The 288,358-nt window shown below is 40.1% G+C and overlaps 2 protein-coding genes across 9 annotated transcripts; both read right to left on the bottom strand.

The window, feature by feature from the left end:
* Positions 1-51,931: 51,931 nt before the first annotated feature.
* Positions 51,932-59,520, bottom strand: PRDM14 (PR/SET domain 14). Its single transcript, XM_064505502.1, is given in 6 exon segments — positions 51,932-52,159; positions 54,208-54,309; positions 56,220-56,422; positions 58,078-58,348; positions 58,577-58,922; positions 58,958-59,520. Coding segments are annotated over 6 exon segments (1,713 nt in total).
* Positions 59,521-64,192: 4,672 nt separating this feature from the next.
* Positions 64,193-256,323, bottom strand: NCOA2 (nuclear receptor coactivator 2). Of its 8 annotated transcripts, none has more exons than XM_064507415.1 (25): positions 256,181-256,323; positions 246,334-246,413; positions 184,410-184,655; positions 155,880-156,035; positions 142,398-142,499; positions 141,258-141,430; positions 119,853-119,956; positions 114,681-114,858; positions 113,082-113,267; positions 112,064-112,165; positions 111,844-111,984; positions 108,314-108,461; positions 104,876-106,145; positions 96,006-96,216; positions 92,090-92,299; positions 89,950-90,165; positions 89,147-89,276; positions 87,062-87,227; positions 84,781-85,059; positions 83,907-83,984; positions 83,149-83,383; positions 81,308-81,485; positions 78,770-78,968; positions 72,936-73,025; positions 64,193-67,951 (listed from the first exon to the last, which is right to left on the bottom strand). In XM_064507415.1, the coding sequence occupies exons 5-25, from the start codon at positions 142,478-142,480 to the stop codon at positions 67,940-67,942; spliced, it is 4,389 nt and encodes a 1,462-aa protein (XP_064363485.1). In that variant the 5' UTR covers positions 142,481-142,499; positions 155,880-156,035; positions 184,410-184,655; positions 246,334-246,413; positions 256,181-256,323; the 3' UTR covers positions 64,193-67,939. The 8 variants fall into 8 exon arrangements, with proteins under 8 accessions (XP_064363485.1, XP_064363483.1, XP_064363484.1 ...); XM_064507413.1 differs by having other exon boundaries at positions 155,933-156,035; XM_064507414.1 differs by having other exon boundaries at positions 155,933-156,032.
* Positions 256,324-288,358: the final 32,035 nt, after the last annotated feature.

Raw genomic sequence — 288,358 nt, 5'->3', positions numbered from 1 at the left:
CGTTTCCTCAAAACAACAGGTAAACAAGCCAAATTATTGTTATTTTTTTAATGATTGTTAGAGCCTGCTATGACAAATATCTTTGTACATAGAAATGCCAATTAGTTCATTATTTCTCATACTCTTGAGAATAGCAATGCCTACTTGGTTAATTCTAGTCTTAAACTAGTTGGTCCAAGATGAGTAGCAAAGAAGATTTAGGAACTGAAGTCTGTATTTACCATTAAAAAAAGTTGTACAGCCTTCAATTACAACAGCTGGTGATTTTTACTATTTTATTCAGTTTATTCTTTCTACCTCTTGTAGCAATATTTTATAAGACAATGAGAGATTTTACATGCAGATGGCCATAGTCAAAGGTATTATCTATACAAAAGCAGAAAGTGTGCAAATGCTTCTTTTCCTAGAGCAGTAGAGAGTGTCAGATTTCTTTCCTAAGCTGATTTGTTGAAAATAGAAATCTCTCCAATAAATATAAAAAGAGTGACTATTAACTTCAGCTTGAGATGGTCTGTAGAAAAACCTCACGTTCCAGAAAAAGGTGCTTTAGGCTCTGTAATACAACAGTCTGCAATGCCCACTAAGCCAACAGTGGCAGTGATAAAAAGATTGTCTGTTGTTTGGTCACATTTGTCTGTCCTCTCATTTCCGCTTCTGCTCAGGGACCGTTAAAGTGAGCACTGCTGCTTTAGAAATTACAGCTAGAAGGAATGAATCAAACTGAGGAGCCTTACGCCGGCAGATATAGACATCACTTTGTTCCTTGCTATAAAAGAAAGGCATCTGTTATGGTAGCTTTATTATAAATCAAGTGGTAGTAATGCTATATATTCTATTTGATTCGAATGTATCATCATAAGTTGCCCTACTTTGGAACCATTTTTGATCCATTACTTTTATCAAAATCCAGTCCTGTCAGAGCCTTCCCCCTGCGGACCCCAAGCACAGAGCAATCAGGAATCCCCACTGCTTAGTGCAACACTTGGGAAAAGGGCATGGCGCACATCAGCGAGGGCAGATGGCTCTACGTCAGGACCATGGGAGCTCCAGAAACAGGAGTGGTACAGAAATGCAAGGACTGGTTTCGCACTGGACAGCCCAAGGTCAGAAGCAGTATAGCTCTGATCATGTGGTATCACATCCCAGTAACTAAACCCTTTACTAGTTTTACTAGTTCTTCTGGTCCAGTAGAACTGGCTGTACAAGAACCAAACTGGTAAATTCATAGCTTTGGTATTACTACACTACAAAGCACCTCCATATCACATCACGTGGCTCTACCCAACAAGAAGAAACAGGGAAAGAGAGAGAGAGGCAGTGGTCTTGACTGAAAAATAAAGACACAGTCCTGGTGGCAGGGGAGCATGAGATGAGAACAAATGACATGCTTCTTGCTTTTGGTACATAGGATTTGGCAGGCCTGCAGGAGTATACAGATGCTCCTTTTACCTGGGGATACGAATATACTGAGTCAATGTAATTATGCTGTAATTAAACTGTATTTTAAATGTCAGCCGCTACAGTTTCTGTGTGCAAACAAGCCCTGGATGCTGGAGCTCTTCCTCTGACATTCTGCTAGAACGTAAGCTCCTGCTGGCCTCCCGCGGTAACAGCTACATCCTTCACATATGTTCCCCAGCTGTTCTGGCTGGCTGAGACGAGACAGATATCTCATCCGTCTGGATGCCATCTGCCCCACAGAAACACCAAGCAGTGCTAGTGAGGGCTAAGGAGACTCTCCTGCAAGCTGTGATGTGGAGAATATGCACAAGGAAAGAAAATTCCTCTGCCTCCTGCAAGGGTGCTGTGTCAGGCAAAGACCTCGCCCCAAATCTCTCTCATCTCTGCTGTAACCAGCAGAGTTGCACTGACCTGGAGCACCTGATGGGTCTTGCCCAGTGCTTGCAATGACATGAGGAACTCCCTGTTTTTCATTGCATAGCACAGAGAGCGTCTCTCCCTGATCACAGGCTTGATACTTTGAAGCAGGTCGTGATCTGCCTTGCAACCCATAGACAAACAGGAGTTTTGTACACTTGTCAGATCTCTGGAAAAAGCAGTAGTGAGTCCTCTCTTATGGTCGCAAAGGAGAGAGTGCACGCTCTTAATTATAACCTCCAGAGCAGACCATATCTGCGAATCAGCGAGCAGGAACATGTATTTACATATATTTGTAAGTTGTTCTTAAAATGATTCCGTGTGGGACTTCATGGAGAGAAAAAAAGCCAAACAAAAACTAGCAAACATGAGGACACTGTGCGTTTTACTTTCTGTAGCCTGTGTTTCAATTTGTACAGAATGTGCAAAAAACGCTTGGAAAGGGTTTCCCGTGAAATGTCTCTCTCAGAACTGTCATTTGACATCTCACTGCTACAGTGCCTCTCCCAGTGTCAAACAGTGGGACTGGCAGCCCTGGCCACTCTGCACAACACAAGCACTAGCCTAAAGTCTTGAACTGACCCAGCTAGGAGAGGAGAGAGTAAGGGAAGAGTTAGAAATAAATGCAGAAAGACTTTGGGAAGTCTGGGTATTTTCAACTGACTGCATTAAGGAAAATAAAATGTTTTGAAAGGGTATTTACAAAACTTGTTTTCATTAAAAATAAAAACCCCTGCAATCTTTTATAATGTTCTAGTGTACTAGATGTAACATTGGTCAATAACTGTGATGACAAAACAGAGCCTTTGTAAATACCATGAATCATTTAAATCGGTATTAAAAAATAGCATTGCAGCAACACTTCCTACTTTTGGAAATATTAATGAGGAAGGAACTTAAAATGCAATTTAGCTGTCTGATGGATTATAATTGGGGACCTGGCTCTCCTGGCACTGAAATGAATCAAACTTCTGCCAGGAGTTTCTGCAGGCTTTGCAATCACTCCAGAAAGGTCTGGGCATTGCAGTTACTCCCCGGTTTTGTTGGGCAACCTGGGTGGGATCTAACTCACTTAATTTAATCCTTCTAAAAATTAAGGATCCAGTCTGACCTGGCTTTGTGAACTTTTCATGGGTCAGTGGCAAGGAACTGGTGCTTTGGGAAGGCAATTCAGCTTCCCGCAGACACTCGGTTTAAGGTGGGGTGAAACATCCTGCAGAGGTACTTAATTGCTTCTGATTGTAGAAAGGACCTAGATGCTCGGTCTAACTTTTAATGGACAAATTAGGTGAGATGAGACTCTTCCTTTATATCCCTTGCAAAACTGAGGGTATCATGTGCCTGAGCTGCCAGCAGCTGTGCCTACTTGGGCCAGTTGTATTTCGGACCTTCCATGTTGCTTTGATGCCTTCTGACAGCCCAAGAGCTGTGCTAGCCCAGGATGCCAACAGGGAATTTTTTCCTCCAATTTCTGGCTTCTTGGCTAACCTCTGACCTTTGTAACACAGCAGTTGGTCTGGAAGTCCCTTAGTTAAATATATTACATCAGAGAAGCAGAACTGAGCAGCTAATTCTTTTACTTGCCTAAGCAAAGGCCCTTGCCTAAGCCAAAACCCAAATGATTGTTCTGGTGTTAAAAAGTAGGGATATCTTTTTCTAATCAATCTGAGTTTCACTGAAATTGGATCTTATGGGTGAGTAAGTTCTGACTGAAGTTTTTTCTTTTGTTAGGCCATTCAGAAGTCCTTTCTGCTTTGGACTTGCTGTGTGAATACACACTGTAGCTTTCTCACACTCGGGCTTCCCTAGGCAACACCTATCTTCATGACCTTGATGCCAGATGAGCACTACCTTGCTGCCAAAATTGGTCAAGTCAGGAATGGATTCAGAAGTTGCTAGGGAGAACATGAGAGAAACATGTACACACACACACACGCACACACACACACATACACACACATGTGCACACACACGCACACATGTATATATACATACATCATTGTTTAAGTGGTTTTAATACATTGTAAAGCAGGATATATGTTAATTTCAAGACATCTAAATGAAATTCTGTGTAACTCCCCAAAAAATCTGAAATGCTGCTCTTTAAATATGCAAATTAAACATTTTCACTGTTTTCAGTCTTTTTGAAACCATCAACTGAAATAATCTGACATGAATTTTTTTGCTCAAATGTTTATTTTTCAGAGGGAAAAACAGGGGAAGAATCTGAAAACTCTTCTTCCAGCTCTAGCTTATATGCTATTCTTTTATCTTAATTCCTTTTTCAGAATGAATATCATGCTTCTGCACAAGCCATCTAGCTCCTTCAAGCAAAACAGCCACAGAAGTATCTCTGCTCTATTACTCTACAGTTGGCCTCAGTCAAATACCAACATGGCACAACAGGGACACAGAGACATCAGTTCCACCTAGGACTTGATGTCCAGGTTTCTGACAGAGCAGAATTATGTTCACCAACAAAGACAGCAGGGTGGAAATAAGATCCTGAATATGCCCCAAGTAGTCCTTTCTCTATAAAGTCACCCATGTACTCTCTGTGATCTAAGAACTGAAAATATGTGTCTCCTCTGCTGCTCATACCTATGTCCAGAGCCAATGTCAGAGTTTTCATATTATGCACACATTACATATGAATGGACAAATTAGTCATACCATTGTTCTTCACAAGGTTATAGCAAGATTGGAAAAATGTTTCTTCCTTAAGAAGATAAAACTTCTCCCTTTAGTGTTTAAACTGTGGATGACCCTCATTATTCTGATCTACAACCAAGCTCTTAACTACATTTAACAACTATTTTCTATCAATGCATTACATTATTGTTCTATTTTTTCATTGCTATAACTCTTACCTCACCAGGTTGCAGAAACATGATCTTTTTTGTGTGTTTAATTGTGCACTGTTGAGAGGGGTAGAATAGGAGGAAGAGAATAACCCAATTTTCTGCTCTATTTCAAAAAGTCCTAGTGTCCTTTCTTCCCCTCTTTCTGCTGACTGGTAAGAAACAATGATAACTCTCTTTAAATAGATCGGAAAGTGATTGCATTGCATTAAAAATCCTCTTCCTACCCCAGCTACAACTGTACCTGCAGCTTAAATACTTGAACCATCTGTCCTGGATTGACTAAGAAAATAAAGATGTGAAAAGATATGTTGGCAAAATCAGCAGCCAACATTACTTTGCTGATGTTACTGGGGCCATATCATTATTTGTTTGCAACCACGTTGTTCCTGAAAGATATACTTTTTCATTAATACAAACACCATTCAAGAATGTATACCAAACACATATTTCTAGCTATTATTATATTTTGCCATTTATTAGATCTAAAATATTAGGTATCTGGAAGTTTTTGCTGTTCTACAATATATAGGTGAGAGGTGCTAAATGTTATTTTCACAACCTATGATACAGTGGTAACAGTACTCTCAGCAAATAATTTGGACAGCTGATTCCCACTGTGTTACCAGTAATAGATATATTTGCCATATGCAATAAACCCGCAAGTACTGTCTTCAGAAGATGGTATTTCTGGGAAAGATGTCATAAAAGCAACAAAAATATAGAAACAATTACTAGAGGAATTGCTTCCAAATTCATATATCTGAATTCAAAGGAAAAATCTTTTGGTCAAGAGAGATGCTGGAAAACTTTGGCCAAGGGATATTTTGGAGTAATACCTCAAAATCATAATATCCTCATATTGATCTGGTATGAACATTTTTATAGAGGTTTACTATCTTTATCTAGTTCTGCTATCCGTACTAGGTGAGTCAACCCAAGTTTCTGTTTAAGGTACACATCAAAGTTGTCCCTATACCACAAGTCCTTGGAGCCACCCCATGCTGATCAGCTGCAGTGAAAAAAATCTTCAACTGATTTTGAGGAGAGATGAGATATAGATATTCCTAATTTTCAGCAAATATAAATATATATACACACACACACAAATATAGATGTGCAGTGACCCTGTTTCACCTGGGTGAAAAGCAGACCATCTGCGAGCAATATATGACACAGTCAGCAATAGTTACTCTGGGAGTCTCAGTTTTCAAGAGTTTTATGAAACAGATCCTGCAAGTAATAAAACATTTTATGTTATACCTAACAGGTCAGCTAAGGCTGAAGATTTTGTACTTTTTAATGCTAAGCATTGTACAAGATTGTCACAAACTAAGCTCCTGCCTTAGAGACGGTAGACCTTGAAAAACAAATTCTCACATGACTAGTTCAGACAGTGCTGCCAGATTCATGGTCATCTTCAAAACAGTATCATTACTGTTGGGCCTGGAAAACAAGATGACCTATGGTTTTCAGATAAACTGAAACTTCCAGAGAATCAGGATATAACACATCCTAGGTCATATGACTCTGACTTGAGAAAGTCACTGGTTTTCCTTCCCTTGTAAAAACAGAAAATTCCATTTCTGTCATCATGTTACTGCAACTAGCAGACATTTCTTTTACCTGTACAGATAAGTGTGTGGTGGGACACCTGTGTTCATGTGGCAGCTCATAACTGCGGTCAAGCCTGGTGCAAGGGTCTTGCCAGGCAGAGGACTTTGCAATTTGATTTTGCAGGACTTCACCAGCCTATGAACACCATTGGGAATTCTGTATGCCGACAGCTTCAAGGTCAGGATTCAGGAATATGAGTAAAACCAGTGATCGACCTACAGGTTAAGTGTCTGTATGCCTGGGAGTCTTGACCCGTCAGGTCTCCAGACAGGGGGAGCTGGCTGGATGAGTCCTTGTGCTTTGGTTTGATCCCATGAAAATCAGAATTTGGGAGAAAAGATATCTTGTCACAGTTGGACATACCAGGAGTGGACATCTGGGCTCCAAAGTACAAGTTCTCTCAGATCCTTTTACATGTACCTGTAGGAACCTCCACACAAACATGTCCCTTTCAGCCACCAAATAACTTACCAGTTCTTCATCTGGATGATATACTCCACTCTAATGAATGCAATCATTATGATATTTTCTTCCAGCTAATAAATAAAGCTCAACTATACTTAACAGCTGAGTGCTGTAGTTCAGAGTCCCAAAGGATTTGAAAGTTGGTTAGAAGAATTACACAGTCAGGGAAACCACAAGTCATGAAAAATCTTGTAGCAATGCAAAAGTGCTGTGGTAGGACACAGCCCAGCTCCTGAATGGATGTGATGCATGCTTGGCTCCAGCTGTTGACTGCATGTTAAATATCTACAAGGAACTGGAGCTGTTTTGAGGAAAAATGATGAAGAAAATTGTAACAGAGGATGAAGTGAAAATACCTCCAAATCTCCTCTTTTTCTCCCTTTTCTTTCTGACTCACAGCAGAGACAAAGCTCCCAAGCTATTTCCATGTTGACACTGGAGACCCTGCACATCCTGGCTTGCACCCAGCTCCTTCAGACAAGGCTTTTTTCAGGATCCCCCAGGCTCATTCTTACTCCAAAAGTTTGCAGAAAGGTGCTGGAGAGAAGCATGTTTGGCAGTGGCCACCATCCCATGCTGCTACACCACACAGGAGTGACAGAAAGGTCTGCTTCTGCTGGCTGCGGAAATCTCTATGCCTAAAACTTCTGTAGATGCCACTTCTGAGTCAGCTGAAGTTTCCTTTTAAAATTACTGTTAGCTCTTTGTTTTTCCTGATACTCATTTTCTTTTCTTTTTTTTTAAGCAGCATTTTGGACTGTTCACTTCCTTTGTTTCTGAAAAATCGAATGTAATATCTCATTGACAGACTGCTTCAAGAAATTGCTTCAGATTCCTTTTCTGTTTAATAGGGCTTTTAAGACATTCAAGACACATTGATAGGGCTAGTCCAGCCTATTATTTTTTCCCAGACTGGACCTCTTTTCATCAGCTGCAAATTTTTGGGGGAAGTAAGCATGACTTTTTTACATGTTCAGGATTTCTGGGTGGAATGGCAGTACAGCCAGTGTTACTATTCAGTAGCATAGTACTGCCACAGATCAACAAATCTGACCATATGCAACAATATTATTTGCCTAAACAGTCATTCCAGCACTTCCAGGAAAAAATAACTTTTAAGTGTAGACAGCACCTAAGCACTAGAAAACAAAGTTACAGTCTTCAGGTGACACAGCAGTGGCAGGAAGCCTGCCATATCACTAAAGCACTGGCTTTATTGCACATGTTCAGAGCAGGTTATGGACATCATCCTTCCTAGGCGTTCTGTGCACAGCACAACACAATCTGTTGAACATATTTTTGTCTAGAAAGGTACTGAAAAAATATGGTATCTCTTCTTCTCAACAGCTAAAACCAGGATACATAGTGCAAGCCTTTCTGCGACTGGGACCAGAGAAGTTCTGGCAGCTTTGGAGAGTTATAACAGGCAGAGTTTTTAAGACTGATGATATATGCATTAATATGAATTTTTGCAAAGCAATCCCTCTGCCAAACACCACCCATCTGTGTTTCTGATTTACTGAGCGGGGCCAGCTGCAGCGCAATCACTGAGGTAATGCAAAGAAGACTGGACCGAAGCCCTGTGGGATTTCAGCCACAACTCAATGTCTGTGCAGGACCTGCAGCCCACCTCAGCTGGGCAGTGAAAATCTCCGTCCCCCCAAGCAAGGAGCTTGTGAAAGTCCTTGGTGACAGCAGGGTACCAGCCCTCTGTGAAACACAGGCGTGGCATCATCTCCTGGCACACACAAAGGCTGTCCAACTAAGAAAGGGGAAGAAATCCCCAGTTCAGCTCCTTAGTGGGAAAAGGCCTTCCATTGTTTTTGCTACTTTTAGAATGGCTCCAATCAAAAGCAAATATCTCTGTTACACTTGGATTTCGTTTCCAAGCTTTTCTCCGCTACTGCAGTCATAAAAACTGGCCTTTTTGTTACCAGGCATTTAAATTATATTATATACTCCAGAAGTGAGGAATAAACCAGAAATTCCTCTTCATTCGTCCAGACTGGCATGCACCATAGTATGCAGTGACAAGTATTTTCTATAAAACGTTCTCCCATACACCAAACGAAAAAAACTGAAAAAACAGGAATTCTGGTAATGGCATGGGCTATGGTGGGCTTTGCAGGCATTTTGGCAAAAGTTCCTATATGAGTTGAGCATATCAAATGTGATCATAGTCTCGAAAAAGGAAAGGGTACATTAGGACTTCTGCACTCCAGTGCTAAAGGATAGAGAAGGGAGTGGCCACACAAACCGACCTCAAGCCTAAAAGAATAGCTTGGGTTTTTTAACAATGTAGACAATACTCAGTTTTCCCAATTTCAGCGTAAGTCTCAAGATGTTGTTTTATTCATAAAGACCCATCTCTTGTAAACAAGCGAAGACATAGCATTCTGACCTCTTTTTCTTCTTCTGTAAGTACAAGATCTTCTCCCAGAAAGTTAATGTGTGTAGAAGAGTACCTGAGAAAATTCACTCATAAAGCAGAAGGCAGAGGAAGAAAAGAAAACACAGTTTTATGAATCTGATTTTTCAGACATTAACTTTGTGTTTCCAGTGCTTAGGGCTGGAAACACTAATTTATGGTTATTTGCAATATGTGCTTGTATTCATGCATGGGAAAATATTGTGCAGTCCAGGTCTTGGCTGTCTAAGTCATGGGTTTGTGAGGTCAAGGATAAACTCGGCCTGGGTTGAAGAGACACGAGTGCTTGACACCTTCAGCCATACTGCAGTGTGGTGACCCACCCTGGTGGGTGATCCACCCATGCAGCAGCACGCAGGATTATGGGATGGTGGTTGGCGTTTTTTGCACTCCAGTCATCACAGGTCCCTCTTTTTTCTCAGCTTTTCCTCCTTTGCATGCTCCTGTAGACTGATTTATTTGATTAACTTGTGTTTTGCAGTTGCTTTTGTCCAAGTTATTCCATTACCCTGCATTAGCAAAGGTTGACTGTATTTTTTTCCCTAACCTCAGCAAAAAAGTCATTTTGCTATTTGACCGGAAGAGGGCAATGTTATGTCACCTAAAACATGCTAACCCTTTCTGTGACAGAAATTCAGGCTATGATATAGAAGAAAATTTTTGAAAAAAAATTAAATAAATCATTTTATACCGACCTAAGGAGATAATTCCTCTCCTTTTATAACTATTTGATATTTTACTGCTTTATGTAGTTCATAGGCAAGTCCTGTTAGATGCCCTTACTCACATCAAGACATCTTCAGCCTGCAGATTGCAAACCTACTAAACCTTCTACCTGAAGGTCTGAAGTGCAGGGATTCATCTTCAGATGGTCAAGATTAATTTAAAGTTTATGTGCAAATACACTTGAAAAAAAGGCAGGCACAAGAAAATTTTTTTTAGGTTAAAAAAAAGTTTAGAGAGGGAAAAACAATTGGCTGTGGAGAGGAGTTCATCTCTCATACTACTCCACTGGCATTGCAAACCTGCGTGGGCAGTGAGACACAGTGCCTGTATCCATGCAGACAGCGCTCCCTGCATCTTTCCTGTCCTTGCTCTCCACCTCTTAGTCTTTCTGTCCTTCATTTTTCATTTTCTCCAGTTCAATAGTGAACTACTGTTTCTTCTGCCACAGACTTCGGCGCACACTGGGGGTAGCCTCAAACTTCTGCCTCTATCTCCCCCTCTACATCCAGTTTAAGCATTTTCAGAGGTGCCACTGTCTGCTTCATACCATTTTCCCTATGAACCTTAAATTTGTGGACAAAGTCCATTACTCCATGCCTTCCTCTTCTTCTGCCTCCCTGTTTCAAAGTTTGGGGGGGAAATATCTCCTTTGCCCACTCAGTAACAGGCTCTGAACTATAAAGCTACCCTAGGGTGTAGGGGGGGAGAAGTTTCCCTTAAAATGTTTTTCTCAAACCCTCTAGGCAGCATCAATACACTATTTTATGAGAACTTCTGGACCCTCAGAAAATTTCCAATCGCTGAAGTAGGAAGGTGGGCAAAGTAATTTATATTTCTTTTCTCAGTGCTTTTTCCAGTGCAAAGTGGGCTGCGGGGAGGTTCCCAGGGTGGAACTGGGGGTCAGGAATGCAGCCAGCTGCAAGCAGCCAAAGCCAGACGGCGCTGAAACGGGCTGGTGCCACATGCCCAAGCACTTCATCAGAAGCACTTCATGTTCAGAGGGCTTTTACTGTATTCACAGCAAATTTCCTGGCAGCTTGCACCAGGGTTTAGGTCTAGCATTAACCTGCCACAGCTAATCCTCATCAAAAAGCTCACCCCAGGGCTGTGCAGACAGACAGCATCCTCCAAACAATTTACTGGTTTCCATCTTTTTTGTATCCTACCAAAAAGGCAAATCTTGTACCATTTGACATTTTCTAAAGAAATGTTGCCTGCTGGTGAACTTTACGCAGGGAATCACGGGCAGATGCTTATAAAAAATGTTTTGTATGATCTTCAGTTATCCTGAATAGCAAGAGATGAGGTAGCCTACGCCTGCAGGAACAATGTAGACCATAGCAGTCATAGCTTGTTTAATTATCATCCTCATCACAGCTTGTATGCTTCAAAGAGCTCAAAAGAGCTTTACAAACATTAAATAATGAAGTGAAACAACTCTACTGGCTAATATAGGTAAGGGACTAGCAGGATCAGCTGACACACCGCAGAAATTCACCTCTGAAGAACACAACATGCAGTAACTGCACAATAGCTCAAGACAAAGAGAAACAATACCACCTCTTAAAAATGAAGGGACATTTTAGTACATTCCAGATTTCCTTGACCATACCACTTGTCGTGGAATAGTGCTGTAGAGTTTGAACTGTCAATGGAGTAAAGTCACACTCTCACCACTTCTCCCTTTGCCCCTCCAGTACTCACAGGAAAGCCCTTCTAGGCAACAACGATATTGCTGCATTTATGCATTTGCACCTGCATAAGAAAAGACTTGCAAGAGTGCATTATTTATAAACCACACAGATAGAAATCACAGTATTGCCCTGGCATGTTTTCCACTATTGGAGAACTCAAAACAGTCTTGACACAGCTTAGTCTTACAGCCCATGTTTTGGGGGGTTAGGGGAGATGAGAGTTGTCAATATGAACCAACAGCATTCGCATCATTACGTATCTGGAGTAGACTGCCCTAGACAGCAGCTCTCCTGGAAATGATGCTGTCATGATCATTACAGAGGTGTTAGATTTGAGACCCAGTTATAACACCTGAAGGTGTCATCAGTCTGAGTGCTGGTTGTGCTGGTGGACGGACCCATATGGCTCATACACCTTTCATTATTTCCCATGTACCAAGAACTGTGTTTTCCTGGATTCGCCTATAGTGCTGTTACACAGCTGTACAAAAATATTTAGTCTGTTGGCAAGAGAAAAAAAAACACGATCGCTAAGGCAGAGCTAGTAATTTGTCCTCTGCTTTATTTTTACCTCCTTTTTCTCAAGAGAGGAAGGTAAGGCATGACTGCAGCATCTGTTGGTCTGTCAGTTCTCTCACTCCCTTAGTGACGTCTGGACCTCTTGGTCAATTGTGGCCACAGCTGGGAGAGGTAAAGGCCTCAAAGATTTTACTGCCCTACAATTTGTATGTGAACTGGAGCATATATAGAAGTGAAGGCCCCTCACCACTGGTCCTGCAGAAGTAAAGCAGCACCCAGCAGCCCTGGAGCAGGCAGAGGCACTGCTCCTGCCCAGCGAGCAGCGACACACGGCAGCAGCCCTGGGGGGACACTGGTGGGTGCAGAAGACTGGAAAACATAGGTCACAGATCCATTGGAAAGCAAGCTTAGTATTGCATATAAACCTCCACTCTCCCTAGAGGCCCAGTCCTTTTTTGCCTTTGACTAATACAATTGACAGAGTTTTTATTGGCTTCTTGTCATTTGGCTTTCCTTTTCCTGACATCCGACACTTGAAATCTACCTTTCTGTTTTTATCTTGTAGTAATCTGTTGAATTTACTGGAATCATGATAGGAGTTAAGTTGGCTTAAAATATTTAAATGCCACAGCCTTTCTTGCTATTTGAGACCATTTTGTGCCTTTATGAGTATAATGAGCTCGCCAGCCACATTAGCACAGCTGTATGTGACTTGGTGGTATATTGTATATTTTCAGGGCTTCCAAAGACAAAGATAACATTTTATATGCAGTGCAAATGGCTCCTTATTGCTGCTAGCTGCTGTCCTTTTGGTTGGAGACACCTACATTTTTCTATCTATAAATTCAGAATGGGGAAAGTTTTGATTTTCCTGGAATGGCTCCATGGTTTGATTCTGCCAAAGCAAGGGTCATAAAAAACCCACTAACCCTGACTGCAGTTCACTGTGGACTCCACACAGCCCTGGCGGTAGTCTACTGCCGTGAATGGATCACAGTAGCTGCTATGACTCCCTCCAGTGTACATCCCAACTGGTCCTTAAGGCTGTGCAATGCCTACCTGAGGGGTCCGCCAAAGATTAAATAAGTTTTTTTTGCATCTGATATAGGGAAACTATAATCAGAATCTCCACACAGTGGTGCAACTGAAAGCAAATTGGTTTACTGATAATAGACAGACCATTATACTATAAATTATTTGGGACAAAGTCCATGTGCAGGACAAAAAAAATCACTAAAACCCAAGTAGTTTGCTCCAGAGTTGGGATAATACTGCAACTTTAGCAAATACAGAATGAAAACTCCAAAGCAAATCTCCTGTCAAAAATCAATGAAAATCAAGTCCTTGTTTTTCCTTTTTTTTCTTTATTTTGCATATATAAACCAATAAAGATGCAAAATTACTATTTTGTCACAGCATAAGAGCCATGACAGCTAATAAATTATTTCACAGATTGAAAAAAATATATAGGAGAGGTCCTGGCGCGGTTTGTGGGAGCTGGGAAAGTGCTAATTCCAGTCACGCAGAGCTTCTGACCAGTGTCTGCGGTCAGATCACTTGACCTTCTTGTTCTTCAGTCATCCTAGATAAAAACTGGATAAAATGCAACACTCCTGGAAAATAACAGTATGTGTTCATGCATTAATGTGTTTCACCGCAGATAGGATATTGTACTTCTCCTTCCCTTTTAGTTTGTAGTTTCTGGTTTCCTAAAGTGTTGTGCAGAATCCTGTGCAAGTGATGTTTTACATTTCCTAAACCTTTTATATCCTTGAAGTTTGAGAAATTAGATAGTATTAGCTTTCCTCTCTTGGATTTCTAAAGACATTTCAGGCTTGTCTTTTATCTAAATCATTTTATGGCCCATTAATTGAATAGATAATGTTTCGTGGCAAAGTCTGAAGGGTCATTTAGCATTTTCAGCATAACTACAACATGAACACAGTGTATTTTCAGCCAGAAGGCTGAAAAAATTTTTGACGGGGTTTTCACAACCAACAAGTGAGCCAGCCTTTGATATCCACTATTCTTGATAAATGTAAACCTTTCAGCTGGAATTTAAGCAGAAGAAATAGGTTTGGGGTTAAAATGTCACAGCCTCTAACAACATGGTTGAAAATTCTGAAGGGGCAGAGGAGGCATGCACTAACATTTTTAATAACACAAAGCAAAACCCCCAAAAGGTCTGACCACCAGCTCCCGCTGAACTTGGAGAGACAAATTTAATGTGTGAGGTAGCAAAATATCTATTAAAAAAAAAAGAAAGAGTTATGCTATACACTTCAACAAGGTCAGTTTTGTGAGCAAGTGTGATGTCTGCTAAAGGGCTTTGTTAAAGACTCAGCTGAAACTGCTGCTCAAGTAATCACTGCCGTTGGTGGCCCAGTGGCACAAACAGCCTTACTGCCTTATGCTACATAAGGCCATAACAAATCAAATGGGTAAGTCAAACTTCTTACAGTCATCGGCAGTATTCTAAACATCTGGTAGCATCCAAAATAGTCAGTCTAGCAGTTTACTCTGTAACACAGGCAATACCACTAGCACCTCTCGACTGCAACTAAGTGCTAAGCTGCGTCCTTCAAAACACACTGAACTGTGCACGCCCCTTCCACACCACATGGAGAAGAAGATGAAATACTGTTGACTAGGTGGATGTTTGTCTTTGGAGTATTTAAAGATTTCTTGGCTTTCAGGGAAACAGAAGGAAAATCTGTGGTCCAGGCCATACAGGATGAAAATGAGGATGGCCTGCAGGTCTAGCGTTAGGTCTTTGGCTAATAACTGGCTGTTCCAAAGTTAATGAGACTATTTACGTGGCACAGTATTATTTCTGTGAGCACATCTTTGCATTTGAGTTGTGCATAATTTGTCATGGGTGTCTAACTTCTTAATTTGCAGTTACTGCTTATGTGGAGGGTATTTTTTAATGAGGTTGCACTGGGGAGGGGGAAACAGTCAGTCATTCATACATAAATACCTGCACCTTTAATTGTTAGCAGACATCTTAAATCTTCACTGGCCACATTCAGCAACTACTGCCTAAGAGTATGACATATTATAGTCAATCATATAATTTTAAGGAGTTAAAACTTCACTGTGTATTTTAAAAGACTGTATGTTCACCCAGTGAATAACAACTATACTGCATTTCTAGAGTTAGTCCTTAATGTTGTAATTCAAGCAGAAGAGATCATAACACTGTATTCATATATTACTCCTGCTTACAATACCCTTGCTCCAGTGACTACTTCTAAATTCACACACTGTATTTATTAAACAGACTATTTAGAGCATGAAACCCCTTTCAGTTCCTACATTATCACAAAGAGACACCAGGGAAGAAGCATCATAACACACGTAATGTTATTTTCCCCACTCATAAGCTCTAAGTACTAATATAGGTTTTAGATTATCTGTGAAATTAGTGCAGTAAATCAGAGTTATGCTGAGATATGTCTGAACTGCCAAAAGCAAATTCCATAGATTTCTAATAATCTTGAGGAGCGAATGAAGAAGTTCAAAAGAACTAATCAGCTTTTAAAGTCACCTCTGATCATCCTCAAGCCACTGCAGACCAAGACAGGAAGAGAAAAGGGGATCTCCAGCACATTTGTCTTTGAGAGGCACCTACAGCATTTGTTCCTTTCCTTCTGAAACAGGAATAGGTGTGATATCCATATAATTCTCCTCCTTGCTCACTGTTTGAGAATTTTGCATGAAATCAGAAGGAGCTAACATTTCTTCTCTACAATTGCAAATCCTGTCCTCTAAAGCAGAACTCCCATTAGTACCACCTCAGCTCTTGCCACTAGCAACACAGGCAGGATTTATATTCCATACTGACCCAGTGCAAAGATAGCAGCCTTGCTGATCTCAGAGGAGTGTTTGCACACAGTTGGAGATCTTTAGTATAAGGGGGAAAAAAATGCAAAAACTTTGAATTAGTACAAATTGCCCAGAAGACTGCATGTCAGTTAGGGCCTTATATAGTAGTTTCTGCTCTGAAAATATTACTTCACTCTCAAGTCTTAAGTATTTTTGAAACATTAGTTATATGACTGCTTGCTCAAGTTGGAGGCTGTGGAGCATATCCTTGAACCATGAGCCCACCCAAAGCACTGTGTCTCACTCAGTGGTCACTCCAACCATAAGAGACCAGAAAGCAGATGAAAGTGATGGCTACAGGTAAGAAACTAGTAATAGAAGAGTAGTTTTGCTTAGTGCATCCAACAGCAGTCTGAGCATAACATAGAACAGAAGCTTTGTGAATCCTCAGTAGCTACCACATTTGCTGTAGGATTTAAAGCTAAAGTGATAAAGGAGCTCAGCATCCTACACAAACTAAGTTAGTATCTATGTTAGTCCATAAAAGACTAAATGTGTCAGTTTTTTGGATACTTTAAAAGCTATCAAATGGTGCAATTTTCCTTCTCAGAATTTTCTGAGCATTTAAACAACCATTGGGCAATAAATTACAAAGACTGTGTAAAATAATAGTATGTAATAATAATGATAACTAAAAAAGGGATCACAGAGAGAGACTGTAAGAGGCGCTGCCTGCATGAGACCATGACAGAAGGCATGGCTTTCTGAACACAGGTTTAGCCAAATTCCAGGCAGATACTTCCTAGGGGCTAGAAAGTAAAAAGTCAAAGTAGGGAGGTATATTACAATGTTATATAGTGATAGGAAGGAGATGAAATGAGAACATCTATGGACTCCTACACCCATTGTACAAGCAGCAGAACATGAGATGCATCTTCCTTCAACTGTATCACGTGGTTTGGGGTAAAATTAGGGTTCAGTCAGCAAAAGGCATTGCAATGGCAGGCAGAGCAGGAGTTACTGAACATACAGAGATGTCTCTACAGTTGTGAGCACATTTTCATGACTTTCTGCTCCTTCACTGCTTATTCTGATTCTCTCACTTCTCCTCTCCTGTTTTCTTTCCCTCTACTTTGCTCACCCCAAGCCACTGGATCTAAGAATATTTGCTTCCACCCCACACTTCTTGTGATTTCCTTTTCCTCCTTGTGGACTTATCGTCCCCATTTGCACTGAAAGGTCTCTGGGACCAGGGAGACTCAATTATTCAGTGTATTCAGTGTCTTTAGGCCAGCTGTGATTCCTGAATAGATTAATTTATAATAGTAAGGTGCTGATCTACTCACTATGAGAAGCCACAGAGTACCTTAACAGATAGCAGTTTTACAATAGATTATGCCCACTCACTGCTGCGTGTGACTAAAGTAACACTGTATGTCTACTTCTCATGACATTAATGAGAATACTAGCAATGGATCATTTAAATACTAAAGTAAAACACGCTCTTTCTCATTTCTTATGTGCATATCTCTACAGAACCCAGAAATTTTTGCAGGGGGCACAGAGAAGGACTGAAGTTCTTCTGGGGAAATCTCTCATTTCTGCTATGAAATGAAATTTCTTTCTCTTGCTTCTCATCAGGCATGTTAGTAACATGCTCATATGCATTTTCTCCAAAATCAAACAAATAGGTGATTTTTTTCAGTAGCGAGATAAAGGCTTGCAACTGAATATTGAAAATTTTGGTGGGAGAAAAGCTGTGAGACAGGTCAGAAACAGCCTGTTGAGAACTTGGTGGGAGTTTATTGCTTCCTGGTGAATACCCAATGAGCTCCTGGTCTGGGCTGAAGTAGAAAGATCCTACTGTAGGTAGATAGGATTAAGGTAGACAGAGGAGAAGCAGAGAAAATAGGTGAGAGATGGTCCATGAGATCGTAAGTGATTTTAAAGAAGCAAACCTAGCTCATTAAGAAGGTGAAAGAAAAAAATATGGGCTCAAATACAGCTTCCTTTCTAAGGATAAGTGTAGGCTGCAATCTGAATTGTGGTTGTAGCACATGCCTGAATTACATTTAAACTAGCCAGCTCAGATAATGATATCAGTAGGGTCCAGCGGGCCCACCAAGTATACTCAAGACAACACTGAGTCATTCCTTACACCAGTGCTGTAAGCTAACACCGCTATCTATAGCTGTTTGACATACTGTGACAACATCCTAGAGGCTCTTCAGGCTTCTCCATCGTGGCCTGAAAGGCAGCAGACAACAGCAGAGAAGTAATGGACAGGGAGAGTAACTGAATTTATATGAAACTCTCAATGTGGTTATACCACCATTTTCTCTGGTGGCAAAAAGAGCTTGAGAAATTGGTAATTCTCATTTTTTCAGCCCTTCACACAACTATTTTCCCATGCTGCAGATTGCAGCCCACTAAGCTGTGCACACGCACCTCCACAGGTTAATGCTGCAAACAAAATCACCATGAGAGCAGGAATTCCAATGGGTGTGAGGAGGCAACTTCCCCAACTGGCTTTGCCACCAGCATACATCAACCATACTTCTAACTCCTCCTGTCTAACAGAATGCTTGCATTCATATAAATGGGATTTGAGAAAAAGCCACTTTTTTTTTTTTAAATACTGTGGGAGCCAGGCTAGAAAACCTCTACCTAAAAATTGGACAATTGTAGATGAATTTAACTTCCATTTGTGTATATCTTAGCCAAACTAGCAAACTCAGGCTTGCCTGATTTCTTATTTTCCCCTACCTGTGAGTGGTAGTGTGAACATTTGCCAGAGAACACTATATTAGGAGGAATTGATTGAGACCTAAAAGTGAAGTATATTAGTATCTATGTATGCAAAATTCCATACCAGCATTTTGCATCTGTTGGATCTTCAGACAATGGTGAACTAAGTAGGATCTCTGTATACACACACAAACACACACATACTCTTTTGTCTTTAAAATACATCCTGTTTATTTATAATTTGTGTTTCTACATTATTATTTGGTCATAGCTTGTGATTGCTAGAAGCTCAACTTGTCACCAAACCTCTCTCTTACTGGTAGTTATGTATCTTTGATAACAAAGATTTTTTTTAAGGTGTGTAAGTAAGTATATTGTGTAAAGCTGCCCCATACACAAGCTTTAAAACATAAGGCGATGAAATCATTTGTCTTGTGTCCTTAGTTAGATTTCCATATTTACTTAACAAAAGGCTTCGCTGAGGCTTTTCAGTCCATATTTACATAGATCCATCAAAGATGGCATAGTTAGACGCAGGATGTAGTTGAAACTAGACAATAGCACAGCAGGGTTAAGGTATTGGGCTGCAGCTAAAGTGTTTTGTTAGGAAGATCTGATAAGTGCTTAGACTTTTGCTAAAATAAAGACCCTAACAACAGTGGGAATTCAACAGGGTAATCACACTTAATGCAGACTGTTTAGAGCAATTAGAGTTGATTGGCAATGTCTTAAAGCCCTTAAACAGAAACAACATATAAAAAGAACTGACCTCAACTGGATTCAGCTTCATTGCCAGTTTCAGTCTAATGCATGATATCAACTGGTTTAATGCACGTAAGAATTAAAACATTTTTATTGGTCATGTGGCTTTAAAGGATAATTAATGAGGCTTCCTCTATGAGGGAACTATGAAAGCAGATGACGTGATATGTAGTTTCATTAGTAGACTGTGGAAATGAAGAGGGATAAATCTCTCTTCCATGATGTCCATGAGGTATTTATCAATGAATGGATTGGCAATGCTGAGGGGAAGGCAGAGAGACAGTGACTGATGATCCATTAGCAGAATGGACTGCAGTGCTTTTTTAATGCAAAAAAGAAGTTTCCTGTGAAGTCTCATTTTTAAACATTTGTAGGTTTGTGCCTATGAATAACTCACATAAGAGAAGAGCTATTTAAATGACAATGGATCCAATACCCTCTGATTTAAATCTGTGTGGATATACTCAAGGCAGTGGAGTAAGGCTGACAATTAATTTCCCAAACATATGGCTCATAACTCTAAATGCCACCATGGAGCTAACTACTACAATGAGTCACGAGGGCAGTGTTATACACACCTGAGGAGCTCTGGCAGAATATATTTCTGTACTAATGTCTTTGGGCTAAACTTGATTGCACAAGGCACCCACAAAAGTTACAGCCATTTTGAGCAGTATATCTGTCCTTGGTAGAAGTGTGACTTGAAATGACACAGTCTTGCTTACTCAGTCCTTAGGATAGACACACATTGTGGTCAGAAACACAAACCATTGACCCGGGGCAATGGTTTAAAACACTGCCACTGAAGAGGCAGTAACTTCTTAAACCATGCTATCTTGGTCACTTGTCACTCTCTAATCCTACCCACACTTATATGGGTATAGAGATGTCTTTTGGTGGTTTGACTCAATCCCTACTCAACTGGGGATAATGTGTATTAGTATACTATCACCACTGTAGCAACACACCTGCAGGTACAGGGCTTAGAGTGGCTATGAAGAGACACAGCTAGGGAACACAGACGCAGCCAGTTCAGACATGACACTGTGTCACACTAACCAGTGCTTCTCGGGTCCCTGGGGTAGGGGTGATGGTGAAATCCACAGCTAGATGCACCTCTTTAGCAACAGCAGTACAGCTCATGCAGTATAACTTACGTATTTCCACAAGTTCAAAATAACGGCCAAAAGGAATAATCTTTGGCTAGTCTGAATGCATAGTGGGGTGGGTGTAAGTGAACAGCCTTCTTCTGAAGAAAATATACCCAGTGCCTTCATTTGCATGAAGCTTTGTCAACAGATGTTGCCTATGACAAATAGCAAAAAAGCTGCTGTTTTAGCTCTCTTAACCAAAACACACATTTTTATCAGTAGTCATAAGGTTCCTGTCTACAGGAAGGTGTCTGTCCCCTCCCAGGTTCAGCTTCTGGTCTGACGTACTTGCCAGGGCTCACGCCATCATCAGCAGAGACACAGTAGGTACCTTCAGAGTTATTCCTCCCAACCTAAGACAGGTATGTGAACCGGGTGCGACAAGAAGGTGTCTACAGCAACTATCTATAAAAAGGACTTACATGATTAACTCAGTCCAGACATTTAGCTTTCAATGATTGAGGTTTAGATGCTTGTTTGTGTAGGGTGTCTAACATACTCCAGAGGCCAGCAGAATTGTGCCTTTCTTCAGTGAAAGGATCTGCCCTTTGGGTTTAGTGGGCATCCCACCTGCAGAAATCCTTCATGCTTCCACTTCAAGAGACAGATGCTGAAAAGTCTTTCATCTACTTTCAAATCCAGCTGGACTGGAATTTTCCTTTGCAGTTTCACAGGAACACTCCTATATACACAGCTAACTTCTGAGCCATTTATTTGTTCCACTTTGTACCTTACTGATCTAAGGCAGCTTTCTCAAATCTCTGCTCGTGCATACATTTCACTGCTAACAGAACAGATAAATGGCATTGGTTTTGGTTTCTATGTTAGGATCAATAATGTCACAGTATTTTAGTACATAAATGACTAGAAAAGGTTCAATTAAAATAATCTTAGGCTCCCAAAGTCAAGCTCTCAAAAATGAAGAAACATCATCATTCTGGTTGCTTGACTAGTAGCATCATTTTAAGGCTTTTTGCCACACAAGTAGCTTTGCTCTAAGTTTTGTTTTCATTTATAAACATTAGCTAGAGGCTTGTGGCTACTTAGAGTGTTACTTAATTAAAAAAATGTTAAATTAACATTCTTTCTCTTGCCCTGGGAAGAACATAGCCAGAGGATAATGAGTTTTATTAGCTCTCATAATGTCAGTGTTGATTGCATCCAAATATTGGATCCATTATCCATCAGTCCCCAAAGAACCACCTGCAGAAGCAAATGGGTCAAGGATTAATTGATCAGTGCAAGGTTCTCTCCTTCCAGTCAAGGTTTAGCTATTGCAAGATTTGTATGTGCAGAATGAAAGAGTAAAGGTGTTTTGGGAAAGAGTTATTTCTGCACAGCACCTTCCAGAGTCCCATCCTCCTTTTGACTAGGTTCTCAAGTTACTCCTATATAGTCAATGACATTATTGCAGTCATTTGGCAGTTGCCAAATGCTGTTGCAACAAACACTAGTCTCAAGTAGAACCTATCTAGGAATTTGTCAACAATTTTTTTTTAGCTTAATGCTAATTTGTGGTGATCAAGACATTGCCTAAGAATGTACCACCCTCCAGGAAATTCTTGCCTGGAAAGGACTCTCCAGCACAGGAATTTGGAGAGACATCTCCACCCCAGATTAAGAAGTAGATCAGTGATTAGGACACTTGCCTGAGACGTGGGAGACCTATTCTTCCTCTGCCCCAACTTCGCACTCAGCTCATGTGAGTGGCCTTGGGCTACAGCAGAAGGAAGAGAATCTTCCTCCATCTCTTCTTAGGGCTTCCCACTTTGGATAAATAATCACAATTCACTGGGTGACAAAGACTGAGGGTGCTGTCTAGTAATACAGCTAAACCCATCAAACATCTAGCTGCTATCCGTATAATTCCTCACCAGACTTTTCTACAAGTTCCCTCTTGCCTGCACTAACACTTGTCTGGCTCCACGGTTTCAGGGGCCAGACAGGTAAAAAACTAACTATACCAAAAGGGAAAAAATACAGCTTGTGTTCCCTAAGTTGCCACTTTGTGGGGTCACAACAGCACCAGTATCAGCACAAACGATGAGGAGCACAACCAGGGGTGAAGGAACAAAATTGCCCTGTTTGGTGGCAGGCAGCCCTCAGATCACACCAGTTAAATGGTCAAGTCACATCTCCCCCACCCTCGTTTGCCTCTCTTTTCCTCTCTTTCTCTCTCTTCCTCTCACCCCTTTTTCTTCTTTGGGGAGGGGACAGGAAGGAAGCAGGGAGATTGGCTTGTGATTTCTTCTGTTCTTCTGAAAGGACTTGCCTCGTCCATCTCTGAGGAATGGGAGGCAGGGGAAGAAATATTTCGCAGCAGCTTTCCAGAACATGAGATTTTGGGGGACCTTTTTATCCAACCTTTGTCACAAACAACCCTCAGCTGGAAAACAGAGTGGCAAAATCCCCATGAAGATCCCCTTGGTTTGGCCCCAGCTATATTTTCTGCTCGTTAAAGAGCACATAACCTACAGAGCCCCCAAACACCACAAATAAAGAGGAAGCAGATGAAAGCAATTGCTCCCCCCCCCGTGCACTTCTGTCAAATGTCAGTGAATTTTCAGGAATCTGCCTGGCAATTACTGCTAGTTTGGTTAGCCTCATCCCCCGACCTCAGGCCGAGCGTCTCCGCTATTTACACATTGACTCACGCGTTGACTCTGCTCTGGAGTGAGGAAGCTGGCTCTCCAGCTAGGGGCATTTAGGTGCAAAGAGGGACTGTCTCACCTTTCAGGAATTGATTTAAGTCACGTGCAAAGGAAATTTGAGAAGCAGAAATGGTTGAGGAAAAATAAGATGTTTCAATGGTATTTTGTCAGTTAGAAATTCACTTATTGGTCAACATTTCCTAGTTCTTTGACAGAACACTGATAAAAATTATATTGAAGCATTTCCACAGTTTAGAACTGAACATTTCAATTCTTCATATCAAAAATACACCATAACATTAAAAATAAGCAATGAAATTTATGCATATAAAATAAAATATATGTTTTAAAGATTTTTGTTATGCATAAAATATATCAGAAGACATTCTGTAGAAGAATCATTTGGAATACTAGAAACTGTAGTACTTTTCAGTGTGTTCCAACCAAATTAGAGTTTCAGCTCTTGCAAAACTCTGGTAACAGAGCTAAACACAAATTTTTCAAGAAATGTGTCAGTTATTTGTACATCTTCCTATGCTTCAAAAAACTGAATAATGTGATAACAGAATTCCTAAAATATCTTAAACGTGAACCTATTTGGAGGTCAGCTTTTCCAAATGTCATTTTGCCATTTCCCCAAAACACTCTAATTTAACCTTGACAATACGAAAGGAGCACAATCTGTGCCAGCTTTGAAATTCAGCTTTCTGGGTTAACACAGCTGACAGGGTAAGTCCTCAACAGCAATGGTAAGTTGTGACCTAGAAGTGATCAGAACAAGCATTCATGGCTCCATGTTACTAAGAGGTAGGTGACCTACCGGTATGAGATATCTGCCTCCTCTCCATTCGTTCAGATTCCTGTGCACTGGTACACTACTCCTGTGCTTGATTTGACACAACTGCCTGTCAGCACATCCTGTAAATCAGATTGGAAAATTGACTTTGTTGAAAGAATAAGTTTAAACAAAAGAAAAAGCTTTAAAAAAAATCTAGGACCATCTACAAACCAGCACCTTGATTTATATCAGCCTCAGCAACAGGAACACAGCAGAGTACAGGGCAAGCGGGCCTGATGCAGTCAGTATAACAAACTTTGAGCTTTCTTGTTTTCAAGAGGCTCAGCAAAGCTTTGGCTTAGTGCAGCAAGACAGACTCTCCTTAGAATGTTGCTGGATATTAACACTGAATGCCATCTGCAGCTTAGAAAGCTGCATGTATTTTAGACAAGGAAAAGCCTCCAGGGTGGCCTTGTTTCGTTAAAATGGATCGAGAAGCAGGTTAAAGGGTCTGAAGATAAATAATAAATGAGTGACAGCTCAAGACCACAATTAGGCCAAGGTTAATAAGCATCAATTCCAAAGGATAAGGGATTTCTCTTTAGAAGTAACCACGACATAATAAATGTCTTACTGCAGACTTAATGGATAAACTCATTTGGTATTACAGTTCATTACAAAACAGGAAAAAAGTTATATGTAAGAAAAGTGTGAATAAGAGTTAGATGACTAGCTTAACCTTTCATAAAGTCAGGCAGTGAGTTTTGCTTACCATCCTCCCTGTACCCTCTTTCAGTGCACCCAGTGAATGTTACAACTCATTTGAAGATGTATCTGCAAACATTTTTCTTCCTTGCATTTTCTCCCCCTTAGCACTGCCTAAGCAATAGCCTTGCAGTCATGTCTGTGGAGGAAAAAAACACCAGAGCAGTTGTCTGTCCCGTCACACAATCCTAACCGTCAAGAAGAGATCTTCCAGGCATCACTATCTTTGTTCTGCCTGCTACTGGCACCCCATCTGTAATCAGAAGGAAAGCTTGCTGCTGTGGTAGATTTAAAGGCTGCCTCAAATCAGCTAGGAGAAGATCCCTTGCTTTGCTAGCTAATAAGAACTGTACTAACTTTTGCACAGCTGCGTGTTGGGTGATCACTCTATTGCACCAGCTAGGCTGGTAGGTCTTCTCAAAGCAGCTGAGGCAGCCTCAAGGAACTAAAATCTCCAACGCAAAAAACTTGAATTAAATAAGATGGGGGGGGGGGGGTCTGCCTCTCTTCTACTCTCACTGTTTATTTGATCAAACTGAACTGAATGTCAAAACATCGCTCTGATATGTCTGGCTCCTCCAGAGTGTATTAACTTCTCTGCCTCTTAATTCCTTTTTCTAATGACAGGTCACAGCATTTCATATTGCTTGAAGTTCTTCAATTCTAAATACCCTAATGTGATTTTACCTTTATTAAAGGCCACAAGTCTTGGAGACAAGATGATGATAATGTACAATCTTATTACATGAGATCAACAAAGCACAGATAATAATTGGCAAGAAACAGAACTGTAATAAGTAATACTACGGCACTGACAACACAGTCTTAGTAGATGGAGCAAACTTTCAGAAATAAAGACATAATTCATATGGTTAGTCAGGACTGACTTTGTGCCATCTTGAGCTTAGAGCAGTGGAAGTGTAACCCACTTCTAATGCTACAGAACAGTTCATGCAAACTCAAAGTTTCATTATGCTGACTCCAGAAAAAGCTAATTCCATGGTAGCACCACAACCATAGCTTACTGTAAGTCAGTCTTGAAACTTGCTCTCTGGGCTAGCATGTATTGAGCCAAGTAAGGGCAAATTTTGAACCAAACCATTGGAGTTGGGAGAAATGATCCCTAGGTACAACAAGGCATTACTTACGTGGAAATCTAGCAGCACAGGTACTCTCTTGTACTGATGAAAAAGAGCACTGATTAAGTAATATATATTTTCTTTTGTCTATCTGATGACCAGAAAGGGAGTCACCTTATAGCCTTGAAGATATATTTGCTTAGAACATTTAGAATAAAGAGAATAAATAAGAGAACCTGTCATTATTCTCTTAAGCAAAAGCAGTACTAGGAATACATTAAAAGAGATGAGCTTTTTTTTATTAAAAAGCAATGACTTCAAAGAAGCTGCAAGCACCACATCAGCCCCAAAGCATAATAACAATAATAATAACTTTCTTGAAGGTCATTCAGGCAATCAGTGTCATTGCACTTACTGTTTCAGTTGCTGAAACAGTGAAAGATAGTGGATGAGCTAAAACACCTCTGAGTGAAAACAGTCCTGTCAAAGACCTGGCACAAGGCTGTTATGCTACTGGCACCTCCAGAGAAGTACCATGTAGTGTCAGCTCAGGTAACCAGCGTATCACCTGAGTGATTAATTGGATCACTGCCTCCTCTCACAAACAACAGAGACATTTACCCACCGCTGAACGACTAATATTTCAGTTAGAAGCCTCGTGGTTCTAAAATACAGACTAATACTGGAAAGTGAGATACACTGAAAGAGCTCCATTTCCTTACACATTTAAATGCAAAAAATCTTCTTGGTGCAAAAAAATAATTGCATTTGCAACAGACCTTTTTAAAACTGGATATGGTGTTTCACATATCACTTATATGACCATGTAGAAACACTGTGTAGTAAACTGGGATGAACAAGCAGAAACCATCACTAGACTAAGCATGAACAGACAGAAACCACTAATCCCATGCTATGATATTTCCAAAGCAGCAACACATTGAGATAGTGGTACCCAGATACAATTTTGAAAAGCTAACTCTCAAACTATGTTGGCAGCGAATGACTGACACAGAGTGTTAGCCTGCCTGATGTCAGGCAGCTCTGCTTCTCGCTTTTGTTCCCTCTAAGCTTCTTGTTCTCCCAGCTCACACCACTGTGCCCTGCCTGCCCGAGACAGAAGACTGCAGTAATTATTGGTGACTGCTGTGATAAACTCAGCATTACTGATGTACAGTGTCAGTGCTTATGTTCGTGTATCACCTACTTACAGAAACTGCACACTTAAACGATGGTGATTACATTCGTGATTGATACATTTGCTTTGCATCCTTTTAAATCAATTCAAAAGGCAAACACCTATTGGTCATCTTTATTATACACCTGACTAACAAAAGCCTTGCTGGTATTCACAAAGCTCAATATACTGTCCCGCTGTTTTAATTGTCCCAGGTCTTGGAGCTGTGGTTTTGCATTAGCCTGTCCATCCTGCATGCCAGTAAGAATGGATGGGCACTGCTCTCTGTTTGCATTAATAGCAGGCTCAAATTCAGTACTCCGTCACTCAGTTTCCATTCAATCTTTATACCACTGACATTTTCATTAAAATCATTTAGAGGTTTACCTCAATGAGGACATGAGAGCATATATAAGAACTTGTGGATTTGGCGTCCCTTGAGAGGTCTCTTGGATTAAAATCCTGTAAATTAGGATTGCTCATCAATGGATTAAATAACTGGACAGTTCAGGGACTACTAATGGTTTGTTAAGCTTTTCAGTTCTAGATTACCATGCTGGCACCAGGTGACAGCTGGTCACTGACCCATAAAACATGAGCTGGTAGTAGATGTCAAGTCCCTGGGGACCAGACATCCTAGTAGGAGAAATGAGTGTTGGCTGTAGCAAACTCACGAGAATCCAGCTGAACGAGTGCCGAGAGCGAGCTCCTGCAGGGATCACTTCCCTATGCCAGGAAGGTCCTTGCACATGGCAAAGAAATTACTCTAGTCGCAGTTAAAACCTTTTATTTTCCAGCACCGCTGGCAGGGCCCTATTATGTAACCTGTCCTGTTAATTAGCCTCTCTCATTTATAGCTGACAAAGGGGCTCTGTTGTAGTTGTGGAGGTATAGGTACAGGCACAGTCTGTCCCATCCTGATACAAAACCTGGTGAAGTAAAGGCAGTCACATAAGAACCCTTGGCCTTAGATCCCTGTTCTATGTGTGATCTGAAATAGATTCTCCTGTTTGTCTTTAAAATGAAACTGTTAGGCAGAAGGTTTAAAAAAAACAGCAAAAAGAACCTTTCACACAGGCTGTAATTATATTCATTGCTGCAAGACGTTTGGGGTGACAGAAGTAGAAGTTGCTCTGAAAGGACTTGACAAACTCACAGCAAAACATTCCTCCAAGGACTGTGTTCAGCAAAAGAGCCAAATGCAAACTCAGCTTATGAAATCTCTAAAATTCAGACAGCGAGAGGCTCAAAGAGCATATCAGGAATAGTAGCAATCTATACTTGCCCTCTTTCCACATCTTCTCTAAAAATACAGAAATGGCCACTTAGAGATGCAATCCCATAAGCCTTAGATCTGAATCAATACTTAAGTTCTTGTATTACCCACAAAGAAAGACAAAAATGGTCTTATATTCTTTTCTGCTTATGTGCAAAGGAGACTGAAATTATTTCTGAACAGTGCATTTGTTTGATCTTTGAAATCTTATAAAAATACTTTTTTTTGGTTTTCCCTCTTTTGAGGGTACCACAGATGCTTCCTGCAAGATGTAATATTTTACATGAAACTAGTGCTGATATATTTCCTATGGCCTTTCTCCAAAATGTTAATTAGTCAGCATGATATATTTCTAATGGACTTTTTCCAAAACATTAACCATTAAAGCTGATGTATTTTCTACGGACTTTCTCCAAAGCGTTTGCCAGGAGTGGTAGGTAGGAGTTAGCGCACAAGCAAACCTATTTAAAGGTGCCTTCACTTTTAGTCTTATTTTTCAGTATCTAGCTCTCTGAAGCCACTGTTCCTCTTTGTTACATACTGTGTTTTTCCTGGGCAGATAGGTAGGTTTTGAATAATGGGAGTGTATGTGCTCAGGGACAGAAAGGGAGTCTTTAAAGAAAATATCTTCTTTATAGACAGACAGTAAAGATCATTGGATTTTCCCATTTTTGACTGCAATAACATTTTAATGTTAATTTCAATGACTCTGCATTAACAAGCTCATTTTCGCCTTTCATGCAATAAATATTAGAATGGCATGTTTCAATATCATCCTGCTAAAGCCCCCGCTGAAGAAATACCATTCGGGCTAGGTTATAAGTCCCAGTGTAAAATATTGTGCACTGTTAGACAGGATTTTTGCTAGTATCTTGTCATAGCTCATGAGTGAAATACAGGGTGAAATCAAACTTGGGTATGGGACATGTGGCAGCTTTTTGACATGAAGGTAGTGGTTTCTCTTCAGTGAACTATCATGTTCATTATTGCAAACTGCTCGTCAAAACACAGAGCTTAAACGCAAAAGTCACCTGACGCATGCACCAGAGCTCTGGCATTTCACCTTTTGAGTTCCATCAGAAAGCGTAGACAAGATTAGCTGTGTACGTTTGCTTCATTCACAGAAGAGTCACTGCAAGCTAAACTTATAAAGCAGTAATATTCAAGCATATGGATTTAATCACCTGCTATACTACTAGGGAGTCTGATTTTGTCTCTCTCCAAAGTTGAAAAAACAAACAAAGAATCAACTTCTGAATCTCATATCTCAGGATTTCGGTATAGTTATAATTTAAATATATGGCGTTTCACTTCTCAGACTGTACTATTCAAAAAGATATATGGAAAGATCACCCATGTATTACTGAAGCACACTTTATCCAAACTAATGTTATATCTTCCCCATTTTATTTTTGTAATCAATGCTTTGTTACATAGTCTTGGGGGTTATTGGCCAGCCATCTGTGAAAGCAAAATCCACTCTGTCAAGGATACAGAAGATGAGAATGCCAACTCATGAGAGTTCAAATGCTTCACCTACTCATTTAATGCACTCATTGCTTCAGTGCCAGTTTCTCTACTTCTCTGAACTTTCCTCCAAAGCATTTTTAAAATTTTATTTACAGTAAAAAGACTCAAATGTGAAAATTTTAGTTCTGAAAACAGAATGAAACCAAACAAAAGTCACTGTGAGAAAATCTTCATTTTTACTGAAATGTCCAGTAAAATAACACACAAATTGACACTGAATAAGCAAGCTGCTCTTCAGCTGACTGTGGTCAAAGTTTTCATAGCTTCCCTCTAATCATTAAATCCATCACTGACTAAACATCTAGAAGACATATTAAATGCTACCTTAGGCCGTTAGTGGTTACTTCTTGCATGCTCTATGCCAAAAACTAGCCTGCATTATTGTTAATGTCACAGCAATGAGCTGCAAAATACAATCAGAAAGGCCATAGACATTCTTCTTAGTGAAACCACTAAGGTTTTTTGGGATACTTACATTCCTTTCAGAAGAGCAGTGGAGTAAACAAAGTTTGAGATATAACTTTCTGCAATAAACACCCAACAGGCCATAAAATAAGGCTTTCCCATGTATCAGTTTTGCCTTAACAAACAAGTTAATTTTTTTAGGTTTGTAAGCCCTGTTGCTTTGTTCCAAATCCAGGCACGTCGGGGTAACAGTCACAGGCAGCAGGGGCTTGTGCTGCAGGCCTCAATATTGCAAAAATAAAGTCACTACAAACAAACATAGCTTTCTTGGCAATTAGACTAGCTGGACTAAATCCCTCTCTGGCGTGATTTATAAATTCATCAAACTTAATTTGCTGATAGGAAGCTGAGCACTGTACCTTGATCATTTGGTCTGATTTATATCAGAAAAGTGCACAAAAGAAAATGGAGCTTCTCTATCTCATTCTTGTCCTTTTCTAGATTCCTGTTACTATATAACAGGCATCCTTTTCCTTTAATTACTTTCTTCATGGCTTGAGAGCTTTGATGACTTGATTAAGCCTTGCAGTGCAGTTCCAGTCCCTACCCATCTGATTAACTAGCCCAAACCTTATTAACTTCCTAATTCCAATCAATAATGCACTGATGCTGAACTGTGCAAGGGCAAACTAAGGATAGCAATTTTGTCTGAAGACACAGAGCCACTAATATTGTTTTTTCTTTCACCTTTATTTGCTTTTCCATAGTAGCAGAATTAAAACTACAAGAAAGTAATCATGCAGTGATGCATTTTGACACAATACCTGTCTCACCTTAACTGCAATCAAATTTACAGCAACACAGGCATATTGGTGGTATGTCTGAGCTGAGACTCTTTTTCCCAAATATTTAGCTGTTGCTGTAGAGAATGGTACTGAGCATCTAGTGTTTGTAGTCTCCTGCGCAAATGGCCCTTATGCAATAAATGGCAGGGGAAAGCGGTGGGAGAGCACTCCCTGGGTCTGGGCACTCTCCGCCAGCCTGTCTGAGGCTGGGGAGAGCCAAAGGCCATTGGGTATTTCGCTTTATCTTAATGACACCAAAGGAGGCATTTCGGTGACAAAGGGCTATTTCAATGACTGTCAGCACAACCACAACAACACCCGTTGAAGCTGATACAAGTTTAACTATGGATGCCTAGAACAGAGTGGGGAGATGGTGGCACTTCTTTAAATGCGGCCTGTGGCCCTGACTCCTCTGCCCCAAATTCTGTCACTGCCCTGGGGCTGGAGGCCTGAAAGCTACCCAAGTCTTTGCAGAAGGAAATCAGTTCTCCTTTTTTCTTCCCTGGCATCATCTAAGTGTTCTCACAAAGAAGTCAGCAAGGCCAGAGCCGCTGTGAAACGTGTCAGACTGCTCTGCTTCTCAAGATCTCGCTTCCATTCTCAATGGCTGACCATTGCCACCACTGTGTGTATTTTAGTTTCTTGTGTATGTTAGACCTAACAGTCACAGTCAGTAGTTTGTTTTATTTTCTCACAGAAGCATTAAAAGTGAAAATGACATTCAAAGGTCTCCAACTGTCAGCACATATTCAGCATCGATTGCATATTAAGGTAGCGGTACCTGCTGTTGTGAAAATCATAGCTGTTGTTTTCAGTCAGTTCCTTGGAGCTTCTTCAGCTCATCCAGCTTTCTTCAAGTACTAGGAAGAAAAAAACCTTTCCCATCATTGCCCCTGTAGTAGCTAGTTCTCCTGGTAATAGCAAAGATGGTAAAAGGTACGGTGTACGGCACACTCCTTGCTAGTGGAAACTACTTCTGGTTTGGATCTTTGGGATCTGGGATGAGGTAAGCAGGTGGGAGGGGGGTTGGAGGTAAACAAAATTGAAGTTTGCTCCTTGCTGCCAGCTATCCACCATTTATTCTCCAAATAGAAACTCACAGCTTCCAGAATAAAAGCATGTGAATAACAGACCCCCAAAGCATGGTATTGTACTAAAAATGCCTGCAAGAGAGGAGACGCACAGTCAGAATAGCCAGTGGGAGAATTCGAGGGAATTATAATTATGTGCCATTGCTGTTCCTGGTTTCTCTGGGTTTTTATTTTCTGATCATGTGAGTGGCTTTTTTTCATTAATGTCTGCCTTTTTAAATAGCCTGTAGTAACAAGTACCTCCATTATGCTTTTGCATGGCACTGACAACAAACCACAACTCTCTATACAATACATTGTCTTGGAGGTTGTGGCTATCAAGGACTCTTCACAGTGCTGTGGCAAGGATTAACTGTTCATGTCTAGGGCAGGATTGTCTCCTGAGCCTGGCAGTGCCTGCTGTTGGCTGCCTTCACGTGCAACATCACTGATGGTGGGTGACATTTCTTTCTTAGGGAACTTTCCATTAGAGATGCTTCTTCTAAACAAATCCGGAGGGGTATTTGGGAAACAAAGCATGAGCAAAGTGGGCTTTTATCACATTGGACCACATGACTGATAAGGAATCAGCCACTTTTTCTAACACTAAACAGGAAACTTTAGAAAAATGCTTTAATTCCTGGAGTACTACTAATAAAACTATTCTGGCTCATTTCTCTGAAATTTTTTTCCTAGTGTCTCACAATCAGGGTAAATTTCCTGACACAGAATTTAAAAAAATTTCCAAAATTCCTTGTCAACTTAGCAGGGTAAGGCCAGAGTAGTATCTGTGTAAAGGTTATCTTGAAACAAAGCTGCAGATGTTGCAGGTGAGGTTTTGGCCCCATGAAGAGAACATCTACACTGCAGGCAGATCTGGTTTTGAACAAATCCTCCTATCACCCATATGCAAAATCCTTCTGCATGTGCACTTGCAAGTTTTGACTCCAACATTGTGCTAGGGGTGTGAAGTCAATCACGCACTATTGACGAAGCTGAACGTGCTTTTTGTCCTGCATTAACATAGTCCTCCAATGCCATCCCATTTCCTCTGTCCTCATTTCCTAGCACCTTTTCAGATATTAAGAGAAACTGAGCTGTAGTTGGGGACAGCAAAGGATATATGAGATACTGAAAGGCTCATTTGCTGGCTATGGGACATTTATCTGCAAATAAGTAGGATATTAATGCATACATGTGCCTTAGCCAGATTCCAATCTGAATTATCTGAGCAGGACTCCTTCATACATTATATCCTGAACTGCTGCATAGGGCTGTTGTTCCCTGTTTACAAGCACAGTGCCATATCAGTGGTGGCTATTTTAGATGAGTTTCTATTCAGCAGCAGAAAGTGCTTCTGAAGTAATCCTTCTAGATGAAAAGCTGTCTGTAAAAGTGTCATTTTTCCTGGGTAATAGCTCTTTGTTAACTTATTTGCAAAAGTAACACGAGTTTACTGCGATTTTTCTATGAGATTTTGAGTCACATTACCCTGGAAATAACTTGTGAGGAGTTTACCATCCTGGTCTTGGTGACCAAGCACCAGGAGTTAGGAGGGAAGTGTCAGTGTGACAAGATACACAACCCCTGTGCGCCTCAGCTTCCTCTCTGCAGGCTGGAAAGGAATAGTTATGCGAATGGCCCTCAACAAGGTGCTATGAACTCCAAGAATGAGGTGAGCAATGTAACTGTGAGCATGTCTGCACTGATGGGCAGGTTTGTTCAGCTAAGGAAGTTGTTATGAAATAAGATTACTGCAGATTTAAGATACAAGTGGAATCGCATGTGAGCCCAAAGCTAAGGCCCTTGCAGATACACACTCCCGTACACTTGTGATGTGTTGGTGCAAGGCATGTGGGGGGTGGGAGAGACCCACGGGAGTAAACCCAGACTGAGGAAGCATGTGCGCCTTTCTGTGATTAGAAAATATTTCCAGAGCCACAGACCATGCTGAAGCACTCTGCCCATGTGCCACACTGGCAGAACACAGGCAATAGACACCTAACTGAGAGAGATGACACAACCTCTTCCCAGATCCCAGCTACCTGCTAGCTGTGGCTACGCTGGCACAGCCTACAAACACAGATTTCTGCCTAAACAAGACTGAAGGGTCACGGTTGTACCTAGATAGCCTTTCTGAGGGTGCAGCTCCATGAGACATAGGTTTAAAGCAGCAAAGGAATCTTAAAGAAGTTCCCCAGGGCTTTCCTCCTGCTCCACTGCTGAAGGACAGCCTGCCTTCCCCTCCTCTCTGTAGGGCTGTCCAGAGACCAGTCATTGAAGTGGTTTTGGTTAGAAACAGTGTTTTAATAAGGGTAGAGGGGCAGTGGGAAGGCAGGAATGTGTGGCCCGGGGTAGGAACATTTTAAGCTAGTTTTGCCACTGACACCACAACTTTGTAGGGCAGACAGATGCAAACCACACTCCCATCCTGCCTTGTCACCATAGCACAATACCCAAGGAACGAGCTGTACTTACGTTGCGCTGTCTGGCTGCTCTCCCATGGCTGGCGCACGGGAAGGGGAGGTGCATTTCACTGGTCAAGATAAGCATTTAAGCAGCTTTCAATAATCCTTTCATTCATTAAACCACACTAAGCAGATTTGTGCAGTCTTCAAAATGAAGTGAAACATGAGGAGAAAGGAAAGTTCACTTGAACTGATTGCACAAATGTAACTGAGTTGCAGCCTTGCTGTCCCGCACCAGGCCCGCCAGTGCCAGAAAGTCCTCTCTGCATACGGATGCACACCAACGCGTGTACTCTATCAGAAAAGCAAGAGAGAAGCTGAGGGGAAAGCCTTCCCATTCAGGACAGGAGGGAACTGTGTTGGTCCTCCTCAAGGTACAGAGAACATGCCCTTGCACTTACAGCAACGAGAGTGTCTTGGCTTAAATGGGAAAACTAGGTCTAACAAGCTTTCATCCCTTGTCACCAAGGGGCATTGAGAAGTAATGTAACTGCAGATTGTCTGATAATCTGATTAACAGCTTACAGAAGAGTGTACAGCTCTTCAGATGCTTTTTGATTGCTGCTTTTCTACCTTACTCAGTTTCAGTAAAGAACTTCAAGGACCCAAGACCTAATGCCTGTTAACTCTCTAATCCATCCAGTTAGTTCAGTTATTCTCACTCAGGCATTCCCTCTTCTCTTCTCTCAGTCATGTTCTTCCCCTCATCTCTTTCCTCCTCCTTTCCTCTCCTCCTTCTCGCATTGTCTTCTGTTTCCTCCCCACCCCCTCATTACTCCTTTGACCTTTAGCTTGCTCTGATAAGGTGCCTATAAAACCCAGCCTCATTTTTACAGATCCTCAGGTGGTAACTGATACCTTCTACTTGCCCTTTTTTCATTACCTGTTCTTCTCCTTTTCCTATTACTTCTAAACCCACTCAGAAACATGCAATCCAGATAACCATCAGAGAGAGAACACAAACAGCAATACAGCTTGCAGACAGCATTGAAAGAGCAATCAGGTTTTACTGCCTGCAAGAACGCAGAGTACTATGTGGCTGAGCGCAACTGGCCATAGCAAGGATAGAGGACAATATAGGGTCAGGCATACAAAGACTTCTTCCCCAGTCTCACTTGCTGAAAGGCTGTCTCGGCATCTTCTTCTCATCTGTGCACGTACAAATCTGAAAGGATGCTCTCTTTGTCCTAACACTGCCATGACTGTGGTGCCCACTACCTTCTCACGCTGGGCCATATTGCTTGTTGTGACAGCCATACCCTGGAGGACTATATCATGAGGCTCTTCCTAATCATCCTCTGGACCTGCACTCCTGACCTCATAAATGGCATCATCTTGTGATCAAATATGTACACATTTCCCTGCAATGCAACCAGAATTGCCAGCACCAAGTGACCACAGCACAGGGTCATGCAAAATTTTTTCATCTAACTATGCAATGGGGGAGGGAACAGATCAAGAGAAGGCTTCAAGCACAACCATCGTTCCCCAGCCCAGAGGAGCTAGGATGGCAGGAACAGCCATGTGAGGCCTAGGATTTGTTCCAGTGGGCTGACTGTGTCCACCCAGACCCTCCTCTGGGGGGGCCTCTAATTACTGATAGTGCTACACTGCCTCTATACAACTTTCATTTTCTCAGTACTCATTTGAAAAACTATATATCCTGTTTGGATCCATGTTGTCCCATTTCTATAGGCATTGCTGAAACTCTGTCCTCATGTTCCTTGGGACTGCAATGACAGGCTAATGAAAACCTCCCTGCACCTCTAGTACTAAAGGTCCTCATTAAATAGTGTGTTCCCATATCTGCTGGTTACTTACCTGCCAAAGCATTCATAGCTTAAAGGGGGGCAGGGGGTAGGGGGGTGCCTGCTCATCAGGTACAGGAGCTCCAACACGCATTAAAATCTTTTTTTCTTTTCAGGTGTGCCTAGGGAAAGCAAAACAAACAAACAGAAAAGTAGAAAAATAGATGCTTATACATAAAATAGAAAAAAAAAAAGAGTAGACCTTGCAGCTATGAATGAATACAAAGCTGGAACTGTCTTCAATGCGAACTGAGATCCCTTGCTTACTTTCTGTTCAGAACCTTAATAGTCAGATTTTGAGGTAGGCGGTCATTTTTCTTCCTTTTATTTTCCCTATATTATATGAAAATATTATGATAAAATATGTATGTGTATGAGAGTGGATGAGATTAAAAAAAAAGGTAACAAGAAAGAAAGATCTGGTTAGTATGATATCATCCTAAAAACAAATGAAATATTTCAGGTTAGGATACATCACATTTACTTACATGTATTTTAACAAATTTATTGCAGTGTCCAGAAAGCAATGGAACTCCTCTACTCCAGATATCCCAGGGGCTTTAGCTATAGCTTTCACTCTAGGACAGTAATGGAAGCTTCGTAACCAGTCTGAGTCTACTAAAACAATAACAACTCAAGGTCACACTTCTTAGAATGAGGTATGTTCAATGGAATCACTGAAAAGGGCATATGTGCCGCGCACAGACATACTTACAGATGTCAATCATGTATGTTCTTACTTTTTGAAATATGAAGTGTAATGGGGCATACTCATGTTAAAAGGCATTAAAAAGTCAAAAAATCAATGGCTAGTAAGAAGCCTTCATATGAGAAAGAGCAAATATTTCTTCCAGCTCTTCCGAGTTTTTCTTTTCTCCCTTCCCTTCCCTTCCCTTCCCTTCCCTTCCCTTCCCTTCCCTTCCCTTCCCTTCCCTTCCCTTCCCTTCCCTTCCCTTCCCTTCCCTTCCCTTCCCTTCCCTTCCCTTCCCTTCCCTTCCCTTCCCTTCCCTTTGTTTATAGATATTATGAGAAAGTACAGCAGGGGCTGTATAACAGTTTATTGAGGAGGAATAGCCAAGGACGTCTGTGTTCTTTAAAATACACAGCCAAGGCAAAAAGACTCAAAACCCTGAAGTCAATTATAGTAAGACCACCAAAGGCTCCAGTTAGTTCTTCCTGGAGTCTCCAAAGGGAACTTTGAGAAGTTGCCCCTTTATCCTGTCGGGATTTCCTGTATCGGGCAAAAGTAAGAAACCAGATGGTTCTCTGGAGCCGGGAAGAATTCATCCTGCACCTTTGGAAAAATATGCCATGGCTGAGGGAAGCAAAAAACCTCAAATGCTGTACCTGGAACATTGGAGCACTTTTTCACAAAAAGCAGAGTAAACTTTTTCAGATATTGAGGTCCTGATCTCTCAGTTCTATACTGACCCACTGAGCCCCCAGTGCAAATTTCACAAACACCAGAAGTCTGTCAGGGTAGGGCCAATTGTAGGATCTAGCCCTCAAAGTTGCATTTCTCTCCAAAAGAAAGCTGCACTGTCCCTACCAATCTTGTACAGTGATTCTTCTTGACTTGCTCATAGAAAAAAATCAGAAACTGAAATGAACAGTCAAAATGATGAGGATTAGCTGGCAGAAGACAGTTTGGCCTCAAGTGAAGCATAAGAGGCTTTGGTCTCCAAGTCTGGTAAACCAGTGATTTTTTTCAAAAATAATAAAAACCATATTTGAATATACACATACACACACATCCAGCTCCAGACTTCTAAGACTAAAGACTCATTATAATGGTGTCACTTACAGCAGCCTAAAAAGGTGCTGCTATCACAGTTTTATTAGACTTTTTATTTTCCACATAATTACAAACAAAAATCTTGAAAATGTGTGTTGACATTTTCCATATTTGTAGTACTGTGGATGCACACATATCAAAACATTTATTGACAGCTCTAAAAGTACCTATTTAACCAAGTAAATCTTGCACACTGAAAAATATAGCATGATGTTCACTTCACTTCAAAAGATGTGCTCTTCAGGCATGTGATATGTGTGGTTTGTTATGCTGTTATTGCAAGTTTAGGTTTTTATATCAGGTAACACAAAGCATCGTGTATTTTTTGTGGGTCTGGACTGCAAACATGAAAAAAACCAACATTTCAATTACATCTTAGACATTTTTTTCAGTCTCCTTACCTCACCATGCCTTTCTAAATGCACACACATACATTTGCACACAAGAGAATTCAGGACCGAAACAGTCATGAACTAGAAAAAAGAAATAGCAATTTCAAGGCATAGATTCTATTGTGACAAGTATTTAATATGGAAATAATGAGATAATGCGGTTATCTCCATTTAAGGGTGATAACCTTTTGCCACTGTTCTTGGGTTGGAAAGGAATAGTGACAAGCATTTTGTCTTCCTTTGCCCCGTCCCTAACTATCATCTTAAACCAGCCTCAATCCTAAAGCGAGGCTAAAGTTTCAATGAGATGATTCACTGGAATGAGAATTGTTTCATTCTTCTGTTTAATCTCTCTGGATTCTTACAGCATGTCCATCTGGATACAATCTGATCCCCTAATTAGTGTCCCCTAAAACGATCATTTCTTCTGCAGGAAACGCCACACACACACACACACACACACACACCCCTCTGGGAAGTATTGTAGTTGTGTGTGTGTGTTCAGCAGTAAGTGCTGTAGTATTGAGACAGTTGAAATATAGGCCAAATTTAATGGGAATGTCTTCATTCCTCTTTGGTTTTCAGGCTTTTGTTGAATTCGTCATTCATCCAAAGGTCCCACCCTGTCTCAAAGGACTCATGGTCTACTGGTCACCTCTTTACAGCTGAAATATATAAAGCAATAGCAGCTAAACGGTTATGCTGCAAGCTGGGCCTAAACACTAAATATTAGCTCTCAGAGGAGAGTCTACACCTTTCTAACCCAGGGTATTCTCTTATCAGCCGCCAAGCTACAGAAACCACTTGAGACTCATGTGAGTGGGTTTGCCATGGATGCTGTTCACCTATCTGCCTTTCCACCAGGTCCCTGAGTGTGAGCAGCATAAAAGAGCTATGACAGGTCTTAGGTATTTGAACATAAATATTGCCTTTTTTTTTTTTCTTTTAGAACTGACTAATAAAGAGGCAAATTCTAAGCAGTCTGCTTGGCATAGCAGACAGTAGGTTTTTAATCAAGCAATTCAGACATAGCAGACAGTAGGTTTTTAATCAAGCAATTCAGACATCTGTCTTTCTTCTAAAGGACATGTATGTCTTAGGTCTTTTCCCATATATGTGCTAATTATAATCTTGAAAGTTTTAAGTAGGTACAAAATTGTGCCAATTTGTTCACCATTTAAAATAACAAAAGAGCTTCATCTCCAAGGAGAAAGTCTGCACAAAAGGAAATTCAGCCATGCAGGAGAAGGCATTTCCAAGTATACTTAAGAGCCTACAGACAGTGACTTTATTAAAAAGGGGGAGAAATGCAACTGATGGGGATCTGGCTAGGATATTCTGAACAGGTACTAGAGTCCCAGATACAGTAAGAAGATAGAGCCCCTCTACTGACAAACACCAATGGAGAAGAGTTATTAAAGCTTATTATTAGTTGTTAGACAGGTTCCTGAGCATGGGTACCTGGGCACATACACAGTGATCCAGCAAAAGTCATGATCAGGCATGTAAACACAAACTCTGCACTTGGAAAGCCAAAGGAACTGAACAGATTGCAATAAATAGCCAGATGCAAGAGGACAAAGACAAGGACCTGACAGAAACTAAGATACCAAAACATTCAAGAGGGAACTTATCCTTGCTTGGACTGAGTCAAAGCAGAAATTCTAAATAATGGTTACAAATGTATTGATCTGCTACCAATGACACTGAGGTTTAGGATAGCTTACTTGCACTGTGACACTCTTCTACTGCTTTTTCCTATATGCTAGGAGAAACAATGTGCTCCAGAGCATGTAAAGCCATGGCTGGCCCAGTCGGCCTGCACAGCTGTCAGTATGTGCTGCAGCACCTTTCCAGGCCATGCACTCAAATTCCTTCCTTTAGAAACTACATTATGAATGGGGGAAAGAGAGAAAGCTGACAGCTGGGGGGAGTGGTGGGAAGTACTTACTTGTGTCTCATCATAATATAGTATGGGGCCGCACTCAGATCCACAGCTCCTATTTTTGGGGGGAGTCTATTAATACAGGCTTGGGCTCTATTCCCAGCATCAGTCTCTGCAGCACAAGGAAAATCATTTAGATGGTCTATGTCCCTCCTTTTTTTGTTTTTTTTTTTTGTTCCCCCCGCCCCCCCATTGGAAAAAAAGGATCACTATCCCCATCTAGTTTTACAAAAGCCCCTGAAGATCTAAGGACAAAAGGCATCAATTGATATCACATTAGGATATTAAAATATACATATTCTAGGTTTCCCAAGCTTCTGGCAATCTCCATCAGCCTTGCTACATTCTTAGTGCTTTGAGAAGACCCTCTTTTTGCAGAGAGATCACTGAGTAGCATAAGGTCACTGAAACAGCCCCAACACCTCCCTGCCTGTTTCAGCCTTCCACCTTGGCTTGGCTGCTGTCACAGCACCATGGAGAAGGTGGCAAGGAGAAAGAGGCTTGGAAGAAGTCCATCTTGCACCAAAGCCTAGGCTACCCTGCCCCTGGGCAGAGAGGAGCCCGAGGGATGCTGGCAAGCCCAGGCCCACCAGGCCAGAGAAACCTGCCCTGCGGTCATTGGGCTGCAGAGGACACATTGTAGTGAAATCAATAGGGACGTTTTAAAATACCTTTACACGTCAATTCTGCTGTCAGAACAGAGCAGGTCAAAGAGGGCTGACCCTCATAACAGGTTAAACTCCTGAGGGTGGAGATAATCTCGCAGCAGGAAGGGAGGAAAGTTCTGTGCCCGCCTGGGCCAAGATGCTTTCATGCAGCCCATCAGCAGCTTTAGGCTAAGGAGCCAGCCATTATCAGAGTCATTGTCATTATTATCTTTAAATCTGCTGCCTGGCATTCAGGCATCTATCAGGAAAAGACCCAAGACCCTATTAGTGCAGGCAATAAGCCCTGAGAAGGAGGGGAGGAAACTAGTCCATAGATAAATTAACGTTCCTCCTGGCTACATTCCTATCAGCTTTGTTAATTCTGAGTGACTTTTATTGATAAATCAGATTTTACCACCCTTTCCCATCAATCAGCTGGACAAGTCTCCTACCAGAGTTTTATTATCACCGCATACAATACTTTTTCACACATAAACGCTTATCATGTACTGGCTTGGGGGGGGGGGGGGGCGGAGCTGATTGCTAGCCTTTAGGTCCTGTATGAAATCTCTGTGCCCAAAATGCATCACGACAGTGCGTCCCAGCTCTTTCTGTGATATCTACCTTCCTGCTCTCAAACAGCAGCTCAGGAAGTCAGCATTTTCCTATCGTGACATATTTCGTCATTTGTGTAGGTATATCACTCCCTCCCAAAATTAAGTTTCCAAAGAACAGGGTGCCTAAATAATAGAAAAATCTCTTACCCAGAGGAGGAAGTTCAGTCGCAAATGCATATTAGAAATCTGAAAACAGTGCTCAGAAAAGCACATGTATTTTACTGATATGAAAAGCATGTCAGAAAAGACATGACTTTTTGTCTCTAACCTCAGCTAGTCAAGTCCTGGTGAGACTCGTATTGCTCAAGGTCATTCAGAAACGTTGCTCTGTTCTACATGCCCAGTCACAAAAGGCAAAAACTAATTTTCATTTGTAATTTTAGCTTAATTGAATATTTTACCAGCAACTGTGTGAAATACGAAAGAAGAAATATTTCCTTCTTTCTTTCTTCCTTTCTCTTTCTTTCTTCCTTTCTCTTTCTTTCTTTCTTTTTTTCTTTCTTTCTCTCTCTCTGCCCCAGCTATCCCTTTTGGAAAAGGAAATATTTAGTCATGATAGAAACTTTAAAGATCTGGGTAGAAAACACGATTAATATATATTGATATCCCGTGAATAGAACTGGGTGGAAGCTTGCAGTAGGTTGTTCCTATAGCTGTTTACGAAAAAAAGAAAGAAAGAAAAAGAAAAAAGAAAAAAGAAAGAAAAAAGAAAAGAAAAGAAAAGAAAAGAAAAGAAAAGAAAAGAAAAGAAAAGAAAAGAAAAGAAAAGAAAAGAAAAGAAAAGAAAGAAAAGAAAATGAATCTCTATAATACATGCAGGTTTGAGGAAAATGATCCAAACTCATGAAACTGACTGTGAAGAGCACGGTCTTTAAGGTGATGAATAGTGTTAAAAGACCTGTTTACCTCTCTGAAGGTAGTTAACAGACATGACTGCTTTTTAAGCATTGACTCTTTTAAAGACCGTGTTTAGCAAGGAGAAAATAGGCTGAAGTTATACCATCTTTGTCCTTTTTTCCAGCCATACATTATTCGCTGAACCAGGTAATTCTTTTTTTTTTTTCTTTTTTTCCCCAAACTCCATACCCTGCAAGTAATGACAAAAAGAAATGAGAGCAATGAAGAATTCGGCGGTGAAGTGAGTTTAACTCTGTCCCTGCAAGGTGAGAGGTGGGAGGCAGGGATTATTGGGTGGCAGCCTCACATTAGAATAGTTACAATAGCAGGTTAAGAGCTCTTTTTTTAAAGGCCCCTGGGAATTGATATGTATATAAGCAACGTATAATGCTTCTGAGTCCCACTGAATTGCTAGCTGAGGAAGGGACCTGACTGGAAGCAAAGAGAGGTGAACAGCAGCATCTTTTTGGACTTTACATATATAAGGTTTAAGGAGAGGCAGAGGATGTCTGTCTGTTCCTGTTAATGGCTGTGCTGAAATGGCGATTGTGCCTTAACTCTTTCAGAGTAGCCAAGCACTAGTCGAGCCGGATGGTGCTGGAATTACGGCACCAATTAAATTCCTGCAGGTAAAATTCTGATGAGCTTCTAATGGCTATAAAAGCTCCCCCTCCCCGTTGGCTATGTTATAACTATTTGTGAGGTTGACCTTTGATTACTCTCTCTCCTACAAGTCTTTGAAAATATGTCTTGGAAAGCTTGACAAATACAAACCTACACAGTGCAGATCAATGCCAGTATTGCTTTATGCTATATGCTAAAGCATATGCTATATGCTTTACACTACAAAGTAAAGCAGCTTCCGCAAAAGCAGATGCTAAAATCAAAGTTTCTTCCAAGTGCCCTTCAGCTGGGCACCATCCACTGTTTCAAATTACAGAAAGGGCCAAGAAAGGTAAGAAATGCAGGGGATGCCAAATATCAATTCAAAGAAAAAAACTGGAGAAGATAAGAACTGCTGTTCCACTGGGACCTGGGGGAACAGGGCAGTAGTAATCAGCAGCATGACAAGAAGAGTGACTGCCATCTGCCATTGTTGTAAAGTCATCTGCTCAACCTCCTCTCAGGCAGTACTGGAAATAAACTGATGATGTTGAGTGCCTAGTTTTAAAGTCATGGCATTTCTAGGAGAGAAGCTCCAGCGAACTCATTGCCTTTTGCAATGATGATGACAAAGGAGAAATGAAACAGAGAGTGGATTATTATTAGTTCTATAATCAGTTTACGTGACTGTTCAGTTAGTATTCTTTGATTTTCAAAAGAATGTTCCTCCTTAATTCCGGGATTTTTACTAGACATTATACACATGCACGGACATACCTACATATACACAAACATATATGCAAATATGTGAATGTACATACACACAAATAGAAAACAAATAGTCACTAATATTGTGTCAAGAATGGTGCGTATGTGTGGAAAATATTTGCTTACACAGTGTATGTGCGTGGGGGGGGGGGTTGCCAATACAACCGTATAGTTATACAAAACAGAAGCAAACAGGAATATTATAATGCAAAATGCTTCATTTTGATTTTAACCCACCTACTATAGTAATAACCTTATTTTTATCTGCAAGTTTAATACCTTGTGTCATGAGTATTATGGAAATAAGTTTTTTTCCTATGACAATAGTTAAAATATGAACCTGTGTAAACACAACATGTAGCATTTTTGACCATTGCTATACGTTACACAGAGCTGCCATTTGTCCAAAATTAATACAATGTTGCTGCTAGTGGGATAAGAAAGAGTAAAGACAAAACATAAAAAGCTTTTTATAATAATTTTGATTTCTTTTTGTTGCCATTACTGAGAGAAAGAAGAGGTGATCCACCTACCAGGCAGGTATAACTTAATAAAAGTGTCACTGGGAAAAAAAGTTGCATGGCATTTTGGGAGGCTTTAAATATTATCAGTCATTATTTTAGTTTCAGTCAGTATTAATTTAGTTTCCCCTTTCTTCTGAATTTGCCCCAAATTAATTGATTTTCTCTCATTCACAAGAACAACTGTTCTCCCTTAGCCCTCCCACAGAACCTTTTTGTCATCATAACATTCCAGCCCAAACAGCCCCCACGAGACTAAATCCATCAAAGCCATAAAAGAAGAATGTTTTTGTCATGCCAAGCCCCACTGCCCATGCCTTACAGTTACAAAACCAGCCACAACGAAACCGGATCAGTTAGACCATCTCAATAAACATAGTCAGTTACTCTAGCCAATATCCAACACACTTTCTGGTTTGAACATTGTTCAGTTAAAAAAAGAAACAAAGGTATAGAAACAAGGTATGTTAACGTTGTGATAATGGTGTGATAGCAGGGTAGAAGTACAAAAGGAAGTTATAAGCGGCAGGTTCGGACAGTCTGTCTCACAGTGAATGAAGCCCAGAGTCTTTTCCTCAGAGGCTGCCTCCCTGCCTCCCTGCAGATCTGCCACCTGAACTCCCTCCCCGCATGGGAAGAAAACCAAAAGAAAAAAACTAAGGGACTCTTTCTGCTCCCCTCCTCTCTTAAACCTCTATCTAACATGTCAGACTGACAGGACTCTTCAGGAGGGCTTGGGGGGGGGGGGGGGCAAGTGAAGAGCTCAAAACCTTGAGCAAATAATCAGATATCGCTCTCCCAGGAAATTTCCCTTTTGCTGACACGTTTTTTCATGTTAAGCTTATTTTTTGGGTGTACTAGAGCAACATGTTGTGCAGGGGATCCCTCTGTTTTTGAAACCGAGGAGAAAATGCTTTTAAGTAGAGGCATGAACCTCCTGTGCTAAGGACAGTAATATCTCTGCATGATTTCCTATCATCCTTGACTATAGATCCACCAAAGTCAAGAGAAAACTCATGTTGACTAGCAGAAGTCTGGATTAGCTTCACCTTGCTGTATGGAGCAAAGACACCCAGCGCAGGTCTGTCTCAGGCCCCCCCCAGCTTCAGAGCCACAGCTTCTCCCTGTTACCAGCATGGAGAAGGAAGCATCAGAGAAGGTAGCTCTAGACACACCAGGAAAGCAGGGCAGAAAAGCTCCTGTATGAGGATTTGCTACCCCTACTGCAGTCTTCATGCTTACGAGTGAGTCACACACACAAAAATTCAGGACACCAGAGAAGTCTGGGTATTGCTACCCTCCAGGCCAGGGGCTGTCTGGGGAAAAGGGAAAAGCCCCAGCTCCCATCAGTGTGCTGCAGCGATGCCATCTCCCAGCATTCGCTATTCCTGTTTTGCCCTTTCCCAGCAGCAGCAAGAGCAGGATGCTGCCAGCCTGCTTTCCTGCTCACTGCTCCCAGATGGGTGCATGCACAGGAAAAGAGGCACACATCAAACTGGGCAGGAGAGGGGCGTGCAAGGAGGCGAACAGATTCGCCTTTGGTGGTTTCCTTGCGGGTTTCACGTCCCTGCAAAAAGAAATCCACTTTTCATTAACAGAGTCGTTCGAGAACATTGTTGAAACTGATACTGCAGAAATAGATGTTCCTCCTGTGCTGCCTTCCTGCTCTGTAATGGCTCCTGCATTAGGGGCTGGCGGGGGCGGGGGGGGGGGGGGGACACTGCTGTTGTCCATTTACTTTAGTAAAGATTGCTATTGAATGAAACCTTTAATGGGGTGTTTATGATCCCTCTCAGCTAAGAGCTCAGAGATTGCCATAGAATAGTCTTTTGCTCCACCTTGGCGGCTATTAGAGAATCGATGCAGGTAATCCCTCCGCTGGTGGTCAGTGCTCTCCGCCATGGGGCTGCCATGGGCCCTGGCCGTGGCCACTTAGAAAGCCTGCAGGTCAAACTTGTGGGAAAGCGAGACTTCCCCAGGGATCACCTCAGCCCAGCAGCTGGCCACCACATCCGCGGAGCTGACCTGCTCCGCCAGATGCCCTCCAAACCATGCAGAGCTGGCGGCCCAGGGAGCAGCGTGGAGCCACCGTGGGAGTAATACCACAGGAGGGACTCCATAGCATCATTTCACGTGAGGGGTCATCTGTGATTTGCATCTTTTGGCCAATATTCAGCAATTCACCCCTCTCCCCTTCACTGAGAGACGCAGGACATTTCCTCTGCTACTGAGAGTTTCACTCTGTGACGTTTCATTTCTGCATTTTTACTAACGATCAAGGTGTCTCCTGCTTGCTCTGTTCAAGCCCTTGAAGTTGAAGGGGTGGAAATTGATTTTCTCACTGCTATTCTGCAGACTGGTGATAGCATAATTTGCATGACGTATAGTATTCTCACATAAGAAATGCAACAGTGCTATTTACACTACTAAATTGGCTAGCCTGAGGTTAGCCCTATGAATTTAAGCCTAGCTTTCCACTTTTGCAGGGCAGCTAAGCTGCTTTTCAGGACAGTCACCAGAGGAAGAGCACTGCACCACATGATGTAGAGCAACCAGCTGGAGATGGAGAGAGGATGACTATTCTGTTCCTGCTGTAGAATGGGCAGAGGTACCTCAATGCTTTCTTAAAGTGATCCTAGATACCTCCAGCTGTCAACACCCAACCTGACACACCTTGAAGGGATTCACTTTTCAGGAAAGGCATTCACCTGTGGAGTTCAAGCCTTTGTAAAGCTTGACTCAAACACACCAAAACCACAGACAGCTGTTGATCACGCTGAAAATCTTGATGTAAGCATTTTATATGTCAAAAAAGAAGAAAAGCAGACAGCAAGACCTGAGTCTCCTGCCACCTCTCCTTATGCCTGGCTGAGGCCCTGCAGCATGTGAACTAAGGAGCATCAGAAGAGAGGAAGAAAGCACAACAACGAGGTGTATGCACAGCAGGAGAGAGGGAAATAAAGGTGGTGGTGACTGAGTTTGTAAGAAAAAAACAAACTTCATGTGGTGGAGGCACATGAGAGACTGGGGGCCCTGGGAAAGTCTTTCTGAAGGAGAGAAACACCCAGCCGGGGTGCCCCCGCTAAATGAGCTCCCTTGGTCAATGAATGGCTTGGTTCTAATCAATATTTGTTTGTGGCATTATCTTTAATTCACTAAGCTCCTTGCTGCTTTTTGCCTTCCCTGTGTGGTTAACCACCTCCTCTTCCCCCGACTCCCCCAGGGAGTGCAGCGGGACTGGGGCTGGGAGGAGGCTGGGGGAGGGTTGGACATTCGGGAGGTGCCGGATGCAGCCGGAGGCGAGGCAGCAGATGTCCCTGGACCAGCCTTTGTTCCCTTGCACTTGCCAGCCTGGGCTTGGGGACCACCTTTTTCTTTTTGTCTCACCATTGTCATTCACTGAGGGGCTTTTCAGGAGTTATCCGTGCACATGCTCATCCCACCGCCCCAGCAAAACCACTGATTGCCATCACCCTCTGGTTTCTATTTAGATCACTTTCCATTTAACATTTAAAATACCCTCACACAGAAAATGCAAAGCACTTCAATCAGTTAGTTTCTTCCAGGGTTCACTCATCCAGATGACTTGACTTGCTGCTTCCGCTGGCAAAACCGTTTTTAATCACGTTTAGGAGAAAGCCAGAAGAACCAGGCTGCCTGTGGCAGGGACGCTCCTCTTCCCTTTCGCCTTGGCTACGGGAGTGCACAGAGACTATGATGTCCCCCACTGGGGAAGCCACATTACAGCCACCACTTAAACCAGAGTGAGAAACATGGGTACCTATTGCATACAGAGTGTTACTATACTCACTATCATGACTTGTGTTGCTGCTGTCCCATATCTGATGACTGCAGGGAGGGAAGGGGAGAGGTGGAGCACACAGGGTCATAGTCAGAGAGGTTGGGGATATTCTGCCTTCTTAGCTCAGCAGTGGGTAGCAGACAAATTTAGTACTGTTCAAGAGCACTGCGGTGTTTGCTCTGGAGGGACCTAGCAGCTGGGACTTCCCAGTGAAAGGACTGAGCCTTTGCAGTTGGCTTGGCCTTGAATATTCTCCCTTCAATTAAACGAGCAGCGTTGCCTCTTTCATGGCAGTGCCTTTCTGCACGGTGCAGTAGTCCTGGGAAGCTGCCAGATGGAAAAGCGCAGTGGGCACATGCGCACACACGCTCGTCCTCCCTCACTCTGCACGTGTATAAAGCCGTGAAATACCTCTCCCAGCTGAACTGGCCAGAGCTGCCGGCAGCGTGGCCACAGAAGGTGTGAGTGTGCTTCTGCCAGGCAAATCCTCGGGGAGCAGCTCTTCGGATGCAAACAGGGTGCACACACATTACACGACATAGAGGCATTCCCTAATCTAAATCTAATCTCTCCTAAACCCTGTCCAGCAAGAACATCACCATGTTTGCGCTGGCAATCACTGCATTTCCCTCTCAGGACAAGAAAACCTCCCGCGCAGCGGGCTGGCAGAGCCCTCGATCTTGCTCCCCGCTGCTTTATTTTCTCCTGGCACAGCCAGGCCGCGCGCTGCCCAAAGGCCACCCACCGCCCCGAGCTGCCTGGGGACGGCACGCGCACCTGGGCCTCTCTGGGCAGCAGGCAGCGGAGGATGGTGTGGCTAGTTAAATGCCTTCCTTTTTTAGTGTTAGCAACTCTCTGTATATTCCTGCATAAAAAAAAAAAAAATTAATTCCCACGTATTGGCCCAAACAAAGCCTATAGTCCATGAGCATATGCTAGAGCCTCAAATAATTTATTTTTTATCTTTTCCATGAACCTCAAAATAACAGTCTTAATATCAGCATAAAACATTCAGATATACAGGCTTAATATGCAAGACAACCAGTAACTACAATCATGAGTACAAGCAAAACCCTTCACATACTTTTCACAGACAATTTAGCAACACAGTACTGCAGACGAGTGCCACTATTTCAGTGTGGGGTATTGGGAGTCCTTTAGGCAGAAGAAAATGCACACAGCTAAAAACATTACAAATGAAGAAGCACCACTTGAATAACCCTCACTCACCAGAAGCAATGAGATAACCTACATATGAAGCTCAATGTAGGTGTAGTTTTCACAGCACTTCTAATCCATCCCTAGTCAGAAAACTTTACTGCTGAGTAGGTGATTTCACCAAATCCCCAGTTCCTGAACCAGCAAAGCCTTCACAAGCAGAATTCACATTTCTGCTGGCCGGGGTTTTGTATGCTTGGGAAGAAACCCCATCATGATAACCATGATTCAGGTCCTCCAACTATACGTACTTCAGCATGGTTTGAAGACTACATAAACACTGTGATAATTTTCTGCTCAGGAGTGAATTTTACCTACTTAGAGATCACCGGCACAGGCCCTCAGTGTGGACCAAATGCAGCTTTCTGTATTATAAGAATCTTTGGTATTGGAATATGCAAAACATTCAGAACGAAGCATGATCTCCATCCCACCCTAAAACCTATATGTATGTACAGTATTACTGGTTTATTTATTTCACATCCTACCTAGTGCTGGGCCTCAGTATTTTACTTTCAGGTAAATGGTTTTATAAATATTCCTTTCAAATTTTTAACCATGAGAACAATGAGAACAAATCAACATAATGCACAACAAAACATACAAAAATTAGTGCAAATCAATATACATGTTTATAGATATTGTATCTACAGGACATAATAAAATGTGCAGGTAACATTATTCTAGTTCTATGCTGGATTTCAAGTAATAATGTTAAGGTTGGTAGGCACAAAATAAGTTCCATCTCCTATACTTATGTGCAAAGTCCTTGTTAATCCTAGCTGATCCAGGATTAAACCTGACACAAAACCCACAGAGATTGGTCCTGACTTGGCTGCACGAACAGTGAGAAATGGAGGGTGAAAGCTTCCAGTCCTCCCCTCGCAGGCTGAGGAGCTCCCACAGGTTGGAGCGGGGAATTTTGTGTGCAGAGAGCTTTTGGAGCTGTGAAGGCCTGGGACTCCTGCACTTCAAATTGTACCTTAGCAAGAGGGAAGGCTTCTTCCCCTTTCTCAACAGCGGTATCACAGAGCTCATTTTAAAATCTTTGTTCCCACAGAACTAATAAATGGCTAATTTTTAAACACATTCAGGAGCACCACTGCAGCAGCCATCCTGCGCAGAGCCAAAAGGAGGAGGCGGAAGAGCCCAGCTTCCCATCAGGCCTCACAACGAAGGACGGCCTGGCAAGTACTCGCAGGCCTTGCACGTTTCCAGACAAGAGACAGCTACATGGGAAACCCAACCAGAAGAGCCCCACGGTGGGATCATGCCTGCTCCCGGTCTGTGCCAAGCTCACAGTGCAAACCCTCTACCGGGGCATCTGACTCTTCAGTGACGCATCTAAGAGCCCACTGGTGCTTGGGAACCTCTTCAAGTTGGTCCCAGCAAGCGAGGAGGCAGAGCCATGGCCTCACGAGCTTAGCAGGGCCCCCGAGGACACTACCGCTAGCCAGCACAAGCTACAGCTAGCCTGCAGGTACCTCACTACCTCCTGCCCCCCCGGGATAACCAGGATCCACTGGCCCCTGGAAGTCTTGGTTCTGCTGCTTTGGAGCTCCCCATGGCCCCTATCAGGTGGCCCCACGGCTCAACGAAGGAATTAAATACCCCTACACCAGTCGAGCGGTCCATATCCCTGAGGCAGTTCGCATTCAAATAGAGATTCATCAAAAGCTTTGTACGTTAAGGGGAAATGGAGCCCACACCTAGGTCAGGTGCCCAAATAAAACAAACGGAGGTTAAACTGGCTTTTGGAAATGTACTTGATGGTAAAAACATCCCTCAAAACAGCTTTGGTACGGACAGCACCGGCCAGCCCATAGAGGTGGGGCATGAGAGGCACAGGAACGTTCACCATGGTGACACTCAGACACGAGGCAGCCACGGGAGGCGCGAGTCCCCCTGCCTGCGCTTCCCTCTTGCAAAGGGGTGTAGGAGGGAGAACGGGCTGGGAAGGTCAGTGCATGTCAGAGGTTCGCCCCAGTGTGGAGTCAGGATCTCCGGGGGAGTGAAACTACTGGCCCCTGTGCTCAGAAATACACCCAGGGTCCAGAAACCGGGCGTACCCAAAGGGGTGCTTGGGCCCTGGGCGCCGCAAGGGTGAACGTCACCTCCAGCGGTGCGTACGCAAACACACACACGCACACGGATACACACACGAAGCTGGTCCAGGATCCACCTGAGGGGCTCATGGCTAACGAGCAGTGTGAAACTGCATGTGGAAGTGCAACTCCTCCTGCTCCGGGAAGTGCTGGCCGCACACGGAGCAAGCGCAGCCCTTGTCCTTGCTGTGCGTGCGCCTGACATGGCTGTCGTGGGCCGCGTGTGAGGCGAAGGCTTTGCCGCAGTGTTTGCACTTGAAGGGCTTCTCTCCCGAGTGCTGGCGGATGTGAGTGCGCAGGATGCTCGATGCTGTGAATGCCTGAAATGGCAAGGACCAGACAGGGAAGGAGGAGGTTTAATGTGCTCTTATTTTCACATGTGTAGCCCAGAGTTTCAGGTAACCCAGACCCTTCAGAATCACTGTTCCTTGAAAATAAGTCCTCAAATAACTCACATCCTCAGGTAATCAGAGCAAAACCAAAAACTACTAGCAACGAGGAACCAGAAGCCAAGAGCTATCTGCTCAGCTATACAGACATGGCTGAGTACATGAATTTACAGAGTTCAAAGAAAGGTTTCTGACCAGAGACACCAACAAATATCCTCACATGTCAAAGAATAAGGACCAAGTCAATACTGTCCTAATCAGCCTTGTATTTCCTGCATGTTGGGGAAAGATAATGCAGGTTCCTCCCTTCCAGTTTTGATTCAGAAAGCTAAACTCTTCCACGGTCACATGTACTGGCCTGGAATCCAGGTGGCAGAATTCATTCATGCAGCCCAGCATGTCTCTATCTTCCCAGTTTTCATTTCCCCCCTCCACCATACTCTACTCTTCCTTTAGTCTGACCTTGCAGCCTTTTCTCTCTTCCCTCACTCGAGTAGCAAACTCCTCTGGCATTTTGAGAGAAAATCCTCTCAGTGAGATTTGAGCAAGAATGTTGTAAAATAGCCCATGTTTTCCCTGTTTTTCCTTTTCCTGCGAGAGAACTTTAGGGCCCCTTTACTATTTGCAGATCTCACAAATTTGCTCTGTTTGCTGCCCCTGCTTCCATCAACAGTCTGGGAAAAATGCTACGCTAGAGGCTGAATTGCTGTATACTGGTTAGGCAGCTGAAATTATTATCCACAAATCCTGTTTAATACCACTATGTTGCTGAACCCTCAAAGATAAATTTTCAAAGCAGACAGCAATAAATCTCAGATATGTTTTCACTAGGAACCTTAGAGCAGAAACAGATCTGCGGTTCCTATAGAAAAGTGCCCAGAAGGTGTATGTCAAAAAGAACAGAAGTTCAAGGGACAGAAGCACTTGTCAGGTGATGCTGGCCCAACACTTCTCCCTCACTTGCATCAGGTGAGCAAAGGGGCAGGGAAAGCAAGGTTGCTCCGGCATAGCTATCATAAGAGGTAGGAGAGGCATAGAGGAACAACCACTCTGTAGGAGAAGCAGGTGAGAGTATTATAAAACAGCCCCTGGTTTCCCAGCCTCAGAAATGGATGGCTATGTCCTAGGATAACCTCATCCTGCAGCCTGAGAACTGATAAACAAAATCTGATCTGTGAAAGATCTACCAGAGTCACCAGGGCCTGGTCAGAAGTGTGACATGTCCTAGAGGGATCAGTTCACAGAGGAACCTGCAAAGCTCTGATCTGTTCCTGTCATCAGAAGATTAAAGGATAATATTTCATCCTAAACTCTGCCTACAAGCATTTTGGATGTCTGGGAAAAAAAAAAAAAACATAGCCCAAAGGCACTTCTTCTAAGGTTCTTTAGTACAAGACTCTTCAACTATACGTTGGAACAGCCACAAACAAAACCTCTCTCCCTTCTGAATCAGCAACATCTCAGTACATGCCACTGGTCCTTCTGCCTCGCATGGACAGAAAGCATGGACTGTTGCAGCTGGAGCCCTACCAGCATTGCCCAACAGCAGGCTGCACGCCTGCCCTCCATCTCCTCAGAGCGCAGGAGCATTGCTCCCCCAGGGAAGGCAAGATCCTGAACCATCCCTGAACCATCCCTTCACCTCCTGTGAAGAGCAGTAGTAGCTGAGCAAATTTTTGATCAGAGCTGTATGGCTTATTGCAGTACCATGCACATAAATCGCTCCATTACTTCAAGGTAAGCAAGCAGAGTCCTGTCTTGCAGGTTCAGGTCATAGGCCAAAGCTGTTCTCCTCACTCAAGAAAGCAGTGGCAGCAATCTTAAAGACTCTGGTGAAAAAGGGCAATAGTATACCTAGCTGAGTACCTAGCACAGTATTTGAGATGCTTTCGAACATTTGTAGATCTTGCAACGGCTCTCTGAGCTGACAGACAGGAGTGACACACCGGGGCACTGGCCGGAGCCGAGTTTTCCCTTACCTTGTTGCAGTACACACATTTGTAGGGGCGCTCTCCGGAGTGAACCCTCATGTGCTTGTTCAGACTGGAGGACTGAGAAAAGCTCTTCCCACACACTGAGCACTGTGGGGAGGAAAACAAAGAAAGATTAGAAGTGAATAGGAAGCAAATAACAGCATAGCTAAAAAAAATGTTAGGGTGTGTACAAGTACCTCACTACATATATTTATATATAAACACATGAGTAATTTAAGTAGCAAGCTTATTTAACAGCCAGAATTTTAACACACTTTTAAGAACAGATTTAGAAAAGGAAAATCATGCAAAATTTCAAAACTTTTTTTGTGTATAGTTCAAAATCATTTCATCAAAATCTGTCCTGCAAAATCACAATCTTTCTTCAAAATGTAATAATGTAAATAATGCTTCAGATTTCTACTATTTAGATTTTTTACTCAACAACTAAAATAACCTTTTTTTTTAAACTAAAAAATATTTTTAAAGGGGACCTCAAACTAATTCTCATTTTTCAGGAATGGTCAGTCACAGCATTTTGCCTATAGCTTGATCTTTCAGAAGTGCCTCCCCCTAGATCGGTGAAAGCCGTGCTGCTTCATCTTCCGACAGAACAAGTTGACCCCTTCACCAGGGGGGCACGTCCCACAGCTGCCAGCAATGGGGTAAAACCCAGTCCCAAGAGTGCTGAAGCCATTTGAGAGACTTGCACTGACTTCAGCAAAATTTGCCATAAATCATTTTCCTCCTGAGACTCTTTTGAAAGAAATCCTCACTTCTAAATTTGACATGTACTAAGCCATGACTGAGTTTGAAAGATGATAATTTACTGACACATTCTCCACCTTTGTTTTTTACATTTATCTGTTTGCATTCGAATGCAATATCTATTCAGAACAAGTTTCTCTTCCTGCTGTTTTAAAGTATTTCTTTTGTACGCATTCCAAAATAAATCCTCTATGAAAGAAAGACGGAAAGAGAGAATGAAAGAGAGAAAGAATTACATACTCAAACTTCACATTTAATAGAATGAAATTTTAAATCTCTATTACTAGATCAAGGTGATATTCTGACATTGTAATACTGCCAATTTAGTTATAACACTGTTCCTGACAAATTCACATTATTCCAGCATAATCCATAAAATAGACAATTGAAAGATTTTCAGGGATGATTTAATGGTGCCACATTAAGCACAGGAACTTGCCCTTGCCTGAGCCTTTGGGAGAAGTCTGATTTTCCCTCTCCAGTGCTCCTGCAGGAAACTGGTGTTACAGAGATGAGACAAATCGCAAGGATTTGCTCCCACCAAATGAAAATTTGCTCCATGCTGAATGTAAATGTCACTGCTGTTGTGCCCAGCAGGCAGAGCTGCGAGCCGGTGACTGGCGGCGGGAGGACGGCGGCACGGAGAAGCCGAGCCCAGCCAGCCCCGAGGTCCAGCCGGGCTCTGTGCGTGCCCCGCTTCCATTCAAACACCATTTAGCTTCCGGAGTAAAGCACCAAAAAATGCATGCCGACATCCAAAAGCCCTAGAGAAATACGCGCTGGCTAAATCCAGGCAGGTTAAGGCGCCCTTTGGCTCTGTGGGACGCAGCAGGGCCAGCTGTGCCCTTACTCAGCGCGAGGCTGCGGGCAGCAGCACCACCTCCGCACTGGCACCCCGCTTCTCTGTGCAAAAGCATCATTTTTGCCCTGCCCTGCACTCCTCCTAGGGAGCAGACAAGGGTTTCCCCCTCAGATCGTTTCACTCTCAAACTCTCACCAGCACCACAGGGTCAGTTATTTTCCCAGCCTAGTATAAATTCATTAATTTCTTCAGCTAAACTCTGCTGCAGAAGACAAATTCTTCCTCTACAGGCAGAACAGTTTCACAAAGTAACTACCAAGGGAACCAGAGAGGGGAGAAACAGGGAACAACATCAGCATCTTAACCTTTGCCAAAATAAGATAATTTAATGAGGATTAATTACTCCAGAAGAGCAAGTAACTGCAAAGACGCCCAGAAGCAGGCTTACCTTGTGAGGTCTGTGCTTTTCATGGACGTGGAGAATATGGATTCTCAGCCTGTCTCGTTTCTCAAAGGATCGGTTACAAAGGTGGCAAGGAAATTTCCTGTCCCCCTGGTCCACGCAGCGAGTGTACTTCAGGTGTTTGTCCCGGTAATACTTGTAGGCAAAAACCTTGCCGCATCTCTCACATTTATAGCTCTCCCCAGCTTCTGTACAGCAGAAGGGAAAGTGCCAATCTCTCCGTTATACCGCAGTTTAAAGGTGCTAATTTCGAATTCGATTCTCTCTCAGAGCTGGTGCCCCACTGAGAATTGTAGGTCTTCGAAAGGGTAACAGTGTTAAAGGGATTCTGGCAAGGTAATTCACAAAATACAAGTTGGATCTGTCAAGCAAACACAATGCTCCACTCGCCCTTACATTCGCTCTCTAACGGAAGAGGATGCACAAGAGTCCCGACGCTAATGAAATTACTGTGTTTAGCCACTAACTTCAGCAAGGACAGGATCCCAGCCTTGCATCTCCGTAAACAGGGAGTGAATATATGGAAAAAACAGCTCAGGTGCCTGCAACCAAAATGTTTCCCCAAACAGAAACATCGCTAGGAATTTATTATCAATACATTTATTATCAATATCGTCCGTAAATTTCACTTCTCATTCTAAAAAGAACAACAAAAAAATCAATCTGCATATCTTTTCTATGATTTTCAAATTACTGTATAACAAGAACATGTTTTTTTGTTTTCTTATGTATTTTGATTTTAACCATTGAATTTGGAAACAATATGGGAAATTTTGCAAATGTTTAAACATCCTTTTCTGCGTTTAATACAACACAGAAAAGTAACTTTGACTTAAACCTTAAAATGAAATCAACAATTTAGCAGCTATCTGGACTAGGCACCTTAAAATAACAGCTTCAAAAATCTCCATGCAGAGATTTACCAAATTCTTCTCTCTCTCTTACTGCTGCACCTAACCAACACATTCTTTGACAGCTCCAGCTTTCCCTGTATTTGCACAAATCTATTTTCTTCATAGATAAGTTTTACTTAGATGAACGTCACACTTTCTACGTATTTTAAGTACAGCGCTCCTGAAGAGAGGACATTAGGTATCCTCTGCAAGCAGCATCAGCATTATAGGACTGGAACAATTTCAGCCTGCCCCATTTATTAAGAGCATTGATTGCATGAAAACTGCCATGGGTCAGGTGGGTGCAACTGTATGATTAAAACAGCATCAAAACAGGAGTGCCGAAAACCCTCTTTCCTCCCCAAACACGGTCCCCTGGAAGAAGGGCTGCTGCAGAGCGGAGACAGGATCAGCCGCTCGCTCTCCCCAGAGCGCTGTCAAACAGTGCCAGATGTTTTACAGTCATCAAATTACCACTTTTTACTCCCAAAGCAAACGAAAACTAGGAGCAAGCTGCAGAGACAGAAATGGGTGCCAGGTCCAAAGGAGAGCTTTGCTCAGAGCTGGTAGCAGCCCTCGGAACAGATATACAGCCTCCCGGGTGCCTAGGGAAAGCTGCTCTTTTGGGATGCTGGAGGGTGGGAGAGCAGGCGAAAGGAAGGGCATGGGCTTGGGCCCCAGGATCGCAAGGATGCTGCTAGCAGCACGGCAGCCCTGGCCACCCTGGAGCATCCCAGAGTCCCGCAGCCCTGTGGGCAGAAGTGTCACCCCGCGGCAATCTCAGCACAGGGGCTGGGAGGCGTTCAACGTAAAATGCAGTTGAAGAAAAGATGACACTGGGGTCTGTTAAAGCACTGGCTAGTCCCCTAATGACAGTCTAGTCATGGCTGGACAGAGGTCCAAGGGGTAGAAGGGTTATGACCCACCTAGGGATTTCTCCATAGCCTCACCTTCAGCCTGCTGCTGGGGTCTCTTCCCTTCTGGCATGCCCTTCAGGCTGATGGGGATGCCCAAAAACTGCACATAACAGTCCCCATACCACACCAGCAGCTCCTGCTTCGGCAAGATTTCTTTGCAGCTTTCGTAGAAGATTTGCCCCTGGCACTGGATAGCTGTCAAATTCTGCTCCTCGGGGAACCTGGCACAATTTACCAGGGACATCCAGTTGCCAGCGGCTCCCTTCCCGTCTATGAAGTGGCTCAGGTGCCCGTATTCGAAGATCTGGAGAACAGAGTGGAGAACCAGATAGGTCTGAACCCTTCCCAAGGGGTCCCGCTTGTGCCGATCCCACCACCCAGGCAAGGTCCAGCTCCAAGGTTACAGGCTAGGGGAGAGGGGCAGCCAAAAGCTTCTCCTCGCTACAACATCCCTGTGAAATGTCTGCGGGTGCCGCGGCCAAGCGACGCGGTGCCGAGGGAGCCGCGTCCCGTCCCGGCGCACCCTGCCTACCTCCCACATCAAGGAGTTGTCATCGTACGTCTTGATCTCGCTGGTGTTGACCACTTTGCCTTGGAAAGGGCCGAAGCGGACTCCTTTGGGGATGGGATCCGTGCAGAAGACTCCGAGCTGGGAGACGTCTCCGCAGGCCGCCCGCAGCACCGCCAGCCCTGTGGGGGGAGCAGGGCTGAGCGCGGCCCGGCGCCGCCGCGGCGCGGGGGCAGCGCCCGGGCGCCCCTACCTTCGGGCAGCTGCAGCGAGTCCCCGTCGAGCGGCGGCGCGGGGGGCGAGTCCGCACCTGCGGAAGAGCAGCGCGCTCAGCCCGGCCCGCGAGCCGGGAGGCGGCAGCCCCCGCCCCGACGGGCCGCCAGGCCGAGCGAGCGAGGCCCCGCGCTGCCCCCTCGGCCCCGGGGGCGCGGCCCGCTCCGGGACCCCTTACCCGGGCTGGCGGGGGGCACGCGCAGCCCCGAGAGGGCGTGCAGGCCGCCGGCCAGCTGGCTGCTGCGGAGCGCCCCGTACAGCACCGCGTTGAGCTGCTCCTCGGTGAAGTGGTACCTGCGGCTCGGCGCCGCCGGCCCGGCGGCCCCCGGGCTCCGGCCCCCCCCGCGCGGCGTGCTGGGGCAGGGCTGCGGGGGCGACCCCGCCGGGGCGGGCAGGGGGGCCGGGGCCGGCGGCTTGCTGTAGAGGGGCAGCGGGAAGGCGGGGAAGGGCTCGGGCAGCCCCGGCGGCTGGCTCAGGAAAGCGGGGACCCTGCTGAAGCTGGAGGGGGGCAGGGGCGGCGAGGCGGGCACGAGCCCGCCCAGGGGCTTGAGAGGGTGGAAGAGGTCGGGGGCCGCCTCGAAGTACTGGCCGGGGGGCAGGAAAGCGGGGTAGTAAGCAGCGAGGCTGCCGGGGCTGAGCCGCAGCGCCTCTCCGGCGTCCTTGGGGCCCGGCTCGCCGGCCAGCGACAGCGCCATGCCGGGCCGAGGGCAGGGACCCGCACGCAGAAACCCGGGGTGCTGCGGCCCCCCGCTCCGGGGGTCGCGGTGGCCAAGCGGCAGGAGGAGGCCGGGGAGCCTCCGGCGCCGTCGGGGCGGGCGGGCTGGCCGCCGTCGGCCCCCCGCGGCTATATGGGGCGGACGGCTGGGGGCGGCGCGCCCCGGGGTCACGCAGCCCTCGGCGGAGGGGCGGACGGACGGACGGACGGACGGACAGCAGCCGCGGCCCCAGGGCCGCCCCGACGGGCGCCCCAGCCCCGGGGCGGAGCCGCGGCAGTTCGGGGCGGTGGCGGGTGCTGGGGGCGGCGCAGGCCGAGGGCGGAGGGGGCGGCGGGGGGGATGCCCGGCTGCCGGGCCCCCTCTTGCTGCCGCCGGTCTCCCTTCTTCTCCTCCTCCCAGCCTGGCCCTTGGCTGCCCTCGGCCGCGGGGCCCGGCCGCACCCGGGTGGGCTCTACCTGCCCCCCGAGGGGGAGGCCGAGGTGCGGGTAGCCGAGTTGGGGGGCAATGCGCCGCACTGATGGCCTCACTGCCCTCGGTGAAGGCTCTGCCAGCGGGCCCCGTCCCCTCACCGCAGCATCCGCACCCCAGCGGCGTGCCTCGGGGGCTGCCGGGGTGGGTTCGACACAAAGTTTTAAGTCAAAAAACACCTCCAAAATCCAGTGACCTGAACGCACAGCGCAGCCCAGCACCCTCAGCCACGGCTGGTTGCGTGGGCATGGCGGAGGCAATTCTGCCTCGGGCTGCCCGCATGTGCTGGGGGCTGCTGTGGGGGTTTCCCAGGCATTCGGACCAGTCTCCTGCAGGAGCGGGGGTCGTGGCTGGCATCCGGGCCTTGCCCCTTGCATGGGTGCTGAGTGGTGCCCTGCTGCAGGGTTGCACCCTGTTTTTGTGGGGTTTCTGCTTTATTTTAATCCCCTGTCCCTCCCAGGTGAGCATGTGCTGGGTTTGCTGTTGAAAGAAGACCTCGAAGGGGCTGCAGAGCCCAAGGGCTGAGGGGTCCCCGGGGCCCAGGAGTGCAAACCGCCATTGCAGCGTATGATCCTTGCTAGTGCAGGGAGATAAAAACACTTTCAGGTTAGTGTGGGACAAAGCCCCGTGGCAGGCAGGGCACGAACAGGGTGGGTTACAGCACCGTCCCCCTTGGGTGGCTCCTTCCTCGCCAGTGTCCAGCCTGGGTGATGCTGCAGGTGCAGCATGGAGGCAGGGGATGGAGTGGGCTGTGCTGCACTGCAGACGGCTCAGGGTGCTCGCACCCACGGCTCCCTCTTGGGGCTGTCTTGAACCTCCCCTTAATTTTCACTCATGGCATAAGCACCGAGACAGTAAACACAAGGGCACAACACATCTGGCATGGCCCAGAGTTGATCCAGGCTCTCACGCCTCCTAAGACCCCCTTTCATAGTTGGCCCAGCACAGCTTTGTCCCGAAACTTGAGCCTGATTATTTCTGTGATTTGGATTAAATGGTATTGTGGGTGTCTTGACTCCTGCCTAAAACCTCATTCTCCACCAAACGTCAGTTTTGCGAGACAAACACTAAATACACCATGGAGAGCCAATACACACCCTGCGTGCAGGGAGCTGGCAGGAGTGCAGCCTTCCTAAACTCATGTGAGTTATTCTCTTAGCCTGATATTTTGTTATCGATCTTTCTCTGGGTTATTCCAAATCTGTTATCTATAGTAAGGCAGAACTGACTATATTGCTTTAGGAAATAATGTCAGGAAGGCAGTTTAGCTTGCTTTTATTGATATAGCATTAGTAGCATAGAAGTAGTAGCAGAGCTAATCAGATGTACAGGAATATACATTTGAGCTCAGATTGTCATCGTACAGAAAAGTCTGAGTATTTGTGTGAAGCAAAGTGCTGCCAGGTAATCTGGAGTCCTCTGGCTACCTAGTACCCAGGTATTGCAACACAAGAAGAAAGGAGGCTTGTGGAGGGGACTTGCTTGCATGGGAGATTCAGGAGAAATTAAAACAAAGTGTGAGATCTTTAAATTCTCATCATTAGTTAAATTCATTTATCTGACCCATATTTACTCTTGTAGGCATATACAGAGAGAAATTAAAATATGCCTTTTTCTGCAAGCCTGGTGACACAGAGCACAGGAGGAGAAAAAGGCTGCATCACTGTTACAGCTATTTTCCAGATCATATGCTGAGGCTTTCACTAAGAGGTTAATTTTAGGTTAAAAGTTACCCTAAGCAGTCAAATCTGTTCGTTGCGTAAAAAAGTCCCAGCCTCTGGGAGAAATCAGAAGAGCAGGAGTGACTGACTTCCAGTAGCTTTGTACAGACAGGTAAATAAAATACTTTGCAAAGGCAAAGGTTTGCATCTGTTCCAAGTATGCACAGACAGCAGCTTAACTGCCTCGGCCCCCGGCGGTGGCCAGGCTGGCCTGTTCCCGGCTGTGTATTTAGCCCTTTGTTTTCCGAGGTGCCCTGGAAGCCCTGTCCCCGGCTGCCACGGCTTGCCGGGAGACCTGCCTGTAACTCACCTCGAGGAAAACACGATTGGAGGGTGATCAGCACCCTCTAGACGGCCGCTCAGGCCCTTTCTCTGGGAACGACTGGGGATTTGGCTGCCAAAACAGACTGGGGGGCTTCAGCCCCGTGCCTGCCCATCGCCAGCGGGCAGGTGAGCAGCTCCGGCCTGCTCAGAAAACCTTGTCAGGGGTCAGTGTGAAAACAAGCAATTTTTAGGTGCAGGTTCCAAGGTACTTTTTCAGCCTTGCTGAGAAACAGCTTGCCTCTTCTGCAGGTAGCATTACAGGGGCAAGCAGAAAAATCAAGTAACTTTGGGAGGACACGTGCAGCTCACGCATTTACAGGGGTGCCCTTTGCATGCAGAGTGCCCCTGCTGCTGGGAACCTGGGGGGGGGGGGGGGGGAATCAGCCGCAGGAAAACCTCGCTCTGCAATTCTCTCTGGAAAGAGAAAATCCTAAAAACCAGCCACGGAGGCACTGCCAGGGCCAGGGGGCTCTCACCACCCAGCATGGTGCAGCAGTGGGGCACCCCACTGCCATGCAGGACTCCTGCAGCCCCTGCCTGGGGACAGGCTGCTGCCGTGCCACGCAGGTTTTCTTTTAGGACTTTATTTCGACTTTTTGACCTGTTATAAAGCAGTAACAGCACTCTCAGCCATGGCCTCCTTCTCCCTGAAGGATGGTAGAGGTATTTGGTACTGTCCTTTCGCACATGGATGGGGGGATGCATACTGAGCACAAGCATCACGGGACATCCCTGCAGGCTGCTTGCCCAGCATTCACTCTGTGTAAATGGCCCAACGTGGATGGATATGCTGCCTCGACCAAGATTTCTTGCCAAGGACTTGCACCCCAGGTCCCCTCATGCTCCTCACCTCTCCCCACAGACGCTCCTTCTCCATCACTCTGCTGCTCCCACTCTGCCTCTCCCTCCCTCAGGTCTCCCTGCCTTCCCGCACATGCCCAAACCACGGGGTTGCGCCAACCTGCAGGGCCCCGGTCCTCCGAAGGCCGCGGCGTCCTGGAGGCAGTGCCACCCACAGCAGCCCCCCTCCTCTGCTGAGTAAGTGGACAACTGGGATAAGCACAGCAGAACATCTCATCTGCAAGACTCGATACGCAGCTGACCTCTTCAAGAGGCAACGCCACTTTTTATCCCTGCTGTCACGTGTCAGGTTGGAAGCACTGGTACAGATGTTACAGGTGCATCCGAAGGCACCCCCCAGTCTCTGCCACCAAAGCTGCGAGCTCAGCAAGGAAACACCTTTCTTTTGTAAGGTCAGTTTTACCGTAAGTTACTGTTGCTCATTACAGCAGCTCATTATATATTTAGAGCAATGCTAAGAGTTTTAGCTAATACTATTGTCAAGAACTCTCATTTCTTTTTTAAAAAAAATGATAAGGGGATAATCATGCCTATCTTTAGAAAGGTGCGGTTCAAGCAGGAGACAATTTTCCTCTTGATACTCATGAACGTTTTCTCTACTAGTTGTTTCTGCCTTCACTTTGGGAGGTAACATCCCCCTTCCTAGCTTTCCTTACTGTGTTGGTATTTCTTGTCACATGCAAGGATCACCAGGATTTTGCTGAAGCCCAACCAAGACAACTGCAAGGCAGGCCTTGTTATTTTAGTAGGAATAGTAAAAGGACAACATTATTGGGAGGTCTTTAAAGTATCAATTACTGTAGCTTATTTTTTTTTTAATCTAAGTAGCTTTTTCTCCCTCACACATTTCCTCGAGAGAGTAGTAGGCCATTTTGATAAACCAGTATTCTTGTAGTCGTTTTTATAGTTCTTAAATTTTTTTCCCACGGTCTTATTTTTGCCTTTTGGTGTAACAAGGAGAACCAGCCCTTAGCTGTACTCAGTCGTGCTCCACGCCATCTGAGACTTACCTGCCTCTCCTGAAGCCATCAAGAAAGATGCCCAGCAAGTGCTGACTATGATATATAAAAAGTACTTGTAATGAACTGATTTCAAATTAAGCCAGGTGGTAAAATTTTCAATTAGAATAGGATTATAAGGATAAAAGGATTTCAAGAATAACAAGTTGGAATATATAACGCATTCTTCAAGAGAGAAAGTCTGTTGTCTGCAGATTCATCTATTCTCTAATACTATCATATGCCTATGAGAATAAATGAAGACACAACAGAAACACGTTGAAATCTCTAAAGCCATGTAAAACCCGAAGGCATTAAAATTTATTAAATGATGCAATAACAACAGAATTCTTTATTTACAATAGCATTATTTAACATCAAATAAGCAAACAGCATCAGCAAAGCAATATTAACTTGCATAAATGTATTTAAAATTTCTCTGAATATATCTACCTTTGCATAAACTGCTCACACTAGAAATACAAACATCAATGCAGGTGAACAAAGTGATGTTCAGAGTCAACTCCATTTTGAAAATAAATCACAACCTGAAACACTGTAAGCTTTCTCCTGAAGAACCATAGTTTATATATTGCTTAATTTTACCCTTGTATAATCTTTTCATATACACACATCTCAGATGCAACTTCATGATGAACTGTACAAATAAAACCCACAAATGACATAAAGGGAAAAAATTAAATGACAGTAAATGTTTGAAGAAATGTGTCCATCATCTCTATTGAACAACATAAAGATTAAGTGATGATGCACTTATTCCAAAATTGTACACAATTCACTATACAAATATAATACATCAGACAGCTATGTAGGAATATACAAGACTTAAAAACAGATCTAAGGCATTATGCTAGATTTTAGCATTTTGAGGTTCTTGCACATAGCTTTTACCTGTAGTAAGAAACTTAAAAGATTTTGTTTTAGTCTACAAAGAAACACCAGGGAGAAAATTCTAATTAAAATCAAAGCCACTACAGTAAATTTTCTTTTGTGCAGAGAATGCTTTTGCTCTTAGGCAGCATACTACCATACAAATACTAGAAAACTTTTAAATTCACACCAACAATTAATGGCTTAAGTTGCATTTCAAAACTGATTGTGTATCTTTGGGTTCTGCAAGTGGAGCTGTGCCACCCATTTCATCTGTTAAGCCCATATGAATTCCATTTTTAAACAAAGATTTAAAAAATGTATTGTATAAACTGCAAAAACATTGCTTTTAATTAATACAGGCCCAAAGGGATACTGGTGTGGGACAATATTTTAAAGACTGAGTACAAATTAATTCATTGTAGCAAAACAGCTCACTTCACTTCTTAAACTTACCACATTACATGAACACTTAAACAGGTCATACGACCGTGTATATATGCTTATTTTTCACATTATGCACCTTTCACATTTAGTAATGTTAAGTAGAACACTGATTAATTGTTCTGTTAAATAAAATCTGAGTACTTTCTCCAACAAATTTGCTGTATACAGGATGAAAAATACTGATAATGAAGGGAATTGATTTGGCTTTTTTTTGTTTTGTTTCTATAGTGATCAATATGATCAGAAGATTCCTTCACTCACTTTTCTTTTTCATTAGTCAGAAGACAACTAAAGTCACCATGAACCCAAACTGAGTCAAAGTGATAGGTACAATCTCCTTTCTTTCAAAATGGCAATGGATGATGAAGTATCATAATCACTACAGATGATCAGGGTTTGCAGGACTGTCATGAAACAGGACAAAGTTAAACTATTATGTCCACTGTGAAAAAGAATAATCTGAAGAGGTTACGATTAAGCACTGGAAAATAATATAATACAAACAAAGTTATTTTAAAACTCATTTACACTTTGTGTTGCATGAAGTTAATTCCTTCAAATTTATACATTTCTTATATAAATAAATTTACCTCAGATATATAATGTATGTTTAACACAAATGTCATCGTATCAATGAGGCTGTGGAGCTCAGGGATGATAGTTATTTTAGTTTTCCATCAGCGCCTAAAAGGATGGCTCAGTTGACTAAAATTTCTCTTGGAGTTGGACAATGAAACGGTGACTGCTGAAAAGTGTTGTTTCTCCAGAAGTGTGGCATTGCCCTTCTTAGTACACTCCCTTGACTTTCATCAAAAGCCTTCTACAGAAACAACCCTATTTCAAACCACCTTTATCGTATTTTCCTCAGCCTTAATATAGAATAACTGCTATTTTATTTTAACTCCCACCTGAAAAACAAAGCTAATCAAATGGCAATGAAATAAACCTTTCACTCCCAAAAGGCATGGCTGATGAGATATTATAAAATGCATTGCATTTTATATGACATCCAAAAATTTGTGTTCAGGTTAGAAAGTGGGTGGATCAGGGGTTAGAGGAAAGAAAAGAGAGGTCAAAAACGTCATCAATTTCTTAGTATTTCAAGTCCTCAGAAACTGATGTCAGTTTAGTGAAAGATTACTCCAACCACAGTGGGCAAGAAAAAAAAAATACCCTAACAGTGGCCTGCTTAGTAACAGTTAGTTTCTCTAAGATTTGTTACGAAAGAATATAAACATACAAAAATCAAGAATTGGTTCCTACAGTGGCTTCATATAATATTAGGTTAGATAAATGACATTATGAGCAGAATCACAAGGTTTAGAAAATAAGAAGTCTCAAGCCTACAAATTAGGTCTAATCAAGGCATTGTGATCCTTTACAAAACACTTTCCCAGGAGACACACACGGCTAAGAAGATATCTAATTTAATACTGAAGTACCTCATTTGGAATCAACTTCACAACATGTATATCTCACAAAAATTATACAAGTAAAACACTTAAGTTTTCAACTTAAATTATTGCTTGTTTACATATAAACTGGATTTTATGTACCTTACAAAACTTCCTCATACTCCACGCTGCTTTAAAATAATTAGAAACACACAACAGTGGTGAAGTCTGTAGTGATATCTGCTATAGGTATTACATGAATCGTTATTTTCCCGGTTAAGGGGATGGGAACCAGAAATTATCATGCTTTAAAGCAGGTATCTTTAGTTCTTTGATACTATGCACCAATTCTGCCACTACCATAATCAGTACATGCATTATCATTGAACTTTGCTGTTCAGCAACCAGTAACTTGCAGTTATTGAAGAGCTAACCTGTTCTTTTACTCTACTAGAAAAAAGATGAGAGAGGTCAGGAGAGCCAGGTAAAAACCAGGATTTGCTGATTTTTAAGAATTTAATTAAATAAGAATGTAACAAACTTATATTTTTGGATTCATGATTTGCATTATAAACGTTACCAAAAAAACCCAACCAAAACACCCCTTATAAATAGCCCTCTCATGGGATAATTTTCATCTGTTTTACAACTTCTACCCCATTCAAAATTGGTCTGTATAGTTTTCTACATAGGTTCATCTTCTCTGACTTGTTGCAAATGAAACATATTCATTAGAGGTCTATCTGTACCAGATACTGCTTCTAAACCCTCCTCCATGCCTCCTCTCCGCCCCAAAATGCAGGCCTTAGTTTAAAACACCAGTTTTCAGATGGAACTGAATCCTTTGCACCAGACTGAGTAGCCAGGGAAAACAAAGCAAAAAAACAAGGTCTAGAACTAAACAGGAACAGAACAAGAGCATGGTTGTTTTTCCTTAAATACATACATTTAAATACATTCAATCTGACATGGTTTATGAAAATTGCCTGTCAACATTTACTTTGCAGGAGAGATCTAAGTTGCACTAAGGTGAATGCAGTGAACAGACTGAGCAACTGTCTGTACGCTAGCTTCAGACTGTCAAAGAAGAGGCTGCTCGTTCAGCAACGACCGTTTTGACTCCCCTCGGGAAGGCAGAGCTGAGTCCTATCGGCAGCGGGGAGCTGAGCTCCCACCGCTGCAACTTGCCAGGCAGCTGGGTTATGGCAAATGGATGCAGCTCTTCAAACTGGTAAGGGTTCGGGGCCATAAGCCCAGTCAGCTGAAGAAAGGAGCAACCAAACCGCCTTCAGGGTCAGCAGTATTTCTGCAAAAATAGAAGTTGGAGAAAGATAAATGAATTCTTCCTTCCTGGAAGGACAGAGAGGTGAATGAGACTGGGGTGCTGTTCTGCAATACACAATTTCCCTCCATGATACTTGGAAGAACAGGTTGCAATACACATATTTTTATCTACCTATGTTGACACGTTACTTTAAACTGAGATTTAATTTCAATTTACAAAGCAAGACTTTTCTTTGTGTACACTGATACAATAGACCCGTGATTAATTCCAGTGAAATCAGTGGGGGTTGCTTCACTACATCCTTAGGTCCTTAATTCATTCCCATTATCACGGATATTACAACAACTCAGGATCATCTAGCATTTGCAGACTCCACATAAAGGCACAGCAATATGGTTTAAGAGACACTGATCTCAAACTAGGGTTGCGAGCCAAATTTTTCTGTGTTACTGTTGTATCTTTCTTATAGGAAATGATTTTTTTAAATCCATTTTTCCCCTCCAAGAATTACAATTAAAAAGGGAATAAAGAAGAAAAAAAAAAAGCTTCAGCTAGCAACCCACAGAGATGCTCTTTTCTTCAGAATTATTACCCTTGCAGTGTCTTTATACAAACTGGTTTCGGCTGAGCTGATTATCTTGTACCTTCTTATTTTAAAAAGCCTCAGGATGTGGTTTTCACAGTCGTTTTAGACTGCCCCTTCCCGTGCCTGCAGCATGCACCTCTCTGTCTGCCTCCCCTTGTGAACTCCTGCTCCCACGTGGCTTTGTGGTCAGGGACTCAGCCCAGCTGAAAACTGTTTTTTTCCCCGGGCTGGTTTACACTTGCACTCCCGCCCTGCCCGGAAAGGCCTCATTCGCTCGGGGAGCTCTGCCGGAGGCGGTGTTCCCGCTGGCCGGTGTGCCTGCCACCTGGCCCTGCTCTGGAAGCTGCCTACACAGCCCGCTGGACTTGACCACGTGCAACCTCCGGTGCAACCCCAGGAGGGTGAGACGCACACCTCCACGGCGCCGTGGCTCGGTTATTTCCAGTCCTGCCTGCGGAGCTGGAGCTCTCTGAGGGGTGGCCAGCCATGAAGGAATGCACAGAGGCCAGCACAGACCCTCCCCATGGCGAACACCGCGTCGCTCCTCATACTGTTTTCTTGGGAGGGCCAAGACACCACACTCGCTTCCCTCAAACCCTCACTAATATGGACAAACTCAACTTTGGCTCCTCTTCCCAACACGCTGAGAGGCAATTCTGGGACTGGGTTAGCACCTTCCGATCAGAAAATCTGAACGGATTTCTGAAAATCCAGAGGAGACGTCCTTATTTTCAGAGCAGACATTTTGCAAGTAGTATCTTTGCAGAGTTGTTTCCACTAAGCCAATGACTTCAAGCAAATTCATTCTCTGCAAAAGTTATTTTTATAATTTAACAAAAGGTCTTAGGGTGATAAAATGTATTAAGGAGGGAATTATACAAAGAAGGTACAAATTACTTTCAGAAAAACTTTTTTTTAAATTTAGATATAACCAAAGCAAAGAGAACTTCAAGGAAATTTGTCAAATTATTATTCCCAGGATGATAATCAATGTGGGAAAAATTGCTCAGAGTAGCTTCTATGTCTGATTTATGCAACTTTAAAATAGATAAAGTAATCTGAAAACCCTGCAGATCATCAACAACGAGAGTACTGCCACGCTATATTAAATTAAGTTGGTTGTCTCTCAAAAACTTCAGACATATATGGTATTCTTCAGGGATATTTGCTTTTAAACAGCATCAGGTTCAGACATTTTCCTTTACCACCTGAAGTTAGTTTATAAAAATTTGTTCCAATAACAATGAAATAATAAATTATTAAACTGTTCTAGTTGCAACAATATTCAAGTCTACAAATAAAGGGTACTTTGCACCTTGAAGGAAACAGAAAATTCTTTGTCCTCTAATTACTCTTAAAACAGCCTCACTGTTTGTATTTTTGTATCATCCTTGTATGCCCTAAAAGCTCTAGAAGTCTTACCCGTAATATGTTAAAAGAAAATGAAACAGTATTAAGCAAACGAATTAGAATGATAAAGGTGAGATCTGTAGTATATATGTATTTCAGCAACAGCATGTTATGCCCTGGTTGCTCAACTCTTAGGAGAACCAATCCGTTTAAATAATACAATTCCCTGAGATCAGATTTATGAAACACTGAAAAATAACCAAAATTTGTCAGATGAATGTTCTCAGCTTTAACATGTTAAAGCTACAGCTGCCAAGGGATGAAGTACATTAATCCTCTCTTCAGCTAATTACAAAGTTTGTACTTAAAAAAAAATATGTTACATAGAAGTCGTTTACAGCATGAAAATAGGAGCTACTTAAACTCTACTGCAGTTCAAAGTTCTGTGAAAAAAACAGTCCTAGTGCTTATAAAACATTTGTAACATATATGTAAAACTCTCTACCTTTTCCTTGACAGTATTAGAGCTGTATTAGTGAAATAAAGTTAAAATCTGTACTACACAGAGTGTAATCAGATGTGCTCTTGAAAAATAATTCAAGAGGTTTAAGATGCTTTTTTTCCCCCCCAGCTGAGTCATAACCGCTGTCAGGCATGGCCACTGGCCATTTTACTGTTGTGGCACTGAGCCCGTTATTTTAATTTCGCCCCCCTCAGCGGCACCTTTCCCCATAGGAGACCCAACTTCAGCTGAAGTCCTGCCACTCAGTTTCTTCTACCTGCCATTACAACTCTCTTCTCTGACTTTTTTCTTGACTTTTTCTCCACCCTCTCCTGTATGCCTGCAGGCCTTTCTGTCACATACACTCGCTCTTCCTTTTTTCTTAAGTCATTCTTTAAAATTGACGTCCTCCTTTCTCTTCTTTATTCTCCGCCTCTTTCTTTCCTCAGTGGTGCTCTGTATTTTGTTCTCTGATGGTCTGGCTTCTTTTAATATATGGAATTTTACAGGATAAGGAATGCATTAAGTAACTAATAATTCCTTGGTATATGTCAGCTTACACTAAAACAGGACATACTGCATCTTTTTATCAGTCATCAAAGTGACTGTGAAAAGGTTGTAGAAAAGATTCTCCATTCACAGATCCTCCACTCTTGGAGACAGATACTTCTCATGTGAACCCCTAAGGTACTGAAAAGAATTGGCCTCCAGGGAGTTTAACACACATGTAAGTGCAAAAAGAGATGGACACAATAAAATACACATCTGGCTACTTCTTTGTCAGTACTTTCATGCCCTTCGTTTTCATTAATGCCAACATATTTGGAGTCAATAGCTTTCTCCTATTATTCAAATTTCTTTTTTTCTAACAGCAGAAAAACTTTAAATTTACGTTATTGGATTCAGTATTAGAGGAAAAATTATGTATCTATTTCCATCTTTCTGATTTCAACACTGCATACAAGGAGATGACAGGAAATAATGACGTAAAGGATAGACCTCAAGCAGGTTATAAAATAGCTCTCATCAAAATACCAGGTTAGATCTGCCTATTCTGATTACTTTCAAAGACAGCTGTTTGCAAAGTGTGTGTGATATTTCAATAACTTAAATAAATGCAGTCTCCCTCAGGGTTTGTCTTATTCAGATCTTTTTCTCCTGTTGCTGATAACTGGCTATTACACTCCAGTCATTTTGCCTAAGTTATTATGTCCAAATCAACTTCGAATAGAAGTTTCCCAACAGAAGAAAAATAGAGATAAATGATGCTAATATTAATCAAAACATAAGGACAAAAACTAAGATAACGGAGCTGCATGTTTCACTTGTAACCACTGTTTCTAAAATACCACCAGACGACCACAATGTTTTTAAGCCAACAGCCTTCAGTGGTTTCAACTTGCAAGACATAGTACGGAGTGCTCCTTGATTAAATATTTGTACAACGAGTGACAATAATCCAGGAAATGAACGCATTTAAAGCCGTGCATCTCAAGGCCTTAGCATGAATTGTTCTAAAAACACGGGCAGCAGAGAAGCGGCTCGGCTGCAAGGCAAGAGGAGCGCTATCGAAGGGACGAGGCCATGGGCACAGCAGCCGCTAGATGGTGCTTCCACCTTGCGCCAGACGCGGCTTCGCCCGCCCACGGCACAGCAGCTTCGCCTCCGCACACTGCTGGTAATCCCGAGAACCACGCATACGTGCTTCCCCAGTGCATGGGTTTCTACGTGAGGCTATTTTGTTATATAGAAAGGTCAGCTTTTGACGTTTGTATGGGTCTCCACAGCCGTGATGCTTGGATCACACAGAGAAAATATTGTACTCTAGCTTCAAATCACATCAGGTCTCAAAATACTGGGTTTGTTGTAACACACTTATTTTAAATGAAGTTTTTTTTCCATACAAAACTTTCCACTGAGGGGGACACATAAAAAACACCTCATTCACCTGGCCAGATGGCAGGAACTCTACAACGGCTTTCCTTTAATACTGTTACTGTCTGGAATACAAATCATTTTTGACCTAAGCTAATTACTCCACCAGTTGGAGATCTGTGTGAAAATTAGTTCAGTATTACTACTCTCCTCAGAACAAGCACGGTATAGAAAGCAATAAAAAAAGTAATTCATAAAATTGTTGCCCGAAGTATAATGCAATGAAAAGTGGAAAAACACTAAGGCAGGACAAAACACGAAATTGGTTAAGCATGCAGAGGTGAAAATATAAATCACTAGTAAGTCTTTCCCATCATCAGAAAGCAGTCATGTAATTGCTTTGTAAAAAGCAAATAAACTATAAATAAAAGTCTGCTGAACTTAACTGTTAACTCAGTATGTGTTAATGCATTCTGTATTATTCACTTTAATAATGCTAGCAGGATCTGAATAGGGAACTTAGAGATGTCACCAAAAGATAAATTAAAAAATTAATTGTGAAGGCCTTAAACAAAATTAGTAGCACCCTGGATACTTTTAACTTTGTAAGTAAAAACATACTGTATCTATGCTAGACCACACTATACTGGTTCTTCAGTTCCCTCTTTGAGCCTACGTATGTCATTTCTTACCCGCGCTGCATCTCCGTCCTGCTTTATCATATCCATTCCAGGCAGCTGGTTTGGAAAAAGATTGCCTCCCCTCATAGCAGGATCATTAACCTATTGGTAACAAGATATTAAGGAAAATGGATTAAACATATGTTGGAAAAAGGGATGAGAATTAAAAAGCAACATTATAAACCACTATGGTACTTGCATATACGAATGTCCACTTCTGAAATGAGGCTGTCATCAGGGAAGTGACTGTATAACTGAGCACCCTTCTTGTTCAGCATGTGTTTGACTCATATTATTCTGCTTCATAGTCAACAACAAAAATTTCTTTCCTGATACTATGACCCTTGTGCATATTTTACAAGCAGGGTCCATACATCAGAATATATTAATTTAAGAGGAGAGGCCTGCTATGAAGGTCCTGAAACTAGAAATGTGTGGCTACTTTCCTATCCTCAATGACCTGCAGACTTTCTGCTTTTGCAACCCACCATGCAATTTTTCAAAGCCTGATGAGAAAGCATGTAGGCTGAATTATATTCAGTATTGATTTAGTTCTAATGACATATCTTTTTCTGCTTGTAAGCAATGGAAAGAAGATAGTATTAAATGGGAAAACCTGCAGCTGCATGCTTTCCTAAATGGATGGTCTCAACAGTTTGCTGAACATAGCCACTTGAAAGTACTGAATCTGTGTACTTCTGCACAACCAAAGGTTCTGCCATGCTTCATTATGTGGAAAGACTGGCTTGCTGAATTTACAGCATTGCTTGCTTAATCAAAGGAGCAATCTTACCATGTACCACGGATACAGAATACAAAACACAGCCCTTCAGCAAGGTTCTCAGTATTAGTAAATCCAACTTTCCTTAGAAGTTTTAAAGGGAAAGAATTCTCTTCCTAGAAAGTCTTTGTTGACTCAATTCTCTCTCACACTTCCTGCACACTAGACGGGTGGGATAATATTGAAGATGTGCCCCTCTACATTTTGCTGGAAGGAAAACGATGTTTTCTGTTTCACTTGCCCTTTAGGAGACTCTTGGTTGCCACGGAGAGGAAAATCTGCCACTACACTACCTCGTTTCAGCTGTAACAACCTCCTGCAGCAAGGGGAGAATTGTCTTGAATTTACCACACCAAAGCCTTCTTGTTTCAAGTCCTCCTGGTTGTTCTGTTTCTGTTGTTATTCACTGATTTTGCAAAGAGCTGCAAAGCTACAGGCACTAATATGTTTAAAAAGGTGGTCTCTCTAATGCTGCCAGAGACGAGAATGCAGTTCAACAGGAAAGGTTAGAAACTTAAGTGTTTTTGCTTCAGAATTTTCAACTCTGAAGCAACTGATTATTTAAGCACTGTAAGTCTCCCAGTGACGTTTTCCACTTCCTAACGACAAATGGACAGATTTTTTTAAACCTGAATCTGGAAATTTAAATAAAAAAGGTAGACAACCACACTATTTTGTTTGGTAAGAAAGAGAGCAGAAAGCTTCACAGCTTTATCTATATGCATTTGACTGGGCAATAGTCCATGCAAACATGAATCCATGCTTGAAGACTACTTTCTGCCGTGTACCAACACTCATCAGAAGATGTGTTGCAACAGACATGTGCCCACATGCCTTCGCTATCTTGTTCAGTAGACGAAGGAAAAAATAAAAAGCAAAAATACAAAATTATAGTTTACTAAATATAAAATAGTTTTGGAACAAAAAGGAGAGCACATGTAGAGTTAGGACAGTTATGGAAAAGCATATGGCTCCAGCAGCAAAGGCATCAGTTAAGTTTCAGTTACAGATCTCTTTGCCAGTGATGGTGCAAGAGTCCTCAATTGCATGGTAACAGATACGAAGAAAAACCTACTGTTTTGTCATAGGATTAAATTCGCTTCAGGAGTTTGCGAAAGATAAAACAATCCATAGTAACACATTAATGTTTCTGATGGCAACAGCAATTCAGTCAGAAAAGGAAGGAAAATATCAAAGAAGTTAAAGAGGTTTATATAGTTTTCTTAAGATTTTTCTGAAATAAGAAAATTTTTACAGATGATTCTGTAAGAAGGCAAGTTAAGTGGTGTTATCAGTTATCAAATCCAGCTAAAACAAGAGGGGACATGTTTTACAACCCTCTTGCAATTAAATTAAGCGGGTTACTACAGCCTCCTGCCAGTAGAGCAGAATTATTTGGAACATGTCGAGAAAGAAAAGTCTCACACCACTCCTCAGCTCCTTTCATCCAATACGCAGAACGGACCTAGCCTGTTTTCAAAATACTGTTTCAAGATGATTCTTAGTAAATGCCATGTGAGTTTTGACCTTTGGGGTACTGCAAGCATGCAGATTAATAAATACCTACTCCAAAGAGACATCTAGATAGTGGTTTATTTCATATACTGAAAAGTCTCTCCTCCTGCAAAGGTTTCAGATTGCTTCTCTGACAGCCCAGTGAATAACACGTGTCCATGATGCAAAATAACTAACAGGCAAAAAAAAAAGCAACAGTCCATTGTGCAAACAACAAGAGGAAGACAAGGAGACGAGCAGTTCTGTGAACGGTGTAATACAGGCAAAGTTTTAGACAGAAGGAACTGTGCGGACCTGGCAGTTTGCATTTTGGCCTTATGACAGCAGCCTCCTAAAAGACAGACTAGTAAGGGGAGCCTGGAGAGCTTTAAGGTAATTTGTAAGGGAGAAGATGACGGTGAGAGAAGGTCTGAACGCCTAAGTGTGTAAAAGACTCTCTAAGCATCATACACAGAAAACCCAGGGAAGACAACATTCTGGGCATGATCTTCATTGTCTACAGAGTGATGCTGGGAGTTGAGGCAGTAGACAAGAGAAGCTGGAGACACACAAGTACGAGCAGCTAAACACAACAGTTCGCATTTTGGAAATCTGAATACATCCATATGATTAAATATAGTGCCATGGGAAGAGATATGACACAGAGCTGAACAAATCTGCTGAATACCAACAGTAGCATAGTTGCTTCTCGGCAAGTAAGCCTGCCAAGGCAGAGCTCTTTCTGAACAAGAATGCGTTACTTCCAAAACCATCCAATACGATGTGAAGTCTAAGTTTTTCTATTTTTTTTTTCAAAAGCTGAAACACATTTGTAGCATAACCACTGTTATCCACTGTAGTGAGAAAGAGATGGGCATGTGATGTTAAAGTAATAATAAATAAAAAAGAGAAAGTAGGTGGCAATGAGTAATAAGGTAAAAAATACATGTGACCATAAAAAAAAGTCAAAAGAATGAATGAAATGGTGACAGCCAGCAGAATTAAAGAAAATATAAAGTCATCTTGAAAGCCACCAGCTACAAGAAAAAGTTTAGCATAGTCTAGGTCAACTGCTAAATAAAGGTGGCAAATTGTAAAAAGCTATGCCCAAAGCACAGGGAAAAAATCAGATTTATTTTTAATATATATACTTTCATTTATTCCTGCCTTTCAGAAAGGAAAATGTAAAGCAGCACAGCAAGCATTCCTGAGGACTTAAAAAATCCTATCTTGTGGCCCAGAAATGGCCCCTCAGCTGCCAGTTGGCCACCTCTGACCTAGCTGAAATATAAAACATTTGCTTGCACAGTTTGCAGATGACACAGTGCAGGGGTGGTAAATTAGGAGGAAAACAGGTTACTCTTAAGAGAATGAGCTACAGCACTTTAGTTAAATAGACTCAATCTAACAAAAGCTATTTAACACAGACAAAAGGAAGGTAATGCATTTGGGAACAAAGAATGCAGGTTTCATCTGTGTGGAAAGCATTCAGCAAGAATATGGGGATCTGGGAATATCAGGATCCTCCTAAGGGTTTCCATATGAGCTCTCCAGTGCAACACTGTCACACAGAGAGCTAAAGCAATCCCTCCCTGTGCTGAAAAAGAGGTTACATGCAGAATTTCTACACAGCATTTGTGAAATCATTGTTATATCACTGTGTCCAGTTCTTCTGCTCATACTTCTAGAACGATGTTATGGCAATGCTCAAAGTAGATCTGCAAAAGGGGCTGAAGGTCTGGAAAACAAACGTTGAGATGGATAGAGAAACTCAATCCATTCAGCTTGCTGAAAGTTAGATAAATGCTATCTTGAAACAAGATCTAATAGCCCCACAGGAAGGAAAAACAGTGCAATAACTGCGCCTGTGGAAGCAATATTCTGCAAAGATCACGGGAGTCTTTGAAATAAAACCGTATCTTTTCTATAATGTATATTTCTTAATTCAGATTCTTGAGGAAAAATTGTGCAGCATAAGCACGTTAAGAATTCAGACTGGGCTGTCACCTTCAAATCCCTACTCTTCTTCTTTGGCTTAACTAGTGTTTTACTATATTAAAAATGTGCAACAGCATGCACTGAGGAACTAATAATAATAAAAAAGTCTGCTATAGTTGGGCTCAGCAACTGGAAACATCAGAAGAGGTGACAGATTTGGGAGTATCAAAATTACTTCAAGTCACCAGTATGCGGCAGCTGTAAAAGACAAATGTGATCTGGGGCTATATCTGTCAGTGTATTCCAAGAGAAATTAGGAAGAACTAGTGTTATGCACATTGCACTGGTGCTTAGGAAATACTGATTCAGACTGGAACAGGTGCAGAAAAGGAAAAGGAATGTAAAGCCTACAAGAAGAGACTGAAACAGCATGGCTTGTTTAACTTAGCAAAAAAAAAAAAAAAAAAAAAAAAAAAGCCCAAATCCCCAAGAAACCGAAAACAGAACATCCCTACGACCCCAAAACAAAACAAAACAAAAATTAAAAAAATCATGTTGATATAAAGCTTTTCTTTAAAATACAGGGAGAGAAAAGGGCTATTTAAGCTAAAGGACAATACTGGCGGAAAAATAAATAGTCTTTTAGCAAATTTAGGCTAGAAGAAAAGATATTTGTTAACAAACCAATAACACAATCAGCTTCAAACTGGAACCTTATCATCTCAAAAAAGGGGTTTATGACCCTACTGGCCACAATTGCAGGAGACTCTGCTTGAAGATTCACAAGGAACTTTCCTGGCAATGTTTCTGGGAAACACCCATAATTTAAAGTTTGTGTGTTGAATCAATTGAACTTCAGCTCTGAAACAACCGTATAGACCTGTAAATTAAGAGGACTTGCTTGTCAAATATTTAATAATGCGTTATGTGAATTTAATTATGGACCGACAAACTGAAAATGTTATTTTCCTAATTCTGCATATCCTAAGCAGCAGTCTCAAATAAAAATGAATGTATACACCTCCTCTCAGCAGAACAGAACAGGTTACGTGGCTATTGATTTAGCTATCTATTTTATACATATCACACTACAAAAAGCATGAATTTTGTGCTTGTGAAGGTGCTAGATTGATAGTTCTCAAAGTCGATTGCCTATTGTCTGGTCCTACAAAACCAGTGGTGGTAGAAGCATCTTCCACACACCACCCACGCCAGCATATTTCACTCTTATCTCCAGGAAACTGACTGACATTCAGTCCTAGCCTCCACTGCTGAGAAAATTAGCAACAACATGGGGGGCTGTCAACTGAGCTATCCAAACTTACCTACCGAGAACAGGAGCTAGGTCACCACACACTCTCCGAAGTAGTCCAGGAGTAACAATATGCGCTAACTACAGGAGTGCTAGCTTAAAACAGGAAATCTAGATGCAAAAGGTGCTCTACCTCATTAGTCACCTTGGTTATCTGAGCGCAAAGCCAAAAAGAAAGCCTTTTTAACATAATAACTTCTCAAGAGAACTGATAAAAGAAATGTAATGGCTTACAGCAGTTATAGCCCAACTCAACTGACCTGAGAAACTACAAGTCAAACAAAATCCTCTAGCTGTCATCTCAAGTCCTTAAGTTCTCACCTGCTCAGGACCCATGGAGGACAACCCTGATGTAGGCACAGAGGTCGCTGAGGTCATGCTGATCTGCCCTGTCATCTGGTTCATGTTGTTCATACCACTTGTGTTGGTTGCCATGGATACACTGATGTTCATGTTATTATTGTACATGCTGGTGCTTGCTTGCTGCCCAAAATGTGGTGGGGACTGTTGTGAAAACATGCTACAGCAAGGAATGGAAAAAGCAATGTGTCAGACTTAGAATGCTGAAGCCAGTAAGAAACTACTCTCTTTTTAATATACTTCAAACTAGAATTTGTACATACTGTGGTTTATGCCAACTTAAAGGAAAGACTGTTTTTCAGCTACATTAATGACGAAGGAATAGATTTTTCAAAATTTAAGGTTCCACGTCTGTGTACAAAAATGCATGCCTTTGCGTGTGAAACTATGGCAGAGGGTACAAATCTGTTATGTGCGTGCATAACAGCCAATTATCTGTCTAAATGGGCCTTGTATATATATTTATATATGTCTGGGAAAGTAACTTTTGGATGGAAAGGAAAATGCCTTTTTCCCCCTCCATTATTATCACAGCTCAGGAATGCTGAGTTGATACTGGATCTGGTTTAATAAGCTTCCCTTTTGCAAAAGAGGCTATTTGCACATATGAATACCAGATTTGCACATACAATTATGGCAAGTGGGCTTGCAAATACAGACATGCAGTTGTGCAGAAATTTATTTATTGATTTTAAGCATCACGTTTTAAAGATGTGGTACCGTAAGAAACAACATAAAGTTCAAGGTAATTACCCTCCACATTCCTTCAAGGCCTCTGCAAAACAACTTAAGGAAAACTAACTGTGAAAGAGCTCTACCGAGATTTTTTTAAAGTAAAGTGCCCTGTGCCTCCTGGATAGTATCTTCCCATTACATTGAAAATCATATGAGAGGGTTGTTTTTATACATTTATAAAATGTACTCCCCCTATTTACACATCAGCCTTTCCTACTCTTGGAACATAATCCAATAGTAAACAAAGGAATTATTACTGAAGACGTGTCTACTTAGAAGATCTACATTACACGGAAATACTGTGGAAGAACTGTTGCATGTAGGAAGGTACATATTAACCATGTTTGTACAAGCAGCTGACTTGTACTTCCCCATGAAGCACTGGTCCCGCAGCTGAGGAAATCTTTGATGGCGCTCAACCTCGTATGTGGCTCTCCGTTATGCTATGGCCATGCACTGTCCATTGTGAGATTTTTATTCTTCGAGTGCCCTGTGGATAGTGGAATGCAACTGCATTCTGGGCACAGGATCAAACTCTGAAAATCCCACAATTCTCTTCCTTCTATTCCATGTCTTCTCAGGCCACCTAAACCAATTTTTAAGTTGTTATCTGGATGGATGAAACAGCACACTACAGATCATTGTGAACAATCAGTGGCTTGTGTAAATGCCTTTGACATGTCTACACTGTAGAGCTGCAGTTTGGCAAGCCAACCACGAGTCTATCAAGCTGCCCCTGCTGCAGTTTCAGCAGAAGCCACAATGGTGGTAGCTATGCCTCCCGCAGATGCTTCAGGAAGACAGTGAGGAACTGAGACAAGGACAAGGATAAGGATGATGAGATAAATCAGCTGCTTTAAGGGGAACTTTACTTGGATCAGCCTCATCACTGATGTACTGTTTTCTGGGTTTATTAAATGTGTCAAACTGTGGGGAAAAGATTTGTTGAGCTGGGATAGTAAGAGCAGCTTGAGAACTTGAGGATGACAGAAGGACTCTGCTAGAGATCTCTGTGCAGTTTAGCCTCCAGGGTCAGTGGTTGTACACCACCCTGATAGCTCTTCCTGTCCACGGGGAAGCACAAGATCAGTGCCACCTGGAAGCTCATTACTGCCTACTGATACTGTTCAAGATTTAACCCATTCAGTGTGCACAGATCAATTATTAGGTTTATACTGATTGGGCCATGGGCCTCAACTGAAAAGGTGACTGCATGCATGAGGCATGCTACAGTGCTATCAGAGTATGAGAGTTATATGCTGATCCCAAATATGTGCGAGCACAAATGGACTGAACCTGGTTGCACTCGGGCATTTAAAGTGGGAGGCGATATCCAGTCATCGTAATTCCAGAGCAGCAGAGAATGCACAGGTTACAGATCAGCTGGTCCAGGCATGTGGAAAGCAGTGTGGGAGGGCAACAATAAAATTGTATGCAGAAGAGATGCATCCGCACAAACGTTAGGAACTGGAGTTCATTGTGCAGCAAGATTTCTTCAGAAGGACACACAGTGTTTCATCAGTTATTAGATGAAGTATTGCATTGTGTGGATGCAGGTCTTTTAGCTATGCACTCACTTTGCCTTGTACAAAGACAGAATTTAAACCAACTCGTCAAGCCAAATTGAAAAGAAATCTCTTTTAGGAGTAGATAGTTAACAACAAACAAACAAACAAACACATATAACAATAAATAAAGAAGTACAGACCATAAATTACACGTTTTCCTGTGTGTGTGTTCATTCTGGTTTTGTTCTGGATTTACCTGTTTCCACCCATATTCCCTTGTGCCCACCCATTCATCTCTGTAGAGGACTGATAGGCAGGATTAGCCTGAGACTGCTGAATCATGGGACTCTGAGTGTGCGCCAATCTTGGGGACATCAGTGGACTCTGAGGAGTGGTGGCCCCTGTGAAGCCTGGATCAGGCTGCTGACTTATACCTAAAGAATCAAACGAGAAATTTAGTGTACATTCTTGGCTAAAACAGCAAAAACCTGCAGACATGCCTCATCTGGAACCTATGACCTTGTGTCTCCACGTATGATCTAGATTAAAAGCAATACATCATCAACTAAATACTACATGCATAACCTTAAAAAAAGTGCTTAGCATAAGTATGTTGGCTACTTGTGCTCCCTAACGCGTGGCAGATGTCACAAGGAAAAACGCTAGTAAGTGACTTTTTTGTGGAAACTCCACTCTAACGAACAAACGAATAAAACATTCTGCTTCAGTCTCTAAATCCAATTTTGTAGTGAAAGAAGTTATACACAACCTGTTTACTATGTGACACCACCTTTTAACATTTAGCCTTAATTTTTAACTCTTTCTAAAAGTTCCTGGAACCTTAGTATTTATATTTCTGTGTCCTTGCAAAAACAGACAATGCCACTTTGTGCAAGCATTTTGCAATTTTGTAAAATCAAAATATTACCTAAATGTAAAGCCAACAACTTAACCTGTGAGTTTAAACAGATTTTAAAAGGTCAATTGTGTGCAAGAATTTTGTGCAAGTCACTTTGGTCTTGTTTAAGTTCACCAAAAGCAGCATACGCAATTGAAACAAGCCACTCTTAACACTGGAGTAAGAATTAGGTTCTATGAAATCTATTCCTATATCCACTGTCTTCATTACTTATAGTCATTTTATGATATTGAATAGAGAAGTTTACATAATGTGTATTCATTTTCGTAAAGCAATAACAACTCTGCAGAGTGAAAAAACCTACAAGTTAGAAACTGGTGTAAAGGATAATTGATCAATAGAATAGATAGAAAATTTAGAATTGGGTGAAATGAATTTGTATTAGTTGTACCAGTATCAGCAGAACATGCAGATACATAATATTTGATGTAATTTTAATATAACTTTTACAATATATTTAGAGAAAGAAAGTTCTGTAACAGTAACTGCACAGAAGTAATGGACCCATGTACCTCCAGAACAAAGTAGCACACAGCTTCTTAAAATGTATGAACAAAATAGTGTTACACATAGGCTTAAAGAAGGGAATGCCTTATCTAATACTAGTTTTTACTATTTAAACTCAAGAGTTAAGTTGCTACTTTTTGGAAAGAATCTGTCTGGTTTTTTTAGCTGCTCTCATGATTAAGATGCAAAGAATAAAACAGTATCACAATTATTTATAAAGATTCTGTATAGCTTTGCTTCTGATGAAGCTTCTGGTCACTGTGCTCTGCCTGCCAACATTGATTCATATCTTTTTCTTCATTTGTACTTTTATTTTATGTGTTGGCTGGTTTATTTTAGTCAAAATTCAGAGCCCATAAAGCCTATACATACATGTATATGTGTATGTGAACACACGCCTATTTGTGTGTGCATATATCAATAAACACACACGTTGCACTTCTGCTATTGCTCAATGAAGACCTGCACTCAGAGAGTTGTGGTACTTGAGCTAGGAAAGTGGAAGGTACCTGAGGACTCAGGACAAGCCCAAACCACCCTTCCGCGTTTCCCATTGTTTCCCAGTTAGGCAGACCCGGGGGGCCCCGCGAGGAGCTGCAGGAGGGGAGCTGGGCCGGGGGCAATACCGGGGAGGAAGGACTGCTGAAAGGCATTGGGGGTAAATCCAGTACCGTAGTTTGGAGGAAACGGAAACTGCTGTGCATTTGCCTGCGGGATCCGTGGGTTGCTCATGGTTGCTGGTATGCCACCGGCGGCCACCATGCTGGGGGTCATGCTCAAGCCCTGCCCTCGCATCATCAGCGTTCGCTGCTGCACCTGCTGCTGCTGCTGCATCTGCCGCTGCCTCAGGTGCTGGCTCAGGATCTCCCGCTGCCTCTGGGCCAGCATCTGCGCGTTGATCGGGCCCTGCGGGGAAACAACGGTGTTGTCGGCAATAACCTGCTGCACACCAGCGCGACTAGCAGAGGCAGCGCCGCGGGAACCATCACAAGGACGCAAGCTCTTTTTACAATCCCCCAAAATATTAAATGGAGGAAAATAATCCTGCAAACTTCGGTATTTCAGCTGGGAAAGAATTCCAACAGTGAAAGAGTTGCTAACATGTATAACACCAGCGTTTAACGCTGCAGCGATTTGTAACCACAGAGTAGCTCATTAAAAAAACGCATCCTCTCTAGGAAATGAAAAATTTGGTAAGCATGCAGTTATATCACATTTCTAGTAAACAAGCATCCACCCTACGTAAATACGGGAAAGACTCTAAAACAATCAAATACTTCATTATCATTTAAACTGCTTTATTTGTTTTCAGGACCTGCTTGATAAATTTTATATGTATTTACAATGTAGTATTGGTACTCTATTTAGATTAATATGGGGGAAAAACAGGAAAATAAAGTGAATTTTTCTAAAGTCCTATTTCCCTCACCTGCGTTGGCACTCCAGGTCTCAAAGACAGATTCATATTGGAGACACTGCTGATCTGATTTATCAGTGGCTGCCGATTCTAAAGCAAAGAAAAATTAACCCAAGAATTGTTAGAAGGAAAAAAAAAAAGGGGGGCGGATTTTATATACATAGGTATATACATATTCTTTCCAATTGGTATATTTGAGGACCTACTTTTACAGATTCAGATACAGACTATTTTTCCTGCTCGAATCCTGTCATCCTTTGCAGAATCCTACTTTTTAAGGAGACAATGCACTGTACAAATAACAATACAGACACTAAGCTATTCTGCCTTTACAATTTCAATCTTTTTTGAGTTTACGATTGGACTGTTGAGGACTCTGAACTAGACGAACTAGGCTCTCTAATTTTTATATACTTTTAAATTTTTGTTTAAGAGTGAAACAAAGAACAACAACTTAAAATGGTCCTCAACTGCAGACCAAGGTGATAAAAAGGATGCAGGTAACAGACAGGAGTAAAGTATGTGGATTGCTGGAAGAATCACGATATAACTAACAGAAAAGGATCTATACAACAACAGGCACTGCTGCAACCTCTCAGAATTACTTAGACCTAGACTTCAATACTTGTATAATATTACAAGAATAATTCTTGTACAATATTACGAGAATAATGAAAAGGTGAAAAAAAAAGATCAAGAAAGAGAATACACAAGGTACTGTCTTGGCAAACTCATTATGGCTTTTACTTAAAAAGTGAAAGTAAATAGTAATAAAATAGGGTATGCATTTAAAAAATAGGCAATTCAGAGCAAGCTAAAAGTCAGCACATGGAGCCTAGGATATGCGACTGTGCCCGTGTAAACCAGCAAAAGAAACAGGCTCTACCTGCTGTGCTTGGAGCCTGTGTTGAAGCTGAAGTCTCAGCTGATTTGGCTGGTTCTGCACTATGCCAGCGGGCCGGAGGCCAGGCCTCGGCTGCATGCGCAAGGCTGCGTAACCCGGCCGCTGCCCCATGGGGTGGAAGTTTGGGTCCTGCATGGGTGCATAGCTGCCCTGGGCCAGCTGCGCCTGAGATGCATACTGCTGGGTGAACACCGGGGCCTTCTGGTCCAGAAGGATGCTTGAGTCCTGACTCGAGAAGGTCTCTGGATCTACAGCTTGGCTCTGTGTAAATACATGAACAGAGTGTATACAAATGGTTGGCGGGACAGAGTCTTCCATAGGATTGTATGAGACTAATACAGCCACCCCACAAAAGCATCCTTCTAAAATAGAAATGCTGTTCTACAGAAAATTATTTACATTTTCCTTGATAAAATATAAAACTTGAAAAAAAAGCGAATTGTATTTTTGAGTTTCAGAACATTTTTAAGGAGACCACTTCTTCCTCTCTTGTTTTTTAAAGGCCCATTCTTTGCAATGTTCTTAACATAGCCATTGAAGCATTCTTGTAGTGATTAAAAAAGTGAAATGACAAATTCTAAATTAAAATCTGTAAATAAAGCAAAGTATTTTTGCCACTGAATCAGAGATAAATTCAAAGGCATTACAAATGAGCAAGGATAAAAGTGTAGATTTTTATCAGTATTATTAAACTAAATAGTGACTTGAAATAAAGATGCCTGAAACTATTAAAGAAGCTACTGTGAATAGAGTCTAATTCTTTCAGGACTTCTTTGCACAAAATGATTACCCATTAGCTTGAAACAGCTAACACAATTCTAAACTCTATTCTAGATACTTCCCTTCCCCTCTACCCAGAATAATTGCATAGCTTATTCCACACTGACCTTGGGAATCAAGTTAATCTGAATTTCAGCGCCCTCATGAAAACAAGACGTCAAGCGTATAAAATGCTTGATGGATACTTTTAAAACCATGTTCTAAAATGTGACATGTCTCTTATCTGTGAAATTCTTTGACAGTTTCCACTGAGATATTAACTGAACAGAAATACATTTACCATTTAGTTTCAAATAAAACAATCTACATGCTATTTTGGTGGTGGTATTCCAAAAGCCATACACTACTGCATTAAAGTTTTGCATCACAGAACTGAAGTTCACCACTAAATTATCTCCAGCGTAACACTTCACTATGTTCTGTATTGTACCAAATAGTCTAGGGTGTCTTTTTCTCATGTACAAAATGGGATTTAATTGGTTTTATTTCATAGTTACAGATGATCCACAGACTTGAAGAGATGGAAGCAGTATCTAAAACGTAGAGCTATTTCAGAAGATATTCCCAGGATGCTGATGCATGCTGGGTAACGAAATGGACATTGTAGGTAACATGCTCATCTCAGAATATTAAACCATTATAGAGGCAAATGTGGCTGTTTTCAAAATACAGCAGAAACATTAAGCACTGTAATTTGTCCCCCCAAACTTTTTTTAATTTTTACCACTTTATTTTGCATCATGTAAGATTGAAATGGACAAGAACCAACTGAAAATAATAAAAAATATCTGTGGGAAAAATAACAGATTAAAAATAATAGAACAACTCTGTGCTTCAAAGTATAGGAAGCATGTTCCTAACTTAAGAAAAAACTTACAGTTTTAAGTGCTTGGAGTGAAATCAGCTGCTTCAGGTGAAACTGATCCCTTAACTCACATCAATCAACTAAGGGAAAGAACTAAGGGTGAAGTTACATGTTACAATTTTGCTCATCCAAAAGCTTGCTGCTCCCGTAACACAAAGGTCTCAATCTTGCTCCTCTGCTCCTAGGTGCTCATATGCTCCTTTCTTCTTTCGTACCCCTGTTGCTGGCCATGATCTTACCTTTCTCCTACACAACAAGTTGTTCCTCTGACCACCAGACCAACAGAAGTTTGGTTTTGGTCTTGTTAGTTGTCTCCACTGGATTGCCTCATCACAGGGTCAGAAGAACAACACGAACTAGATGAAGGTGGTGGGTGGAGGAACAAAGTGCAAGGCTGGGGGTGAAGGAACCTCTTTGGTCGACACTGAGCTGTTAGGCTGACTCCAGCCATAATTGCTTAACTTCACCTTAGCTTGCCAGCAGTGGGTTTTATAATGCACACATAATAGTGACTTTAAAACTTTCCCTCCCTTCTGTAACACACTTTTTACCTCTATCTATCTTGACAACTCATCCTTTAAAGCAGTTCTAGCACGGGCAGCGCAGCATGCAGTGTACCTGGCTAACCAGTTCGGGTATTCCTAGGGCCCTGTCAATTTCTTCTAGACCATCAAAATTCCTTAATGCCATGTAAAGCTGATCCAGGAGGGCACCCTCATCGCTCGGGGACTCTGAGGAAGGATGATTGCACAACAGGTCATCTGGGGAGCTGCCAAACGGTTGCCTGCAAAAACATGAATATTACATGGGTAAACAGTTGCTGAAAAGCAAGGACTAATAGCAGAGGATTAGTACTCAGATGGAACTAACAAGTGGATACAGAAATTATTTTAATAGCTGCTAATTTTGGTTAGAAACCTATTCTGAATGCAAGTCATGCCTCCCAAAGAACGAGTGTGAATAACGCGCCTGTGAAGACCCTACAAGCATAGTGTATTCAACAAGTATGTGAGTGTACCAGAGAGATGCCTGAATGCTGAATTCATAGTACAGGATCAACAAAGGAGCACAGGAGTCGGTACAGAGTATATTCACTGAACGCAGAAGAAAGTCTAAAGAGATAATTTTTTTTAACTAACTCTAACTTTGAATTATGGATGTTAGATTAAGTATACTATCATAAGTAGGTAAAAGAACTCACTTCCATACACACTCTTCTCTAGTTTTCTGTCACGCTAAGCAAGCAGAAGAGGTCACAGATGGATCTGAGGATCATCAGAGCTCACACAAACTGAAGAACGGCAGAAGACGGCCACACGCATGAGGGAGCAGGAGGAAATTCCCCTTCTTGCTTGCAGCAAAGTACCCTGCGAGCTTAACCCATCTGATGGAATTGCCCGTTTGGGTACCAGTTTATGCACTTGGTGAGGTGCCTCAGAACAGTGTCTGCAAGAATTTGGGCACCGTCACACAGAGTGTGCGGGCTCTGCTGATCCTGCTCACCTCACCCCCGACTTTGTATGCAAAGTGCACTCGCAGTTATGAAGGCAGAAGATTTATCCCAAACCCAAAGGAGAAAGCATACTGAGAAATAAACTAAATCTCAAATGGTGCCTTATCAGCAGGCAAAGGATGTATTTTTATTTTGTGCAGTTCACAACAAACCCTACTTTAAGCACACTACTACAAGACTACAACAGAAAATATGAAGAGCAAAGCATTTTGCAATCAAAGACAGCTACTATATGGTAACGTACTATCCCAGATAATTACTCGGAGCCAACAATAGTTGTCACACACTGAGGGAGGAAAGGGCACTATATGTGAATCCTTTTTATGTGTCTTTCTTTGGAAAAACAAAAATACTCCATGTTTGTGTAGTTAGTTTCCATAATGAAATATATGGTTGCCATGGAAGTCTAATCTCTATGTCAAAGCTACGCAGAAGGGAAGAGATGTATCATCAGGCTATACACCTAAAAAACCAAAGGACGGTAAACAGAAAACAAACAAAAACATATGCTTTTTAATTAGATCCCAGTCACTAAATAATAAAAATAAATATATATATGATGTATCTTTCACACATTTCAAAAATATAAATTAATCAATCATATGTGTAGAAAAATTTCTACTATTCTCACAGGGGAGGAGCAAAAGAAAAGATCTTTCAATCAAACTGATCACAGACTTTGAAGGAAACTTCTAAAAAGGGCATTATGACCTGGAAAAGTAGTCACTGGGGCTAGTAAAAGGACTTTCCAAATAAATGGGCATGAATACATATGGTAAAAAAAGGTAAAAACCATAGGTCAAGTTCTGTACGTTAAACAACTGGAAGTACTTTTTTTTAATTTTACATACTACAATGTTTAATTTTTCTCTAAAACAATTATGTACTTTACTCACAATTTAACTGTGTAACAGACTACATGAATGATGCTTGGGAGGTGAAAAATGATACAACTATCTGAAGCAGTGGCAGCATTTACTGTGATACAGAACTTTTAATTCTTCCAACACATTAACTGTCAAAGAAAGCAATTACGAGTATTACTGGAACATGTATACATTTCATAGGCATAAAATACTACAAGCATAAAATTGATATAAATTTGATGAATATTTTACATAGGAATTCACTTCCATGAGGCTTACAAAACATGAGGCTATAAGATCTCTCCATGGGACACCAAGACTTACCTGTTCTGACCACCGAAAGTTGCCTGCTCTATAGGCAAGATGCTGTCGGGCCACGGCGCAGTCTGATTGGGAGGGGCCTGCTGTTGGCTATACTGAGGTCCCCCTATATTCATCTCCAATTCAGATGGCCCTAATCAAGAAAAATAACCATATAAAATTTGTGAAAAGCATCTATTCTGATGTTAATTCTTTCCATTGGATTATCTATTGTACAGTAAAAGCAAATGAAAACATTAAGACTTAGTCATGTTGCACTTCAAAAGCATCATGAAATTATTCTTAAAAACTGCTTTTAAAATCTGAGCAAGTATCAAGAGAACTCTGAAAATGGATCAAAACTGCAAGAGAGCAGATATGGCATCACAAATACAAAAACTAACAAGAACTTATTGCAGGAGATAAACATAAAAATATTAATAATAGATAGTCAATACCATAACGTACTTGCTTGTAGCTGTCAATAAATAATGTACTGACCAAGCACCATGAGAGTACTTACAGTACTTCCTCCTCCTAAAAAAACCCTGAGTCTTTAATAAACAAGAGCAACTTTATATCCTCTTTCTTACGTCATACTACTAAGTGGCTAAAGAAAATTATTCATATCATTGCACACTTTAAAAATTAATGTTTTATACACATTCCTGCTTACACAGGAAACTTTCCCTGTTGAATATCTAATTCTTGGAATACTCTTCTCATCAAATCTAGAATTGAAGCGAGCTTTTTTTTTTCTTTTCTCTTTTTTTTTGGTGCTTCAACTTTTCCAATCCAGCGCATGCAAAGCGGCATAGCCGACTTACCCATATTCATGACCTGAGATGGGAGCATCTGCCGCGGGCCGGGCTGGCTGCTGGGCCGCAGGGGAATGCTGGCTGTGGGGTTACGTATCATGCCTCCTTGGATGGGCCTGCTCAGGGCACTGGTCGTGGGCGCGCAGGTCACCCTCACAGCAGAAGCCTGGCTCCCCCAGTCCCCAGATGCCATGGCAGGCCGAGGGGTATTGCCACCAATCAGTCCTGCACAAAAGCCAGACAGACTCAGGTGCAGCAACACGATGCAGAACGACTTTAGCATTACAACTGGCTGATTAGCTGAATTTTTAAGAGATAAAAATGCAGCAGTTTTACTCAAAGCACATCGTATCACAACTGCCTGTCCAGATGTGCAAAGCTACAGAACGATGCATTATGCTGCTTAGTCAAGGCGCTGGAGATTATTACACATTTTACATAAGGAAGATCCTTTCATCATTTCTGAAACGCTGTTAGGGGTAAGTGTTCCCACATGCACTCGGCAACAGGTGCTGAGGGTGTGTGGATAGCCCGGACTTCCTTCCTCAGGAAATGAATCACGTTTGCTGCTGTGTGTGACAGGGCTTTACTTTCCAAGCGCTAAGTGAGAATGAAGATTTGAGTAACAACATGCTATCGCTATACATACGTCCAAATTAGGATTAAATTTAAACTCGCATTTGCACACATCTTCTGGCAAGTCTTTTCATTGAGAATCAAGAGCCCTCTTAGCTTCACGGCTCACCCAAATAATCTCGAACCAATAGACAGTGCAGGGAAATTACTCACAGGAACTTTCCGATACATGCTGAAGTTCATTACCGTTATTTTAGGGGAAGTCCTCCTACATCTACAGTAAACAACTGACACAGTTTATTTACACTTGGAATATATAGAGTACTACATTCTGACGGTAGTTTAAAAAAAGCCCCCAGAATTGTTTATTCATAGCATTTAAACATTTCAATTTTGTACAGTTAAGGAACCAGATAAACCACTGTTTTCAGATTGGACTACTGGTCTCTAGCTGTATTTTGCAACAAACTTAAATGAATGCTAAAAAGCCTCCAAATATTTATTATTCACCAGTCCAACTATGCAACGATATATAACCAAGGAGGAAAACCCTCTAAAGAGGGTCACTGTTTTAGCTGCGGTACAAAATTTGCTTCAATTTAACAACCTCAGGTTTGTTCTGTTTTATTTTTGTGCATATTCTTTTAGCTGAAAGACCAAATGGCAGGAATATAGATTATACACTCCAGCTTGTATACACAAGATGAGTAACATCCTCTAATATGTATACATAACATGAAAGTAACAGGACACTTCAAAGACCACAAGTTGACCTCTAAACTGCTGAAATAGGATACATCAGTGTCTGGCAGTATGTGTTTTTTAATACTGATGCAAACTAAATACAAAACTTTGACAGTGAATGGCCTGTCAGAAGGACTTACAACATCCAATTATTCAAAGTTTTTAGCTGTTGTTTCACACTTGGACAGTCTCAGACTATACACTGGTTGAAATAAATCATTCAGTCAAACTTTTCCTGTGATACAATCTCTGCTATCTTTGTACAGTATTAAGGCAACATGAAGAAATCAATGCATTGCAAACCAGGCATAATCCATGATACAGTTTAAACAGGCAGTACTATTACAACATCTGATGGTTCCAAAAAAGTTTGTATTTTAGAAAATGACATAAAGGATTCACATTTTTGTTATTTAAAAGGAAAACTAATACTAATAAATAAAGGATAAGTGAAGGCAATAACAGGGTCTTCACAGAATACTCGTGGTAAGGGCAGCAGCACTGCCCACAAATTTGTTTTGGAAGGACTCTGCCAGTCCAAGACTCAGATGAATCTGGAATAATGATGTGAACAGATTATAACTGCCAATACGAGGAGTTCATCTACAAGGTTTCAGGTAAGTGAACAGCAGGGCACAAAGAGCACACCTAAAAAAATCTGCATTTTGAAATAGAAGTTGTTCAAAACAAACATGCCAACACATACCAGCCCACTAAACACAAATGTACAAAATACGTCCTGCACTGTTAATAGCCCTAACATTGATTAAGTTACATGTGATATAGTCTATTAATCAAATATATGAGAACAAACGGAAAGACTTCTTACCTGTGCTATTGTTCCCTAAAGTTCCTTGATTTCCTATCATCCCCTCATTCCTGCCCATCAGTCCCGGCTGAGGTATCACTGAATATGGGCTACTAGTTCTTATGGGGGGGAAGTTTCCTGTGCCTGTTGGATTCTGCAGCGTGATGTCCAGTGGTAAATTCTGGTTTGGCAATAACCTGCCCAGTTGCCCTGCTCGTGGGTTATTAAAAGCTAGACAGGAGGAGCAAACAAAAAGCAAAGTTACAAGAGTGGAAACTTTACTTGTAAAAAAACAAAACAAAACAAAACCCTAATATACTCCAAGCTCTAGAGTTGAGTTATTTAAGGCTGCATAAGTAGCCTATTCCATATCTGTGTGAGAAACATCTCTCTAGACATTTTAATGTACATTTCAAAATGGAACATTCTGACATCAAAACGGGTATCATTTGTATTTTTAAAACTTCAAACAATGCAATTTAACTGACTGAAGAACAACTACAGCAAAATGTAGCACTACGTGATGTGCATACTACCACCAATTAATCTTATACCTAGTGGGGCTCTGAGTGCAGATGCCATCCTGAGGCAGATTGTTAGGATTATCCGACAGTCCTGAAAGTTTTCCAACATAAGCTATGCCCCTGAAGAAGTTACTAAAATGAAGGACAGATTGAGGCTGTACTGAATCCTGTAGCCGACAGTCCTGAAAGTTTTCCAACATAAGCTATGCCCCTGAAGAAGTTACTAAAATGAAGGACAGATTGAGGCTGTACTGAATCCTGTAGCCCCATTTCTACATGTCCCTCCTAAATTTTTTTTACATCTCTTGTCATTAATAAAAATAAATACTTTCATGATTCAACAACAATGAATAAAGGGTCCAGATTCAGAGCAGTGACACCATAGTATCCTGGAAAGTAGGGCCATACTTGATGTTTATTGTCACACCTACAGAAATATTTTCCTCTTTTGAGGCCCTTTAGTGTTTTGTGCTGTTAAAATCAGCCTCTGCAAAGAAAACTACAAGCTGCCTTAGAAAAGTGAGCTTCAACTCTTGGCTGGCAAGCAGCTGGGTCAGCTGGTCCTTGGGAAATCTTCAAGCGCATGAAACTTGTGCGTGTGCACAAGTGCTTCTCAGACATGAACCAAATACTGAGCATATGCTTACACAATTCCATCTCCAATCGTACCAACAAAATACATATAAATACATAAATTATTTTTGTAATACTATTATTTGCAATAATTTCTGATAGCTTCCACTAGGACAGGCTCTGATTTAATGGCATCCTTTAAGCAACTTCTCCATTTTTAGTCACCGCATTACGAAGAAGTCAGAAAACTTCTTATTTTAGATCACAGTACTGATACTTCTGAATTTGAGAACTCAGATGACGCTTATTGAGCTTGTTAAAAAGTACAGAAATACCTTATTACAAAGGTTTCTGACTTCTCACTTTATGAAACCAGATTATAGGAACCTACTGCATTTTTTATTCTCTGACAGGTGAACTTGCTTATATGTGTGTATAGGGAATAAACTGCTGCAAATATATCTCATTCCTAACCATTGGGTCAAAATTTTCTGCTCAGTAGCTGTTCAAAAAAACAAGCAAAACTTACTTACGAGACAAAACTGATCTCCCCAAGTGTAGGGGCACCATAAAGTCTAAGGATAGAGCTAAAACCTAACTTAAGTAACAACTTCAGGACAGTTTGCTCTAGAAGTTTGAAAAATAACACAGATGAGGAAGTTATAATGCAGGTAGCTTTATAAACAACCACTGATCCAACAAAAAGAAAAGCTGGAAACCATCTAGCACAAAATAGCAGCATGGTTCATGAGATGTGATGGTGCTCAGATCCTCAGATCGCACAGTCAGGATGTGACCAAGGGAGGCTCCTTGCTTCCCAAACAATAAACTTTAGGAATCTCACAAACCTAGCAGCTTTCGATGCTCTCAAAAACTTTTAAAAATAGATTAAAATATTTAAAGCATCTTCATGTAAAAACTTTAACAAATCAAGGCTGATCATTTATTTGGAAAAAAAATAAAATTACTTTTGGAATTGTATATGATTTGACATTGATTCTACATTGCTTTTATGGGGGCATAGGAGATGTTATTCACTATGTCTCTGCACCTGTTTTCTGTATGCTCTTCTACTGAAAACGAGGCAGAAAATCTCTACAGAAAGCAGATACAGACACGAGACTGAGCTAGGGAAAAAAGTTGTAGGGTACTAATTTACAAGGGAAATGATGCCTTTTTTTAAATGGAAAAGAAAAAACGAACCTGCTGCTAACCAGCAAGACATTCCCACTTACAATCATGCTGTTACTGTACCGCCAGTAGCTTTGAAAACAGATTTAAAGACGAAAATGTGAAAATGTTTCCAAAGCTCCTTCTGCAGTATGATACACAGAAATGAAGTAAAAAAATTGTATTTATATGATAAAATCAAAAGCAATTAATAAATATACTATTTGATAGGCCTGTACATTAAACATTTTGATACTATGCATAATCTGAACAACTCAAGACAATTGAAAGATTTAGGTCAGCGAAACCTCTGACAAAAGCAGCATGGCAAAATAGTTTCTTTTTACACCGTGGTAATGAGCATGATGTAACACAAAAAAAAGACTCATCGTCTGTCATTAATCTTACTCTAAGATACCTAAAGAATATTAATGACAGACAAAGTCATCCAAATTCATTGGCTACCAGTGAAAATGTTAACATTTGCCTGGAAGAAACTTTTGGAATTACATCTCATCTAAAAACAAAGTAGGTAAGAGGAAGAAATATGCGTCAAAGCAAAGGGTTAACTTGGGAAAGCCAAAAGCCTATGCTACTCTGGAAGGAACCAGCAGATCTCATTTCAGACAGAATAGTTTTAAGATTTCAAATGCACAGAGACTTTTCTCTGACTTATGTGCTGCTGCTGTTAGTTTTCCCATACTTACAAAAATGAGCACATTAAATATAAGCATCTTTCTTTGAGCAACATTCACACTGTTTCAATATATTATAGTTTAAGGAGCTGTGGTATTTTTAATATAAATTTTAATATTAATATTTATTTAAACATTTCTAGTAATAATTTGAGTTCACTTGAAAGTGGAGTGGTGTTATTCTTGAAAAAATGGCTTCTTTTAATAGCAACAAAATGACTACAGTTTATTAAAAGCACTACCTAAATACTGTGTTTGAAAAAAACACACTGGTGTACATTTATGGAGCTAACAGATGCCGCCATCATAGCCGAGGGAAAAAAACTAAGCAGTGGCTTTTATGCTATTTTATTCAACATTCATGACAGATAACTCTCCTGTCTTGCTTTCAATTATTTTATAGTGGTAGACCAATATTTCTGTCCTGATTTGTAATTTAATTAATAAAGTTAAGGAATTGTCAGCTAGAAAGCGACTCAATTAAAAGCCACAATTTCTAAATTAATTTAGGCATTCCTTCTAATCATATGTCTTTCTATTAATCTTGTGGTTTTAGAAGAACACTTACTTTCATGCTTTGAAAAGCTTTTCTCTCCCCTTTTATCAAAAGGACTGGTTAAAAAAATAGAATCTGCACCAAAACAAAACGCACACATCCACTACCTGAAAAGCCTCACAATAGCAGCATAATATAGACCCATAGCAGGCGTCATACCTTCTGACAGAAATACGTTATTTTGAGAGTAGCCCTTATAACCCCTCAAAGGGGCACCGACTTCCAGAATACTATGTGAATTTTATATAATCTCCAAATGTGTTTCAAAATAACACAACCGCAGATGGCGCCATCTCATCGCAGAAAACGAGAAAATGCTGGGAAACTGCCTAGTTCCTAGCCTGGCCGACCCAGAGGCATGACAGCGACGACTTTCTGGGTTCTCAATCTTTTCAGATACTCGCATAAGGCAAACTCACTGCTCTGTGAAATCCTCATTGCTGGTTTCTGGGTGCCCACAGATGTGCCGGGGCTGCTGTCACTGGTGAGCTGCATGAGGTCATTGATGATGGCTTGCTTGTCAACCGAGCCCGCTGGCGCGCCTGCTCGGCTATCGGGGAAAAGCTGCGGTAACTGGCTGTTCTGTAGGTCATCCAGGATCTCCTCCAAGTTGTCCAACTCGCTGCCTGGCTGCAAGGAAAAAAAGAGCACACGTTACGGCTCATCTGCTGACGACGTCCTGCTCTTATAGCGCGCAGTGACAAACGAACCACTGCGATGCTTGCAGAGACTTTAGATGTTTCCTCCAAGACGCCTGGGGTGGAAGAAGCTTACTAGGTTGTAGAGAAGAGCCCATGCATGCCTCCCAGGGCTTCACTACCCCGCGTTTGGGGAACTAGCGCTGCCCGCAGCATCGGTGCGCCGTTCACACCCCAGCGCCAGGAAGTGCAGACAGCCACACTACACACACCTCGTGCAAAGGGGAACCGGGAGGGTGCCCTCCACGCGACTGTACAGACAGCACGTACAATTTGGCAGACAGGGACATCCAACAGTGACGAAGATGGAGATTTATGTAGGTATAACAAATACTCCTTTCAGCACAATCATGTTTCTAGTTGCTTTATGAGTTGATTAAAAGCATATGATGGAAAAGTTGCTTCATGGCTGAAACAATTCTCCATAAGTATTTTCTTTGTTACATTAAAAACCTTAACATTGAATAACTCCACAGAAATTAACTGGAAAGAAATACGTAATTCAATGAAGTTCTACAAATTAACAATTGTCAATTAGTTAGCAGATTCAGGAATTTATTTTTCTCACAACTACCCAAATCAGTGAAAATTACATCTCAGCAAGAAATTCAATAGAAACTTAACAAAAAGATGGCAAAAAAATCTAAGTTTATCCCATAGTAACATAAAAATTGACCAGGATATTTTTCTTAAAAATGCCAGTTTTCACCAGTATTAGTATTTTGTCAACATCTCTGCCTCTAAACACTCAGAATTAAAATCTTTTGCTCATGGAAACTTGGAAATTATTACCATTTATCTACTCCTAGAACTTTCAATATGTAAGAGTATAAAAACTCTTTAGGACAGCAGTAACAAATAAGCAGTACGGTCTCAGGTTCCACTAAGCTGCACAGGAAATATGACAGTATTTCTAACACAGATCTACTCAGACTTAATGCCTTCATCAGGAACTCTACCAACACAAAAGAGAGGCAGAGAATGAGCTAACATACATGAAGGCTAGGGAGCAGAGAAGGATCGGCAGAAACACATGCACACGTCAAATACAATTCTTCCTGTTGCCTTCCTTCCTACCACCACATCATGCACTTACTTGCTTACTTGCAGTATGCTTATTCTGCAGATCACAGGGTAGTGTAGAAATACCTGAGATGGCTTAAACTGGCCACCGCAGTTCTCAGTCCAGCTACGAAGCAGCGTACAATAGTCTCTACTGAACTCATGCTGCCACAGTTAACTTGCTCCTGGGCAGCTGAGCTATTTTATTCAAAGGTAGCTAAGATGCATCTAGGTTACATCTCTACACAACTTTTCTGGATGTCTTACTGCAGACGAACACGGTATTACTCTTTACTCCTTCCACATGACCTCCTAGACTCGCAGATCAGAACACACGGTGCAAAAGAAGGAAGAGTTTACTCTGTTAAAAGGCAGCAGGTGGGTTGATCAGGAGGCTGATGTTATTGGCAAAATGATTGGAAATCACAGAATCAGTGGATCAGAAGAAAACTAGCCCCCTCAAGGCAAAATTGGTATATGCCAATCCGAACAGAAGCTCCTATCTTCTTAAAAACATCCAGCAAAAGAAAACCCACAGCTTCCTCAGGGAATTTGTTTGAAGCACTCTGCCACCCTTACCATTAAAATGCTTTCCCTCAGTGTCGATGCAAAATCTTCCTCACTGAAATGTAGGCCCTTCCTTCCCGTCCTACCTTGAATCTGGAGAACAAACCGTGTTCCCCTTTTTCTAACCTTCTTATTTATTTGAAGCCTGATATATGGCTCTGTTTTTTAGGCTAAGGTTAAACAATCTCAGCCCATTCGAGCTTTCCTTTTAGCACCGAGCCTGTTTTCTAGACCTCCTATTATTCTTGTTGCCCCTACGCGCTGTCCTGAATTGATCCAAGTTTTTGCTGAAGTGCAGCGTCCAGGGCACTACTTCAGCTGAAGCCTTGAAAGGGCTGAGTAAAGCAGAGAGTTCACCCTACACATTCGAAGGTATATTCCAGAATAGCTGGTAAATTTTTCACCATATGACACTGCTAACTCTCATTTGTCTTGTCACCATCACCCCTAGGCATAATTCTGAAAAACTGTGATATAGCCAGTTGTCCCACTCTTTTTTTTTTTTAGTATGTGCAGCTGATTATTCCTGACTAACTGTAGCAAATAGTATTTGTTCGTCTTGAATATTCTAAGATTTTTACTCCATATCTCCTAGTTGCCATTGAATTTGAATTCTGTCCTCCAGTGTATCTGTATATATTCAAGTGTCGCATGTAGGTTTACCAAGAATACTCTATCATCAGGTCATTAACTAAGATAACGAATAGCTCTAGACCCTGTACAAATCCTGCAGTACCCCCGATTTTGACAGTGAATCCTTAACAAGTATTCGGTGTGTGAGCCTTTCCAAGCAGCTTCCTGAAACTACTCAGAGCACTTTCATCTTGACCATCCATCTCTAATCTGCTTACGAGAATGCCATGAGTAACTGCGCCAAAAAGCCTTACTAAAATCAAGATACACGACATAAACTGTTTCTCTCATGCCAAAAAGCCCGTTTACACTGGTGCACAAGGAAAACAGATTGGTCTGACATTACCTGCTCTTGACAAATGCCCATGTGGATGTGTTACCTTCCAGGCACTACAAACAGCACGTCAACAGAAAAGGTTGAGCCAGGAGGAATTCGAATGTTATTAAAAGCAACCTAAATTGTTAAGGGGAAAGCTGATCGACAGATTCAAAAAGGTACTCCAAGAGGATTTGTTTATAGAAGCTGCATTTTGAGTTCTGACTGATGTGCTAAAGGAGACTGATGCTGAGTATCATAAATTATAAAAGGATGATTCAACTGTCTTTGGGGGAATTAAGACATATGGACTTCATTAAACATATTTCAGACAACAGTAAAGGGAAGTTTTACATGTTGCAGGGTTTTTTCTGTTTTTTTTTGTGAGGGAATTTATGTCTTTTTTTAACATTCAGGCTAGTGCAGTTCTTTGTTTAAACAACAGGCATTAAAAAAACAAGGACAAATTTATTGATCCAAACGTGTCACAGAACTGCACTCCCCACCATGCTTTTAATTCCTCTCAGGAAGTGGCAAAGAAAGGCCAGAAGTATTACAACAGAAATATATAACCCTCCTTTTTCTCTTTAACATAATCATTATCAAATATTTTATTTTTCTGATGAGATCGGGGTTCGCAACTGCTGCAGAAGTTGCAAGGCAGTTTTAGTTTTAGACTTAACATCGTGCTATTAGGGTAGCCTAAGTCTTTCCAGACCCACCCTCAAATGGCATCATATGTGCAGAAACGAGCATTAAAATATTTACTTGGTTAGTTTCATGGGATTTTTCTTTTATTTATATTCTATATTTATTTTGTTAATGGCCTAAATTGAACTTTATGTAAATAGAAGGCACACCCTAAACTCCCTGCAATACAATTATTTGTCATGAATTTAAAAAAAATTCCTGATAAAAGCGTTAAGTATCACAAGAAAGTTCTTGTGCACCTATTTTCACTATCTTTAAGCAATGCAATTACAACAATCTCCACAGGACTGAGACGCTAAATCCTAGAAAACACTAGATAAATCATATTTAAAAATACTTTTGTATTTTAAAAAATATCTAGCTTTTAAAGTACTTATCACCATTATGTAGAAAAACATACATTAAAACTTAATTAGTTACAAAATTATTTCAGCTCTACTGAAATGTAATTTCAGCTAAATATTAAGTTTGGTTTATAAATATTGCCATGTCAAAGTCTAGCTTCCACTGAAGGAATTTCCCCATTTATATCATTACAAATTATAAAGGGCTAGATAAGATGCTAAGCTGTACGCTCTGGAGCTCTCTTTTCTGCCATGGGCAATGCCCACAGCTTGCACTGAGACTCTGTTCGGAAATATAGTATCTTTCTGCTTTGTGTATTTTCCCCACAACCGTCTATGACTACAGAAAAGGCACCTAGGACTCTTTTCTTTCAACAGAACGTCTTGTGGTGGGGCTACAACTTGAAACTATACCTGCTTTATATAATCTTAAAGTTAGTTTCATTACCCTACTTCGCACAGGCAAAAAAAGTAAGCAAAACCAACCTCCTGCTCCAAATTGGCCATAGATTAAAGGATTAAAAAAAAGAAAAAAAGTAAATCAGAAGGGGAATCAATCAAACAAAATCTCCCCCAACCGCAATAAGCATACACTTGCCTGGAAACCCTATTTTATTATAAGGATAATATACTACCAACTCCTGGAGATAGGTTTTTAGACGCCTAATTAAAAATTGTTCAGAAAATGGAAACCTCACTTTCAAGTTTTAATAGAAGTTGAAGATGCAGCAAACCTCCTTCCTTAACTTAGTGGATTCTGGACATGAAGAAATACATTTTTGTAGGATGAGGGGCGATAAGGATTTCATTCCATGCTATGCCACGTGCTTGCCCAGAGAATGAACCACTTCAAATTTATACATCTTGGTTTCTCCATCTGTAATAGGAATGTAGTAGTCCACATCCAATTTTGCAAAACACTTTTGCAGTGCAAAATAACACAGCTAACCAAAATCTTTCTTTTGTATGGCAATACACGACACGGCTCAATGCGTGATGCTCCGGCCAACGTCAGCCAGATTTGACAAACAGCAGCAGCCTCAAATAAACTATGCCTACAAAGTATCTTACAAGTCCCTGATAGTGTAGATGAAATGGATCCAATTATTGCTGCCACTAAGGTAAAGGGCAAGGACTGCTCAGGCATTACGTTGTGTTTTGTTTTGATTTTTGGGGGAATATTGGCTGCTTGGTCTACCGGGAAGGCACGGGCCAGGTGAAGTCAGATGAACAGCAGTCGCACAGCAGAGCCTGGTGAGCGCAGGCAACGCAGGCAACGTGGGGGTAGGCTTACTGCCGAGGGATGACGTGGAGGACCAATCTGCAGCAAAGCAGGAGTCATTACTTCTACTGCCTTCCTTCTTTAATAGTGGAGGATGGTGTGAGCACTCGTGGGGCTTGAGAGCAACAGTCCTCCTGTCGCTGCTGCCTTGTTTTGCCTCCCCAGCAGGTCTCTTTTCCATCCTTTCCCCCAGAGCAGCGTTAACTGAGCTCAGGTAAGAGCACCGCCTTCGCACCGAGGCAGGGAAAAAGGCAGAGGCGCCCTGGAAATATTCTCTCCCATTTGCGAGAGGTTTCCTGTCAGTTGCTGCTCTCCGTAGAAGCGTGTGTTCAAACACGCTACCTAGAAGACCGCTATTTTTAGTGCGGTGGTGCACTTCAAAGCGCTTCCTGTGCAGAAAGTCACACCAAAAGTAAAAGGAGAAAACGTAACGGCTCTTCTGCCCAAACGCCACGGTCCCCCCGCAGGCAGAGGCCATGCCACCACCGCCGTGCCGCTAGCATTTCGACAGAAACGGCACACTCCAGTGACTAACCACTTAAAAATACAGCATTCCTTGGGGACGGTAAGTTTTAAATAAACCTGCAAAATAGGTAACACAAGCACACGGCTAATTTTTACACCGAGGAGGAAGAAGGGGCGGGGGGGAGGGAAGAGGACACAGGAGGATGGAAGAATTTAGCACAAGAATCTGTGCCCTAGTCCTGCGCTAGCGAGTTCCAGCTTTGATCTAAATTTAGGCAGTGAGCACTTCCTGTGGGAGACTGTCTTCCAGAGCTGCAAAGGTTTTGATGCTAAATATTTTCAGTGATTTTATAACTGGGGTAAAGTGGTTATTTGTTTAATGTCCTGGCCTTCAGCTGGATAAATGCTTACATTATTTTATACTCCCCACCATTCCCTCTCCGTCTCCATGCTGGATTTCTCCTGTTTATTCAGCTCCACCTTTCACTGCATTTTAAATTGGTTTGAAAATTATATTTACAACCAAGAGGAACAACAAAAGCCCTACTGTCATTATTCTTACAGGTCAACTGCTGCTCCTTACCCCAACACTCACTCAGCCCCCATGCTTCAGCCCTTCCTGCCAGCGTGACTCGGGCATCACTCTGTGTTTTTCTCACAGTCCCAGCTCCTGGACCTTCTCTCAGCTCCAGCTCCTGGTGCTCTGGAGGGAGAATCTTTGGCTTGAAATTTTAAGAAAACACAATACATCCACAGTCTGTAGTCAAGTCCCCCCAATCCTTCCCTTGACCTCAAAAACATGAAGCCTAAAAATAAAAAAAATGAATATACTATTCATTTTTACGAAGATCGTAATACCAGCAGCCTGGTTTTCAAATGCTTGAGGTTGGCAATACTTGAAGAAACTTAAGTCTCTTTCTTTAAATTTAGTCGATACTCACATGTTTACATTTAGGGTGAGACTCAACTTGTCTATCTTTAGTCATGAAAAAGTAAGGCAGCTAGTTTAAACTAGTTGTCTAGGCTACCACTAGGCAATGGAAACATGGAGAAAGCAATTTACCTTACCTATTTTAAACAGACTTTAGGATAAGATAAATCCCCCCTGCCGGGAATTGTATTTCTCTGTTACTATTACTTGTATGCTCCACAGAGGTCATGAAACTGAAAATTGTACTTCTTGGGAAGAAAAACATCTAAAAGTCATGATTTTGATCTAATCAGTTATTTCCATGGGCATACGTTTTCTAGTGACTCCCAAATTCTACGTTCTCGTGCAGTATCGTATTCCAGGGACCAGAGGATCTCTGCTTTCAAGACACTGTTATCTGAGGTAATGCCATCGACTTCAATATGTAAGAACTGAACTAAGAAGTGAATTGCTTTGTTATTTTTACAATAATTTATTTTTGCCAGCTTGGCTGTGAACTTCTTGATACCCATGGTTTTTTGGCCTAACAATGTACAAGGTTCTCACTGAGAATCTGGACACTCCCTCTCTCATTATATTTAAGGCACTACAACAAAGTAGCTGTACGCAGGACTAAACTAATATCCAGGCCTGAGGATTAATCCCTGCAGAAACTAGTGTATTTTGGCTCAGTTTCCCCTGAAAGCATAGGAAGGACTGAAAAATTACAATTGCTCCTACATAATGGCAATAGCTGTCAGGTCCTACTAAAATTAAAGAAGTAAAGCAATCTTAGAAAAAGCTTGGATAACTGAGATTGTAACAATGCAGTGTAGCATGTTTGGCCTCTACGTTTTGTGTTTATGACCCCCTGTTGCAAGAACCATCAGCTGGTCTACTAGAGCTTGCTGAAACAGCAAAGTTAAAAAAAAAATAAGAGAGTGCTGTGATTTAGGCCTAAGAAAATGTCTATCCATCCTCAGCCTCAAAATGTAATATAAAAATATTTATAGATATTTATATATATATATACACACACACACACTAATAAAAATCAACTACATTCACAAAAATAAACAAGTCCAAACCCAATCAGCACATTAAAAATACACTATACTTGAAAGCGAAGGATACAGCTGAAAGAGAGTCATGTACATCTACACAATATTTCATCTGATCATGATTTACAAACTTAGGTTTCATGCACAGGGCACTGCCTAGGGATTAACAACTAGTTGGGAGAGTTGATAGCATAGGACAAAGCTAAGGATCATTAACTCCAGCTAGTTATAAACTCCCCAGAAAATGCCTTATGCTAAAATTGATATTGTAATTACCCATTTTATAAATAAAATAAGCACTAATATTGAAGTGGTAAACTGCTTCTGCTGTGTCACTTTTTTTCACAAAGCCCTGAAAACCAGATGATTCTGGGTGACATGAATATGATGCTTTTTGGAAGCGAATTCCACATGGAGGCCAGTGAAATAAACTTTTGAACTTTTTAGTGAACTTTTTAGTATAGATCCTAACAACATATGGTCTATTAGTAGTTGGGCTGCACAGCACAGCAATCTTGCATGGAATACAGAGAAATTCTGAGTATAAAATTCTATACAAATAACCTTACACAGAAAGGTAGGATCAATGCTCTGAACAATTAACCAGCTACAGGAACTGGTTGCATATAAAAACTTTTTAAGCTAAAAAAACCCAAACCCCACAACCTAATTGGCACAGAAACATGGAAAGTCTATTTGCCTTGATTTTAATTTGCAGATGAAGTATAGTACAAAGAGCAGGAATATAAAGTTTGTATCAGCCCCTTCAAACAGCTCCTGTCCTTGAGCATGAACCTGATTTACACGGTAGTATAGTTATTATGCTGGGTTAGGCCAAAAGCCCATCTAGCCCACAGCATTTCAAGAGCAGCCTATGGGAAATAGTACAGGAAGAGCTGTGAATACATTAGCATTAACCAACAATTACCAGTACTTCCTCTTACCCTGACTACCAACTGGGAAAGGTTACCTTAGCTTTTAGTCCCTGTGTTATCCATCTCCTTCCCGGCAGAGCCTGTCAATCACACAGCTAGTCAGACAGAGTGATGATCACAACTTACTAACATTAGCTGGAAAACTGAGTCAAGATTGGCTTTTGGAGGATAGATAACAGTTTACTTATCAACAGCCTCTTGAAGTGTCAAGGAATTACTCTTAAAGGAAGTCTGGAAAAAAAATAAAATGGAAAGAACGCAGGCCTAGAACATTCGATTTACACATAATCCAAAGAATTTCTTACCTGTTCATTAGGCTCAAAGCTTATCTCTTCTTTTTCCGTCCTCATAGCTATTAACTTTGTGCTACCGGAAGGGTCTGTCTTACTGTCCAACCGCTCCAGTTTTGGGGGTATGTCTGGTAAACCAATATCTTTAGTATCATCTTTATCTAGCAAGTAACGAAGTAGTGCATTATTATTCTTCTTAGGACTCGCCGGCTCCTGTTTAACAGTCACCTCTGAACCAGGAGCTGTGCTACTGGACTCCTGGTTCAGTTCTTTGCCCGTGGCCTCAGCTGTGAGCTTGGCCAGATCTACAGGAGAACTACTGTCCTGCAATAGTCTGTGCAAAATTTTATGCTTCTCCTTGAGCGAGGTTCCGTGTGCTGAACCAGACCCAGACAACCCTCCCGCGGAGTCCTTGCTGACGTCTCCCATCGTGCTGGACAGCGGCGAAGGCTCCATCTGATCCGATTTGGTGGTCAGCAATTGTAAGAGCTTTGTCTGGCTTTTTCCGTCATGCAGTTTATTCTGTCCATCAGGTCTCTCACCACCGACAACCGGTGGCAGGTTGCCATCGGCATTATCTTTCTGTTCTCCTGAATGGCAGCTGCTCTCTGCTTGTCCAGTTGTACCTTCGGATTGCTCCCCATAAAGTCCAAAGCAGTCTTTAGAGTCCAGGCTTCCCATCTTGCTCAGCTGGGGAGGGTTCATGTTCACAGGGGAATTTTGTACATTTCCCATTTTTAGGTCAGGTGAAGCCAACGATGATCCGAGCGAAACTCCATGGCCCTCACTGAGGGCCTGAAGTGCGTTCAGGGAGCTGTTGGTGTAATTATGGCTATTTCCTGTGCTGCTGCAAACTCCCACGGGTGAATGCAAGCTTCCTGCAGGGGAAAACTGACTGGGTGGGATTCGAGGGCTTCCTGCCACTCCTGGGCTCACACGATGCCTTGGGGAAAGCATAGAGTTTGGCTGCCCTGGGTTCATACCAGGGCTGCTTTGTGAGGGACTATTCATTTTTAGTGCATAGTTACTACCCTGAGGAGTGGATGCTTGTATGCTTGACACATGGTTCATTCCCCCTGCACCACCAAACCTGCCTGCTGGCATGCCCATTTGTTCCTTTGGGCCATTTATGGCAAAATTTATATTGCTACTGATGGTCATATCCTGACCTGGGTTCCCGCTGCACATGGCCTGATGGGCAGGGCTGCTGGAGCTAATTGGGTTCAATATCTTTCCCATTCCTTGTCCAGCCAAATCCTGATTCATTCCACAGACATTCTGCTCTCTGTGCGGTAAGGGGAAGAAAAACAACCTATCAGCGAAAATGACAGTGGCCAACTTGCAATTACATTTCAAAAAAAGAAGCAAAACCCCAAACCTCACTTTAAAATAACAGAACAAACCTACAATTAAAAATAAATTGAAAATTTGACAAAAGTGATACGCAACTATCAATATGGCTGTGCATCAACAGTATGGTTTTTCAGTAGCTCATTAACGAATCAGTGGAATAGAGGAAAAACAAAATTATACCTCATTTAAATGACAGTCATTAGAAATGCAGATAGGTTATAATTTCAGACTCTCTCCATATAAAGTATATCTTTTCTCTACAGTACAGCAAGAGATAACTTCTATTAAGAGAGAGAAATCTCATCGTAAACAGACGACCCAACAAAATACATGTTTTACAAGACAGCTGTAGACAGCTGTTTTCTGGAGTTTTGAATTTCTATGACCTAGCCCTACCACAAGCCTGGAGTGGGCTATTTGCCCATCAAGTTCATAGTGAAAAGCAAGTTTAAAAAGTCACATTTCTGCACTGCCAGAGTATTTTGATATCACTTACAGCTCCAAAATGTATGTGAGCCAAGAATACTACTGGGTACTACTTCAGAATGGGAACAGCATGTTAGCAATCTAATACGGCACACACATTTAGGGGGAAAAAAAGGAAGAAGGAAAAAATGCACACATACAAGCTTAAACTCATATTTTAGAGATGAATGCTGAAAGAGGGAAGAAACAGAGAGGAGACATAAAGGCAAAAACTTTTGTGAGGGTGCCTAGAAGGTTCTTCTCTTTTCCTCAGTAGACCTCAATTAGTTTATGTGAGGATGCAAGATTCTTTTTACTGCTGTGCTAAAACTTATACCTAAAAATCCGGCATATTCCCAAATGCTAAGAGCTATAAAAAAGACATAGTCAAAGAGATTAGGAAGAAAAGAAAATAGTTTCTGAGACAAATCAGATCAAATCTGGACTTCCAAGAACAAATACTAATGGAACATTTCTAGTTTATGTTTTTCAGTTAGACCAGAAACATTCCTACTTGCACAGAGTAAACCTTCACATTTTGCTAATGCACAAGAAGTGGAAGAATTGAAACCTAGTAGGGAAACTTGTTATTCTATGTTTGTTAGCTCAGGTGTAAAGGCAAAAATGAACATTAACTATAAAAAGAGAGGTATATTTTTAAAACCTTATTACAATATTCTCAGTGTTCTGTGAAAAAAGCGAGAATACTTGTAAGGAGGATTTTTAATTTAATAGCACTTTTTAAAATTTAAAAGCCAGCACTTCATGAAATATCAAGTATATTCACCCATCCAAACAAAACTTTAAATTTATAAAAAGCTTTCGGTTAGGTCTGTTTCCAAATCTTCAGTCTCTGTAAAACGGTTTCAGTTTTAATACATTTGGAGCTGTTTTCTTATTCTCAAACAAGTAGTACTGAGGACACAGGGAAACAGCACTGTAATATAATCAGCAAAAAAAATCTGAAACAAAATCTGACACAAGTATACCAGTACATTCAATGACTTAATTCAGATTTTATTTTGAAGTTCTCAGGTCAGTGATTATTCATCCTTGACTTTAATACATCATATTATGTCTGTGTCTTTTATTTTTGTAACTGAGAGTGGTGGCATTTCTCAGAATTGGTTGCCTGAAATCACTACTCCAAGCACCAAAAAAGACAAGGAATGAAGAATCTTAAATTACGTGCTTTCTCCAAAATGGAGTTCTAATAATCACAATATATTATTTAAAGATGACTCAAGCCCAACATATGACTGATTCTGAACTACAGGAATTTAATCTTTTAAAGGTTTCAAGATTTAGTTACATCTGGAAAGTTTCTTGTGTCTGCTATGCAAAATACAGGAAATCAAAATATTGAAATTTAGAACATGAGACTAAAGAATAATTTGTAAGGTTTAATGGCAGGTCTTGATGTGAAAATCCAGCATGTGATTTGTGTAACTACTGAAATCATCTTCCAGTCTTTTTCTGCTGTAAGTGTTGATTTCAAAAACTTACTTTGTTTTCATGCTATGGGTTCTAGGTCAGCTGAATGTCTATCAGTCTAAACAAGCTACTTACTTTGGTAACTTTGTATTTTACCTATATCACTACAGAAAGCGGGTGTAATAAACTAGCAAAGATTACCTTTGAAGCATATGCAAGGAGATTACAAGCTGAGGTTCACTAGTAGTCTGAGAACGGATGAGCTTGCTCTTCGTCTGGGCAGAAACTATAGTGCCATCAGACAAAGAAAACCGATAAACAGGACTGAACGCTAGTCCCTGCCTCAGCACTGCAAGGAAGCAAAATAACAGGATTAATGAGAAGCTATAATGCCAGTAGCTTATACACAGAAGGTCTGATGTTCTAAATCCATCAACATTGATACCAAAGACATTGTGTAATTTTTCAGTAAATTAAGAGAAGAATTTTGAAAATAAATAGATGTGATGACTATAAAATAAAGGAACTCACATAGCGCAAAGTGATCAAGGAAAAATTTGTAAGTGACAATACTAACAGGACAGATATTGTGAAATACAAAATATTTCAGGAGTGGCTCAAGAAGCCCTTGCCATCCATATCCCTTTTCTTCAGCTATGTCTCTAACTCCTTTTGTTGCACACACATTTTTAATCTGTATCACCTAAAACTAGATATTTAATATAAATGCCTCCAGTTTTCAGATCGTCTTTTTTTATTAGTCTCTACCTTCTTGTCCTGATTACCTGTTTATATGATCTTATAACAGTAGGTCTCACTACTTCTTTAATTTAAAAATTACATAAATCCCTTACATGGGAAAAACTAGAAACAAGAACAGTTGGAATAAGCAATTATTACTTTTTAAAGAACAAGCAAAAAATTTGTAGCTCAAATAAATCACAAATATAATTACCTAAACTAAAATTGGGTCTGTGCTACCCTTCTCCATTGTTAGTGTTAGATGTGACTACACTTCAGGTTTGGACTTTATTTCACTACACATATTCTGCAGCTGTTAGGTTTCAATGCAAATCTGAACTTTGCCCAATTCAATTCTCTAGCCCCTGTAGCTCCCTGTGACATCTCTTTAATTAAAACTGAAAATAATAGGAAAATTTTTTTTTCAAACATTTCTTATACTGTTTACTCTTTGTCATCAATGAAATGAGTCTAATCATCTTCAATTTCTAGTCCAGAAGCTATTATATTTGGATTGCAGATACTGCAGGACTCAAATAGTCAACTTCAGAAGCTTCCTGTTCATATAATTATTTAGGGGGAAAAATATGAATGAAAGCACTATAAATACTTTTAAGTTCCTATTTTTTTCATGCAAACAAATGTTCTGTGTTTTTCAGTTAACAGTATTGTCTGATCTTTATTTCATTGCTTGTTTTTTAATTTTTCCTGTCATAATAAGATGATATGGTTTTCCAAGAGTGGTTTTCTAAAAAAGTGTCCTCTATAGAGCTAACAGACTTTTCAGACTAGCAAGCACTGGTTACGATCGCTTTCCTTCCCTGTCCCCCACTGTTATATATTGTTCTGCAAGGTTTTATAGTATTATTTAGGCAGTGAGAAAACAGGAAGCACAATTTAAACAACCAGAAGGGCTTTTTCAGAGCAAAAATGTAAAGAAAAACAAAAACCTACAACTGTGAAACAATACAAAGTAAAATTTCACTGTTAGGTATGTCATTGTTTCAGTTTAACCTTTGGGCACCAGAAGGTCCAAAGCTCTTAACTTTAGCATATACCACATCAGGAAATTCCAGTACTCAATGCCAACAGGATACAAGTGAAATCTCTACTTAAATCATTTTCCAAACTAATTCTTTAAGCAAACAAGAATGTTTCCGTATTCCTCCTGAGGAAATGCTATTTTTCTGACCGTGGCCAACAAAAACTTGCCATATATTTTGCACTTTATATTGAGACTTAATGTGAAAGGTTTGCATTTTTACTGTTTATGAAGCTGATGCTGAATTTTTTTTCCATTGTGACACTGCATTACATGTAGGAGAACTTTACATTATTTGCTTCTATTTCCAAACCATAATAAAAACCTAGCCTAAGTTAAAAAAATGAATGGCATTTTTCAGTCAAGTGCAAAGATGCTGCTGGCCAAGATATGTCCTGTTTTTCTTCTCCATCCTACAGTGCATGGGAATGAGACGTTTCAGTCATTATTCTCTCTACTCTTGGATCCTTTGGTAGCAATACGATTCCAGAGGTTCTTGTCACTGGTCCTCTTATCACTTACACTCTTTACTTCTACAAGAAATAAAGAGCTGCCCCATTTACACTAATTCTACAGTTTGTCTGACTATCCTAAGCCCTTCCTGCAAAATGATACAGTTTACCCCCCAAAATATGTATACTTTTATCATTTCAGAGATAGTTTAGAGAGGACCCACTCAAACACCCGCACTAAATGGAGGAGCTGCTAATTTGGTTAGGAATCCTTTGAAGAGCACTGAAATAACAAGTGGCTGGATGCCATAGCAGAAACTCCTGAATTACCTTTGGCACAGACAAATACTTACCCTGAAAATGCTCTCTATATCCTTGTAATAATTTTAATTGCATAGTATATTCTTCAACTCTGTCTGAAATCACAGCCTACAGCCTAAGGTTGTGAACTATTAGCTCTCCTACTGCATATACCCCAAAAGCTGCTATACACAATATCACAGTATTTTTTGTGTCCCAAAGTTCCTAACATTAAACATGAAGGTTTCATTATAGCAGAACACCTTAAAGAACATTTAACTAAAGCTGGATGATTACAGCTTTTTGTATATTTGGTGGAATCACTGGGGACTCCAATTAAAGTTTAGTTTCCAAGACAGCATGCCAGTTGTTTAACGACTATGGTACTATTCCTTATAGGCCAGCTATGAACCTTGTTCTACAAACATGAGCCCAACCTATGATGCTCCTGCACTGGGAATGGACAGTTCCACAGTTATTCCCCACTGGGTTTGAAAGAACTTTCCTGAGGATTATAGAGCATTGATCATATTGTGTAATTTGGATCTGCATTATTAGAACTAGCAATGACAGGACCTTACAAAAAGAAAAATCCCCAGTCTTTACCACAGAAACCTCATGGGGAACCTTTCCGTATGCAGTACTGTCCGACATCTTACTTTCCATAATCTTGATTGCGTAGATGTGCCTGTGGTGTATCCTGTATCACTGATCAGCTAGATACCGTGCAACAGTGTAGGCTTCCAGACAGCCCGAGTGCTGCATCTTTGGTAAGTCACACTGAGGATTTCCCACAGCAAATGTGACAGTAAAAGCCCATTTTTGAAGAGAAGTGGAATACAAGTCAACGATCTTCAACGTGTAAGTTGAGATTTTGAAGAATAATGTGTAGTGAATGGCTTTCGGGATAACACTGAGAAGTCTTTCTTTCTTTTTTTTTTAAATAATTGCAACAACCTGAAGATTTAAGGCACCCACCAATATGGCACAGTTATAACCAGAGGACTAAAAAGCAAATGGGGAGAATGGTGGAAAATCTCTCTAGACAGAACCATCAGTGCATTAGAAAAATCATTTTTAAAAAGGTCAGCAGCCCTTGACTGTTCCACGTAGGTATAATACAAAGAGAACACAACAAATAGATACGCATGACAAACAGATTAAATATAGAAGGCACTAAAAATATGAAACCTAACCTTCCTGATGATGTCTCTTGGCAAAAGATATTTCTCCCTCATGCTGTGAATGGAACCTTTGAATGCATCTTCTCACCAAGTCCTCCCAGCCAGGTTTCATGGCTGCTCGCATGGTACTTGTGTCCAGTGAAGTTATTTTGCCTGGTTTTAGATAAAACATTTATTATAGCAATTTCCCCTTTAAGAGGGGGGGAGTAAAAAGCTCCTATTTTCACAATACCTTGTAGATCCTGGCGAGTGGTAAAGCTCTCTGATGAGGGAAGAAGTGGTCTTTCCTTCACTGGAGCTCTTCTTGCAACACAAATCAAGCAAGACTGCAAATCTTAAACAAAAATGTTACTTCAGTAATTTGTACAGAAAAGGAAGATTCCTCCCCCACCCAAGAGAATTCAAAAGTGCAAGCCCTTCAATTCCTTTTGGATTAAACAGAATAATTTCGTACCAATAAAAGGAAAGGATAAATAGAACTGAATGGTTTCAGATCTTCGTTATTTCCTACAACATTGAACATCACAAGAGAGGTGATTCTGCTTGTTTTTTGGAAGAAAACTTATGGAAGTACTCCACCACGGCCCATAATTATTGGCACAAACAGATATAAACATCTGCTTTCACATGTTTATGCTTAAACCCGTAGCTCAACAGCCCAGAAAATAAGTAATCAAAAACAATATATTGCAGGCACAGAGTTTTTCAATGCTTACCATTTTGTACCTTCTAAGCCACATTGCTTAAATATGCCCCATATACTTACTGTCCCTGAGGAAGCAGGTTCACAGTAAGCCAATTTTACTTATCTGAATGCTTAAAATACAATCTGAGGAAATTTACCTGCTGAAGTAGTAAATGGGAAAGGAAACAGTGAACCACAACTATCTTCACATTCTGAGAACTCAAAAAATGGCCAATTGAAACTTTCCTCCCAGTCAGCTACATTCTTCTTATAATTACAGTGGTACTAAACCACGGTATCTCATTAATGTACATGGAGTCACCCTCAACTTAAACTACTATAACTGAACCAATTGGGTGTGTGCTGGTGTATACACTCATATTCCAAGATGAAAGAAAATCACAGTTACATGAAAAAGGGAAAACTTACAATTTTTCTATTTTTCAAGTTTCAGAAGCCACTTTATCAACCTTACATCACTATCAACTCCACTGAAATTGCTGTCCCATAACTATATGAGAAAGCAGGGAAAGAGAAAGTAATATAAATTCAAAGTGCTTATTACCTTCACCGTCCTCCTTGAAGGAATTTGGTTGAGAAACAGCAAAGCACTGCATAGTTTCATATTTCTGATGTGCTTCCTGGTTATCATGGCCTTCTTCAGAATCAGCAAGAGGTTTTACCAGCATCCGACAATTAAAGGTATGGCTATTACGCCTAGGAGTGTCACCAGACCAAGGTCCCCCATTCACTGAGCAAAGCAAAGAATATACTGTGAGATAAATCTGGTAGCAGTCATTTCTACTGCTTATCCACAGGAAATTAATCATGGTGTGTTGCAAACTGGTCGGGAAACAAGCCCATTTAATGCCACCACTATATTTTTAATATCACAGCCCAAACCAGCACATAACAAGGTAATTTGTAAAGTTCTTATCATTTAAAAGCACTGCTGGCTAATTTTTTCAGCTACCATGTCTTTTCAAGCAACTTATTATGACAGTCGTAGAAAAGCAGAATGGAAGTCTAAATATTGGTGCGTATAAAAGTGACAGCCTATGGTGAAATCCCTACTGGGTAGAACAGATTAACTTATGTCCACTGCATTTAGAAGTGATTAAGACAAAAGGGACAGTAATACGATATATACATTTGTGTCTAGATTAGAAACAGAAAGAAAAGGAAGTAGTATGCACTGTATAGAAACAGGAAGCTATGCAATCAGAAATAAATTATAACACATACTCAGCTACAAGAGGGAAGTTGTGAAGAGATGAGAATGACCTGGGTGCAGTGGTGGATAAAACTAAAGCCCTAACAGTACTTAAGAGAAGTAAAAAAGGAAACAAAATCCTGGGATGCACAAATATAGCTACTGGACATCAGTCAGAGCAAATTAATGTAACAGCATATAAGGAAATAGCAGGTTATTATTTAAAAATACTCTTCACTGTCCTTTTCAGTCATAAAAGGCAATAAAAGTAGTAATTTATGGGGTTTAGCCATTAAAGGGGTTATATTTTTCTATTCTTTAAGGGTTTATAAGTAAAGTAATAAAATGTTAATGTGAATTACATAATACTTTTAAATTGGTATGAGTAAATGAGAAGCATACTGTATTCACTTTCTCTCTCTTTTTACCCCCGGTCCCGAAAAGATACGATATTAAAACCAGTATCAGTATGAATGCAAAAAGAGTTGCAACTAACAAAAAAACAGTTTTTAAAAGAGAAGGGTAAATATTGATGAGAATAAAAACAGAAAACAAACACAATTTTTAGCAGAAGGAGTTATCTGATGTTTCACAAAATATCCCCCCCTTCTTGAGATCTTTTTAGGATAACCAGTCTAGACAGAGACCTAACAGAGAATTCACACAGCTAATGCTGTCGTGTAAGGATTCACTCTAAAGAACCACTAAAAGCATCAGTTAATATGAGTGACTGCGAGTAATTTTAAACAAAGAAGCTAAATCGGAAGAGTGGAGGATGCTTTTGGGAAAAACAACAATCATTCATACAGCCTAAATATACATTAAAGATAAACAGAGTCTATATGATGAAAGCGTAATTAGTGGACGGGCATAAACTAAAGTTATTTACACACTGATTTATGAAACCCAAGTTACATAAGCAATGGTATGATAGGAGGAAAATGTATATACCTAAAGATTTTGGCAGCAGGATTTTGACAAATTCATTGTGGTCCCCTACATGCAGGATGCTATATATGCTTGTGTTCATCAGCTCTTCTTGGTTGTACCTTAGGTACTGTGTCACATTCTCAGAAACAAACATAACATTACCTTCCGGGTTCACTACAAAGAAGAACCCATCTAGGGCCTGAGGGGAAAAAAAAAGAGAGAGAGAGAAGAAAAGAGAGAGAGGAAGAGAGAAACACAACACCAAACAATCAGATTAACAAAAAGATATTCAGAAAATAAATATTTCCTTCAGACAACATATTTGAATCTTTTTGCATCCATCCCAGTTCCTATATTCTTGCCTTTAATAGCAAAGTAAACATTTCACATCAAGGATCTAAAATTACTTATATCAAAACCACTTTAAAATCACAGAAAGACATACATCTTGCAAAATAATGAAATCCATGTATGGAAAAAAAAAAAGAGAAAGAAGAAGAAGAGATTGCTGCCTATCTGCCTGGAAACACTACACTAGCAACCCTACACTAGAACCTAATTCTGTTAAACCTAGAGCCTATTTGCTCCTGTATTCAGCACAGGATTGATCCTGAAGTCAAGGGAAAAAAAAAATCACAAGTTTTGCTGACATGAAGCAAAAAAAAAAAAAAAAGAAGAAGAAGAAAAAGAAAAGCCCAGAAGAAAGGAAGAGAAATGCCTTCTCTCCATGCCCCTACAATGTGTCTTCATCCAAGCTGGCCCCCGGCAGCCAGGCAGGCGAGAACCACGGCGTTAAATGTTGAGAAGGGTAAAAGGAGCCTGATGCTGGCGAACAGATCGGAGCAAACAGCGAGCAGGAGGACAGCGAGGTGCAGAGTGGATCCCTACTCCCAGCCCTATTTTTGCTTTTTATTTGACATCAGTCTAATTCAGTCCATACACGGTCCTGGGAACAGGAACAAGAAGTTCCATCCTTTACCTTTACAACTCAGGTCCATGGTATTCCAACGCACTTAAAATTTCTGCACGGTAATGTCTAATTAAGACATTTCTTAAATTATGCTGATTGGTTTCCCTCCTTATCACTTGTGACAGGGACAGTCTAGCTAAACGATTCTTTCAAAGATATCTGCTGTGCATTATCTGAAACCTAAGTCAAATATTACATCACTTCTACCTGCTCAGGATAAAATAAAAATTTCAGTATCTATAAGACGTTCTCATGCACAATACTTTTTTCTTCTTAAGATGCAAGCATGATTGTGCATTCTAGAAATACTTGAGAGCCTGACCCTTTAACTTTATGTTATGTGAGCAGCTAAGAGGCATAGATTTGCACTTAAGGCACCACAGCTTTGAACTTAAGCATTTAAATGAAAATGCAACCCATACAGACTTCTGCAGCTTTGCCCAGTTTATTCACCTCTCTAAAGGCTGCTGGGAAATCACTAAAACAGTGGCTAGCTCACATTTCAATTTCAAACCAGAACGTACGATATTGCATCTCCAGTGAGAAACAAATCAGAACAAGAACAACTGGTAACCCATGATTTTTGAGGAATAAACACCAGTGGATCCTTACTAAACCTGAATGCAGCTCACTTCAGAACAGTCTAACAAGGAGCAGCTGATAAAGCAGATGTACAATGCATGTGGCATCTTCTGGAATGACCAAACTTGTGTAGTATACAACTTAAAATGGTCCTAACAAGCGTTTCTCTCCTACTCAGGCTACAGACATGTATTAAAAATGATGCACACTACTGAGCAGTTAGCAGATCTAGACAGTACAAAAGAAAAGGCTAAGGGAGAGATCTTATTTCTGTCTATACCTACTAATGGAAGGACACAGAGAAGCAAGAGCCAGGCTCTATTCAGAGGTTCACAGGGGAAGCATGAGAGGCAACAGACACAAGTTGCAACACAGCAAATTCCAAGTAGTTGTAAAAAAAAAAAAAAAAAAATTTCACCATGAAGGTGGTCAAATATGGGAAGAGGTTGCCCAGACAGGTTGCAAAATCTCCATCCCTGGAGATACTCAAAACCCAGCTGGACAAGTCCCTGAACAATCTCATCTAGCTGGGTCTGCTCTGAGTGGGAGCTTGGACTAGATGACCTCCAGAGGTCCCTTTCAAACTAAATTAGTCTGTGATTCTGTTACAGAGGGAAGGGGGCCATAAAAGCACAGCATACAAGCAGAGTGATTGCACTAATAATTGCCAAATGCTTTGGTTGCCCTATTTTTAAATTACAAAATAATAGAATATATAAATATATGCACAAGTATATGTTCCCCCTGACTGCCTCTAAAAAAAGATAATCTAGGTCCTCTTTCTCCGGTTCATTGTCACAGCTTCTAATCTCTGACTTTGTTTTTTTCATTGCCTTCTTTTGGTTTCTGGCCATTCTTGGTTCTTCCTATTAATTCATTTTCCTTAGAGAGCTCCCCTCTTTCAATGTGCTTTTCACACCATTTTCCCACTTACTAGTATTTAAACTAATAGAGATTTACAAGATTTAATTAATTGAGGCTCTAATAGTATCTCCCATCAGCATCTCTGCTATGGATTAGTGTCTTAGACTGCACTTTACCACTGCTTGAAGCCAATCTAAATGTGACCTCTTGGGTTAGTCCTCTCCTACACTGCCATAGTTCCCTGTACTAATGGTAGCAGTTCTGCAAATAAAAAGAGCTGGACTAGGCAGCTGAAAGCTAAGAAAAAAATTAGATTTTAGCCACATTAGTTCTCCGAACTGGCCCACTGTGAAACCACATGGCTTTTAGAGCTGCTACAAAGGTGTATGTTTGGCTGAACCGTTCTATTTGGCAGCAGTCCATGCTTACACCAGTTCAAAGGAAAGCCACAGCAAACGTTTATTTGAGTCCGAAGGAGAAAACTTTCAAAGGCAGAGACGGCAAGCAAAAGATTATTAGAGTTATAGGCATTTGACGATAATTTCCTTCAAGTGTCCCCACTATTTCCTACTGCAGCAATTTCTTTGGCAAAGAAGTGCTCTGTGCCTTCTCACACCTACCTCCTGAGCTGACCGCAGAAGTGGTCATCTAAGCCTACTTTAAGACTGGGAGAGGAACATGCCTTGTATGTCATATTCCCATTTCTTTCCAGTCAAGACATGAAAGTCGTAATAAATCAACTTTTTTGGTAAGCAGCAGGCTTTCGAGCAAGATTACGCATCAAGCCACTGAAATCTTTTAGAAGCTTCCACTTTTGCACTAATTTCTTAATTCTGTTCCCAGGTGTATACCACCATAATTAACAACTAGAACAACAATGAAGGCCAGCACACTTTTCTAGAGCTATGGGTACAATGGGGGAACAAATAATAGACAACGTTTCGGAAGAGTAAACAAGAGAACAGATAATATTTTTGATGATGAATTCGAACAGAAAAGAAAGTTGTGTTCTTTGAGCTGTTTCAGCTCTATTTTCTCACTCTCTCTTCATATCTACTTTTCTTCCTTAAGAAATATGCTGAAATATTCCTCTGAGGCAGCTATGTGATGAATTCTACTTGCTTTCTTCAACCAGAAACACTCACTAGTTTGAGGATTCTTCAGTTATATTATTTCATAGAAACAGACAATTATATTCCTAAACCAAATCAACAGCTAGACGGTTCATCAACATTGCCATTTTTATTATCATTTGGCAAAGGAGAAAGAGTAAGTTTTTCAAGGGGGTGTGTAAAGGGCTTGGTAAAGATGAAGTAACTTCATTTCCTTAAGGAGATAGATAAAGGCACAGAGAAAAATATCTGCAGTCTTTCCACAGAAAATATCTAACAACTTTAAGTCCTGCTCAGTTTTTTGTTGTAAAAGGACTACAGTTTATTAATTTAGTTCCACAATTTTTCATTGTTAATATGGAACAGTTTTAGTGTAAAGGAAAAATAAATTAAAAAGAATAACATAACAGAATGGTGATTTTACATGTTCATGCTTGGTACAATACCTAATCATGTAAGATAATCTAGGAAAAAATCTTATTTTCCCCATGATTAAAACAAATCCTTACAATTAAATTAACAGGAACCTGAAGATAAATTTTAACATAGCAATGTAAGAGATGGAAGGTTGAATCTTGTCTGATAGCAAAAACTACATTCAGCGAGCATGTATAATAAATATTAAATTCAATCAATTCATTTGTTACCCCAGCTTTTCAAAGGAGAATGTTTTCACTCCAACCTGTCTAATCTTCCTTATGTTTAGTATTGTGGTTTTGGAGCCTTCACACGTAGTACAGAAAACTATGTTTTCATCTAACAAATCATGAAAAATAATGCAAATACTTAAAACTGATGTAGCATGTGTCTTGCTAATGCGACATTCAGAAATGACGGAATAATTACGCATCTGCCAAAGTTGGTTCCTTTAGCTAGATTCACAGTTTTATTTTATCTAAACTAACATTTATTCTTTCTTACAGATAAAGCCGACAGTCAGAATGAGAATCAGCAGTCTGCAAGTGAGCTTAAGCAGATAAAGCAGTAGTGTCAAAGGACAGTAGCATATGACATTAGGATTCCAGATCATATACCGACACGACATTATTATTAATAAATTTGGAAGCTAGGCTTTAACCATGCAGCCTCTTCTCATATCAAAACAACAGAGCTAAAAGTCAGGCAGAAATCTTAGCTAAACTAACCAAAATACATATCTTGTAAAGCTCTCCCAGATTACTTTCATATTCTAGAGGGAAAAGAGTCATACTGTAAATGCTGAAATGGTAAATCGTTAAAACTGCACAGCAATGACATGCAATTTTAAAGGAACTATTATTCATGTGCACACTACTGTATCTGTAAGTCAATGCCTAGGTACAACAGGTCTTCCAGTCTGTCATGGTTTAGAAGGAATAAAAGGTGCACATACAGACACCCCAAGCTATAGAAGACTGCTACCAACTGAAGCACTTGAGCTGTCTGCAAAGTGAAACAGCCAAATTCTCCCTCCCACCCCCAAGTTAGGAAGAGTTTCCTCACTGAACCCAACAGAAACATGCTCCCTGCTCATAAATGCCATAATCCTAAATAGCCAGGATGGCTTCTATCTCTTGACCACTCTCTTAGAGCAAGCCCCAACTGCACTCTTTCATTTCATTACACTGCTCGTCATCAAAGGGGAGCAGAACTGGCTTAAACAAAAAGGAAATGTGTGCTCTTCACCTCAAGCATCATTGGTCCAAGTGCATCCTTGTCAATGACACTCTGACCTGTAGATGATACATCTGCTTTTTGCACTTCATCTTCATTAGCTGCTGCTGCTTTTTCTGCAATAAAGAGAACTATGTATTAAATGACAAAGCAGTGCCAGTGAAATGATACAGTAACAGTCCACAGTGTATGGTGACTGGCTGTTAAGCAGTTACAGTGCAACAATACTGAAAAGGAGATTAAATAATCTTCCTTAATGATTCAACAAAAGCATAACTAGCATATCTGCTTTTCAGTTCTGAAGTTTTATGACACAAATTAAATCATTTTAGTTGTTTCTCTGCTAGATATTTACTAAATCACAAAACATAATACCTGGCAAAGAGAAGGACTCCTCACGAAGGTGCAGTGAGTAGCACTTGGGATCAAGGTGTATTAAGAGACTGATCTAAAACAGTGTGCAAAACTCATGGCTGCACAACTTTTCCATGATCGCTACACTTAGAAGGAAAAAATCAAATCTGCAATCTACTGTTTCATTACTGTGGAACAGCGATCTCATTTCTGTTCCCATGCCTCTGCCCACATTTACTATCACATAATCTTCATGCTGTCTTATTTACCAATGTTATTAAAATACATACAATTTCAAGTGCTTTAACCAAAAAATTGCAAGCAAGAAAATAATGATTTAAGGCTCCTGGAGTATAACACTACATACTACAATATTACACTATCACAGGTCATACTTAATGCCAAATGTAAGCAACATTCACACATACCAGAACATTCAAAGCAAGGGGGTTTACATGTCACATCAAGTAATGAACTATATTAATTTTTCTATTCCAAGAATGATATTGGTGTTTAAGAGAGAAGGAATTAAAATACTATACAAAACACACACTTGACATGTTAAGTTAATAAAACACAAGAGTAGTTTTTTGTTGTTAGTTCTATTCTAAGAACAACATTCTTTTATTATTTTTCAAGCACTTATAGAAAAGGGCTTTACTGCAATCTAGAACTTTAAAAATCATTATTTTTTATTTTAAATATTATGCAATAAATTATTTTAATAAACATGAAAGCACACTGAACTTATGATACTCAACAAGAATGTATGCCTTCTACAACAGTAAACCAAACGATGACTCATTGTGGGAATTACCGAATGTACCACGTGCAGACAGACCAAAGGGCCTTTGCAAAATCCCCTTTAGTGAAAATTAAAGCATCGGTCAGACAAATTAAAATGTATCCAAGTGGACAGTATTTTCCACTATCTGTAGACGTACCAGACTGCAGCTAGAGCTCCTCTAAACTCTTTCCTTGGCAGGGGTTATGAGGTCAGTGTGCACATACTGTGCTTACACATCAAGTAAAGGAATTGCTTCCCAGAATCCTTGGATGTCCTTGTATCAGCGGTCACCTGCTGGTAATAGGGCTTTGGTCACTTGGACTGCCTCAATCTACACTTCTGTGGTTTCCTGCTTCCATGAAAAAAGTGTTAGGAAAATCCCGTCTAGCTTCTTATGGAACATTCATACACAGTGTGACACCACTGTGAGTAATGATGAAGAAAAACTATTCTGAAGATGAACTGTTCAGACTAATAGAAAAATCACTTAAGATTAGAATAATCTGTTAGAAATAAATACACTAGAAATAAATACAAACTCTTCTTCTGACACTTAAACTCATCAGGATATTAACAAATAATTCTGGCTTGAGCTGGGGACTGCAGTAGGCCTTTTTTTTGTGAAAGGCAGAGATCACATGAAAGGAAGAAAAAAAAAAAAGAGATCGAACAGTCCTTTGCATATTACAACATAGAAGAATTGGTACCATATCGTGATACGATACTGAAAACATTTTCTAAAAATTCTAAAAGAAAAGATTCTAAAAATAGGGTCGAGCTTTTAATAAAGTCTGCAGTGCTATTTGTTTCCCATCTATTCCTGGTATCATGAAGTGATCCCTGCTTCCACACCACAAAATATTACAATAGAAGAGTTTACATCTTTTTGGTTACTATCTTCCAGCTTTCATCCCATCACTGCTTTAGCCTGTTAGACCATTTCGAATATCAGAGGATACGGGATTACACCAGAAATGGAGGGACTGTAGATATTGTACAGCAATGCTTCTATGTTCTACACTGTGTGCAAACACATTCAACTTACAGTATTTCCTGCTATAATGCATTTACAAAGACAACTTTTACCGATTGTTTTTCCCATGGCACCAAACACCTGCTGAAGATTTTTTTTTTTAACTGTTACAACCGGAAAGTTCAAATAAATCATCATTAACATATCTCTCTCTCTATAAATACTGCTCCACAAGAAGAAAAGTTTTATACAAAGAAGGAAGTTTTTAATGCCTATAATGGTAGTTAACACAGAAACTGCAATATCACGTCAGACCAAAGATCTATCAAGCCTTATATCCAGTCTCTGAAAGTGGCTGCATTCCCCCCGGCTTCCCTGTTTCTCCATTTTGACCCTTTGATCCCTAACCACCTCCCTTTATACCATTAGCTGTCCATCACAACCATTTGACATCTCTGTTTCCTTTTCCCTTAGCCACCTCCTTCTAGGGCTGAACCCTAAGGGACCAATAAAAACACTGCTTGCTTAAGAAAAGAGTATAACAAACAGAGAAAATACGAAAATTACACATGGATAAATATTGCCTACCTATCTCTGTCACTGATGATGACAACATACACTACACTATATATGACATCTGTTTAGGCATTCCAAAAAGCATTATAAATCATGAGAGCTCCCAAATGAGAGCCTTCATAATTAGATCTGTAAAATAACTGTGTAAGAAGGTAAGTGGCCAGAGAGCTTAAAACAAGCTATATATTCAGGCCATGGTTCCCTGTGCATTTATTTAAGCAGCACTGTATAGGAAACCATGGCCTCAGACAGCCTCATAAAAGTAGGACCAGAAGTCGCTTATGTTCATGTTATGAACTGCAGCTACCAGTAACGTTGAGTTATGCAGCAAGTTATCCCTTTTTGACTGAACTACAACGCCCATCTTGCAGAGTCTATCAGCAAGAGCAAGCACTGTCAGCACTGCCAGCCTAACAGAGGGGCACAGGGAAGGTCCTTAAAAGCAAATCTTTTCTTCAGCGATACACCATGTGGGGCTAATTGAGAACAAAAATCTGTTGCAGAAAGGTTGGGGAAAAAAATAACAGCAACTGATACATGAATTCTAGTGACGACAACACTCCTGGTTTTATCACAAGTCTGTATTTTGTCTTTTTCTTACAGTTCCAGCTTCTGGAGTTAAGTAGTCATGCAAAAATGTAAGATTTACTTTTCCCTTTTTTCCTTCTCTTTTTTAGGTTCACTGGAGGCTCTACACACAAATGAAAAGAACAGAGAGTTTCTTATTTCTAAACTAGATTAATGATGTTTGAATGTTAGGCGTTAAGAAAATAGCTGCAGAGGCCCAACCTTGCAAAGCCTCTCAAGTCTTTTTTTTTCTTTTCCAGTTTCATGGGAATTGACGGTATTACGCTGCGACTAGCCACAGTCGTTAGATTTTTCCACTGGAGCCACATAGCATGGAGAGCAGGAGCTGGCTGCCTGATCTTGCACCGTCTGGCCGTGCTGTGTCCTAGAACAGCTATGGTACTGTTCATACGGGAAACATGGGGAAAATGTTACAAGGCAGCTTGCAAGCAAGGCAGGAAAAACAGAGCGGAGATTTGGTATGGAAAGAAATATAGCCTCATGCTGGTTCAGGAAGTGACGGGAGGAGAAAGGGGCTTCCCATAGCTGCACCTCTGCAGCAGGGTTTCTCTGCCAGAGGTTGAGCTTTGCCGTCCACCCTGAGTGTTTCAACAGAGAGAGAGCATAAATCAGAATCTGGCCACATCCTTATGAACGTGGCTACCAGGGATCAAGCATATCTTATCTAAATTAAAGTGGAATAAACCCCATGCACATGAAATAATTATTAGCTCTCCTCAATTAAGAGTTTAGCCTAGAGCTAATAAATAAATAAATAAAATAGAAGTACTCCTAAGAAAGATACTACAAAAAATACAAATATTCAAATATGTAGCATTTTAGTGATGAGTGTAATCTATGTTTTAAATTGTGGATATGTTGACAACTGTATAAACAGCAATGCACTAAAATACATGTTAACATTTTCAACTGGGCATTTTCCTAGTGATCATAAACTGTATCTACTTTCCTATATTGGTATATAGAAGAAAAGAACCCCACAAATGTTGTCTGCCGGATTCATCAGTAGGAAAGAGTCAAGTTTTATTTGAAGCTCACTGCAGTTTCTGAAGGCAAACCTTTGTGAAATCACATTAGATTAACACGGATTCCTAAATCAGGGGAGTTATTGCCAAAGGCTATAATCTGAAGTCTCCCGCTGTGCTTCAACTTAGAAAAATGTTCTCATTTTCTATCACTCTGTCACCTCACAACTCCAATACGGTGGCTCTCTTCAGCGAGCTGAGAGAAGGATCAGAAGTGAAAATGACTGGCAGCTTGTTTTCTCTGTTCTGGCTAAAGCACCACGTTCCTACAGGTGTACGGTCACGGCTAGATGAGAAATCCTGACAGTTCTCCACGTGTTCTTCCATGCTTTACTCCAACTTCCTTCACGGAAGTGGTTAGGGAAACAATCCCCCCCCCCCCCCGATCCTGCTTGCAAAATCAAAATCCAGTACAAATTAATGAGATTTCTGCTTGCAAAATAAAGAACAAGCCTTAGCCTCTTTAGGGACTGTGAGAAGATGATGAATACTCCAAAAGAGAAGATTTGCATCAACATATATGGAGTACAGGAGTAATACTTATGTATGATTCTTTGGAGGAAAAGAGGAACAAAAAGAAAAAGCAGGTGAAATATTAGAGCAGTACGAGCGTCTAAAAACTCTTCAGAGAAAAGATCAATAGAAAAAAACGGTAATGGGAGAACGACTACATTATCCAATACTGCTCGAAACAGGTTTTCTCAGATGCCCCATGTAATTCATATGCTTTGCAATTTTCTGGAGTTACTACTGAAATGTCACACCCATCTAAAATCAAATATCCTCACAGATCAAAAATATAAGCAAAGACATCTATTATAAGGGATACTATAAAGCTTAGCTCTGCACACAGAGCTACATAAAAGAGCTATGACTCAAGAAAGAGCCTTATTTTATATATAACAATAACAGCAACATCACTTGAAAGTGACTGTAAATGCTGTATGTTTAAACATGCAATTGCCTTTTACAGCACAACTGTCTTGAAAACAACTCGTCTTCTCTGCTTTGTGTAGGCATTAGAAGACTACTTTTGTCCTGAGTTCATACCTTACCGTGTAACAGTAAAACGCAAAAAGACAAACAAGGAAATAGTAAAAGTATATAATTAGCCAAAGACAGGGACAGATGTGATATTAGAAGCTAAGGTTAACATTTAATAGAAAGACTAACAGCCAAATTGCTAAATTTTAGCTGACATTACTCCTTTAAATATTAGATTTAGTAACACTTGCATATGACTAGCTAAATGATGATGTTGACTGCAGCCCTGGACAGAAAGCTATTAACATGAATAGGGCCACACAAAAAGTACCTTCAAATGTATTAGATAAAGAAATAAAGTAGTACTTACTTTACTATACTGAGTAAATAAAAAAGAAAAAGCAAAAAAAACCCAAATGGTAACGTGAGTGGTTTTTGATCACAACATAGAAGATGCAACATATGATAAAGCATAGCAGTAAAGAACATCTAAGTTACTTTGATGCTTGGTTAACCACAGGGAAAGAAGTTTTGTCTTGTAGTTGCATAACTCAAAGCCCAAGAAGCCATGGCCCAGCTGGAACCTGCTATCCATACGCACATTTGTTAACCAGTCCCCAGTGCCTCAATACAAGTTGGGTTTTTTCCCTGAAACCAGCTAATTTTTCAAAAGACCAATGTCAAAGAAACAGTAACTATTTCACTAATCAGTTCTAAGACCCATCCCACCCCTACGAATAAAGGCAGCTCATGTTTCAGGGAAGCGAGGTTGCAGAGAGCCTGTGCAGGGAGGCTGCTCTATCATCCTACAGAGCAAGGGGGCCATCAGACTCCTGAACACATTTTTCACTCAGAAACTGTAGATCAAGTCTTATAGGAAAAACCATGCAACATCTCAGGAAGGTTTCAGGAGGCAAAACAAGGGAGAATTATGCATCTGCACCGAACTAAAATTAGAAAAGCTGCCATATGGCTCTGTGAAGCCAGCAGCACGTTCTTATTCATTAGGAAGCATTCTGCTAACATAAAAACACAAGGCCTTCCTGTGCTCTCCAAATGTGTTTATCTTTTCAACGTTAATGCACGATATATCATCAGGCTGCTGAAATCTCCTGCAGTGCATATTAAAAAAGCACAGCTGCACTTTTTTTGCAGCACGTTCATGCAGCGCGAGCTGGCGGAGCGCAAGGCGCTGCCCGGCTCCGGCACAGGGCCGCCCGCCCTGGCCCAGAGCTGGTGAGGCAGCAACGTTGCGCTCAAGGAGGTAGGGGACACTGCGGATCCAGCTGAACGGCACCTGAAAGCTTAGTATTTGCCCAAGGGACATAGCACTTTCCAGCCCTGTATGTCCTTCTTTTCAGTATTCTCAGCCCGAACGTGGCACAAGTGCTCCTCCGTCCCACAGCTGGCTGCCCCACCTTCCCTAAGCATCAGTATGGTATTAGCACTACCAAAAGCTTTGCGCTCGCACAGAAACACCAAATATAGCTAAACACTCGTACAGCTTTTCAAGCCTTGGGTGATGTCTGATCTCAAAAAATTCAGTAACAGCAGCCAATATTTAAAAATTTCACAAACCCTGAAGTAAAATTAGCACTGCAAAACCGTCCTGGCCTTTGGAATAGAAACAAACTGAATTAATAATACATAAAATTAACAATTGTTGTCTTTTGCTTAATTCTATTCTTCTGACATTTCTCCCTTGCTCTGTTTTGTTCTAGTGAGCATTTTTCTCACCCCGTGCAGCTTCTTTTGAAAGCACTGCCTGGAAAATAATCTCCCCCAGCTCAGTTAAACTGGAAGAGAATAAGAACAAAAATCATGAAATTCAACTTACTAAGAGCAAAATTTAGCTATCGGACACAAAGAGCTCAGTATCTCCATATGTATTTTTGCTAAATACATTAGTATGTATTTTCATACCTTTTCCTCTCCCCACTCTGATTTTGCCTCTTTTTTGTGTCACCACATCTGTGATGCCTGGTTTTTTTTTCATAATTATGAAAAGTAGCAGTCTCTCTCTTGAATCCAAGCTTTTAATTTAAAAAAACAAGCAATGCTTTCTGTGATTCCAGCCTCCCTCCTTCCCCCCCAGAAGTGAGCACCCAAACACACAGCTAGTCGGGGCAACGGGGTACCACGCTGCTAGTACAGGACTCTGTTCGGGTCAAAGCTGAGTCTGTTCCTCTGTAAACACTAACTCTTGGATTTAACTGCAACTAAAAGTGACAAAATTATTGACCAGAATAACATTCTTTGCAGAAATATTCATCCAATCTTTCTACATTTATTTAATGTAGCAGCAGGGATTATTCAAACCTGGGATGACCTCATGATGTCTCTGGTTTCTATTAAATGCTGTTAGGACTGGGAAACCCCAGAATTACAGCCCATCTCCTGGCGCTTGGAAGGGAGCTGAAGAACAACTGTGGCCTATCCAGGACCCCAAGTCCTCAATGACTTGATCCATCCTGACACCCAATAAAATTGCAAAACAACAAGACAGGCCAAATAATTTCCCTGTTGAGATTACTTCTAATATTTTTATTTATCAGTTAAGACACAGTAGGCCAACCGGCATCTGTGACATCTAAACCAAGACTTAAAACCACCCTGCATCCAGAAGTTTTTTCTCACCCAATGCCTCATGTTAAACAGTGGAGAGACTTCCAACTAGCACGTTGTGACTGCAAAGTTGCTTATCATAAAGATCTCTTGAACTTGGAATTAAGTTTCCATCACAACCTCCATCCTTTGACCTCCTGGACACACTGCAACAGTGATCTTTTCCCTTAGGTTTTGAGAAGTGGAGAGGTATAAGATGATGTTGTTTTGCTACTGTAGAATTTTTAGGGTGTTCTGAGTTTATTAAAATGTTTGAGGACTTTCAGTGTATGATTTTTATTAAAATGAAAGGGCGCTTAATTTGCAAACCAAAACTGTGTGTGTGTGTGTGTGTGTGTGTGTGTGTGTGTTAATCTACATTCTTTCTCTTTTCTCCAAAAAGGCCACTAACACTATCTTTACAGAGTGTATTGATTGTCTAGAGAAAGAGCATTAACAAATTAATCATCAAAGATGCTGCCTGCCTGGGTGACTTCCTTATCAAAAGGCCAAAATCCAGAATGGTGCTGAGAACGTATAACTTGCACTGGCTTAAAATGCTGTTGTAAATGCTGTTATTTTTTCATATTTGCACTTCCGAGGGAAGTGTAGTAACTGGTATAATCTCACATCTCTGAGTGTTTGTGCTCTAATTCAGGGTATTTTAGAAGTGCCTAAGATACAATACTAAGGCAACAAAAGAGCACACATTACAGGTCAAGAAGTTAGCCAGCAATGCCTTACACAAAGATACCCTCAACTTAGTCACTGATTATCCTTTCTGGAAGCAGACAGCAGATCCAAATACATATATGTAGTTGAACACACACACATTCAGAAAATCATTTTGTCTTTGTAGGTATTTACATGACTTCAAAATACTAATGTAAACCTGTACATAATAGCAAATGCTATCCATCCGCCACTGTTAACTTAAAATCTGTTATGCTGATACAGCTGAATTTCAAAAAAAGAGGACCATGCTAACTGACCTCTGCACTAAAACATTAGATATAAATACTCAGCATCACTCAATTTAACAAAGTAATTATTTTCTTTGGTATGCACTGAATTAGGACAGAAAGTTTTACTGTGCTTTTTGGCATTTACAATTTTGTAAGTGTTAGTTATTTACTTAATGAGTAACTTCATCTTGCTTTGATAATTCATTTCTAAAAACAGTGCTAACATGAATATCTAAATGCAGAGAGCCCCATGTTCTTTAAAATGTTGGCTGAGCTGCTGTTTTCAAAGACAAGAAATATGGCAAGATTGGATAATTTAGTTGAAAACAGGGCTTCATCACTGTCTCAGGAACAATATATTGCTTTCACAGACGTTAACAGCTCTCCAGTTAGTTCTTTGAAACACAGGCAGAATTTTGAAAATAAAGATACAAGGGTTAACACTCTTTAGACTAGAATCTGCAGATACAATTGCCAAGCTAATTAAACATGTAGGTTTCCAAAACTTAGGCCAAAATAACATACTTTAAAGGAATATCAATCTAACTAGATCCCTTTTCTTGAAGCCTTACTCTTATGTACTCAACCAACTGTTAAAAGGAAACAGATGACTGCCTTTCTTCAAGTGCCACATCACCATGATTACAAAATATCTTCTTTATTTTGGGATGCTGATGATAAATCTTCGTGACATACCCAGTCATTCCCAACAACATGCAAAGAACAAACTGCCACAGATGACTGCAAAGTTTTCTAGAAACCTAATATGGCACACCAAAAAGAAGTATGATGGATCATGGGCTCCCCTAGGATGTTCGTGAGAGAAAAAGGTTTCCATAATAAAGTGTAGGCCAAAATGGAGCACAGATAATTGAAGACAGCTAAGGAAGAACAGAAACAAGCTTAATTTAATGTGTCCATGCTAACATGGATAACAGGGCTCCTACTGCTTCTAATAGTCCAGATTAGAGTAGATAAATCTTTTAGGAAAAAGCTGTGACTCATTAAGGACAAGTAAAGTTTTCTTCCTATAGTACCTGGGGACTCAGAAATAGAAGCTGGGGCCTCTCTCATTGCTTGTCTTGCCCATCAGCACAGGCCTCAGCCAAACAGTTAAGTGAATTTAGAAACAGAAATGTCCCTATTACTGCAAGGAGAGCAGAAGGAAAAATAAAAGCTTCCTAAAAGAACTTGCTTAATTTTGCATTTTAGTTACGTAAGGAAAATTTTTAATCCAAATTCTCTATGAAACTGTGTGAAGGATTTGTTTCATGTATTTCAAGGGTGGCTACATTACTTCAGGTACATTAGGAACACAGAATAGCTGTTGGGAGGAATTATTGACTATTAACATGGTATTGTGCAAGATATTCTTTAAAATGAAGGGATCTTTTTTCATTACTCTAGAAAACTTTGGTATATCTTGTTGCTAAGAGGTACATCCAGACAAAGTCGTTCTTAATCTTCATGAACGTTCACATATATTAATTTATTCAGTCCGATTTTGAAATGCCTGCTAATGAAACTGATAGGTAAAAACGGGCTCCCTTCAACAGACTGACCCATACTGACAACCTACGTAGGCGCTACGGTTTCTAGTTCTCCATCGCAGAGTGCTGAAGTAGCCTCTGGGATCAGTACCCAGCCTTACAGGGCAGCGTAATTCAGAAGCACAGCATAAACAGAAAAATAGGGAACACAAACAGCAGCACTTGGCATGTTTTCTTAGCGAGCTTTATCAGCCGTCCTCTGACAAGAAACTTTGAACTGCCTTAAAAACGAATAGTTCCCTTAATCACTGGTGACCAGCAGCTCGCTTGGAAGGGACCGAAGCGCGGCGCTGGTGGTGGGCACTGCCGGAGTGATCTCTGAAGCCTCTCTGTTCCTCCTCCACAGCCCTGAGCTCCCTATGCAGTGCCGGAGGGGAGCGAGGTGCCTCGCTTCAGCATTCATAATATCAAGTATGCCAAACAAAATGTGGCTTAAGCCAGGAAACGTTAAAGACTAAGGTCTGCTTGCAGCCAGGCCTCTCTTTGGGACTAAGGCTCATAACTCTGGTCTGCAGCAAAGCCCACGGAGCGGATCAGAATCCGTAATCCGGGACCTTCTCTGACACGAGCAAGTTGCTTCTTTGCTTGCAAAAGGCACAGGGGTAGCCCCTCACCTCACCCCACTGGAGTACCATCAGGTGTGAACTTTTCACCAGTAGTTGTTGTTTCCCACAGGATTCTGGGTCCATCTCAGCCCAAACATTTTTATCCCTGTAGCTTTGTGAGAAGTTTCTGAGGATACTCTTTTTTGATCTACTATCTAAATTCTAAGTCCTTTTGTAGATCTGGGCCAAAGTCCTTATACCAAAAACAACTTTGGAAAGGTTTTAAGCTGTTGAGATAAAGGATGTCCTCTTGTCTGAGCTTCAAAGAAAGAAATAATGACAAGTTCCACAAACGTGGCAAAGCTAAAGGAAAGAACAGTATTCTTGTACTATAACCCACAACGAGTCTGAGAAAAGCCAATACCCGTCCTCAGTTATATTAAAAAAAAAAAAAAGGTTTTATGGACTGGCCTCCCTACCTCTACCACTGATACACAGCAAGTGAGAAAAAAAGCTTACAGGGCATCTTTACATTTTAGATTGCCAACTGCAAACATTAATTGTATTTTCAACATAAACTGCAATGGCCCAACAAGCTGTATTATAACATCCACTTAAAAATCAACATCTCCAGCAGCTAGACAGATGGTGACTCAACTTACAAGCTTAATAGTAATCACAATAATTCTCCATATTTATCACTGTAACACCCAACAATTTATTAGCAAGTTTTATCACATTCTGTAAAACTATTTGATGATTTCTTGTTGCAGCACTACAGGAAAAAAATAGACTCCAGCAAAAGAGCAACAGAGAGACAACAATAAATGGAATAAAACTGTCACAAGTACGGTGATGCTGGTCCCAAAACTATGGCTAAAGCTGCACTGAAGTCAAAAGAGAGTAATAACTTAGGAAGAAGTGAAAACCAAAATGCAGGAGAACTATTAAAGAAAAAGTATAGGAGTGGAGGGAAAACAGCACAGGCTGAAAAATAAAGCTCTTCATGAAAAAAGGGAGAAATAGGCAAAGAGAAGGAAAATCTATTCTACATGAAATACCACTTTTGACAGCTACTGACAGGGATCACTGCTTTCAGAAAAATCAAGGAGGATGTTAAGAAATAACTAAAGATAGAAAAATAAACTGAAACATTCAAATACTTTCTCCAAACTGCAAAGGAAAAAGGGTCGGTAAAAGAGAAGGAAGATAGGAAAAATACTATGTTATTGGCACTGAATACCTCTATGTTTTCCACCCAACACCAAAACAAACAAAACAAACAAAAAAAAATCTGAATGAGGGTGCCTCCAAGTTTTCCAATCTTTATTTAGAATTTACAACCTTGACATCTCTTCCTCCTCTATTTTCATTTCCAAGTGAATCAATTGTTATATATAAACACACTTCCTTTTCAATGTTGAAAATAGTCCCAGACTTAATTTGACATAGAAAAACCTATTTTGGGAAGACGTATCTCTCAGAAAGATCATGGGAACTGTTGCGTTGTTCCAAGTCTTTCTAGGAAATTGTGCCTCAGAAGAAAAAGTAAGCAGTAAAAGGCTAGTTCCTTTCATATTGACACATTTTAAGATGACAAGGAACCACTACAATTGTCTAGTCTGATCTCCACTGTAATGCAAGCCAAAATGTTTCATCAAGGGACTGTTACATCATGCCAAGAATTTCCATTGAATTCAAACACATATTTTGAAAGATATTCAAACCTGACTGGGAGGGCTGATGTGGCACAGAATCCACCAAATTCGTCATTAAGGTGCTCTAATTTTCAATTAACTCTCTACTGAGGATTTGCACCTCCTGTCTGATTTGACTTTGGCTGTAGAGCCTGGCTATTAGAGCGTATCCTGTCCCTGCCTATTAAGGAATCCTGCGTGGCGGGCGTGCTGCATTAGCTCCCCTTTGCTTTTTGTGTCTGTAACCAAAGCAAGGTTAGCAGGGAAATGCCTTTCCGCTTCAAGATGAATAGAACCTAAATATACAGAGGTACCACACTGCGGCTCCTTCCAAAGGGCCACTCAGACACTATTTCAGGTAACACAACTATATCTGGAGCATCTCCAGTTATGGAATAGCTACAATTATTTCCGCTTTGATATATTTAACAGAACTTGTTTATTTATGCCCTTTTCTTTCCCCATCTTCTTACTGGCATTTCCTCTGAGCTCATTTCATTCTTTTAAGAAAATGAAATCAAAGTTGCAGAGGAAAGTGGCTTGCTTTCAGAGGTAAGCAAGAGTAGGTGCGTGTGTGTTACACAGCACTCGCCCCAGCACCCTTGCTTGTGAAATACAGAGATGTGCCAATACACTGTAATAATCAAAGTAAACAGAAGGCACATATGCCTCGGCTGTCAAACCGTCTGTCTAAGGGCATTCACTAAAAGCTCAACAACTGTACATGACAGAGCAAATACATGATCCTCTTTCTACGTCATCCTTAAATCTTCAGCTTATATTTTTTCCCTCCGTTCTACACTATGGGTTTTGCATAGAAGAAACCGAAACTAAAAGAAGTGGCTGCAATTCATATCCTCAGTCATTTCATGTCCATGGACCCTTATTTCTAATTAAGTGTGTAGTTGTCCATATACACAATCTTTTACAGAAATAAAAAAAAGTATGACTTGAAACATTACCTTGGCTCCAGTTTGAACACAGAGGAGCCTTTCATCAACACTCCTTTAATGCGTTGTGAATCCACAGGTTTTCAAGATTCAAACATGGTATAAAAGGCACTGCATCCTATTGTGAGTAAATACTACATGCTCATTTTTCAGGCTGTAATCTTTAAAAAGAAAAGATAAAAGCTGTGTAACAAAAGCCAGGTTCCTTATAATAGGCTATCTTATTTTGACTGAAGTATCATCACTACTCTCAGTAAATTAATTTGCTATTCCGTAAATTAAGCTCCACAGAGATAGTCAAGTTAACGTCAAGTCTACTTCTTCATTTATTTGCTTTACATGCAACTGAGACCAGCATGTTGCATGCACTCTTCCAAAGCACACAGGAAGTCCTGCTGTTCAAAAATCAGTGCTTTTCACACTGCACACTTTCCAGGTATAACAGAGAATGCAAATACAAACATCAAGACTCAAATTCTTCTTTAGTACCTAAGATTACTATTTCTCCTTGCCCAGACACCTCTGAAGATAGAGCAGCTGGTGGAAAACACCAGAGTCAGGAGCTAAGTTCATATTTTGGAGGGCTGGAGGCAAGCCTAAATTTCTATATTCTACTTTTTTCCAAATTTAAAGTGCTAAACACTTTTATGAGATGTAGTGACTCTATTATTCATGAGAAATTACATGACAAACTACAAAAGGAAAACTGTAAAGTTTTGAACTTTAAAACATTCAATGACAGTTTAAATGCAGCCTGACAGATATACACTATCAGTGAAGAGAGGGCAGCTTCCAACATCTTAAGTTTCAGGAAGAAATGTCTCCATCCTTCTTATCCGGTACATTTTTACTACTCTTCCGGAAGTAAAAAACACAATCCATGATTGTTAGATATTAAAGCAACAAAAACTTTTATGAAAATATTCCTACAAAGATCAAAGAGGCAACACTTCAGACACGTCCCCAAAAGCATGTTAAATATAGCAGAACAACCTTAGTCCTTTGTAGCATTCCCCAAATTATGACGCTGGTAACGTAGCCCTCTTGGATCACAACTATCTTTGCAGCCACACAGCATATAATAAACAACCTGCAGCACAACAGGATAAAAAGTGAGGGGAGATTTCTATCTCAAAAATACTTTATTCTCATGCTCCACTAGTTTTGAATGATTTTCTCTCTTAGTCACTTAGAAGTTATGAAAGAAAACAAAATAGAAAAAGATCAGAGAAAAGCAAAATACAAGTAGGATGCAAAACAAACAAGCAAGTTTTCCTGTAGCACCTGCCAATAACTACTATTTGTAAAAAACACAACTGTCTTAAGAGCTATGAGTTCACATTTAGTTTCTCCTCAACTGTGAGCCTAAACCTGGAGACAAAGTTTAGCTTTCCAGTCTAAAACTTCAAGAAAATTATCACTAGAACGGAAGTCATCCTTCGCTGGAAGCCGAAGGGTGGCGAGAGGACAGGTTTTGCTGATGCCGCCCACCAGTTCCCTACCCAAGCGGGGGAACCGCAGAGGTTGAACCATGTATCGGTCACGGCTGGCTCGCAGCCCCACCACGACTGCGCCGGCAGGTCAAGCCTCCCCTCCCTCCTCGGACCAGCCAAATCCAACCTGATCAAAAGGCCCACGTGAGCCCACAAACGCGAGCACCAGCCTACGGGAGGCACCAGGAATTCCTGGCCAGGACGAGGGCGGAGTGGGGAGAAGGGCTGAGACACCGCTTTCACCAGTGGCTGGGTTTCCGGCAGATTAGAAGTAGTCTGCAGCCTTCGCATCAATGACTTTATGTCCACTCTGTTATTGTTCTTAGTAAAGATAAATAATAACAAGATTGACTTAAATCTCCTAATCAGATGACGAGTAAACAGTCTCATTAACTATGGGGAACAAGGCCATATCTCTTCTAAAACAGCAGATATGATTTTAACTGTGATTAAGGGAGAAAAAAACTACTCAACAATCCACGAAATCCTGTTACTCACATAGATGTTACGCTGCCTTCCCAATTTGCATTGAAGTTTGAGGTTTATTTTGGTGTGTTTGCCTGAATAATAGCCAGAGCCTGCTATAGACACAGCCTAAGTCATACAGGTGCCTTCAGCCGCCCTTCTCCTAAATCATGCTGGAGTATATTAATAGAGAATATAGTATATTAATGGACAATATAAATACTGCTTCCACAGAAAACTATTAGTGTAGTTAAAGTGTCTTAACTTGTACGTAGACAAGGCCTAAGCCCACTAGTCTGCGCGATACGCAACCCCAGTAAAATAAGCCAACGCTATGAAATTTCACCCTCGCTGGGTGCGTTTGCTGTCTAATGACTACTTTTCATCAGCGGCAGAAAAGAAACTGATGGTTTGTATTTCCTAAAAACAGATTAAATTGTTCAGTGAATTGGTAGTTCTCCGGAGGCATGGAGGTAGGAAAGTCAACATAACTGGATATTTACCAAAAAGCTTTACAATGTACAGAGGAAGATCAAAGCCATTTTCATTGCATCACTCTCAGCTGTAGGTAGAAGAGACAGTAAAGCAAGTTCGGTAATAGGTTTTTTGTAAATGTTATGCATTAATTGCTCGACTTCACAGCACAAATTCCTCCGACACTTAATTCAGTCTTAAAATCCTATCAACCTGTATAGCACATTTAAGTTATAACAGCCATGCAGAACTCCTTCAAAAAAGATTCAAAAACTACAAATTCATGTAAACAATGGCAATGGCAATTTTAAATCTCTTGACTTCTCAATTTACTTACAATAACATATAATATGTAAAATTAACCAACAGAAATATTTGCAAAGCAAAAACAACAAACAAAAAACTTGTCTGCTTATGCTTTCTTGTATTAATACCCTGACTTGGTAACATATTTATGCACATAACTTTAAACCTGTAAGTAGTTCCACTGACTTAACAGGGATTACTCGTGTGCTTAAAGTTAGGCAGCTGCTTAAATACCTTGTGAAATATGAATCTGAATTCAGATCTGATAAATTAAAAGTAGCAGCAGCCAAACTAGCATCGCATTACAGCTTTAAGACTATATTGTTTTCCTTTAGCAAGTGATTTTCCTTGCATACTGGTGCTGGAAGCAGCAACAGACCATCTACTGGAGTGAACACGTGGTTACAAGGTAGTTCTGCTATCGGGAAGCAAAAGCTGCTTTTAGTATCAGATGTGAAACCAGAAAAAGAAGATACATATGATCAATAACAAGACTTCTTTTTCCTAATTCATACAGGTCCAATAGCTCTTGCATGTCTCTTTTCATCAACGACTTCTCTTTCTCCCAACATTGCTTAGCTTTCACATGGTGATTCACTCTGTCCAAGGCCTGTCTTGTAAGGCTATGCTGAAAACAGGATCTGACAGCTCGGAAGTGTACATTAACAGCTAGACTGATGATCACCACCCTGATATCCCTTCATTGCACTGCTGCAAATTTAATATACGGAACACAAAACCTTGTCAGCAACTAGTGACATATGGCAGCTGGACACTGAGGAAAAATGGAAATGACATATAAAAAAGTGCATTTGGGGATACTTTGGTACAGTAGGTTATATCTCACTGTACATGCATCTAAATAAGACAGGTGGATGTGATCCTAAAAAGGCTCCAGAAAACGGAACAGCATGCAGACTAGAAAAAAGAAAGATGAGAGCTCCAGACCTGGATCTTAAAAGGAACACAGGGAGTGGAGAAAAAAATCCATGTGTTGTACTTTATGTCAGGACACACTCCCCAGCATTCCCACTGAAGGGGTCAAAGGTGCTGTGCTTAGCTAGAGAAGCCACTGAGGAAGCTTACAGTGATCTTCAGTATCCTCCGGTACCTAATGCACCTTCAGGATATTCCTGATACTCAGAGAAGAGGGTAAACACACAACTAGCTAATGACGAGAAGGAGGTTTCAAAGACTGAGCCCAGGAGATGCTGAAGCAGTGAAGCGTATATGAATAGTCTCTCCTATAGTTATGTGGACTATTTACCTGCTGAGATTGAGGTTAGCCTCATGGATATAAAGAGCTTTAAACTAAGGGCAAAGGTTTCATCTTGCTATCCTTTTTAATGCGTAGAAGGCAAAAATATCAACCAAAGGAGGATGTAGCAACCAAAAACATAATGAGAAAGAGATTATTAACATGAGAGAATCAGTCAGATTATATGCTTTAAGGGAAAGACTTACTACAGATATGAAATCAAATGAGATGACTGATGTGAAACAGTTCCTCTCGCATTAGTTTACAATCAGTTGAAGAAGTGAATCCAGATTCCTTTAATTTGCTCTCGGAACTTGTCGTCTTCAGATATGTAAAATCATTTTCAGAAGTGCTTATATAACTTAAGTGAATCTGCCTTAAATGCTGAAGTTTTCAAAAATGAGATACAGGATCCTAAATCAATCAGGCACTATTTTACTGATTGTACTTAAAAAAGATATTCAAACAAAATTATAGCTTCTTGGCTGTCTGGCATATAAAGGAACATTCATCCCCAGTGGTCCTCACACATCCCTAAACCAAACTTTTTTAATTAAGCATGTGCAAATCAGAACTTAACGTGCTTGTACACATCTGTCTACACTAGATACACATCTGGAACATATAAGACTACTATTCTTTTAATTGACCTAACATAGGCTGCAAATAGCAGGAGAGTTTACACTTTCAAGACCATGTAACACAAACACATAAACACTTTTATATATCATTTTCATGACATAAATACAAAATTGAATGAAAGGGCTTTTTTTCCAAGCTGCTTGAAACACAGGTCTCATATCTCCAGTAGAAATAATCACTTAGAAATTACATGAACACAACTGCTGTTTTATCTTCATGCTAAAATCACAATTTTTCATCTCCTTTGGAAACCCACAAGTCTCTACCCAATCACTGTAAGATAATACAGTAAAAGTCCACAGAAGAAAATTAAGCTTTTGTAAAGAAACACATCTTCATACTCCCAAATACTAAAAACATCTCAAAATTCAGATCAAAAATACATGCAATGGTTACATCTTCCAAATATCTTTAATTGATTTAATGAATTCAGTTACTCACATATAATAAAATGAACCTCTAACATGCCACAACTAAAGAATCTTTTAAGTACATTCTGTGAGAAATGATGTAAACATAATGGATACAGTATTGCAAATACATATTTGCATGCCAAATGTATCAGCGTAATATTATACTAAATTATATAGTGTTACTACAGCAAAAATACTATTACTTTTTTCAGCTACCAGCCCAGCAAGCTTAACATGGGAAATGAGTATCAAGCTGTATTCTTTCCTTCTTCATTTTCATTCTTTAGCGGTGGAGAAGCAATCAGAAATATATGGAACAACTGAAAATTTAACAGATTTAAATGATGGATGATACAAGCTCAGATTCCCAGTGTGATGCCATAAACTAGCTGCCAAATATGAGACAGCAACAGTAAAATTGTCATTAGCTCTTCAATATGTTTACCTTGATTAGGTCACTGGGGTTTTTGTGGCACTCAACAGATGGACAGGTGCATTGTATTGCTCAAGCAGTTTGACCATTAAAGTCCTATTTGTTTTGGAACTGACACTTTGTTAACCATGTTCCATTTCATAAGATGCTCTGATTTGAATTTTTTCTTAAAATGAAAATTTTATATAGAAAAACAAAAATCCCTTTAAATCTGCTATAAAAGCAAACAGATGTAGCTTCTATGTAGGAAGCAGTTATCAAAGTATCAATTACCTTAAAGGAATAATTTCAAGTATTCTAATCTTTGTCTCTAGCTCCTAAGATGTTGTTAATGACCATGTTGAAGAGCTCAGTGTTTCCCCTTAGAAAGGATTTAAAGTCTCATCTGTACCTAGCTGTGAGTTTTATATGTAAAGACACAAACGGTTATCCGACAGTCTAACTGTTCTCAGGCGAAGAACCTTGTGCAACAAACCACCATAAAAAGTAATTCAGCATCTTTTATTGCTTAGTGATTGCAAACTACTTTTACATCTTTTAATAAAAAATATTCATAGCATTTTAGTCTGATTTTAGAAATGTATTTTCAGTTGTTTAAAATAAAACTTTATGAGCTTAGAAAATGAAGTGCACATTTGGTTTTGGTACAATTCCGGCACTATTGTTAGTCCGTGATGACTTAAATAATTTAAACGTGACCAGGTCTGATGAGTGTGAAGTAGCCTGCGAAAGCTGTCTTACAATAATAGGAAAACTGTTTTTCATATTGCTGCTGGCCTTGAACAGCAAAACCCTGGATTTGCCAGAGTTACAACCAGCTAGAGACAAACTTCTGAACTAGATTTTCTAGAGCAAAGCTGTTGAGAAAATTGTCAAGCGGGCTAACCGGTTTACCTCTGTGCACCCACTAGTCAGGCAAAACATGATTTTGCTGTCATTAGGAACAGCTTCTTCCTTAACCCTATTCAGCTAAAGCTGGGATAAGGAAAATCCATCTCCTGAGAACAGCAAAGCAAAAATCCAAAACAGACAGTGAGAAAATGAAGAAGGGGGAAAAAAAGAAAAATAAATAAAGAAAAAAATTTAAATCTCAAAACCCAGGAAGGTGCAAAAATGATGATGGATATTGTGCCAGGTTAAGAGGTACACCTGTAGTATGAGGCACGGCAACTTCCCCAGAATGTCCATTATTTAAATTATGGCAACTTAGTAGAACAAAGTGAGAAGTAGGAACATTCCTAAAGATTAATCAAATGCAAACACTTCAGAGGCAGTTGACACATAATGTGACACTTCCCACTTTTCATTTAGCTTTGAACAACCTGACGTCTGGGACTACAGGTCATCTTACCTACTTGTTTTAGAAATAAATCTACATCCAAATCACACAACCTGGAATCTCCACTTTTATAAATCCACACATACAGTATGGAAAAGGAAGCATTACTTTTCCAAAGAAATCTCAGAATACTGAACAAGTGAAGGATGTTGCTGAAAGTGTTTAAAAACTGAAGGAATTACACTAACCATAGGTTTTGAAGAGATTCCAATCTTCCCCCGAGCTCAAAGCAAAAAGATATGCATATACTTTGAGAATTTGAATCTGCCTCTCTCCCAAACACGTGCAGCTATTCGTGCCTGTCCAGAGTGACTCATGTCACGAAAAACGCTTACAAAAATTTAAAGTTTCTAAAAGATTCTTTTCTTTAAATACAAAACGTATCAACAGAAAAGAAATACAAAACTAATCTTCTAGACAAAAAACAGGAAGAAAACTGTCACGTTCTCTGGTTTACGTTTATAACAGAACTCCAGCTAGAGATTAGAATAGTTTCAAATCTATTGTAGTTCAGGATATGACGTCATAATTTAAGGGACGCAGATAATTTGGTCCACAATATCTATTCATAGGCACAAAAGAAAGCAAAAGGGGAATACGACAAACTTTCACACCCCACGCTCCTGATTATCCCTATTTTAAACGGATTCATCATCCATGAAAGCATATATAAGAAGGATTTTTGTTCCTTTGGGTTTTCATCTGTACTGCAACTTTAACTTCTGTGAAAAATACGACAGATTTCAATTCCAGGAGATGCACAGTCAGACTCACTTATTTTCTCTTTAAGTAATTTCTGAATTTTACATGAAGCTTATCTTTAAAATGCTGGAAAGATACTTAACATGCTTCGTTCAGATTATATTACAGCATTTTTCATTAATGATTAAAAATACCTGGAAATTTCCTGAAGAAAAGCTGAAGAGGTATGCAAAAACAAAATAAAAATAAACAAAGAAGTTAAAATATTCAAAGCCAATTAATTAGTCCTCTTACCTTGTTCTTTTATCTGACGAATTTGCTTCACAGTTTCTTTCAAGATTGCACATTTGTCAGGTTTAAAGTTAAAGTTGTCAATGTCATTAAAATTTGCAAAAATCAGCTCTGCAAGTTCTTCTATGTATTTATTCTCTTGCTCACGATTACGTTTCTCAGTGCTTCTTTTAGGGCTGAAAGAGGAGTTTAAAAATGTATTTGATGTCAGTTTGTTTGCCTCCTGGACAGCTCAAAGATGGTTTTAAGTGGCTTGAGCGTAATTTGATGAAAGTACAATGAACTGCTCTCTCTCACTACAAAAATACAACTTGAAAGTTTCTCAAGCAGAAAGATTTCTTTTGGAACAAATAAAGTAGCATTAAAAAAGACATGGCTTATTTTTTCAAGCAGTCATGTTTTGCTTTAAAAAAGTTTTGGGGTATGCAGTTCAAAAGAACAGCAACTACAACACAGAATTAATGAATCAGAGTAGTTTAGTACCAATTCCCCCTACCTAGAACATAAAGTTAGCCATTTTCTAACAATTATGAAAAGTATGTGCATATTTAACATATTTTCTAGGTCTTCATTAAAAAAAACTGTATAAATCAAACATTCTTGAAGTAATTATACAGGTTTTCATATAAACGTGGGGTCCCTGCTGTGAAATTACGGAATACTGTCTAAAATTGCTATCTCACACATTGTTTTTATAGCTTTTGGGGGATACTCAATTTCTTAACCCACAAAATCCCTCTCATCTAACAAGTATATCCCCTCACTAGATGAAACAAACACTAATGGCAGTCTGTAACTAAGAAGAAATCTTTGAAGGAGCTGTGGAGTTTGATTCCTGGATATTTTTGAGCGTGCAACACATGCAGGTATGGTTTTGTTTGCTGAGGGAAAGGATTGGTTTGCTTGCCTTTAAAAATATAACGGGCTTTCAGAAGCAGCTTTTAAACGAGAAGAAAAGCAGGAAACCACAGGCAATTTTATTAATGAGCTACATTAGTAAAGCATGTGTTGAAGGACCACAGCCTAGTTTTGCTACACATAGTAAATGGAAAAAGAAAGTCATCTCTCTTTAATTATTTGAAGAATAAGAATTATTAGCAGTGATTTGTTCCTTTCAGCGTCTTCAGACATAAATGGTCTAACCTGGGTCCAAGCTGATCAGGATCCTTGCGCTTTCTCGACTCTGCCCTGGATGGGTCAGAGGAATTTTCTCCCATCCCACTCATCTTGAACACATATCAGCAACTAAAAAGAAGAAAGTACAGGGAAAGAGTTATTGTGGAAAAGCCATGAGTTCTTCTGTTGGTACTTATACGTCTCTTGTTCCATGCTCAGCTCAGTTTTTACTTTGCAAATCTATCATTTGCCACAGAGTTTGTTTGAAAGGTACCAATAAAAATACTGTATTTATTACCCTACAAAATTGTCTACAAAACTCCTTTAGAACAAAATTTGTGGTGGGCAAATAAAGCACTATCATCTCTTTCACTGTTACCAGTTATGTAAGAACAGATAAGTACATCTTGTGCCTGGGCTGCTGAATTTTCATGGCGATTTTGCAAGGTTGAATGAGGAGAGACAAAGGAAAATCCGTAATGCCACACAACAAGAAAAACACCACAGAATTGAAATATATGAAATGAAACATGTATCCCAGGTACATGAAAAAGTAGCGCACACAGCCTGAAAATCAAACATGGTTGAAAATCAAAACATAATGTTTGCAAAAATACATGTACAATATAGTAGAAACAGAACATCTGTCAGCACTAGGTATCACTGAGGAACTGATAAATATTTTGTACGTTTAATCTACCTCATAAGGAAAATAACACGTCAAGCTATCATGTGTTAAAACAACACAAGCTTGTTATAATCCTGGCCTTAAACAGCACATGCAAATCCTGACCAACTACTGGCCTTCGCGTGCCCTAAGCACCTTTCAACCACATGAAACTCCCCTACCCCAGAACATAGAGTCTTCAATAATTAACAGTATTCCTCAGATAGAAAACACCATCAAAACAAGCATAGGGAGGTAATGGAAATGATGAAGAAGCTCCTGTAATACAAGGTGGTCCTGGCTCACCACCTGCCTAGTCACTGCCAGCTTTCTAAGCATGATGGCGGGGAGACGTCTCCAGGCATTTCAGACAGCCCTGTATTGCTTGGGATTGACAGAAAAATAAACCCATGGACCATAACGCAGGGGCCTGGCACATACACAGATACACAAATATACTGCCAATGTTTTGAGAACCAACCACGTCAAGAACAGCAAGAACTTCCAGGTTCTGCAGCTGAACAGACCTGCTCAGCTCAGCTTGAAGGGAAGATTTCCCACCACAAATCCTGTGGTTCCGGGAAATGCCCTGCAGCTGTAGTCAGGGCATTCACAGCCTCACACCAGCACAGACCTTGCTGCGGGGTATGAAACACCCACTGCAGCCTCCAGTGAGGCCTGTTACACGACTGTTCCTTAACAACTACAGATCTCGATTCACTTCCTGCCCTGGTAAGCATTCACAGTAAGTCCTTATTTTATTTAAATCTGAAAGCAGAAATACACATTTAACTGACTGATTAAAAGCTAGCTATTGACTTGAGTACATGCAATTTCACGAGTATAAAGCAGCAAAAATTGGAGGAGGAAGAAATACACTATTAATAAAACTGTGATGATAATTAAAGAGAAGTTGTGAGGAGACAGCAATTCCACCTATGGCATGAAGAGCTGGAACTGCCCTCGAGGCTCTGTTTCAGGCACCAGACCTTTCAGTAGCCAGGCTGAGAGAAATCATGACGAAAGCAGGACATTCCAGAGATCATGTGAACACTGCGTGAGACTCAGATAGTGCCCTGAAGTTCAGAAGAGAAATTAAGCTGGGGAATCCCTCCTTTTCTCAGACTTCCCAAATGACACCTGAGAAATGTAAATCAATTTTTTTCCAGAGAAAAGCAAGCATAGCAATTCAAGAATAGCTGTCACACATTCAACAGGTTTTCCCCCTAAACAGTAAAAGTCAGAGGTAAGCATTAAGAGGGCGCATCCCCCTCCAGACACCCCCACCCCCCCACCCCAGCCCAGAAAAGCAAGCAGGAACGGTTATTCTGCAGAGGTATCCCATCTAGTCTTTCCAGCTTAAACACAACTTTATTTTTGCGGGACTCAAGTTTTATCTGTAGCTCACAAATACATAGCTTGACTCTTCTTCCCTTCACACTGACGCTATTCAGTACGAAATCCACTACGTCTGTGGGAAGAGCCTTCGAAGGACATGTTACAACTAACCTCCCACCAACAACATCTAAACTTCATCTTTCTGTATTTAAGGGAATAAAAGTGGTACCATTATTCTAAAATTAGGACCTTCTCCCCATGTTGAAGTTAGCAATTGGTTCTAAACAAACAGTTTTTATTTTATTTGCACTTACAAACTATTAAACCTGCTTCTCAGCAGCATTATCAGTTTGTTCTTAGAATGAGTTACTTGGTTTTTTACTCATCATAAAGTTTCTCTGGAAATCTACCACCTACTGCATTTATTTTCTCCTCTCCCCATGCCTATGTTAAAAAAATCACATCCAATGGCTTAAAGATCTATATGTTAGGCTCTACAGCTGCTGTGCTTTAGGTGCCTGTCCCCCAGAGCAGAATTCAAAATCCAGAGGTAGGCAGCTAGGAAAGTGGAGAGCTAGGTGCTTCTAAGGCAACCTAAAAAAAAATCTCACAAGCCAGAATGAAAGCTGCTTAGTACTCTTCAGTAAGAGTACTAAAAGCAAAAGGATATGGGGCAAGAAACCTACCTACCGAGGCTGATTAGGGTCTGAGTGGGATGTATAAAGTTCTGCTGTTCTCTTGGGATTCAGAAATCAAAACCCTCTGAGTTAGGAGAAATGATCAGGAATCACCTTTTAAAAATTGCAGCTTGATAATCTACTGCCTTGCTCTTGCATAATACTGTGTAATGAACAGCCAGAAATTGGGAGATGGAGATTCAGTTCCCTCTTCTCAAAGGGGTTTCAAGCCTGTATTTTTCACCGTGCAGCACAGGCTCCCAACCCACAGGCTACCTTCTTGCTGAAACTGGACATTTGTAAAGAGGGCAAGATCAACTAACTCTTACAGTCTTTAAAATACAGCCAGTTTAGCTTACACGTAAGTAATTTTAATATTGAGAAGCAAGGGATTGAGATTTGAATCCCTTAGACTAGGGAGGGTAGCAAACCCGTATCTCCCATTTCTGAGCAAAACTCTAAAAGGACAGGTAGAGCCCAAGAGACGAGCACCACCCCAGTTTCTTCATGTGTTTTAAAAAGAAAGCAGCTATTTCGGATCTTTTTTTTTTCAGTTCACTTGGTGTATTAAGCATGTTCAAGGTCTATACATGTTATTAGATGAAGATCTTCAGAGGGTCAGGGTATCTCCACAACTTCAGTGCAGCTTTAGAAAGAAACTAAAAGCACATTTTTCAGAACAGAGCACTTCTGGGCACATGTAGAACCAGAACAGCAGGCATCTAGGAAACTTCCAAGTCAAAAGGGAAGAACCTCCTGAATTTACACATTAAGAGTCTAAGCATACGGACATCCATGGGTCAGGAGCAGCTTAGCCACCTACACTGTTTTTTACGTTCTGCCATAACTCCCCTTACACAAATTAATCTATCCATCTCAAACTTTCTTGGTTAATCATTATTATATATAGTTTTATAGTATACAAAAATTCATAACAGAAGTTTAGATGTTAGGTTGTTCAAAATATTTTTTGGCTCTTGAACCACACTGATAGCTTCCAAGATAAGAGAATAAAACTCAGATTTGCATACGCTAAGCTTTTCCAGGAAACATGACAATCAAAACTGACGCCACTGAGAGCAGAATGAGAAATTAGAAGCTCAAATATTTTACTCCAATAAATCATCCCCTCTAGGGAACTACCTCAGATTAAAAAGCAGCATTCATCCTGCTCCTCTGATCCTTTTATACCTCTCTTTAGGATTTTCTAGAAAGAAGAAAGACAAAGAAATTGGACGGTTCTGTTCATCTAGTATTTTAGAAGCAACAAAAACATAGTATCTGCTCCACCACAGGTCTTCTGAAACAAAAATCTGCAACCAGATCAAGAACAAGAGGATAAGGCTTACTTAGTTTGGCATGGAATAAAAAAAGTACTAACCAAACTGGGAATGAATAAAAACAAAAATGGCAGTAATTACTGAACTGTGCAGAAATAAATATTTTTGTTAATGAAATAGTGGCATCACGATATGTCAGATAATACACAAAAACAGTATTTATTTGCAAGAAAACGTCTTACAAAGACAAATTAGAATAAATGTCTTGCAGAATGAACAATCTTGCGATATCAGGCACTCCCTTTTTCTATTGTGTAAGTTGTTTGGTAGTTGTAGCATACGCCAAAACAGAAACATAATATCCCACTATGGGATTAGTGGTTTGCCTGCAGTGTTGGTAGCAGATTTTTCATTTCAATATAGAGCTGTTTCCACTTGCCCTATCAAAAAAACCCAAGAATAACTAAACAGGAGCTTAACTTCTATTGCTGACTGATGATCAACGCTGATGCCTGAGCTTCAAAAATTCACGTACATTTCAGTCTAATTCTTTCAAATGTTAAATGTAAAATCAAAAAATCAGAAAATTACATGAATAAACTCTTGGACAGTATATGCTAGTAATTATAGTCATTGAGACCTTTCTAGTTCCTACCAGAGGTTGGGAGCTTGAAAAGACAGAGCTGGAAAGAGGTTTCAATTCATTCTTTCTTGTTATCAGTAGCAAAACAATCGTTTCTGCTCTCATTGTGACAGCACATCCTCCTTCACATCCTCTACCAGAAACTCCTCTAAGTTAGAATATACAGAGTGATGTTTTTGCCCAACTATAAAGCAATAGTAAACATGGTATTTTTACAAGACATTCATCTTTCAAGGGAAAAAATAAAACAATGTAAACCCAAAAATAAAACACAAGGGAGGAAAAAAAGAAAAACAGAGGCCACATGAAAGAGGAGATGGAGAGGAAAAAACTGCAGCACAAATCAGTTGCATGAATTTGTGGAGTCTCCTCCACTCCTCAGATGTCACCAAGAAACATGGCATAGAGAGTAAACCTTCCAGCACCGATCCCCAGCATCAGTGAACCCAGTTAATCATCCAGAGTTAATGTAGAAGAAGATAATGTGCATTTTATCTCTTATCAGGGCAGGCCATCTTCCAAACAAGGCCTGTTAAACTGTCAGATTTATTATAAGCCTAACAAATGCAGTTAAAGAATAAATGAGGATTATACCTTCAAAGCTGCTACTCCAGTCTGAAAAGTAGCAAAGAAAAAGGTAAAGTACCGCGTGACAGCCAGCGAGGTAGCAGGGCTTCCACCACTTCCAGGACACCAGCACCTGCAGTGCACAGATATACCTGCTAAACATGGAAGTCGCTTTCTAATTCAGTAATAAAACAGTAACAAACAGGAATACTCCGTTTCCTGAGGGAAAAAAAATTACATTTCAGTGAAAGCCTTAGTTAAAATTTTCTCTAACAGCCCAATTTACCAACCTAAACACCTCGTATTGCTGAGGTTAATTATAAACTCAAACTTACGTCCATTATAGTTCATACTTCTTACCATGAAGTTCTCATGATTAGAAGCTTTCAGGCTCAGTTTCAAAATTACTGATGTACCTTACGTACAACTGATTCTGCTACGAGCCAGAGCAAAGGTGGAAATCACGGGCAACTTCTGATTCTTCAAACTTTTTGCCCTGCTTATGAGCTCTTGTTCACTGGGTCCATTTCTGAATGTGAAAACAGTTAATGTGGAGAGGTGTCGCAGCCTTCGGCTCGCCTGGAGAAGGCGAGGATGGCATGCACTTGGCAGTGACTTGCTCACTACATTACTACTTTTAGTGCAGATGAAACTGCTCAAAACGTTTACCACTTCGCAACAGCCACGTGGTATAAAGTGAAAATATGGAACATAATTCCAATGAGGAAGGTGGTAGCAATAAGTTGCAAAACTCTGAAGTCACCTTCAAAAGGACTTGTATTAAAATCTCATGTGCACCCTGGTCTTTCTGTCAGTAGCCTTTTCGATCTCAAAATAACACTAGTTACTTAGAGGATACAACTTCTTTTGAAGAAGAGACCATTAAGGATATCATTAAAATAAGATTTATGGTAATAATTACTAAATTCTACTTTACACTTGAACTCTACAAGCCAGAACTAAGAAAAGGAGTATAATTTATTAGATAACGTAATTGAGCCTATATATAAAAGAAGAGCAAACTGGCTCCAGCACATACTACTCATATTTTTGCTCACAGCCTGCAAAAAGCTGTAACAGCCTACGAACAAATGTTTAAGCTGAAGGCTCCTTCCTCGAGGATCTCTTTCCTCCGACTTCCGTGTAATGGCTTTAGAGTGGTGCATTGGACAGGAACAAGAAGACACTCCATTTTCAGACTGAAACCCAATAATGCTCATGAATTTTTTAGCTGAAAGACACTTCAAGATGCCACTGGCAGGCCGTCTGATAAACACATTAGGCTGCAAATGGGCAGCAGCTCTTTAACACATGCTGCAACAATCTAATAAGCGGCTAATATTAATGTTCAGTGTTACAGGCTGGTATTTAATAGCACTTTCTTTAAAACCCACCTAAATCCAGAAAGATAAATAGTTATTTTTTTCTTTCCCCCAGATACTCAAAACCACAGGTCTGACAGGCCCACAACTCTGCTGCAGACTTCACAAAAAACCTCCAGCCTGACATCGGTGCTGTAAGATGGCTCCTACTTTCTGTATTCCCATAGGCTAAATCTGTTAATATAGCCAGTCACTGAGCTGCTTACGGATTAGACTACGTCAACCAGCTCTAATATGCCCAGGAATAGCAAGACTAGGCTTTAATAGGAAAGCAGGGAAGAAATACCATAGGAAGAAAGTACCGGTTTTCTGCGTAATGTAAGTTTTGCTCCGTTCACGCCTTTTCACTTTTAAAGTGGCAAAAGACTGTTTTCACCAAAACATTAAATTTCTCAGAAAGGAGACATGCAGTACAACTGACAAAAATTGCTCACAACTCTGCATCATAATTTTAGGACTGGGATCCTGTCTAACTCTCTTTACCAACAACTATTTCAGATTCTTATTACTCAATGACAGAAGAAATGCAGCTTAATACCACTAAAGTTCCCATAAAAACACCCAAAAACCCAACAAACCACCAAAACATTATTTGTGTATATGCCAGTCACTCTGACATCCTTCTGTTTGTGGTGGCTTGGTAAGTTTAAAAAAAGAAAAGCAAAGAACACAAAAATCATCATAAAACCATTCAACCTTCTAGGTTGCATTTGAAGGGTATCAAACAATGGCTGCAGAAAATATATGCCTGCAAACGTTTTCAGTGGAAAAGGAGGAGTCCAAACTCCTACGTAAGATGTTTATTTAAGCTAGAAATTTTCTTCTAGTTCACAACTATTAATATTTTTACTTATCAGACTGATTTAGAAGCATAGTATTTTAAATTACTACAATCTGAAGCAGGTCTTTGTGAATAGCAAAGTTGACAAATGAAGCAAACCTACCAATACATAGGATAATATTATAAAACTTGTGTTTCAATAGACTTCATTTCAAGTTCATGGTAACTATTTTAACAGTGAATTAAGCATACTTTAAATATTTTAACTGCTACTGAACGCTCTCTGTCAATCTCAGGTTCAAAACTGTCTTTGTCCACTTATATATTTTTTTCTCTACAACATTCCAAACCCTGATCGCCCCCCCCCCAAAAAAAACAACCCAGAAAGGGATATAAACAGACTATATAGGGGCAAACAGTGAAATAACTGCTGTCACAAGTGTAATGCACCACGCAAAATTCAGATTGAGGAACATTTCTTTAATCTCATAAATATTACTGATATCAGTGTATCCATTACTTGCAATACCAGTAAGTTTATATAGTTCAGTGTGGTTTTTAAGATGCCTACCTCCAATTAATAGGCAGAAAAATACAACTGATCACATCAGACAAAGGTATTTATGCATCTCTGTATCATGGGCATGCCTACATTAGGATTTAACTTATGCCAACTGCCTGTCAACTAAGTCAGCTAACATGCACATAAAAATAAAGTCCTGTTTACTTTAGACAAAACACATTCCATTAACAAGAAGATCAGAGAAGTAAGTTCTACACAGGTAAAAAGCAGAGGGCAAGACAGAGAGAAAAAAATGTCATTTCCGTATCAGTTTATCCAATGACATATAGCATTACTGAATCTATTATATTTGAATCTTGGAGCTCCATCATTTACCAACCTCAGTTTCAATTACTGCACACAGCTAGAGAGGTATCAGTCCTCCTGGCCACTAGGATCATGCTAGCGTGGCATTGCACGGCTGTATTACTCAAAATCGCCCACCCAGATGCTATGCTAACAATAGCCAAAGCTTGTGCTGAACTAGCGCCATATACTCTGCATACCACCTTTCATAGCTCTAAATTGCTCATCAAAATCATGTTCCTCAGTCCAAGAGTAATTCTGTTACTCCAAATACAAAATCTTACCGACTCTTTCTCCGCAGCGTGGAAGGCCCAGCTCTCTGCATCTTCTCTGTATCTAATCATGAATCAAACCCATGGTTCAGATTTTCACTTAGCTACAGCCCTAAGAGGGTTTGTTTTTCTCTTCTCCCCAGTCACCTATTACGAGGAAGCACAGTGAAACTTCTTGACTTTAAGACATCTGCCTTTTGTCAGATTTGGCTGAAGTTGGCCAGTGGCTTCAAAAGTTATCAAGAGGTGGAAAATCACACAAGTACACATGCAGAGAGATTCCCTAAGTCTCAGGCACCTAGGAAGCCCCACTTAAAAATAAAGTGCCAATTCAATGTCCAGGGGGATCCTAGTACATATTTTAACATTTTTATGATGGTGAATTAATAACCTAACAGATGCATACCTACAAGATACATGTACATGCTCACACACTTCCTTCTAAAATATTTACTGAGATGCTCTCATAAGTATGCATTTAACCTAACAGCTAAAACAAAGAAGTTTCAATTCCAGAATCAAGAATTCTAGCATCTTTATTCCAGAAAGTTTCAACTTAAGAATAGAATGAAGTCAAGCATATCTATATTCAAGTTAAATAAATCTATGTACTGAGATCTACAAAGAGGCAGAGCCATAGCAATGTTAACTGCTCCCTATGAGGTGAATTCAGCTTCACTTAAACATCGTCGTTTCACTCAGAAATGTAGCTGGTACCTATATGAGGTTCAGAAATCTTGTGCCACATCTTAAAATTATATACCCAAGATGTTTTCAGTAGGGTCCCTGGCTTACCCTCTTCTTTCAAGATATGACACCCGTTGTCTCCACCTTTACCGTGCAGAGAGAGGACCTGACCAGGGAAATCCAGCGTCCTCCTGCGGGCGCTCACCGCAGCCCTGCTCTCGGAGAGGGCTCTGACGACAGGGACTTAGCCCAGGAGGACACTGCTGTGGGGGAGAACAGCCCTAGGTTCCTCTCCCTATTCCCAGCACACATTTTATCCAAAGCAAAGTGCGTAAGCAGGCAGATCCCCCAGCAGATACTTCCCAAATCACCCCCATATCCGTACCACCCATTTACAGTGGAGAAGCAGCACATGAAGGCAAAAGAACAAACGAGTTAACGTGTGCATTTTGAGGGAACAGCAAGATGCACAAAAGCTGCGAAGGAAAGATTTTAAAGGAAAACCTAAGTCATTTGCTTTATTTAGTCAGTTGCCAAGGAATAAAAACTTGTGGCTATAAGCTTTGTATTTATAGGAATATAGACTATTCACAAATAAAACAAATGTAAGAATCGCTGTATAAATCAAATTAAAGCAACATTTAGCTAGTGACTTGTCTGTCGCAGAGGCCAATTGAAGATGTTTCAGGAAAAAGTATAAGAGCAACTAAATAGCGATCCTTCCTTCCATAGGTTTCTATTTCCGACCACCAGCAGTTCAAGAACCACCTTAGCCACAGTAGTCTTTCCCTCCCTGTCCCTCCAAACCTATTTTCAAACGTGTCTAATTTCTTCATAAATCCATATATCCCTTTGGCCTCCACAACACTTACAGGCAATACCCTGTAAGCTTTGCTACAGCACCCCTACCAGCAGAAATGACATTTCTGAAAAAACTGCAGAGCTCTAAGGGGACATTATGACCCAACTGAAATGCACTGGAATTTTATCACTGACTTCACTGTAGCTTGGGTTTTCCTCCTAGACTATTAGATAGAGACGTCAAACTGTTATTTCTTTCTTTTGTATGAGATAAATCACTCCACGAGCCTGTGTCACAACTATGCTTGTATCCTGCAGCCCAAGAAAAACATGGGTATTCTACTATTAAAGCTGACTGTTCACCGTCATCCATTTTACTCTCTTCGTAAAAATAAACCAAAACTAATTGGTGTTGATAATGCAAAACATTTATGGTAAGGAAGAGTGACAACTGCCAAGAAAGAACCAGCGTATATTCCATGTATTTTGAATCTTGGAAAATAATTAAATATACTAGAGAAGCACTGAAATCCACTGGAGAAGCAAAGAAATACCCACTAAGTTCATAGAAGCAGCTGACCAGAAGCCTGCAATACACAGCCCGGTAGTGAAAAATAATGATTTAAAACTATTCGGACTGAACACTTGGTGAAACTTAAGGAAAAGTAACAAAAATAATTTTACTACCAGGCAGTTTTAATAGAATTTTTTTTACTAGACTCTTGTATTAGATGGTTGCTTAATCACAACAGCCTATGCTATCTGGAATGAAAAACCAGAGCACTACAACATGTTGATGTATTTTTTGTCTGGGGGCAGCACGCATAAGGAGAAAATGAAATGGGAATAGCAAAGGGGAGACTCGGGTACAACACATATTGCAAAGTAAATACATGTATCATAAACTTGTGGTTAGTTTCCTCGTTTAGGATCTTCATCACATCCCTGACATTCGCCTTGTGTTGCACCTCCAGGTGCTGTATCCGCCCATTTCCAACACCCCACTGTATAACTCAAACTATCAGGTAGCCAGCCACAGGGTGGACCACGGACTCACGGACTTGAGCGTAGCCCATTTCTGAAAGAAGGATTTTCAAATCCCCCCCCCTCACCTGCAGAGACCAAAACTTTACCTCCTAATTTTCAGTCCATCTCAGCCATTTTTCCAGGCCAGCCACAGCTGCACGCACGTGACTAAGAAAAGCTAACGGAGAAGTCAGGCAGCAGGACAACACCATCGGGATCTGCTCACAGGTACCCTAATTCTCCATCTCCACAGGTTCGTTTGCCTCCCTGAGGTCAGGCAGCATGGCTTGCAGAGCCTGTCCTGAGCCCCCGCCCACACCAGCCCTTACCCTTCAGGGGTTATTTTGTAGCAGCATCCTAATAAATTTATTTACTTTATTAAAGAAGTAGATTCTGATAATCAGTGCTGTTGTCACACCTTTCCTCATTTTTTTTCCCTGTTACTAATATAAGTAAATATGTAAAATGATGCCAAAAAAATAGCCAGCCAATTGACTTGATAATGGCATTTGCTATTAGTTATCGCAGCTGGAACGCTGAAGTAGGATTCTCAGATTAGTCATCTAGTATAGACATCCTAAGAAGGATTGCTTTTTAAAATACGGTATATTTTGCAATGCAGCCACGCGTTCCTTCCACGCACACGGAATTTACCTTACAGAGATGACAAAAAAAAATTGCAAGTACCAACTTCTGAATATTACCAGTGTAACCTTTTTGACTACACTAGCACTAAATTTTTTAAGTGTGGGCAAGGGATAAAATAAAATTACCCTGGTCAAAGATAACGCCGGCAGCTTCATGTAAGCTACACAGAACACCATGAGAAATTACTTATGAAATAAAATACTGCAGTTTGAGAGCCACGTGAGAAGCACTGCCTGTTTTTGCCTTAACGTGTCCAAAAATGCACGAGGCAAATGATACCAGAACGATTACTCGCCAGGGACAAGCAGTAAAAGCCAGTTTTCTAGAAAATGCGGGAGCCAGCCTTTCAGCGAGCTCTGCGTGGCCCCCGCTATCACGTTCCATCTTCCGAAGCGAAACGAGGGAGCAGAACACAACAAGCAGGCAGGAAGTTTCATTGTTCTTGCGGCTCCTACAGCAGCGAACGTGACCGGCTCAGCCGCCTCCCGGCAGCGCTGCTGCGCGCCGCGGGCCCGGGCGCCCGGACCTAGGTATGCCGCAATTAAAATAATCAAACCGAAACGAAAGGGAACAAGCAAATAAATAGCGCTGGCTTGTTTACATTTATGTCTGTGGCCTCGCAGTGTGAAATAAGGTATCTTCAAACACATACTACGGTAATTTCAAATCTTCCTTCCCCCTTCTGTCTCAGAGTAGCCTGAGTTTTTCAAAGTCCTAAATAAAATAAACTGAGGCATTTCCTGCATGTATTTAATTAATTATTAAACAGATTCTGAGCATTATAGTCACCACCACTTTTTAACGTGTATCCGGGAAAACACACTTTTAGCAAACTGCCAGCACGCTGCAGTAACGACCTGTTATACCTATCTTTGCGATCCTGCCCTTAACTCAGTAGGATAAATCCTAGAGAAGTTTGATTGATTCTCCTAAGCAAATCCAAACATTTCGTCCTGTCCTTTTTTTGTGGTACAGGATTACTGTTATTGCTACAAGGTAAAGAACAGTATTGGGCTTAACGCTGTGTATAGCAGAAAAACAAAAACCCCAAGCCTTCAAGAACTTCCCCAGCAGGCACCACCGCATACTAACTTCATCCACTAGACTTCCCATACCATCTAACCTTTTTCTGGGGGTTATTATTATTTAATTAATCTGCAGTTTTAAATATTGCCGACCCAAGGTTAAAAGAAAGGTAAATACTGGCAAGATATTTAATGACATCAGCACGCATAACCATTAGATAGATACGAGGTCTGAAGATTAACTGAATGTCATTCTGTTTACAGGATCGCATACTTGTAAAGAAAACTATTAAGATCAGAGAATTGAAAAAGTTATATAACAACTGCAAATGTTTCAGTGTGTTTTGTCTACCTAAGGTCTTGGTCAGAAAGAGAAAGCTTTATTACAAAAAATTCTCAGTCTGACTTACTCTGCACATTTCCATGTACATAAAAATTACCAAACACTGAATAGTTATTACTGTAATGAGAAAGACACTCTTGGGCTCCACCTCCTCTTGACAGTGGGAAAATATAGCTGGGTTTGTGTATTATTCTGGATGCCAGAAAACCTGCTTACAAAAATATTTCCTGTGCATAAGATATATTTAGCCCCTAAACCCATAAAACTGTCACAGGCAACCACAAGTACACCTGTAGCCATTAAAAAAAGGGCAGGGGGACTATACAGACTTGCGAATCAAATTTATATTACCTCTTTGTATTTGTTACAAGAACATATTTTAACTGTCTTGCTGAAAAAAACCTAGTTGTCCCATCCCGTCCCCATCCCCCCCAAACCAGCCTCTCCTGCCCCTGCCCCGAGCAAGCCCAGGCACCCCCGGAGCAGGCGCAGGAGCACACGGACCTGCAGAAAGGCAACACCAGCCACAGCGAAGTCCCAGCGGCTCAGAAACACACCTTGTCGTCGTCCACAGCCTTTGCAGTTCAAGACAGATCTCACTACTTTTTCTGCGTCTTCAGATCAAGATGTAGATAAATTCCCCATCCATCACACTTGCTTCTTATTAAAAACAGGGGGCGGGAGGAGAAAAAAAAAAAAGGACAATAACCAGTAAATTTATTGCTTTAAAAATACCAGCTCTCCGTTATCCCAAGCCAATGTTATGTCTTGATGTAAACCAAAGCACATGCTGAGTGAGGACGTGCGCACACAGCAGCTTATCATCTCTGTCATCTGCTTCTAATGACAGCTGACAAACTAGCCGCACTAATCCTTTCCTAACTGCTGATCAGGGAGATCCCCCTTTGACAATCCAGCATGGTGGAGCACTCGAAAATTCCTCCTGCTTCTGCTCTGCTGCTGCTCTAAAAAGCAGTTTCCTTTTCATTGAGATAATAGCCTTTTCTGCAGTCACGTGGCCCCCAAGCTACATTAGCAGAGCTTCATGATAACTGACGGAGAAACTCCCCTCCCTCCGCTCTTGTTTGCCAGCGTAAGACTCCGAAAGAAACCCCAAACACTCCAAATCGTTTTGTATCTTCCTCTGCCACAAAGCAAACTGTACTGGTTTGACGTGGAAGAGGGCAAGAGGCACTCCTCCTTACTTCTTGCACCAAAATCAACACACAGTTTTTCAGGCACTGGCCTCTGCCTTCACTGGGGCACACACACCAGTCATAAACATGTCATATGACGCTAAACTGAATATTAAGCATGGTATCTGGCAGGCTAGATTTACTTTTCCCCCAGAGGACTTTAATTTTTGCCTGTAATTTTTGTTCTGCTGCAATAAATACTCTCCTCTCAGCAACACTCCACGGATTAACTCCTCCCAGCACAGAACTCGCATGCAAATACTGGAGGGGACAAATGAACAATCTGCGCCACAACTTCCAGCCTGAGTCCTTTTTTTTTTTAAAGTAACATCATTTATCTTGCTCTAACTCAACACCCTGATAAACATCCTAAGCATTTTTTTAACCCTACTGTCCAGTGGGAAAACCTACCTAAACTTCCCAGGCTTCCTGAGAGCAGGGTGTCAAGTCCCGGGCAGGTTTGCACACTACTGTTCAGACCTTTCCTCGTTGTAAAAGGTATAACATACACTCAGACACACTGCTTTGTCCTACCACGACTGAAGTATTTCACAGACTGAAAACAGAACAACCCCTTTTTTCCTCCACCAGCATCCCATTTCCCTGCAAACAGGGCACAGGGTGTGAAGAGAACTGATTTATTCCCCCAGGTTTGTCCACCTTCCCCCTCCGGCAAGGCTGGACAGCGAGCAGAGCGCAGACTGGCTCAGCTTTTCACCTGACAGTGTTGCGGCTTGCTAGCTGTTTGGGAAAGCTTTGGATGAAACATCATCAAATGATTTTGAAGGCCACAAAACAATTCTTTACAGCTTTGCACCCTTTCCTTCCAAATCTTGAGGGGGGAAAAGAATTGCTTTCATTTCTTCTGCTACCTTCATCATTTCCCGTTATACCAGATTATTTTCCTTACAGACAGGCTTGATTATAAATGTCTGAAGTTCCTCCAGAAACTGCAAAGGTTAGAGACTGTGGTTGCGCTCATAGGAGAACAACGTGGAAATTGGGAGGACCTAATGCCTATCCCCCACACCCACCATCGCCTTCCCTGTTCACCTCTCCTCCTGGGGACAACCTGATGCAAGCCGCAGCCCCCGACCGAGGGCCCGCAGGGAACGCTGCTCCTCGGCTGCAGAGAGCTGAGGCACAGGTTTTCTGCAGCAGGGGATGGGACCCCTTTCTGCAGCATGCCGAATCCTCTTTTATACTCCTCCCTTCTCCCATGCCTTAGAGATCATCTGTGAGAAAGATCCTAACTAGGTTCAGGAGGAAACAATCTGGTTCAGTAAGGAGGCCGTATTACAGACTAAATTAATCAGACAGATAAACGTACACGCTAACTGAATATTAATTTTGACAGTTCCTTCTTAGGACGTCTTTGCATTCTAAGATATCACACTATATAAAGTAAGTAAAATGATCTTCTTTTGAGATACATATAGCCTTTAAGTTATATACATATATATATTAAGTCTATATTATATATAGAATGAAGAACTGCTTAGCAGTCTAAACTCAATTTCTTTTATTTGAACAAATCGTCAAACAAATTTTCTATATTTGTTCCTTAACTGAAGGAAGGAGCATCAAACATACTGGTTAAATTGGCAAATGATACAAACATGCAAAAAACCAGGAGATTACAGAGAGGATTTCTGATATTCAAGAAGACAGATTACGAGATAAGCACTAGAAATAAAAATGAGCTTTCACAAGAACACACACACACAAAATATTTCATTTGTGAAGCATAAACATAAGGAAAACAAAAAACAAAACAAAAAGGAGCCGACCAGTCAGATACCAGAGCTAAAACTGTACTGTTGATATTTACAGGAAACGTAAGATGAAAAATTCAAAGACCTTATGATATAGTGAGAACAAACACAATAATTACACACTCAGTTTTAGGGAAGGAATTACATGCAAATAAAAAGGAGAGACCAGAAAAGAACCACTACAGCAATAAATTGCATTAAAGATTGGAAGAAGTGAAAGCACACAGGTATTATTTAAAAAGATTGCTTATTGAAGAACAGAGTATGGATAAAAGGAATGCGGAAGAGGGAATGGGCTATTGCAGTACATCGACTGACTCTAGACAAAAAGGAAAAGAAGGAATGAGTGAAAAATGGCCCTATTTGGAAACAGCAGTTTTTCAAACACACATAAACAAGGAAACATGCAACTGCAAAGGAGGAAAGGCTCTATGGTTTGATTAAGCCAGCAAATAAATGCTTCCAAAGGAAATGACAGAATCAGTGTCTCCTTTTAAATACAGTTTTATAGGAATCCTACAATTATTTGGGGATGAGCAGGTGACCTTTAAAACAAACACAGGATAAAACAAACGTCTCACAGAGCAGAGGAGGTCCATCTGAAGTTCTCTCTATGAAACACATTTCATTAACACTTTGTTTTGTTTGCCCAAACAAGTGGTTTTGCGGTAGACACAGAAGAGCAGGCGCTCCACTAAAGCATTTACCTTTTTTTTTTCAACATGATAAAATAAATGAAACTGGTAAACTGCTCTCATTACATGCGACTCTTGCATTTGTGATTTCCTTTCCTTTCTTTTTTTCTTTTTAAGAAGAAAGAAAGAGTGAACTGGGCAGAGAGGAGGGCCTATCATGACAAACTCTTTGGCCTCCTGTTTGCCTTTCTTCTAACATACCGCTAGCTGACTGGTAGAGCAGCCCCCAACATTCTCATGATTTTTTAGACTCTTCTCTCATTGTCCATCACAAATCCTGGAGAATGAAAAAACAGTTCCACCTGCATAAACCATTTAAAGTGTTTAAAAGACTACAAAGCAGACTCTCTAGGCTTTATTCAGGACAGGAGGCCGCTGACTTTTAAGAAAGCTGCTTAGCCAGCATTAAGTACTGTTTGTGAGAAAGACTGGGAGGGAAAAGCCCTTTATCAGCACAGAAAATGACAAACAGATCTTACTTGGATTGACTTCCAAGAAGCACAATACACATATCATTGCTCTAGTCAGGAATACCAATGACAGTGCAATGATCATCCAGGTATTAAATTTCAATAAATGAAGCAGCAAATATACCGCTTTCAAATGTTAGGTTGATTTCTAACTATTGCTATTTGAACACTAACATAAATGGAAGGATTTTCAGGTCAAAACCAAGAAACCTGTTGACTTACATGCCAATGACATAAACATTTTACTGCTTCAGGAGCCTCTAATCCACAACTAATTGGAAGCCAAGTGGAATTTTCTGTTTCCTGTCACAAGGTGAGAAGAAATAAATAGGAAACTATAAATAATTCTAGTTCTTCTGATGTTTCCACCTCGTTTTGAGAGAAGATGAACACCACAATCTCCTGCTAGCATCAGTAGCAATGTTCTTCCATTGGAATTTCAGATGCTCAGCATTTCTCCCAGTCAGTCCCTCTGTTAGCAGCACATATACCTATGGTAACATAAGACAGCATACCTTGCCACTTCTGTCGGTAAGAGGATGATGAAAGGACAGGAGCACAGCCCCTCCTCTGATACTGCCGATAACTCTGATGCTACAGATACTACTGCTGACTTCTCGTTATAGTATGAAAATGTCTGTGCTTCACCAACACAGCTCACCAAGATCCAACAACTGCGCACACAGCCGCCCACTCAGAGTATTCGGTGTGCAAGTTTCTGCTATAGCTAAACAGAGGAGTTGATACTGTGGTGTCTGCTATATATAGCAATAAAGTTCTGTATGGGTACAGCCATTGAATATTGTGCTTTTTTTACACACAAGTTTGATCATTCTTTTTTTGTTGTTTTTTTTACTGAGATTCTTGAGTAACGGTTGGGGTTTCTTTTGGAGCTTTTTGTTTATTTTTTCGAAATCCCTGCAGCTGTTGTAAGCCCTTATTGTTAGTTATATTAGGAAGGCATATGAGAGGAGACAAAGACGTTCTTTACATGTGCTCTGGAAATAAGTTCAGGCTCAGCTATTTCTCTTCTTGCAAAGTAACGAAGGGATATTCAGCTCAGAAGCTCTACCTCTGGGTAACTCTGGGCTCTGATGTATTTAGGCCTCAACCCACAGAGAGGCAAGTTCAAGAGAGCGGGTTGTTTTCCATCAACACTGAAAACACACGAGAGGAACTCAACAAAGGAAGTTGAGTAAGCAGAGAAAAACAAAACCAGAATAGAAATAAATATGTTACTACGTAACTGTAATAACAGCTAGTTCTACCATCTAGTTTTAGGAGAATGCAGATAAATCATGAAGAATACAGAAAAAAAATTAAAGAAATTATTTTAATTCTACAGCATGTGCCTTTTAGTGAATATGTTTTAAAAATAGCTCAATTTATTTATGGCAACATGTAAAAAGTCACCTCATCGCAGAATCGAAGTACTGGTATGGGGAAAGGTTTCAAATAATGAAAGGTTCTTTAACTCTGCAGACCAAGGCATGGCAAGATTCAATGGCTGAAAGTTTAATTAGACAAAAGGTTAAATTAGGCAAAAGTCAGACTAAAAAATGTTAATTTTTAACAGTGAAAAAAATTACACTAATTCACCCAAGGATGAAGTAGGCTTTCTGTCATGGAAGTTTCACAGCTAGAATCAAACATACTTCAAAATGACATCATCTGGCTCAATCCAGGTAGAGGATTAAGGTAGAAATTATTTGGTGAAATACTATAGTCTCTGATAACCAGGCAGACCAGCATTGCATTACACTCCGTCTGGCCATAAAAGCAGCGCTGTGTGAACTCATCAAGATTTGATATATTGCCTGTGGTTTTCCTTGAAATAGAAAGTTGCTGTTGTGTTTAATGCAAGTGGGACCTCTACCTTTAGGTCAGGATACAGCAAATTTCTGTATCTAGTGATGAATACCTGGATCTCTGTGCCTGGATTCTCCCTGAAGAGAAGGTAACATTTCCCAGTAAGTCATAAAAGTCTCATGCCTTGTCTATGTTCAGGAGTCTTTTTCTGTCTGCTGGTAGTTGGTAGATACTGCAGTGGATTTGAAGAGATGGTTCCCGTCAGTGGCGAGAAGGAAATACACAGCTACTGCCTCTTGCAGACCCTGAAACTCCAGCCTTTCGCCTCCCGCTAAGAGGTCCCTTTGAAGAGGGAAAGCTCTACAAACTATGACTAACACCACATGTAAAAAATCAGAACACAGAAACAGCTGCTCATTACAGTTTTGAGAATAAATAACAAGCTAATTTAATGCTGCATCATCCACTCTAGCTAAATCTTATAAACACTTCAAACAGCATTAAGTCAGCGTAAATGACGAACAGTAAACAGTAATGGACAGTAAACACTGAGGACTGACCTTTTTCCCTAACCATTAGGAATTTAGCACACAGTAATGGTCATGTTACTAAAGCAGGGCCATGTCACATTTTGGTATGAAGCCTGATTATTAACTCTCCAGAATATCTGTGGACGATACAAAGTACAGAAGGGACGCCAAAAGACGCTGGCTTTTATATTAAGAGTTTTACTTTAAATTGTTCTAGTGATAATTTCTATCAGTATCAGAAACCATTATGAAAGATTGTTTCACACAGCCCAGACCCAAATACTCCTGAACAGGGACTGTCATAGATAATAGTATTTAATGAGAAAAACGAGAGCCAGAGCCTACCAGGTAAAGCAAAAGTGAAAGGAAAAATATCAGCAGCTGGAATGCATTAGATTTCCAATAAAATAAGTAATATTCTAATTTGAGGTAAAATCAGCTTTACGACAACTGGTCTGTGCTTCTTGTTATAACAAAGTTGATGTGCTAGCGTTGAGATTTAACTGAAATACTGTGAAAATTCAAGAACTTCAAATTCTACGTGGTGAGAGTGAAAGAGAAAAAACAAACTTGTGCGACTACCACGGCAATCTCTCTGTGTAGGCTATTAAGGAATAGCTAAAACAATGATAGTAGTTATGTGTTCAACAGAAACAGGACCTGGTTACTTCTCCTTCCACAGAAGGGCAGGTTTTCTACCAGTGCCCGCAACAACAAATGGCAGCTCTAAAACAAGGAAGACAATCATCATTTTATCTAAATAAAGCAACAGCAAAATTTAGGTAGGCAGGTAACTACTCACAGTGCAAATGCGCCATAACGTTCTGACAGAGAACTAATTCTTAATCAAAACGCAACAGAATCGCAAATAACCCCCAGCGTTTAGTGTTGAACAGTTCAATCTATGATAAGAGAGAAAACATGTCAGGACATGATTCTATTTCTAAGAGAAAAGTTCAACACACTGCATTCCCAAACAGAAATGTATTTCTCAACTTCAGTTTGCTCTGTGTTTTTTCTAAAAAGACCTGCAAAGTATGCGCATGTGTCAGCTCCAAGCTGACAGGGTAGGTATGACTGAAGGGAAGGGCTCAGAAACCACGTACAGCTCAATCGTTTAAGTATTAAAAATATATAGAAAATACCGTCACATCCTGAGAACTTCAACATGTGTGTGTGAAAATTATATTGTAAAGTAATATGAAAAGTAAATCAATTAAGACCAGGTATAATCTCTGAAAATAAAAAGTAGGTATGTTACAACTGCTCACAAAGTAGGACTGTCGGATCCTTCCCGAATGTAAAATAAGTGGCACCTACCATGTTTACACTATTTCAATTTTCTACAAGACCAGTTTCACAAGCTGATTCCAATACACCAAAGACACCAACACCAACAACGTGGACTGTTCTTTTTATTTTCCTGAACACTGCGCCTGAGTGTGTTGCACTGCAGAACTCGTGCGAGGTCAGTTATATGGAAAGAGAAGTCAACTTCTGAAGACTTCACTGCTTTTTAGCTGGTTTCGACAAAGAGACTCCATCTCTTCCTTTCAGACGCATGGTTGTCATGACTCTCTCATCTTGAAACTAGTACTTCAATTCACAGTTCACAGTGAATGTTTTTAAAAATATCAGCAAGTCACCTTTAATATAAGATTCATCAGTTACTTAGATTTTACGAATTGCCTGTCCCAGGTTCTTAAGACCTCACACTCTTTAAGCTTCAAGTTCATAACGTAATAATAAATACCATGGCATTAAGCCATTTACCTTGAATGAAGGGGGAATCCTTTTGACAATAGTTCAGCAGAGCCCCTAAAATTAACCGTCCTTTCTCCTGCTCAACTTCTTGCCCAGCACCCCGGCAAACACAGGCAGGATATGCAGCACCCCAAGGCAAAAGGGCCTCCGAGACAGCATTTTGCTGGCAGCTCTGGCAGCAGCAGAGCAGGAGGAAGGCAAGAGATGATCTCTGAAATAATCTGGACGTGAAGTCATATATGGCTTTCAAAAGTCGTCGTTGCAACCACAAGCCAACAGACAACCAAAACAAGGGGCGGCGCGCGGCTGGATGGGCAGGCGCGTGGCTGGCTGGGGTCGGCAGAGCCCAGGCTCAGCCAAGGCCCCGGCTGTCCCCAACAGATGCCCAATGGAGGCGGAGGGGAACGAACCGCAGTGAACCGAGGCTGTTATTAAGTGCGAGAGGGAGTTTGATCTCAAACTGGGGTAGGTCTTTACGTAAGCATGTTTGACACGGCATGTGTTTGCTGATGCGACTGTTCAAGGGAAGGTAAGGGATTACAGGGCAGCTGAAGGTTTTTTTTTTAAAAAAAAAAGAGGTTGGAAGCACCCTTGCATTAGGCAAAGGTATCAAAAGTAAAAGAAATTATGGAAATTAAGAATTTCTAGTATGGAAAGAAGCCAGTACAGAATGACAAATCTATGTCCCTATTAGCCACGTGAGATGCAATTTCATAAATTATCTGTTCTCTGGAGACTTTGGATTTAACACAGCCATAAAGGAGGGCATACACTAGCTGGGACTAGGGAGCGCGAAATGTGAGACCCTCTTTTTGAGGGAGCAACAAGGGAGAGTCTTCAGTGGAAGTAATGAGCAGTGCAGTGATGGCTGCCCAATTCGGAGAGTCAGTAAGTAAAAGCGTAAATGTAAATGCCTTGACTTTAGAAACCAAGCAATATGAGATTACGGCTCCTGGCTGCAAATGTTCTTCTGGTGTACTAAAGCCACGTGGAAAAAAAAAAGTCAGCCAAACAACACCCCCCTGCCACACACAGGCTTCTATGCTAGGAATATTATTCTATGAGTTTAAATAACATTAAGATTTTAGAAAAGATTTTAGAATGGACAACTCCTTTTAAGCAGACAATTTACTACCACTGAAAAGTACAGTCTTCTAAACCAACTGTATTAAGACATATGGAGTTAATTTTCTTTTAAAAATGTTCTAAAAAATCTCTTACTTGCACATAGCACTTCCCCCTTCTCCACCACAAATTTTATCTTTTAATATCTCCCCAGGATTTTTTCATGGACATGACTTCAGATGAAAAACTGCACTTTATCCAGTAGAGCAGCAGACAAGAAAAGTTCTCCAGCAGTCTGTTATCCCCAGGGGAGTTTTTAAATGTGTGCAAGAACCCTCTTGCCTCTGCTGTCAGCATTAGAAGGCCTGGGTCTATCCCAAACAGTTAAAGGCTTAATTGGATTTAGCTGGATATAATTCTGACCTAATATTTGGACTTGGATTAAAGGCCAAGCAGTTTAAATTTATGTTAATGTCAGGGATCTCAGGGCCAGATAACTTAAGTGTGCTCTGCTGAAGACCACTTCTTAAACTCTTTCGGAGGCCAAAACTGATACAGGGTAGAAAACCCCAATTATAAAGTAGCATATCACAGCAAGAATTTGTGTACCAATTCTTCAGAATCTGTGTTAGTTGCCTACTGATTTCCAAGTAGAGTTTAAGAGGTTCATATTGAAATATAAAGCCCTAAATGGCCTGGAACCTGCCTAATCTTGCTTTTAATATGTTATAGACATGTTAGTGTAATGAAATCACCAAGGACTGAGATAATGTAGTTTATCTTGTATAACATACACCTAATTGAATAAAATAAATAATATAAATAGCAAGTACAGAGCATGACTCTCTTTTCCCGTTCTATATTTTAATGACAACTAGGGCCTGAAATAAACCCTATGGATCATATTAAAAAAAATTCAGTTTCCTTTAACCACACTGCAAGCATTTCAAACACTAGAGAACAGATGACGGCTGCTAGGTATTAGTAATCACCTGTAAGTCAACAGATCCTTTACCCTCCGGTAACTATACCACAGATTTGGTCTGGTGAAATTATAATGTCCCTACTTTGAAAACCAATCCTCCTCCTACCTTTGACCATTCTTTCAAACCTCTTCATATTCGTTCTGTATTTTTTTAAATGTGTATTATTTTGAAAACTGCATTTGTCCTCATCTCCGTAAGCTACGTATTAACACCTGAAGATAATTCCTTGGAGATATCACAGTTTCAATATCATTACATACACATAAAGATTATATTAGATTTCTTATAAAGCATCCTGCTTCTCTAAGTAGAATTCTGCAGGTATGACTTCTATTCTCCGGGGAAAAAGAAACAGATAGGATTTATATAACTCTACAGTGTGCATGCTGTGCATGTCATGTAACAATAAATAATTCATATTTTGACCTTATGGGATACCTTTTGCCCATGGATTTCAAAGAGCTTTTGCAAAGGTGGATATATGTTTTATTATCTACAGTTAATAGATCTCAGGATGAACAGAGAAATAAAATGACCTATTCAAGGTCATTCAGTAAGCCAGGTGTATTTAAGTGGGTAATACGAGGCATGCTGCCTTCTTACTCAGGTTTCAACTTACAGCAACACTATAAAAACAGTCAGGTACCACCTTGAACTTCAGCTATATGCACAAGACAGCACAATGGATATATTAGCAGTTTTTACAAGCTTACATAAGTCTAAACATATACTCATGGAGGAAAAGGAGAAAACATTACTAACGCTAAGCGTGTGGTACCAGGATGCGGTACAGATGCAGATCCTTAGAAGAAATGCCCCAAATTAATGTTGTGCCAATACACTGCAATGGGCACTAGCTCCATGGACAGGATGAATGGAGATCAGCAAAGTGTCTCTCTCCCACGGTGTGAATTTCTTGGAGAACACAGCAGATTCCAAGGTGAACTTCAAAAAAACAGTAGCAGTAGTATGCTATTATATGAAATGTAGAGAGAGAGGTACTTTTGCAGACTATTTTCTGATACAGATTTTAAGACACCTTGTGAACAGTCCAATCTGAAAATGATTTTAGAAAGATTGATTCTACTTAAAAAAACATTACTAAAAGAAGCTATATTACTAAGACTGGAGTTATTAAAACATTATTTTAAATAGAACTGAGGCCTGTTAAAATCCTAGTAAATTTAAAGATACTCTTCAATGTTTCCGTAAGGTGGTGTTTTCCCAGGTGTTAATACAGGATTCCTCTCTTAACTTCAGAGAAATATTTTAAATCAAAAATAAACACTCAAAAAGCATTGTATAGAAAACCATTTAATTGCAACCCAATACAGATACATAAAGACAAATGTATTTATGAGACTATGCCGCTGTGGGAAGAGGTTAGTTAATACCTCAGTAACAGTGCTTTGCATTAAATACTTAATCTTGCAATTCTCTGAACCGTGTTACCTAACCTAAGTCCAAGGCTCTATTCACATCCTCAACTACAAGGATTATGTTTAAAAATGCTTTGTTGGAATAAGATGCCCTTTACTTTTCAGGATGGAGTCTTTATGTTGTCTCATACTGTTGAAGATTTAAAAGTATATAACATGCATAAATGAATCTGTACAACTGCCCTCTGAAGTAGAGATGTGGTAAGATCCAAGGTCCATATATGCCAAGAAAGATATCAAAGAAGTAAATCTTGGGTTCTTTCTTTGTTTTGATTTGTTTGTTTCTTTTTAAACCCTAAAGAAAGAACATACAATAATCTACTGCGGAGGAAAGCTTATTCTGTGCATATAATATGATATTTAAACAAAACAAAGATTTATATTTTACAGAAAAATAAATTATCACCACTGGCATAAAACACTTGGTAGTAAAACAGTATTTCATAGAAGCTCAGTGCTTTAAAGCTAGATTTAACACCAACACTGAAACCTTTTTACTTTACAGAAAACAAGTTGTTAAAAAGAAAAAAAATTCACAATCCATGCACATGCCTTATTCTGCGTGTGCTGAAACTCAAAACCTGGCTATTGTCAAACCAAAGTATCATCGTGAAACAAAAAATGGGGTTTTTGTCTAGGTTATCAGAACAAAATGAAGTTAAAAGACACACGTCATGCATTAAGAAAAGACAGATTTGCAAGAATTTCCCTGCGATTAATTAAAGAGGAATCATTTTAAATCCCTCTCTCCTTCCCAGCCTCTCCAAGTTAAACTTATTCCATTTAGGTAACAAATGCAAATTAGGCAGAGAGGTATATGCTATTTTCCAATCAAGTCATCCACAACAAAGCAATCTTACACTGGTTTTGAGAAAAGAATTTTTTAAGCTTTCAAAATATAAAATCATTTTGAAGACTGAATGATATATTCCTTTGTGCAAATGGAGTCCTCCATACAGTAAAATGAAATGTGCATATGTCATCAAAATTTCCTGCACAGGATTTACAAGAAGCTGTCAAAAGTCTTGCTATTTATGCCCAACTGCAAAAAATATTTTAATGTAATGAACAGAATAAGTAATGCTTCTCAGTGGAGTTCAGTCTTTGATTCTCATACAACTGAAGCGTAAACGGGAGTATCAACATCAAGGACCAAGATGAGCACAAGCCCCTGTGCAAAAGGAGCTGGACTTCGTTGAGCCACACACAGCATATGCTTCGCCTCACCACAGTTCTCCCCATACCTTTTCTGCACTTAAGCTCCTTACCTTTTCTTTTTCCGCTACTACTTTCACCACCTGTGCTTAAGCAGATACTATGTAAATTATTATAATCTTATTAGCTTTAAGTGGTCACGTCTACAAACATGGGAAGTGCTGCTGCTTTAGCCCATGAGCTTTCCCTAATCTGCACGCTGATGTTGCTCGTGCTGCGCTCTGGGATTGACTGTCACGAGGTCAGAGCAGCGATCTACGCTCACAGGGACCACAAGAAACCACATCCCTTTTTCCCTCTTCTGCTAAAGACGAGTAGCAAGCTAACCTAATCTAACCTAGCCTAACTAATCTAATCTTACACAAAAAATAAAAGCGTCTAATTCCAATTTCTTCCATTTTCAAGATAGTATCTGCTGTATCACATGAACTGCACAGACATGCTGCTCTCTACGGCTTCCATGGCTTGATGTTTGCAGAGCAAATCTCCTCTCATTAGATCACACTCTTCAGGAAAGGGGATCTTTTGAGTACCTAAACAGATTACAAATGAAGAGGCCTAAATTTAACAGATGCTTTCTCATAATAAAAAATTTCACCTTAATTTTAGTGCTTTATGTAAAAAAGGTCTCAATCTGCACCTTTACTTCTATTCCACTACTAAATTAATACTATACAGGGAAAAAAGCTTTTTTTACCTAGCTCTAAATCCAATCTTAATAAAACATTTTCCATTCTTCAACAGTTTAAAAATCTAAATGGGCAAATTACTACTTTTATCCTTGAGTTACATAACCAGTACAGTTTTGTGTGCAGCACACAAATAACATGTACATATTAATTGCTTTGTAATGACTATACAATGGTTTAGTGGCATTTTCAAACCATCTGAATATCGAGAATATTCCTACGACAATAATTTACTTATAGTAGCCTAAATACTACTGAAATAGCAGTGATGGTGCCCCTTAGGCACACTGATTTAAAACCTTAATTAGACCAGATGGGTACTTATATATGTAAACAATGTCTCAGTACAAGAAAATACGGAAAAAATTCCACCAGATTTGAAAAGTTATCTGTTAGGAGTAGAAGAGCAAAAGTGTTAACTAAGAGACAAAAGCTCATAATGCTCTACTTGCATCTGTATGCAAGATGCGGTCTATGAAATGATTTTGTCAGTTATTTTTTCAGAACGCATACGGAGGAAAACTGCATTAGATATTTAGATAACACTGAAAGGAAACTAAGCTTACTAATATTGCACACGGGAGTTTCACCTACTTACACAAGCATAGATAAGAACTTTTTGTGCAATTCATAATGGAAACCTTCGTACTTAGCTTTGAGTGCTACCAAAAGAGACATTTTAACCATTTTATTTCCAGTAACGATTACAAAACGTAAGCGTCTCTGTTATACTGTGGCAAGAAATAATTGTCGGAGTTTAACAGAAGAAAAATGCAGGCACTATAAAGCATGCGTCATTTGTTAAAGGTTTAATAGATCCTTCAATTTGGTCAACGTGTTAACGTACTTTACATTTTATAGCAACACACAGCAGATTTAATAAATAGATGTAATTGTTGGAGATTGTTTCAGTTACCACAATACAAAACACCAGTTAGTCTATTATTTACAGAATAGCAGTGGAAAGTACACATTATTCAGTGAGATTTCTATTTTAATCAGTGAAACTATGGGAATAATCCAATCACATTTCAATACCTTTTTGTATGTCAAAAAAGAGCAAAAACCCCCCAGAAATAGAGAAAATCACTTCCTTTCAAAAGTGTGAACCCCATCTCCTTAACTCATTTTCCCCTCTATTCTATGTATTACAAGCATTTTTCCCTAACAAGTTACCTGTATTTGTTTTTTTGCATCTCCAAAGTGCAGCGCATTGAGAATATGAAGGAGGTGCCTACGGGGCAGAAAGCTGGTGATAACTGTCCCTATTTGCAGACGGCAAAACCATCATGTGAGCAGCCCCAATTCACACACGCCGCCAACAAAGACAACCACCTCGCGTTTAAGGATCGCGCTCCTGCTTCTAGGTCGCGATTGCTCAATTACGCTTTAAGCAGGTCTAGCGGGCGGCCGTGCCAACGCACGCGTTTCTGGCGGCGGCCGCTGAGGAGGAAGCCGAGCTGCTCCCCAAAGCCCAGGGCAGCAGCAACCAGCCCCGTCTTCCTCAGCAAAGCTGGGACTTCAGCAAGCCCAGGCAAACGTCCTACGCGGCCCCAATACGGAGGGCTGAAGACCGCTCAGCAGCAAAAGGGAGAAGCGTACGGGTGGTGTTTTGCAATGACTTAAAGTTTGTTTTGGAGTGTTTTTTTCAGGCAGCATGGGTGTATGGGGGAGGAGGGGGAGGGAAACTGCACATGGAATTATTCTCCAGCCACGGGTGCTGTTTGGTGTTTGGAGAACAGCAGTTTTCTTCCCACTGTATTTTAGCAAACAGGAAAGTTCCAAAATCTTGCGTGACTGGACTGATCAAACTCATATAGTAGCAGTCATTGAGCCATTTTAGTGCCTTAAAGCTTTCATCGGCAGCACTTTGCTACAGGTACAGGCACGGCTAAAATAAATGCAGTCGTCTCCAAAAAGAACTGGAATTAAACCCAGCAGTCAATGTACAGCGCAAGCTTCAACATGATTTAAAAAAGAAAAAACTCCATTTTATCAGTATTTAAAAATTCTCCTCTCCTCCCAAAAACAACTTTCAGTATCTTATTTATCTTATTACCATATGCTTGCAATTTCTGCTCTCCATATGAGTCCTTCGCAAAGCCAAAGGAAACTTTTTCTGAACCACAGACAGAATAAAACAGCCCCCTCCATGAAACGGTCTAACAGCCTGGCTGGCTGCTGCTCCCCCTCCCGCATCTGACGGGCGCATCGAGTTACAGGCCAGCGGGCAAAGGCAAGCGGCGCGGAGGCAGAGGCTGCTGCACAGCCGCACGGCACCGTGCCTTCTGTAACTCAGACCTCTTTCTGAGTGCCAGCATGTCCAGGCGTGATAAATAAGACCAAACATGAAAGCAGTCCACACAGAGGCGCGCATGCGGACGCAGACCCGCTAGCGTACCCCCGCGTCAGTCACTTCCCCGATAGGCAGCTGCACAAAATAGGCTCAGGTGCCTCCGTAACTATCACTCCGTGCCAAAAGCGCGACTGGGCTGCTGGTTTTGTTAACGGGCAACTTAAAGTTCACAGGAGAGCGACAGTCTTCATTCTCTAATTCGCAAGGCTTTTCTGCTTCACCTCACTCATGAAGCATTTCTCAGGAGCAAGCAAAACCTAAACATGCTGAATGGTCGCAAAACCCCAGTATTTTTTGCTCAAGTAATAACCACAATTCATCCATTGGATTTTTTTGCTGTTTAAGTTTTGCAAGCTTAGAAATGAAACCGGAAAATGCATGCATCTACAACACAAGAATTTAATGAGGTCCTTGCTTAGTATAATTTTTCCCCAGATCTCTCTGAAGGCATATTCTCCTCAGCCCTTCATCACCGAATCAGTAGCAGAATGGCATAATGCTTTCACCAAGTATTTAAAGCCTAGCAATAAATACACTGTAGCTTGAATTTTCAAAATTATTCAGAATGCTCAAATGATTTTTTTTGTTCAAAACCCAACTCGGCAAGCCAGCCAGGAAATCATTAAGTCAAGCAAGAGCAGCAAAAGTTGGATTCTTTCTGCTAAACTAATTGATGGTTGTGCAAAAATGAAACATGCAACTGCATATTCAAAACTTTCAAAGACGCACTGTATTATAGTCACAAAGCTACTTCCCCTCTGCGCCTGCTGTAATATGATCGTAATTGCTGTGAAAGGGCGAGAGACTGACTATATGTTAAATCCTGCCATCTGTAGGTGCTTTACACAGTTCCATTTGCTGCGGCAGGGTCAAAAGTTTACAGTATTTTCACTTGTTCATAACCAATCGCAGAAGCCTTTGCTATGTGTAATCTTTGACCCACTCTCAAAGCAATTTTTGTATTATACAGTCATATGATTACACTGAGAAAACCCACACATTTTATTAAGAATACACTTCTTGTTGGTTAGCTTAATAATTATTATTATTTCCATATTCAGCGAGTACACTGTGCCGACATTGTTCTTCCCAGTTAACTCCCTTGGAGCACCAGAACTATACTGAACGCTCTCCGTAAAACGCCGCAGCATTTCTGGCCAGTTGCAATGCAGACCCACATGCAAAAAGTAGCTGGAAAGCATTCACTCTACCTGTACTTTTAAAAGGACACGTAAGAAACTTCTCCGTTTTTCCTAACAGAGAGCCAAGATGATCTTTAGTTAAACCAGTGTTCACAGTGAAAACACAAAAATTGTCTCTGAAAATGAGGATTGTCACAAGAAGCTACTACACCATAGGCCAACATCTTTAAATTCAAAATCAAATACTCAGAATATCTGGCATGGAAACACATTCATGCTGCTGACATTGTTTTATTTTCATTGCTATTATGAAAATATTTAAGCAACAAGCAGTCCCATGAGCAACAGAATTAATGAAGCCTCATTTCCCACAGATACATGTCTCCTGGTTGGTTGACTTTGGTGTCTAGAAAGGTGAAAGCTTTGAATGAAACTTTTCCCACAGCTGGGACATTTGTAAAAAGTCTCTTTTCCCATCACATGCAACTAATAAGATTAGTTCATGCTGTAATCTTCCCCTCAGTCAGGACTTCTTTAGGTGCTTCCACCTATACTCAACCACCTGCTTTCACAAAACTTTTAGCAACTTAATTCTGGGACCTCTACTTTGCCAAAAAATGGGACTGAAATCACCCATAGGTTCAAAAGCTACTGAGGGGAGAAGAGTGCACAACATGTGTGTGTGCGCCCGAGTGCACAGTGTGACCTCATGAGCCTTGTTTCCATAGGAAATGAGGCTAAAAATAAATGAGAATATTTGACCTTATTATAATTTCACAGAAAGCTAATTTAGATGGACCAAAGCAGACATCTGGCTTTACTAACAAATTGCCTGAAAGTAATATCATAACACTTAAATCCACCTAGTAGATTTTGCTAGATAACTTTCAAAGGAAAACAGACACACAAATCCCACGTTTCTAATAGGAGATATATATAGATACATTTTCATAGACATGTGTTGGAGTACCATTTATGAATTGAGATAGATTTGTGATAATTTTAAATTTGCTTTAAATTTAGCATTTATACCAGTGTGTCCTGTCTGCAAGGATATAAACAAAAGGCAACACTCTTACGAATATACCTCTGTGCTCAACATCCTTGACTCTTGGATGCTAAACCCTTTGTAAATGTAACAGAGAACAAAAGCAATCCCATGCCCTGAGAGTTAAGTAAGATTTATACCAAACAGAGAACAATCAATTGAAAAACTGCATTAAATCATTTCTAAGCAGTTCATAAGCTAAAATATATTCATATACAAATTCAAACAGCTGTGAAAGCCAAAGCATATACTAAAAAACAGAATAAAATTTACCAAAAATAAATCAATCAAAATAGAGCCTAAGGCCAACATAGTCCATCATCTGACCTTCTGTATAACAAAGGCCATAATATTTTACCTAGCAGCTCCTAAAGCAAGTCTGATATTTTGGCATCCACAAGCTACGTTTATTGCATCTATACTTTATTACCAACCATCTACCCATGTCAGAAATCACCGTATCTGGACACCTGTTGCGAAAGGCAACATACACCAAATACCTACTTATCCAAACCAGTGTTTGCACTTCGAGAAATGGAGATACTCTGTTCTGCAAATATAGTGAGAAAAACGTATTGTTCCTTTCCCAAGGAGCCGTCATTCATGTCAAAAAGCTTTTACAAACTTCAGGCAAGGTAAACCTTTGATCTATGTGCCTACTTAATACGTGAATAATTCTCCACGTGCCCAGAAAGAAGCTGATGTTTTTCCCCTCATTTTGTGTCCCTTGTTAACAACAGTAACAGAAGATTAATTTAAAACCCTGCAGAAACAAACAGAATTTTGAAGTTTCGCAACTTCTGGAGTTCGCAACCCTGCGATTTTTCCCACTGAAGGAAAATGAAAGGACTCCACCTGAAATGGAATGAACCAGATTTGAATGAAAAAGAGAAAGATCTTAGGATTAAAAGTCGGGACAAGCCCTGAGACCACCTTTAATAACTAAAGATAAGAACTGGAACTTTATAGAAAAAAACATACAGAGCTCTTTCTTCTAGATGAGAAGATTGCTAGGTAGGAGTCCTACCATAACAAAAATGCACAGTAACTGAATCCAAGCTGTAATGCATGTTTTCAGGAGGGAAATCTGTAACTTATAATGCTATCCAACAAGTCATATACTACTTTCATAAACTAATCAATTTGGCTGATTTTTAGAAAACAGAAAAAGCTACCGGTAATTAAATAAAATTAAATAAAAAAATGTAGATAGAAATCAACATTTCAAAGTGAAGAAACAGGTTTATCCAACTGGAAAAAGTTTTGGCAGGTGTTGTACGGTTGTTATTTTATATATAGAGACATACATACATATATATATATTGCACGCACACACAGACTCAGCATTTGGTCATCTGCTAAGAGGACTGGTGTCACCCATGACCCAGGCCAGGAGCAACTGAACAACCTTTAGTTCAGAGGCAAGGAGCAGAGAACAACAAGGCAGCCAATATTTAGAGGAAACCAGCTCCACTCAGCTTATTGGCAGAAGAGGGAAAGAACAGTGGGAAAAAAAACCTCAAACTCGCATAAAACAAGAAACAAAGAAAACAAGATGATACAACTGACTTTTAAGAACACAAACTGGAAGGCACCAGGTACCCGAAGGTATATACATCTCTGTGCAAAGGGAATTTTTTACACCTTGGTAGAAAATAGTTCGATCAAGAAAGCAGCTTAAACAACTGCAAGAAGAGACAGGACCTAAGGAAACTTCACCACGTGGATCTCGTGTAGGCCCACAGAGCACTGACATGAGGGAGCTCAATCAGAGCTGCGATAGAGGACAGGTAGTGCTTTCGTTCAGTTTAATTTAAGAACGACAATTCTGCAATACATCCTGAAGGCCAGCACAACTGCAATGACTCTTTACAACAACGCACGGCTCTTTCGCTTTCCAGACCATTCGTTTTCAATGATTTCCATAAAATTGTCTCTACCTGCCTCATACACAATTTTGAAAAGTGTTTTTGTTCCCAATTCCGTTTGATTCCTCTGCTTTGTACCTGATCTATAGGGAAAGGAAATCGCGTCAAGTTTCTCTTCTCTACTCAGAAAAGAAGGACAGAAATATTTAATTTCCCTTCTAACCTCAGAAACTACAACTACAAACCATCCAGCAGTTTAAACTGGACAGAAAGCTTCATACTCTAAGTAGGTGTATATTGTTTACATTTACCCTTATGAATACAGATATATTTCTCTGTTTTTTTTAATTTGAATTAAGTAATTCAGATTCTTTGTATAAATACACACAAACAAAAGAGAAGAAATTTTGATTTTTTTTTTTTAACACCAGCTAAAAGAGAGGAACAGCGTGATAAAGTCCAGATCTTAGGACTAGTGCCCTCTTCATACATGATCTTATTTCATTTTTACCTCAACCATTTCCATCATTACAAGAGCTTAATGGTTTCGTAAGTGTAAAAATTCTTAGTCAATTGGAAAAAAAAATTACTAAATACAAAAGTTAAAAGATGTAAGTCATACAAAAACCCAAAATCTGCATTTACTATTTAGTCTTATGATACTCATAATACACAACCAAGTGTGGAGATAATTGCTCTAGAGGCATTTGTTTTGGATGACCTGCATACATTAAATCAGCATTCAGTGCTCCTATTTAATGGGTATGTGTATTACCTCAGGATAATTAAATCTTTATAGACCATCACAGCATAACAATGAAGAGTATATATACAATAGATTTTCAAATTTTTGTTTTATATATTCACCTACAGCTTTCTAGCTTCTCATGCTCTTTTAAGGTGTAATAGTTATTGCTGGAAATTCATTTTGCAGTTCTCCTAAAAGGTAATATAAAACTGTAATATCAAAATCCCCTTAAAACATTGGTATTTGACTTCTCAAATGGCAATTACATGTTTGAACCTGAATTACTTCATATGCAAATAAGATGCCTGGTAGCTTGTGATTGATACAGGTATTTTTAATGACCAGTTTTAAAGGATGTGTTTTTTAATAAAAAGGGGTCACTTATTACAAGGGGTATGCAACTATATTTTGGTGGCTGGATACAGGCCCCACCAGCCAGTTTTCAAAGACTGAACCTACTAGCCCTTATGATAGTCCTCAACTTGACCAGCCTGCACATGCCATAAGCAGCTACCTGCAAATATTTCCAAGATACTGTTGTGGAATTAAGACTGGACAGCAGGAGGAAAGCTGTTCTAGCTGACCCCTTCCGCTCCACATCCTCCTCTTCCTCAGAGGCACCAAAAGGACAGATCTCTAAGTTGCACAGTGGCAGGCACTGAATAGCGTCCAGTTGCTGGGCAGCAGCATCTGCTGTTTCAAAGCTATTCCCCATCTTCTTTGGTGAAAGGCAGAGCAGATGGAAATCTCCTGTAGGCCTGTCTTGGCGCACAGACCACCATTTGGACCATATTGCTCTAAGAGTAACAGCAGCCTATTGATTGCTTCAAACTGACTGGCCTACTGTCCTGTTTTACAACATAGCCCCATGCAATTCCTTAATGCAGTGATAAAACCCAGTGTAACATGTAAGCACATGTGATTATACCTGCGCTTGGGTTAGACCTAAGCCATGAAGGAAAATACGGCAATATCACACAAAGCAAAGAAACACATGAGTAACTCTGGTAAGTACCTAAGACAAGACTCTCCTGAATGAGAGAAGATAATGTTAGAATAATGTTATAATAAACTATTACCTACACACACTGACACAGAGTAGGCAGAAACAGCAGCATAAACTGCATAACCACCCTCTTCAGGGTGGCAGCTGTGTATTTTCTTAAAACATCAGAGGACAAGAATAGGAGGGAATCCTTTGCGCAGCTAAATAGTGTATAATCCTTGCTGTGTCTTAAAGTTTCCAAATTTCATTTAGAATGAAAAACCATCAATGTAACTGTTATTTTTCACAGGGGACAAAGCAATTCTCACTTTCATTGGTCTCCCCTTATCTTCCCCCCTTTAAATTACAGCCAAGAACTCTAAGAAGCAGAACTTTGTCCGCATTTCTGTCCTCTTCACAAGCATTGTCCCACATGTGCTGGGTTTTGCCATGAGGCTGTTAAGATCACTGAGAAAGATAGACCAGGACTCTAGCCAGTGATGCAGCTCTTCCAGTTGTTCCAGTGGCAACAGAAAGGGTTAGCCAGCTTTTCCTAAAGGGAAAACCTTGGATAGCGCAGTATGGAATAGTCCCTATTTTGTTTTTTGCATAAAGTCAGAACATGGGCAGTGTTAACATAGGATACTTCGTAAGGCCTTGAGTAAATATTCTCTGCTACATTTCGTATCTGAGGAGGAAAGCTAGGAAAAAGAAGGACGTTTTTCTTTGCCATCATATTGTATTTAGGACAGGGTCATGCCTGTTGAGCTCTGCTGAAAGGTTCTTACGGGGTTTTGCAAAATGCAGAGCTACCTCTAGTGAAACAAGGCCTCTCTCCAAGAATCTGTCAAAACAGGAAAATGTCCACTGCTGATTCTTGCATGCGGCGAGTGCTGCAGCTTGGGTAACCCAGCACGGCTTCCCTAGGGAGGCTCTCCTCGGAGGACTCTCCCCCTTCCCCCCTTGGAAAGGCCCCTCACTGACTCTTCTGAGCCAGCAGAGTAAGCAGGGCGGATTCAGCAGGTATTTGCTGCTCAAGTGTAGAGATAGAGATGGTATCAGCAAAGACAGAGACGTGATGACAGGCCTTTTCTGGATGAAATGCTAGAGCTCCCCTCAAAGGCCCGAAACAGCCTACTTGATACAACCTGAAAGCGTACAGGAGCAGAAGAGGAACTCTTTCTGATCCTTCTTCACTTGCCATGCTCGCCTGCCATACGAAGCGTATGTGTACAGTCAAAGGCAGGATGGGTGAAGCAACTCGGAAAAAAGCTGCCCAGAAAAGCTGAGCAATCAGTCCTCAAAAAATTAACGATAAAAGACTTAGAATAAAGCCAATTTGTAATGGAATGTAAGAAGGGAAGTCCCTGAAGAGAGAGACCGTCTACCCGCGCGGTGGCAGGTTTTGCTGCCCCGTGCAGTTTATGGTGGCAGGAGGCCAACTTGGCAAGGCCGCCCTCACGGGGGCTGGCGCTGCGCCAGGCGCCCGCACAGGGCTCACCGCGCTGCCGGGCTGGGGGGCAGCCCGCGGGACGTGTCCCTGAATCCCCACGCCGCACTACCGCCCAGGACATGCATTGTAAAATGCTTCCGAGCAAGTCGAGGTCCCTCTGTTTATACGGCAACTGAGCATGTGAAACAGAATCCTTAACGCAGCGAGAGAAAACGAGCCACAGATTGTTAATTATATGGCTATTTGCACTTTGACTGGAAGAGGAAGTAAGCTGGTTATAACTACTTTGGGCTTTACTCCTGCAAATGCATTGAAACCACATTTATGACAGCTGAAACTATGCAATTTATATAAATGTAGCTACTTCCTGTTTTTGAAAGAAGTACTCCATTACTATTACTGAGCTCATGTTAACATTTCTGATACCAGAATGTATTAAAAACACCTTCAATTTTGAAGACAGGTCTTAAGACTATCTTATCCTAGCACCCATTTTTAAATGAGTAGCCAAAACGCATGGATTGGACACCTATGGGTAAGCACCTCTATTTCTAGGACCTAGCCATATTTCTGAGGTGTTGGGAAACACATATGTTTTACACAGGTCAGCTGGAAGTGGCTCGCTGTCGCGCAGGGCCGTCAGTTCCCCGTGATGCTGCCGCTCAGACCACAAGGCATGCACGTCGCATGCCACCAGGTCAGGCGAACAACACTCTGCATTTCACACACTGGCAGTTTATCTTTTTGCATTCAAGACAGCATTTCAAGTGACTCGTAACAGCAGTTTTGTTGCTTTTAACAGTACATCATTAATTCTTAATTGTGGCAAGTATACGTTCAATTTTATGGACAGTTCCTGTTCTTTAGATTGAGCATGTGCAAGAACACAGTCCTCACAGCATAAATCAAAAAATCTTTATTTGGCCAAAAGACAATTTTGAAAACACCATTTAACAACCCTAATAAGCAACTCTATGTTTCCTATATGTTTTCTCTTACTTTGCTTATTTACGTTATTGGATCTCACAAACCAAACTTCTGCAATGAGCACAGTCACATAAATCAGCACTCTGCTTTTCTGTTGACAGTTATTCTCCTAGCAGATTATAGCAGGAAGGCACCTACAGACTGATCATATTGTTCAGTTAAAAGCAAATGCACATCCAGTAGTTCCTGATGACAAAATACAACGGTAACACTTATTTAGAAAACACAGGCATTTTATTTATGATGTATTCCTCCAGATATGTTCCCTGACATATAGCCTAGGCTTCAAGTACCCCCTATAAATTCACAGTGTTTACGATCAAGATCACCAAAATCCTTAATACAGAGAAGTGTCAGCATCTCTACTACCTTTAATTATTTTGCTCTCCAAGACCACAACCTCTTATATCTAACCGTTAGATCCAATCTTGTAACCATGCCCAAATAACCACAAAAACATGCCAGCTTTGCAGCGTTAACATATTAAAATAGAGGTTCGAGTTAAAACCCCTCATGCAAAAAACTCCAACGAAAAGAAATGACTAAAATTGCAAATTCTAGTATATGTGATTTACCTCATTCTCTTCACTAACTTTCAAAGTAAACACAGGGTAGGGTCTACCTCATGTGCCTCTTTAAAAAACACTTCCCTCAGTTGCCTTCTTCGTGCCTCAATTCAAAGCATGGTTTCAAAGCAACAGATAAGCTGATCTGCTAGCAGAAGAGGTCGGTCCTGCTTCCCCCCCTCTTCTCAGCCACCTTCAGCCACAGACATCTGTCCACCCGTAGGATAGGCACATTCAAAGAGCTCAAACAGCCAGCTAACTCCTCCGGCCAAAGAAGTGGTTAGCCGAGCACTACTTCAGCTCCCAGAGCTAACTCGCCCCCAAATCATGGCAGCGGCACTGATACAAGGAGGAAGGGGGCAAACCTCTCCCAGAGGGACGAGGCTGCTCTTCTGCAAGCAGCTAGCCAGGATATCAAGTTTAGCTGCAATGACAAGGCACAAATCTGCCCTCGAACGGCCCCATGTTCACCCTCTATCCTCAAAACACAAGAGGAAGTACAAAAATCCAATTCGCACGGTGCAGTCTAAAACGGCCCAATTACCTTAAGAGCCTCACTGAGATACTGAAAGGCTCAAATCCAAAGCCTCAGCTTTTTTTGGCTTCTGAAACCCACTGCTTCTATATGGAAACACCCAAGTCCAGATCTTTGCATCTTATCCCCAAAAGTAATGTGAACATTTCTAAAATGGAAAAAAAGAAAAAAGACTGAATGACGGCAACCCAGATTAGCAAAACCGATACATTCTAGTGGAACAATTCTGCTGTTAAAGATTGTGCAGATGTTGCAATGGCAGCAAAGAAAGTCTTTCTTTAGCTCCCGCACAGCTGCTGCAGACAACTTCAAAAAGACTTGGCACAGGCCTTCAGCCACAGAACTTCCTCCTTGCTTCTGCGCACACGCGTCATCTGGAGCTTCAGCGAGCTGCACCAAGGACGACGCTAACACGCAGGGACTTGGGAACATCTTATCAACTGCAGGGCAGCTCCTTATACTGCCAGCTCTCACATGCCCCTTCTCATTACTCAACTATACATTTCCATCCCTTCTTAATCCAGTAAAATCCACACAAAACAACGTAGTGGTACCCCACACTGCTGCCCCCCTTGTTTATACTTCCATTATCTTCTACTTTAAAGATGACAACAAATTATCACATAATTAGTGTGTATTACAGCTTTTGAAATAATCATAATATAAAATAAATGGAAATTTGTTAAAATAATGTTAGAAATTATTGTCAGCTTTAGCTTGTATCCTTTATGAGCCACATGCTGAGCTACTCTAAACAGTCCAATACCCTGACCCTGCCGCTGAAAATGGCATACCTTACAACCACATGGCATGTGCATGCTTAATGCCAGTCTTGTATTTGCAAGATAATGCATGAACTACGAAGGAAATATTCCTTGCCTAAATTGGAAGTTCAACTTTTCCCTTTCAATCATCAACAGAAATTGTGTAAAAGCATTATAGCTAAATATATGCAGTACCCAAGAAAGACCTTGTGTTGATTTTGTCTATTTAACAGTAAAGCATAGAGAACTTAATTTGATCTTCATGTTAAAATTACACTTACTTGTGATTTCCTACCCATGTTTATCTTGATAGGAAATGTACCTGAGAAAATTAACCCTTAGCAATCCTAAATTTAAGATGAGTATATATGTATAAGATTAAATTAAAGCATTCCTGATACTTGAACAACATCTTAGAAAGTGTTTCTAATTTCTCCCTTTTTCTTGCTTTATTAATTCATACGAGATCAGCTCTTCAACTCTAATGACATTCTCAGCTTCTATCATTTGATGTCATAAACGGATTTGTCACATACAGTATCGTCCCACGAACTGTGATACCACAGACAAAATAATTACTCCAAACAAGGAAAGAGCAGTAGGAGCACGTGAACTCTTATGCAACTAACTTTTTGTTAACATTCAAGCTTTCTTATTAAGTAAAAGAGGGTAGAAGAAACTACAGAAACAAGGAAATACAAGCACTGAAAAAGATAAAGAGAAAAAATTTAGGGTGCATTAGTGAGAATTTGTCAAAAACTCAGAAACACATGACTTTTATAAAGAGTATTAATAATATTGATTAAAATCAACAGTGAAGAAAACTCATTAAAACAAAAGTAAAGCTTGAAATAGTAGAAATATATCACAGTATTGGTATATTCAAGAAAAAATAACACTTCAAAATGACCTACTTTAATAATAGTAAAAAATGAAAGAATATGGGCACTAAACCCCAGACTCAACTGGTTTCATAAAGCATGGTTGACTTCTCAGTATTAGTAACAGACTCATGAAACTGAACCAATTTGTTCAACAGATGTTTCAGTTAACCCAAAGGAATTTTACTTTTCTATTGTAGAAATAAAGAGCTAGGAATAAAATTCCAATATTATTAGCAGCTTTCAAAATATATTAGCTCAAAATTAGCTTCCATTTCCATTATTTCCTTTCCCTATCTTAAAATTCACATAGCAGAAAACATTTTCCATACCTGATTAAAAGGGCCACTGAAATAAAGTAGGCACACTGATAAAACAACTCTCCCTCTTATCCCACATCCCCTGTTTTACGGAATACACAGAACCGGTATAGTTTTTATTTTTCTTGGCATTCCTCTCTCCGCATTAGCTGATAATCTCTCCCGCATAGCTCTGCCAGTGTGCTGCCCTGCAGGCCCACAACACCCGTGCCGTTCCAGCCCCGTGCTTTTCTTGAGCAGACTCTGTGAATTCTGTGATCACTTTGTAATATGTACTATTGCGTCAGTCTAATTGCAACATGATTCTCGATGCTCTAGGTAAAGCAAATAATTTTATTTTTAACTTCTGCCCATAAAATTCAGATCCTTTTCTCCCACCCCTCCCTTTTTGTTTACCATTTTAAACAGAGAGATTTAAAGAAACAATTGCAGTGCATGGCAGTACTCAAAAATAACTCAGGTCTTCTTAGAAAGCAGCACTTAAAAATACTGCTCTATGTCTAAAGCATTACTGCGGCCTTTCAGAAAGCCACGTGTGTTAGATCTGCCAGGAGCAGACTGGAAGTGGAATGTGCACTCGTACTCTCTTTATTGAATATAATATTTACCCATTATTAAAGCTGCATAGCTTTTTCTGACTCTCTCTTCTGCAATACCAACTAACGGCTTACCTGGCAAATATGCTCGCTGTGTTTCTAGGTCCCAAAGACAAGCTTTCTGTTAATTCATAAAATCTGATCTAATGTTAGATACTTTGTATTCAAGTCAGCTAAGTTAAAACAATATTTAGCTTAATTGTGCCCTGGCCAAAAATTCACTGTTATCTACTGATTACAACACCATTGTAGCTAGCTGTGGACATGACACTAGGAAAATACAAATCCTGAGACTGAAGAAATAAAGTTGAAATTCTGACCTCAAGCCATGCTGATAGTGGATAGTACAAACACTGTGTACTTCGTATCTGATACAATAACCAGGCACAAGATGGATGTGCCTGTGATCAATGATGAATTTACTTGTTATTTTAGTTTTACGTAGCTATATTATCCAAGCTGACAGAATCAAAAAATGCAGTGCTTTTTACACCACAACATATTTCATGATACAAACGTCTATGCAAAGATCAATCTGTAAAGGCACGCACTTGCAAGTAGGAAATGGCAGGAACAGGGGCAGTCTAGGGAAACCTAAATTTTGCCGTTGTTCACATATGTGGCGTAGTACGCCCTGCAGGTATGTCATACAATTTCCACAGCACCTCTGCTTCCTTCAGTGTACAGAATTACCGCAATTCGAAATAGGAAACTGTTTTACCCTTAGTGTTTGGCCTATGGTCTGACACTTTATTTACTGAATGCAACTCAAACCTTCTTCTGAAGTAATTTTTTTGTGAATTCAACAGTGCACATCTCTGAGTGCTTCAGAAACATAATGGTTACTCCTACTGTTATTCAGTTATTCCTAACTTAGAAATAAAGGAGAGATTAAAGGTCAAGATTATTCTCCAGTTCTGAAAACAACTTAGCCTCCAGTCTGACATAACTCGACCCTAATTTTTGCACAGTACTTAACATGACATTGTGCTTTACATAGCACTTTCAAACATCATCCCCCACTGCCTCACTTGCAGTTATCAGTGCTCAGCACTTTTCCAAATCAGATTCAAAGATTTCAACTCATCCACAAGAAACCAAGACACATACAGTTAGCACCAACATGAGAAAAGACAGGAATAAGCAACTCACCGAGCATCACATAGGAACTCTGGAACACAGACAGGACGAGAATTCAGTTCCCCAGGGCAGTGCGCGGTGGTGCAAAGCATCAAAACATCTTCTGTCTTCCTGTGATCCCCTGCCTCGCTCTCCACGCAAATCCTAACTTCAGCAATAAATGAGGCAGGGGTACTACAGAGAACAGCCTCCTCCACTGCATAAGCCAAACTCATTCCCAGGGCAGGTCCATCCTGTGCGCCAAATGAAGCAGGGGTCCTGCGGAAAAAAAAACGTATGTCAGCTTGCAGTCAAATGTTGCATTATACTGCTTACTCTCAAGGGGCCAAAATAAAGACCTTTTCAAAGATGAACCTCATTTTGGCATTATTTAACTTGGACACTGCCACAACACAAAAATGTTTGCATTATCAACTTCTGGAAAAACAAATTGAGACATCAGAAATTCTGATGGTGTCACACTGACACCTGCACAACTCAGCAGTAGAGCTGAAATCTTTAGAAATATACTATGCAGTTGTAGCGGCAAAGGAGTAAACGAGAAACCGATAGCAAAAGCAAACCAATCCTCTCCATAGGGACTAGCAGTAGGTGGTGATAAAACACATATTCCCAAGGAGCTTCTGCTGAAACCAAAGAATATTTATTTACATTTGAGGATCTTTATAGAAAAGGACCTTCCAGAACAAACTCCTCTGCCTGTTTTCCCCAAGTCTGATACCCCATATGCTCTGACCTGTGTTGATTCAAGTCTTGGTCCTTCTTCATTCCTACCTTCAATGTCCTTGCCAGGTTTCTCCTAATCTCCACTCACTAATGCTTTTCAAACTATAGACTATCTTCTTGTATTTCCAGTCATTTCCAGTCTCTCCACTCTTGGCAATGTCACGCACTCCCCTGGACTCCCTCTCCTTTGTCCCTCCTTCATTCTCCTACAGACACTTCTCTTAACTCTAGTCTTTGCCCACAGTTCATTCTTCCACCCCACTGTCCAGGCGCTGATCAGTAGCTCCACCAGCTCCTAGCTTTCGTTCTCTCCTCTGCCTCTCTGCCTTTGACAGCTCTAGCTATCCTGTATCTTCACTGCTTATTAGATCCCACTCCCCTTCGACCATCTCTTTAGCCCACTCACCAGTTCCTAGTTCCTAAACTGCTGCCCATAAAAACACAGGGAACTGCTGCGATGACAGAGAAGGGCTAAACTTGTCTTACCCCAAGCCCAAAACAGCCTCCCGATGCGAAGGCAGAGGAGGGTGAGGGAAAGGAAGGGATCTGATGCCTACACTCCCTCCTTTTGCCTTGAGGTGCTGGGAAAAAGCTGAAGAACAGAGTCACCAGAGACAGAGGATTAAAACGCGAAAGGCCAGATCAAGGCCTTATATAAACATCGTAGAGGTTTTCTACAAATATGCCTAAACTTCCCCTGCCCTATGTTCTTTGCCACTCCTCCCTCTCTCTCATTTTGCTTTAGGTTAATGCCAAGTTGTCCTCCTCCTCTCATCCTCCGCTCCTTTCTTACTCCTTTCTTTTCCATTTGCCTCCTGAGCAAACCCACCTTAAAGGATAACAAGAATAAAGAGATGTGGGACTGACAGGATGTGTGCTGAGACCACATCTTTCTCTCCATGTTCACTCCTCACCCACCAGGTCTGTCTTCTCTATTTACGGTCTAAGCTATTTTGAGGCAAACTCAGACCCAGTCTAAGTGATGTTGGGGCAGGGACCACACTATTACTCTGTGCTTGAAAAGTGCCCAGCACACCCAGGGCCTGATCCTGCCTCCTAGGTAACAGGCAACTGTTTTGTCTGTCAGCCCAACCTCCACTCAGCCACTAGGCTCCTTGCCCAACCAGTACAGCTCTCTCTTTCCCTATCTGAACTTCACCAACCTCCCACACCCCCTTGTCCTGTTTGTTTCTCCAAATCAAGCAGTTTCTCTTCCAAAGCTGCCCAAGGAGAAATAATTGAGAATAACAGTACTTAGGGATGGCACATGTGCAGCAGTAGAAGACAGATTTGCTCAGCAAGAAGGAAAACACTGTCACTTGCAGCCATACAGCTCTGACATGCTCAAGATGGCATGTGAGAACCGTGATTTCTTTAAAAGCTTACAGTTTGGTTAGATCTGAGATTTTCACAGTGCTGACAACAGGCAAAGCTCTGACTCACCCTGCTTCCCCAATGCCTATCCCCAGCACTTTCCAACTGCTGGCTAATTTCTAGTCTCTGCTTCAAAGGGAGGGACTTCAGAGCATTTCCAAGAAAAGTTCATAACAAAAAACATACACATGAGAAAAAGCTATTTTTCCCTCACATTCTTCTCACATAGAGCTAAATAATCAGGCAGGAAAAAAAATAATTCAGCTGGAGGCAAATACTCAACTTAGAATATTTGAGCCCCAAAGGCTAAGGTTTTGCAAAGTTATAAAAAACTCGAAAGACCATCCTATAATGGAAAGCGTCAGGCAGCCTTCCTGGCCCGCCTCACTCAGCCCGTAACGGAGTAAGCCAGTCACCTCTCTCAAACGAGAACCATGCAACCACCAAAATCGCAGATCAGCAGTCAACCCCAAAACTACCTACAGCGCCTACAGCACCTAAGCGAATTCAGTGCAAGCCTCATCCGTCTTTGCCATCACTTTTGTTGTATGCCTACAAGCAGTGTTCAAACAGGACAGCCGCACCATACAGAATCAAGTTAGTGTTTCTTAAGATATCACCATTTTCATCCTGAAGTTACCAATGCTTGGCTGAAAAGCTACATCTGCTTGAGAAATCCTTCTAGGCCATGAAAACCTGCAGTAAAATGGGTTAGCTTAATTCGCTATGAAGGTCATGTACTGCTAACAGAGATAATTAAGCAAACCCATTTTACTTCATATTTGCACTAAATTAGGAGCAGTCACCTACCAGTTACAAAGTCTCAGACGTGGAAAGGTAACTGCTTATGATACTCAGTCACCTGTGATCACCTGCCCCTGCCTAGAGGTGAGATAACCTTTTGGTAAGGAAACTCTGGGAAACTTTATCTTTCTTTTTCTCTGTTTAGCAGTTACTTATCTCAACATGGGAAAAAAAAACCCAGCCCCAAAACACATTAAGTGACATTAACAAACGCAGCTTAATAATATTCAGAAAAACCTCTCAAAACAGACAACACATTTCTTTTATAGTGAAATCCAATGTACAGATTTTTGCTGAGCTCTTCATAGCAAACAAGACAACAATTTCTCAATGGTTCTTGCAAATACTTCTGTAAAAACACTGCCCAGAAGAGCACACCAATAAAACGGAGAAACAAACTGTCGTGTGTTCACAGATGTGTGCAAATTATAATATGGATAAAATACAGAGAAATCAGACAACTAAAACAATTTTAAATATGACATTTATTTTTCAGTAAAAATTAATTATTTCCAAAGAATGACTGAATATTCCTTTGGGATTATCTGTTCAGTCCAGAAACACCTGACATATCTAATTTTCAAAAAAACACTTATCTGTGGCAATAAAGTATGTGACCTACATGCATGTTCCCAGAACATTGATTTTTATGAAAGTAAGCTGAACAGCTCAAACATCAGTGCGTAAAATCATAATGAAACATTAAAAGCTCATTTCCATTTTGAAAAATGACTAAAATATTGCATCTTGAATTCAATTTAAGTAACAAATTTGGCTATCGAGCATCTATAATAGCTAGATGTTTTTTAAGGACAGAATAATTTTCTGATCACTAGTTACAGTTAAGAAGAAAACTATAATTAGGTTGAATTACACTTTAGTACTGCAATGTACAATCATGGAAACTACACTAAACCTCTTCCTAAAAAAGGAGAGCAGAATTTCATGCACTGTTTTATTTGGCAGATATAACATGCTGGCTGTCAGTAAAGGACTTTTTTCAATGAAGAGAAAGGAAAATAAAATATTTCCATTCATACATCATTACTCAACTGATTAGACGTATCAGGCACTGGTAGTTGTCTCTCAACTGTAAGCCACTGTAATAGACTTAGTTGACATGCAGACCACTATAATGTTCCTGAAAACTCATTTGAAATCCAGCAGACCTCCAAAAATGATACTTTTTAAATAAATAAGTAAGTAAATATTTTCTCATTGAAATAATTTATGTGGACTGAAGCCAACTGACTGAAGTGTATCAAACATCTTACCCAACAGTGAGGGTTGATCCAAGACCATTAATTAATTGTAAGGTATGGTGGTTGGTTGGTTTTTTAGGGTATGTTGGGGGGGGGGGAAGGTAAGTAATGTGCAGCATTTTTAAAGTACAAATTCTTCCCTGAAAATCTTCAGCAATTTTTTCTTATTTGTTCAATTATCACAAGGCCACATAACTGTGCAAATACCATATGTGTTATGATCCACTTACTGGTATGATTTGATGAGGGATTCTTTTTTACACAGCAAAATTAATTCTGTTTTTAAGTTTGTTTAGGAAAGCTGCTCTTTAAATCATCATAAGGGATGTAATTTCCTACAGCACTAGAGCTTTCTATCACCAAAAATCCCCAAATCATGTTTCACCTATTAATTTCAAGAAGTGTCTCAGAGAAACGTACAAACGAAAACTGTAATATTCTGAGCAAATACCGCTACACTAGCATCAACGCAAAACACTACTGTATGCATTTATCAATATGAATAGTACAGTTTAAGATTTTATTTCAGTCTGTTCAAATAACATTACACAAACTCGGTATAAAACATTATGGGTCTCATGCAAATAAGCAGACTCCCAAATTAAGGTTGCTGCTCCATGTATTGAACATTGCGCACAGCTGCTCACAGCTTGCCCTCACACTGGAAAGTGCATTAACACCGAACAGCAACCTTACACCCGTATTCCACTGATTGTATTGACTGAGGGCAGATTATTAAAAAGAAATCTGAAGAAATAAAAATTTATTAACACTGATAACAGCACCTGCAGTTTCCTGCTGATATGACACAGCTTCCCTAATTTTGTGGCTCATCAGCATACCAAACGAAGCACATGGCTGGGAACACCAGACCTTGCCTCCGACACAGGAAGCACTCACAACAGCAACAGCGGTAACGCTGTACCCTTAACGAAGTCCGACGCAGCAGGACGAGTGCTACTGCAGTTAGCGCCAGTTCAATATTTTAAGGTTGACTGCCACTCTTTACCAAGCACCTAGAGACACACAGGGTCCAAACTGAGTGAAACTGCCACAGTTTTATGCACATCAACTGATGTTCCCCATTGATTTTCTTAGGAACTATTGCAATTTCCTCTAGCTGAGGCACTGCTCTGGCTGACTAAAGGTTTTAGTTGCTCATCGCTTCAGAAGTGCTTATTTTACACCAATATTTAAGCTCACCTCATTTGATGTACTTTACAGGACAATTTGTTTTTCTTAGTCTATGAACTAGAGAGCCAAAAATAGCTGCAAAATAGGTATGAAATCTGACAGAAAAGTAGTAAATTGTCCACATGGTATTAACCAAAATCACTCCTCTTATATTGTTACATTTTCAAAAGAATGTACTTGAGTCTCAGATTTGCAAAAATTAAAAGTTATATACTGATGTGTGACTTTACGTTTTTAAAAATTAAATCAGAGAGGTTATGAAAGCAAAACCAAATTACAGAGCACAGATACAAGGACATCCTGCACAGAAAGCTGAACAGAAAGTGCTTACAACAAATGTCGGTGCAGCTGCAATATTCTGTGGCCACTGAACTGCCTTTTACCACACAATTCAGAGGCAGGAAGACTCCTGGCATCTATTTAGCAACACTGTACCAAACAGAGCAGACCTTTAAAGTTATCCCCCTCTTATTATAGCAGCTTGGAACAGGAATATATTGGATCCATTTGTTTTTGTCACACCTCTTTTTGCCTCAGGGGCCTATTTTTGTTTTTAAACTATGCTTTAATTTCTACCTAGATAACCTTAAGAAATTCAAAACTATTTGATCAAATTTATACATTTGCCAAAAACACATGAAAGTTCTCCACAGAAGAGAGAATAGGTAAGGAATAGGAAAACCTAAATATAACCTATAGGAATAGAAAAAATTTTAGTGCTCCTAAACATACAAAATGCATGTCATATACAAACATCATTAAACTCTATCACAGTGTTCATGCCTAGTTTGTGAGAATCTCCGATTAAAATGTCAGCTTTTATACCATCTTGCTCTCACAGCAATGTGATTAGCCCCGGAAATTATAAGTTTTGAGCCTGAAAGCCATGATGTTTAGGAATGGCGAATACTTTCTATCAAATACTCTGTTCGTGACCAAATGTGGTTTTGTGTCAAAACTGTTTGACAATTCTAATCCAGTATACTGATTTCTCCTCTACCCCCTCGGTTACACTTGCATCTCCTTTTTTATCTTATTTGAACATACAAATCCTTCCTCTCATGGAAATACCCAAAACACCACGAATTATTCTGGACAGAAATATTCAATGGGTGCCAGCAAATGGCTATTAAAAAGTTCATATGCTCCTGTCCCTTGCACTCATCCTACCCTTTAGTGAGCCTCTTCAGCTCACTAACCTGACCAAGGCAGTGGAGAATAAGATAGGAAAAAGGGGAAGAACTTCCTCCTCCAGAAGCAGCCAGTTTTTTCCTTCCTAGATTAGCTCATTTTGGCCTACTGAACAAAACCCCCTCGCTCACCTGCTGATGCTTCTCCACTTTGCATACATAAATTAACACTTAGTAGCCCGAGGACTAGAAATCAGGTATCTTTGCTATTAGATGAGCACATCCAGCTAAGCTAGATAACCGCTCTGGATCTCATTTCTCTGGCTCTGCAGCCCAGGGCCTGCTGGAGTGTCACCTCTCTCCTGCAGAAAGTGAGGAATCTCACAATACTCCAAAATCAGGAGATTCCAAACTGCAATCCATGGTCCACAGCCATGATAAGCAATCTATAGCTAGTCTTGCAGAACTGTATCATTCACCATAATTCACATAATGCAGATTTCCACAGGTTTATGCCAGTAGCCAATGAGTAAATTTAGTATCAACAGTTAGCCTTGGGGAGGGGACCCCAAAATCTTAGCGAACCACCTAGTAATAGAGCTTGTTTGACATGGGCCCTTATGTAAGGAATGAAGACAGTCCTCTCTTCGGTCAATGGCCACAGATAACCTCATTATCTTCTTAATCGTACTTCTCTCATCTTGAGCAAGTGCGACTGGGCAGCATGGACACTGCATAGCTAACACAACCGAAACTCTGCAGTGCAGAAGTGATGGAAGCTTTTTCTAAGTTTTTGCCAAAGAGGAAAAAGAACAACAACAGTAACTAAGAGTTTTGGTTCAAAATGAGCTGCCTGGTTTCTATTATTTTTGGATTTGTTGCCAAGCATCCTTTTTTTTCTCTCTCTCTCTCTTCCCTTTAAGCTAACTCATCAGCAACTTGCTATGTAACCTGGATAAAGAAACAGCTTCTCTATCACGTAATCTCCCTAAATGTAAAATGGCTTTAATATTTACATTCAGTGGCAGTTACAACATAAAAAACAAAGGATTATTATATATTAATTCCATTAATTTGAGTCATAAAGAATTTATAGTATTTACATATAACTTTTAAAATGAGATAACTCTACTCAGATTACTACAAAACCCAGTAACACATTCCATGCATACATATATATATATATATATATGTATTTACATATGTAAATGTGTATATATAAAATCTCTCATACTGGTTAAAAAAAAAAAAAGCCAAAAAGCTGCTGCTCAGTTCTTCCAACAATCAGAACAGCTCCAATTTTATGACTAAATTTTATGACTAATTTTTTTTTGTTTCCAGGATGCTTCTCCAGACTGCCACCACTCCCTACTCCAAAACATGGGGAAACTGATTTTGTTGCTGCCGAACACAAATGGAGCAAGTTGCATCTCTCATCAGAGAGAAAATACTTTAATCGTTTCAAGTGTTTCTTAAGTGCAAGTGGGAGGGCAGGGAAAAGCAGCCGTATTTGCAGCTCAGCGTAACTCCAGTCCACAGCTTTCACGAGGCTACACCGAAGCTCTCGGGCCAAGCAGGGGGCAGAGAAATTCTGACTACAAATAAAATAAAGGAGCCAAGGAGAAGGCTTCACGTTTGGTTATGACTGTGGGTCAGGCTCATCACACGTCTGGGGAGCGCCCTGAGCACTCCCTGTGCCACCCAGGTTTCCATCCTCCCCCTTTCACAGACTATTCACCCTCCTCGGCAGCTCCCTGGAGTTACCTGAGCCCTCCTCCTCCCTTCATCCACTTTTCTGGAAGCCGAGGGCCTTTTCGTATGTTTGCTACCCGACTGGTTTCTATTCAGGCCGGCCAGTTTTACTGTTGTCTCGCCGCCTTTCGAGACAACAACCGATTTTTCCGGTTTCCAGAGTAACCAACCCCAGTGCGGGAGGCAGCGAAAGCGGGGTGAAACCTCCGTACCCGAGCCGGGGCACGCCGGAGCCGCCGCACACGCACGCAACTGCAGCACGCACATGCATCATCTCTGCATCCAAGGGTTTGGTATTTTTCCTTTTTAAATAACCAGCCAGCTGGCATGCCTAGCCCTCTGGTTTTCTCCTCTTGCCTGTCAGCACCGCAGCCTCCCCTTCCTATCGAGGGCCTGCAAAAAGTTTTGCAACCCAGTAAATCATCGTTTGCTATGGACGGCTTCCCACATGGTGCTTCTTCCACCCTGCTCCCCGTGTACCCCAAATTTTCCCTCCCATCCATTTTCCTCTGTGCAGGAGGTTAAGTCCTCGGGAGTGCCAGCTCTCCGCACCATGGGCAGCCCCGGGATGGGACGCCGTGTTAACGGCGACCATCAAATGGTTCTTTGATGTACAGACAACTGCAGCGGGGCCTGTTGACCAGATGCAAGGGGCTCCCGCTTCCCCCACCTCTTCCTTCTGCACTGCAGACGGACAGAAATGCCATCAACTTGAGCGCAAGGCCCCATAAACCAATTAGAGGTTTATTTTGACTTTTAAAAGAAGAAAAGGCCTATTTCACTTTTATAGACAAAGATGTCAGAAAGCGTTTGCAAACCAACACGTTTACGTTTGAAAGGAGCTCTCTTGTAATGACTCCTGTATGCTCAAGAGCTGTCTGCATCTCATATGCAATTTAACAGCCTGAGCTTAACAACACTCACAAGTTTCAGAAGTTCTTATCACAATCATACGCAAAAAAGAATTTTTAAGGCTTTCAGATAGCAAATGAAAAGCATATGGAATTGTTTTAGTGCTTTCTACTAATTAGTACTGCTTTCAATATGCAGGGCAAGAAAATGACAATTTTTTTCCTAAACTGGCAGTGAACAGCCAATTCAGTAAGCTGCGTTTTTGTTTTCTGTGACAGGGCAGTGGAAAAATCTCTTTCATTTATTAGGTCTACAGAGACCAAAACTGGCTGGGTGTCAAGCCTGCTTTGTAAAAGCTCAAATCCATTCAGCCAAGTGTAGATAGATGCTACAATTCTTTACAACCTGTTATCAATATCAGCTTCACAAAAGACAAACCTTTGGTGTCTTCCCAAGGAGTGTTACTGCAACCCTTCATAAAAGGACTCAAAAAACAAACTGACAGTTCAACACAAAAGGAGAAAAAAAAATGACAGTACCAAATCATACTAAAAATCTAAGATCTCATTCATATTTTGCTAGATATTCACATAAAGATAAAAAATGAGATCTCCCACAAACAGTGGATAAGCATGCCGGATAACATGTTTAAATTTTAATCACACTGATTGCTCTGAGCCACGTTATAGGCAGCTGTGATTACCTGCAGTGCCAGTTTTCCTGGCTTGCTCGTGATTGCAGGGTAGGCAGAAATGGTCACGGGCACCGGCAGGGCAAAGCCTTATGCTAGGAGTGCTGACGGCAGCGAGAGATGGGAAGATGAAAAACTTTTGAGAAAGATGGGGCTTTCAGGAAGGAAAAAAACTACCTGAGCGGACTGACTGACCTGCTTTTAACTCGAGCAGGGATAGGTTCCTAGATGACTTTGATGAACTAACTGATTAAAATGTAGTGCCCTGTTAAAAACATACTTAGCACATTCAACCAGGTTCACAATAGTTAAGTCCAGGGAAAAAATGCTACACTTCAGTTTTCAGTAAATACGCCCACAATCACATTCTTTGAACACACATTTTCTATAGCAGAAGTTTATGAACAACAGCACCCAGAACACTTTTTATTCTCAGACTTTAAAACCGGTAGGACAAATTAATTACTTTTTATCAAACTAAAATATTCTTGCTACACTTAGCTCCCTATCTATCAGACCAGATGTGTCTTAATGACATTTTTAAACTATTTTAACTATCTTTTTTTTTACTCAGTTGCTCATACAATTGAGCCATACTGACAGAAAGAATTTGTTTAAATTGTCCCTTCTTTTCTTTTTAGCACTAGATTCTATTAAATTGGGATAAAACGAATTGAGAACTAGATCATGATTGTCTCCCACATTATTAAGGACTGTAAATAATTACTTTAGCGTTAAAACAAGTAATTCTCACTAAAAATTCAGCATACTTCACTTAAGCTAAAGAATCTAGTGTCCTCATTCAATATGAGGTCTGCAGTGCTGCAAATCTGCATTTGACACAAAAGTGAACATTACAACTCTTAACAGCGCCCTTTTGTGTGAGTTATATATATTTATGAATACAAACAAACACACACGCACACACAATTTTATTTAAAGTTTAATAAATCTGCAGGGTCTTTAGGACTCCTGAAAGTATGTGTGATTTTTATCACCACCGCATAAACAGTCCTCTTTTAATACTCTTCTCTTACTATTCAGCTGGTAGATCACAGAACGCAGAGACTCTGAACTTAGTTTTATTTGCACAAGAGCACAGGAAACATTGCACAACACCCGTTTTCACATGGGGAAACAGAGAATCTGCACTCCTCGCACATCCATTTGCCAGGACTCGAACTTCACTCCTCATCTGCTCATAGCTTTGAGGTAAGGAGTAAAATTTTTTAAAAAGTAAACAAAAAGCATTCACGAACACAACGTGGAAACAGTTTATCATCATTTTAGGAGCAGAATATACAAGTGTGGCTCATCTGCTTCCTAGAAACCTGCTGCAAAATGTTAAAACTCTCCAAATCTGTGTCTCTTGCTTGAAGCAAAACAGCTTTGTGTTGCCTCGAAAAATAGGAAGGCAGGAGTGGGGGCTGGGAAGGGGCAAGATTAAGAGGATAAGCGGGAGTGAGAACTGATGCACCATACCAGCATTAATTTACAAAAAGACCAGCAGAGAACTGTCTTCTTGGAATATGGCTTTCCTAACAGAGTGAGGCACATGCTCAGTTATCAAACAGAAATGGTCATCCTGTACTTTTCATTTCGTACATGCGAAAGAAAAAAGAAAAAATTTTGTTTCATCTGTTACCAAAACCATCATTCTGTAGTCAACACTTTTAATGAAATACAGGCCAAAGGATTAGTCAGAGCAGATTCATGCAAAAACAAAGGAAATCTGTATGCAAATACAGGGCCCTATCACAGTAACTAAAAACACGACCGAATTCTGCTCCAGTTGCAGTGAACGGTGTCCAGCCGGGCTCCATGTACCGGCCTGCACTCACTCCCCTTCTCCATCCATTAGCAACAACTGTCCTAAGGTGGGCAGGTAACACCAATAGCATAGTGAAAGCACCACATTAAATATTCTAAATACCAAATGTATCAAAAATACGGCCCACAGTTTTGCTGAACGGAACCTTCTTAGGATTTTTTAGTTGATTAAGAAGGAGCAGAACGGGATCTGGTGGGGAGGAATTAAATGCCCTCGTCTACAACTCGAGCTATTAATACGCGGAGGAACGACTGGGGCAGTCCGGTCAGGATGTCAGAAACGAGCAACCCCGGGAAGCAAGGCGGCTCATCACGCTCGTCTCAGGGAAACCAGGCAGTCCTCAAGAGCCAGAGGTTAACTGCCTGAAAAGCTGTGAACCACTAAGTGCTACAAATGTAGCTACGGGCCTGAGCTGGGAGAGGAGGAAGTGGCAGCAAAACGCTTTTCAGGCCAATCTCAGCCGGGCTTTTGTGCGAGTAAATGCAACTCTGGGACTTTTTCTCAGGAGGTTATTTTTAAACACCTGACCATATGAGCTTCCTTGGAATAGGAAAAAAGAGGAGACAAAACTAAACAGTCATTACATGTATGTTTAAATATAACATTAAAAAACCCACAAGATATTTAAACTGACTAGCGATGTTCACTTTCATTTTAATTTTAAAGTTGGCAATGGACCCGGGCCAGAAAAGGTTATATTCTGACCGAGATGCAGCAGCATGGAGCTTCTAAAACTAGTCTTTAAAACAGTTCACTTCAGAAGAAAGGAGGGAAAAAAAAAGGCTGCCTAAAATTTGTCATTGAGAAAAGTAGCAGCTTGGTTTTGAGTCCTTACTCAGACATATGCTAAAGGCACTCAGAGCTAAAGGAGAAATATCAAGCAGCAAAGGAAGCAGTAGTAAGTTTGCAACCAGACTCTGCTGCTGTGCAGGGTTCAATTAACAGCAGCAACATCAACAAGTAAGAACCAGAGGCCTGACCCTGAGTTTTCTCAGTAATACTTTCCCTGCAAGAAGCAGCTGCACTTATGCCAAAAAGGCACTTTGCAGCCTTTATCTACTCCTATTTCAAAACACAGAAATAAACACATCTACGTTTATGTAAATCATCTTGCAAGATTCAGTTGGATGCTAAGAGAAGGCATGATCACAAGCGTGAAACGTTATCAAGAGGAGAAGCAGCTGAGACCAAGAAAGAAAACACACATTTCTAATGGCATATTTCTGAATACTGATACTGCTTGACCTGTCATTCTGTTGGGAATCTAACTGTATTGTTTCAGCAGTACCTGTTAACATATTTAGAATCAAATTACATATCACAACCTCAGATTACCGAAAAAGCAACTCCTTAAAAACATGCTTTCAAGACAGAAGAAGCCTATTTCTGTGTACAGAGAGAAGGAAAGCATCTGTACACCAATCTGACATCTGTGTATCAAATCAACTATGCGCTTCTGTTTATTTGATTATTTTTGACCATCACTATCAATAATACACACAAAAATTTGCATAGCTCTGCCAATAGTGCTGGCTGATTATCTGTTTGCTGAAGTTCTTCTAAGCAAAATTGTTTTGTCAAACAAAAAATGGTGGGTTTTAATAGAGAGTTTTAACAACGGAACAGCAAAATTCAGATATTAAAATTACATTATATGATCTAAATACATGTCAGTGTTAGCCATGCAAAGAACTGAATTCATTCCAGTGTGTATATTACCTTTTATAGGCCCTTACTCACTTTTCTGCTCCTAGCTTTCTAACTTTGAACTTTTATACCACCAGAAGCAACTGACTTTTTGGTTTCAAGCAAGATGCACTCACCCTGCTTCTTAAAGCAGAAAGCACAGACCTCTTATGCCTTCTTTCAAGTAACAACACACATGGAAAAATAAACCCACCAAGAAAAAAAAAACACCAGATAAAAAAAACCCATCCTAAGTGATACTGGTTAACACTTGCAGGTTTACTTATTTAAATATTTGGATATTCAATAAATTTTAATTTATTTTGTGGACAGCTTGACTCCTGCAACTACAGAGCTCCACTTTACATGGAGGAGCACAAAAAAGAAATTCTACAGGATCTGTCCAAAACTAGTTTCCTTTCTGTTACATATGCACCATATATTCGAGATCATCCAGTCACTAACTTTTGTTTGCACATGAGTACTGCAGCTAATAAACCTTTTTGCTGGTTATTTGGGGGGAAGGAAGGGGTGCAACAAACTGTTAACCAAACTACATGACACCGTACTTACCTCTCCTACAGTGGCCATCCTTAAATGTTCATTTCATTTCAGAAGCAGCATTTTCTTTCTGAGCTTATAGGACTTTCCTCAAAGTACACAACTTAAAAAAAAAAAAAAAAAAAAAAGGCACAGGCATTCGTGCCACATGTACAACGTGTGTGCCAATCACCCACAGATACAGAGTAAAACCCTCTACTGCCTACCACCCTCCAGAATCAATACAATCTGTACTTAGTTGCATTTGCAATACCCCTAAGAGTCCTAGTCATGTCACAGAGCCCTTCGTTCCAGGCAATGCGTGTGCAGTACCCTCACGCAAAGAGCTGACAAAATACGTAAGGCAAGGCACTGATACAGAGAAATGAAATGAAATGCTTAGTATTTACAAGAGTGGATGTGGGGTTTAAATCAGAAATTAGCTTTGTTTAGAGTAGTTTTATTTCTATTTATAACCAGTTACAAGATAATAGTTAATGTGGTGCGAGTGTAACTGAGCATCTGCAGGACACTAAAGCCATTAAAATCATCAGCAGAAAGCAAGCGGAGTAAGTGATTCTAGGGCTACTTCTTTCTACTAATATTTTTGTATCTTGAAGGGACTCTGCTTCCTTTCTATCCATACAAATCTTTTTAGTGTTCAAGAGAGTGAAGTTATAAAACCATGAAAGAAAAGCGCATGAATAAAACCCAGAAAATCTCTTAGTACCAACAAAAACACAACACTAAGGGTTATCATCTCATTGACTCACTTCCCACATTAATGCGCTCAAAAAAAACCCAAACAGAGCACAGGAATAGAAAAATCAAGCTCTTCAGAGCTAGGACCTGACTGAGTTTGTCTGAATAAATCAATCTCCTCACATAGATGAATTATAACGTAACATTCAGGCACACATACACAAGCCTTTTTCCAAGTACCCTGCCCTGTGTGCTTCACCAGAATACTCATCATATTCATTATTTTACTTTACTTTCATTGCCCACTGTATGGCTCCTGGTACCTGAATGCTGCAGTAAACGAGTTGTTCAGTGGCTTATTTTCCTACAAGAATATGCTATGAAGTTTATCAGGAGTCAAAGTGCTTCACTTACAGCATCGTTTGAGCTTAGGATCAGCATCATGCCTGCTGCTAGCATGAGCAACTGAGGCACAGGCAGTACATAAATATAGGTGGTTATTATAGAGATTTAAGCCCTTATTTTTTTCACTTGGGAAACCTAGGAAATGCATTTATTTAGATATTCAAAGCACACCTCCTCCTGACTTCAAAGTATAGCTTCTCTTGGAGAAGACTGAGCATTTTTGCGAATCAGCCCAAAGTTGAGCACAAGCAACTAAAACACACATACTTAGCGACAACTTCCTAAAAACATGACATGCTAGCATCATGCAGGAACTCAGTGGCAGAGCCCAGGGCAGAATGCAGTTCTTTACAGCTTAGTCAGGAGACTATCATTTTCCGCCTGCAGTCTTTGCCCTATTCGCTCTCACCACCCCTTTTCTTCAACTGGTAAGGCAGCAATCCAACAGCATGACTACACAGAACAGGTCCAACAGATGTGCTAAATAAAACAGGTGTCTGGCAGTAAAGCTGGATCCAGGCACATAGTCAAGGCCTGTGTCACAGTATGCACGCAAGGATGGAACTGCATTCAGCTTGCACGTACAACCTTAACCTTGGCATCTCTGACTTTTGCGTGATAGCTTTTGCATCTTTAACATACTTTCAAGCATTTTTGGTATGTCTTTTCTCGAGTTTTGGAAAAAGCGACACTAATAACAACAGATCACCCTTTGGCACTGTGAGTGCAAGCATGATGAACACAGGGATAGTGAAAACCTTAATTACAAAACAGATGTCCTGCACTTTGAGCTCATAAAATAAACAAAAGCAAGCGAGAGCGCCATTTGCTAATATGGGTTATTTTCGCTGATATTGTGGAGAGCAGAAAGATGGCGAGTTTCTCATCTTTAACTTCATTCCCACACAGACTGTTTTCTGAAACTGCATCTCCTCCTGTATCCTCTTCAGCACTGTCTGCAGCACATAACTTCTCTCCAGCTGCTTGACCTGGCTCCATTCCCCTGCCTTGGCAGTCCCAGACCTCACTCATGAGAGGTCTCACCCTTGTCCAACATCGTGTCCCTGTGCGGGACAAGGAGGGGCTGCAAAGAAAATGGAGCAGAGCCGGCCTGTGCGGATAATGTATGTATTCAGCAAATGCAGCTGAACAAAGCACAAGTACACTTGATAAGGACATCTTCAGATGTTTTATCTATGGAAATCAAAGCAGTATTTTAAAGCTTATGCCTTCGCCAAATCTGGATGCTTTTTTTCATTTGGACAGCAAAAGATGCATCACAGCACGTACCCTCTCCTCCAAAATCCAAATCCTCACTCTGAAGCACAGAGACTGCAGAACTGTTTTTTTTAAAAAATGGATACTATATGGTTTTAGCCAGTCTCATTCTCAGGAACAGACAGGTTATTTCAGTTTAAAAATAAAGAATAAGTATTTAAATAATTCGGCTTTAAGTAGACACCTATTAGGAAAATTTGGTAGATGAAGAATCTGAAAACAAGATTTCATATTCATATTGAGATCTATCAGGTGACATGAATTACAGACATCAAACTACCAGTCTTAAAATATTACTTTCTCTAAATATTTTCCCCTTTTATCTAGACTATCAGCTTTACAAGCTATGAATTTTTATGCATTCATGAGTTTACATATATATATATGTATGTATGTATGTATGTATATGTATGCATGTATATTCCCACTTGGCCTTCAAAATCGGCCACAATAAACATGATAGTTCAAGACTCTAATACAAAATTTTATTTCAATATGAAGAAGTTAGCATCAATTTTGGAAAAAATAAACATTTGATGAAAAACTTTTCAACTAAATGTGAAATAAATTCAAAATACATTGAAAAAGCAACTCTAAGTATGGTTCTTTGGCATCACATTTGTTACTAAACTGTTCATTTATGGACAATTTGCACAAGTTTGAATATGAAAAAGTAATGTGCAAATTATACAGCCCCGTTTCAAGATGTCCATGAACTAAAAATAATAAACTAATCCAAGCCTCGTATGAAGAGCCAGATGTTCATCATGCTGGGGAAGCGTGGCTTTAAGGGGTGAGGTTTCCCACCTTCCCTTTTATATCCCCTCAGGACACCAGACTTGCACCACTAATGTGCGTCGCAAGCAAACACCTGATTTCATCACAGAGTAGCAGGTCAGCAAGCCAGCAGATCTACTGTGCTCACATAATCTTGGTTTTCTTTATAGTATAGACCACAAAACTGAAATAATTTTTCACTTAATCTCTGAAGTAGTGCTTTTCTTGAGAGAAAGCCATCTGATCTTGATTAAAAATTGCTGTGAAATCCACTACCGTATACAGCAACGTAATACTCTGCTGTTATTATCCTTACTATAAAAACTTGCACCTTTATTTTTGAGTTAAATTTCTCTAGCCATCCTGCCCCTGATCTGGCTGTACATTTGTTTGCTTAACTTCCAAAGCCACTACCGCAGACCTGATCCTCCTGCAACACAGCTGCAGGCAAAGGTGGCTCTTGAAGCCTGACCTTGTCTTTTACGAGGGAAACACAGTGAGGGTCTACACTCTTTCAGATGTTTCCTGACACTTTAACCAAAAGCTTTGACTTGGAGCACTTCCAATACAGTAATTTGAGTTGTGGGTACCAGCAACACAGAAATAACTGCCTTAGTCCAATACAGTACTGATACAACATCCTGATTACTGATACACATCTGTCCTGTACTCTTTATTCTCTATTTACACAACCGTATTTTTACTAGTTCTTTGCACCAGCATCATACTAGCAACTTGAGGATTCAGCTTATTACTCACCATCACCCTTCCAAGAACCATCTTCACTGCTTTGTTTCTGGATGTAAGACTTGATACGTGACTATATTCAAATGCATATTTTTGTTAGCTTGCTACCACCTGTCCAAGCGATCTATATAGCTCTGTAGTAGTTGCTTGTTCTCTTAGCTGCTTATCATTTCAAACTTTTGTGTCATTTGAAAACTTTTTTCATGGATAAAGTTCTATTTCATATCACAAATAACCAAGGACATAAGACAAAATAATTCACTTCCAGTTTTCTGCAAAAATCATCACTCGATGATTTCCCATTTAGAACATACTAATTAGCCATTGCGAGTGTACTGGGTACATACCGTTTTGATTTTGCCTTCTTCCAATTTCTTAAAACTCTGTGCAACACCAAACTCAGACTGTATGATCCACGAGGTCATCTCAGAACTCACCCAGAATGGGAGTCATAAATCTAATGACATCTCAGATCCTTGCAATACCCAAAACCTCATCATCTGATCTTTTTATAGTGGTTTCACCGTGCAGAATGACTGGAAGAAACATGGGCAAAAGGTGTAATAGCAATCATGACTTTTTAGACCTGAATTAGGGAGCTTTATCACGGAAGAGAAAATCCTGCCTTCGGCTCTCCAGTCCCAGGACTATTTCTGTTTTTGTTAGGGTTAATCGTTCTGGACTAAAAACAAAAAATGTGAAATTGCATACAGTGATATTGTAAATACAGAACATGCTGTATGTATCTTAGCGTATTACAGGAAAACTACTAACTGTTCCAGATAAAATCAGAGCTGAGTTTGTCCAACAGGTTATATTGGCTAGCATTAATTATATTGCCTTCTTTTAATTCCTGGTTAATCAAGTCCTGGGTCAGCCATTTCAAGATTTTCAATCTAAGGCCAGAGTTAGGCTGTTAAATCCAGAATAACTAACCTGTCCTGCACACACAACATAAAAATTTGTCCAAGCATATCTAAATTTTCCATAACTAACAAGTTATTCCGGGGGATGGGGGGGGGGGGGGGAGGAATCACCATTATAAATTCAGAGTGCTCTGCAGATAATCCCGTGACGCTCTTAGGCAGAAGTCAGCAAACTTACTTATCATGTCTAACTACACTGCTGTTTCACAGGCCCCTGAGTTAGTACTGGAAGTGTTTCATAATCACCTCGTGGGTTTTTTGTTTTTTAACAAAATACGGAAGAGACATTTATTGAACACTTCTTCATATCCTGTACTCTTAATTGCAAAGTGATCGTTTCCACTTGAACCACAGCATAACCAGGACTCTTTCTCACCAAGGTATTAATATAGCACGTTCTTACTGTAAGCTCCTCCATATTTTCCCCCAAATCTGTCAATTACAGTTTTTCTCCTTGTGTATAAAATTGATAAGAGAACAAAAGAACAACTATAACTTCTGATTTAGATGCAGTTTCCCCCCCTCCCCATTTCTTTAGTTTGTTACATACCAATCCCCAAATTGCCTTAATTCCCTTCGTTACACTCAATGTTTTGAAATCATCTTTTTTCATTTGTGGAGTTCTAGCTTTTTTTGAAAAAAAAAAAAAACCAATTCAAATCATGTGGCTTATAACTACTTTCTGCAATGTGAAACACATGAACTTATGTGTATCTATCTTTAGGTACACACTTTTTACAACTGATTTAGACTTGATCACATCACAAAACTTGTAGCACTACTCTTTTTTCATTTTTCTGTTCAATCCTTCATTATTTCTCACAATGGGATGTAATAAGCCATTTAGAATGCATAAGCAATTTAGAATTTCTAAACTTAGGGTACAACCAGAAGGAGATGGAGTATATACTGCTCAGCTTGAAATCTCCCATGAGGTCCTTTCTCCTTCTCTTCCGCGATGCGTGGAGTTGACCATTCTCTTCTATACGGCAACTGGCTGATCCCTAGCAGGTACAGTCTAGTACTTGCTCTTATATGCGCTATGTTCTGTCACAAACATCTACAATCACTTCCTTCAGTGTTCTCAGAAAATCACAAATGACATTGTTCCTCACAAAGAGAGATGTCCTGGACAGGCTTAGGTCTTTGCTTCAGTTCTCCAATCATAAGTCTGCATGTGATTTTTTTTCTAAACATAGGAAAAGATTTTTCCTGGAAACTGTGCATTTTGAATAGGCTACTTCTGATGATGTAGAGAAAACTCATGGAGGTCACTGTCCCTCAGCGTAGACTTTTGGGTCAAAAATCATTATATTTTCTCCCTTGCATTTTTCACACAAAAATATTCACCTGCCTTTGATTGGGAATTCAGTAATAAATTAAGCCTCTGGTGTTATCTTAGTTGTCTACTGCTACCAGATAGCAGTCCACAGATTCTCTCCAGGTAGTGAATACATGATAAAAAAATATGCATCCCAACTTGAAGTGCAAAAATCACAGCCTGCTTGAACCGCCTGCCCAAGCCATATACACTCAATATATCTGCAATCTCTACATGTTAGTAAAGTCCCATGCAAGTTACAGAATTTGTAGTACTGCTCTTCCTTATTGGACTACGTTCCTGTTCCCTTACATTAACGGTTGAATTTTTAAAATCTTCTTTCACCCAGGAATTGAAAAGAATGACACAAAATCTCTACTGACCACGTTTTTTCCAACTATTATAGTTTCCTCACATAGAAGAGATAAGAATATCAGTCAATAATCTAAAAATCAATCTCACCAACTGCATTTTTATCTTGGAGTTTTCCTGCAAATAAGAAGTAATTTTATTTATACAAATGTTTCACTTTTCTAATAGAGGAAAAAAATCCCTAATCATTGTATAAATACATTTTTTCTTCCTTGCCATATATTTATAACTTGAATCAGATGTCCTTATACTGGAAGCTCTATCCCAAAAAGCCCACAATGATTTCTCAAGAAATGCCTTAACTGGTTCCTTGGCTTATTTCCAGCTAGCTGTCTTTTGGGGAAGAAAGTTCACTTCCTCCACCATCATCTTCATTTTATTGGAATGGAAAGTGAAAGGAATGGAAACAGGAAGATTCCAACCACAGCACAAAGAAAAAAAAAGTTCTTCAAATGGGAAGCAGAAAGGGGCAAAACTGGGGACTACTTCAGTTTTTTGCAGCACAAGTTAATCACAGCTGCACTTAAATTAGTGCAGCTACAGAAGTGCTATCTGCATACTAATGTGCAAGGCACAAGAACTGCATCAGTTTGCCCAAATTAGAGGCCAGCATCATTAAAGCCCTCCAAAATAATTTTACTTTGTGTTTGAGGAGACATTAAATCCATTGATTTTGTCAACATTCTCCATGAAAGGTGGTCATAATTTAAAAAAAAATCAGCTGCTTTGCTTTCTTGATGGCATCAGTTAGGAACACAGGGCTTTGCCAACCCTGCATCTCTGCTCACTGACCACAGTGTATCTTACCCTCTCCAGTCAGCTTATTCTTATTACTCTGGATTCCTTTTTTTTAAAAAAAACCTTTATTTTCCTTATTAGTAAGGGAATAAAACAGCAAAGCAGGACAATGCAATAATCTCAGTCCACAGAGATGTAAACAATTGGAATCATAGAGACCCCTTTTGTTAATTAATCACAGAGAAGAAAAAACAAAAACCAAAGCTATGCTCTCAAAGTAGAAAAAGACAAAATAATTAACAAAAGATGTTCTACTGTAATAGTTAAAACATTTTATACATTTTTAATTGTATTACTTTTTTTTAACAAAACTGTAACTAAAAGCAACAAATATGAGTTTACCATTTCTGCATGCTTTAAATTAAAATTTTTCAAAGGCATTGACAACATGAGAAGCAGGTACTGGACTTCGCACTTCTGAGATTTGTCAAAGAGGCTTCATCCCATCACACAATAAATGAGTTTCTGAATTAACAGAAAAGATGACACATTTGCAAGCAAAGAGATTTCCACTTCTTCTTGATTATCTAAACAAACAGATAACATTACAAATATGAAACAGTCTTCTTATGGGAAAAAGAAAACAAACTCCTCATTAAAAAATGCCCTTCGCTAAGCACTGTTACATACAGCTGAAGAGTGACCAGCCTATTGATGCCATTACACATTATATAAATACACATATATACGTGTTGATTTGTATGCATAATAAAGTGATAATGTATTATCAGTGATATAACCAATGTCCAGACTCAAAGAAATAATGTCTCATGCGTATTCCCAAATTGAGAAAATCAAGGAATCAAGTCACTCTGCAAAACAATAGGAATATGAAAGATTCAGATTAGTCACCTGGTTTCTTGTTGTCTCTGAATATGATCACTGACTGATGCTTCCCAGAGAGCTGAAGCATCTTTCCCCCACAATCACACCTAAATAATTTTACATTGTTATATATGGAAAGGAAAACCTCTCTGATCTGATATCTTGACCTAAGTGACTTGAAAAGTCTTATCAGCGAAGAGATAAAAACATTTATGTGGGGAAGTACACCTGACAAAAATAAGAGGTGTTTCAGTCATCCTATAGAATGGCTTTTAAAGTGTCTATGAAATAACATTAAGAGTATTCAAACTAAGCTTTGACTTTACTAAAGACAAGGTAATGTATCTTGAATGCACCTTTGAAATCTAAGATAAAATTAATTTTTCAGTTAATTAAACATGCACACAACAAATTGCTGACTTCCCATAGCCACCTTGTTTAATACAGATTGCTTAAGGAAAAGCTGTCTGTAAAATAAACTATTAATTCACTCAGCCAGCACTGTGAGTGACAAAGCTTAGCTTCCTATGGATTTGTGCCATGTGGTTGATTGATTTTCGTCAGATTAAAGTTCTTCCCATGCCTGAGACGTTTTTGAGATCGCCCTTACCAATGCCAATTCTTCGGGTCTTGCACCTTTTCTTCCTCTGTTCAGGGATTAATAAGGTCTTGCTCCTTTATTCAACTTTCTGTCTTTATAAAGGTCTTTGAGACCTTTACTCCTCCTCCCTTTGAGACATTTGTCAATTTTTAATCAAAAACAGCTAATAATTCAAAACTAACTAGAAATGAAACTCAAAGAGAGACAGACAGCATAATCATTGCTTTTAATGGATAACAAGGCTAAATACTGAACTTCAGATTTTCAAAAGGTTATTAAATCAACGCCTTTCTAAAGGAAAGATATCTCGGTATACAGAGTAAGCAGAACACCTTTCATCACATTTACATTGTACCACCTACGGCTCTCAAAAGTTGAAGAGAACAGAAAAATCACACTGAATAAGAGAAAGTCTGAAATTCTGCAAGTGCACAGTTAAGACACTGTCTTGCCTAGAAATAAAAAAAGTGATGTTAGATCTGTTACCTGTTTTGACCTAATTAACTCCTTAGTAAAAACTCTAGTTGAGACAAAGCAAATGTTCTTCAAAAAGTGCTAAACCTCAGAAGTCAAAGCTTAAGCTTCCCCCTAGGACTTAACTCCATTAACTAGCAGTGTTAATTAGATAAAGCTAGGTAAATCAATTAGGATCACACCTTTAAAGCCTTGACTAGACAAGGCCTAACCCTAATATATTTAGTGGATAGATTTCTTAGCATACTTATTAGAATAACTGCCTAGCAAATATCCCACTAGGCTTGTAAGCATCAATGCCTATACGGTTCAATAGTCTAAACAGATTAAATGTTTATTGTAACCATGAGAAGTGGTGACATTTATGTTGGGCTAAATGAACACATACTAGTTAAATTCAACATACACTTTTTTTTTTTTTAATGGATCCAGGCTACCACCTTCCAACATTACTTAAATAGGAAGGTCTAGCTCTAATGCCTCCATACAAATCATTTAACAAGATATTATCTAAACTGACGTTGGTCCTGACTCACCATTACAATCCTGTAGTCAAGTAAGTTCCTCATGGTCAGCTTGGTATCCATGCACATGGTATTACCTCCATAGTACCTCGCAGTAAGTGCAAGATAGTCTACTTTTTTACTGAGAGAGAACCTATACTTCACAGTTACCAAAAATAATAGCAAAGTGCAGTAAGAGCACACACAGGAAACAGTTACCGAGGTTTAACTGGCAACCAGCAACCTGCTCACATCATGGCAATGTGTGTTCTCTTGCTCCAGACTAAGTGAATTTTCAAAACTAATTCTAACTGAGAAAAAAAGATGGCTCATTACTCCATGGACATATAAGCAACATGTGAGTGAGTAGTTTTGAAGAGAGAAAGACAAGGTCCCGTAGAGGCATCTGCTGTATTATCCTTTTACCAACGCTTCATGTACAAAGACCCCAGAATGGCAGGATATATGAGCACCCACAGTATATGGACTACTTTGCAGAGGATTACGAGACGTGTTTATTCATTTCATATTTCTATTTTCAGAAAGAGACAGAACTACTCTCTTTCTGCTACTTCTACTTTGTGCACCAGGAGTTCTCCAGCTTTTTGATGCCAAGCACCTTTATTTGAGGTTATCACACAAGTGGGAAATCCTGCTGCCCAAAACTCTGAGCAGATTAAAATGCTGAGATTTTTCTAGAGCTATCTTGTTGGAAACAGTCCTCACCTTCATGCCCTGCTGAAGATGTTAGGCATATGCCAAGTCTCCTATTAGGCTCTTCTTCCATCTATCTCCATCATAAGGGCAAAGTTTTCCAAGCAATCCAAAGCACTGATTATATATGAAAAATGTCATGCTAAAATCCCAATTAAATTGTTGAACAGTTATTCAAGAATTTTCCCTTGACTCTTGCAAAATAATGTAAACTATCCAGAAAAAAAAAAGTTTGAAAGAACAGAAGGAAAAAAGAGGAAGATCCCAATTGCAGAGTATCTCTCCACTGGCACTATATTCTTCTGGAGTTTGAACCCAGGACCAAATGCAATAACCACACTACATACAAATTAACAAATGCATGCTTTAGAAGTTTTCTGTTTTATTTCCCAGTCACGCAACAAGTAGCCCAAATACACTGAAGTTTTCTTAGAAGGAGAACATTCAGTGACTACAACAAAATTATGTCTAGTTTGTTCTAAACTACATTTAAAAAAAGCAAAATAAATCAGTATATATAGTAATTTTCTTTCAAGCATGCTTCAGCATTGCACACATTAAATACAAAAGACATAGCAATATTCTAGCCAAAAAAAAGAGTATTTCTGTAGACTGGACTTCTCTTAGGTAATTTAAATTCAAGATAGCCTTTGTATCCATGTATCTCTGTGAACGATATAACTAACAGCAGAATTCCATCCTTATCAGAGACTCTAATGCTTTCCTGAAGACCATTCTTTTAAACAATATACTCCACTTTATGTACTACTGAATCTTTCCTGCCTTGGCAAGTCACAGAATTTCCTCCATGCTCCAAGCTCATGAATACCTAGATTAGATTTGATAATACTTGAAAATAGACAGATTTTCTAACATTGGCTATAACTTTGTGTTTCTTAAGAAAACAGTACTTAAAATCATACTGAAACAGGAAGAAAACAACATAAAAAGTAACAGAAAAAAATGGAAAAGCTGACAAATAAAACCTTTAAAAGGTATTGTATTCATCATCTTGTTATTTCTCCTCAAACTCAATAATATCATTCTGGAAAACTCAGAGAGGCTAGATATGCGTATTTTATTCCACGAGTATGATGCACCTATCTGTAATTTCAAGTTATGATCTGAAGTATTATATATTAGCCTAGCAGGTTTTTAATATATTGGTCCACACAATGAAAAAGAAAAAATATCCCAAACCGAAATCCCCAAACAATAACAGTTTTCAAACCCTGCCTACAGCTGAAATAACACATTCTTACACCCTCATCCTCTTCAGCATATAGTGACTGTGGTTGCAGCTAAAAGATACTTTAGTCAACTAGGAACAAAACAAGCAATGTGCTGTATTTTTAGTTTGGTTATAACTTTATGGTCAAACATTGCTCACAACCATGTTTAATGCAGATGTGAAACCAATGTGGTGTTCATATGAGGCAAAAAATGTTACTTTTTTAAAGCAATAAAATGAAGAAAGCATTGCACCACTGAGTAATAATTATGTTAGCAAGCGCTTTCTAAAGATCATATCAAAGATGTCTTAAACTAAAAGACTTAAGGCCTGAATAAACAAACACAGACAAAGCATAAGGGTGAATCTTGCCATTTTTAGAACAATTAGGAAATTAATTTTCCATCTACTTTCAAAACCCAGCTCTCATATTCTAACTCATCCACTTTTCCAGTTCAAATCTGTGGTGAATTCATTCTTTCAACTTTTGGAGCCTTCTCGACAAATAAATTTCTACTTAGCTATTTAACATACTACTTTTATAAGTACAACATGACTGTATACTTATCTATATATACACTATAGAAGTTTGAATTAGGATACTGGGAGTATTCAGAAATGGTGCTCTCTGCATAAGTGAACATAATCGGGAGAGCTGAAAATCCTAGGATTTTTTCACCATTCTGTATGCCTACAACATGGGGGGGGGGGGGCGGAAGAGAGAGGGATTGAAGAAGTTCCAGATTGCTTCTCATATCAATAGTACAACATTATTTGAAAGGTTATTTTAGAGTCACATGCGTTTCCTCAAACCTCACAGCTGCCTAGTAAACCTGCAGAATATAATGTGAGTTTGCTATGTATGCCAAAAGCAGACGCAAGCACGCAGTGCTGGTCTGTCACCAGGTCTTTGCAGAAGAAGAAACGCTGCCATTCAGCATCGCTCTCCATCTCCAGGAAGGACAGAGAGGATAAATGTGTTACAAAGGGCTGCCATTACTCATCACTAGTCCTAAGTAATTTTTTTTTTTTTTATGTTTGAGTCCTTATGAAAACCAGAATCACCAGACTTTATTAAGCAAATCCTGCTAAAATTAGGGGACTCTTTCTAATGAAGGAAAGAAGAATACACAAGGGGCATCCCACGGAATTAACTGTACACACACCATAGTTAGCATAGTCTGTTCAGGCTTGCTTGAAAAACCTATAGTTTCTTACATCTTTACACTTACATTTTTGAACTAAAGGACGTGGCTTAGAACAAGGAACTGGTCCCTATGGCATAGCAACGACTTAAGAGTCACTGTGGGGACACAGGAGGTAAACTGTGACATCTATCACAGAGATGACGACAGCTTCCTTGAGCAGATGCAGTTCTTTGCAGCAGAACTGAACCATCCACACCGTCCTCTGCAATCACGGTTGAGGAGCTGATCCTTAACAGACCCAGGTACAACAGGTCAACACACAGGACGGTTCCCAAGTGATGTATAATGCTCAGTAGAGACACCAGAGATGGAAAAAGCAACTAAGCTACCCTCTCACCCAAGCAGCACCCCCGGGAAGCACTTTGGCAGGGGCTGCAGAGTGCAGTGCCGCCTCTCCGTAGACGGCTTCTCCTCCGGACAGAAGACTAGCAACCCAGCACCTTCCATAAACATCAGACTTGCTACACAAGTATTTAACTAGAAGACGGGTCAAAACCACTTCACTAAAATCATCTCACTTTTCATTAAACACTGTCAGAACGAAACTTTCTAAAAAACACACAAATGCTAGTATTTCAGTGAAATTAATCCCAAATCCAGAAATCTTTCTCTAGCCTGCAGTGCCAACTCTGCCCCACCCACGTGTCACAGAGAACTTGGAAACCAAGCCAGACGAGGGAGAGCCTCACAGCCTCGTCGTGCTCTTGCTGTAAGAACGCTTGAGCTTGGCATACATTAAATGCACCTTATGACAAACGTTCCATTATGTAAATGTTTATGAATAATTTCTTTGTATTTAAATTAAAAATTCAAATAGAAATACAAGGCCACATACCACAACAGACATTTTAATCAGTATAGTAAAATTGATTCACTCTAAACGTCAGCCTATTTAACCAACAGTAACCCGTGTGTCCAATAGATTTTGAATAAAAATGCAATCAGACAGTACTTGTAAGAGAAGCCATACACCCATACCAAGCACCCTGAGAAAGATGGAAAAGTCTTGTTATAAAATATATTTTTAGTTTTAGGAGTGATATTTTTGCATGCTACAGCAAATGAGTAAGTTAAGGTGAGAAGCAAAAACTACAGATATGTGTTATTAGCTACGTTACGTACCAAGTTGTTCCAGCACCACCCTGTCATTTAAGGCATAGTATTTTCATACTCCAGCCCCACAGACCCCAGAGGCTCAAACCCACATTTCCCGATTTCTACAACAAAGAGGTCATTAACTACCAACATCATCAGGAATGCAGTACTACAGTAACCATATTTAAATAAACCTTTCATCTAGTTTGAGAAAAACAGAAGTATGGTGAGACTGGTATGACAAGTTAATCAACTTCTAAGCTATTAACCATTAGCTTCAAACAAAACAGCTGAACTAGTAAGCACACAAACATCTTATATGTACAGAACTTGTGCTAAACTTCCCTCAAGATACTACAAGCACTAAATATTCAGTTTAGTCTGTTTTTTCTAAATCTCTACTTCCTTTGGTTTTCATTTGATTCTTTTATCAAATAATGCACAATTTCATAAGATTTAATAGCTGACCTAATGTCTCAAAGGAGGCTTTCCTTGCTATACCACTCTAGTACTAGATTCTCACTAAGAGCATATTTTAATAATATTCTGCTGCTGAAAAATATCAGTCAGTGCTTTTGGCTTAGAGTTGTAACTCTTCTAGGTCTTTTTCTGCAAGTTGTGTTTGACTGCTGACTTTTAATAAAGCAATAATGCATTACATTATTTTTCTATACTTACAATCAGTAAGGTCTTACAACTCTTGGTAATCTTATGGTTTTTAATTCCTTACATTCCTGTATGCAATTTTGCTATGCCACAGTCAGTCTAGCTGCAATGGGAGCCAAGATCTTTATATACAGACCCTCTTGCTATGCCTCTTATTTTTTACATCCTTGGCCATCTTAATGTGTTCTCCTAAAACAATACTACTGCTTATATACTTTTTACTTTAGCTTGTCCTTCGGTTTCCTTTTTCCTAAGGTACATACCTAGAGCTACATGCACAGATGAGGAATGCATTGATATAAACAAATAAAGCCCCTAGACTTGCTGTGTAAAACAAACACAAAAGCCGTAGAATATGTTAAAAAGCAAAACAAAAAAACTCAACACTATCCAGCAGGTGTTGAGGAACATCATTCCTGCTTCACCTGAATGGATGCAACATAAGCTGAGGGGTTCGAGGAACGTCTTCAGGCAGCTCCGCAGGCAGCTTATGAAACATCCCTCCGCTTCGATCTCCATCCAGACAGTGAACGCGGCTGCTTACACAGCCAGCCTAGCTGTGGTACTGCAGTTTGTAGAGATCACAGGTTCAATAGCAAGATAATCCTGACCTAGTAACCTGTAGTTTGTCCATATAAACGTAGATTATATGGGGTCAGGCTCATGGAATAAAAATGCTGGCTATTCTGTTGCTCAACTGCAGAGCCCTGTGTGTAGCTCAGCAGAAAAGCTATAAAGGTGGTGATACTAGTAAAGAACGGTATTATCTTTACCTGCAGTTCCTTCTGTATTTTGTTTCCCAGTGAACAGTGGCATTCATATGAATGGCTGCACCAGTAAAATCAAGAGCCTTCAGGAATACTACTTTGTGAAAAGCTTTCATTTAAGTAGTAAGATTGATTATAAACATTTATACCCGAGCTTCCTTAACTTCGAAGAAATATAAAGGAAGCTAACTTACCTGAATTATCATTTTCAGAAACAACTGACTTCTTAAAAATATATTTTTAAATGAAAACTGGAAAGCTCCTCAGTCTTCAACTGCTCTTCTCATCACACTGTTTTTAATTAACTATTTGATTCCTAGATCTCTGAACAGGAGCTCCAAAAGTCAAGCTACAATTAGTCAGTGAAGGTGTTTACTAGATAGAGTTAACAAAGTTCCAGTCATATTCTGATTGACTCCACATATGCTGAGCAAATTATTTTTCATTGCAAAACTATCAACTGCATTTGCCTTTTACAATTTTAACAAACATATTTCTTTTCAGCACGGGTACCTAAGGAAGCAACACATACGAAACTGTGACATGCCTGCCAGTCCTCCCTAACCATTTCTGACCCCATTGGTCAGTTTCCACTAAATTTGAAAAAGAGAGAACAGCATCCCAGATACCTGAGCAGAAGAGTGGAAAGACTGGAAACAAAGGAGAAAAATTTGCAGGAAATCACAATTTGTTAGCTCCCCTGCCCACAGAAGAGACATGTTAGAGGCATGATCTTGCAGGGTGTCAAACAATGATTCTTAAGCAAATATTTCAGTTGTTCTCAAAGACACTGTTTAGAATTAAAGTCTCGGTGTTCTACGAGCTACACAAACATAAGGTGAGAGCCTCTGTCTTGCAAGGCTTAGGCTATAAACACTGATCCTCTAGAAAAGTTCATGGCACCCCGGCAGGGGTTCCTTATCATTACATTCGCAAGACTACTGTTTGCTGGGTAGTAAGAATCCGGTTAGTGGAATTTTTGCAGATTTGGAAAACGCTATAATCTTATAATACACATCATAATACTTCTTTGACCAGCATTTAAGTATATAATACCCACGCACTAGAATGAACACATCTAATTAGGAACAAAGTATTATGCTGAAAAACTTCAGAACATGTGATGCGCAAACTCCTATAATTTCAAAACCTGATTTTAAAATAATAGAATTTCTAGTCATTTCAGCATGTTTGTTTGCCAAAGTTGAATTTAGTCCAGTGTGAGCCAGGCCATTGAGAGGAAAGTACCAGGCATACCTCAAAACCTTGACTCATAATATCTTTTCAACACAGGTTCAATGCTGAACAGCAACAATGAAAAAGAAATAAAACAAAGACCTATTGAAGTTAACAGGACATTTCAAATAACACTACTATGTACTTTACAGTGAGACTTCTTAGTAACCCTTGTATCTGAACTGCCTAACACTTTCCACCATACAGGATCTTGAAACCTTTTCAAGCAGAAGTGCCTACACCTCAGTGGTTTACACCTTTGCAATTCAGCGGAGGAAATACCCATGGGCTACATAAACATTTTCATTTTGTCCCATGAAGTTCCATTCACTTTTGGGAGATGTATAAACCGTTAAAGTCAAAATTTTTCTTCTCTCTTGCATTCCTGAGAATTTTTTGGCAGCATACCACATTCATAACCAACCATTGCGAAGCTGGACTCCCTTCACCAGCAAAGAAGCTGCAGAATTGCCAGAACGACTTTAACTGGTCAGCAGAAAACGCTTTCCTCCCATGTCCTCTCAATTTACCTTCCAGAAGTCACCACATGGGCCAGAAGATCCCCTACCTCCAAGTGTGTGAAACAGATCCTAAAAACAGGTTCGGCATGCAGTTACAGCAGACAATAATCTGCAAGGGGGAGGGGTAACAAAAAGCATCACTTAAACTTAAGTCTTGGACAAGGGAAAAGAGTGCATGACCAGCTAGGATTTTTCCTGACCATACAAACTCCTCAAACCCTAAACTGAACTATCCATCCTACTAAGCTGCCTGCTCTGAAGAGGGATGGCACTGACAGTGTTGTAGTTCAGTCAAATACTCTGAGACATTGCTGCTGCTGTTCAAAATTAAAATCTTACTGTTTCCCACTAATTAAACCCAGGAAGGTTCCTGCACAAAATATTAAAGAACATAATTTCGGTTACACGCTCAAGACTTGGAAACATAAGAAATGGTAGAGTTACAGTTGTCAGTGCTGCTTTGGATATTCTACCCCATTATGCAAATGTATTATGATTGAATCTTTACTTATGTAATACCATTCTTTAAGTTTATTTTCTTTACTCTGAAGAAAAACAACATGCAAATGTCTACAGTAGGGCAAACCAGTGCAACGACCAAATAAAAGCAGCCCAGGACCCTCCAATTATAGTAACTTCTGGAGGAAGAATATACTCTCATTCTTTGCCAGAAGATTTCTCCTCTGGTAATGTTATTTTTCTTGAAAAGTCAGGAGACTTTTTCCAGTATTAAACAAGAAAAAGCAGTTTGGTCTAGGGAATCTTGAACATCTGAATTCCCCCCCCCCCCCCCCGTGTTTATATGAAGCAGCACAGAACAAAGGGTTACGCTGTGACAGAGTTCACAACTGACAGTACACACCAGAGTGGCATGCAACTATATCCCTCCTCCTCAAAAGCACGGGCTTCCACAGCTTCACCACACTTTGAATGAAGAACCATCTCTTGCTAATTTTATTTGATGTCTGTAGTTCTTGTACTGAAAAAGAAATTAACAACCACCCTCTTTTTATCTCTCTATGCCCTTGATTCTATAAACCTCTATCCTGTCCCTTCCCAGCTGTCTCTCTCCAGATCCTGTAAGTACCACTTACAGACCCAAAACAGCTGATCCCACTCAGTGGAATAAAAGTGGTATATGGTGGGAATTAGCCCAAGGTCCTGATTCTCAGCTGGCAGGTTTAAGCTGATTCTAGCTTAGGAAGACTTAGAGCTCCAGGTATAACCCAACCAGAAAGGGACCAATGGGATCAGACTGCCTGAAACTTTCTTCTTGTTACTTCTAATTGCATGGAGTCCCCTCAAGCAAAATAAAAATAATGAACATTTACACTGGAATTATTGTGATGTTTTCTATCACAGAATCGTTGAGGTGGGAAGGGACCTCTGGAGTTTGTCTAGTCCACCCCCCTGCTCAAAGCAGGGTCAGCTAGAGCAGGCTGCTCAGAACTGTGTCCAGTTGGGTTTTGAAAATCCCCAAGAATGGGGACTCTCACAACCTCTCTGGACAACCTCTCAGTCACAATGACCAAAGTCTAGGTAATTTTTTTCATTTATAATGAGACCATCCAAACACACTATACTTAGGCATTCCTGACCTGCTTCACTTCAGAACATGAATGGTTCATCCAACTTTGGGACAGCACCTGTCTCAAAGCCGCTTTAAAGGACCAGGCTTTCCACAGCATCCTGAACACACAGTCACAATACTCCTCTTAAAGTAGACCTTCTAACCAACTCTATTTATATTCACATAATCTATCTACAGCTACAACTTGGTGGTCCTGTGTGGTTCAATTAAAATGTGCAAAGAAGCATTCACACCTTTGGAAAGCACTTGACAAATGCTATGTGCCCATCTATGTAATTCTGGAACAGAAATAGGGGCCTGCTACAGTTCACAGTAGATGCACATTACAAAGATGGCCTTCATCAGTGAGAATGGCTGCACAAGACTGAGTAGCTCAGTTGTGAAATATCCAAGAAATCTGTGAGATCTCCTCATGTGATATCTATGATACCTCAACAGGGGCTTTCAGAAAACTTGAGAAAGTCCTGGATACAGCACTCAAAGACATGGTCTCAGCAAACAGGATGCTGGAGCCTTCCTAGACCTTTAAAGAAGAATGATTTTGTTTTGGATGGAACTGACCAGGAAGCCAAGGAGAAAGGTGTAGGGTTGCATGAGACAAACCAAGTCTCTTCTGTGCTCTATCAGCATTACTTATGCAATAAGAGAAGAAAACAGGGAAGATTTCTCAAAGTCAGGAATCTTTAATAATGAGATTTCTTCAAAGGATGCCTAAGTGAATGAAGAAATCTGCTAAGAGGGAAAAGTTGTCTTTTTATTACTATGCAGAGATGAGATACATGGAGACTAAAACTACACTGGTGGAAGATTCAGATCTGCACGAGACATGAAGCAATCGTGGTAGACAAAGACAACACGTTTACCAACAAGTACTGATACATCAACATTAAAGTCCCCAAAACAGTCGTGCTGGGATTCACCTGGCAAAGACAAAGGATGCAGTACTGACTCCAGGGTACGTAATCCTCCAACTTTAACAACCTCACAGAACTGATGTAATTCTGACACAGGGGAGTGCCTGCTTAGAGAAACCCTCATGAAATCTCTTATCCCTCTGTTTAGCCAGTTTTGCAAAAGCAAATAATGCTGTGCCACACCTGGGAATCTTTGATCTTTCCTGCTTCAGGGAGAAGGAGTAAACACCAGCCCAGACAGATGGATGAAGTGGTTCAGAGCGTTTCTTCATAGCGTGAAGTTTCTTACAGTCGACAAATTCCCTGTCTCCTGGAGCTGGCTCTTATAGCCAGAACATGTGACAGAGCAACTTCAAAGTAGGAGAGTCTGCAACTGAGCCAACACCTCACAGTCGCACTAACTCTTCACAGACTTTCCCATTAGGAATAAATTTAGACAGGTATCTCCAAGTATCCTTTGAGAGCTTAGAAAAAGAGGACAGGTGAAATGCCAGAAAACAGGCCCTCAGAGTGCATGTCCTACAGCAATAGGCACCTCCTGAGGACTAATACTTAACTTGTAACTACACTACTTCTTTAGGGATGCCCCAAGGCCATCCACAAGACCAGACTTGCTATCTGCACTGATAAGAAGGTCAGAAATCAGGTGCAGTCAGAGTACCCTCAAGCACCTCAGCAGCCTAGCACTTGCTTGGCCCAGCAAGACACACAGACTGCTTGCAGCCCACAAGACAGTGGTACACTAGAGAAGGAGAGTCTGCAGGGCAAGCAGTATGCGTGGCCCTTCTCAGGCCCACCTAGCTCCTGACTGCTGCCAAACACCAATCCTAGTACGAAGGTACAACGCTAAAATAAAGCCCCATAGCGTACGTTTTACATTATACTAATAACCACAGAGCTTAACTAGAACTTCCCTAGCAAAAGTAATTCCTAACTATCTTGAAGGTAAAGAGGAGAACTTAGCTATCTGTCATAGAGAGAAAATTAACTGATGCCACTTTCTTTGCAATGTCTTCGTTGGCATGCAAAGCCCCTGGATTAGCTCTGCACACCTGTGCACCTCTGGCATTCTGCGTGTACACCTACAGTGGGCAACGGGGATGCACGCCTTGTGGGCCAAGTTTCAACTCAACGTGAGCACAGTCAAGTGATTAAGAAATTGATTTTAAAATTAAGCCAAGAAAATATCAGATTCAAGAGATCTGCTAATATCAGAGTAGCAGCACTAGAGTTGACTGAAAAACCTCTTTCATTCATTGCTGCTATTTTCAGATATTTGTAGTCTTCTCAAAAAAGTACGTGTAAGAAAGCATCCACTCAAAACTAAAAACTTTCAGTCTAAAAGCAACAGATTTCATTCAACCATTTTTGAGCCTGAGCATGGAAACAAATTTTACAATATTAGCATTTTTTCAGTTGCTGTTTGCAATCCCATAATTGTACTTTATAATATCCAAGTTGATAGGACCATACAAAAGCTGGGCTTGCTCACATTTCATGAAGATTGAATCAAGGGTAAATGCTGGAGTTTTTTAACAAGTTTAATTTCCAGCTCAGGAGATATCCCAATTTAAAAAAGCATCTGTTACTGAGTTAAATATTATGTAAACATGTTCTTAAAAAAAGGGCATGTATTTAATCACTGTTCTGAAAATCAAGGCACATGAAAAGTCCATATGTGAAAATGTATTTATTATTTTTTAAATGATTCCACATGTAGTTATTCAAGTGTGATAACTTACATTTTCCAATACAGCAAATCAAATATGAAAAAGCAGAACAATAATAGTGAAAGATTTATCTAAGAAAAAAATCAAGACAGTCAGCATTATGATTTTTATAGTACTAACACTATTAAAATGCATGTTCATGCTGTGGCCAAAAGAGTTCTGCTATAGACTAATAAATAAATATTAAAAAGCAGCAATTTCCAAATGGTGGTCCAAAAGGCCATGGTCAGCACATGGTCCTATTTAGAATACTTTCCTTGCAAGTCTGTATTAGAAGTGCATAGTGGTCTTGAAAATACTGAATGCTGAGAGCTGTTCGAACGTTAAAAAAAATATGGGAACCACTGGTCAGTCTAAGTCAAAAAAAAGACAAAAACAAAATACAGTTATGGTTAAGTTAAACTTTACATTTACGTTTGAATTTAAAAACTTCATTTCCCTATTTAAAGAATAAAACTGAAATCATTTTGTTTGCTTATCTAGATAAGAGCAGTTACCTTTTTCTTTCATACCTATTCAACACCCGTAAGAGTTCTATAGCGACAATATCAAACTCAACACTAGTAATTATTCAGGACTGTTTTCAAAATCATCTAAAGTATTTTGGCAAATCGGTGACTTTGGAGCTATTTTCCTTGTAACATTTAGAGTCTGAATTGCTTAGACTGCTCATATTCTGTAACCCTTGCTCATTTCTAAGCCCTTTTTCACATCTGAAAAACAAATGTAAATTCTCGGGGCTTTTCAAGGTCCCTCTCAATAATTAGTTTTCTAAGCCAATTAAATGATGTATTTTGAATTCTTTGAATTCTAAGCCAATTAAATGATGTATTTGAACAAGGTTTTGTTCAAATAATTGTTTAGGAAACAATATTCTATACAATATTTAAATTTAGCTTTTGAACTGCTTGCTGCAATTCTATACCCGGACTTCCTATCATTGGTAAACAAACCAAAGGCATCTTTTTATTCTTCCAAGAACCCTTAAACAATACACTGAAGTGAGAAAGGAAAGTAACAGATTTGTCAGAAATGGACTGGCTGTAGCTCTCTTTTACTAAGAATTCAAACACGACATACAAACGCATGAGCCAAGCAGGAAGTTATCCCTTAGGCTGAACCAGTCCCAAGCACATGGGCAACTTTTGCCACTGCAGAAATTTTGGAAGTGCCCAGATCTGTATCATAACATGTATTTTTGCTCTAACCTGGCACACTAGCTCCTCAAGTAGACACAAAGCCCATACCCTGAAGGCAGCAGGGACCTATTTGCTCGAGTATTTAGTGGACAACCATTTGATCCATTGCCGACAAACACATCCTCTGAATCATGCCACTTAGAAGGGTCCACCTATAGAAACAATAAACCCAAAATACCCCACATACAGCATGCCCCACTAATATTTCCCATTCAAGCAAAGGCAACTCAGTCACTCGTACATGCAGAACGCTAAATTTGCGTGGGAAACTTAAGTCTCTTCTACTAACAAAGAGCCCATCACAACTAGTAGGAATTGATATCTCTCTTTTTTTTTTGTCGTCACTTATTCAACATATGGCATGTAGAGTAGGGAAGGGTAGGGAACAAAATAAATCTCTCCACATTTAAGGAGTAGGCAAGCAGGGACGATGCCTGTTGCTTCTGGCCAGGCTCTTTATAAAGCTGGGCAGTGATGCCAAAGGCCTGGCCAGCCCAACAGGATGGTCACCTGGACAGCAGTAGGTCCAACTAGGACAGGCAACCTCTAGCATGATGTCACATAAACTCCCACTCTTACCAGAGACTCAAACTTAATTCCTCTTTTCAAGACAACCTACAATTATTAGTGAAGGAGAAGGAACCAGTTCCTAAGGGCTGCCTTGTCTCTTGGATGCTGAGAGACCAAGACACCCTGTATCCTCCCTGCAGGCCCCAAAAAGGACACACTGCACCTGTCATTAAGGCCAGCTGGTTGTAAGGATACTTTGAGGGCTATAAGGAGACAAAAGAATGCCTTTCCTATCATCTCAGCTACCTGCAGATGGGCACAATGGATTTCAAAATGGTAAAAATTGACTATTATTTTTGCTATTAAACTTACTATGGCCTCTAATAACTATCCCCTGACAAGAATTTATTACTCCAGAATTAAGCTTCTAGTCTTCCCGATACCTGCTGAGTTTACTTTTCACTCTGTCCACCTCATAAAAAGCCAATGTGCGCTTTGCCAAGACACACACATAAGATTGGCAATAACCGGGTATGTGTGTTCCAGATTGTATTTTGTCCAAAAAGAAGTCAGATTTACATTATACTATCAAAATCTGATTTTCTTTTCTGAACTAGTTGTATTTTAAGCAAACTTTTTTTGCTCTTCATAATTTGATTATCATTTATAAAGTTGTATTACATACAAAATGCTGCTGCTACCAACCACCCTCTGTGGCCGATATGATGAACTACTATATCAAAAAGGAGGCAAAACCCTTGCAATGTGCAGGGTCTACTCTGAAACAAAACCAAAGAATAAGGCTGTGCTCATCCTAACAAGTTTCGGAAAGTGTTTATTTAAGGTTAAATGATTATTTTCTGCCTGTAGTAGCAACTTTTTCAAAATTGGCTAGAATGTTTGCCGTTACAATCTCTAAAGATTGCTAAACACTTTCAAGGGTACAAAGTTCTGTGGACCCCGGCACTGCGCACCCGGTCACGGCCAGCACAGCTTCCCCAAGGAACACATACATTGCACAAGCACCAGTTACAACTGGGAAGCTAGGTGTGCTTTTAAGTTTTGTCAGCTGCAGGGCACACAGCAGGCTCCACTTTGCCACACTCGCCATCTTTTTCTAGGTTTCCCGTGACCACAGCAAGCATGAAGTCAGTGCATCCTTGTCCTCCAGCCACTAAGGTTTAAACGGTAAGCCATGAAATTGAGAAATCACAGGTTTTGTGTAGAATTAAATAAAAAACAGAACAATACTTCCCTACTCCATGATATGGTGAAGAGGCATGTCAGCAATCCCTCTATTTTAGTATTATCTTTTTTTGTAGAAAATGATAAAGAAGAGAAATTATTTCAAATATTCTTCCAAGTAGCATTGTTCCAAATAAAGAGTAACACTTCCATTAAATTATACTATTAGTAAACAAGTGTATAGGGTTGCATATTTACTTTTTCAGGTATTAGACAAATACAGCAAGTTTCAGTTCCTGAAACAAGTGTCCTTGCAAATCAGGATTTCAGACAACAGCTGGAAACATTTAGGTTTGCCTTATGTGTTAAAATGTTAGTACCACATATTTTAAAAGTTAGACAACGCAGATTACAGGCTGAGCATTCCTGCAAAATTTAAATCATGCCTCATAACATTCGGAAAAATCCCAAATCAGAGAACACAGAGCCTCTTGGAAAATGAGCACTTTTCCAAGGAAACGTATCAAGTGTGTGACAATTTCTGGAGTGTACACAGGGGACTGGCAAAGATTGCTAAATATGCTAAAGATCAATATCTTTGCACAAGTAACATGATCTAGGGAACTAAGCCGGCAATTAGTATCCAGCTACTCTTAAGTTCAATAGTGGTGCAGATACAAATGTTCCAGCTTTCTTAAATGAAAAACTGATGGAACTTACTGATGCACAATTTTTGTCAATGACGTGTCGCAAAGTTCTTTGAAGAGATATGTATGTCCCAAGCACAGCACAACAGCTTCTCAAGTAACAGACCATTACTGCAGCCACTCTCAGGAGTCCCCCACCCAGCAGTAAAGGGTAACAAAATTACAACATGACACTGTCTCTTTCAAGAAAGAGAGCATTTCTCCAGCCTGCTTCTACCCAGGCAGCAAAGAGACTACATCTCCAAAAGGAAATTCTTCCAAGAAAAAAAATGCACTAATCACTAAGCCAAAATAAATAACAAGCCCCCACAAAACCAGATATCATGATGGGGACATCAGAAAGCTGGACAATTGGAGCAACCGCTCCAACTTACGCTCTTATTAAAGAGATAGCATGATTTTGTTAATTTTGCCTTGCCCCTGTGAAACCACAACATGAAACATACTTGAGTCCTCTAAATAGCTGACTCTGTAAGGCAAAAATTTAGAAGTTGCAGAATATTATCAGATTTCTTCTTTGGTTTAGCTTAGAACAGCTAATGAGAGTTTTTAAGCAAACAACATGTATAAACAGCATGAAAAAAGAACTATACAAAAAATTCTAAGCACATTTCTCCTTGCAGTCATTCAGACCTTAAAAAGCAGATTACTTTATGAAAATCAGGGCTAAAAAGGACTCGAATATATACTAAAGAAGCCCCTAGAATTCATTATTTCTTCTAGTTCTGGAAGAATGTTTCCCCACTAATCTCAACATTAATGAAAAGTCTTAATCAGCTGATTTTTATTTTTTGTTTTCTATACACAGTGTAATATTTTTGCATCACAAAAGTTTCAACTGATACTTTAAAAACCATGTATTTTTATGCCAATTAAATCTGCTCAAAATGCCAATGTTCAGAAACAAACACTATCAAAGGCACAGTTTATAATTAGAGAACATAGCCTGCATAATCATATCTCATTCCCATTAAAACTGTTAAAAAGCATAAATCTGTTGAAAAAGTAAGGAGTACCCTGTAATCTCAACTGCAGAATCCCTATTTCCTTAAAGTTTTCTGCAACAGCATTTAAAAAAAAAGAGAGAGAGAGACAGGCAGGCAGACAGACTGACCAACTGACCTGCAGCCTGGCCAGAAGAGTGGAAGGCATCTGTACCGTCCACCAGACCCACCACTAGCCCAAATCTGAAGAGCTTTGGATAAAGAAACAAAAGGGGGGAGGGGGGCGGGCAGTGCTGTAGCCTTGAACCTAATTTTAATGTTAAAACGAAGTAATGTAGTTCGCAAGTACTTCTGACAGTAAGCAGAAAATGTTAGCTGCCCCATCAGTTCGAATACGCACCTGGTTTGGCTGAGGTCTTTCTCTCTCTCAGTATTGCTGACTTCTGGCCAAGATTTAATTAAAACAAGCAGGTCCTATCTATCAGAAACACAAAAATACCTAACAACAAGAGCTTAAACTGAAGACAGAGAAATTTGATTTACACAGGTAGGTCTTCTTTTATGCTCTGCAAAGAAATTAAGTGCTCTAATCATCACAAGGAGATAGATATTTCTCAAACCTGTATGTACCCAAACACAGCAAGTTGGAAAGAAAGGAGATGTAGTAAAACCAGTTCCAACATGCTGTACATTTGAAATCTGACTCTCATATTTCCTAGGAGTCAAACTAAAAGACAAAATGAAAAGCAGTTTAACAAGGTAGAACAAAAATTGTACAAAGCTTCCATGCACCACAGTACTGAGGAAACCAATTAAAACACATTTTTGTAGTTTAAAAAGGTCAAAAAAATCTCAGAGGATTTATTATTATTTCTGTCTTTGAACACACACACTGAAGCCCTTTACAAGTGTCCTTGGATCTTAAATTAAACATACCTTCCCTACAGATCATACGAAATTGGCAGCATCAGACAAAAATGTTTGGCTAAAGCAAGATAACTAATCCAAACATCCATAATTCAGCAGAAAACATTAGAATTTTAGAAAATAAATGGACTTAAAGAGTACCCAGTTTACCAAGAGGATCTGAACTATACATATGGTAATCTGCTGAAACTACAGAGGCAAAGAAGAATAGCACAAGGAAAAAATCCAACAAAAACTAATTTCAAGTAAAACTAAATGCACAGCAAAGGATTTGTACAGTCCTTTTTCTGTTTTTGGACAGTCTACTCAAAGTTGGCTTTGCAATCAAAGTTTTGTTGTCTGTTTGCAGGATGACAAATAATTACTTAGGCAAAACTTTTAGGAGCAAACATGGACACAATATACAGTTGAGTAAGACAAATTAAAGCCAGCTGAAGCCTGCACTGATGCTCACCAATGCGCTCACAATGCGGAAAGTGTCCTTCACAAGAATTCCCACTAATTCATACCAGCAGCAGCCGCTGCTGCCTCTCTGGACAGCGGGACAGAGATTTGAGTCTGCTGTTGGTTATATTACATTCTCGGTGACAAAAACTGTTGACGTTAACGTTAAGTAGCAAAATTGGCACTAGAATAAAAAGTCATGCATGTAATTCCAAAATTTCCTCCCTACTTAAACCATTGGAATGCCAAAAAAAACTTCATTTAAAAGACAAGTATAATAAAAGTTTCATAAAATGGGAGCTAGGAAATGTGTCTTCTACTTTGCCTTATCAAAGGTTGATATTTTATTTGTTTTTTATTGGTGGAGACCAGTGATAACTTGTCATTGCTTTCACCTGTTTCTTCTTTACTTTCCAGTTACATAGGGAATGTATAAAGTATAGGCCCAAATCTCTTAACATGCATTTTCTCCCAAGGCTGCTCCTTAACAGCACCAGCTAGCACACATGGCCAGCGGCTACTCTAGGGACTGGGAAGAGGATCGGAAAACCAATCGAAATGTACATCACCACTGAATGGAGGAATTAAAATTACTGTACATCACTCATCGACAGGCCTGTGATCAACTCGGAGCATGGCTAAGGTAGGGAACCAGAACCGGGCTTTACAAACTCAGTTGTTTTCCTACCAGGGTTGTCACTGCTGTGAAACGTGACTTGGAAAGCTTATGAGGTGCAACTGAGCACTTACTCAGCTGGAAGTAATCGAGTGATACTTTCACAAGAGTATTTAAAAAGCAAGCGTTCAAATGATGTAATACCAGGAGATAGAAAATGGACATGCAACTAAGTGTATAGGAGAGGAATAAAACGCATTTATGTGAAACGTAAAATTGTTACTCTAAAGATTTTTTCTGATAAACTCTTTTGCCCAGTAATAACAGTGCATATTTTAGTAACATCCATTTGTGTATTACACTTGGGAGACAGCTAAACACTCATTTAATTTGTAGAACAGTATTGAATGTAAAAGCCCAATCTTTTTGCTTCTGCCAAAGTTTATGACTACGTATTTATTTACTTACTTAGAACAAGCTAAAAGTCGAGCCCTCTGGTGATTCAATTAACCAAATCTGGAGATATACACAAAGTATATAAACACTTAATTCACATATTTATGTTTCAACAATGCCATACACGTTGTCTGCACTGTATTAAAACAAGAAAGGAAATTTTCAACTCTTGGAGTCACCACTTTACCTCTTGATTTGTAGGATTTAGTTTTGGGTCCAGAAACCTTAGAATATACTTGTACATGAAAAGTCAGAGTACCTCTTAATTTAGAATTTCCCAGCTATTACTGATACATATTACATAAAAGAAATTTAAAGCTTCGTTGGGATTTTAGCATTTTAAAATATGTTCTTCAAGGATGGCATAAAATATCCATCATTATATTTGCAGTCAAATACACAAATTAGTATATTTACAACTGAACTAACAAGCTGTAAGTGTTTCTTTGCCAAACACATTTGTCATTTAAGTAGGAGAATAAACAAGTATCTGAAGTGGTAAGTTTTTAAAGCCCTTTTGCAGTTCAAGTTTCTCATGTTATTGCCCTTCCACGTCACTATGTATCTTTTAATTTATCTCTATGACTATGTTATATTAAAATGAACCCCAAATCTGCATTTGGTAAAGGGAGGTGAGGGAAGATTTTTCATACAACTAAAATTCTGAACATTAAAACATATGCAGGTATTGTTACCAATTTTGAAACAGAAATTAGGTCCTATATATTTGTGTGCGTTCTATTACCTAAGGAAAAACAAAGAATGAGCGTGCTGCTCCATTTGGCTTTTTAAATGCACAGAAATGAAAAGTATCAGAAGTAGAAGTCTAAGCGGTGCTCATCTGAAAGATGAGGAAAAATATTTTCAAAAAAGAGAAGTGTTCACATTTCAAACCATTATTTAAAAGCTCTTAAGGGAGAAGTTGAGAGAAGGAAGGACAGGATTACAGCAGCTATATTTCACACAAGACAGAGTCTAGTAAAGTACAGTAGAGCAAACAAGTGTGTGCGCGTGGGTGGGACATTATGTAAAAGGAAACACATAAGTGAGTCAACAATTATATTTATTGTCTTAAAAATACCCATGAAATTTTGTTCCATCATGCTGAGCACACTTTACTGGATTCCAACACCATCTTCTTGCTGTAACCACTGCTCTTTTTTCCTATCATGTTGTTTTCTCCAGAATCAAAATCATATTTGGAAGAAGTCCGTAAAGTTGGGACGGCAGAAACAGTGGCAGCCAGTTTCTGTTCTGCTGTGCTTATTTTCATACCACAATGGAGCGGGGAGAAGGGGATGGAAAGCAAAATATAAGACACCTTTGCAGCTCCAGAATTTTTGATTTTGGATTCGCAGCACACAGATTTTCTAATATACACCATTCATCAAAACGCACTATCAAAGACAGTTCCTTCGCAAGAACATTCCAGTTTTAAAAGAATCTGTTAGAAAAGATTCAAAATGAACTTTCAAGTGTCAAAGACAATATTACTCTGAGATAACCCATACAACAGCCCTAGCGCTGATTACACATGTTTAAATCCCTGGCTTGAATCAGGCAAGTTGGCAATTTTACAGCCCAAGTCCCTGTCAACACAGGAGAACACCGTAACACCGGCTATTTGTTACTTAGAACCTCCATACACACAGTCTCATCCATACAGTCTGTGAAAAATTTCTGAAACCTTAATCTCATCCTCATATATAACAAGCACATATCAGATGTCTCACTGTTTTTGAAAAAAAGGAAAATAAAAATCTGACTCAGCCCTACCCCGCTTAACTCCTGACATAGGTTAAAGCCTTAAATCATTTGTCTTACCCTTCGCTCCTATTTCCTAAAATACCCTTATGAAAAGGGGCTGACGGCAGATGTGAATGTATGCCAGCAGCTATCCGACTGCAGCAGAACTCCCTTACGTTTAGCTGCTCCTTGGGAGATGCTTCCCAGATGTGTTAGGAAACCAAGTGACAAAAGGGCCAAAGAGAAGAGAGTAGTCAGGCTTTGGTATCGCTTTGTCTGTCAAGCATCTAGTGACCACTGTAAAATAATACATATCATCAGAATCTAGATATGAAAATTTAAATTACACACTTAATTATCAACATCAGGATTCTGTCTGTCCCATAGAGAAGGAGCATCACAAAGACATTCCAGGAGGGGCACCATAAGGCTAATCGGCAGAAGGAAAAACATAGCGTAAGCTCCTGAAGTGGTCAAAAGCTTCTCTATCACAATTAAATGCTCTCAACTTCTTTTTCTAAAGGCTAAAGAATGGTCAAAATCTTTTAGGCCATCATTTAAGCAAGCTTTTGCTTTCTGCACAGCAAATTAAATTACAAGTACATTTTGTGGCAAAGTTTTAATCTGCTAACATGTAAATGTGCATAAAAGACAATTAAAGCTTCATCTGCAAAAATATTAAAGTTGCCAATATAAAGCATATACATGAAAAATTAAGCCTATCAAAATATACAATGAAAGACGTCAGGCACAAATGTCAGACCTTGCATGCTTGTTTTGTCAGCTGTCAAATCATGCTAATATATGATGGTAAAAGGCATGCTGAGAGCAACATTCCTAGTATTTTAAAGAAGAATCATAAAATACATAGAGCTTAGAAAAACATCTGCATTGCTACCAAACTAACTGAACTGGAATGATGGTCTTTATAAAAACATTAATGCTCAACGCTTCCAACTCCCAAATTTGGGACCTAGTCCTGCAAAGAGTTTCATTTGGGAGTCAGAGTTCTGAGCAATTACACCTGCAATCTTTTACATACTTAATGTAAATACTGTTCCCACCCAGCAAATAACATAGGGCTGGAAAATGCCATCCATTACATACTTACTCTTGTCAATACATATTTTAAAAAAGGCTTTAAGAGGAAAAAATAACATTTTTCCTAACAACACTTTTCTTGGTATGCTTTACTAGAATTAATTTTTATCCATATCTCACTGATAAAAAGCCAATTTTTTTTAATCCTTGTAAAACACAAATTCCAAATATACTTTGTAGTTGTGCATATGAAGCAGTAAAAACCTGAAAAAACTCAGGATGTGGTACTATTATGGTCCTAGACCAAGAACAAGGAGTTAGAAAGAAAATGAAAACATTATACTAATACAGGTTTTGAATTTAATACGTTTCTATATGAAATAATTATTAGGCAGTAATACCACTGGACAGAAAAGAAAACTGATTGAGATGATGCTACGTACCTCAAGATTTTAAACAGCACTATAGTCATCATCTCCTGGAAACCAAGGGAGCAGTAGTAATAAGAGTTAGTCATAAAGACTGCAACCTAGTTTCCTGTTAAATATATAATCATACTGCAACAAAAAACACATTACTTTTAAATAACCATTCCTTAAAAAGTATGCCTGAATTTTCTTCTGCTAAATCAGGCTTGCATTTACTTGTGTAGCAGGCAGGCTCTGGCATTTTATCTGAAAGCTGAAGAAGGTGAATGAACAAAGTCTTTACTACAAAGCAGTTTACTCCCAATTGGATTGTTTTCTTCCTTTGTAAAATAATTCCTGCTTTGGTATTACAACGTGGAAAAAGTTTAGCTTTTCTTCCACTGATTCTGTAGCGAGGTAGCAAGAGAAGATGGAAAGACAAAATAGGGATGAATTTTTAAGAATATTAGCTAGTGGAGGTACTGTAGTGTGCGTTAGCCTTGATTCCAGGTCAGGCACAACAACTTCATGGCACCACCCATCAGCACGCTTAAACAATGGGCTTATTAGGAGAAAATCCAATTATTAAAAAAAAATTAATTGTCACATTGCAAAATATACTGAAGCAAAGCCATCCAACGCTGAAAATAAGAACTAAATAAACCCAAGTTAAAGTAGACTAAAGTTTTTAAGTAATAATTATAAAATAGGGTAACTACACAAAACAAAAAGTTCTCATAGTGGTTTATGTCCATGATCACTCACAATAAAAGATATATATCCACCTCACTCTTTTTGGCAAGTTTTTTTTAATCACCAAAACTAGTAGAAAGAAGCTTTCCACGTGAGCAGTGGCTCAATGAAGTGTCTCTGCCATTTAAATGTTTTGTCTATAATATACTGTCAAGATACTTAATTAGGTTGATTATCTGAGGCTGAATTAAACAACTTGCAGCCCTGACAGCCAAAATGGTTGTTAGAAACAGGGAAGGACAAACGTAGGCCTGTGTTGTCCCACTGCCATAACGCTGAATATATTCTTCCTGCCCTGCCTTGAAAAACAACCGGAGACCTATAACAAATAGTGGATATTAAAACATGGCATTCTGGCTGGCCCATCAATAAAAATGAAACTACAACTACCAGCATTAACTTTAGTGGGATTAAAGGACCCTTTGTAATCTAAATGTTCAAACTGAATTTCTCATAATGTATGTAAAGCTTTCATACCCCTTTCCAAGAAAGAAAATTGTACGCTTTTATTACCCAGATATACAGATTATAGTTACATGCAGAATATTATGCAGTTATATATAATATCGTACAGTTACATGACTATCAAAGCAGCTCTTTATTTTTAATTTAAAAATACCTTAAACCTTACAATTTCTCTGCCTCGCAGTTGCTTCAATCTCCAGTTGACAAGCAAAAAAAGTAAGAGGCATGAAAATTTAGTTTGACAAACATGCCAACACCTCTGCACTTGACCGACTTTGTGCCCTCGAACATCCATAACGCCGCTCTCCCACAATGATCTTCTGACACTGAACAAGGGCTGCGAGCAGGTACGGTCTTTCTTTCCCTAACAGGATCGCAGTCCCCTACCTGATCGCTTACTTTCTTGAAACCTGCAGCAATGCGTGTCTCGAGGGCAGAGGAAGGCAACAGCAAATGCTCACTAGCCAGCGCACACACCCAACCACGTCTTCTCTCGGCAAGAGCACCATCACGATTACATGAGTTTCATTTCCTTTGGAAACCAGGCTGAAAACGAGCAGGGTAGGGAAGATACATAAATATGCATCTATCATGTTAGTGTATTCTCACACCTTTTATCTCTCTCTCCTGCTCATGCCTCTACACTTTGGGGTCATCCTTCTTTGTTACATTGCACTGATCCTCAAAGAGAAGCTTGGGAAAGATTTTGGCCTGCATGTCCATCTTGTGAAAACACTGGGAAGTGTAATCTCATCGCAATAAGAATCCTTGGCAACCAAGGAAGCAGTATTTTGGCTTTTTCACCCCCAAATACCTTTAGTGTAAAATGGTTGGTAAGACACACAGAGCAATCCTAAGTAACACCAGCACAAAAGCCAGCTGCCCTCACTGCTTGCTCTCCCTTCTCATGGACTACGCCAGCATCGTGACTAAGGCTTATTTAGCAAGGTTATGGCTTTCAATTTTGAGCCCTTATACTTTATTAAATTTCAGCTCTAGATGATCTATATTAAAAAAGCAAAAACAAACAAACAAACAAAACCCTCCAGCCCCATTACTTCAGCATATTTTCCTACTATGGCAACAATGTGCCAGTCACACTTCAGGAAGATTCTGTTTTTGCTCAATGGCTAAGATTTCTGTGCATGTGATAAGCTACATTTGAAATAAATTACATAGAATACCATACATTTCAGTAAGAGTTAGTACCCAGACACCGGTCAGTCTTTTAACATCAAGGGAGAATTCTATATATTGGGAGCAAAAGCCTGCGATGGAAGTCATATAAAAAAAGATTATTGCAATCAATTGAGTTTCACACATATTGGGCACATTCTTCTGTCACCGGACAAACTGGAAGAGGTGACCCTTTGTCTCTTGTACAGAAAGCCATTGACTCTTTGGCTTGAAAAGTATCAGGCATTTGCAACTGCTTTTAAAATTTTATATACGAGCATACTTACACACGCATGCACACACATAAATGGGATTCCAGGACTTCTGTTCAAATGCAAAAAGACTCGAAAAGACTGGTACAGTGATCTGAATCTCAAAACTCCTTTAAGAAATCAACAGGAAACAATAACTAATGAAAAATTCCAAATATTATTAATATAGGAAAATATGTCCAGCTTTGACAACCAGTGTAGTCATGGAATAAACACTTCCATCTTCAGTAGCTGCTAAAACAAACACTCTTTTACAGGCTTTGACAGAGAACAGAATTCATTTCCCCTTTACAGCTGCACTGTTTCAAAGTCAGTTAAACATCAATGTGACAGCCTCACTTGCTAGGGTTTAGACATTTACTATATTATCGTAGCAGGACATGACCAGAAAGCAGAGACTGTGAAGGCAAAGAAGTAAGAGGGGAGAGAGGGAAATACTGTTTTTCTTATACACCTTATGAAGTGTTCACCTTAGCTGTTGCCAGAGAGTTATTTTTCTTATTCATTTATGCTGTGTATAAAGCTAATACAAATATAGCACAGATCTGAAGGCATAAAGTTCACTAGCATAGAACTTATTTACACAGATACTATTCGCACTCTGCAATGCAGTGTGCTTCTACAAATTATGAGTTGATTAAACTACTACCAGTTATTACAAATTAGACTACCTTATTTGCAACTAGCTCTTGTCCTACTGATTTTCTCATTACAATCTAGAAGACGTACAGTTTAGGTTCTTACCCCTAATTTCTGCCACTGACTTTCCTTAACCTTTAAAAAGCGAACATATTTCCCCACCTTGCAAGACAGTGTGTGAAATGAATATATATCAAGCTTCACTAAAGTATTAAGTACTTTTTATTGTGCTTATTGCTTATCAAGAAGAAATACTGTCCAGATGTCAAACCAATCCTGACAATGTCCACAGGCCACTAACTTAACAGTATTGAACAAAAAATAGCCACCAGATAAGTGTAGCAGGCATTTCCAAAAAGCGGTCCGTGGAGTATTTCCTAGTATCCTGGACAAAGCTGGTCAGTCACATGATGATGGCTCTGCTTACTTCCAGATGTTTAATTGCATTAAAAGAAAACTAAAAATACAATCATGTTCTTATTATTGGTTTCCCATGAAAGCATTTGTTGTAGCCATCAGATGGAAGCCATGTTATCATGAAGAAAAGATATCTTATGCATTACCAATGAAAATACAATCCGAACTACCCAAATTTGCCCAGTGGCTATTCTTTCATGATAAATGATCACTCAAAACCACCACTCACTAATGAATCCCATTGATAAAGAAGTTTTCCATTAGAACTTGGAACATACTCTCGATCTCTCCATGCATGCTACAAGCAAGCCTGAAAACACGACATTGCTTCCTTTGTTCTTAGTGGTGGTGTGTATGTAAATACAGGAGAGAAGGCATACCTGAAATACAGCCTCAACTACCAACCCACTATTAAAAAAAAAAAAAAATAGACAGCAGCAGCTAATAAAAGCAAAATGTTCTCACATGAAACAGTCTGTGTTAAGTTACATTACCAAGTGCTATTTTTTTTCTTAATCGAAATTTAGCTTTGGGCCAAGTAGAAATTCTAGTGAAGGTCTGATGATTTATGGTCATATAATTTGGCACAACTAGCAAGTCTATACTCAGGAAATCGCCAGAGCTCAGCTAATAGAGGAGTTTGAACCACCTTGCATCTTTTACAGGGTCACAACAGGGTTAAGGGGAAGACAAATCAAGATGCACTTCATCTACCAATAATAAAATCACTCTTCTTCACACTTGGTAGCCGCCTTGATCTGAATACTTCTAAGTATTTCACAACTGTAATGCATTAAATTTCATGACATCCTTACCTGGCACTCTACCGCTCAAGTTTGCAATGTATTTAATGTTTTTGTCTGGAAATTGTCTGTGTGAACTCCCATACTCTCCTATTAGAGTTGGAGTCAGAGAAGATACTTACGTTTAAATTCCCATTCTGGGAAATAGGACAGAAGCAAATCGAGCATTCCCGACACAAGCTTTTTTACCTCTGCAACTTGAACCCACCCTCTCTCCAGCGAGCTCAAATTAATGACCTTCAGGGCATGCCGCTGAATTTATTCGGCTGGACTCGGGGGCTGATCTGGCCTGCAACCTTCCCCTGCGCCGGGGAGACAGTGCATTTGGTTGAAGCATTTACTAGCTAGTGTTAATGCTGCCCCCCCTTTTTTTGGGTGTTGTGCTGCTGTACTCTCCTTACTCTAGCACCACTATTTTTAGTGACTAACATATGGGTAACTGTAGTACCTCTCCTATCAACAGAAAGATATCCAGCTTGAAGTGTTAAAGCAGTCCAATTCTTACATACTAGCAATTCTTCAAATAGAAGCTGGTGAGCCAGGCCCCGCTGGCTCCTGCTGCCGCAAACACTTCACTACATACAACTTGAGTAGAGAGAAGAATGATTTTTTTTGTCTTTGTCTTGCTTTTTAACAAGTAAATTTGAAAACAAGCCTTTGATGGGAATATTTTAAACTAGATCTGCATATCTTCTATCTTTATACTCCTTATTGCACTATGTTACTTACATCTGCCAGCTCCTAGAAAGCACAGAAGAACTTTCATATCCTAAAAAATCTCCCTCCCCTGAAAAGTCACAAAACTAGTGACTGCATTCTTTGATCCAGTATTTCCCCCCAAAATCAAGAGGCCTAAGCCTGGTCAAGACTTACACTTCCTATTGCCAACTTCAAAAACATACCACAACATATTGTTACAAATGAATATAAACTGAACTGTGTAAGAATCAATTTTTGTTAAAAAAAAAAAAAAAAAAACTAAAAAGTAACAGTAAGCAAGTACTGTTCAATTACATTAGCCACAATTACCCAAATCAGAAATCTTATCTGAAATAAAGACGTGCAGTATGTGATAAAATGGTAATGGGAAATTCTGCAGCACAGGCTACGCTCAGAGCAGTGCTGCAGTTGAGCCCATAACTCATTTCAAAACTTACGTCAAAAAGGCTTGTGATATTTCTTAATATATGCAATGCACACTGCACACCGCTTGTCTCCACTCAGTAATCCTGAAGAGACATAAGTGCAGTTAAAATGATTTATTCCATTTAGCTTTTCATTGTATTAATTTATACCTTATGACATCACAAACTATAGATGTTTAAAAATTCAATTTAATTTGTAAGGTAAAGAAATATGTAACCTACTAAAATGTGACTATGTTATATGGCTTTTAAAGGCGATCTGCAGCTGAAAAAAAATTAACAACAATATGCACAGAATATCCAACATAAAACAGAGCAAAAAGTAAAATTATAGCATGAATTCATTATTAACTGTTATCCTCTCATCTTCTTTTCTTTTTTTCCAAATTCAAGTTACTAAATAACTTCCAAATACCCCTTTTATTTTATGTATGACACCCAGCATAAAACATTGAGTATTTTACTCCAATACTTAGCAAATTACTTTTAAAGGATTTGGCTTGATAAAGACTACATATGTAAACCTGCGCAATGTTTTACCTTGTCTACTAAAGAAAAGCAGAACTTCTGTCTGTTCCACGGTCACATTTTTTTTACTTAATAATCAATTCTATTATGAAAAATAATGATTCTCCTCACTGAGGCATAAAAGATTTATGCAAATAAAGAGAAACTGGAGACACAAAACAAACACTAAAACCCTACCCTCTTCCCTCCCCCCTCCAAGTAGGGTTTTTTCCACTTCTCTCTCAATTATATTGATTTACAGTGGTACATGTGATGGTGAGTAAAAGAAGAAGAAAAAAGTGCAGCTTTCAACCTCAAGGTACATCTTAAAAAATAAGCCCCACTCATGTAATTCCTTAGTCATCAGGTGATGACCTTAACTTAGAACAACAGCTTCTCCCACGTGACTCCATCATAAGGTGATAGCTAGCACCTCTCGGACTTTGAAGACATCCCATTTTCCTTGAGGTTAACTGGGCAGCAAATCAAATAATCCTGCAGAGGAGTCAGAGAAAGCTTGACCCCGTACTGAAGAGTTAAATGAGAATTTCAAAGAGCAGCTCTGCAGAGCAACCCTTCACAAAGGCAACTTCACATTTCACAGAGGAAGAGTTAAAAATTAAATCAATACCCAATGTTTTATCTCATAACATAAAGAGACAAAAATACTGATAATTTGAAACAATTCAGGTTGATTTTTGTTTAATAAAACAGCAAAAGGCCGTTGCTCTAACATTTTATCAGGAAAGTTCCCGCTAGCAGTTCTTACAATTTCATTATGAGATCACCAACACAGACAGATAGAAACCTGGCATTTTATTAGTATTTGGGAAATTAAAAGCATTAAAGTGTTTTTTATATTTTTTCCCTAAACTATCCACAAACACCAAGGAACTGGTATACCACACATGGAGAATGGCGTGAGGGTTGAGCCCAGTCTACAGATAAGAAAGTGAAGGAACATATTGCTTAAGTGACTTGTTTAAAACATCTGTGGCAAACCTGGTAAGGAAAAATAAGCTCCTGGCTCCCTAGCCCATGCCTCAAGAATAGCTCCATTCATGTTGTTATCCACGTACCATAATTCCTATTGGCATAATTATAGGGAAATTTCCATCACTGAATCCAAACGTTCGTTCAGGGGCAAAACTCTGTAAGCCCTCAAATTCTCCAAATATTTCCTGCCATCTTGTCCAAATTATTCGTTGATTAAAGAAAAAAAAAAAAAAAGTCATCCAAAGCACCAAAACCTTTAATTTTCATAGCTGACAGCCAGCCAGCCCCAACAGAAATTCTTGACCGGCTGCTCAGCACAATACAAGAATAACGTGAGCTTGGCAAGAGCGAGCCGCAGAGCCCATCGCCAGGACAGTGTATCAACAGCTAACGCTATCCAATACCCTGAACACAGCAACACGCCACAACTGAAAGCTTACAATATAATGAATACAAAAGGCATATATAACATATAAACACATATATAAATTATCTATCTATACATTATATAACATACAACCATACACAGAGAAAAATGACAATTTTCAATTATTAAACTACGAAGAATATTCTCGTGCATTTTTGTAGGTATGCTCACTCACGCACAACCGTGCTGCATTAATTCAATCTACCTCTCCTCTGCTCCACAAGACATTGTCTATATGACAAAGTAACAGTTCCCTACTACTGACTTCCTTCCCCATTAGTGGTAAACAAAATCAGTTACAAACAGCACTACATGGTGCCTGCTAATAAAAGTAAGAAATATTTTCAATTAGTGAAAGAAAATCTTACCCCGTCTTGGACTTTACCATTTTCATCTTTTCTGTCTCACTAGCTAACGCAATCTTTGTTCAAGAAACCCTCCCGGTTTCCCTTCTCAGAATCTCGTCTTTCTAAAAACGTCCCTCCTCCCCCAAGGAAATGCTAAAATTCACTATAACTTCAGTAGAAGTCATTCGCACAAGCCTAACAGAAGGGAGTACAGTTCATTATGAAAAAGTTACCACTACACTTACACAAATCTATTTCCACAAAGTTAGAACAGTAAGAACAGTCCAAAACTCATGTCAACATCCTGAAACGTTGCAGCACTTGGCTGTTCCCACCACAATGGGGTGGGAACATATACTCACTTATCGACATTCTTTTTTAATTTTTAAGGGTGCATTCTTAACTTTGCCAGATACGTTATACACAACTGACATTTACTTCTCATTCTCTCTAATAGGGATAGATCTAAGTATGTCTCCTTGAGATCTTTTTAGGTTTGCAAGAATTCAACACTGTCTTACATAGCGAAATACTCCACACTGACCTAATCAAAGCATCTGGGAAAAAAGACAGCCTAAGTAGTGGCAACCATGTAAAGCTAATTTATATTAAATCTTTGTAGTCAAATGTATCCAGTTAATTATGGACAACCAAAATCTCTGATATGAGGAGCACAGCTGTGTATATAATTGATTTTTCATTTCAGTCACTGAACAAAAAAAAAAAAAATTTTTTTTTTTTAAACTTTTTCAAGTTGCATAAATATTCAGTTCGCTAGTGAAAATGCCCTTGTTTCAGATAGCTTGCTTCATGTCAAAGTAGGGTAAGCTATCTCAAAGCCTCAAGAGCATCCACAAGGGGATTTAATCACTAAGAATACCTGAAATACAATGTATACCTTTGCTTCCTTCGCAGTACCTGGAGTGAGAAGACAGACTTGCAAGTAGTATTCAAAAAGATGATAAATAAGTGGAGAAATTACCGCCCTTTCCCGTAGGGCACCCAGGGCAGACGGGATGCTCGCAGCGGACATAGGAGGACAGCCAGGTTCGTTAATAGGAAGTCTTTAGGCAGATACGAAGCAGAAACGATTCAGCGGTCGAGACAGAAAGCTCCACCCCAACACACGCAGCAGCCTTGGGGAGGCGGCAATCTCCTCCGAGCCGAGGCACCCCGTGGAAATCTCGGCTCGGAACCGGAGGGACCCCAGCTCCCTCCTCCATTTCCCGTGCCCAGGTCCCGATCGCTAACGTGCGGTGATCAGCCTCCTGCTCTCCCCGCTCTCCAAACCTGAGACAGGCGTAACCTCTGCTCCTGCGCGCTCCTGCCTGCACGGGAAAAGCCTCCGTGCTCCCGCTGTCGCTCCAAATAAAGCAGGTTACATCAGGAGCCACCATCCTCCACAGCTGTAAAACGCTGGCAGGGGGCCAGCCACCAGCCTCTTGCAATGGCGAGAGGCAGCTGCTGCCCCAGACTTGGGAAAAACAGGGTCTCGCCTCTAACCACAGCAAAGACTGGGCCACTGCAAGAAAGCACTCACCCCCGGCTCACGAGTCCTCCTGAAATCACGGCTCAGCAAGAGCCCCGGCTCCGACCCCAAGCACAGCTCCCACCAGCCTCCCCCTTCAGAGCCACACTGCCGCGTCCCCACCATTAAGTCTTCCTGCAAATCGAGCCTCAGAAATCAAAACTTTTCACTTCAGAATTTCCTCAAATGAGCCATAATAGCACTTCTGATTACCAGGGAATTTTCCCCCTTCCTAAACGAAGCTATTCATCAGATGCAAGCCAACTAGCTCATTAATAGCTTCAAGCTGGCCAAAAATACATTTTTGTAAGTGATCCCTCCCTCAAATATTATACAGGCACACATACATACATATATATGTATAGTATGTATGTCTCTCTACACACTCACCTCTTACTACAGTGTCACAACCATGGACCAAGCTGTCCTGACATAAAACATCATTCCCCTTAAACTGCTGCTAGGGGGTTGTCACCAGTGGCGAAGGAGAACGAGAACAGACCATCTCCAAGCATTATCGGATTATATCAAAAGAAAAGAGACACACAAAAACACTTCCCCTGGAACCTGGGGGCAGAAGGAAACAGCTCAGAAATGGAGTGATGAAGCAAATAAGAGGAAGACTACGTAGGAGGCACCCTGTGAACTGTAGTTACTGGAATCAAGTTTAACAGCAACAGGCTGTTACTTTTTTGGGGTGGTAGTGCCTGGAATACCTAAAAGAGGACCAGAGCACCACATGCTTGGTTCTATGCAAATACTCTGAAATAAATTAATCCTCCTGTGAATCTGATGTGCTACACACACACAGCATACCTCACACTAACCAACAGAAACAGAAAATTAGTGGAACAAAACCATTTAGGCTGTGGCACACGGTAGTCACAGTAGTATGCTTGATGCATGACCGCAGCGGAAGAGCATGTGGTATGTCATACAAAGTGGCTTAACTTTACATATTTTTGTTTCTGTGAATTTGTGTCAGATATGTGCAAGCGTGGCAACCATAAATGCTGTACCATAGACTCGCACATATCGGTTCCCCAAATTTTTCAGCGCTGATCAGGAGCTGAGAACTACGATGACAAAAAAGTGAGCTCATAAAGAAGGAAAGATGAGAATCATGGTCACGGACAAGGATTATTTTAAACATCAGTAATTGTGCATGAAACTTCATGTATCACCAGCCCTATCATAAGCCCTATTCGGCTGCAGGATACATTCTGGAAGAATGCTGTAATTCCAGACAGAAGAGGTTTTACGTGAGTCTGTTCAGCAATATTCAGCAATAAAAATAGAGCTAACCAGGATTTGCAAAGAGAAGCCAAGCAAAAAACCACAACTGAAAACTGAAAGGCCATAAAAGTTAACCCAAGTGAAATTTGCTACGTGTTGGCCACCGACTTTTAGAGAAATGTAAAATAAATAAGTGTTTTAATCCCATTTTAAAATACTACTAACTATGGCAACACACAGTAGGGTTTCAGGCTTACAACCTGAAGAAAGCAACGTAGGGGAAGGATGGCACCCCTCACCCTTTGGCAGATGCGAGCCAGGTACTTCAAGACCGAAGGACAAAGGAATTCAACGCAGGAAGGATCTTCTGAATCACCATTCAGCACGTTACCTGCAAGGCTGACGAGTCAAAATTTGAGCAAGAGTGTCAGAATACACTCAAAAGGAAAATCTGCTGAAAGAGCATGAATGGAAGCGTTTTAACTCGGTGTGACACTGCTAGAGTTTCCTTCAAGGATGAACTGATTTCCAATACCTACTACAAAACTATTTCTTTTCTCAGCTCTAATCTTAAATATTCCTTGATATTCCTATTGCTGCCATTTTGAAATATACAGTTTGATGTATCTAGAATGCAGTACTTTATTGAACTGGGATTACTGGAGAAACAAAAGTACTAAAAATAAAGAAGTGGTAGAATCTGGACCGTAAAGACAGAGATGTCAGAAATGATCAGAGCATATTTTTCACTTACCACAGACACAGTTGCATATAGAGTTTTACTGATGCATTTATTCACTGTACAGATACTACCTACGTAAGAACTCCTTTTTTCTTGTGGTGAGATGACTAAAGCAGGATTTCATAAAATAATTTTAATAGTTTGAGCATTTCATAATTGTATTATAAACTCACCAAGCAAAAATCATATTTTTTTATATATACATATATATGTTTAAAATACTGGAGAATGCTAGACAGAAGAAAATTTAAAACTTTGAGTCATTCAGCTCTCACGCTGTTCTATCATGGTGCTGTAGCCAATCATTTATATGATTTTAAAGAAGAAAAATAACGGTTACTTTGCAGAAAAGTCCATGACTCCAACTACAGACTTCACATGGAACCATCAGATTAGAGTGTTTCTTTACAGCAAAACATCTTATTTTTTAATAGAAATACAAACAGGAAACAATTCATACAACAGAAACAGTTTTGGTCCCTTCCTCCAAATATGCTTAATGAAATTATATCTATTTTCATAAACAGCTTCAGGAATGGAAAAAGAATTGCCAAAATCTTTGAAAGCAGACTTTCTAAACATGCATACTAAAATCTGGTATATGTGTAGCAAGGCTGTCATAAATGGCTGTCTTTTCTAGGGGAGGAAAATACTCAAATACATTTTTTCCCTCCAAAATTCTTAAGATAAATTATTTTCTCAAGATATGTATCATTCTAGAAATATTTCTAAATCATTTGATAATATTTAATATCTTTTTAAGTAATTTGTAACTTAGTTAAGACCATTCATCTGAATTTTTATACATCCAAAGTTTGTTTTAAAAGAAACTATATTTTTTTGCAAATCGAGTTAATATAAAGGTAAATTAATCAAATGGAAACTCATTGTGCCACACTTCATACTAACCAGCCGCAAATCCACTTACTATTCTAGTCACATAAGTCTTCCGAGCTTAACATCCCAGCATTGTGGTATTATAAAAATTCACCCACATTAATGTACAGAAGTACCCATGAACCTCAAATTATTGTACTATAATGCTGTCAAATAAACAGACTAGTGGAATTCAATTTCCAGAAAGCCAAGGCAAAATCCACTGGCCTTTATCCAAAATCCAGTGTCATTTTCAAGCCCTGTATTTAATTAATACTATTTACTGTCAAGAGCTGAGCCGGGTAAATATTTCACTCTTCCCAATTCAGGGGCTAAAGGCAGGCCCACAGGAAAATTGGCCCAAGTAAATGCATCTCATCTTCTTTGATGATGCAAGTGCTCAGCTGTCCTGTTCTTGACCCCTCCAGAACTCCCAGGTTCCAATATTGGTGGTACAATGTCATCAATCTGTATTTAAAATATATATTGATTTTCCACAGACGATAATGACAGCTATTCCTTCTGCAAATGTGTATACACTATACCTTTGCCCACATAAAAAGGTAGCTATCAAAGGTAAGAAATGAAAAACTCTTACCAAGGCCCATTACTAAGTCAAAACCAATATTTAAGATGTGAGTAAAACAAAGTTAGCAATCTCATTTCCTAAATTTTTATCTCACTCAAATTCAAATGTTAAAAGTAATCTTCCCATATATAGCTACATACAAAGGGAAATTTCAACCAGTTGAATGATAGTGTTTTCAACAGTCCTAGACATATACGAAGTTCAGTTTCATCAATTCAGTAAAAAGTTCATTGACAAAGAACTCCATTTAAATCAATACAATTAATGAGTTTTATATATTTAAGGGTGGCATACTCAGGACTTAAAACAAATTTTAATAATTTTGAGAAAGCAACATTCAAGTACCTTAGATCTGCTTTCATTATTAACAAATTGTTTCCGTTGGTTGCAAGCATGATGAGATTTCTCTGTGCAATACTCTCTATTTCCATTAATTTTAAAGGAAATGCAGTATTACACTTGTGTAAATATCACTTTTTACACACACACACACACACACACACACACAATTTCCATAAACTCACATTCCCCATAGTAGGAACAAACTTATGGGATATAATTGTAAAAATCCTAATAGATGCTCATTTCTCGATACTTCTGTTGAAAGTTCTCACTGTACCACCCCCACAGAACTTCACTTGTGGATTAGAAATATCATTTTAACCCTGACCATATAAAATTCACTGTAATCAAGCATCTACTTTTACAGGCACCCTTATAGGCAATTCATGTTCACTAATGTCGTTACTGAATAGGGCTGACTGAATGCAGAAAACTCTGATCATATTTCAAGCAAAACAAAACTCCTCAATTTCCATGCTGAATGTTGGAGTATGTGCGCGTAGGAACGTGAACATGTCCCCTCCACTTAGCACAAACAGATTCAAACTCGGCTGAAAATCCCTCACAGATTCCTCTTCAAATGGTAAGACCCAGTCAACTAAAGATTCTCCATACCTATGATCCATAACAATGTTTTGTTGCAGACGTTTCAGACCTGTCTGTCCCCTGGCAATTCAGGTGTTCTCGACTCACTGTAGAATCCCAGGCATCGTTCCAGCATTTTAACGGAAGCAGCATCTCTCTCGTATCTGTATTTGATGCTTGGAACCTACTATGTTCTTTCCTCACTTGAAGCTTTAAACCCAGACTGAAGACCCTTAAAACTTACTTCAAAATAAGGCAGTCTTACTTTCAGTACTACCTGTTATTTTCTGACAGCATTCCCTTTACATTTACATGTATTAAGAGGGCACCGTCAACTTAAAAAATGAGACATCTGTCAGAATCCTTTTTATCTGCTACCGCTGTAAACAGCAATAAGGAGTACTATAACTCATAAAACACAGAGACACAAATATTTTCCATGCATCACACTTGACACTAACTATGATACAAATGCCAATGAAATTGGTGCAAAGCTGAATTGAAACAGACCCTCAAGACTGGGGGTAACAGAACTGAGACTTCTCTAATCGACATTCTTTTTTCCTGAGAAACGTTCCTTGTGAAGGAAGCCATTTCATGCAAAAAGAAAAGGAGGAAAAAAGCAAAAACGTCTTCCAACTGAAAACTTTTAGACAGGAGACAAAAGTTAGTGGGTTTTTCTTTTTAACTAAAATTTGAACTTCCCACAAGCTCTAACTGCATGCCGGTTTAATAGCATACAGCAGCTATTCCAGAATGCCCCAATTACCAATGTTCCAAGCAAACAGCCACAAGTTCTGTCACTTAAATTATTTCTGATCAGTTTGCAGGTATTCTAAACACCATTTAACCAGTCCAAGATTCAAGCTTTTACGTGCTATACTGTTTTAAAAATAGTTCAAGTATTAAGCAGGAATCTCACTGTTCGAAAAGCTTAATGCAGCAATGATTAGGCTGAATGCATACGACTCGTGACGTGCAATCACAGTACAGTCTTGCTTAAAATACACAATCAAATTCAACACCGACACCATCGGAAATCCCCCTTGAAGTCAAGAGCTGGGCCTAGAATTTCTTAAATGAAATTCCAGCTGATATATCCTCTTTAACCTCAGACACCAGTAAAATTTCAGATTTGTATACTGGTTAATATAAACTAGAGTACAGTTCTGATACAGTGCTAGAGAACGAGAACACCTGAGCATGTTGAACAATAGTGTTGAAATCCTAGTACTTCACAAGTTAATGGAAAAATTCCTGAAAATTCAATGGGACCAAGATTTGATGCTATTCCTTATTTCATGCAGCTCCCTTTTACTGAACTATCATATGAATCCTGGATAACTGTCCATTTCACTTCAATGATGATAAAAATAGCTTATTATTCAGAAGACCTGCATGTACACATTATGACCATTATGCAGCCCAAATAAATATGCAGTGTAAACAAATAACAAGATTTTTCTATGTGGCACAGTATTTTCAAATTAATGTAATATATGAACAAATATTTAACCAATACTATAACCTTCATTGAATGCAATGAGCTACAAATTATTTCATCAAAATAGCCATGAAAAAAGGCAAAATAGGGAAGCACTGAAAAGCTTCTTAATCTCTGTTTTCACTTACTGGAGCTAGAAAATTCAGCAAGTTTAAAGAAAAGTTCTTTTAGTTTGCAAAAATTGCTCAATCTTATTAACAAAAGAGGAAATGATACTCGATGTGGACTTACATAATTTTACCCATAAACGGTCAAAATTGTATAAACAACTATGCCCTAAAACAACTAAAAACCTTCTCAGCTGCCTCATTCCCCACCTCTATATTTAGTTTGCAAGCCTCAAAAATACATATTTCTGACCTTAATAAGTCACTCTACATGTTAAAAGGCAACGTCTATTCATGAGTATCCTGAAAAGGTTCTCACATAAAATCTCAAACACCTATTTGTGAAAGATGTATACAGAGCAAGTATATTGCTATATTAAACGCACCTAAAAAAAAAAAAAAACACAGCAGTTATAGTCTACTTTCCATCACTGCACTACCAAACTATTATTAGTCTGCATTTACACAGTCTGCAGGGGTCCCTTTCCCTGCATCTCTGTGGTATTCACCCTTCTTGTGAAGGGATGTAAACAGGCATAGCACTGCCTGAAGGACATCAGACAGTAACTCTTGAGCAACAAGTAGTTTAAGTCATCAATGTCATTATATCTATTTCAGCCCTCAATTTAAGTAATTTATTCATGCAGACAGTTGGGTGGAAAAGCTTACACTCTTTCATACACAACCTTTGCTATAAGACAGATCATAATTAGCACATTTGAAAAATGCCAATTCTATAGCATAAGATATCAAACGGACTTAACGCGAAAGACCACCACTTGTTGAGCACCTTCAGCTCTTCTCAGCACAGAGGCACACTCCCAGTCCTGGCACAAAGCGAGGTCTCTGCTTCCATGACCAGCCTGGCCACCGCTTTGGAAGTCTCTAAAGTATTCTGTCTATTGACTCTGGTATATCATCTATTACTTAAAACCAAGGTTTGCTGTGCTGTTTCCATGCAATCAGTTTAAAAGTTCTCCCATCAAATTCCCCAGTGAAGGAGATAAAACTGTGACATGGTACAATTATATGTAACAGCATAAAAGTAACTCACCAAGCCTCAGCGAGGTGGGCAAAGAGTCCTAGAGGCTGTGTGTGTGCTGGGCTTCAGTGCTCAGATACATCTCAAGCGTGCTGTGAACAAAATTGAGAGAAAGATTAGCCTTTTCTAGAGAAGGGTGTATATAAAAAAAATAAAGATCGGATACTTGGCACATCTCAGTTTTAAGCGTAACAAAGTGAAGAAAGCATTATAAACTTTGCAGAGCAGTATCTGCTTTTCCGGAGATAACTGTAACCTATTTCCAGCCGCACAATCACTCCAGGCACCCAACTCCTCTCCACCTGCTGCCCATTCACAGTGCTGGCAGCCGAGAGGTTTCCATTAATTTATATGGCCTGGACTCTCTATTTTCACCAAAGAGCCTGTGGGAACTCTCTGCAAAAGTTGTTGGTTCCTTTTTTGGTTGACTGCTTGGTTGGTTGACTTTATAACACGTTAGTTTCAAATCTCTAAAAAAAGAGAAACTGGTATTTTTATAAAATGTCTTTTAACCATTATTAAAAGTTGTATGCATAGAAGTATGTTTCTTCTCTAAAGCTCCACTTTCAATATTCTGACACGAATGATGGGCAGTGGGCAAATAAATGAAGAGTACAGACCTTAAGATTCAAGAAGAGGACATACATATCTGTACCAAATACATTGCTTTAGGGAAGAGGAACTGGAAGGGTAACATTAGCACGACACCATCCACATAGATAGCACACACAGACGTTTGTTTGCAGGCCAAACAGAATTTCATATCAAATGCAACTAACTGAGCACATGACCAAAGCAGAGTTTTCTAACTTCTCATTCTGACACACCAAAAGAGCCAGAACATAAAGAAAATGGAAGATAAGCTACAAGAGTGACCAACAGGGGCGGGGGAAGAGTAAGGATTAGTTACGCCTCAAGAAAAAGTAGAATTTCGGAAGCACCACATTGTTCCCGGCAGTTCTACCACCTTACATAAAACTTCCACAAACTGCTCAAGTTCTTCAGGCCACAGACGGGTTATCATGACAGTGACAGGCCCCTAACGACGAAGTAGGGGCAACCAGATGACATCCGTGTGAAGGATATACGGAAAACATGGCACTCCCTCCCTCAGCGATGCTGAAAAAGTTCTCAAGCTCTACAGATCACGAACATGGGACTTCAAGGGGGCCCTCATTCACGTAAACCACGATCTTGTTGTAAATTAAACTTTAAGATAATAGATCATCTGGCAAATTAGGCAGACTTTGAGAGTGGAAAGGATATTAACCAGAAAGCCTGTGTCAGGCACTGCCGCGAAGGGAGGCGCACCGAAGGCGAGCTGCTGCCTGGCTCAGAGGGTCCGAGACAGCCCCGAGTCGAGCTCGGGGCGGCCACAAATGCAGGTGGCTATGGGGCACAGACCCACAGCCTCAGCCCTCTTTCCACAGACTCCCCATATTACGAGAGTGTCTGCATGGGAAAAAGGGTCTCCCACTTTCCGCTTCTTCCACTTCCCACTCCTGGCTTTTAAAAGCAACACATCCTGTCCCTCTGCCCCGTCTGTTAGCTGCGACACCAGCATGAGCGAGAACGGGCACTGTTCTAACCCCGTCTTGTTACTTAACGACTCCAGCAGTTGCTCTCTAGTATTTTGTCACCGCTAATTTAGTTTTGGGTCCTCACCTCCTGACCTGCACAACCTGCCCCTACTGCAGATCGCAGGGCATGCGCACAAGTGCCTCGACTGCCCACGGCTACCCTACGGCCCGCGTGAAGTGACACTCTGCTGGTTTCCATTCATTCTGTTTGCCACACAAATAAAAAACAGAAATAATAATTCGGCTGTCTGAAAACTAAGAGAACGCATGACAGTTTCACAATAGAAACATTATCTTCAAAATACTACTAACAAGATCTTTCTTCTTAAATAAAATACCATAATAGATGTATCATCTGGTATATTCATATAATCTGGTATAGTCCAGATTTACTCTTTTAATTAAACTAGACTACCAGTGGAGAAAAGTGATGAGCACTGGACACCAAAATTATCCATTAGCCTCAAGAGCACACCAACTCCTTGCCGCTCAAGCCCTTTCTGAGGTCTAAAGGAAAAAAAAACGCAGCAAAGACAATGCTAGTACGCATTCCCACACAATCTCTGCACTTCTCTACTAGAGTACAGGCAGAGCTGCCAGTGTCAGCAGGTTCTTGGGGTGCTCCTGAAAACTCCCCAGAAACCACTCTTGTGCGTAGCAAGCCATCCCAATAATGCAGCATTTTTATCGTGGTGCTCAAAAGCTTGTACGTAGGCCTTATGCAAATATTTGAAGAAAGGAGTCTCTGCCTTGAAAAACATGCAAACTATCAACATTAGATTTGATCTAAAAATGGATATATCATACTTTTCCTTCAACACCAGCGTTCACTCTTGTATCCCCCAAAGGGGAAAGAAAAAGAAAAAGAAAAAGAAAAAGAAAAAGAAAAAGAAAAAGAAAAAGAAAAAGAAAAAGAAAAAGAAAAAGAAAAAGAAAAAGAAAAAGAAAAAGAAAAAGAAAAAGAAAAAGAAAAAGAAAAAGAAAAAGAAAAAGAAAAAGAAAAAGAAAAAGAAAAAGAAAAAGAAAAAGAAAAAGAAAAAGAAAAAGGAGCTTTTTAAAGGTAAATAATATGACAAAATACAACTGAACTCAGAAGGCCCACATTAGTGCCTAATTTTCTGACTTCAAACCATTTTACATCTTTATTTTCCTTTCATTCTATATGGTATTGTCAAGGAAAGAAATTGCTAAGAGACATCTGTATTCCAGTTACCTATGGCAATGATGAAGATGCTTTACCTCCTCGCCCTGCAAAGGCTATACGATGTGAACAAAACAACCAATATCAACTCTTACAAACTACTGCTTAGCTAAAAAGGGAGTGACAGACTACCACTTTCAGATGTGCTTAGAAGAGACTGTCATCTAGAGTGTACATGTTTAATTAATATATTTCTGATCGCATATATATAGTCTTCTGATTCCCTTAACATCTGACTTATACTAAGAACAAATAGTTCCAAAGATGATCTCACTATTACGCAGTTATACTAATTTCAAGCGGAACCATAGCAAGAAAATATTCTGAAGTCTCATTAGAAATTCAGTATCTTTGCACCGAGGTAATCCATTTTTTTTAAAAAAGCAAAACAAGCAAAAGTATGTTTACATTGCAAATGCCAACACATATTGGAAAGCAACTAAAAAAAATGTTTTAAACTATATTATTAGAGCTACACAACATTTTATAGCTGGTAAATAATCAACAGGTTGACTTAGCATAAAATAAAGGCAGCAAATATTCTGGCCCAGCTGAAACAAAATAGCTTAGTTCTGGTTCTAAATTTTGATTTTGTAAATAATACAAAGATTCAGAGCTGAGGAAGAGCTTTTCAGTTGTATTCTCAAGGAGGAATCAGCTAAAATAAATAATGTATTTATCTGTATAAGCTCATAATCTTCCTCCCTCAAAGGATCAATCTTAGAAAATGGATAGGAAAGGAGGAGGACATTGCTCGTATCTCTGGAGACCAACATACAAATTTGTATAACAGCAGAAAGTGAAATTAGTTGACAATAAGCATATTTATTTATGGGGATAATGTAAGCGGCTGGTCAGCAAATCCTGGCACTACTTTTCTTCATAACTCTTCCACCATGTTTCATGTTCACCAAGCAGCTCTTCAGTTCCTATCCTTTTGCTGTTTCAAAAGTAATCTCCATCATGAAGTGGGTGATTTTTGAACTCTCTCACTTGCACAAGTACTAAAAACATATGACCTTGATTTTTTTTTAAATTTGATTCTGCCATGCAGGCATATGATGAATTTATAAGTTCATAAAATACTTCTAATAAAAGTGTCAGTATATACTATCAAATTTATTCATAGGCAGAATTTCCTCCCTCCTCACAAACTTTTCTTTTTTAATGCAATTAAGTACTTCCTACATAATCGGCAAGCTACAAATAAGTGCCAGAATACATTGTTTTTAATTGGAGGGATTTTCTTCTAAATCTATGTATAAGACTCACGAGAGATCAATACCGACAGTGATGAAAAACTAAGCCCATTCATGCACAGATGAATTACAGCACAGACAGAATAAGATTCCATAATAATTCTGACCAACAAGTAAAATGTTATTTCACTTTCCATGCCCATTCTTCAGTCCCAGACTTTTCCACTGAGGCAGCCAATAAAGCAGCTGATTGTGATATGCCCACTATAAATCCTACCAAAGAGTAACAATGTCTTACACAGATCACTAAAAAAGCATCAAAATTGCAACTCTCAGTCATCACTGCATTAGATATATGTCCTCACTATATCCCGGGACCCCCTCATAGAAGTTCATGTGATCTGTACTACCCAAGATTTATGGATAAGTCAACAGATTCAGTAGATATCTTTATTTAATTTGTCACCTGTACTCCCTATCCTTCCGTTAATATAGTAATGGCTTCGATACAATGTGGACTATTTTGGCAAAATATAAATTATCCTTTCCAAACAGGAAGTAACTTGTGAAGCTCAAAAATGCTCAGAAAAATGTAATCAGGCTCTACAGAGGGCATTTCACCTGCAAAAAGAAAATGTACATTCCAAAAAGGCTTCTGAAAACGTAAGTAATTGGAGTACACTCTCAGAAACAGTGAGATTTACTATCAGTTTTAACTGCTGAAATGAGAGCAAAGCAAGAATAATATCTGCCAGTAAGTGTATTAATGGAAGATTGTTATGGAAGCCATTTAAGGAAACACAAGACTTAAAACAGTATAATGATGCAGCTGCATAAGAAAAAAGCTTGCGGGTTGTTAGTGTGTGGTTGTATAGCTTTAGACATTTAAATTAACGAACAAATTTCAAACTTCAAAAAGCCAGCACCCCACTGAGTATACATTTTCCATAGGAATTGTGCCTACATTATTTCCATAAAACTCTATTAGTCTTAACTTGAATAGCAAGCAATTGCTATAGAACAAGATTGAAAAATCATAAACATTAACCAAACTTAAGGCAGTAAAGCCACTATGTTCAGCATACATTTTTCAAACTATTCATCAACCCAAAATAATTTTATAAAAACAGTAGAGATATTTCAAATGCAATTACTCTTGAGAGGAAACACTGCTCTAGATAACAAGTAAATACAGGAATGAGTAAAAGAAAAGTAATTTCTTCCACTCCATTTTTTTCATTGTGTAAACACTATTTCTGAATACTGGCAACAATGACAAGATACCTTTTAAAACACGCTGAGCTTTTTTTTTTTAATTCTGTACCCTAAATTGATTAAATGATACAAACTGTCATTTAACATGTCGCATATCTACTTGGTATGTTTTGAAATGGCTACACTACTGAATCATTAAAAATAGTCTGTCAGCAGTATTTACATTATGCAAACACTCCCTATTAACCAGAGAAGTGGTAAGTTGCTTTAATAAAATGTAACCACTGATGTAATACTAGAAATTATTCTTATTATTCATCAAAGTTACCATTTCACCAATATGTATGTCTGCTCAATATGCTATTCCAATATAGAGCAGGAGTCCTGGCAACTGTATTTATTCACCAAAATGTTAAAATATTATCAAAATAATTTATAATAAATCTGTGAAGTATTTGTTTTCTAAGCTTGATCATCCTGACATGCAACAGTCAAAGAGTACTTCTGCAAGGTTTAAATTCCCAAGAGAAGAAAAGCTCAGCTCCTATCTGCAAGCACACAATGGAATCACAGCTGACGATGCACATCTTTTTCTGGATGTCTCCATATGCTCAGGAGGGTTTTCCCCCTCCTCCCTGCCTGCCTCTCCCTCTGCGCCTCCCTCGCTCCCAGCATTACGCTGAAGGATTTGTCATTATCTGCCACCAGCAGTATGAGACTGTTTCAACAACTAGCAAAAATAAAGTAATGCATTGAACTTCACACCCTATTTAAAAATGAAAATAAGAGATCCTGCCAGAAGTAGCCATCTGTAACTAAATTAACTAACAGTGGAAAACGGGTGGCCAAAGGGATGCTGTAATATACCTTCTATAAAGTAAAAAACTAAGACCAGAGTAAGTGATAAAAATGTTATGTCACACACAGGACCATATACACTGTAACAATATATCTAACCTTCGACCTCAAAAACCAAACACAGAAATACTGAACATTTTAACATAGATGAGAATACTAAAGAAACACATGGAATTTGTTAAATACCTTATGCCTACTTGAATACGAATTGCATTGTTTAGAGAGGCCAATCACACTAAACATACAAAGAATGAACACTGCAAAGACAGTTTTAGTTCAATATTTTCTTTATTCAATGCACACTCTATCAGTACTCAGCACACAGAGAGAGTTATGCTTGTATTTAAATGTGGTACTACTTTTTAGTTCCAGCTTTTGATTTATTTATTTACTTTTATAGACTGATGATAACACCCGGCTCAGCTCCTGTAATTTGGGGAATTGCAACGCGAGGCTCCGCAGCGAGCAGGCTGGTCGCAGCCCCAGGTCTGGCCAGCGACCGGATGACAGCACCAACAAAGGGGAAGCCCAGGAGCCCGTGGGCTTTGCAGCAGCAGCTGCCTCCTCCACGACTTTGTTCTGCCTGCAGAAAACCCTGCGCTCTTTGCAGATGGACTACATCCTACTTTTTTTTTCTTTCTTTCTTTCTTTTTTAAACTTGAGAGGGAAAAGTTGCAAATGTCAACACTGCTCACATGCTTCTCTCTCTGTAGAGCCTTTCAGCCTTCTAATGAGCAAGCTACATCCTCAGTGACTGTAAAACATACATTATTCTTAAATAATTAGTTTTGACTTCATGGCTGGAGCTTAATGTAACACATTACATCACATGGGAACAAACCCTTAGTTTTTTCTCACTTCTTCCACAGGGAATAATCCCCCAACGCTTTCTCAAATAATGCAGGTCCCTGTTTAAGAACTTCAGTTGAGCTGTCCTGTCCTTTTTATGAAGTGTTCCCTCCTCAAATGCCTGAGTTTCCAGTAGTTTCCAGTACAGCACTGACAACACCAGCACACACAACATGGAACACAGGGAAATTTACATCCTCATTTTGTAAAAAAGTGTCTCCAGACACTGCAGAGGTATTTATGAAGCATGTTATACGCAGATCCTTTTGCTTATGAAGACCACAAGCTTCAGAAAATATGAAATTGAGAAATCCCCAGTTTTTTATGTGAAATAAAAGTACATACCGTCTGAAAAAAGGAGTTGATTACACCACCTTTGTCAGGCATTTATTGCACAATGCTCACCAAACCAAGATACAAACATATTAAAAATTATTTGCTTATTCAAGTATTCATAGTTGAAAAAAACCCAGACTTTCTTCTTAAAGTTCTTTACTGAAATATTCAGAAAAATAAATCTAGATTGATTCCATGATGAAGTATTTTGTTTAAGACCTTAAATCACCGAGCTTGGCTACAAACATTAGGCTTATCACAGCACTTCTCCATTAACCATTTGGGGGAGGGGGGTAATTTACATCTCTCTTTATCTCATTATAATACGATATAATGTAGCTGCCTTCTATGTTCCTGCCCCCAAGCAGCTGTATCCCAAGCACTAAGAGAAGGGGCACGAATGGATGAGCATCCATATACCTGTGTACATAGGTGCAGACCAACCGGCACAAATTTGATATACCCTATTTGTGACACCACCACCACCGATGTAAACAAGCAAATGACCTCAACACTAAGCAGGAGGTGCAACAACTACATGAGCTGCGCTAGAACCACCGATTTCCATTCGCGCTGGCCTTAAGAAGCGCGTAGGCAAGCCACGGCCGAGCTCTGGAGAACACCAGTTTCGGTATGACACTCACAGCAGCGCGCAACGCAGCCGTTTCCGAGCGGCCGAGGCAGGGAGCAGCAGCACGCGGCAGGCTCCCGAAGGATTCCTCCACGAGAGGAGCCCACCAGGTGGCCCAACTTGCTAGCAGGTTGTAAAGAGCCAGGAAATTAACTGGCTCGAGTTGATTTTATAGTTATAGTACATAAAAATCCAAAGGGATAAAAACAAACGACTGCCTTCAGCCACAATGGCAGCAAACTAAGAAAAAAAAAATGCCTTAAGTAAAAAGACTGACAGTCTTAAACTGCTTATTTACAGTGGCAATAGTGCTTCGCTGTCACTGTCATAGCCAGGCACTATTTGCTTAGCTTGAACTATTCTTAAACATTGTAAAAATATTACTTCAGTTATAAAGCCTGTTCACCTGCTTCCCACCACTCTGAAAGAATAAACAAAAATACAAAACCAATTGATTATTTATCGCGGAGCAGCAAGCTGTTCTCCTTTTACAAAGCGACTGCTTGCCAGCTAATTTAGACCGCGAGCTCCTGCGGATACGCACTCCAGACAGCGGTGCGCAGGTTAACGCAAAGTAAGACTGAGATATCGTTATTTCCTGGTGATTCCTAGCAACCCCGTTGCCTTTTTTTGTGAAGAAAAAAAAACAAGGGGGGGGGGGGGCAGGGACTCTCCTAGCCAGGCTGCGAGGCAGGTTTCTCGCAGCGTGCACGCCACTCTCCGGGACCGGAGGCACGGGATCCCCGTGCCGGGGGGGGACGGGGACATTCAGGCCCCAGCGGAGGACGAGGGGCGGAGAGGGACGCGGCTCCGGTTACACCTAGCCCAGGAGCCTCCGCGGAGCGGCGGGGATCCGCGCGGGGGGCGCCGACACCAACCCCCCCCCCAGCGGTGGGCGGGCGGACGGGGAGGGCCCTCGCACACGCCTTCCGCACAGCGCGGGCGCCGAGGCGGCCCGCGGCTCCCCTCCCCCGCTCCTCACACGCGTAGGGCCTCCGCGGCTCTCCGCGCACCGGCGGCACCGCCCGCCCAGGGCCCCCCGGCGGCGGGGACGGGCGCGCGGAGCACTGCGGCGGTTAGCCCCCCCCTCCGCGGCCGCGGGGCGGCTCGCACGCAGCTGCGCCGCCGCGGCCTGGCTGCGCGGTGCGCGCACGCCGCGGCAGGCGCAGCCCCCGCGCACAAAGTTACACTGAAGTTGCCCGTTTCCTCCCCCCGGCCCCGCTCCCTCCCGCCGCGGGCGCGCACGCAGCTCGGCTCCCCTCCCCCGGCCCCCCGGGGCGAGGCCGCCGCCGCCCCCCGCGCAGGGCGCCGCGGCCGGCGGGAGGGGGGCGGCTCTCTCAGCCCGGCGCCGCAAAACGGGGCGGCCGGTACCTCGGCGAGCCGAGCCCGTGTCACGGCGGAGCAGCAGCACCGCCCCGCTCGCCAAATCGCCCCTATTGTCACCGGGGGAGGGACCCTCCCTCGCGTGTCCTGGTCTCTGCGCGTGTGCGCGGAGTGGGGGAGAAGGAAAGGGGGGTCCTAAACAACCCCTTGAACCCCCCCTGCGCACCGAGGGCGGCCGCAGCGCCCCCCTCCCCGCGACCCCTCTCCGCGCCCGCACACGCGGGGAAGCCGCGGCCGGCCTGAGAGTGCCGGACCGGCCCCCTGCGCCTCGCCCGCGGCCAGGGCGGGGGGCCGCGTGTCGCCCCCCTTTTCCACCAAAAGGGGGGGGCAAGTCCCGCGGAAGTACCGCCGCACCCCGCGGGTGCAGCCGCAGCGCCCCCGGCCCGGCAGCCCGCTGCCCCGCCGCGCCCGGCTCCCCGCGCAGGGGCCGAGGGCGCCCCGCGCCGCCGGCCCCCCGCGCCGCGGCGCCGCACAGCGCCGCTGCGGAGGGCGCAGCCCCCCCCTCCCCGCGCCGCGGCCGCCCCCGCGGGGGGGCGCGGGGCGGCGGCGGGGGGAGCCGTTACCGGGGTCAGGCCCGTCCGCCACCGCGGCCGCCGCCGGCGCTGACCTTCGCTTTGTGAGATGAAGCCGAAGCTGGGGCTGCGGCCGCCATGTTCCCGTTTTAATAACTGCCTGCTTGTTTATTTCAATGGGGACCCTCCCACCGCTCGCCCTCCTCCTCCTCTTCCTCCCCCCCGCGCACCCGGAGGAGGGCTGAAGGCGCGGGAGGCGGAGGGAGCGCAAGTCACTCCCCCGGCCCCGGCGGCACCGCGCCGGGCTCCGCCAGGCCGCCGCGGCCCTGCGGCGCCCGCGCCCTCACCGGGCCGCCGCTGCCCGCGGGCCGCCCGCAGCGCCGCGTCCCGCGATGCCAGGGCGGCTGGAGCCGCCGGCCCCGGTGCGGCGGCCAGTGGCCCTTACTCACCAAAAAAAAAAAAAAAAAAAAGCAAGGGGGGGAGCAAGCTTATTTCCTCCTTTCCCTCAGAAGAAGGAAGGGAAAAAAAAAAAAAAAAAAAGGAAAACACACTCACGCTGAAAATAATATCGCTACTGCACAAACACAGCCTCCACTGTGCTTCGCTCCCAGCAGCGAGCTGGCCGAGGGGCAGGCTTCTGCTGGGCTTGAAGGCTGAACGTGCAAGTTAAAAATTAGAAAGGGATAAAGGAGGACTGTTAAACGTTGCCCTTTAGTTCGGCATGTAATCCATTGCACAGAAATCCCCTCTTAAAAGAAAAGCTTTGCATTTTTACATGCGTTAAGTACAAGATACTTACTCTATATGGTGTCACAATTGTTATTTTCTACGTTTTCTTACATGAATGCAGAGCCCAAACTTTTTCTGCAGTTACTCAGTGATAATATATAATTACTGGTGGGGGGTAGCTCTGCCCAGTTAGGCTTGTCCAACATTTTCCATCATAATCCTTGTTTTTCAGATAGTTACACTTTGCCAAACTAACTGTGCTGCATAAGATTTCCCATATTTGTGTCTGACTCACAGAATTTTTTTTTTACCCTTTTTTTTTTTTTAGTGGCCAAAATAGTTCTGTTGTTTCTCAGAACACATTTAAGGAAAACTGCCATCCCCACCCTCTCCCCATGTCAAAAAAACTGCTTACGACCAGTTCGCTGAGAACGTATTAATATTTTCCTGTTCTGGAGAAAGAACTGAAGTATGGTAAGGACAGACCAACAAAAATCTATTTCAATTTAGTCAAATTAGGAACCTGGGGGAGGGACGGATTCTATTTTGCATATGCTCAGTTAGAGCTTTGCTGCTAAATTAACCAGAGAGCCAACCTACAGTGAGTAAGTGCCACTACTTTTGGGGGAGTACTGGCACCATCCCCAGCGAGCAACCGAGCATGCTCCAGCGCTGGGCTGCAGCAGCTGGGGAGGAAAACTTTTACAAATGTCCCTCCCCATCGGTCATACGCGGGCTGAAAAACTGCTCTGCTTTCAGCGAGCTCTCCCACCATGCTTGTACACGGGCAGACAGCAGGGAGTGATTCTGTCTGAAGTGCAGAGAAAGCAGAATATTTCAGACAAATACCTTGGCAATAGCATGGCAAACAAGAGCGGAAGGAGCTTGTGCATGGCAGGTAGCCGGGGCAGACAGTTTTGGAGAGAGACAGCTTTTCCTCTGCTCTCATTTGTTATACCTGTGCACATTTGCGTAGCAAATGAGCTAACAGGTATACAGGCAATAATCTCATTTACCTCACAGTCCTGATTTATTCATTTTCGTACGGTAAATGAAACAGTGGTCGTCTTGGAAAAAAAACAGTATGTCTTTAATTATATGACCATAAGCGTTCCAATTTAAAATTGCACAGGTAATTTTAAATTTAGCACTTCTTACTTATAATTCCCTTATTTTTGCAACCTCACACTTCCTTTAATGTAACCAAAAGTCTTAATTAAAATAGTATTGAAATCCCCAGAAAGATCAAGGAAGGCCTTTAACTCACTGCAATACAAACATAAAAGATAGTCTATGCACCACAAAGTTTATGGTTCCAGCATTGACACAAAACCTAAGCCTGATGCAGCTGAGTGTCCTTGTCAAACAGGGTGAGAGTGGGATTTAACTACACACACATATGCTCAGATGAACCAAAGTTTTTTATAAGCCTCTAGCAATGTAGCAAATACATTGTGATCTAAGGGCAAAAAACCAAAAACCCTGGTTACTCACCTTGTGCAAAGAACTGTAGTTATGTTAGTCCTATCTGCTGCTATTTAAAGAGAAATCATTGTCTCCCAGAGGCAAATACATTTGATAAACACAGTTCAATGCCTTTTTTTTTTTAAACATTGTGCTTCTGATCTTACTCAGCATTACAGTTCTTCTCTGAGCCTTCTCCAGTGTATTATCACCAATGCTGAATTATGTAGACCAGAGCTGGGCATAGTTTTTTCAACAGAAGTTTTATTGCTTCTAAACACAAGGGTAATGTTTACATTCTACCCCTATTGAACATCCTCTCATTCATACTTCTAATCTTGCTGGCTATTTTGTTCACAGCATCACTTTATACATTCCGTTGATTATTCACAGTGATCAGCAAACATTTCCTGGTGTGAAATTTAACAAAAAAAAAAAAGAAATTTTAAGTTCTTTTGAAATTTCAGTGAAATTTGGTTAAATTTACTCATCATAATTTCTTTTTCTAAATCATCAGGAAAAATCGACTCTAATAGCGTTTCCCTGATCAGTATAACCATATATTGTCAATGATTTTTGTTTTTAATTTTTCTAAATGGCATATTTCTGGCAATGTGGTATACAGGGTACTGTGAATGAAACTAACACATGTAGCAGTGCTTTTAACTGATTTTCGAGTAAGCTAGAAAGTTATTCTTCCATAAAGTGAAAAGTTTGGAACAAACTGTTGAATGCTTATGAACTTTCTGAGCCACTTACGGATGGCTGCTGTCTCATAAAGCTCTATCTGCTGCTTTAACACATAACAAAGAAGGGTTTATGTGCACCTGCTTACACCAGGGGTATATGTAAAGCAGCTGTTGGTGCACAGACTCTTGCACAAGCAGCTGTATTTTCCCTGTATATTCACTCTGCCCACCTCTATGGAGAATTGAGTCCTTACTTACTCATTAACTTTCCCAAATTAATTTAGATGTGGTCTTTGTGAAACCAATACATTTTTTCTAGATACAGTACACCTAACTCAAACCCACAAAGGAAAGGAAAGGAAATTTTAAACTCTTATTTAAATCTATTATATCATCTTCACTCTCTTCATGGTGGAGAGGACCTGCTGAGGTAGTGTGGTCCACCTCACAGATCCAGGTAGGGCCAACTTTGAAGTTATATCAGATAGCTCAGCATTATATCCAGCTGAATTTTGAATACCTCCAAGGGTGGAGACTCCACAGCCTCTCTGGGCAACCTGTTCCAGTGTTTGACCATGCTTGTGATTTTTTCCCCCTCCTAATATCTGGTAGGAATTTCCCCTGTTCCAACTTGAGTCTGTTGCTTCTCACCCTTCCACTGTGGCTCTCCTAGAAGGCTCCGTCTTCTCTATGCCTGCCCATTAGGTAGTTGAAGAGAGAAATAAGATCCCTGTTAGCTTTCTCTTCTCAAGACCAAACAATCCATCTCTCTCGGCCTCTTCTTGCACATCATGTGCCCCAGGCCCCTGACCATCTTGGTGGCCCTCCTCTGGACTCCCCTTTTTATGTCAAAGTCTTTCTTGTACTGGGCAGCTCAAAACAGTACTTCACATGCACTTCATGGGTGGGAATAATCGCTTTTCTCAACCTGCTGGCTCTCCTCTTCTCGTACTGCCCAGGGCATGGTTGGCCTCCTTGGTTGCAAGGGTGCACTGCTGACTTACATCCCCTTGTTGCGCACCAGGACCTCCAGATCCTTTTTTGCAGAGCTACTTTCTACCCAGTTGGCCCCAGCTCCTCATGTGGGATGGCTAGTCCATCCCAGATGCAGGATACTGCACTGGACTTTGTTGAACCTCCTGAGGTTCCTGCCAGGGCTTTTCTCCAGCCTATCAAGGTGCCCCTGCAGCATGTACTCACCAACAGTTCTGCTATAACATGTTTTGTATATTCCTGTAGTCCATTCAAAAAGATACTGCCATTCCTTCTTCCAAGGACAAAAAACCAGCCCTGCTCACCCCATACTCAGACTTTATCAAAAAAGTACACAGTTATCCAGTGTACGTGCTGAGGGGTATAACTGAGCTAAACATAAGAAATAGACCTAAAAGGTTTAGTTACAGTTTTGCTTCTTAAAAAGAGCGAGGTTCTCTTCCCCTTGCAACTACCCTGTTGAATACAGTAACTTACCTTTTGTTTGGTGTTGTGTAACACTGTCATCCTCCCTTAATTTCCTGCACTTGAGCCTATAAAGTTTCATACCTTCACAATAATTTGATTATAAAGAGCATTGCTGAGGAAAGACAGAATTAAAACTACTTAAAAAAAAAAAATCCAGTCATTAGCAAGTGGAGACATACGCTTTAAACACACCCCCTAGACACACCCTTAGTTCTGCTCTCTTTGGGATGTTCTCAGAAAAATTATTTTAAGACAACTTTATTAATTCATATTCAACAATTACTTCTCATCCCTGACTAAACACATTGGAATGTTTTGCTCCTAAATCATGATTGTGCAAGCTTCAGACTAAGTGGTCCTACATCTTTTATGTTGAATGTACTTTCTAAATTCACTATTTAGCTGATTGTGCATTGAGGATGATCAACTTGTGTTCTCCATTGGTCACTTATGATGTAAATCTAGGGATATGCACACATGTAAATTTTCTAGCTCCCATAATTAGAGCACAGAAGATGAAAAGAACAAAAAAGAGTGGTGGTGATGTATCTTTACAACTGGCAAAAACTCAACGTGTTTGCACAAGCGGCACATTTCATACGACAGATGTAAGATCTGCCTCTGTAGATTGCAGCTTCCTAATGCCATTATGAAAGAGATGAAATCAAGATGGAAGGATGACAGTGATTTAGTCACAGAACCAGTTAAATGGCTTTCCGAACTTGAACTTTTTGATTTACAGATAACACAGAAGCTTGATCTTATAAACCTTTAACTGAAGTAAAGTTCAGAAAGTATCAAGAAGGAAATATATAGAGCCTTGCATCACTTCAGGATAGAGTTAAGAGTTTTAAGTTTAAGTTCTATAAATTTAGACATTCAGCTGCTTGTTGGCTTTTTCTAATCTTAAATCATTTTACTGAGTTTATTTTTATTATTAAAATTATTATTAAAATAAGTATGTTCTCGTTATGCTTCTTATCTTCATGTTTTTAGTTTGAGTTCCAACCCTAAACTCCAGAGTAATCAATTTTTTGCTCAGAATTATTTTAATTTAAAAAATATTTGAAAATGTTATTGTCCCTGAGCTGTGGGACAGAGTCCTTCCATTCCCAGACACGACCTCCATTTCACCCTGATGAGCCCTATGGAGTTGGCTGGCCCTCTGAAAGCTGGTTAGCATCAGCATCTGACTCATCAGATGAAGGCATCGGGGCTGGGGAGCAGTCATTCTCTACAGAGCGAGCCAGGGAGCACAGACCAAGAAAAAAAGTTGAAGATTTCTCTAGCCAGTTGTGGACATCTATCCTTTCCTTCTCTGAGCAGTGCTGGCTTTGCGGACTGAGAGCTCTGGCAGTCTCCTTGAACTGGCCTCCTCTTCTTTTCGAGTTTGGGACTAGGCACTGTCACCACATGATGCCTCCATATGTAGGATCAAAATGACATATTGCTCACAATATAGCAAGCGGTTCTATGATTTTCTTTCTCCTTTCTTGTATCAGGAAGAAAAGGTAACAGTGTTGGCATTTAAATAATCACTGGGCTTCAGAATTAACACCTCACTGAAATGAACCTCTTGGAGCTGTTATTCCAGGTTCCCTGTGTATTCAAATAGACAGCTCAATATCGGTAAAAGATAGTTCACATTTTGGGAGGCTGCTAAAACTACTATAGTATATGCTCACATCTCTATTTTTGTAGACAGAGATATTGCTTTTACTACATGTGGCTCCATTAAATATGGTTCAGCAGAAGATAGTGTTGTTAGCAAGGCCAGGACTGAAAGAAGAGGCTACAACTCTATTGTATTTTATATTCTCTCTTAAGCCATCCTACTATTATGTCTTCAAATATGTTTGAAATAATTATCATAATGTTTGCAAAAGCAAACATTCAACATTAAGGCTGTTTCATAAAAAATAAAAATTAAAAAGGAAAAAAGAACTAAGAGGAAAATGGATAAATTAACTTACTGCTCGCATTTACAGTAAGATAATACATTCTCAAATAGGTGCTTGAAAGATGACACAAGTGTACTGAATTGTTTGAAAAAACACAATTTGTAACAATATGTGCACTTAACATAACTTACCCAGCTCAGCCCTACTGGTCTCTGGTGACTCCAGCCTGACATCTGAGGGAAGGAGCTCTATCAATAGTCCCGCTTGCATTGCTTAAATCAACAAGCATTCTGCAAAAGCCACTGTAGCATTAACATCTGGGCACAAAGAAGCAGCATAAAAGCTATCTTTCCCCTGTTTTGCAGCCCCTTCTACACTGTGCCTTTCAGAAGGCAAGTGACAGGCTAAGTTTTCCCCTCCCTGCTTCCATTCTTATCATTGAGCTGGATCCAAAGCTAAGTGCTGTGTTACAGAATTCAAGACCATTTGACAAGGTGGTTACATGGACTGTGTTTGCTGGTGTTGAGGCTGGCTTTCAAAACCAATTGTCCTTCTTTGTATGTTACTCTCCCCACCGTCTCAGCTTTGTACTTACCAAAGGAAGGAAGTCCTACTAGGGACACAGAGACCAAGCTGAGAAAAAGGTGTTCCTTTTTTGCATCAGAGAGCACCAAAGTATGAGGAAGGATTTCATTTCCATATAGAAAGCTCTTGCATTACCCCCTGATTTAAATATAGCTATGTTGGTTAAATATATACCTTCAGACTAGAAAAAAGAAACAATAAAATGATGAGGCTGGAAGGAGGTCAAGAGGTCACCTGTGTCCATCCCCCTCCTCTAAGGAGGATGATCAACACCTATCTCACACCTAATACCTTGGTCGAACCTGTTCCTAATGACCTGCGATGTAGACACCACAGCCTCCCAGGCTCCTGCATTGCTTTGCTGCCCTCACCATTAGTTTTTCTAATGCCTGAACAGGGTTTCTTTTGCTGCAGTTTAAGTCGTTATCTTCTTGTCAAATCTCCCATAGCTATGCAGATCAGCTTTTTTTTTTTCTTTTCTGCTTCGAGTTCTCACTTGTATGCAGAGCTGCTGTAATGTTCCTCCTCAGTCCTTTTCTAGCCTGAACAGTCCCGTCCATCCCACCTCTCCTTTTGGCACGAATGCTGTAGATCTCTGTCCACTCGAGCTGCTGTCCTACGGACGTTCTCCAGTGGGTGCACAGGAGGGCAGCTATTTCTTGATATTGAACATATTGCTTTGGCTAAGGCCAGACCTGATGCTGGAAACATTACTTAATTTGTCCTGCAGGCTGCCTGTATATTTGTACATCCCAATATGCCTTTTATCCCACCCCCCCTCGGCCCCAGCATTCCTCACCCTTGATCAGAGATCAGATTTATTGCCCTGACTTTAAGACTCCCAAATTCAAAAATGCGGTTTGGTGCTTTGTTACAGGCATTATATTGGCACAGAAGCAGACATGCAACACTTCATTTGAAGACCTCACTCAGTCGTTATTTCAAAGTATATTAAAGAAAGAAGTCTCACAGAGGTGTTTAGAGCACTAGTGTTTGCACATCTCAGCAAAACCAAAACTCTAGAAACAAAAGCACAATAAACAAACAATACTGCTACTGTTTGTGTGTAGGTCTGCCTAAATTTTTCAAAGACGAAGGCACATGCATTATTTTCTAAACTGGTAGTATTCTTACACATCAGGATCAGGGATGTCAGAGAACCACTCTTTACTTTTAACTGCAGAAAAATCATACTATCTTCTCATGATAGTCTTATGCCAAAAAATATGATTTGCAGAAAAAAAAGACTTCAAAGATGGAGCAAGGTAGTACTTATGTCAATGAAACTGAGATGGCCATATTCGCTCAGGTATTATATTCATAAATATGTATATATATTCTTTGGGACAGGTCACATAACTATAGGTTCAAGCTGGGAACTACACTTCCACTGTTTTATTTAGGAGATTCAGCTGCTGAACAGGATCCCATTTTGGTGAGGATTGTACAAATTTATTGCCAAAAGAATTTCCCTGGCCAAACGTTACAAGCTAAATACAAGATGAGGATGGGTGGATGCTTAAAAAAAAAAAAAAAGAAAGAAAGAGTAAGAAAAACAACCTTACAACCCCCATCCCCACCCCGCATCTAGAAGTGGACCTAAAAAGAAACGATGAAAGCTTGGCCAAGTACACAGTTTGGTGGACAGAGAGGTGTCTGCTCCACCAGCTGCTTCACAATTGTTGAGTCACTCTTGGTGGAAACCAGAGCCAAGTAAACAATGCAACAATTCAAAAAATTCAGGAGACACCCTTAGGTAAGTGATTTGGCAAATATATTTAGCTTTGCTGGGGATACTCAGGGCGACTACTTGCATGCCTAAGTACCTTGCTAATCAGGAGCCTATGCAAGCTATTCTGAGATAGAAATTGAAATGCCTGTGTTTGCGTAAAGCTGTTGAGCCTGGTTCTAGCCAGTTCTTACAAGACAGACTCATGCATAATACAATATGCCTTGCAAACATGCCTTTGGTTGAACTTATTTGCTACCTATAGATTTTTTTTTTTTAAAGATCATTTTCCCATGCTCACTATTGTAGATCCACTTAACCCATTTTTGCTATTATAACAAAAACTCTCCATGGAAGAAATTAACCAACATAACACTTCACTATTTATACAATACTTACAGTTTTGAGGCAAAGCATGCTTGCAAACAGAAAAAGCCTTTTCAGAAATTACTTAAATGTTTGATACATTTTCTTTCAATAAAAATGAAGAAGAAGGAACCCTGGGCTGTGGCATGTAGAAGAAATACTCTCTGAAGAAAGCAAGAAGTATAACTTGCATAGTATTTTTATTTCATATTAATTATTTTTATTTCATAAATACCAATCCCTTTTGATTTAGTTGTATACTTACTGGTAAATGCAGAGCACGCAGTTTGGTTTTCTATAGTGACATCGTGTCTTAATTCCATACAACTTAATGATAAAGTGCATTTTAGTTTATAAGCTACCTGTAATAGAACTGAGAAAAATACTACATATACCCAATTAAATGGGTTATAGCCCCTTTTCTCTCCAGGAGCTGCTCATGACATTATTCTAATATCCTATTTGATTCATTACTTCCTCAGTGCCTATTTCTTAACATACTCTTCACGGATGAATTGTTTGTGAATACTCACAAATTTTTGTGGAATACGAAAATATGTTGGTTAGAGAAATCCGGTATTCTGTTTCTATTTAACCACTGGATGGCCTATGCAACTGTTCCATACTAAATCACAATTTGATTTACATGAGGACAGTAAAATGTAAAGATTCCTTGCTATAGTCAGTAATCATTCTTACTATACTCTGCTGTTGAGCTTATTTCCCAAACACTTTCTCACTACTCCATCAAAAAGCAGAAAAAGCACATGATAACCAAGGATAAGTACAAGCAGGGAGCAGTACCTTTGCCTACACCAAGTAAACTCTAATTCACATGACTCAAACAAGAAAATCAAGTAAGCTGGCAAACCCCAAACAATGGAATGAAGAAGTAATGCAAGAGTAATTCCTAATTAATGGTGCTTATTTTTAAGAAGCAGTGTATTTAGACACTTGGAATTTCCTCTGACCACAATTCAGAATATGTTGCCTTTGTAAGCCTATATTAACCAGCTGTAATACAATGCATTATATCCAAAGTAGTGGCTATATATACATCATAGGTATAAAGTGTCATCTATAAAATGAGCAGCTATAATTATTCACACTCATTATAGTTAAACATGTTTTAGTCAAAGCAAAGAGACAAAGAAATAGAAGCTGGAATAGGAAAAGATAAAGCTATGCATATTTCTGGGAAGATAAAACTAATAAACTAGTATAGTTTCAAGAGATAATTTCTCCTCTTTACATACAAAATGCCAGTTTTGTGAATGGAATAAGAAATTCTAGAAATTAAATGCAAATGGAGGTGAAACTGAAAATCAAGTTTTTTCTTAACTGCAGAAATATACATAGATATCTATAGCCAAATGATGACTGAACTGCTACTTCAGAGCAAGTGAAAAAGTTCATTGCAAAAAAAAAAAAAAAAAAAAAAAAAAAAAAAAAAAAAGAATTTCTTGAATATTGAAGTTATGGAAATGTCTCTTTATGTATAGCTGCAGCAATGGGATCACAAACTCTGTCCGTTCTTTTAAATGCTGCCATAATGACATACCTCAACAACATAGCTCAAATAATCCAAGCGCAAAAAAATTAGAAAATACTGCACACACTGCAATAAAGTTAGAATCTACATTGAAATATTATGTGATTTTAATGAAAAAATCTGCTAAGAGAGGCAATATGAAGATGCAACTCAATATTGTGTTTCGTAAATGTAAGTATTACTCTAAATACGAGCAGAAAGCAACCTCGCCCTAAATCATAGTGTCTGCAACTACCACTTACAAAAAAAGAAAGGAGCACTTTGTAGTTCTTGTGTAACTGGTTCACACACAGGTAGGTCGAAATCTGCATCGAAACACTGCGTCAGCTCTTTTTTATATGAATGCCTTGTATTATCCTTACCTTTCCTCATTCATTGGGATGCAACTGCAGCACTGACCTCAATTATATAAAGCAAAGTGAGTTGTGGGGTTTGTGCAGCACTGAAACATGACCACAGAAAAGCTTTACCCAGCTATGCTCTGTGCTCTTTTCCAGCCAAAAGCATTCCTCTTTCTGCACTGCAAACTGTTCCTAACGATACTCTTACTTTTTGCCTGTTTTAAGTACAAATAATGTTCTCCAGCAAATGCTCCTGTAAGTAGGGTAATGGAAGTAAACAGCTTGCAGTATGTCAGCTCCAATATGAAGCCTTAAAATTCTGTAAACATACTCTGTTTTTAACTACTCTATATTAAAAAGCATGTTACATCTGTACAATTTCACAGTCAATTGCACAGTATGTTTTATACATTAGAAACTGAGACCGACCCTCCCATCTGAATGTGTGTGTGTTTGGGGCTTCCAGATGGGGTACAAGTTTAGACGTTGTAGGCTAGGCACGTTTTTAGCCCCTGAAGAACGTACTTGTAAAACTTCTGAAGAAAAATACTGTGTAGAACAAACTTTCAAAGTTGACCTAAACTAGCAAGCCCAGTAAAGTCTTAATGGTGAAAAAAAGCTGCACAGACATTTGACTTTTAGAATACAGTTCAGCTCCCTTGGGCGTCTCAGGAAGAATAGGGAGACCCCGTCTACCACCAGGTGAAGGGGCCAGGTCTGGTGCAAGGGAGTCACCAGTGCTGCCACTGGGACCTGCAGGAGCAGATCTTCAGAGTTGCTAGCAGGGGGCACTGCTTGGGGATAGCCTGCGACCCCAGCCGTGCTCCTCTAAGATAATCCTTGCCGAAATCGTATTTGCTCTTGGTCTTTGCTTCCTCTTTCACCAAATGTATCCGGCCCGAAATGAGCCTGAGCAGCCGGAGGCTGCCTCCGGCACAGCAACGGCACTCGAGGCAGCAGAACCCGTTTTGTAATTCCCTGGTACCTCAGCAGACCAGCTTCCGTGAGCAATTAATTCACTTCCCAACTAATTAGAAGAGGTTCAGCACCTTTAAAAATTAGGCCCTTCTTGTTCTAAAAAAAAAAATTAACAACACACTAATTCTGTTTGTGTAAGTGAATCTTCCACAGGGTAATAACTGTTTTCACTGGACTTTGATTCTTTAATGAATTTGATTGCATGGATTAAAGCACAGAAGCTTCACCGAGAATATAGTTAGTTGAGTCCCTTCCGTTTTTGTGTAAAGGATACAAAAATTTGTGTTTATATAGCTTTGCTCAGGAACCTAACATTTACTAAGATAAATGGTAAGGTAATTATATTCAATGTTACTGCAGGAAAATGACAGAGAGCCTTATGTAATCGTTCTATTTCTGCAAATCCACATTTTTTAGATGCTAGCCTGCAATCTGTATTTTACCCAGTCATGTCCCAATTTCCTCCCTAAGACAAGCTGCAAATTGAGTTTATAGTTTATTTTAATATTTCCTGCCATCAAATTATATGGATAAGAAATCCTGTATACTCGTGCCATAATCCCATTTCTGATGAAGAAAAGAATATACAGGCCTGTAGTATAATATGGTCATGCAAACGGATTTGTGTCTCCGTATCTTAGCTTGCCCAGACTTTGAAATCTTTTAAAGTAAACAACATATTTTTCTTAAGTTAGCTGGAGAAGGAACATAGAAACTTCACATGGAAAACTGAGATATCATCTTTCAAGACGAACAAAATAATGGATAGTAAAAAAACCCAAGTAGCATGGGTTTGCTTATAGTTCCATTAAGAAACGAAGAACAGTTCTCTAAGCACTTCAGTGAAATATTACAATATAACTCGAGATACAAAACAGACCTTTGTTTTTCACTGTGAGCAAGCTTTGTGACATGCATGTTTAATTTCATTAGAAATTAAACAAGAAGCCATATCTCAAAGAATGAAAGTCAAAGAAAATTGTACCTATGTTAAAACGTTCTCAAAAAGAAAAGATAAATAATCTTTGGGAAGAAAGCAGAATATAGTATAGGAGAGCAAGTTCTCTTTAAGAGACTTGTGAATGTCCTTTGATTTGCTAATAAAAAGTTGATATGAACAAGTTAATGTAAACAGAAACATTGTGGAACCATCATAGCTCCAGTTTCTCCAGAGGAATACGAAGCAAGCTATAAAAACAAAGTGGAAACACACTTGATTATGAATTAAATAGGCAAGAGGAAAATCATTTGAGAAGGAAGGCTTTAAAATTAACATTAACATGTTGTTAACTCAGTTGAAATTGTTATCAGAAATCCAACAAAACACAGAACTTATACCTCAGTGGAAAATCCTTACATAGGATACTTTCTACAGCAAATATATAGCGAGAAAAAAAGTGCTCATTATTTCTATACCAGATGATATGCAAAGTATAGAGTATGATCTGGGGAAATTAATCCAGTAGTCTGTGTTTTATCATAGGGACCGGCCAAGATCTAACAGCTGGTAATTTCAGGGTGCTTGAAACTTTAATGTGGTCTGTTCTCTTGTCCTCAATGCTTTCTGAAATCAGGTCTCCTCTGATATCGCCACAAAAACTGGGGCACATAGAATAACTAGCAATTTGTTAAACTGTTGCCTGAAAGTACCTTCAGGAAATAGATAACCTCACAAGGTTTAATGAATACCCTGACCAACTCCAGCAACAATTTTGAGCACACAGAGAGTACAGCAGAGTGCCTCAGATGAATATTAGCGGGCAAGCTGCACGTTTGTGAAATAAAAACAAAAATGCAGCATCCTATCTGACGCGTTAGTAATGTTATGAAGAGAACAGGCCAACTCATTTACGAGAAGAAACAGCCTCCCCCAGCACATGAATTGGCAGAATAACCACTAACAAGCAAAATGATGTCAGACATATTAAATATTTTGGGAAAGTACCAAACTAAAAACCAGGAATGCCCAATACCTCTGCATCTGATAGTCTAACCAAATCACTGGGTGGCACTGAGGAAGTTTTCTCTTACCACATTACCACAATAACATGGTGCTATTAATACTGATAGCATTGTATACTTTAATTTCTGTACAACGCTATAAAACCAAAGTGCTAAATGTTACACTTTTATTGCTCCTATTAGAAAGCTCTTTATCTTTCAGCCAGAAAACTGCAGATTAGTCTTTGAGAAGGTTTGTACATACCTGAATGTGCAAGAGATCCACAATAAGAAAATACTTTAAACATGGTGATAGAACAAAAAAAAATAAAGATGTATATTAGGGTATTAGGATAATTTCTGGAAAAAGTAAGTTACAAATGCTGAAAAATGTTTCAATATATACTGGAGAAAGTTAAGATCATACATAAAATATATAAGGCCATGTCTTTGGGTCTAACTAATAGTCTCTCTGTCTTCATCCTCCTACTAAGCAGATTGAGCAGTCCTCATCCTGCAGCTGCAGTCACGTGGGTGTCTGTTTTCTAAATTAAAAGTCAGAGGGAACTCAGAAGTATTCTGGAGAACATATACCCCCCTATCAATACTTGTTATGGATAATTTCCCCCCAAAAATGCTTAAGTGCTTTGATTTTTTGCAAGGTATCAGACCAGAAGAGAAAATGATTCTTAAAAACAAGATGCAGCAAGGAGCCTAATACATTTGAAAGAAATATCAGCTACTTAAACATGAAATTGTTGATATGGTCTCATTTAAAATGCTTTAAAATAGTAAGTTAGTCCTGCAGCACCCAACCAGGTTGGCCTATTGCAGTAGCAGTGTCCATTTCACAGATGTGTGTGGAGGTTGGTAACATGTCCTGTTAATCTTCCTTATAGAGTGAGTTCAAGCTGGTGGCTTGAAAAAAAACAGCTAAAGACATCTTTAGAAATTGGAAAGGTAAACAGCAATTATTTGAGTTTATTTAGCTCTCTCTAAGCTGAAGGAGGTTTTTAAAATTGGTTTCATCTCATTTAGCATCTTCATTAATAAAATGGCAATGTGTAGTAAACAGCATGCTAATTACACCAAACAATACTAAAATAAGATGTTCAGATACTACTAGTGAGAACAGAGACAATGCAAAAACAGAGAGGATGGAAACACTGGAAGAAAATATAATAATAATTCTAGAAAACTAATTTATGGAGAACACAGTCAAAGTCCAGTAAGGAGAGCAGGTATGCCAGAGCAGCCCTGCAGGTGACACTAGACAGCAGTTTGGAGGAGACTTCACAGTGTGATGCAGTAGCGCAAAACCCACATAAGATGTGGGCTGCAACTGTGGAGGCTCTGTTATAATAGAGCAGAGAAAGCCACTTTCCCCAGCTAAATCTGGTTCAGTTTTCACTCCCAGAAGACAGCAACGCACTGGCGCACATTTGGAACAAACTGAAATGAAGGGCAGAAAGAGAGAAAAGGCCTTAGAGGTTGCAAGGAAAGCATTAAATTGTCAAGTTTCAAATTTCCTCATCAAAAATGCTATGAAAGTTTGGAAAATTAAATAAAAGGTGGTTCATGAAAATGAAGGAGGGGGATGGCAGTGGGTGTATATCTTGATTGAGTCAATTCATTCTGGCCAGAAACTATTCAGTCTCTTGTAGGATAATGGTAGTAAATTAGAAATGAGTTGTGGTTCTCTGTTCTAATCCCATGGATAAGGGCTTCTTCTTGCAGAGGCCTCCTGCCAAATAATATCTTCATCAGTCAGAACAAAAGCATCAAGGTCTGAAAGGAGAGGACAGGCAGCTTCCCTTCACAAGTACATGCTCTCAATAACTCTCGAATTATTTCAGGGACTGTATTCATTGTGAGGATGGAGGGGCTCATTCACTGCGTTTTTGACAGGAATTCTGACCAACGTTTTAAAAATTTGTCAGTCTGAAAGCCAACACTCAAATCACGTTAAATGATCTCAAGTAGAAAGCCACAAAATTCATTGCTTAACAGAGAGCTCTGCTACCACATTGGTACTTTCTCAGCCCACTAAAGCTGCATCTAAGTCATGTTGCCCCAATTTTATTTCAAGGCTTTGGACCTCTCTTGTCTCAGTGAGGGCTGAAGTTAATGGCTACTATTGACAAATTCCTTGGTCATTGACAATTTCTGACCCAGTTTATAATAAACATAACAACTGGTAAAACTAACCTGCCAGTAGGGACCAGGTGCAGTTTTTCCTCACAAAGAGAAAGCAGCCCAGCTGATCACAGCTACTGTTATTTCTTGAAACTCAGGAGTGGGGACAGCATAACATAGACAATTCTACTTTATGCACGGAGAGAATTATAAAACTTCATCCCTGACTGCTTTTTTTTTTCCCTGAAGTGCTGAAACCAAAACAACATGCTTCTCATCTTCAGTTTCACGCACACATATGTGAAAGTCATGGTGTACAATCTCAATTAAAAGGCAAAGCAACTCTATTTCTTGAGTCAAGACTGAAGCCCTTGTAGCCTCCAAATTTTGGGAACTGGCTACAAAACAAAGGAAGGGTGCGACTGCATGCACTCAGTCCAGCCAGCACCCAAGAGTATCGAGGGGATTCGGCATCACAGACCCAGGATCTCCCCAACCCTAAAGCCTCTCCACTCCAGGGTATTGTGCTACCCACGATATTTGGAAAAGGCTCATTTACCAGCTCACTCTCACAACAATAGCACTGCCCCCTACCCTGCGCCGCAGCCCCTGCTCAGCACCCAAGAGCACCCTGACCCCCTCCCGCCCCAGGTGTCCATCCTGCCAGGTTGGCGCGAGCAGGATTTCTTCTGCGCTATATTTTTGGACTGTATTGAACAGGTACAACCCAAATACAGTAATAGAATAACCACAGCTCCAGCACTGAAAGAGTTGGAAGGCAATGAGCCATGAGCTTCTTGCTACTTCCTGACATCGGGGCATGCATGCATGCTTTTAAATACTTGTGTGCCGGCATACGTGTATGATGGATATTCAAAACGACACCAAAAAAAAAAAAAAAAAAGAGGAATGGATTTTGTTGGTTCTGATCACTCTTATCTCACAAAATAACCATTTTGTGCATTGCTATTAATTCTATTGATGCAATATATATAACAAACTTCATCCAGTTTACAAATCAAAACAAAACTGTTTTTCCTAATTGCATACATTTGCTTTGTTTCCTTTTTCCAACTTTCATCACAAATGGGGCACATATTCTGGAATGACAACTTCATCAAGGTAACATAGAAAATAGGCAAATATCTTTGCAGCAATGTTGACTTTTTATTGCTAGTGAGCAATAAAAAGGCTTTTTTCATCAGGACACTGCACAAAACACTGTGCAGAAACAGCAAGAAATTGCTTATGAACTACAGTTATATATTTATAATCAGAAAAAATGCGTAATATTAAATTAAACCCATTAGTATTTAATGCTCTTTACTTTTCTTCTAAGTTCTCTCTGACATTGGCTCAACCTCCCCCACTCTGCCTCTCATTACACTGAATGCTGCCTGATCACATGGTCACAATTCAAAACGAGACCAAATGACGCAGAAAACTAAAATTGAACTTTAACCCCACCTCCTCTCCCCAATTATTCCCCCCACACGTGGGCAGGAAAAAAAAATATAATAATGCCAAAGATGAAGCAAAAGACCTACCTCCCCAAATTTTGAAGTCAAACAACAGAAGCCAGCGTTTGCAGTTTGACACGCAGACTCTCCTTTTGGTGCAGTTCTGCCGGGCGCATTATCTGCAGCTCCAAGTAGAGCATTTAGAATGAGGAGCAGAAATAGAAATGTAGGGGTGGGGACTGCAAGCTCAGAAGAGCCTTTTGTCTGGTGATACTGTGACTAAAGATAATCTTTGTTTATCTTGTATGTTTAACTTGTGTCTTGTATATCCAAAGTGTTGGAAAAAATGTGGAATTACGAGTGAATAACTGAACAAACCCAAAACACAGGGTATAATTTCTAGGCATGGCGAAGGCAGGAAAAACAAACTCAGCAGTTATACCATATTTTTTCCTCTATAATCTCTCCCAGGCTTGTGGTACAATAACGTTACAATTAAAGTATACTTTGACTAACAATTTTACAGCAGAATGAAACAAAATTATGTCATATTACTAATTCACAAAAGCATAGCTGCCTTGCATCCTGGCTACACAAGTACACAGTTTAAAGATAAAACTTTAGAGAGAAGAACTAATAAGCTCGAGGCTGCAGGAAAACTGAATAGGGTTCAAGTATTTAGTGTCATCCAGTCAGTGAAATATGATTAATGAGGCTGGAGGAATATGCTGCTTTTTAGTCTACAAAAGGCAGCAAGCATGGGGGGAAACATATTTGAGCTCTTCAATGATAAAAGACACAGCAAAATTCTGCACAGCTAAACTACATGTTATATCACAGTTGCTTATTTCTCCTCTGTGTGATTAGAGCCTCCCATTTCCCTCATTACAGGCTTGATATTATTGAAGCAAAGCCAACAGCAAGTTAGTGAGCCAGCAGGGGACCAAATTGATTATACAGTTAGCTGTGGAAAAACTGAAATTCTTTATTAAGGGGAAATGAAATACAGTTAATTTATGCTTCAGGTGAACCCCTCCCACACTATGCTTACTCTGCTGGTACTCTGAATTTTCTCTGAAGCTACAAGACAGCCAAGAAATTACAGAAGCTTTATTGATATAAAAATAAGTCAGGCTTTCAGGCTTTTTTTTTTTTTTTAAAAAGGATTTTTCTATTACTAATTACCATAACTCACTCACTATATAGGACAGCATGGCATTAAAACAGGAAAGAAAGAAATGTGGAAAACACTTGCCTTTTATGTATACTTAAAGACTTTGCTATCTATCTTTAACTGGTGTTACAGAGGCATTCCATATGTAAATGTACACATTAACTTATCTGAAAGCAATGATTCAATTTTTGTGGTTTTTCAAATACAAATCCCTTTCCCAAAATTGAAGAAACTACACCTGTGGGATGACTAGAAGTCATTTTCTGAGAATAGCAGCAAGTGTATCACTTTATTTCTGAGAAGAATAGTAAGTTAAGCAGATCATGAATTGAAGTTCGCTTCTAAAATGAGACCTTTAAGACAGCATCACCCAACATCACAGCTGTCCTGTCCAAAGCAATTTTTTCCAAGCAATTCAGATATTTCTGATAAAGTTTAAAAGCACTGAGCTCTCATGAGTAGACTGAACCTGAAGACCGTGAGCATAAATATTCCTCCTGCTCTGCCCACGCAGCTGCCTGCTGGTCTCCAAGCGGAGATGCTCACCTGCAGCAGCACCTGACAACGGCGCTCTCAGGAGAAGCCCGCTGGGGAAGACCCTCTTCCAGTGTAGCTCTGACAGCCCATCACTGTCCACTGGTCTGAGGCCACTGGCCACCCTTCACAAAGTTAGTTACTGCTTCATTTTATCTATTTGTCATTATTCCTTTTCATCTCCTGACAGCAGGAGGGATGCGTTGTCTTCTGAGGGCACCTTGGCCTTTATCGCACGAGGAGTAACAGGGTGCAGTATCTTTCAGGAGGCTAGCATCTTCGCAGAAGACAGCCCATGCAACAGTCGCATGGAGGAAACACTTACTGAGACCACTCTGCAAGAAGGAAAAACATGCAGCCTGTCTTTAACGATCAGTGTGGAATAATCGGGATTCACAAAGATGACAACAACCTTACCCAGGATTGCAAGGCTACTGCCAAGTATCATGGTGGGGCAGAACGGTTGTTGGTGGCATGCCTCAGGCAGACCTTTCTGTGTTGCAGTCTGTTTGCACTAGCCTTTCTTCTGCCTTTTCTGAGTTTATGAAGCTTTATAATGCCTGTAATATATTTTTGCTCTCGATTACCGAGATTACATATGCTCCGAGATTTTCCTCTAGTTTTCAGACAACTTCTACCAATGCTCTTTACCTGTCGGAGTCTTTTTGGCTGAAGGCATTCAATGAGAGTATTAGTATAAAAGCAGTCAAGCCTAATATGAACTACCCGCTACATAAATAATATTAATTCTACTGAGAGAGGTAAAAATAAGTTATGTTTTTATTTCCTGTTGTCTCTCTACAAGTATAGGAGAAAATATACACCTTATTTTTCACTTGCTGTTCTAATACCCATTGACTAATTCAGAGAAATAATAATAAAGGCAAATGAAACTTTACATTAAATTTAAAGTGCAGAACGCCTTTTACTGAGGCCCGGAAGTTCACCAGAAAACAAGATAGGCTCCAACTGCTATTGTAGCTGCTTGCAAAATATACTTTTAAAGGATACTTTTGCAGTAACATGGAGGAGGAAAAAAAGCATTTAAAAGGCTTTATCAAGACTGGCAAATCTAAGATTTACCACATAGTCATACTGCAGCTATTTTGGGAGCCACAGTCACATCTTGGAAAAACGAATTCTCTTGCACAGAATAGCGATTCCGCAATGTTGCAGCTGGCCATCTTGATTGAAGTCAATGTGGCAACAACTTTTATAACTGGCAAAAAAAGAGTCTCTTGGTCCCCTATCTCAAGAAATATAGAACTATCTTGTTAAAAGAAGAAAAATATTATTGAAGTGTGTTTTACATATAGCTAAACTTAGACACACTTGTTGCTTATAGGAAAATTTCTACTAGGAGAAAGACTGTAAATCTACAGTATACAAACTGAGATATGAACAATCATTGAGGTAAAAAAGCTATTTTGGGTTCTGACAGGTGTCTTTCAAAAAGAAACAAAACCAAGCAGTTACACAAGGAATTTAACAGTGGAACACAGTTCCAGGAGATTCTCAGTGTTATTCTGAACAATTTCTTTCTTGATCCATAGGAGCTGTCTGTTTTAAACAGTACTATTCATATATGATGCAAAAGCACTATAAAGAAACCAACCAAGCAAACCAAACACACAGAATATGTTGTAGCTACGACTAGCAAGTAAGCATCCAAAAACAACATATATAATAGCCAGACAGCAAATGAGAAGTGGAAAAAAAAAAGTAACAACATTTGAGAGGAAAGCACAAACACAAGGGAAAGCTTTTGAATGGAAGCATGCAAACAACAGTAGAAGAGAGCTATGTCTCTTCTCAGTTAGTTACCTAACTGCAGTAATGGCCATGGAAAATTCCTGGTGTGAAAATTAGCACTAACATGGTTATATACACCCTTTTACTAAGCAGTGCTGTTGTCTTAAGGTGAGGTCTTGGTGGGATCTAGATCCTGAGCACCAGTTTGAAGAGTCCTCACAACCCACGACAGGATTGCCAGACATAGCAAATACTACATGATTTCATATAATATGATCAAAAACCCCATGATTTATATGAAAAGCATAGGAGACATCTTTTCTCTTAGCAAGAGGTTGTTTTTCTAGTTTCCCCAAAGCCTGGGAAAGGACTGGATACATGCAAGTAAATCGCATTACCAAATTGATCTGTGCACATGTAACAGATCTGACACTGGACTTCCTGTGAACAGTGTGAACTGTCCTCTTTGGCACAGCACATCCAGCATGTGCTCTCTGTGCGTGCTTCATTTAGCCAGCTGGGGTCATGGATGCCCCCAGGCTGGAGCCAAGAATTTGAAGATCCAAGGCCTCCAAAGTCCTTAGGAGTTACCCTATGACTGGCCTTAAATAGCAAATAAAATATAATTTCTTATACCTTGAAGACAGGAAAATATCTCTTTTGTAGATTAGGCAACAAAAGGAAGGGTGGTAGATACCATATACAGAGCAAATGGCCCGACTAGAATCTCAATCCTCGCCAAATGCTTGCAGAATTACACAATGCTATTTCCTAATACTTTCACAGTTGCTTCTAGTGCTTTTCTGCTAATGAGCTCCAAATGCTTCACAAAGATCCAGACATTCAAAAATCATTACTGATTTTGAGTGTATTTTTCTAAGAACCCAAACTGAAACCCTAAAAGAAACATTTAAAAATATGTCACAGCCTGGTATTTAGTGCAACGGATGGGTATCTCAAAGGTGGCTTAGATCAAGTGAAGAATGCCAAAAATGAAGACATCAAAAATCCTCAGCAAGTTTCAGAAGTCTGAGTCCCAATTCCTGCATCTTTTAAAGACATAACGTGTCATTGTTCAGCATCGGAGAACATCTGATTGCAATAGGACTCATAGGCATCCGTCACTCTGTTACTAAGTCCTGCTTTGCCAGGTGTACGAACCTACAGTTAAATACTTTTATCCATAGGGCATTCTTTGAGTCAGCTGCAGTGCAGAGGACAGGTGCCTTTCCATCACTTTGCTGACAGCTAGACGCTGAGCAGATGCAAAGCACTCACCTTCCTCTGCATCAAAACCAAAAATACTCCTTAACATGAGACTTCCTCACAATGACAAAACTGCACCATCCTGTTTCAGTTTAATACAGTTTGAAAGGTCATGTCAATCTACATTTACCTATGTTCTTAACATAATCTGGAATGTAAGATGATCAACACAAATTAAAAGGATTCTAAAATGAAAGAGAGATTGAGAGTAATGTTTTATTATTGTAACAATATTTTATTAACATCACCTCTCAAGTGAAGCTGATGGACTGCATAAGAATCTGGGCTCTTTTGCTCTAAGTGGAAAGTCGCTTAACTAAGGTATCTCCACAGAGATGAAGGATACAGCAAAGAGGCAGAGATTTAAAAGCCAGATCTGGTTCTCAAAAAGAATACAGCAATATAAGAACAGGTGTATGAACTTCTGAGAAATTTTATGGCTTCATGCTAAGTGCTTTTAGCTGTTAAGGAGGATTTTTTTTTTTTTTTTTTTACTTTGTATAGAATCAACTCTGCCATTTAGAGTGCTAGAAGGTCTGGGGAACCTTAGACGACTGGAAAACTCCAAGAAATACTAATTGAAGCAGTATAGCTATATTGATTCACTATGGCATCTAAGCTAACAAACCCCATCATATCCAAGACTTTATATGGGGACCCAAACTGAGACCCAACAGGAAAGAAAGAAAAAAGGGAAAAGGAAGAAGAAATGGAAAGGAGGAGGTCTGATGTAGCAATAAAACATAGATCTTTGTTAAAGTCCCAGATCTACTCTGGGCAAGTTGTGTTTTTAGTTTCTTCATGTGTGGAGGAGATGTAAGGTCTAAGTCAATGGGCTTAGGTGAGTCACTTAGCCAATGGACCATCTGAGGCTTAACTCCAGTTATTTGTTCAATTTGCATTGTAAACACACAAAACCAGATTCTATTTGATTCTATCTATTTGAGACCATGGAATTCTGGAAGAAGGATAAACCAGGCAAAACTACAAAATGTTCTTATCAACGTCTATAAGCTTTCACTCATCTAGGAATGGAACTGAAGGAAACTGTTCTTTGTGCCTTTGAACAACAGGAGATCAATTAGGATAATCACAGTGTCAATGCAGATAAAGAATGAATTTGGCAAAACATGCAACTGATGTTTGAACATGTCTGAAGTATGTCCAAAAGTACCTAGTGGCTGGGAAAAAAAATCCCTACTTTTGTAATACAAGTCTTATTTTTAGACCAATGGTATTTTAAAAATATTTTCAAGAAGAGTGGTTTTAGAAACAATCCACTTAGAGAATGAGACCAAAAAGTGAGGTGCTAGATGACTGAGTAAAGGGAAAGGAGAAAGGGAGTCTTTTGGCACGCACATCTCTGAAAGACAGTCTCGTCCCTGCTGCTGGCCAGATTCCCGTGCTGGTAACTATACTCATTTTCCTCCAAGACTGCCATTGGCCCCGCTGCCTGCTCTGAGCTGTTGTGCAATAACGCCACGAGTTGTCAAACTGATACTGCGCTTTCAAGCAGAAGTGGCTGTGATTCAGTAATCAGAGAAATAACCCTTCTGACTCTACAACTCCCCACACTATTGGAATTAAAAGTGCTATTATGAATACAAATAATTTACTTTTCTGAGCTTTTCAGTGAATATTGGTTTGTTATTACCTTTATGTTCGAGAAGTCCCATTACTGACAACTAACCACACACACCTGATAATCTTGCCCTACAAACAGAAATGACTGTACACTTTATAGCTGTGTTTTAGTAGCACAAACAATATTATGAAATATGTTTTTTATTCCTTCATGTCATCCCACAAAAACAAGAGTATGTCCAAGCACAAGAGAAGCACTTAAAGTCATAGGACTGGCAAAGTTAACTTGAAAGACAGCCCCGTCCCCACAGGGAAGCACTGCTCAGACCATGCTAACATTTCCTCAGCATCTCTAAAAATACACAGGGATTTGCTTTGAGTACTGAAATGAACTCTTTTCTGCCTATTACCCACTGTTGGCTTTTTCCATTGGGCCCAAAACGTTGCATTTATGTTTTATCTTCAAATCCAAATTCAAGCTTCTGTTCATCAGTACCTTCACCTTGGGACTGATTTCTTCCTGCTCCCTTTCCTTACCATTTCACTAGGAAGATTCTTCACTTTTTTTTAAAAAAAACTTCCTAAATTTCTAAAACATTTCTAAGAAAGTGTTACTCTTATTCATTCTCCAAACACCACCATTGTGAAATTTCTAGTGGTGTGTTTGTGAATCAAGGCTAATATTTTATAGAAAAAAATACAATTACAGGCCTAGCTTGCCTTTATCTTCTTAGAAATCTCCGAATTCGTATAACAAACATGACTATAATGGATAATTAGAAGATATGCTGCTAGTCTCTCTTTCCTCCCTCCCACCACTGTCTTCATTATGAGAATGAAAGCAGCAACATGATGTCTGCAACAGCATCAAACTGACAGGGGCTGCCGCTCCCCAGCCCAGTGGTGCTGGAGGGTGTCTGTTTTCAGAAAAGTCTTTGGGGCAGGCAGACTACCACCGCAATTTAGTTGCCTGTGAAAGGACTGAAAAAAGAGAGAACAGCAACTGAACCAACCACATATCTCCTAAGAGACCAAGCTGCCATAAAGAATGAGACACAGAGCAAAATAATTAGTCATCAAAACAGCTAGTAAGAGACACTACAACTAGCTTTTGTACAAAGTTGTTGTTAAAAAAAGCTGACAAGTTTCTTTACTATATCTATGTAAAGAAAAACAGATCAAAACTGTACAGCCTTTCTGAGTTAAAGCACATTTCCAGTTGTATTACAAAAAAGACTTTTTTGGGATACACCCATTGGTAAGTTCCAACATTTTTGGTCACGCTGGCTGTCAAATACGCACACAGAGCTTTGTTCATGGGAAAGGACCATTTTATGTTTCCAGGCTCAGACTCTTATTATAGATCAAAGCCTGTAATAAAACCCTTCACAGCCACCAATTCTATCATACACAAATACTTAAACTTCTGCTGAATCCTCTGACTTAATCTACCATCTATAGCCTTACTTACCCCAAGAATAATGCCAAAGGTGCATTTGTTCTTCATCATTTCATACTCCAAGCATGACTCTATACTTAGATATAAAATCCAGTTATTGTGCTTATCCTATAGCAGGAAAACAACTGCCTAAACACCAGCTCACAAATGACACACTCAGAGATGCTCGTATTGTCTGAAAACTGGGTTTAGAAGTGACAGACCATCGTGGTTACACTAGACAAAAAACAAATATTCCCCACCCCCCATACTGAAGATATAACCTATGGTCCAAATTCTGTCTTCTTTATTTATGCCTGTACAACCCGTGTGAAATTCTGGAAAGAGTGTGGAGCAATACTAGGTATACTTGTAAGAATACAGAAGGAAAAAAAAATAATAATAAAAATTAAAAAAAAATAAAAAAAATAAAAAAAATAAAAAAAACCCTCCTCCTCCTTCCTCTACCCAAAAGAGACACCCAAACTCCTCCCAAGGAATAGGACACTAGTGTGTCCATAGGCTGCATCATGCTACCAGGGGCTGCTGCAACTATGTCTCTCCAAAAACACTTCGTTTCTCATTTTTGCCAGACAAGAGAACCCACAAAGCCAGGTCACCACTCACTGCCTGCTTATGTAGCCCCTTACTAACAAATCCGTGGAGTCTCCAAAAACAAGAATGATATTAAGAGAACAACATCCAGATGTTACAGATGAGCTCTCTAGCTGTCAATCAACAGGAAGATGCACAAAAAACCTGAATAAGAGGCACTGCACAAAAACAAATGCAAAATGTAACATAAGCAAAACAAAATGTAACACACCTTTGGTAATACACCTTTAAACTTTAGTTAAACCTTATTCTTTCTTCGCCGCGTTGCTCTTGCTTTCTCTCTTTTCCTTCCCTATACCTTCAACATCTGCCCAGGGCAACAAGCCACCTTTCACCTGCTGCTCCCATTCCACGTTATTTTATAACTGCTCTTGTCCGACTGGACATAGGTTGGTTGGTTTGGAGCTGGCGGAGGTAAGGAGGCCCCTTACTTGCCCGTTCAGCTTCCTCTCTGCAGGTGGTTGTATCCCAGCTCAGGAATCACCTAATACGGTAGTCAGTGTACAAACTGTCAAAACTTTTAAATAGTTTAACTTGAATATTCTAAAGATAAAAATATGGAAAAAATGCACCAGCAGCCTGGAGCTGCAGGAGAGAATAGTTTGTTTTCTGACTTAACTCACTTGTTGCTTAATAAATTACAAAATAAAACCATATTTCCAATTACTGCCTTCAATAGAGCAGGAGAGAACCTGAGATAAAAGCATAGCACTGGAGAAACAGGAGATGCGGCTACAGTTCTCAGCTCCATGACAGAAATCCTCTGACATAAGTGGCATCTTGTCCAGATTGCAAGTTAGGCATAAATTAACCTTCAAAGCACAATGGATACACTATGTTCAAAACAGGTTAACAATCTTCAGGTACAAGTTGGAGGTTCCTAATCAACTGTATTTTATGCATTTTATTTATATTCTGTTCTTCATACAGGTTGCCAGAAGACACCGAAAATGAAGACAGAACAGTGATAGAAACTGAAAATGAAGACTTTTAACCTTGTAAATAAATGCTAACTTTTTCTAGTTAAAGCAGTAACGTTCTCAGTGAAGATAAACCTCACTCCCTCTTGTGGCTAAAACTAACTACTGCTAACTAGCAGTATGTCACATCTTTTCATGACATTTTAAAAAAGTTCTTCACCTCAGTTTGCATCTCTATACACAGCTGCATATATGTTCACACGTGCCAAAGTATGATTAAAATAATGCATCATGCATGAAATCATACTTGGTATCCAACTTAAAATATTATCTGGGTGTCAAAAGCTTTTTTTTTTTTTTTTTTTTTTTTTTTTTAATCTCCATCAAAAGGCTGATAAAACCAGAAAAGAAAACTTACAGAGATCTTATATGCAGAAATCGAAGACTCCATACAAATGAAGCTGTAAGAGATGGAGTTCTTCATATACACACACTGACCAAATGCTGTGCCCTAGACAACTAAGAGTTAAACCAACAGACTCAGTTGGAAATTAAAGATGTGACACTGTTGGTTTCCCTCACCAGATTAAACACCCTTAAATCTCTCTTCTCAGGATGTGCAAAATCCTATACAGGACTTTGTGAGTACTTCAAGACTTCAGGTGCTCCAAAGACCTAAAAAAAATATTTTTTTAAAATTCATCTGAATGGCTATTATAACTCCAACATACAATGCAATTGACACAGTCCCCTATAATACGTAGGCAGATAGGAGATGCACTATTGGCATTTTTTAATCAAGCCTTCCTAATAATGGCTTGAAAATTCCCCCTGGGTTTCCAACTTGATTTGACTAGCAAAACAGAGGACACATCTCATTTTGCTGCAGTGTGCTGGACCACTGTTTATGCAGATTTGAGTAATAAAATTTCATAAACATGTCCAGCAGAAGAGACAAAATCAAAAATAATATAAACAGTGCTACTTCCCAGTCAAACTGCAATTTCATCAATAGAACAATAAGTTATTTTCTAAGCTTGCATTGATAACAAATCAGAATTTATATGAGGCCAAGTATATTAGAATTTTCTAATATGAAATATGACAATAAATTCCCACCACACAAAACACTGCAGTGTGAAGATGGGATTTGAAGACTATGGATTTACTAATATTTATGTTCTTTTCATAAGTCAGTGGTAAGTTATTTGAACAAGAAAGCATTATTTCATTATATAGAATGAGTAATAGGTAACTCAGATATTTCCAGCTGATATCAGGAAACACTCTAATTTATCTAAAATACATAGCTACTATTATTTGTTGCAAAGAATGGTTAGAGACCAAGAATTAAAATACCTTGAACATAGGACATACAATGTCATTTAATCACAGGCAAAAAGGCAAATGTGCATTCTGGGATTTTTCCCCTCCACCTTCTGCAAATCTTTTTCAAAACACTTGTTGCATTCAAGGTGCAAATGTCTTTGAAATGGAAAAAAATAAAAAGAACAGAAAGTTGATATTTTGGAGCAAACTAACTACATACATCCATACTTCCCAGGAACTTCCAACTGCTCTTTTTCTCAGTGGTAACTGTAGCTGATTTTGCTCAAGCTATTGAGTTATTTTAAGAAAACCAGAATGTTTGCTTCAGCAGTTTCCCCTCAAACAGGGTCCCCAGCCTCCCCCCATTACTAACTAACCCTAATTCAAGCTTAAATACTTTGGAAAGAGGCTCATTTTACTGTAGCAAAGGAAGACTGATGCACAAACATTAGGGCAATCTAATTTTAGACCATTCAGACAATAGGCTGGATCCTTACATGCATTTATATAAGTCTATTTATAGTCCTCCAGACACTGCTGCAAGTACGGTCATCTCTTGTGCAGTTACTCAGCCCGATGCTTTTGGGGGAGGGTGGAGGTAATAAGAGTGGGGTTGTTCTGGGGAACACAGGTATTCAGGTGTTAGATGAAAATTTCATTTGCAAGCACCACTGTAAAGTTTTGCAGTCTGAACTGAGATCAAAAGATTCAGCTCCTTAGCAACTCTCTTGCTGCCAAAAAACTGTAGGGTTACTGTAGAACTTGGAAGTCCTAAACCACACCAAATTATAAACCCAGATACAAACATTGCTCATAGCTGCAGGCATGGAAAAGTGACCATGTGCCAGTGTGGGGAAAAACTGAAAAAGTTTTCATTCCTTTGGGAACACTTTCTGGAGCAGTATAAATGGCTATACTGTACCTCAGAGTCTGAACTTAGAAGTCAGCGGCTCCTTCCTTGGCACGTGACTTCCAGAACAAAGTTCTTCTTTGCACTGTTGTCACTCGTGAGCTCATCTAAAAGCTGGCACTCCACCGTCTGCGAGCCTCGGTTATCGGGCGGCCTCTCAAACCCCAGGCCTTATTCAGTTCCTTCTTTCCAGTTCATTTCTTAAAACAAATATAAATATTAACATATCTTCTGAGTTCAGAGGCATTTTAACGCGTCTCAGTCAACACTCCCAGCGGACACAGGCAGTGGCAGGTGGTGGAAGGTCCTGCCCTTCTATACTTTGAGCTATAATTCAGGCTCTTCCCCAGCTGGATCACAGAAGCCTTTGGACCATCAGCCACAGTCCTGCTGTAGGATGAAAACAGTATTTCTTCTCCAGCCCTCTTCGTCTCCAATACACAGATCACCTTTTGTCATGTTTTTGTTTAGTTATGAGTCTGGGGGCTGCTTAGATGCTGGTCTAACATGCTATTTTAACTGTGTCATTTAGATACCCAGGTCAAATGACCAAGTAAGTTGCAAGTATAGAAAATGCAAAGTGCAATGGCACAGTATCTTGTTTTCATCAGGTAGTATTTGTCTTGAGTAGAAAAAGAAACAAATCTGCTTTTAAAGTTACGGATGATTTTTGACAAGAAAATAGCCTTCCTCATGAAACTGAATTACCAGGCCATGCAGAATACAACGCACTGCCATTTTTCTTTAAAGCAGCACCTGCAGTACACAATAGATAAAACATATTTGTAGATCGCTGAGATCCTTGGATGGAAGGCATATATAAATGATTAAGTCAGTGTCCCAGTATCTACGTGAGCTAAATAAGATCCACTGTTTAAACAGAGAAACAGCTAGAAAAATGACTAGTCCAAGGTTTCACAGGAAGACTGGGATAGATTCAGAAACAGAATTTCACTCATAGGATTTTCAAGTCAGCAACTTAACCGTACTATGCAGCAGCTTAGTTTGATACCAGGCTGATGCTGGGGTGATCAAATCATATTGTTCTGAGAACCCCAGGAGATGGTTCTATTTTGTTCTTTCCCTATTTTACTAGTTACTTATCATTGTCCATGGCAATTTCATAAAATGAAAAATTGTTCTCTTCCAATCTTGAACTAGCTTGAAGGTTTCTGTTTCTAAAATTATGGCTTGTGACTAATGACCCTTTAAGAATTAGTTGATCTCTGGTGAAAGAAATTCAAGCTACTTCAGGCTAGCAACGCTCCTGCCAAAAAGGGTTACTTTGTTGCATGGTCTTTTCTCAAGAACTCGGGATCCCAGAGGCTTTAAAACTTCTCTGTCAGTGTTTGCTATTGAAGTATTGCAGAACTAAGGTATTATGACCAATTTATGACTTCTTCCTTACTTTTATAATTCAAGTATCTGTTCCTAAGTTTTTCAGGAATACACTCTGCATTTTGGATTATGATCTCCGAATGTCATATTTTTCTTTAAAAGAGTCTGTCTTTTGTAGAATTAGGTTTAGGCTCTAGAGGTACACATAGATAAGAGTTCATGACTAGGAGGCTTAATCTGAGAGCAGAACATAAAATAAAGGTATGACAGACCTTTGATTTGATTGCCTCTGGCCTTAAGCAGGATGAAATTCAGCTCTGACTATGCTTATAGAGAAGTCAGAAATGCAATCTTCAATCACACATGTGCATACAAATGCTACTGTTTAAAAGCACTTTCCCAAATCATTTGAAAACTGTTTTAATAGCATCAGTAATAGCAGCAACAGAGAACAACTACTGCACGGGCACTAAGCTACAAATAAAACCAACAGGGCTCTAGTGAGCACGGCCAGGGAAAGCCAGGCAGTGTTCAAGAAGGAGCCTTTCACTTCTACATTCACAAGTTACTGTTTAATTTCCTCGTGAGGCCCTGCTGTATTACTGATCAATGTCCTAAATGCATATCTCAATGTCTCATTATTCTAGGAACAGAATTATGCAACTAAACAAACACATAAGTACATGCAACAAGAAAAGCAATGCAGAGGTGAAATATATACCAGAAAAAGGCAGTTAAAGATCAAAAATCTTATCTAGAAGTGAGGTAACTGTTAGGAGTTACTTCCCAATAAACTTAAAATAGCGTATAAGTCCAAAGATGAAGCATCTGGGAGAACTAGAAAGGGTACATAAAAGATAACAAAGATAATCAGATATACAGAACAGTTTCTCTGCAAGAAAACACTACACAGACTTGAAACAGAGAGGCCTATGATATCATATGTAACATGAATGGGATGAGGGAATAATTATTCCCTACTTGAGACTCGCACAAGGAAATCATCAGTTTTTTTTTTTTAAAAAAAAAGAAGCCAAAGGAAATACTTTTTCCAAAGAAGGCATAGTTAAATTGTATATCTTATTGATTGTTGTCAACGCCAAGTATTTAAATGGGTTCAAGAGGGATGTAGAATACATCCATTTGGTGGCTATGAAAAAGTAGAAGTTTTGATGTAACTGGATGCTTCATAAGTCCCTAAACCGATGACTATCAGAAACTGGGTGGATAAAACAGGATCACATTTCTCTTAATCTTACATTCCTTCCCTAAAGGGCCACGGAGAAGGACACCAGGACATGTGGTCTTCTGGTCTTGTCTTTTGCAAAGGAGTCTTGCGTCTGTGGAGACAAGAAGTCTGCTAGACTCCCGGTAAGAGGAACCTCCAAGGTTTCTCTCGGTCTTCACAACAGCTCATTTTCATGACTTCAGACTTCCAGGCAGAGAAGGGGAAGAGGGGAGAGAGAGAAAGTGAGAGCAAAGAGGGTCATAGTTCTCTATGGCACCATTTATGCTGCATCTAGAAACTATACCAATATTTCCTTCACCTGCTAAAAATTTTCCTCTAGAAAGCTGCTGAGAGTTTTCTTGACAGCACAGACGGTTTACAATGTCTGAAAATTTTTTTTATGACATACTCTGAACTAAATTTAAATACTGGTGCCAAGAATGAGAATGATTTACCTCATTCTCTCCAGGGTGGGGCATAGTCTAGTCTAACGATTTAGTTAGACACTTATAATATCCCCCATGCTGCTGAGCTGTGTAAATCACTATAAATTACAAGGTTTCCATTTCAAATCACTTAAGTTCTTGAAGCTGGGCAGGCACAGGGGTGGAGAAATACAGGTATGTATTTGAGTTTTGGAGAATCAATTGCTTCAGGCATTATCACAGCTTCTGGCTCCTGCTGCATTCCAGCAAGTCTGAATGCAGCCATTCACCTAAAAAGTAACAGCCAAGAGAGTAAAGGAGAGTGCTCTATATCGTACCTTCTCAGTTTAAGCATTGCACGTCTTGCCACCCATTTCCAAATGCATTCAGACAGATCTGGAACCACACAAACTGCCTTTTAGCACAAT

This window comes from Dromaius novaehollandiae, chromosome 2, assembly GCF_036370855.1.
Source record: "Dromaius novaehollandiae isolate bDroNov1 chromosome 2, bDroNov1.hap1, whole genome shotgun sequence".
Taxonomy (NCBI): domain Eukaryota; kingdom Metazoa; phylum Chordata; class Aves; order Casuariiformes; family Dromaiidae; genus Dromaius; species Dromaius novaehollandiae.
Note: the sequence above shows the minus strand (reverse complement) of the source record. Positions and strands in the feature narration are given on the sequence as shown.

Excerpts from the sequence above, each read along its gene's own strand:
- NCOA2 (XM_064507415.1), bottom strand. The coding sequence starts at position 142,480 with ATGAGTGGGATGGGAGAAAATTCCTCTGACCCATCCAGGGCAGAGTCG. Across the intron at positions 83,985-84,780 it reads ACAGGCTCCAAGCACAGCAG|AATCGGCAGCCACTGATAAA; the intron begins GTAGAGCCTGTT and ends TCTTTGCTTTAG. Across the intron at positions 83,384-83,906 it reads GACCTGGAGTGCCAACGCAG|GGCCCGATCAACGCGCAGAT; the intron begins GTGAGGGAAATA and ends GTTTCCCCGCAG.